The sequence below is a fragment of the Crinia signifera genome, chromosome 5 (assembly GCF_055691185.1).
Source record: "Crinia signifera chromosome 5, ASM5569118v1, whole genome shotgun sequence".
NCBI lineage: Eukaryota > Metazoa > Chordata > Amphibia > Anura > Myobatrachidae > Crinia > Crinia signifera.
Genome location: NC_139221.1, coordinates 28,449,633 through 28,737,990, shown reverse-complemented (window position 1 = coordinate 28,737,990; position 288,358 = coordinate 28,449,633). Strand labels below are relative to the sequence as shown.

At 47.5% G+C, this 288,358-nt stretch overlaps 1 protein-coding gene across 2 annotated transcripts; it reads right to left on the bottom strand.

The window, feature by feature from the left end:
* Positions 1–75,594: 75,594 nt before the first annotated feature.
* Positions 75,595–264,426, bottom strand: CRHR2 (corticotropin releasing hormone receptor 2). Of its 2 annotated transcripts, XM_083186871.1 has the most exons (12): positions 264,132–264,426; positions 263,921–264,040; positions 155,631–155,716; positions 153,628–153,734; positions 148,636–148,753; positions 141,655–141,808; positions 132,132–132,192; positions 129,200–129,272; positions 109,979–110,064; positions 105,495–105,630; positions 95,843–95,884; positions 75,595–78,837 (listed from the first exon to the last, which is right to left on the bottom strand). In XM_083186871.1, the coding sequence occupies exons 1-12, from the start codon at positions 264,244–264,246 to the stop codon at positions 78,697–78,699; spliced, it is 1,239 nt and encodes a 412-aa protein (XP_083042997.1). In that variant the 5' UTR covers positions 264,247–264,426; the 3' UTR covers positions 75,595–78,696. The 2 variants fall into 2 exon arrangements, with proteins under 2 accessions (XP_083042997.1, XP_083042998.1); XM_083186872.1 differs by lacking the exons at positions 263,921–264,040; positions 264,132–264,426 and adding an exon at positions 224,119–224,258.
* Between the last annotated feature and the right edge of the window lie 23,932 nt (positions 264,427–288,358).

Genomic DNA, 288,358 nt, shown 5'->3' with positions numbered 1-288,358 from the left:
GTGTATGGAATAGAAGTGTACAACGCACACACATCGATGCTGAATAGATAAATCGTATCTGAAAATGGAGGTATTGCTTGTAGTTTTAATAATTCAGTAGTGTCTAATAAGTAGCGGGGGTGGCCTCTGATGCATGGTTGTAATACACTATCGATGTATATAGAGGTGGGTTGCATCAATGATCCCCTGGCCGCCACGATGGGTCGGCCAGGGGGATCTACCTCTGATTTATGCACCTTAGGTACACAATAAAATTGAGGTACCACCGGGTGTAATGGTATCAAGGCTTTTTTTAAAACCTCAGAGATCATCCCCGCATCCAAAGCTGCTTGTAACACATTTTGCAGTTCCCTTAAGAAAATCGTGGTTGGATCAACCGCTAAATGTCTGTAGGTTAAACCATCATTTAAATGGAGCATGCACATATCATGGTATTTACTCAGGTCCATGATCACTAGTGCCCCGCCCTTGTCCGCTGGACGGAACACCAGTGACCTGTCTCTTGACAATGCCTGTAATGCTGTACGTTCAGATTTGCTAACATTGTTACGATACACTTGGGTTAAATTAACCGCAGTTTTTACTTCAAAGTCAATAACTTTAGAGAACGATGTTATAGTCTCGTTATGTGACTGGGGATCAAAGCCCGATTTGGGCAGAATTTTACGCAATTGTTTAGGGATACTCTGGGGTAATGAAGCCGGGGTACTCACAGTCTCGGTCAAATTCAACTGGGGTTTGCAGAAAAACTCTTTAAGTCGAAGAGATCTCTGCAATTGATGATGCTCAACAGTCCATTGTAGATCATTGTGCCGGGTGGTCGGGATAAATGACAGACCTTTCGATAATATACTTGTTTCTGTCTTTGTCAGTAGATGAGATGATAAATTCATTATGACGTTTTTTTGGTCGCCTTGGGCGGTTTTTTGCCTCCTCTGCCTCTGCCTTTCGCCACCTCTCCTGGTGACTCGCCTATGCCGTCTCCGCGGGCTCTCGTGGTCACCCCTAAAGGGACAGGGGCTCCACGATTTCTTGGCTGTCGGCTGTTGCTATCGCTGCTGGACGAATTGAATTCGGTAGAACTGGGCAAATGCTCTGGTTTGTTGCGGCCCCGGCGGAAGAAAGGTTTTTTCCCTTCTCTCTCCCTATACGGGTTTGTCCAGTGGTAGACAGTTTGTAGCTCATAATCCCTTTCTACAGTACTTTCATTTTTTTCTCTTGCTTGAATTTTATAAGTTCTCGTTTGTAGATTTGGATCTCGGCATTGAGCTTGTCATACCATTTATTGGATGTATCTGCTAGTAAGTTTGCTTTGTGGATGGTTTCGAATGCTGCAGCTTTCTCTTTGCAGATGTTCACCTCTTTTGATGAAAACTCGATAATTAGCAACATCCAGTCCAATGAGCATTTGTTGGCTATAGCCACCCATTTCCTGCAGTTGATGGGGGTAGCGATGGGGGCGGCGGTAGCCCCCTCATACGCAAATATTTTTATGTTTGAGTTTGAACAAGAATTGTTTTTTGATGACCCATCAATTGCAGGTAGAATCGTCCACTTTAATCGCTACATAGATGATTTGCTGGTCATGTGGAGGGGCCCTCCAGATGACTTAATTACTCTGTTAGACAATGTAAATAAAAGTGGTAGTCCCATTAAATTTACATATACGTACAGTCCTAAAGAGGTTCATTACCTCGATGTGCTTATCAGAATAGAAGAGGGTATTATCTCTACCAGCTTATACTCAAAACCAACGGATCGTAACAATCTTTTGGCATACAGTAGCTGTCACCCGAGAAGCACCATTCGCAGTCTCCCCCACTCCCAATTATTGAGAGTTAAAAGAATTGAGTCAGATCCTACAAAAGCCGCAGACCAGATGGACAAGATGGTGGCCCGGTTTGTACAACGGGGTTATCCCATTAAAGAATTAGAAGCCGCCAAGACTAAAGTGCTAGCCATAGATCGAGAGGTCCTACTACAGTCTAAAAAAACAGAGGAAACATCTAATACTAGACTCCCTTGGGTGACTACATATAACAGTCATAGCCAGATGTCAACACAAATTGTACGTAAACACTGGCCACTGGTCCAGGCCGATCCTACATTGGGTCTGTCACATACCACACTTTTACCTAGCTATAAACGGTCCAAAAACATCCGGGACATACTAGTTAAATCGGACGCATCGATGTTTACCACCCCTAGGATTTCCAACAGGGTGGGATGCATCAGATGTGTCTGTACCACCTGCAGCTTTTTGATCCCAGGATCAACGTTTAACCATCCGCATACAGGAAAACCCATTTCGATCAGACACCTGCTTACTTGTAATACGCCTTACACAGTATACCAAATAATTTGTCCCTGCGGTCTTTCCTACATAGGAAAGACCGAGGGACCGTTCAAACAACGCATGACGGCCCATAGGTCATCGATACGCAAAGCATTACTAACGGGGTCCTCAGATCAGCCGGTCTCTAGACACTTTTTATTAGCGCAACACAGTATAGCTGCGATAAAGTATCGCATGATAGACCACATTCCCGCAGCTATTCGGGGCGGCAATAGGGGACAACAGTTGCTCAAATGTGAGGCACGCTGGATTGCCAGACTGGGCACTGTTGCCCCCAAAGGGCTGAACGAATACTCGGGCATCAATGTGTTATTATAATTACTATTGGAACTTGCATAGCGCATTGTGGCTGTATTCTTGAAAAACCACCACAGCTGCAACTCCTGAGTAGTTGATACCTACACCCATTATCCCTTAGTGGGATAAGCACATATATGTTTGGAGATACCACTTTTTTTATTATACCTGTAAATTGATGTGGTGTGGACACTGTCAGTCGACAGAGCTCACGCACACCTAACATTTTTATGACACAATTTTTCCTATTAGAGTGCAGTGAAATTTTTTGTTATTTAGTTATTTAGTTTTGCAGTGTTTGTATTGTGTCATATGTATATTATCTGCACTATATTATTCTTGTATTAATGTGATATCCATATACATATATTTTTTACTAATTGTCTACATCATTATGTCGACCACCAGCACATTGTAGTAAAGGATAATGGTTCACGTACAGGGGTTAGCAACACAGGTCCATATGGGCGTGTGGGGGCTGACCCAGTACCTGGAAGCACACTCACACACGTGAGGGGCGGTGCTCAAACACCTGCTCTCCCACGTGACTCACCTGGATTAGGTATTTAATCAGTGTATGTTTGTCTGTATATTGAGCCTGACGATAATGCATTCGCATTGAAACGTTGCCATCTTTAAATAAAATTTATACGTTTGAGATTCCTCGAGTCTGGAGTGCTGTGTCCACCCCAAGAAGTCTATATATATATATATATATATATATAGTATGTAACTTATATTTATTTGTATTATAATTTTTCTCCTCCCTGTCTTATGTACCGGGGTCCCCCGGAGCCTTAATCTTGCTCTGTCTAGATCCTGTATATATAGCCCTTGGCGGCTCTATCCCAGTAAGTGCCTGATGCGACGGCAGGCTCCTTGCCTGTGATATATATTATACATGCCAGCTGCACACAACTTGTTAACCACTCAAATGGTTGTTGTACAAAATTGCAGCGTCTCCGTGAAACGATCACTCCGTAGCTGCTAAAAAGAAATACGATGTGACAGGGCATCATTTCACACTTAGCTTTATATAGGCCGAGCACAGGGGGATTGTCACAATTCCCTTCACATGCCAGAATTTATGTACAATGATATTTTCCATTTTAATTTTGCTCGCCCAAAGTGGAGCGTATTTCTGAATAATTTATTGCATTTCTCTGGGACTCCTAGTGCTCTAGGCTATTAATGCAGTGCACATATATGTTAAGCGCACCAGTAAATGTGCATCTCACTATCATCTCAGGGTCCAGACCTGTTAGCTAGATTTTAATTGAAAAGGAAATTGCTTTGCTAGGCTGTCAGGGTTGAGGTCTGCTTGGGGGCCTATCTAGAGGTGTAGGTCTGCTTGGGGGCATATCTAGAGGTGGAGGTCTGCTTGGGGGCCTATCTAGAGGTGAAGGTCTGCTTGGGGGCATATCTAGAGGTGGAGGTCTGCTTGGGGCCTATCTAGAGGTGGAGGTCAGCTTGGGGGCATATCTATAGGTGGAGGTCTGCTTGGGGCCTATCTAGAGGTGGAGGTCTGCTTGGGGGCCTATCTAGAGGTGGAGGTCTGCTTGGGGGCCTATCTAGAGGTGGAGGTCTGCTTGGGGCCTATATAGAGGTGGAGGTCGGCTTGGAGCCTATCTAGAGGTGGCGGTCTGTTTGGGGGCCTATCTAGCAGTAAAGGTCTGCTTGGTGGCTGCTATCCTTTTATCCACCCCTTGAACACAAGCTGAAGTCACATATTTTAGAACCCTGCAGGTCCAGAGGTCTCACATTGTATGTCCTTGATACCTGCAGTGTCAGATACAATGTCTGTCAGTCTGACAGGCATTTTAGCTGTACGTGTATAAGGTGCACCTCCAATTAGCGGCGGACAATCAATCTGCTGATAGATTTGTGGATTTGAGGATGTGCATTGTGGAGTGGAGTCACTTTAAAGCCAAACCTGCTAACACTGTACTTCAGACACCTTTGTGCTTTCTTCCTGAATATGTCTCTTCTGAGGCCCATATAAATGTGCATATTTTGGGACTGTCCTTTTTACAGATACAAGGGTCTTTATTACAGATCTATCTGCAAAAAATACACTTTTGCATTTAGGACGCAAACCGAAACCTCACGGCTTGCTAGGTAGCATTTCTATAGAAGAACAGTTCGTCTTCCAGCTCAGTGATGTTTAAGCTATACAAATTTTCTGATGAAACAGACACTTGGCTCATGAAACGCGTTAAGCCACATTGGACAATTCTAAAATACCAATTAATTCCAGTTCACCTTAATACCATACAGGGGCTGGCTGGCAACTTTCAGTCCAGGTGAAACACAAGCAAGTGGCCCCAACTTTCTGAAAATAAAAGTATTACGGTACCTTTATGCGATTAGCCTGCAAAATTTTCAACACTGAAGTCTACATCAGCCCATAAGTTTGAAATTACTGCATGAATTCTAAAATATCTAAATATGATATACACTGTGCACTTTTGTCCCATACACCTTCATCCATGGGAACCCTCCTCTTCATACCATTATTACCAACACCACCCACTTGGCCCGCAAATCCATTAAAAAACGAGGAGCTTGTATAAAAAGTGCCCAAAATCTGCTAAATGGTTGAAGATTCTATCCATAGTGGGCAGTACTATTTTTCTGGAAAAATAGATTACGGGAACTCCGGTCTGGGGGTGGAACTTTTAAAATAAATATATATGTCTTATGGAAAGTACATTTTGGCCCAGGACAGGTTCAGGAACCCAGTTCCTGATCATGTCATACTCAGGGCCGGCGCCACCACTAGGCAAATCTAGGCATTTGCCTAGGGCGCTGGAAACTGGAGGGCGGCATTTTGCCCCCCCGTGCCGCAGGGGTACCTGTCCTGCGGCGCTGTGTATTTAAAGCTGGTGGCGGAGGCAGCGAGGGGTCCCTGCACTGCAGTCAATAAGAAGTAACGAGCGCTATCCGCCGGGCTATGCGGAAGCGCTTCTGTTGTGAAAACACTGTCCGCACGCTGATTGGCTGAGATTCAGCCAATCAGCGTGCGCCGTGCGGCCAGTGTTTTCACAACAGAAGCGCTTACGCATAGCCCGGCGGATAGCGCTCGTTGACTGCAGGAACCCCTCTCTGCCACCGCCGCCAGCTTTAAATACACAGCGCCGCAGGACAGGTACCCCCCCCCCTCCCCCGGCACCGGGGCGCCCACACCCCGACTCGCCTGGGGCGCTCCGGTGCCTTGCACCGGCCCTGGTCATACTTAATGAAAGGTTCAGGAACTGCGTTCCTACTAGCCCTGATTGTGGTGACCAGAAACATGTTCTCCATATAAACAATGACCTATGGGGACTCAATTTTGCATCTCTCCATTTGCAACTTAAGTTCAACATTCTCAAGGCCTAATTCAACATGTATTGCTAATCAGAGAATTTTGCAAATTGAGCGATTATCGAACGGCTGGGCATACCTACCGCACACATTGAGCATGCAGGGAATTAGCAACTTAAATTGCATGTGGATCGTAAACGCAAAGCAGCCAGAGATTGACTGACAGGAAGCTAGTGTAACATGAGGGGGCCTAACAGCCACCACCCCAATTTGCCGGTTATCGCATCGATAATAAGGACATACATGCACTAAGATATGTGATTATTATCGCAAAGGGTAGCTCTTGCGTTAGGAGCAGCCACCGACGTGTCAGAGGATCCCCGGTGGCTTTCCCCCCTCTTCCTTTTCCCAGCTGCTTGCAGGGCTGTCCTCCTCCTCCTCCCTGTACCCAGAAGTTGAAGTACAGGGCTAGGGAGGAGGTGGTCATTGGTCCAGGCAGCACAGCAGGAGGCTGCCCAGACACAGGTGAGGGGGGAGCGGCGCGACCAGTGCAACAAAAGAAGCCCATAGGCTTCTATGGGGTATCGCCAGCTTTTGCTAGCAATACCCCCGCAGTGGTACCCCGGCATGTGCGGGTTTTAGTCCATACAAAAATTATTAATGGGGTTTTACCACATTTTTGCTTTAGAGCATCCCGCCCTGTGTCTGAAAAAAGGCAGGTGTGTCCAGGTGCTTGTGAAGAGGGTCTGTGGCCTCATTCCGCCTATCTCAGTTACAGATTAGTGGAAGCCTCAGACCTACTCACAATTACACAGATGGTAAGAACTGTTTGATGGTTCCGGAATTGCATATGGATAGCAAATAGCGATCCATTCCTAATTCTCTCGCAATTTATCGCGGGGGATTTTCTCTCCGTCTGCTGCAAATTCTCACATTAGCGATCCTGTCTGAATTAAGCCCTTAACTTGTACAATTTTATTCTGTTTCAATTTTAAACAAAACAAAAAATCACAAGAGCAAACATCGCTTTATATGAAGTTCTTACAGTATGTGTATTTGATATTCGTCACATATATGAGGCAGATGTTAATTTCCAATGTGGTCAGGGTAGGGAAGGGGGCGGACAGCAGGGGAATGTCCAACGTTTTATGAGAATCTCCGTAAAAATGCTGGACGTTCCCCTGGGAGTGCAGGTGGGTTGATGACTGCTCAGCGCGGGGGGGTCTGACCTAAGGGGCGAAAAATAATTTGATGGCCAGTGACCATCTAATGATTCCTCTCCCCCAAGGCCACATGCGAGGGGATATGTTCTAGCGAGGGGATGCGGGCGGTATGCAGGTTGGGGACACGTTCGATGGGGTGACGGGTGGCACTGATCTGTCCGCTAGGCTGTGAGTATACGCAGACTAGCAGAGAGGTCTGAATCAGGCCCATAGGGTGTGCAGTGGAGGAACTTGCGCCACCTGCTGCACCAATGGTAGTTCTGACTCTGAGTGTGTGTACTTGACCATGGTGGAATTGATTATAAACCTATAAAAACTATGGGGGTTATTCTGGTTCTTTCGCTCGGATGCAAATTTGCATCCTTGCAAGTGAACCAGATCCCGCCTTGCGAATGGTGGTACGCCGTTGCAAATAGATGTTTTACATAAACATCCATTCGCAGCCTGCGGGGTAACACCCACATCATTTGGAAACGCCCATGAAACGCTGGATGTTCCCATATTCTCTTTGCAAGCTTGGGTGCCTTCACTCAGTGAACAGTTTGTTTGCCGTGGCCGCACGCACCCAGCGCATGCAGCATACGCACAGCGAAAACATTGGCCCCGTGCGAACTGACCTCAATAAGGTCCTATATGGATTGCCGAAATATCGCTCACATTTTTAAATCCATCTAATTTCGGTGGAAATTTCAAACGTGATCCCTGTGTTACTAATAAGGGGTCAATTTACTAAGAGAGACTGGAGAGAGATATACAGTAGTGGTAATTTTTCTGCCAGCCTGTGGTATGGCAGTTGGGACTGATTGGTTGGTACTTTGGGCCAGAGTGATGGAGAGTGATAAACAGCCAGCCAATCAGCTCCTACCCGTCATGTCACAGACTGTGTTTGAAAAATGTCAGACAGGAGCTGATTGGCTGGTTGTTTATCACCCTCCATTTTATCACTTTTGAAGCTTAGAGAATCTGGCCCCATATCTCGGGCCACTTTATGTATCTGTAAGTCTAGTAAGTTTTTTTTAAAATACTAGCATTCTGCCATTTGATACTGCAGAACATTTGACTTTTTAAGCTCGTAAATGACCTTATTCTGTCTTGCGTGTTAACATTTCATGTTCATGTTTTACACGGCTCCATGAGCACAAACTTAATCTGTTATGTGAGTGACTCAATTAGCATGACCAGCGTGGACTCCTGGGCATCGTAATGTGGGCTTCGTTTCATATTGGATACCAGACACCAATTAATAGAGAGCTACTGAATCTGGTTTTCAGAAAACCTCATCTCTGTCTAACAGGCACTTACAGCTTAACCACAGAACAGCTCATTCAGCGCTCCGCAACCCGACTTTACAGCAAAAATAACCAAAGTGATTTTGGTTATAGTTCAAAAAAATCTCCCCATGACTGCTTTACCCACCCTTCTTCAAGGACACTGGATTGTAGTCCGGACCAACCCCATAGGAAATTCACCGTGCCCCCATTCAATCTGGAGCCTTCCGAACATTATTTAGCACTGCTCCTCAAGTCACTACTCCTTGCTTGGAGTTAAAATGAATCGGGTATGGGTAAAAACCGGACCAGGACAAAACCCCCGGACGGACATCAAACTCTGCATTTTGGAGCTTGTAGCATCCAGTGCATGGGTTGTCCTGTATGGGGGGGCTGCCTGTGACACCTGTCACCAGGTAGAGGAGGAGGGGAAGAATAAAGTCTCCCTGTATGGTCTGGGCATGTAGAAAAAAACGGACAGTCTGGACCACACAGGGAGGCTGCAATCTCCCCTCCCCCATGTCCCTGGTGATAGCTATCACAGGGACCCCCCTGGACAAGACACCCCCAGGACAGGACACCCCCTGGACCCTACAAGCTCCGGACTGCAGATTTTGGTGTCCTGTCCGGGAGTCTGGAGTCTAGTCCGGGTCCGGTTTTTACATAGTCCCAAAGGAACCAGTGCAACACCACTCATAGTCCATATCCAGTATACCTGTACAGGGACGGTAATTACCTGCCATTTCAATTGGGGTATATATAGGAACGGACTCTCCAGGGTATTGTGAATACCTTTTAATATTGTGGGTGCTATTGAATTTATTCACCATGTTGTTGTATATGCTATTGTCATATAAAATTTTGTTATAGATCATGCAATCTTCACTTTTTAAATTCTTACATTTATTACCAATATATAAAGTGCTACTTACTTTTTTTTGCTATCTATTGAACATACAGAATTAAGTACCCTGTTCCCCCCAGGCGGCTGCTAGAGAATCCACCCATACCAAGCGCCCTCGGGTCCAACCCCCTTAGAACGTTTGACCTTATATTTTCTTCTTCTTGGGGATGGGAATAAAGTGATTCCTCCCTCCACATAGCATGTCTTCCTGCCCACTATGCCCAGTCCCCAGCCCAACAGCAGCAGTCCGGCTCTCTCTGCCTGAAGTGACACTGTGTGTCCATCATTAGGTTTGATCGGCCCAGCTTCTCATGGTTCCGCCTCTGCTGAATCTTAGCCCTGCTTCTGCTATACAAAGTCCCGATTCCTAATATGAAAAAGTGGGGGACGAGGCCGGGGTGTGATTCGGATCAAATACGTCATAAAACCTCCAAAAACATTAACTTCACTCATGAAGAGGACGTCGGTGGCAAATTTGGGGAGACTTATCTTATCTCTCTGGAGTATGGGAGACCCATCCAAGGTTCAGGAGTCTCCTGTGCATTCGGTGAGTGTAGGCAAGGATGGCTAAGGTGTGAATCCTTCAGGGTGGAGAGGAGCTGCCTAGGGCATTGCCAGGGCTTGCACATGTTTGCTGATGACCCTGTGTTGAATTTGCCATGACCTAGCAGTTACAGGGTTAAAACTGTGTCTCAAAATGTAAGAATTGATTATTCTCTCAAGATTTTATTGCTGGTATAAATTGTCTGTTAATCCAAACGAGTAACTGCCGTTTCCGCATGTAGAGATTACTGCACAGATCCTGACGAACTGATTGCGGAGGAAAAAGCTGCTGTTATACTGTAATAAATACTGTAACTGGACTTAATATTAAAAAGTAAAACTATTTAAACACCTACACCCTGCAAATTGTCTCTGTCGTTAGTGTAAATCATCGTCTGTGCTACAGTAGGAATGCAATGGAAGACAAATATTTGCATGCAAATGAGTAATTAGTCACTCGACAATTATGCAATCAGAGTGATAAAAGTTTGAGAAGATGACATTCGCTTTGCACTGATAAATGACTCATAAATGGTGTCTCACTTCTATGTAGGCTGGTCTCAGGCGAAGCAGTTACCTGTTTTGTGCAGATACCGTATTCACTAAAGTCTTGATTTGTACAGTTTTATTGCTGTCATAAATGTTCTCATATTGCTAAGCTTTGGCACTTTATTATTATTATTTTCAGACCATATTTTTTTTTTTTTTTTTTTAAGCTTCTAAGCTCTTAGGGCCTTATTCTGGATGATTCGGTCGGATGCGTATTTTCAGACAGGAGCATTCTTAGCCCTGCCTTCCGTACGGATCGCTCACACTGTCCGAATGCGGTAAGACGCCGACCGAACGGACCGCGAGTGGATTTTTAATGTGAACACCTCCTCCATCTCTGGGAACTTCCCCCATCATTCGATGGTCGCCGACCATCGAATGCTGGCCCGAGTGGTCAGGCAGCACCGAGTGCTCCAGACCACTCAGGCATTTCTCCGTGCAAAATCAGGGATATGGGCGGGCAGCTGGCATCCGGCTATGTCATATGTCCGCCACCCAACACGTTCGTCACGGCCAGATTACCATACATACGCACAGCATTTTCATGGGAACGCCCATGAAACGCGGGGCGTACGCAAATGGTAATGAGCAAAATCAGCCCTTCACACCCCTCTCCACCCCCTGCTCGGATGGTTCAGTACGATCCTTTTCTGCACGGATCTCACACCGTGTTCGGACGTGTGAGGCGTTCGCACATGCGCAGATACGCCTCTGCACATGCGTAAACACCCACCATCGGCCGACCGTCTGTCTGCATTCGGAGCCATCTGACTCAATCAGAATAAGGGCCTATGTTTTACTCTGGGCCTAATTCAGACCTGATCGTTGGACAAATTTGTTCTCAAAATGGACAAAACCATCCTGCACTGCAGGTGGGGCAGATGTAACATGCGCAGAGAGAGTGTTCGATTTGGGTGAGTTATTTTGTTTCTGTGCATGGTAAATACTGGCTGCTTAATTTTTACACTGCAAATAAGATTTCAGTTTGGACACACCCCACCCAAAATGTAACTCTCTCTGCTCATGTTACATCTGCCCCACCATAATTTTGCCCATTTTGAGAACAAATTTGCCCTGCAGTGAAGTCTGAATTAGGCCCTTTGTCCGTTCCTCCAGTTGTCATATTTTAAATCTCAAAAGAAATATGACATTTTTGTTAACGCTCTATAAAACTCTCCGGTTTCATATTAGACGTTTCCTGGAAATGTGTTTGGAGCAATAACTGCAGGTAAGTGGTTAACTGTTGGGATTCGTCTCAGGCTGTTACCGACAAAATGACATGGCAAACGGCGCACGCAAATTCAAATTACAGCAAATGAATTCTTAAATTCGTCTCTCAGTGCCATTGTCAGTGTAAGTAACACGTTTTAAATGATGTAATTAACTTCGCTTTTACCTTTTCTTACCCATCAGCCTTTCTTCTGCAATCCAAAGTCGTTTTGCAAAACCAATTTGCTTCAAACCCAGCTGTCTGTACGCTATAAATAGACCCATTCAACGGTGACTGTTAGAGGCTTTACAGAAATAAGAGCATCTTGTATGTTCTAACACTAATAACGTTGTATTATATTGAGATTTCATTCTGCATAGTGAGCCTGGTTCTAAGATGTTGGCAATGCCGATGTTCAGGCACTTGAGCGATTTGGCTGAATGACCATGGTTCGCGGTCAAATTCAAAAAGAGAAGTCACAGCAGCTGCCACCAACTGCCATTTTAAATAGACTCACTGACAGTTGGTATTGAATTTTGGACTGTACTGCAGCCCTACCTCTGGAGCCGCCACTGGTCCCGTTAGTTATCAGGGGACATCCCATACTCAGAAAACATGGCAACATCGTATCACGTGACAACTACTAGAGGCCTTTGTGTACACACGGTGCAATTTGGTCGCTGAGCATTTTTGTCTAAAATAGCTCTGTGTGTAAAGGGCTTTATCAATTGCTATGGACCTTGGAGGGCCATTGTAAATCATGCGTACCTCCCAACACGGGCATTGGTAGTAGCGGGACATAAGGGCATACCTGGTTTTTGGGGGCATAGCCTTCAACAGGGGGGCGTGTTTACAATCGTAGTAGAGCCATGTGGCCACACCCCCATTTCCCCCACTGTGGGTATCATGGCTGCTGGTCATGCCCACAGTCACTCTTTGTCTCTGAATAGATGCTGTATACATGGAGAGCAGTGGTGGGCAGTGGAGACTTCCAAATACCCCCCCCCCCCCCCACTGCGGAAAACTACCGACCCCGGGTGTGTCGTGGAACAGGCCCAAAAACCAGAGACTCTCGAAAAAAACCGGGACAGTTGGGAGGTATGCTTTAAGACTGCTACCACCAGTCCCTAAATCTGAGAGCTTAGAAGAAACAGTTCTAGAGGTCCTCCTAAAAGTCCAAGAAGGGTTCTTAAAGAAAGCAGATCATTGCTCCCCTAGATCCCAGGAGGAAACGCACAGCTAGCGTCGTCTGCTGGTGACTCCAGGAGACACCCTTTCCATTGGACCAATCATTCCGGAGCCCAAACATTCCCCTGAATCCAGCATTATATATTCTTCATAAACTAGGAAATCTACGAAAAAACTAACGAATGTCTTGAAATGAATGACATAACGCTATGACAGAGGAAATGTCTACAGCAGAAGGCTGTTATTTCTATAGAGATGGGAACTTTTCTTTTTTTGCATTGTTGCCTATTTGTTATCTTCGGTTTCTTTGTATCTGCTACTTATATATTTACATCTGACCTTCAGCCGGCAGGAGAAGGGAGAGTGTCACGGGAAGACAGATAATGGCAGGGATGCAGTAAGTTTCCGGAGATGTTGGACAGATTGCATGCGCGTACATACTAATTATCGGTGGAAAACACTTGTTAGGATCACTTTGTCAAGAGTCTTGGCGGTGATCACATAATAACATATTTTTTTTTAAATATAGATTTGTAGTTGTCCTGAGACAGCAAAGCGCGTCCGCGAAAAAAGGAAATTAAACCGTTTTATCGATATTTGACAACAGGAAACATGGCTTGCACTTTATTTGACTTTTCATTGCAGATTCCTTGTCCTTTCCCCTCTGTCAAAGACATCTAAAGTGTCACCATAAATCTTGGATGTTGAAAACAATGTTGCTGAAAGAAAACACGAAAAACACAAAAGGAAACAGAAATAAAGTAACTTATATACAGTATAGGCACAGTAATGGGTCCTACACACGTAGTGTGTAGGGGCCATAGCGATAACGATGCGTGGCCCCACACATTGCTATCGTATCTTGATTAATATCCGGCATGCTGAGTGCTTTAAGAGAATGTGTGTGTTTTGTTGCCAAACTTTATTTCCTGCCAAAGAGAAATAATAATTTTAAAAACAAAGAATTTGTTTCAAATGTTTACACTCTTTTGAGTGACTTGGTTTTAAAAGGGTGTGGCGTGGGTCTCCTTAATTGTAGCATGTTGGGCCGCTATTTTCACTTACCCTAACTTTCCCTGAGTAAGGGTTAGGGAGTTTGTGCTTTGATTTCGACAACATCTGTTCGATAAATTGAATGATTGTATGCACATTTTGTTTACCATGCAACGTGATGCGCGGGCCCTGCGGTCAAATCTCACATCGATAGATAGTATGTGCTGCACATACCCATCCATCCAATTGCCAGAGCGATCACATGTGTTTTTTTATCACATGCAATTGCTCTAATGCAATCAGCGGGTGGAGGGAGCGCTTTCGGCGGGTGCCGGTTTCGGGGAAAGAGGGTTGGAGGGAGCACTGGCGGCGTCCTTCGGAGTAGGGTAGTGCTGTGAAAGTGATTTAAACCGTTTTTTCAAGTTTTGCCATTGTCCCCCTTCGCCCACTATCGCTCCTTCACAGCACTATCCTACTCCGCCGCCCACCCCTTTCCAGCACCCTATGTGGCATCACCATAAGATGCGATCAGAAGCGATGGGACATCACATTGTGATGTCGCATTGCATACGATCTCATAAGTGTATGTGCACCGTAAGTGATGCTGTTGTACAATCCCTCTTTGAGGTTGAATAGGAGAAAAAAAAATAAGGAACATCACACGGTACTGTTACATTGTTATAAGTATTGGACACACAATACAGCTTCTAGCCACGTTCCTTTATAATGAGATAATCATTGGTATTATGTGGTAATGATAACATAGGAATACAATGAGGATGTTCTGGAACCTGACTCCTCATCTTCTCGCCAACCTGCATTGAACACTGCAATGGGTTTTGTATTTTTATAGGATCATTTCTGGGTGGCAAGTGAAGGGATGCCATTGTGCGGCTCAACGGCTGTTCACGAGCGATGTGACGGGGTCAGCGAGTCCTGCTTCTGCGATTGAATGGCAAATTACCTCTCTTTATAGCAGAGAATTACTGCTCAGTACTATGGGTAATTATTTGTGTAAATTGCTTTTCAATTTGGCGGTTACTGGGGGTAAGCTCTTAAATTCGACTGTCAGTTGTAATTTAAAATCCAATATGTCATTACATCTCTAAGTAACACACATTACTTTCTGTGTGATACTATTTTGTTATTGCTGACCATATGAGTTTATTTAAATGTGTCTTTTTTATTTTGTATGTGGCAACAATAGATATACTCAAGGGAAAAATATTAACCAACCAATGCAAATGGGAAATAATAATAATAATAATAATACATTTATTTATATAGCACACTTTCTTCAATAGGACTCAAGTCACTTAACATATACTGTAGAATGAATGTAATACAGTAAAGGAACAATGAAGTACAGAAAAGCTATTAACTATTCTTAAGGGAACTACGGGAATACTTGAGTAAACAGGAAAGTCTTGCGTCTGTTTTTGAAGGATTCTAGAGTCAGGGTCTCTGTGCGGGGAAATGAGTTCATAGAAACATAGAATTTGACGGCAGATAAGAACCACTTGGCCCATCTAGTCTGCTCCTTTTATAAACATGTTACCTCAAACCATATTTGATCCTTATTTTTTTGTAAGGATATCAATATACCTATCCCAAGCATGTTTAAATTGTACTACTGTATTTGCCTCTACCACCTCTGATGGGAGGCTATTCCACTTATCTACTACTCTTTCTGTGAAGTAATTCTTCCTCACATTTTCCCTGATTCTTCCTCCCTCTAGTTTCAGTGCATGTCCTCGTGTTCTGCTGCTCCTCTTCCTGTGAAGAATGTCTCCCACCTGTACCTTCCTCCCTCTAGTGTCAGTGCATGTCCTCATGTTCTGCTGCTCCTCTTCCTGTGAAGAATGTCTCCCACCTGTACCTTGTTAAAACCCTTGATATATGTGAAAGTTTCTATCATGTCTCCCCTTTCCCTTCTCTGCTCTAAGAGAGGTGGAGTGGGATAGTCAGAGACAGGCCCTCGCAGTAAGAGAGGTGGAGTGGGAGAGTCAGAGACCGGCCTACACAGTAAGACAGGTGGAGTGGGATAGTCAGAGAAAGGCCCTCGCAGTAAGAGAGGTGGAGTGGGAGAGTCATAGACAGGCCCACCCAGTAAGAGAGGTGGAGTGGGATAGTCAGAGAAGAGCCCTTGCAGTAAGAGAGGTGGAGTCGGAGAGTCAAGGACCAGTCCTCCCAGTAAGAAAGACAGAGTGGGACTCGCAGTTAGAGAGGTAGAGGGAGAAAGTCAGAGACCAGCAGAGGTGGAGTGTGAAGGACTGGCCCTCGAAGTAAGAGGGATGGCATAGGAGGGTGCAGAATGCCTCTCCCCATAAATCACCTGCAGAATGCCCCCCCCCCCCCGATAATCGCAGGCAGAAGGCAGTCCCTTGTAAACTGATACAGAATGCCCTAATCCCGGACAGAATTCCTCTCTGCGGTATTCGCAGGCAGAATGCCTCTCCGCAGTAATCACAGACAAAAAGCCTCTCCCATTAATCGTATGCAGAATGTCTCTCCCCGGTAATCACGGACAGAATGCCTCTCCCTGGTAACTGGTAATCACGGACAGAATGCCTCTCCCCAGTAATCACGGACAGAATGCCTCTCCCCGGTAATCACGGACAGAGTGCCTCTCTCCGGTAATCACGGACAGAATGCCTCTCCCCAGTAATCACATGCAGAATGCCTCTCCACAGTAACCGTGTGCAGAATGCCTCTCTCCGGTAACCGTGTGCAGAACGCCTCTACCCGGTAACTGTGTGCAGAACGCCTCTCCCCGGTAACCGCGTGCAGAACGCCTCTCCCCGGTAATCGCATGCAGAATGTCTCTCCCCAGTAATCATGTCTAGAATGGCTCTCTCCGGTAATCACATGCAGAACGCCTCTCCCCGGTAATCACATGCAGAACTCCTCTCCCCTGTAACCATGTCTATTACGCCTCTCCCCGGTAATCACATGCAGAACGCCTCTCCCCCGTAAACATGTCTAGAACGCCTCTCCCCGGTAATCACATGCAGAACGCCTCTCCCCCGTAACCATGTCTAGAACGCCTCTCCCCGGTAATCACGTGCAGAACGCCTCTCCCCGGTAACCATGTCTAGAACGCCTCTCCCCGGTAATCGCGTGCAGAAGGCCTCTCCCCAGTAATCACATGCAGAACGCCTCTCCCCCGTAACCATGTCTAGAACGCCTCTCCCCGGTAATCACATGCAGAACGACTCTCCCCGGTAACCATGTCTAGAACGCCTCTCCCCGGTAATCACGTGCAGAATGCCTCTCCCAGTAACCATGTCTAGAATGCCTCTCCCCGGTAATCACATGCAGAACGCCTCTCCCCGGTAATCACATGCAGAACGCCTCTCCCCGGTAATCACATGCAGAATGCCTCTCCCCAGTAACCATGTCTAGAACGCCTCTCCCCGGTAATCACGTGCAGAACGCCTCTCCCCGGTAATCACATGCAGAACGCCTCTCCCCGGTAATCACATGCAGAACGCCTCTCCCCGGTAATCACATGCAGAACGCCTCTCCCCCGTAACCATGTCTAGAACGCCTCTCCCTGGTAATCACGTGCAGAACGCCTCTCCCCGGTAATCACATGCAGAACGCCTCTCCCCGGTAACCATGTCTAGAACGCCTCTCCCCGGTAATCACATGCAGAACACCTCTCCCCGGTAATCACGTGCAGAACGCCTCTCCCCGGTAATCATGTCTAGAACGCCTCTCCCCGGTAATCACATGCAGAACGCCTCTCCCCAGTAACCATGTCTAGAACGCCTCTCCCCGGTAATCACGTGCAGAACACCTCTCCCCGGTAATCATGTCTAGAATGCCTCTCCCCGGTAACCATGTCTAGAACGCCTCTCCCCGGTAATCACATGCAGAACACCTCTCCCCGGTAATCACATGCAGAACGCCTCTCCCCGGTAATCACGTGCAGAACGCCTCTCCCCGGTAATCACATGCAGAACACCTCTCCCCAGTAATCACATGCAGAACGCCTCTCCCCGGTAATCACGTGCAGAATGCCTCTCCCCGGTAATCACGTGCAGAACGCCTCTCCCCGGTAATCACATGCAGAACGCCTCTCCCCGGTAATCACATGCAGAACGCCTCTCCCCGGTAACCATGTCTAGAACGCCTCTCCCCGGTAATCACATGCAGAACACCTCTCCCCGGTAATCACGTGCAGAATGCCTCTCCCCGGTAATCACGTGCAGAACGCCTCTCCCCGGTAATCATGTCTAGAACGCCACTCCCCGGTAATCACGTGCAGAACGCCTCTCCCCGGTAATCGCGTGCAGGATAATATAAATGTGAGCAGGAAGCAGCAGAGAATACACATTTCTTTTTATTCACCATTCACGTCTCACGCTAGAGGATGGCCGGTCTCCCAGCACAGGTACAGAATATAATTACCAGCATTGTTCCGAGGGAATAATAAAAAAGAGTTCAGCGCTAATTTCTTGCAAGTTAATTACAGCCTGGGTAATTATGGCTTTATCTGCTTATGCCTCAATTCTAACACATTCATATAAAAACATAGCACTCACTGTGGATCCAATTATAATGCTGGACAACGATGAATATCAAGATTTTCTTTTGTTTGGTTTTTCGATACAGCAGCAGGTGTTTGTCGGGGTGGCGTTTATATGCAGTCTAGCGAACAGGTGTGCATCAGGCACAATGGGTAAAATTTAATAGGGTGAGAGATTCAGGAAGTGAGAGATTTGGTAAGAAATCTCCAGATTTTTTTAAAGCGGCAATCATTTACACTGCAAATCCAGTTTGATTTGTAGTGTAAATGGGGTGTGGTATAGTAGCCCGACAGTCGGGATTCCGACAGTCATTAGTCAGACGTCGGAATCCCGACTGCCCAGCGTGGGGAGCGCAATGAAGCCCCTTGCGGGCTCGCTGCGCTCGCGACGCTGTGTGCACGGTGGCGAGCTGCGCTCGCCACCTATTTTATTCTCCCTCTATGGGGGTCATGTTTTACATACATTTATCACCATTAGTCGCTAAATAGGGGGCCCTTACAAACTTTTGCTATGGGGCCTACGAATATATAGTTACGCCCCTGCATTTCCCCCTATGTTTCTTATTGCAATGTGCGTTTAAAAACTGATACAAGCCACAGAGCAATTGGAGCCTTATGTGTACACACGTGTCTCTTCAAGGACACGCAAACAATATATATTATTCACAAATATGCAGGGTAGAACCACAAATGGGAGTTTATCATAAAAAGAACTTCATATTTAGCTGAACAATTACTTACAGTATAATACAGGCTTCTTACAATAACTACAGTATAAAGAACTCTGAGAACATATTTAATTGTGCCTGAGCCTCTGCGCATTTATCCAATAATTACAATAACAGTTATCCGCTCGCTATTGTGCATTTTTTGTAACCACACAAATACGTAATTGAAAAAGAGAAAACATAAGAACTTCTGAAATACTTCACACAATTCTATAGAGCTATATTAAATTGTTTTACCTAAAACTTAGATGATTTCCAGTCATTTTTTGTAGCAATATTATTTTTATTTAACTGTTTAAGGACTGCTGAGGTATTTCTGCTTCAGACCAGGTTACATTTTATTTTTTTGGGCTTTGTCGGTGTAAAATGGAATTAGAAGGCATTTGATATGCCCGGTGGATTTTAAACCTCCAGCATGAGCAGCAGGGGTTAATTATGTTAGAAGGCTTGTGCCACTACATGTTTTTAAGTTAATTTATCATTGATGGCATTTCTACACAGTTGATGTTTGGCTGGCAGTTGTCTCACATCTACGGTATATCTTGAGCTTGGTGATAGTCTGGTAGTTGCCCATCTAGGACTTGAGTTTGATGATGGTCTGGAAGTTGGTGCCATTCTTGGTTTTAAGTTTTGCGATGGTCTGGCAGTCAGCCCCCATCTAGGTTTTGAGTTTGGTGAAGGTCTGGTGATTGGCCCCCACATATAAGTCTTGAGTTTGCTGATGGTCTGGAAGTTGGTGCTATACCTGGTCTTAAGTTTGGTGATGGTCTGGCAGTTAGCCCCATCTGGGTTTTGAGTTTGATGAGGGTCTGGCAGTTGGCCCCTAATCTAGGTTTTGAGTTTGATGAGGGTCTAGCAGTTGGCCCCTAATCTAGGTTTTGAGTTTGGTGAGGGTCTGGCAGTTAGCCCCATCTCGGTTTTCAGTTCGGTGATGGTGTGGCAGTTAGCCCCACCTGGGTTTTTAGTTTGATGAGGATCTGGCAGTTGGCCCCCCATCTAAGTCCTGCGTTTGGTGATGGTCTGGCAGTTGGCCCCCCATCTAGGTCATGAGTTTGGTGATGGTCTGGCAGTTGGCCCCCCATCTAGGTCATGAGTTTGGTGATGGTCTGGCAGTTGGCCCATCTGGGTTTTGAGTTTGGTGATGGTCTGGCAGTTAGCCCCATCTGGGTTTTGAGTTTGGTGATGGTCTGGCAGTTAGCCCCATCTGGGTTTTGAGTTTGGTGATAGTATTGCAGTTAGCCCCATCTGGGTTTTGAGTTTAGTGATGGTCTGGCAGTTAGCCCCATCTAGGTCTTGAGCTTGGTGATGGTCTGGCAGTTAGCCCCATCTGGGTTTTGAGTTTGGGGATGGTCTGGCAGTTAGCCCCTAATCTAGGTCATGAGTTTGGTGAGGGTCTGGCAGTTAGCCCCATTTGGGTTTTCAGTTCGGTGATGGTGTGGCAGTTAGTCCCTAATCTAGGTTTTGAGTTTGGTGAGGGTCTGGCAGTTAGCCCCATCTCGGGTTTCAGTTCGGTGATGGTGTGGCAGTTAGCCCCATCTGGGCTTTTAGTTTGATGAGGGTCTGGAAGTTGGTACTATACCTGGTCTTAAGTTTTGTGATGGTCTTGCAGTTAGCCCCATCTGGGTTTTGAGTTTGATGTGAGTCTGGCAGTTAGCCCCATCTCGGTTTTCAGTTCGGTGATGGTCTGGCAGTTTGCCCCATCTGGGTTTTTAGTTTGATGAGGGTCTGGCAGTTGGCCCCCCATCTAGGTCCTGTGTTTGTTGATGGTCTGGCAGTTGGCCCCCCATCTAGGTCATAAGTTTGGTGATGGTCTGGCAGTTGGCCCATCTGGGTTTTGAGTTTGGGGATGGTCTGGCAGTTAGCCCCATCTGGGTTTTGAGTTTGGTGATGGTCTGGCAGTTAGCCCCATCTGGGTTATGAGTTTGGTGATGGTCTGGCAGTTATCCCCATCTGGGTTTTGAGTTTGATGATTGTCTGGCAGTCGGCCCCCATCTGGGTTTTGAGTTTGATTGTCTGGCAGTCGGCCCCCATCTAAGTCTTGAGTCAGCCTGTTTCTCTAGCCCACATTTTGAAGGGTCAGGACCACACACAGACTGGAAAAATCATTACATTTTGAGTGAGTTGTGTATGGATTTGCAACTGGCCGCGGATCTGCAACATTCTCCCAAGCCCTTCGGACTCTTGCACAGGGCAGGATTTCACTCTGTCTGGCCGGTGGCTATCTCATTGAAGGGCTCTGCAAAATTGCTCATCGGCGATCAAGTCTAAGGGCCAGATGTATCACAGCCTGTAACATGGCAGTTAGAGCTGATTGGCTGGCTGTTTATCACTCTCCAGTTTATCACTTTTTGAAGCTTGTTACATCTGGCCCTGAATCTGGCCCTATGTAAGGGGCATAAATCAGTAATGTGGGCAATGTCTGGGCGTGCAGGCTGCAAAGCTGTGGTATACGGTAGTCTCTTTCTGCAAAGTGTGTAGATTGTCACAAGGCCACACCCCCTTTTAGAGCTCATGCACCTACCACGCATTAGGGAGTAGCCGAGAAAACAGAGGTGGAGCCCGGCCATTGGATGGGAGGGCCACTGGTGTCATCAGCAGCCTCCTTCTCCCCATGGTCTTTGCAGCGCTGAGTAAGCCTAGGATTACTAGACGGCTGTGAACAGGGGTGAATCCATTCAATGGTGAGTGATTACAAATGGATTTTCTCCGTGTGCAGGGCTGCAAACACATTCGCAACCACCTACCATGCTTTCGTGTTTTCCTGGTTGACCTTCATTTCTTTTTCCTACTACAGGTGGCTGAGGATTCCTAAGGATGAGCATAAAATTTGTCTCAACAAAGACACAACCTGGTGCAGATATTACTAGCAAACTCACTCATTGCATTCTTTCTATAATGGAAATCAAATATGTTCTGGAAGCAAAATTGGGGCGTGGCCTCATGTGGCCCTTTCGACAAACCACACCCCCTAATTTTGGGCACGGGCCTTCGGCGCGCTCCTATGTCCCTCTTCACTGAGCCTGGAAGTTTGGAGGTATGCTATTCTGAGTAAGAACTATATGGGTTGGGTAAGAACTATACCGGGTAGCTGTGGAGCCCCATGCCGCCCGGTTCCCCGCCAACTACAGTAAAGTTCTCCAAAGCTGGGACATACAGCAGACTGCCATAAGTGGACACTCAGCACCCGGAGCACATCCTGCACTAAAAAAGGAAGTCAGCAACCTGTCATCAGAGGGTAATATATGCTCAGAAAGAGGGATTGTGTCCATTTAATTTCCAGAGGAGACCAATATACTGTAACATCTAATCCACGTAACAGAGGTACACAATTCCTCTGAAGACGCCGAGGTACTGTACACAATTCCTCTGATCTGAAGATGCAGAATTTAGTTCTGAGATGCTGGTAGGAAACATCTTTTTTCCTTAAGAGTATTAGCATTTTCTTGCACAGCAGGTACATCCAAAAAGGCAGCTGCTGTGCAAAAGTATCCATCTGAGAGAATCAGGCCCTCTTGGACAAGTTCTCACCAATGTGTTGCACTTAGTTGCTTTTATTTTTGTCCTTGAAGTTGGTTCGGACATAGCCTGGAGATATGTCTTGGGTCATTTTCTTGCTGTAAGATGGATCTTTGCCCAACTAGGCCAACTAGACAGAAGGCATTGGGCAACATTTACTAAGAATATGAAGAATATGAATATAAATACAAATATAAATCGTCAGCCTGCATGGATCAGTCAGATCCGTGCAGACTGCAGTAAAAAAAAAAAAATAGAAAGAAAAGAGCCGGTCCTGATTCTAGAAAAACACGTAGGGTTCCCCCTGAATTTCTACAACCAGCACCAGGCTCAAGAGCCGGTCCTGGTTCCCAAAATATGGGGGACATTCCCCGTATTTCAAGAACCAGCACGGCACCCAACCAGCCAGCAGGGTAATGCCACAGCCGGGGGAAGACTTTTTATACAAGTCCCCCCCCGTCCAAAACATTACCCCCTTACCAGTCTGCATGGGCAGGAACTCTGGGGAAGTTGGGACCCCCGCTAATGAATGGGTCCCCCCCCCTCCAGGATTAACCCTGTCCGTGCTGAAGCCCAGAGCTGTCCCAGAAATACTTTTCAGGCTTCAGGTCAAATATGCCTGAAAAATTAGTTACCCGCTAATTACCGGCCATATATTATATAGGAAGAATACAGTGAGCCTGAAGCATGGCGAGCGCAGTGATCCATGCGAGGGGACGCGGTACACTTTGACGGTGTCCATGGCGCCTATGTTGACATTTGGGACAAAATACTGTGAAAAACTTACATTGATATTTTGACTTTTGCCCTTGCCATTGGCGAACAAATGCTTGTGTCGACTTTCCAACACTGTCGACCATAGCCATATTGACCCAATGCATGTCGACATTATGACTAATATCCGTTCTGTCTAAAAGGGGTGTCCACGCTGGCCGTAGTGGGCCGATGACGCTGGTGTGGCGGGGGGGGGGGGCAGCTGACATCACCGAATGTCAGCTGCCCACCTACTTCCATCTGAACGTGCACGCATATGTAAGGTTGGTCTGAGCAACCTCTTACATATGCGTGCACGTTCCACATCATTCGATAGTCACCGACCATCGAATGATGTGGGTGTTACCCCACAGGCCGCAAATGGATGTTTATGCAAAACATCCATCTGCAGCCAGTGCGTACGTACGTGTGATGTTGTCAGACTGCGTGCAGGTGTGTGACCATTACCTGATGTTCCTGTTCTCCTCTCGGCACTGCTTGGTTGCTACCGGACTGCTTCACTCGCCTGCAATTCAGAGGGCGGAGGGACAAAGGCACCACGGGAAGACAATACCCCAACACAACTACACAGAATGGTCACCACACGTGAGGACGGTGATCAAAAGGATTTATTTTTGGTAGCAAAAAGGACTGTAGATCACCGCTACGAAAATAACTAAACAATGCAATAACAAGAATGATAATTGGCAGTTTATGAATACAGATCTAAGAATGTTCCACCTATATGATATTGTGCGCAATGGGGCCACTGAGGCACCATAGGCCGCACCTCACACAATATACTACACGCCAAAGAATGAACGAATTCACACAACAAGTGCAATGAATGACAAAAGAATAATAATGTTCTATAAAGAGAATACCGTGCGCGATGGGGCCACCTGTAATGCCTGCAGGCCGCAATTCGCACGGTATACTGCGTTACCCAGATCACTATGCAATATGATTACAGTGTAAACAATTCAAACCATCAAAAAGAAATGCAATAGCTTTCAAATGAATGACAATAGTATGCAGCCATTTATACCTTGCATAATTAACAATAAGTGTCCAGGCTGAAAATAATAAGTCCCTGAACTGCGCAGTTCTACAATAGCACAAGGTACCTGTTAGGTCTAGGTGCACCGTAATTGAAGTAGCAACTACTGTAATGCAGAATTTGTAATCCAAGGCAAAGGGTGTCCAATACTGCGTGTGACTCAAATAAAAGGTTTCCAATAAATGGCCCAGTCAGCCTTCAGGCTGTGATTACAGGACTAGGACTTGGGAAGTACAGGCCCTAATTGAAACAGGGGCAAGGGCTTGTCAGTGCGGGCATAGCATGACAGTTCCTGGGGTAATGGTGGGTGGCAAGTGTGAGTGGGGCAGTGTCAGGGTACCTGAGGTTCTGTTGCCAGCTCCTGTTGGTGACTCCTGCCAGTCACGACTCCATGTGCTGCACCACTCTGCTGGCTCCCTGCTGTTCCTGTTACTGCTGTGAGGCACAGGCCCTCCTGCCCTTATGCTGCCAAACAATGCTGGGGTCCTCTCTATCTGGTCCCTACTGTCAGTCTGGGCACCTTCTCCCTGCAGACGCTGGTCACTGCAGAACACTCCCCACGTGCTGCTCCGCTTGGGATCTCTCTCTCAGCTCTGCTCAGTCCTCCTGCTTACTCATTACACAGCAGGGGCTCTCCCTCTCCAATGTCCTGCACACTGCTCACTCCTTACTCTCTGGGCACACACTGCAGACTGCCTTCCTGGCTCCTCTGACTGCACACAGCAAACTTGTTACACTCAAATCTGCCCAGCAACAGGCAGGTCTCTAACTTCCTGCTTCTCCCAGCACCTTGCAAGGTCCTAAAGTCCCTCCTGTCCTCCTTGCTGCTGCAGGTTGGTTGCCTAGCAACCCCCTGAAATCCTGTGCATTTTTAGGCAGCCCTGGCCACCAACGATTCTGTGGCACAAAAGGTGGTACCCCAATTCTGGGATGCCACATGCTTCCCCGCTGGAAGAATGCCAGTCCGCGGGCATTATGTCGGAGACAACTAAAGTCCTGGTACAGTCTCTTGTTAAAGAACTGTTAGGATCTCCTGTGCCACGCTGTCTGGCGAGACACCACGTGACACTGGCTGGAAGGAGATAGAGACAGGACCAGGGCAGCCTCGCCAACCTGACTCCGTTGAACCCAGATGGAGTTGACGTGTGTGTGCGGGGTGCTAGGCTTCACCAATAATAGCCGCGTTCGTGGGAGCCCGTTAGTCAGGCTCCCACCTCGATGCCACCTGGTCTTATGTTAGGACAACACACACGCCAAGGCCAGTGATGAACAAGGGGAAACCTATCTACAAACAAAGAGGCGAGAACCACCCTGCCCTGCGGAGAGGGGTGCCAGTGGATAGCACTCTAAACAGGAACCCGCTGTGCTAATGCTTAACAGGTGTAACCATACACAGTATGCTGACACACTAAGAACTGCTGACGGGTGTAACAATACACGATATGCTGACACACTAAGAACTGCTGACGGGTGTAACAATACACGATATGCTGACACACTAAGAACCGCTGACGGGTGTAACAATACACGATATGCGGACACACTAAGAACCGCTGACAGGTGTAACAATACACTATACGCTGACACAATAAGCAAATGATAGTACGGAGACAAAGAGGGGGAATCTTCCCAACTTATCTGGAACCGAGGGATATCAATATCTGGAGAAGGAATCCCACAAAGACCAACAGGAGCTGCAGGGACCGGGAGACGGATAAAGGATGACACACGGACACCGGGAGAACAGGAGACTGGATGGAGGACACAGCTGGGAATCAATGACAGGATGCAGGATGACTGGACACAGGAACCAGGAGCAGTGGGTAAGCAGGAACCAGGAACACTTGAGACCCTGAGGTACAAGCTATAACCGGCACGGGACTGAACAACCAGAGGGTTTATATAGAGAGCACAATGTGGTGCTGATTACACATAGCCTGAAGGTGTGCACTGCAGGCTAGGAGCCTAATCAAGACACCTGAGTCCAGAACACACAGTACTGAAAGTAACCTGCAATGGCCCAGGCTGACCACTGGATGTCACTAGCGAGTACACACACACACAGGCTGAGATAAACCCAGGGAGAACACACAGAAAATGTGAATGGTACATAACACCGATCCGCTGGAAGCGGATCGTAACAGTATCCCCCCCTAAAAAAGGTGGACTCCGGACACCCCAGCTTGATCAAGGGGAACCAAGAACAAAAACAGACTCAATGTCTCCGACAAGACTTCTTCTTCTTCTTCTTCCCAGGTTGCCTGGGAGTAAACACAGTAATACCAAAAATATTGTCTGAACTAACGGTACCCTCAACTAAAGACATTTCATCGATTTCAGAGTTGTATTCTGAGTTGGAGTCCGCATCTAAGGGAAGGATTATGGTTTCAATCTTGGTAACATTTGGCACTGGAGAAGAAGTAGTATCGCAAGACTGAACATAGGCAGGACTCTTGACAGATTGAGTAGACACTGGACAAGACACTGGACAACCATCGATCTCTGAATTCAAGACAGAATCAAGCCTGGATTCCACTGGTGTAAAAGCTAAGATTCCAGGGGCATTCCTGTTAAAACGAGCACACCCAGCGACCATAGCTATGGGCTGGGACTTTTGTACTGTCTTTCCTGTGCATGATGGAGTCTCTGCAGAGAAGATGGTCAGTCCAGAGGCAGGTGAACCACTTTTATTGGGACCAAATTTTTTCAATACAGCATCACTGAATGCTGGGAGATTCTTAAGAATGGGATCCTCAGATTCAATAAACTTGGACGCCCATTTGAAAGGTTCACCTCTGAAGCAATAAATTAAATAGAGCACCACATTATCTGAAGTGATACCTAAAAAAGGTCTGGACTCCAAAATAGTGACAAAAAATTCAGTGAGCGCAACAAATTGGGTTAGGTCCCCATCAAAAACTATAGATGTAGAGATATCGTTCAAAGCATCAACAGTAACTTCATTATCCGCTAACTGACTGGACTGTATAGCTGGAATTATGGCCCTTGAGGCTGAGACTTTAGGGACCCCCTTAGAGGTTATGACCTCTTCCAAGTCTGATGGTCTTTCTGGTTGGGCAGCACTATGATGAGTCTCTGGCTGATCACCACTGTGATGCACTTCTAAGTGGGCAGCACTATAGTGAAACTCTGGCTGGGCAACAACAAAAAGACCAACAGATGGTCTCTCCATGTTACCGACATGGCTGGAACTCTGTTCAGAGACAGGACAATCAGAATCCCTCTTAGGGACTAGATGGACAGCGTCCCCATCTGGGGCGACACCGGCTTGAACCCCCTCTGGGGAGACACAGGCTTGAACCCCCTCTGGGGAGACACAGGCTTGAACCCCCTCTGGGGCGACACAGGCTTGAACCCCCTCTGGGGCGACACAGGCTTGAACCCCCTCTGGGGCGACACAGGCTTGAACCCCCTCTGGGGCGACACAGGCTTGAACCCCCTCTGGGGCGACACAGGCTTGAACCCCCTCTGGGGCGACACAGGCTTGAACCCCCTCTGGGGCGACACAGGCTTGAACCCCCTCTGGGGCGACACAGGCTTGAACCCCCTCTGGGGCGACACAGGCTTGAACCCCCTCTGGGGCGACACAGGCTTGAACCCCCTCTGGGGCGACACAGGCTTGAACCCCTTCTGGGGCGACACAGGCTTGAACCCCTTCTGGGGTGACACCAACTTGAACCCCTTCTGGGGTGACACCAACTTGAACCCCTTCTGGGGTGACACCAACTTGAACCCCTTCTGGGGTGACACCAACTTGAACCCCTTCTGGGGTGACACCAACTTGAACCCCTTCTGGGGTGACACCAACTTGAACCCCTTCTGGGGCTGCGGCCTCCGGGCCCCCACTCGGGGCTGCGGCCTCCGGGCCCCCACTCGGGGCTGCGGCCTCCGGGCCCCCACTCGGGGCTGCGGCCTCCGGGCCCCCACTCGGGGCTGCGGCCTCCGGGCCCCCACTCGGGGCTGCGGCCTCCGGGCCCCCGGCCTCTGACTGGCTCGGCGGGCCACCGGCCTCTGACCGGCTCGGCGGGCCACCGGCCTCTGACCGGCTCGGCGGGCCACCGGCATCAGACCGGCTCGGCGGGCCCCCGGCATCAGACTGGCTCGGCGGGCCCCCGGTATCAGACTGGCTCAGCGGGCCCCCGGTATCTGAGTCAACCACCTGGGTTTTCCCTTCAAGGGTTTGCAACTCTGACTCCCTGGTCAATAAAACATCTGCACTGGAACCAGTAGAAAAAGGCAGAGTGCTTTTACTGGGAGACTCGGCAGAGAGCTCCTCTGCCACAGTGGAGACAGGCTTAGATCTGACAACCTGCTCAGACCTGGCCAGAGGAGATACCCTGACGGCACCACCGGAATTACGCAAGCCACACGTCTGCAAGAAGTGGCCAGAATCTCCACAGTATAAGCATAGGTTAAGGTTTCTACGCCGCTGACGCTCCTCTAACGGAAGCTTCGGTCGTAGATAACTTCTATGCTTTACCTGACCCTCTGGGTCTGAGGACTTGCTGCCTAATACTTCCCTAGGCAGGGCCTCATTAGGGGCTGAACAAACCCCAGTGACCTCTGGGAGGATCAGAAAAATATCAGTGATGAGTCTTTGCAGCTGCAGAAGAGACTGCTGCAAAATCTCCCACTGCCCAGGTTTAACGGCATTGAATGCCAAATTTAGAGCCGCTAATGACTCTTGCATGGCCTGCATGATATGGCCATGCAAGTTTATACACCAGCCAGAAAAAAACTGACACAAGAAAAAGCTGACACGGGCAAAAAGCTGACACGGGCAAAAAGCTGACACGGGCAAAAAGCTGACACGGCTTGAAATCTCTGGACTGAGAGGGCATAACTCAGCTCCAGAGTGCTGTATGGCCGGTTATAATGTTAGGATCTCCTGTGCCACGCTGTCTGGCGAGACACCACGTGACACTGGCTGGAAGGAGATAGAGACAGGACCAGGGCAGCCTCGCCAACCTGACTCCGTTGAACCCAGATGGAGTTGACGTGTGTGTGCGGGGTGCTAGGCTTCACCAATAATAGCCGCGTTCGTGGGAGCCCGTTAGTCAGGCTCCCACCTCGATGCCACCTGGTCTTATGTTAGGACAACACACACGCCAAGGCCAGTGATGAACAAGGGGAAACCTATCTACAAACAAAGAGGCGAGAACCACCCTGCCCTGCGGAGAGGGGTGCCAGTGGATAGCACTCTAAACAGGAACCCGCTGTGCTAATGCTTAACAGGTGTAACCATACACAGTATGCTGACACACTAAGAACTGCTGACGGGTGTAACAATACACGATATGCTGACACACTAAGAACTGCTGACGGGTGTAACAATACACGATATGCTGACACACTAAGAACCGCTGACGGGTGTAACAATACACGATATGCGGACACACTAAGAACCGCTGACAGGTGTAACAATACACTATACGCTGACACAATAAGCAAATGATAGTACGGAGACAAAGAGGGGGAATCTTCCCAACTTATCTGGAACCGAGGGATATCAATATCTGGAGAAGGAATCCCACAAAGACCAACAGGAGCTGCAGGGACCGGGAGACGGATAAAGGATGACACACGGACACCGGGAGAACAGGAGACTGGATGGAGGACACAGCTGGGAATCAATGACAGGATGCAGGATGACTGGACACAGGAACCAGGAGCAGTGGGTAAGCAGGAACCAGGAACACTTGAGACCCTGAGGTACAAGCTATAACCGGCACGGGACTGAACAACCAGAGGGTTTATATAGAGAGCACAATGTGGTGCTGATTACACATAGCCTGAAGGTGTGCACTGCAGGCTAGGAGCCTAATCAAGACACCTGAGTCCAGAACACACAGTACTGAAAGTAACCTGCAATGGCCCAGGCTGACCACTGGATGTCACTAGCGAGTACACACACACACAGGCTGAGATAAACCCAGGGAGAACACACAGAAAATGTGAATGGTACATAACACCGATCCGCTGGAAGCGGATCGTAACAAGAACAAAGCATTAACAATTAATGTCACCTATAAACTGTAAACATTTTCAAATTTCTGCATTACATCAATACATTTTTTACAATTACATTCAGGGCGGGTTACCTAAGCCTGGTAAAAGCCTGTCAACTATGGGGCCTGGGTTGTGCAGAGGCATATCCCCCCCGGGTTCCCTGCTCCTCCGCCTCAGGCAAGTCTTCTCTCCCATTCTTCAACAGTATTCTTCGACTGCACCTTAAATCACTGCATGCGGTCGGCATTGAGCACGTGCTTCCTCTCTCTGCCTTTTCTTGGACCTGTTGATGGCCTGTTGCATCAAGAATAGGAATTTTTCACTCGAAATCGTTGTGTACTCATACTCACTTCCAGGCCTCTCTTCCTTAGACTGGGCTTCGGCCTTCTCGACTTCCTTTGGGTTCTCTGTAGGGACATTGGGTTTAGACGGTGGCATAATGGGTTCTGAGCCCTTCGGTTCCATGCGGTTCATCCTTTCTTCCGCTGCCACGTGATGCACGGTTTCACTGCCCTTTCCTCGGTCTGTCGCTTCAACATCTGTCAGTCGAGGGTTGGCTTTTCCGTTATCTGCATCTTCCATTCCCTGTGTAGCAGCACACTTCTGCTCTGGAGAAAATTGTGGCCTAACCACACCTTCCATGCACTGCTGCTCTGTTTCTTTCTGAGTCATCACGACTGGTCTCTGGCTCGTTTCCAGCCATTCCCTCTTCCTGGGGACTTTAGGTTCTGGTGGTCTTGGCATCTGCTCAGGTCGCAGAGAATTCGTGTTAGGCCTGTCAGTCTCGCCAAGACCTTCCTGTAGTCTTCTTTCCCTTTGGTTCTGCTGACCATATGGCCGGTGGCTGTGTGGGTCATCACAGTCATGCGTGAAGCGTCGGCGTTCACTCTGGCCTGTGTCTCTGTTGCCTCTTACCGCAGCACCACCGGGGCCTGTCACGTTAATGGCCTTGACGCCTCTCCTTCCACTTGCCATTTCAAATTCGACCCACTCTCCATTTGCTAGGGTCCGGAAGCATTCATTCCGATGGGTCTTCTGGATGCCCGTATAGTGGACATATACGGTTCTCCCATTATCTGTTCTTCGGATAATCCCATAGCCACGTGCTACGTTAAACCACATCACTTGGCCTGTTAACTTTCTTGTTCTGATTCGCCAATCCACAGCGTCGGATGGCACATTCACTCGGACTTGGTTCTGCACTATGGTTTTTGGGGCTTCTCTTGAGAGTCTGTCTCTTGCCTCGGGATCCTCTTGTCTGGAGGTGGCGTTTGGGCAGTACCTCACAATGTGCCCACTCTGGTGGCACCTTCTGCAAATCGGTTGGCCTTGTAGATCATACTTGTCGGTGGGTCGTCGGTTCGATTCTCGGGTCACCTCCCGCCAAGGACGGTTCCTTGTGTCACGATCTTGACGCCATTTTCTGTGTCGGTTTCTTTCTTGATTTCGGCCGAGTTCTTCTACTTTTTGTGTAATTCGGAACATGTTACACGTCATTTCTGCCATCAGGCGGTTCATTGTCTCAATTAGGTCTGAGTCTGACATCGCTGAATCCTGTTCGTGACGCCAAGTGTGATGTTGTCAGACTGCGTGCAGGTGTGTGACCATTACCTGATGTTCCTGTTCTCCTCTCGGCACTGCTTGGTTGCTACCGGACTGCTTCACTCGCCTGCAATTCAGAGGGCGGAGGGACAAAGGCACCACGGGAAGACAATACCCCAACACAACTACACAGAATGGTCACCACACGTGAGGACGGTGATCAAAAGGATTTATTTTTGGTAGCAAAAAGGACTGTAGATCACCGCTACGAAAATAACTAAACAATGCAATAACAAGAATGATAATCGGCAGTTTATGAATACAGATCTAAGAATGTTCCACCTATATGATATTGTGCGCAATGGGGCCACTGAGGCACCATAGGCCGCACCTCACACAATATACTACACGCCAAAGAATGAACGAATTCACACAACAAGTGCAATGAATGACAAAAGAATAATAATGTTCTATAAAGAGAATACCGTGCGCGATGGGGCCACCTGTAATGCCTGCAGGCCGCAATTCGCACGGTATACTGCGTTACCCAGATCACTATGCAATATGATTACAGTGTAAACAATTCAAACCATCAAAAAGAAATGCAATAGCTTTCAAATGAATGACAATAGTATGCAGCCATTTATACCTTGCATAATTAACAATAAGTGTCCAGGCTGAAAATAATAAGTCCCTGAACTGCGCAGTTCTACAATAGCACAAGGTACCTGTTAGGTCTAGGTGCACCGTAATTGAAGTAGCAACTACTGTAATGCAGAATTTGTAATCCAAGGCAAAGGGTGTCCAATACTGCGTGTGACTCAAATAAAAGGTTTCCAATAAATGGCCCAGTCAGCCTTCAGGCTGTGATTACAGGACTAGGACTTGGGAAGTACAGGCCCTAATTGAAACAGGGGCAAGGGCTTGTCAGTGCGGGCATAGCATGACAGTTCCTGGGGTAATGGTGGGTGGCAAGTGTGAGTGGGGCAGTGTCAGGGTACCTGAGGTTCTGTTGCCAGCTCCTGTTGGTGACTCCTGCCAGTCACGACTCCATGTGCTGCACCACTCTGCTGGCTCCCTGCTGTTCCTGTTACTGCTGTGAGGCACAGGCCCTCCTGCCCTTATGCTGCCAAACAATGCTGGGGTCCTCTCTATCTGGTCCCTACTGTCAGTCTGGGCACCTTCTCCCTGCAGACGCTGGTCACTGCAGAACACTCCCCACGTGCTGCTCCGCTTGGGATCTCTCTCTCAGCTCTGCTCAGTCCTCCTGCTTACTCATTACACAGCAGGGGCTCTCCCTCTCCAATGTCCTGCACACTGCTCACTCCTTACTCTCTGGGCACACACTGCAGACTGCCTTCCTGGCTCCTCTGACTGCACACAGCAAACTTGTTACACTCAAATCTGCCCAGCAACAGGCAGGTCTCTAACTTCCTGCTTCTCCCAGCACCTTGCAAGGTCCTAAAGTCCCTCCTGTCCTCCTTGCTGCTGCAGGTTGGTTGCCTAGCAACCCCCTGAAATCCTGTGCATTTTTAGGCAGCCCTGGCCACCAACGATTCTGTGGCACAAAAGGTGGTACCCCAATTCTGGGATGCCACATACGCACCTCTGCGAACGGTGGGCCGGCGTACCACCATTCGCAAGGCGGGGTTAGGTTGACTCGCAAGGATGCAGATTCGCATCCAAGGGAATCAACCAGAATAACCACCTAAGTCAGGCATGTCCCTCCTGCTGTGGTGAAACTCATAGGCGTGCGCACAGGGGGTGCCGGGGGTGCACAGGCACCTCCTAATGACTGGCACCCCCGCACAATTGCAGCACCTCCTAATGACCGGCAGCGGCAGTGCCCCCTCCCCCGGCCGGCAAGCAGTACCTGCGCTTTGCTGCTGGCCTGGCTGGGCTCCTTCAGCAGCAGTCAGCACGAGTCGAGTGTTCAAAAGGGGGCGTGGCCACGGGGGTCCGTGATTAGGCCACGCCCCTGCCTTTTCCTGTTACCCGGTAGACCACACTGCAGCTGCCTACTGTTCTGTCACTGTGGCAGGCTCCCAGGCTGGCTCCTGGCTGAAGCCTGAAGGTAATGTGTGCAGAGACTGGGGAGTGTGACATTTATTGTGAGGGAGTGGGCTGTGTGTGAGAATGTAGTGAGGGGAACAGGGGGCCTGATTCAGGATCACTCACTAAGCTACAATCTTTTGCTGCTTAGCAAGTAGAACACTGCCCGCAAATAACTGTGAAAACTGTAATGTCCCTGCTGTATTGTTACCTGCCTGGCTAATGCGGTGACCAGTGGCGCCACTGATGGCTGCCTATGCGCTGTGCAGCTCAGCACGTATGTGTGCCCTGTGTGATAACCGTACTGTCCCTGCTGTATTAACCGTACTGTCCCTGCTGTATTATCTTATCCACGGCGCCACTGGTCGCCGCAACAGCCAGGCAGAGCTGTTGCGGTGACCAGTGGCGCCGTGGATAAGAATTTTTTTCTTTGGTTGCCTAGGCTCTGTGCTGCTCGACAGGTACGTGTTCCCTGTGTGATAACTGTACCGTCTCAGCCTATATTGTTACCCACCTGGGGGTCCATTGGTGCAGCTGATGGCTGCCTAAGCCCTGCACAGCTCAGCGAATATATGTTCCCTGCGTCTATATCCCTCAGGGTACATCTAGCGTATACATATAATTAATACATATATAAGTCACTATGCACTGTGTAATGTGAATATGGGTCACTACACTCTGTGTAATGTGAACATTGGTCACTACGTGTGAATATTGGTCACTGCACGCTGTATAATATGAATATGGGTCACTACGCACTATGTAATGTGACTATGGGTCACTATGTGTGAATATTAGTCACTATGCGCTGTGTAATGTGACTATGGGTCACTGTGCGAATATTGGTCACTGCGCGCTGTATAATGTGAATATTGGTCACTGCGCGCTGTATACTGTGAATATTGGTCACTGCGCGCTGTATAATGTGAATATTGGTCACTGCGCACTGTATAATGTGAGTATGGGTCACTGCGCGCTGCATAATATGAATATGGGTCACTACGCGCTGTGTAATGTGAATATCGGTCACTAAGTGCGAATATTGGTCAGTACATGCTGTGTGGGATGCGGTCAATTTGCCGGCGGTCGGGATCCCGGCGTTCAGAATCCCGACACTGGAATCCCGACTGCCGAAATCCCGAAACTTTCTCCCTCCGTGGGTGTCCACGACACCCATAGAGGGAGAATAAAATAGCGTGCCGAGCGTAGCGAGGCACCGGGCCCGCTGCGTGGCGAGCGCAGCGAGCCCGCAAGGGGGGGCGATCCACGTCCCCCCCATGTCGGGATTTCGGCGGTCGGGATTCCAGTGACGGGATTCCGACCGCCGGGATCCCGACCGCCGGGATTACGTATCGGATCCTGCTGTGTAATGCGAATTTGGATCACTACATACTGTGTAATGTGAATATGGGTCACTGCATGCTGTGTATAGTGATTATGGGTCACTACATGCTGTGTAATGTGAATATGGGTCACCACGTAGCCATTTTCCCAGTGGTCTTTACCGCTGCTCTGCCGTACCGATGATGAGGTGAGTAGAATTTAATGGGTGAAGGGTGTACAGCGTGTGGGGCCTCCAGCGACACTTATGTGGCATCATATGTAATAGCTATTACAATGTGTGGTATAATATGTAATGGGCATTATGGAATGTGTACTGGGCATTATTGCATAATGTGCAATGGGCATCACAGTGTGAGGCGTAATGTGTAATGGGCTTCACGGTGTGAGATGTAATGGGCATCGTGGTCTGGGTCAATGTGTAAGGGGCATCATGGTGTGAGGTGTAATGTGTAATGGGCATCACAGTGTGAGGTGCACCATGTAATGGGCATCACAGTGTGAGGCGCAACGTGTAACGGGCTTCACAGTGTGAGGTGTAACGGGCATGATGGTGTGAGTCACAACGTGTAATGGGCATTACGGTGTGTGGCGTAATATGTAAAGGGCCTTACAGTTTGTGGTGTAGTGGGAATTACAGTGTTTGGTATAACGTGTATTGGTCATTATGGCATGTGGGTGTGACGTGTAATAGGCATTGCAGTGTGAGTTTTTGGCACGCGCCTTCAGCGCACACTGTCCTTATTATCCCTAGTTTGCATTGATGCCCAGTAGGCATGATGGACACGCCCAGTAGGCTTTGATGGACACGCCCAGTAGGCGTGATGAACACACCCCTCCAATGGTGCACCCCCTAATAAAATGGGCTGCGCACGCCTATGGTGAAACTACAAGTCCCACCACGCCTTGCCACAGTTTTGCTATTAGGGAATGCTAAAACTATTGCAAGGCATGCTGGGATGTGTAGTTTCACAACAGCTGGAGGGCCTGCCCTAAGTCAAACTCCTAATTTTTTACTTAAATGTATCTTGAAGAAAACAGTTAAATATATCAGCAAACCCATTATAGTGGAAACTCCACTGCCATCAAACGCCTCTAAAGTAGATTGTTACAGAAATAAAAATGCAATAATTGTTTGTAGCTACAATACTCTCCCAGCCTAATGATATGTTGCGGAAACAGTTCTTCGGCTTGGCTGATTTATCCCAGCAGTCTGTAATTGTAGTAGCGCTGCTAGCCGTGACGCCGGGAATGTATTATATTGTAGTAAAGGTGCATTAAATTGTGCATCACCCAGAATGACAGGATCCAGGCTGACTCGTGAATGATGAATCTGCGGACATTAAAGCGAAGCCTCACAGCGGGGATCTGAGGGGGGAGAGATGGGTTCTTTCAGTAGCTGCAGGAGAAATGAGGAACATTCCTTGTGAAAAACCTAGAAAACACTTCTAGCATCAACTCCAAAAAAATTGTATTTGTGATTAACTCTTTCAGTTCCTCTGACTGCCGCAAACGTGACACATTCCACCCACTGTTGGATTAAAATGAAAACTTTAGTGGATTTGTTATCCGTCGCAGAAGAGGAAGTTGGCATACTGTATGCTGGTTATAGTGGCAGAAAATGGCCGACGCAGGGTTGCTTGCCAGATGTACTAAGCTTCAAGAGTGATAAAATGGAGAGTGATAAACAGCCAGCCAATCAGCTCCTGCCTGCCATGTCATAGACTGTGTTTGAAAAAGGAGCTGATTGGCTGGCTGTTGTGCCTCAATTTCCGAGGGCTGAGGAGTGTCCCTAGGCAGTGGCAAAGGTAATTAGATGATGGTGGATTGAGCTACAAATGCAAAGTATTTTAAGATTACATTTCAGTCAGTCTAACAAGTGTTTTTCTCCATACAAAATAATAAGATTAATAATAAAACCCACCCACAGGCCCGCCCATTGATCCTGGCCCGGCTCCCAGACGCGCCACCAGCTTCCCGGCGCTGAGCTCCAGCTCCCCAGCACCAGGCCAATGTCCGCACATCCAGAAGAACAGCTCCTCGGTACCAGGCCCCCAGCTCTCCAGCGCCGGGCTTCCAGCTGGCCACCCGCACATCTCCCCAGCTGCTCCCGTCCGCACCATATCGGGATATATGCAGGGCTTTTTTCTTTTCTTCTTTTTTATTAGGGAAGCCAATCCCGGGAATCCCAGGACTGGCCATTTTTCAATCCTGAATTCAAAAAAATGCCACAGAATTTAAATCCCTAGTGGCCACCTGTAGCGGTTTTTACCTATGGGCTGCAGGGCCCATGCAGCCCCCCCCCCCAAGTAAAATCCACCACTGTGCGAAGCCAGATGCAGTCTGTGAGATGGGAATGGCTTCACTGTAACATAGTAACATAGTAATTAAGGCTGAAAAAAGACGTTAGTCCATCGAGTTCAACCTATCTTGTAACTACTGACTTGAATAAGTAATTGCTATAGGGTGGCCAAAAATGCATCCAGTTTTGATTTAAATTCATTAACAGTAGTTGCTGTAACCACCCCACCGGCAATGTGTTCCAGAATGTTACTGCTCTAATGGTGAAGAATCCTCTTCTTAATTCAGTACGGAATTTCTTTTCCTCGAGCCTCAGTACATGCCGCGTGTCCTAAGTATAGGCCTGTTACTGAACAAATAATCTCCCAGTTCCATATGATTCCCAATCCTGAATTTGAACATATTAATCATATTACCTCTCAACCTCCGTTTCTCAAGTGAAAACATATTCAGCCTGGTTACCCTATCTTTGTATTCTAGTGATTCAGGACCCTTTACTAGCTTAGTCGCCCTTCTCTGTACCTGTTCCAATTCATTTATGTCCTTTTTAAGGTGCGGTGCCCAGAACTGAACACAATATTCCAAGTGTGGTCTCACCAATGCCCTGTAAAGAGGCACTATCACATTGGCATCCCTTGAATCCATTCCCCTTTTAATGCATGCCAGTGTCTGGTTTCCTTTTGCTGCTGCACTCGAGCAGTGTGCACTATTACCCAATTTCATCTATGATGACCCCCAAGTCCTTCTCTACAGCAAAATTTCCTATAATAACTCCATTTAGCCTATAAGTAGCTTGTTCATTTTGTGCATATAATGAATTACTTTACATTTTTCAATGTTAAATCGCATTTTCCACCTTTTCGCCCACATTTCCAGTTTATTTAAGTCAATTTGTAGTGTTTCCACATAATCACCTGAGTTCATTTTCTTACCCAATTCGTGTCATCTGCAAATATTGCAATTTTACTCACTATGTCACTTCCAATATCATTAATGAATATATTAAACAAGGTGGGTCCCAATATTGAACCTTGTGGGACTCCACTTTGGCCCTTACCCCAGCTGGAATGTATGCCATTTACCACCACTCTCTGTCCCCGATTGTGCAACCAGTTTTTAATTAAATTACAAATTTTATCTTCTAATACTAAATTACCTAGTTTCATTAATAACCTTTTATGAGGCACCTTGTCAAAAGCTTTAGCGAAATCAAGCAGTATTACATTAACAGATTTACCTAAATCCAGCCCCCTACTGACTTCCTCATAGAAGCTAATTAACTAACTAACTAACTGTGACTGGCAGTGACTTCCTATCCAAAGAAGCTACTGCACATGCGCCAGTCCCGCGACCGTGAGACTGGCGCAGGGAACCAGGGGGACCCGGCATCATGGCAGCCCCCCTCCTTCACAGAGGTAAGAGCCGCCATTGGTGGCCACTGATTTGTTGGTGCACATAGATGTCAGTTGCAATTGGATTGCTTTTAGAGCAGGCATGTCTAAACTGTAGTCACAAACACAGATGAGTGGACAAATAGACTGCGCATCCAGCTGATAGATAGTTAATATTCCTATAGGTTCCTCAATAAACCTTCACCATACACCAACAACAACAAAATGGAATAAACTTATCTAGCGCTTGGAACTACAGATGAGTGACAGGATTCCTCCGATGTCATAAACCATGTAAATGAATGGAAAGAATGTATAATGGTAAAGTACGTTTAAAACATCACACATTTAATAACACTTCCATAAAACATATACATAAAAGCACTAAAAATAAAGTGCATGAATAGCAATGCAATCCTTGAGCTACAGGAGGTTGGTAAATTACCGGATGTTCAGGAACTAGCAATCAAGCCGTTCCAGAATAGCGTGAGTCTCTATCACCAATATGGATGCTGCTGGGCACTTTCTCTGGCGATCCTCCTCCGGCATCGACATCGGAGGAATCCTGTCACTCATCTGTAGTTCCAAGCGCTAGATAAGTTTATGTCTAAACTGTAGCCCTCCAGCTTTTGTGAAACTACACATCCCAGCATGCCTTGCCATAGTTTTAGCATTCCCTAATAGCAAAACTGTGGCAAGGCATGATGGGACTGTTTCAGCTGGAGGGCCATAGTTTGGACATGACTGTTACAGAGTAACCATTGTGGTTTCCTGCTGCCTATTATTAAGTAATGTAAAGTATTTAAATGAATAGAAATAATAGTTCAGTTAATATAACTTTATTCCTTAAATTTTTGGATAAGACCATAATAGTTTGTACCTCGGTTTTCCCTGAATATCTTCCTCACTGGAGCTATTTTATTACACAAAAATGTCATTAAGCAAATTTTCTCCTATGGGGCCCAGAGCTGAGAGGGGCCACCTTCCCTGTCACAGTTACATGTTTTATATACAGGGGTGTAGCTACCATAGGTGCAGGGGATGCAGCTGCTATGGGGCCCAGAGCTGAGAGGGGCCACCTTCCCTGTCACAGTTACATGTGTTATATACAGGGGTGTAGCTACCATAGGTGCAGGGGGTGCAGCTGCTATGGGGCTCAGAGCTGAGAGCGGCCACCTTCCCTGTCACAGTTACATGTGTTATATACAGGGGTGTAACTACCATAGGTGCAGGGGGATGCAATTAGAATCCTGGCGGTAATGGGCAGTGTGTAGTAGAATGTGTAATACCACGCCCCTTTGTGATGTCACGCCTCATTTCCATTAGGCCACACCCCTTTTTGACACGCAGCAGGTGTCCCTGTGTGTTAAAAATGCCAGGGCCAATTTTTGGGCTCAGTCCGGCCCTGCCTGTCACAGTTACTTGTGTTACATACAGTTGTGTAGCTACGATAGGTGCAGGGGGTGCAGCTGGTATGGGGCCCAGTGCTGGGACAGGCCACCTTCCCTGTCATAGTTACATGTGTTATACGTAGTTACCATAGGTGCAGGGGGTGCAGCTGCTATGGGGCCCAGTGTCCTTCACTGTCAACGATACATGTGCTATATACACAGTGGCGTAACTATAAATTCTCCGCCCCCCCCCACCAAAAATGTTGCAGCACCCCCGCCCTCTGCCCATGCCCCCCACGTGCCACCTTACCCCTCCGCTTAGAAGGGACCCGCAGATCTCTGCGGTGCGGTCCCGGCTCCCCTCCTGCTTCTGCTATGAAAATGGTCCATCACAAAATGTCTGCCCCCCTATACAGCAGACAGTTCTGTGAAACTGTCTGCTGTTTGGGGGACAGACATTTTATGATGGTCTGCACTTACACAGCGCCACCCTGCGACCGCGGGGTCTGCGGGGCTATTGGTACGCCACTGTATATACATTTTCCACCATTGGATGGTACATAGGGGCCTACAAATATATTAGTTGCGCCACTGGTCTTGGAATACTAATATTGAGGGATAAATAACCCCTCAATGCCATGATAAATGTTAGTTATTTACTAACACAAAGATTACACATGTCTCAGTTATAATGTACAGCGTAGGCCGGGGTCCCCACCTTCACCTTTCCAGTAATATATCCATTAGCCAAACATTGCTGCGCACAAGACAATCAAATTACTTAGCAACAGAAGTCTCCATTTACTGACATCAACCGACAAAAGATAAAGCAAGTTCCATTCTGAAAGCCACATGAAATGACAGCAATGCGGAGAAAAAAAATAGTGTCGTCAATAAAGAAACCTTGTCCTAGCTGTTTGGAAATACAAGAATGTAGGGAGCACTTAGCAACATCCATATTGCTCTCATGTGAAAAGCAGCAGATGCACTGGAAAGTGTTCGAAGGTCTCTCAGTGAATGGGCTCAATGCATGACATCTGAAAGGCACAGATGTGCCCGGAACATTTTCCTATTGAGTTATTCATTGCGGAACCTTCCAATGTATCCGTCTGACGCATTCATAGGAAATGTGGAGGGTGGGAAGAGCTGATTAGCTGCTATTCACTGGCGTTCTGAAGTAAGAGGTTTAGTGCTCCGGTATCGCAGGCAGCATTATGGAACAGGAAGCAGTTAGCAGGGGAGTGTTGTGGGATGAAGAGTTATATAATAGTTGTATAATAAATACTGAACGCTGTGTGTTCTAATATACTGTATATTGTCCATCTGTTATTATTATGGATTTAAATGGTTACAAGGGCGCTATGTATTGTATTGATGATGATACTTGCTGCATTGTCGGTTATAAAAAGATGTAATTTACATGGGGAACAAATGTGCGTGCGCACACACACACACACACGCACACACACACGCACGCACGCACGCACGCAGTTATCAGGTCATCATGTGACCATAACGTTCATCGTGTCTACCCTGACGTAATGTTGACATGATTAACTGTTGACATGATTAACAGCGGTGCCTGCAGCATCTTCTTGCGTGTTCCGGGGGAGATGTGTGTCGCTTCTGGTGTGGACCTTTGATGCTGCAGGCACTCTGGTGAGTATTTATCCTCCTATCCTTTAGGCTAATTCCTAAACCTCCACCAGGTGTCTAACCTTATTACCCCGCCCCCCAAACATTCTACCACAGCCTAACCCTAACCTCACCCTAACCCTCATGTTGGTGCCTAACACTAACCCTCACAGCTGCACCTAATTGTTGGCACAATCGGATTGTCGACATTTCACAAGTCTACGTTGGATCCTGTTGGCAATTTGAGGATGCTGTTGACAGTTTCACCATGTCAAAGTCCTGATGTTGACATTGTGGAATCGACATTATGAACACTTACTGTTGGCCATCCCATGACTAAAAAAAAAGGAAAATTGGCACTGCAATATTCCTGAGAATTGAGGCCACATACAGGGCCGCCGAGAGGGCGGAGACAGATCAGGTTTAAACGATGCTGCCTCACTATTTTTTTTTAAATATTTTATTGAAGAACTGCAGCATACATATAATAAAAAGAACAGTATGACATATTGTAATATCAATGCAAAATTGACATCATGAATAAAGGTTCTATGGGCGGGATGTATTAACATACATCGCCGCCCTTCGCACTGCAGCCGCTGCGATGCTGCCGCATATGTACTAACATATGCGGCCAGCATCGGGTTGCGGTGACGGATTGGAGAAATTTAAGATTATACCAGGACGTTAATTGAACAGCTTTTCTAAGTTGGTCTTTGGTGGGAGAGGGTAATGACTGTACATAGGGTAACCATACTGCAAAGAATAACATTTGGAATGCTTTTGCATAAGTTTTGTCTCCCATTGTCTCTGCCTAGTTGGAAACCCTTGCCTCTCTGCTGGGAATATTAGCGGGTACTAATTACCCAGGCGGGGGCCCTGGTCTGACCCCCCTTCCCCCTTCATCCCTCCCGGGCAGCAGCAGCACACACCTACAGCATGTGCTGTGCTGACAGCAGGCTCAGCATGAGCGTCTCACTGACAGCGTGAGAGGTCATGCTGAGCCTGCTGTCGGCACAGCACATGCTGTAAGTGTGTGCTGCTGCTGAGGGGCAGGGGGGACAACAATAACACTCCCCCTTGATTTTAGAGTGTTTTTTCACACCCCCGCCCCCCTTAAACATTTTGGGGGCATGGCCTAATCACGGGAGGTAGTCACACCTCCCGCGATTAGGACACCGCCCCAAAATGTTACCAGGGCCCAGCATACCTCTCGGCGGCCCTGGACACATATACGCAATGCAAACACATTTGCCAGTAAAGGATCTTGTTACCAATATTCTCTAGTTGGTGTTTCTGTTACGTTTACATCATTCTGTTCAATAAATGGAAGAAGGTTTTTTATATTTAATATATGTTCTTCATAGATGACGAGCGTTGTAGAATCCATAAATTCAAGTATTAATGTTCCCATCTAGATTTAAAACAAATAAATAAATAAATGTAAAATCTCTACTTTGGAAGAAGCTGCTTAGGTGGGAAATGGCTAAATCCACATAAAAGCTCATTTCCTTTAATCGTACATTAGTTTTTTTCTCCATACGATTATGCAGTAATAGGAAACCTTCTTATGTGAACGCGGTTTATATTGCTGTAATGACTGAACACTTTTATGTCACAGGCATACCGGGCGACTAAAAGCTCCTTCATTGACAAAATAAGGTTTTCTTGTTCCGCGGGAAACAAAGAGCTTTTATCCCAGTTCTCTCAAGGTGAAAAGATCTTTTGTTAAAGTTTGTGCATGAATGAAAGCAGAGGAGACTTGGGGGCACATTTATCATTAATGTGCGATGCCGGCGTGGTGACATAGCCGGGCATCGCATTGCGGTTCCTTGTTATACCGCCTGGATGTATCATTTTTAGGGCGCAGGGACAGGGCTCCGAAAGGAGCCCGTCCCTGCGAAGCCCTGACCCGGAAGCCGGGGGGTCTGCGCATGCGCGGTTATGCGCTGACCCCCGCCGACCCCTGTGACCTACAATGGGCTATCGCCATATCAGAATGGCGATAGCCCAGGGGTGCGAAGCCGGGCTGCCCCCATAGAAACCTATGGGGGATGCGGCCGGCGGCGGTGCAGAGAGGATCGCAGCAGGGATCGGAGATTTGATACATTTGGGGGATACTTAATATTTGCGGCTAACCCCCATTTTCGGGGATTTAGCCGCAAATATGGTTTGATAAATGGGCCCCATAGACCCTTAGGGCCGGATGTATTAATATACATCGCCGCCCGGCCGCCGCTATGCTAGCGCATATGTATTAACATATGCGCCTAATATCGCACTGTGGTGACAGAGGCCCATGTCGACCTTTTGACTGTCCACCTTTCTCATGTCGACATAATGCTTGTGTCGACCTAAACGCATGTCGACCTTTTCAGGTGTTGACCTAAACCTGTCAACCTTCAGTGGTCGGCCTAATGGATGTCGACCTTCATATGATGGACCTAGTGACCGTATGCCATCTGCGGCTGCCACCACAGGCGGAGCAAAAAATACTGTGGAACAGGAAGCGGCGATAGCAGCATAAATCTCCCTCCTGCTTCCCAACCCCTAGTGACAGCATCAGGGACTGAAAAAGGGTGGGGCTACACAGGGTGGAGCTACACAGGGTGGAGGGGGTGGGGCTACATGGGAGCAGGGCTGATGAAAGTAAAGGCCCCCATACACTATGCGATTTTGGGACGATTTCATCCGATTTTGGCACTTTGGGCTATTTGTGATCACAGCATGCCCGGCCAGGTCAGCATCACTCGCCGCACCCGGCACCCGCCGGGAACTCATTTGAGAGCCACCGCCCGCCCCTACTACTGCCGCCGCCCGCCCCCGCTACTGCCGCTGCCCGCCCCACTGCTCCTCACCGCCCTGCAGCTCCATATTTGTTTTACATGTGATAAATTGCAAGCGATTTATCACATGTAAAAACTGGCTCATCAAGTACCAAATTGTATGTGAGCCTCCCGGGGAGCTGCCGGGCGGCTCACAGGAAAATTGGGTCCGACTTGTCCTAAGGACAAGTCGGCCTAATGTATGGGGGCCTTTAGGAAGAGAGAATGATCTGCCAGCCAGCATTAGGTAATACAGTGTACTGCTGTCAGCAGCTGTGGGTGTTATTATTATTATTATTTTATTTATAAGGCGCCACAAGTGTTTTGTAGCGCTGCACATGTGTAAGCAGCGGTTCTACGGTCGGCAGCTGTGGGTGTTCTGTGTAAGCAGCGGTTCTACGGTCGGCAGCTGTGGGTGTTCTGTGTAATCAGTGGTTCTATGGTCGGCAGCTGTGGGTGTTCTGTGTAAGCAGTGGTTCTACTGTCGGCAGCTGTGGGTGGTATTATTATTATCATTTTATTTATAAGGCGCCACAAGTGTTTTGCAGTGCTGCACATGTGTAAGCAGCGGTTCTATTGTCGGCAGCTGTGGGTGTTCTGTGTAAGCGGGGTGTTCTGTGTAAGCAGTGGTTCTACGGTCGGCAGCTGTGGGTGTTCTGTGTAAGCAGCGGTTCTACTGTCGGCAGCTGTGGGTGTTCTGTGTAAGCAGTGGTTCTACTGTCGGCAGCTGTGGGTGTTCTGTGTAAGCAGTGCTTCTACGGTCGGCAGCTTTGGGTGTTCTGTGTAAGCAGTGCTTCTACGGTCGGCAGCTGTGGATGTTCTGTGTAAGCAGTGCTTTTACTGTCGGCAGCTGTGGGTGTTCTATGTAAGCAGTGGTTCTACGGTCGGCAGCTGTGGGTTTTCTGTGTAAGCAGTGCTTCTACTGTCAGCAGCTGTGGGTGTTCTATGTAAGCAGTGGTTCTACGGTCGGCAGCTGTGGGTGTTCTGTGTAAGCAGTGGTTCTACGGTCGGCAGCTGTGGGTGTTCTGTGTAAGCAGTGGTTCTACTGTCGGCAGCTGTGGGTGTTCTGTGTAAGCAGCGCTTTTACTGTCGGCAGCTGTGGGTGTTCTGTGTAAACAGCACTTCTACTGTCGGCAGCTGTGGGTGTTCCGTGTAAGCAGCACTTCTACTGTCGGCAGCTGTGGGTGTTCTGTGTAAGCAGTGGTTCTACTGTCGGCAGCTGTGGGTGTTCTGTGTAAGCAGCGCTTCTACTGTCAGCAGCTGTGGGTGTTCTGTGTAAGCAGTGATTCTACTGTCGCCAGCTGTGGGTGTTCTGTGTAAGCAGTGGTTCTACTGTCGCCAGCTGTGGGTGTTCTGTGTAAGCAGTGGTTCTACTGTCGGCAGCTTTGGGTGTTCTGTGTAAGCAGTGCTTCTACTGTCGGCAGCTGTGGGTGTTCTGTGTAAGCAGCGCTTTTACTGTCGGCAGCTGTGGGTGTTCTGTGTAAACAGCACTTGCACTGTTGGCAGCTGTGGGTGTTATGTGTAAGCAGCAAGTTCCTTTTTTTGGGGGGGGGGGGGGGGGCTTTAGGCCTAAGGGGCCCCGTGAAATGTACCTGCTGCCCAGGGGGCTAAAGGAGGAAGTTACTAGTAGTGCTGACACTAGTGCCGACAACCTGCGAGGAGCAGAAGATCCATCTGAAATCCGCATCCCATAAAAACTCTGCCTCTGTGACGCTACCTCCCTGGTAGAATAAATCAATGACTTTGCTTAGAAGAGTATAATGGAGTAATACATCATCCGGCCCTGACATTTGTACAGCTACATCGCAACAACCAGCAACTCATTATCATCCGAACATACAATACAACACTCCTAATGTCCTTGTGAGTCACCCACAGCTTACAGAACAATGGCCACCTCCGTGTTCGGCGTCTGTAGATAACTTTTATTATGTTGCTAACAACTTATATGCACTGTTAGAAAATGTGCTCAGGGCTTTGTATATTAATGACAATATTCAAACAATTATTATTATTTAATTAGCAAAAGTAAGTCTGGGGAGGTCACTTCGGAGCTAGCGGCACAGGGTAGTGTCCTGATGAAGCCTTGGCCTCAGCAACATCTGGGCATGTCCTATCCGAATTAATAGCAGCAGCTTTTGCACAGAAGCTTATTTGACCCTGGAGGAATGGGATGGGATGGAGGTGCCTTTGGACAGCAAGGTATATGCAACCTAGCGAACAGTATGAATCAGTCCCACAGTGCATAATCATGGCAGACAGAAGGACTGGTGGCATGGACAGCAGCTCCTGAGTGGTGGGCATGCCCCTAGTCAAGGGGGTGTAACTAACTACCATAGGTGCGGGGGGTGCAGCTGCTTTGGGGCCCAGAGCTGAAAGGGGCCCACTTTGCCTGTCAAAGTATCATGTGCTGTATACATTTTTCAGCATTAGGTGATAAATAGGGGCCCTTACAAACATTTGCTCTGGGGCCCACATGTATCTAGTTACGCTACTGTCCCTAGTTAATAAAACGGGAGGTGTAGCTCAAAAATGCATCATTTCGCAGAGCCACGCCCACATTTTTGTGCGCTGGAGTCCCGGTTCACTTATTTAGAAAGTCCTCGTTATGCTAATACTCACACATTATATAGATTTATCCAGGACTTACCTATCATAGGGACTTATTCACAACAGTCTGCGCATGCGTTCAACACATCGTGCCCATGTAGGAGGCCACCCTGCGATAACATCCTGCAACTTTTTTAATCGCTGGCCATGTGCGAGTTGATTGACAGGAAGCAGGCATTTGGGGGTGGTAACCGGACGTTTTCTGGGAGTGTCAGGAAAAACACAGGAGTGTCCAGGCATTGTAGCCCTGCCTAGGGCATTTGCCTAGGGCACCGGCCACTGGAGGGCGGCAATTTGGAGCAGCCCCCCCCCCCCTGGATGGAGGTGAGTGGTGGCAGCGTCCGCAATTCACCCCCCCCCCCCCCCTGGACCCGTTCCCCTCCCCTCGTGGACCCGTTCCCCTCCCCACCCATGGAGTTACGTAGCGGCACTGGCCACATCCCCCATCACCCCCCGCCCCTGACAACCCCCCGTGGAACGACGCAATGGCATCCCGGCACGCCGCCGCAATACCCCCCCCCCTGTGTGGAGGGACCAAATACCCGGGACCCGGCCAACACCCCCCCCCCTGTGGAACGGCTGGTCTGCCGCCGCAATGCCCGGGGGCGCAGGTGAGCGCTGGCACCCCCCTGTGGAGCAGCTGGTCTGCCGCAATCCCCGGACCCCCCGGGAGCGGCGGAGCAGGTGAGCACCCCCACCCGCCTGAGGCGCTCCGGTGTCCTGCACCGGCACTGATTGTAGGGGAAGTCATGTGACGTCAGCTCCGGCCCCGATCAGTCTGTAGCTATCATAGCCGCTGTAGCTCTCAAGCCCTGGGCTACACAAAGACTGCACACAGTGGGAAAATCATTAAATGCCGAGCGGCCTGCGATTGGATTTGCAGCTATTCACTCTGGCTGGGCAGTATATTCCTGGGCCCAGCGATCAGGTCTGAATAACCCCTCCTAGTGCCCATGAAGACAGCACTGTAAGAACCGATACTAATTAAAAACCCTGGGGCAGGTGCCAAGCAGAATAGTCTTTACCAGATGATGGGGCTGGAGCTTATTTGACCCCCCATGCATAATATATGTACGCCTGTGTGTGTATGTGTATGTATGTATTTTATGTATAATATTTTTAAAATAAATGCAGTGTGACCATACCTCCGAACTGTCCCGTTTTTTGTGGGACCGTCTCATATTTTTGGGACGGTCCTGCTTCTCTGGGGAGTCCCCCCAGCCTGAAGTGAATAGATGCTGTGCGCATGTGCACACCATCTATTCAGCGTTGCAGAGGATGAAAAACGCCCAATGGTGGCTCATTTGCATATGCCACGCCCTGATTCGCATAGGCCACAGCCCCTTTTCGGCCGTGAGTGCGGTGACCCCTCTCGAGTGTCCCTATTTCACTGCTGAAGAAGTTGGCAGGTATGGTGTGACATCTGTTGTCCTGCTAGGAGGGGGAGTCGGCCACAGAAGCGGTATTCAATTAACTGATTCAAACTTGCAGGGAAGGAGAGGGGCCCTCTTGGGAGCAGGAGCCCAGCAGCAGATGACTCCATTGTCTCTCAGAGTTCTTAGTTGTATATTGACCATTGCAAAGGCTGTGCAGTACACTGTCAGGCTGACATTACTGATATGTGTCCATGCACCCTGTTTTCCACATGTCTTTGCCAGCAGGTTCATGTCTCTGGTACCTCTGGTCTATGTCAATAATTTTTGACAGTTAAAACTGTAAGTCATTATAAAACTAAGCGCTTCACTAAACAGAAATGATTAACGATGACGGTTCATTCATTTCTTTTCTAATCTTATTTCTTTAGAAATTGTTTCTCTTTTATTTTGGAATTATTCATAAGGAAATAAAACCCCTCTATGTTGTCATTCCTCTGTGTTCCTTGGTACTGTATAAGAAGACAATGGACTGAGTAGGTAACGTTTTACAAGATGTGACGTATGGCAGCTTATAATAAAACAATGATGAGAATTTCAATTCTTTGCTCTTTTCTAATCAAATACTGTGCCCGATTGTATTCCTTTCATCTTTCATGGCCCTGCAGTTAGCCTTCAAAGAATGTATTTTTTTGTTTTGTTTTAGGAAACAAATGGAAAGGCAAATAAAGTGTATTAGCTTGGGTACTTTAAAAAAATATATATTATTTAGTTTTGCACTTCTGTTTTCTTGATATTATTCATGGCTACCTCAATTCCCCTCCTTACACCATGTCTCCTGTCACATGCAGCCCTGTTCTCACTGACACATAACTCATCTCCTGATACTGTATACTGTACACTGTGTGCTAATGGGGACCCTGCTCCTCCCACTATATAACTCTCAGTCTGTGGCTTCCTGCTGCCTCCATTCCCCTCCTCACATCATGTCACTGCCCCCAGTCACATGCATGCAGCCCTGTCCTCACTGACACATCCCCCATCTCCTGATATACTCTGTGCTGCTGGGACCCTGCTCCTCCCACTATATAACTCTCAGTCTGTGGCTTCCTGCTGACTCCATTCCCCTCCTCACATCATGTCACTGCTCCAGTCACATACAGCCCTGTCTTCACTGACACATAACTCATCTCCTGATATACTCTGTGCTGCTGGGGACCCTGTTCCTCCCACTATATAACTCTCAGTATGTGGCTTCTTGCTGACTCCATTCTCCTCCTCACATCATGTCACTGCTCCAGTCACGTGCAGCCCTGTCCTCACTAACACATCACTCATCTCCTGATATACTCTGTGCTGCTGGGGACCCTGCTCCTCCCATTATATAACTCTCAGTCTGTGGCTTCCTGCTGCCTCCATTCCCCTCCTCACATCATGTCACTGCCCCCTGTCACATGCAGCCCTGTCCTCACTGACACATAACTCATCTCCTGATATACTCTGTGCTGCTGGGGACCCTGCTCCTCCCACTATATAACTCACAGTCTGTGGCTTACTGCTGCCTCTATTCCCCTCATCACATCATGTCACTGCCCCTGTCACGTGCAGCCCTGTCCTCACTGACACATCACTTATCTCCTGATATACTCTATGCTGCTGGGGGACCCTGCTCCTCCCACTTTATTACTCTCAGTCTGTGGCTTCCTGCTGACTCCATTCCCCTCCTCGCATCATATCACTGCTCCAGTCACATGCAGCCCTGTCCTTACTGACACATCACTCATCTCCTGATATACTCTGTGCTGCTGGGGACCCTGCTCCTATCACTATATAACTATCAGGCTGTGGCTTCCTGCTGCCTCCATTCCTCTCCTCACATCATGTCACTGCCCCTGTCACATGTAGCCCTGTCCTCACTGACACATCCCCCATCTCCTGATATACTCTGTGCTGCTGGGGACCCTGCTCCTCCCACTATATAACTCTCAGTCTGTGGCTTCCTGCTGACTCCATTCCCCTCCTCACATCATGTCACTGCCCCTGTCACATGCAGCCCTGTCCTCACTGACACATCCCCCATCTCCTGATATACTCTGTGCTGCTGGGACCCCTGCTCCTCCCAGTATATAACTCTCAGTCTGTGGCTTCCTGCTGCCTCCATTCCCCTCCTCACATCATGTCACTGCCCCTGTCACATACAGCCCTGTCCTCACTGACACATAACTCATCTCCTGATATACTCTGTGCTGCTGGGGACCCTGCTCCTCCCACTATATAACCCTCAGTCTGTGGCTTCCTGCTGCGTCCATTCCCCTCTTCACATCATGTCACTTCCCCCTATTGTAAGCAGCCCTGTACTAACACGTCACTCATCTCCTGATATACTCTGTGCTGCTGGGGTCCCTGCTCCTCCCACTATATAATGCTAAAGATGGCCATACACTTATGCGATTTTGCTCTATTTCATCAGATTCCAAAGCATTACATGTGTTTTAAATCCGATCCAATGCGTGGCCCAGAGCCCATCAGATAGGAACCCCTAGATCACAAGTGCTAAGGATCTGTTGGATCGGACAGCCTCCAGCAGCACTTGCTGGTGTTGTACGATACATTGTATGCCAAAGGACAAAAGGGTGTATTGTATGTGATCCTGCCGCCAGAACTGTCCGATGCCGGTAAGTGGGGTAAGCACGGCGGTGAGCATCAAGTCAGAGAGGAGGCACTTCCCTCCTCTGGCTATTCCCCACTTGTTCATTGGCCATCCAGCTAATTGAAATAACAAAAGGAGTCAGGACAAGCAGAGAGGGAGGGGAACGGTGCCCAGCGAAAGACAGTCGCCACCTGGATGGAGACAGATGCTAAAGGTGTTCCTGCACTTTTAGCGTCTGACAGAGGAGACCAGAGTACCCAGCGCTACATGAAAGTGCAGATTCTGGGAGCACTTGCACACAGTGTGCACCCCTGAGCAACAAGTATGTAACTCCCCCTGGCAACGAGCAGGTAACCCCTCATGACAACAAGCATTTAAACACCACCCCCCCTTGTGATTAGCATGTAACCCCCCCCCAGGGCTACGGGCATGTAAACTCCCACAGGGAACAAACAAGCATATAATCCCCCATGGCAATGAGCATGAAGCCCTTAGCAAGGAGCATCAAATCCTCTGGCATCAAGCATGTAACTCCTGGCATAAACCATTAAACCCCTGTCAACAAGCATGTACCGCCTGGAAACTAGCATGTAACAACTGGATACGAGCATGTAACTCCTGGCAATGACCATGTAGATAAGTGGCGCTTATGTGGCATAATATATAATAGGTATTACGGTGTGTGGTATAATGTAGAATTGCATAATGGTGCGTAGTAGAATGTGTAATAGGCATTATGATGTGTGGTAAAATATGTAATGGGCATTACATTGTGTGGTATAATATGTAATGGGCATTATGGTGTGTGGCATAATGTGTAATGGGCATTATAGTGTTTGGTATCATGTACAATGGGCACTAAGGTGTGTGGCATAATGTGTAATGGGCATTACGACGTGTGGTATGAAGTGTAATGGGCATTATGGTGTTTGGTATAATGTACAATGGGCACTAAGGTGTGTGGCATAATGTGTAATGTGCATTTCAACGTGTGGTATAAAGTGTAATGAGCATTATGGAGTTTGGTATAATGTACACTGGGCACTATGGTGTGTGGCATAATGTGTAATGGGCATTTCGACATGTGGTATAAAGTGTAATGGGCATTATGGTGTTTGGTATAATGTACAATGGGCACTAAGGTGTGTGGCATAATGTGTAATGGGCATTACGATGTGTGGTATAGTGTAATGGGCATTATGGTGTACATAATTCTGGTGCATTGTGTTTAATGGGGTATGGTTCATAGGGTCAATAAGTAAGGGGTTGACAGTCAATAGGTCAACCAATAATGGTGAACAGGCAAAAGGTCAACATACAAAATGTCGACGTGGACAAAAGGTCGACATGTAAAAGGTTGACATGTTTTTGTTTTAAATTGTGGGTATCTATGTCGACATACGATGACATGGACACTGTATAATTGTACCGTGTTTCAGGGACTAATTTATTCTCCCTCTATGCTCACTGGTATGGAAAAGTATGAACGTAAGTCGGTTTAAAAAAATAATAATGACCTTTGACCTTTCTTCATGTCGACCTTTTGTATGTCAACCCTTTTCATGTAACAATGCACGGGAGCGCACATCGATATTTAGTGTACACACTACCCGTTCCTTTAAAAGATATTGCTCAAAAGGGCGTGTGTAGGGGGTGTCATTCTTTTCTACGAACCAAGATTCCACAACAGTTATAAATGAAAATCTACATAATGTTATAGTTTAAATAGAAGGTGGTTTAATTAAGGAAGGTAAAGTGTGGAAGGAACTGGTCACAAAGGAAAAGTATTTGGCAGAGGAGATCATACCCCTCTCTCTATAATTCTCCAACTAACCTTAGATGTATGTTCTATGTCACTCATGAGACTCATTATAAAGGAAACAGGAAAAGAGTTGAAGGATGTAGAAGAAGAAATTGAAACTTTACAGACATTAAATCAACCTTTTTCGGGTCTCACAGATTTTTATGAACTAGAGGAAGAGATTGCTGTAGAAATAGCGAAGACGGAAAAGGAACTGATGGGAATACACAAAACCCAGTGGATATCAGAAAACCAAAAGGGATTAATAAAAGATTCAACGGCCATTAGAACTACAAAGGAGAAATAAAGACAAACAGGGCCGCCATTAGAAATATTGGGGCCCGGGACTGGCCTACAGTCTGGGCCCCCAGCGGCACAGCGCCATACCTCCAGCCGCACACCCCCCAACACGCGCACGCCCATCCACCCCCGCCTGCCAGCACCCCGCCTCCGTCCCCATTACTTACCATAATGTCACGACAACATCCTCTGGCTCCTTCAGTTTCCACTGTCTGGTCTGGAGCGCACACTGCACAGTGCAGCCTGCAGAGCGCCGAGCCCCTCTGTGTCCTAGGCTTAAGGGATAAGGAAAACAGGAGAGTGACCGCAGGGCTAGAGAGGGATAGCAGGGGAAGGGAGGAGAGCCAGGCCACCCCACACCACATGGGCACCTGACAGGGACCGCAGCAGCGGCAAGAGGAGGACCAGCCTACCTGTCACGGATTCAGGTCCGGGCGGTAGCATCGAGAGCCGAGCCATCCCACATAGGCATCCGGCGGGGAACACATTAGCAGCAGTGAGGAGAGCTTTCTGCATGGCACTGGTGGGGATCCAGCTGTGGCTGCGGGCAGGAGGAGAGAGCCAGGCCATCTTGCGTGGGCGGGAGGAGAGAGCCGGGCCACCACGGCAGTGGGTACAGAGAGGAAACTGTCGCAAATGCAGAGAGGGCAGGGGAGGAGACAGCAGCATTCAACATTGTGCAGCAGGCTGGACAGCCCCCCCCCCCCCCCCACCTCCTGCCTTTAAATTTTTTTTTTTTTAAAGGCACCTCCGGATAAGTGGTAAAGAAGTGCCGGTATGCTATATCGTCGCATACCGGCCCACTTCGACCACTGTATATATATAGTGGCAGGGGCAGCATATTTCTGTGGTGCCCCCAAAGTCCCCTCGGGGCCACCAAGGGTTAAATTAACCCACACCTCAGCCGGGACACATGGGGTTAATTTTCCCCCAGGACTTTCGCGCCGAGGCTGGAACTGAGAGGAAGGGGGAGTGGCCACGAGAAGGAGGAGACTGGTTGGCGCGCGGAAAGACGGGGGGCTGGTGAGGAGACGCTGGGAAGAGGCACGTGTGTCCTGCCCTCCCCAGCAGCGTGTAGCCTTCTGGAGCAGCCCCAGGTCTGGGATAGAGACGGGCTGAAGCACCCGACGCCAGCAGCAGCCGCGCCGGGCGACAGATCTCCCCCGCGCGCTCTAGCGTGGAGACCCAGGACGCCGGGAGCCGCGTCAGAGAGCCGCCGGCGTCATCAGGACCCCCCCCCCCCCAGTGATGCGCGTGGTGAAGATAGAAGCCGCCGGGCGCCCAGCTGTCAGGCCGGGACCGGGGAAGGCGCTGAGTGTGGCAACGCTGCGGCTGCAGTGCCCACACTAGTGCACCCCCGCCTGAAGGAGGAAGCAGTCGCCAGGAGCGTCCAGTTCGCGACGGGCAGGAGCCCGCAACAGAGAGCAGCCTCACAGGTACTTTGTCCTCCCTACTCACGCTGCCACCCCCTTGCCTGCCAGCACTAGACACCCTTTCACTGCCGGAGCACGCCAGACGCCCTGGCACTGTTGGTACCCGGATGCCGGATGGTAATGCCACGGGCACTCTAAGGCAAAAGTGGACCCCTGCATCAGTTTTCCCTATAAGCGATTGTTCCCAGTGGGTTGGGGCCCCCAGTAGCCAGAGACACCGGTGGGTCATCACCAGGGACCCCCTTGCTGTTCATGCCATGGCTGGAGGGGACTTCATATATTGGTCCTAATAGGACGCCTCAGTTTGGTAGGGGACAGCACCACCTTGTGGCTAAACCTGGAACACCAACCTTCGCCAGCAAGGAAATCCCTTTTCAAGGGCCGCATGTAGCCGACTGTTTGTTAAGGTTCTGTTGTGCTTAAAGGATCTCACCTCGGTTGTTACACCGAAGCTTGTGTGGACTTAACATTTTCCTAAACCCCTGCGCGCAGGTTGCCCGGGACTAAAAGTGCTTCTAAGGGTGACGTCACCTCAGGTTAATTGCCAGTAGGCCAGTATAGGTACACCAGCTAGTCAGGTCACTGCCTACTGTTATGGTTGTCGTTGTGGTATTTATTATATGTGCGATTTATGTGTGCATATTGAACGTAGTCTTCAGTGTTAACGGTACCGTGCCAACTCTTTGACCTAGTAGTAACGTTAAAGCGGGGGTGCTTGACCCCGAAAGCCGTCACGGTACTTCGAACACGTGAAGCCTATAGGCCCAATTGGGCATGTACGTATTCTGACTCTGTATTATTGCTTCATGTGATAACCGACCGTTATCCGGATACTTGTTTCATAATTACCTGTTGTTCATTACCATTGCCTTAACCCGCAGTCACTACTCAGCCGTGAGGGTCAGTGGGCAGAGGCTGTACTTAATTCGCAATAAATTTGAGTTGCACTGCAGAACGTGTCCTCTTCATTGAAGTGTCCCTCTCTGGTCCACCGGATAACAGAAGAACGGACGACCCAGAGCCGCCCCTGAAGACGCAAGGTAAGAGGAACCCGTTCCCTCCATACACCGTGCACCACATCTCTTTTGGCGTCACAACGAACAGGATCCGGGTGCATCAGGAGAGCGACGACTCGGTGAAAGATGGAGCAGCAACAAGGCGGAGAAGTGGTGCAACAGGCAAATCCGCAAAACCAAGAACAACAGGACGTCCAAGACACAACACCGGCCGCGGCCATAACTCTACCGTACTACTTCGGGGCCCCGTGGCTCCCGACCTATAGTGGAGACGATGACCAGCCACAGAAGACCTCATTTGCAGACTTCAGGAACAACCTCGAATCCACGTTCCGGATGTATAAGCCTAGCGAGCAGCAGAAGGTGGAAATCCTGATGGGACAGCTAACGGGGTCGGCACGCAGAGAAGTGGCCTCATGGCCATTGGAAGAGAGAAAAAGTGTGATGTACATGCTGAAGGAAATCTTCACCACGTTCGAAACGACGACCATCCCTGAGCTGAAGATGAAATTGTATGCCCGCAAGCAGCGGCCAAATGAGTCCCTACGGGACTACGCCCTGAGCCTGCAGGAGATGCTAAAGGCCATCGTGGCGGTAGACCCGGAGGAGGTACGAAACGCAGACGAAGCCCTAACGACTCAATTCGTTGAAGGAGCGTCCCAAGAGAATGTTAAGGTTCAACTGCGATTGCTGAAGTCACAGATGCCAGGCAAGACCTTCCGGGACTTTAAGACGGCTGCCCTCGCCATCATCGGTAACCCCAAAGGAAGGGAGGAAGAGTACCCAGAATTGATTGGCTTCAGAGAAGGAGTGAAACCGACAGGAGCCACAGCCAGCGGCACGGAGAAGGCGAAATGGCCCCACGACTTGGCTGTACAGGGTGGCCAACAGCCCGACAGAGACGCGACGCAGACGCTCCAGAAACAAATGGAGGAACTGGCCGTTGGGATGGCGGAGATGCAGAGAGAGATGCGTCGGATGGCAAGTGCACCGGCACCGAGCTATGCAGAACCAAGATGGAGAACCGAAAGACAAAGACCGGCCCGAAGTAGGTGGGGACCGCCCCGAGAGTATGGACGGCAGCCTCCCGACCAGTTTGATGGGCAGGGACGTCCGACGTACTACCGAAGCCAGGAGGCCGGAGGCATCGAGAGAGACGGCAACCAGGATGAAGAGTTAAACCCCAACACCCCGAGGTCGAGGGCCGAACCTCGGGGGGGATGGGAAGCTTAGGTCCAGCCCCAGAAGATGGGCAGGCTTGCTATGGCAGACAATGCTATATCGGTGCAAGCGAATTACCTGCCGCATCGGATCGTTACCCTTCAGCCCGCGTGAAGAACCAAGGAAGGGTGGTCTGGTTCCATGTACGACGGGGATACGGTTTTATCAATTGTGCCGATACAGAAAGGGATATCTTCGTCCATTTCACAGCTATCTCGAAGAAGAATGCAAGGGATTTTTATAGAAGTCTTGGGGCCGGGGAGCTGGTGGAATTCGACATCATCAGGGGAAGAAAGGGCCCCCGGGCAGCCAACGTCACTGGCCCTGGTGGCATTCCAGTCAGAGGCACCCAGCATGCCGCAAGAAGAGAGCGCCATTGGAATTACCCAAGCCACAGAAGTCATCCACGGTACTACCCCCCGAAAGATCCTCCCCGGCGGAGTGGTGTGTACCCCGAAGAAACAGCAGATGGGGTAGGAAGAAGTAACGGGGAAGCGTACGGATGTGGCCAACGGAGCTCTTGGGTTCGAGTACAGAGTGAGCCAATGAGGAAGAAGCGGCCACATACCAAAGTGAACCCCAAGCAGGGGCTGAACTCGCGCGCAGTCGAATCCATGTTGATAGTGGCGGGTGGCCAGACATCGAAGTTCGACGGCGCCCCTCCAGCATCGGCCCACAGAAGTCAGCGCAAGCTCCGCCCAAGACCGGACCAAAAGCTAAAGGGAGCTCCAAAGGACGACAGGGATGAAGAGCCGAAGGGTGAAGCGGTCCTCTCGCCTCCACTGCCCACTGACCCTCTCGAGCTATTGATGGCGGTGGGCTGGTCCATTATCCCACGGCAAGCCCAGCCTAGGCCGCTAGCTGAATTAATCGCGCCTCGTGTGGCTGAGGAGGTGGCCCCCGAGCCTGAGCTAAGGCGCTCCGAAAGGAGTACTCGGGGTACACTTCCTCGGCGGTACCAGGATTAGGTATCTGTTATACCCTGTTGTATATCTTGTAAATTATAACGTTCTTATAAATGTTGTAAATGTGTGAAAAAGAAAGAAAAAAGGACAATTATTCGCTGTGTTATGATGCGCGGGGACACGCATCTGAAAAAGCAGGGGTGAATGTGGTGCCCCCAAAGTCCCCTCGGGGCCACCAAGGGTTAAATTAACCCACACCTCAGCCGGGACACATGGGGTTAATTTTCCCCCAGGACTTTCGCGCCGAGGCTGGAACTGAGAGGAAGGGGGAGTGGCCACGAGAAGGAGGAGACTGGTTGGCGCGCGGAAAGACGGGGGGCTGGTGAGGAGACGCTGGGAAGAGGCACGTGTGTCCTGCCCTCCCCAGCAGCGTGTAGCCTTCTGGAGCAGCCCCAGGTCTGGGATAGAGACGGGCTGAAGCACCCGACGCCAGCAGCAGCCGCGCCGGGCGACAGATCTCCCCCGCGCGCTCTAGCGTGGAGACCCAGGACGCCGGGAGCCGCGTCAGAGAGCCGCCGGCGTCATCAGGACCCCCCCCCCCCCAGTGATGCGCGTGGTGAAGATAGAAGCCGCCGGGCGCCCAGCTGTCAGGCCGGGACCGGGGAAGGCGCTGAGTGTGGCAACGCTGCGGCTGCAGTGCCCACACTAGTGCACCCCCGCCTGAAGGAGGAAGCAGTCGCCAGGAGCGTCCAGTTCGCGACGGGCAGGAGCCCGCAACAGAGAGCAGCCTCACAGGTACTTTGTCCTCCCTACTCACGCTGCCACCCCCTTGCCTGCCAGCACTAGACACCCTTTCACTGCCGGAGCACGCCAGACGCCCTGGCACTGTTGGTACCCGGATGCCGGATGGTAATGCCACGGGCACTCTAAGGCAAAAGTGGACCCCTGCATCAGTTTTCCCTATAAGCGATTGTTCCCAGTGGGTTGGGGCCCCCAGTAGCCAGAGACACCGGTGGGTCATCACCAGGGACCCCCTTGCTGTTCATGCCATGGCTGGAGGGGACTTCATATATTGGTCCTAATAGGACGCCTCAGTTTGGTAGGGGACAGCACCACCTTGTGGCTAAACCTGGAACACCAACCTTCGCCAGCAAGGAAATCCCTTTTCAAGGGCCGCATGTAGCCGACTGTTTGTTAAGGTTCTGTTGTGCTTAAAGGATCTCACCTCGGTTGTTACACCGAAGCTTGTGTGGACTTAACATTTTCCTAAACCCCTGCGCGCAGGTTGCCCGGGACTAAAAGTGCTTCTAAGGGTGACGTCACCTCAGGTTAATTGCCAGTAGGCCAGTATAGGTACACCAGCTAGTCAGGTCACTGCCTACTGTTATGGTTGTCGTTGTGGTATTTATTATATGTGCGATTTATGTGTGCATATTGAACGTAGTCTTCAGTGTTAACGGTACCGTGCCAACTCTTTGACCTAGTAGTAACGTTAAAGCGGGGGTGCTTGACCCCGAAAGCCGTCACGGTACTTCGAACACGTGAAGCCTATAGGCCCAATTGGGCATGTACGTATTCTGACTCTGTATTATTGCTTCATGTGATAACCGACCGTTATCCGGATACTTGTTTCATAATTACCTGTTGTTCATTACCATTGCCTTAACCCGCAGTCACTACTCAGCCGTGAGGGTCAGTGGGCAGAGGCTGTACTTAATTCGCAATAAATTTGAGTTGCACTGCAGAACGTGTCCTCTTCATTGAAGTGTCCCTCTCTGGTCCACCGGATAACAGAAGAACGGACGACCCAGAGCCGCCCCTGAAGACGCAAGGTAAGAGGAACCCGTTCCCTCCATACACCGTGCACCACATTTCCACTTGAGCATAATGTGGGTCTGCCATCAGAAATGATGGGGCCTGGGACTGTCAAAAAAGACAGGGCCCCCCTGTATATATGTGTATGTATGTATGTACTGTATATGTGTGTGTAAGTGTGAGAGAGATAGAGAATGGGCATTCTGGGATGGCGATAGCCCATTGTAGCCTATGGCAGGGCAGTGCGGTAAGAGGGGTCGGCGGGGGTCAGTGCATAACCGCGCATGTGCTGACCCCCCGGCTTCTGGCTTAGCACTTCGCTGGGACGGGCTCCTATTGAAGCCCTGTCTCTGCAGTGCCAGGAATGATACATCCCAGTGATCTGATCGCATTTTATATTCCGCCCAGATCGCATTGCAAATGCGATCATTGATAAATGTGCCCCAGAATTGATAAATGTGTCCCAGAGTGAGGGAAAGGCGAAATTGAGAGAGAGAGAGAGCAACAGAGATGTCAGCCTGAACAAGAATATATAATACAAGTACTCACTGTGGTGGGGGCTGACAGGGAGATCCTTGCTGCAGTGTTTTCTTTGGATCCCTGTGACTTGCTGGGTCCTCCTCCTCCCCTCATCCGCACAGGCAGTGCACCATGATCTCCTCTTACCGAGAACTGCTTTCAGGCATCCATTAGTCTGGTCTGCTCTGGTCCCTGACAGCAGGGGCTGCTGGGACATGTATTTTTGTTTTAAGTGCCTGGCTGCCAGACACTTAAAAAAAACTACATGTCCCAGCAGCCCCTGCTGTCCGAGACCAGAACAGAGTCTGGCTGCAGCAGAGCCGATGGACACACCACGGGGACAAAAACCAGAGGCAGATAGATAGCTGGTAAGGAGCTGTTTAATATTTATAGTTGTAGGACCAGGTCTGGGCCCCCTTCTCTGTCAGGGCCCAGGACTCCAGACCTGACAGACCCCCCCCCCCCCTGTCGGCAGGCCTGTATGGAAAATCCATTCCAGGTTTTGGAGCATCAGCAAAATTAGATCCAGGTTTCCAAAACTGATGTGATCAAAGTTTGGCTGATCAGCAGCACCTGTGGCTTCCTGTTACATGTGTGTCCAGGGCAGGAGGTCATTGCCGGCGCTCCATCTAACTGGGACATGCGAGCATCTCAGGGTTGCCGACTTTCAAATGCTCCTCTCCGGGAGAAGCCCGGAGAGGAGACTTTCATTACCCGTTCGGGGGGGGGGGGGGGCTTGACGGTGACGTTATTAAGCCCCACCCCCATTACGGGGGAAATAGCCGAAATCACTGATCTCCATGGAGGGGGCGGGGCTAAAATGACACAAGTGTGATGTTTTAGCTCCGCCCCTCTTCAAACCCGCGGATTGCTGAATTCGATCTGGGGGCTCCCGGTAATTCCGGGAGGGTCGGCAACCCTGGAGCAAATCCCACGCACACGCATCACAGTTTCCGGGTGGCGGGGGACGCGAACCCTGCCCGTCTCCGCTTCAGGGAGATGGGCAGGGTTGAGGGGGGGTGGGGTGCGGGGAGATGTGGGCAATTGGCGGGGACCGATGGGGATGCACGCGCGTTCCCCTTCCGGCAGCTGGCGGGGGCTAGCGGTTGGCGAACCGACAGCCAGACCCCGCTGGAAGAGAGCTGCTCCATCTGTAGTTTGCATCATTCCCATAGCATACAGTAGCACAAAAATTCAAGTCTGGGGTGAGGCGCCTAGTTACATTGTGGAGAGAATTCAGCAGAACTCCAGAGCATCATTGAACACACTTTGTGAAATGCTGAGCGTGCGTCTTTTTAACCACCAAAGTTACAGGAAGTGTGCCAGGTTATGTCATTGCTGCAGTAAGGTCCAGTACACTACAAGGTCAATATCAGTTTAGACTAGAGTCCAATGCAGCTCAGTGGCATAGAAATGAAATGAAAGTTTGGGGGAAGGTGCCTAGCTATGGCAAGTTTCAGCAGAGTACCAGTACATTACTGACATCAGCTGGATACATGACAAATACACAGCCAATCAGTGGGATATGATCCATGCCCAGTTTATGTTAGGAAGAGTGACACCTGGTGGATAGAAAGTGGTATTACATTTTCCAGTCAGTGCTTCCCAAACTGTGTACCAAATAACAGGTTAATGCAACAGGAACTTCAATGGCATATGATGCATGCAGTTTATTTTATGAAAAGTGGTATTACATGCTCCATCTTTTCCAGTGACTAATGCTGGCCACACATCAGACCAACTTTCATCCAATCATTCAACTAGTTGGTTTGGTTGGAATAAAAACCTGGTACTGGATAGGAGCAAATGTAATTTGTAATAATGAAGTCATTTGTTTCCCAAATCGGAAAATGGACAACAACTGACACTCAGACCATGTACTGTAGTTGGACCTATTTGATTTAATTTTTGTCCATTCTTCTGAGTTTGTGAGCAAATTTCTTATTGGCATTTGCCCCCACACAGTATCAGATTTTCAGTCCAATCAACCAACTAGTTGGATGGTTGGAGGAAAGTTTGTCAGATGTGTGGCCAGCATTAGTCAGTGGTTCCCAAACTGTGTGCCTAGCACCCTGGGGTGCCTTGGGATGTTTGCAAGGGTGCCTCGGGTTGGGGTTCCACGACCCACCCAAATCTAACTCTCTCTGCACATGTTACATCTGCCCCACCTGCAGTGCACATGTTTTTGCCCATTTTGAGAACAAATTTGTACTGCGATCAGAACTGAATAAGGGCCCCTGAAAGCAAATAAGGGCCTGATTCTGGTTCACTTGCAAAAGCAAATTCTCTCTCTAATGGACAAAACCATGTGCACTGCAGGTGGGGCAGTTGTAAAATGTGTAGAGAGAGTTAGATTTGGGTGTTATTTTGTTTATTTGTCATTGCTGCTGCAAACAGCTAGTTACATAAGCTTGTTTGGAAAATTGGACCGGGGGCGATGAAAGGTCTCTATACACAATTATCCGATGTTCCTCAGGAAGACGGAATATGTAAAATAAATGAATAAAAGCGTGTGTGAGAAAAACATCTATTCTGCCCACAAGGTGTGAATAGGAATCTGGTATTGGGTCACTAGAAGCGTACCCTCACTCACACTAGAACAAAGCAGATGGTGCACATAAAGGTTTCTTTACATAGGTTCACCACGAGTGTGTTTTCAAAAAGGTCAAGGCTGCGTACCGTACTCACAAGTAAGTATACCACTATAAGCACATCTGGGTAAGCCTTGAAAAAGACAGGTTATCCTGTTGAAACGCGTTGGCAGGAGAGGAGCGCACTTGCTGTTTCTTGTACTGGGTTACTGCTTGCTGACGGTGATGGTCTGGGGTATAAGGCCAATACCCCAGCCACAAGGAGTCCCCCTCCATAAAGATACCCAGATGTGCTTATAGTGGTATACTTACTTGTGAGTACGGTACGCAGCCTTGACCTTTTTGAAAACACACTCGTGGTGAACCTATGTAAAGAAACCTTTATGTGCACCATCTGCTTTGTTCAAGTGTGAGTGAGGGTACGCTTCTAGTGACCCAATACCAGATTCCTATTCACACCTTGTGGGCAGAATAGATGTTTTTCTCACACACGCTTTTATTCATTTATTTTACATATTCCGTCTTCCTGAGGGACATCGGATAATTGTGTATAGAGACCTTTCATCGCCCCCGGTCCAATTTTCCAAACAAGCTTTCCGAATTAGGGGTTGAGTGGTGACCCTGTTTTTGTGGATCCGGCTGAAGAAAGGTGTTTGCGCCTTGGGACTTATTCTCCTTTCTGTTTGTAGCTAGTTACATAAGATAAAGAGAAACTTCTATATCAGAGGGTTATGAAAAGCCTGATATTGAAAATAGTATTTTCCTTTACTACTACCATGAAAACCCATCAGGAAAACATGGTCTATAAACACATCGCTGGCACTGGGAGTGTGATCAGTTCTAGGTCACTCAGACCAAGCGTTGCATCTGAGTGACAAAGATTTATAGACCATGAATTTAATGTAGCTTCTTACTCTACAGTAGATCGGCAGAAGAGATTAAAGTTACAAGAACTGAATCATTCTTATGATTCAGAGTGCAAGTAATGTGATGACGGTGAGGGAGCAAGAGGAAGAAGGAGAGGGGAAGGGGAGAGACAGACAGAGAGAGGGAAGAGATCGGTTTTCAAAGTCATGATTTTGGAGCAAAGCAAAAAATGAGTTTATTACAGTAATCCTGTAGTAGGAATTTTTTTAAATATCAGCAGTTATTATTATTAATAATAATAATTACTCAGCGTGTTAGTCATATAGAAGCAGCAATTGTACTGAGACATTAAGCCACACATGCCATTTTACACAATGCCCAAACACGGCAAGCGCATTATGGCCTTACAGAAGTACTGCCCCTTATACATAATCCCCAGAGTAGTAGTGCCGCTTGCGCATTATTCACACACATTAGAAGTGTCCCTTGTACATGACCACACAGCTGTAGTGCCCCTTACACATTGGATGAGTGACAGTTCCTACCTACAGTGCACATGGCTTTGCCCATTTTGTGAACAAATTTGTACTGCGATCAGATCTGAATAAGGGCCACAGTCACAGATTGAAAAAGCTCTACCATAGAGCGAAACGCGTTGGTGGACCTACTAAAGTGACTGACTTCTGTTACAAGACCCTAACAGCTTATACCACCCCGAGGGACCGGACCAGCCTCCAGTCCTTGCTTTGGCACCCATTCTGGGAGATCATCCACAACCAGGTTACTTCCCTGGCATCTGAGGAACAGCAGGAGTTCCATTTACTCCATAAAATCAAGCTGCTAATCCCTCCCCCAGCCATCCAGGTCCCTCTTTACTTGAGGCAGAATAGAAAAGGATCCAAGCGGGCTCATCACTCTTTGCCCCCCATCCAGCTGGACTCTTTGTCAAATATACGGTACCGTATAGACACAAATTTTCAGTCACTTTAAGAATTTTTAAATTCCCCCCATTATTTCATTTCATTTTTTATTTCTATATCTTTATAATATATGTAAAACCGTTGATTTTAACCTGAGCTGCTATATTTGTTTTATATTTACATTAAACCATGTTCAACTTTTAGGTTACTGGCATTTCTTCAATACCTTTCATTCAAAGTTAGCGCAGTCTACTGTATCTCTTTTTTGTATCTTCTTGTAGGGGAGTGACAACCTCTTTTTTTGTACTGCAGCTTCTTTTTTGCGAACCAGGTCTAGTAATTGCGCCCCTACCTGATATCTTCTTGTTATCAGCTCTCTCTGGCCCTTATTCTGATCTGTGCGGAAATTCCCGCATTCTTACGGAGCGGTCCGCACGCCACGGTGTTTTTCCGCATGCGGCCATCGTCCGTAGAAACGCCCACGTGTCCTCCGCATTCGGACGGACTCACTCTTTAAGAACAGGGCGTGTTTACGGACGACATACAAATCATGCGTGTGTGGGAGAAACACTCCGATTCGGCACGGTATTACAGAGTATTACAGAGTATGCTCGGGAATACCGCATCCGAACGGGAGCCAAGCGGTGCTACCGCACGTAAGCGGAGGATTTCCGCCAAACAACCCACTATGAAGTATCTTCTGCAATACATCACATGACCCACTTATTCAATTACCTACCCTCATAAAAAACAGCTTATTTGTAATTGGAATCAATTAGATTCCAATATATCCTTACAAGCATGCCTAACACATGCATAGCACACATTAACCCTTACAGCAATGTAAGTGCAATGGTTTCTATTACACCCTGTGTCAAACATTATAAACATTCTACACATATACTATTTAAAGTGCTAATAAAACCAACAACTGTGAACTTGCATAAAGAATTTATTAAAATATCGATTTAACATAATGTAAAAAAAAAAAAAGGAAACATTAAATGAGCAGGTCTTTTATGTCCTGCAAGTTGGCTTGAAGGAGCCGGAGATGGTGCTCTGCTCGCAGGAGGGCCCCACGCACCCCCTCATCTGCCGGTGTGGTGTCATCTGTGGGCATGTCAAAGGGGCAAAAATTAGTCATGTTATTCATGCATACATTTCACATACTACGACATAAATTGCACAAATGCTAGGTGACATGTGTGTATATATATATATATAGAGATATATATCTATCTATGTAGAGAGATAGAGACACACATAGATAAATATATATGACACATACATATATACATACATGCAAACTTATTTACTACATACTGTCTATTTTGCCCTCGACCCTTAACTCTGCAGAAGACATAACAGTCATATTGTTTCTTCTCAGTCACAACCCACCCATGACTAACCAATGTCAAGCAGGTCATGGCCTACGTCAATAACAACTTGTCACAATCTGCTCAGTCTAAGTTCAGTGATGGTTGGTGGCATGGGAGTTATGCAAATGTCAGGAATGCACAATACACATCCTCTAAATCATAATTCTGTCTAAACCAACCTACAATTCTGTGAGTGACAAAAATAAATCAGAACTACAGGGGGGGTTTAGGTAGAGGAGGCTCCGGGGACACTGCCAACTTGTGACGCCATTCCAAGGTAGGCCGGCCCATACTCCATTTCGAGCATACATCCTACAGTTTATAAATAACATTCACCAACAATATCGATGCCACTATTTGATGGGTCATAATCTACGCTTGCAGCAGGTGATTTTAATCCACAAATGATCCACTCATCCCTTTACTCCTGGATCCTGTTTAACTACAACGGTTATGTGGCAGTCCAAATGGACCTCCAACCCATCCCACAAACCTGTGTAATTGAGAGGTGTCCTGGATGAAAGGGATGCCTTGGACTCCCCATCTAACCCGTACCTGTATCTGTAGCTACCCACTTTGGGGTCTATATGATTAGTATGTGCCCAAAATTTTTAATCACCAGTGCTACATAACATATACCAGTACAACTACTTCATGAATGATGCATTATGTAAACATACCGATCTGCGGCGAGTCCGGTGCCTGGCACGCCTCCTCCCCCTCGGAACTTGATGTGTCCGGGGCAACCGTGGCCTCCTCAGCCCCCTCCTCCGCCATCTCCTCGACCACAACAACCTCCTCCTCCAACTCCTCCTCCACCTCCTCCTCCAACTCCTCCACCTCCTCCTCCAACTCCTCCTCCACCTCCTCCTCCACCACCACCAGCACCTCCTCCTCCACCTCCTCCTCCGCAACCAACACCTCCTCCTCCGCCACAAACTCCTCTTCCACCTCCTCCTCCTCCACCTCCTCACGCACCACCTCCTCCTCCACCATTTGCTCCTCCTCCACTTCCTCCTCTTCCACCCTTGCCGCCACCTCCTCCTGGGGGTCTTGGGCCTCGTCCTGGGCCAGGCCTGCCTCCGCCTGTTCACGGGCCTGTCGGGCTCGGGCTCGTGCTGTGTGGTAGAAAAAAACATCATGGTCAATGTCGGCTCATTGGGGCACATTTATTCATCCATAACAAGACATACATGGAAGGGTGATAATGATGGCAAACGATGCAGGAAAGTAGCTCCTTACTGTTAATGGACTCCAAATTGTGACATTTAAATTATTATGTGATTGTTAGTCATTTGTTCACACATTACAACCCAGGCATTTATCAATGTGTAACACATATTAGATTGGGCACATTGTATGCATCAGAATCCTCAATGCTATGGCATGACATATAAAAGGCACATGACTGCATGTTAACCAGGAAGAAGCACACATAAGAGTCTATGGACTTTTAAACCCATGGACACCCACTTATCATGAGACACATTTTATTGCTTATATATGCTATGTTGTAAGTGCGAAATTTCATAGCTAAAATACTCACATTCAGCAATTTCGCCCCTTATTTGTGTGAGCAGCTGGGGCTGGCGCCTGCGGAGGTCCGACCACCGCCTCTCCAGCTGCCCGAGGGACCTCCGCACCCGAGTGCGGGCGTAAATTCGGCGCCCTGCCGCTGTGTACGCCCTCCGCTTATGGCGGTTTGTTATGAAGGGCCCCGCACGGCCCAGCCTTGTCTCCATGACGGAGACAAGAACCCTGAGCTCCTCATGCGTGAAGGGTTCTGCCCTTCGTGTCTCCGCCATGTTGACAATGGCATCTATCAACCAATCAGGTGGTGGCATTGGTTGATCACAGTTATTTGTGATAATAACTTTATTGTTCATTTTTACATTAACAGCGTCTCTGCGCCAACACAAATGGTGAAAAATTCGCATGCCTTCAAAACCGTAGTGTTGATGTATGCCAATGAACAAATCTGATATATATAAAACACAGTGTGTATGCCCTTAGCAAATCCAATAAGGCCGCGCTCCGCCAAGCAACGCGTGCTATAGCTTAGCAAGGCATAGCTGTAGTTAGCATTACTTACTCTATGCATATATGTGTATGCGTACATTTATGTGTAAAAGACACATACACACACTTGCAGGTATCCTGAAACCAGCATTATACACCAGCCCTGCCTGCCTGCCTGCCTGCCTGCATGCTCCTTGAAATGTTGAAACATGTGAATAAATTCCAACATCATATATAGATATATATCTATATATGCAAACAAATCATACATCAACACAGGAAATAATCCCCAACACATGATAGAATAAATCAATGTACTCACCAGTCATCAGGGATAGTATCAACTACAATAATGAAGATATAACAAACACATAAGATCCCTTGTCCAAGGTATAATAATTAGCACCTATATTGAACTTCCCCCAAAACTAAACTCACTATTTATAGGGCTCTCACATGTGTGGTCTATAACAGTAGAGATGAGTATTGCATGATTTGTGGCCTGGATTAGCTAAGGGATTGGGCTACTTTTAGCTTGCAATAAAACGCCACAATACCACAGTAGTCATAATTCAAATGTCATGTCATGCTAGCAAATAGCATGTGTATTGTGCAATAGTCACAGGTTTATCAGAAGATTCTATGCAATGTTAGCATTGGTGACCAGTATTTCATGTCGAACTTTCGCCAGGTTTTACACAATGGAATTTCCGCCACCGTATGCGGCGCGAAAAAACAGCGACGTACGCACACGCACGGAACGCAGCTGCCGCTGATGTCCGCCAAACAGGATACACAAACAGTATATAAAGGTCTATTAGAAGCTGACAATGTTGTTGCTAACATGTCTGGATCACAACCAGAGGTGGACCCAGTGCTGCAGCAACTATTTGACCAGATGGACTCCAGCACCACCTATGTGCCACTGCACATGCGGGCAGTGGGTAATGAGGAGGCTGCTGGCCCTTCTACAGCAGGGCAAGCTGCACCTGAGCATTCTACAGCAGGGCAACCTACACCTGGCCCTTCTGCAGCAGGCCAACCTGCAGCTGGCTCATATGCACCATCAGCAGAATTGGTTGGAACACAACCGGGGACTTCACAAGGTAGTACCATGGCCAGCACTTCAAGTGCAGCGACTGGTGCCAGGGGGCGTGGCCAGGGACGTGGCAAGGGCCGAGCCAGGGCAACAGAGGAACCAACTACAAGAAATAAGGCATATGAAGCACAGGAGCTTGCCATCCTGGTTCCCCGAGCACGTGATTGGATTGAGTGTCCATCGGAGAAGCTGACACACACACGCAGATGGAAGATTTGGGAACAGATAACGGCAGAGATTAATGAAGTAGCGCCACAAGTTCGTGAGACGGACCATGTAAAGAAGAGGCAAGTTGTTTTGTGATACATGTGGCCAGTAATAGGCAAGTAATGATTGAATTGATGCTTAGATGCATTTAGCAAATGGGCCGTGAGGTTGTTACGATACACATACATTATTGCCATGTTATTTCGTTGAGAGTTAGAGTAGGGTGATTGTGAATGTGTATTGTAACGGTTGATATCATAGTTGCATGTAATATTATATATGGGACATTAATCACATGTTGTAATATGTAGCACAGAGCAATGGCTGCAACAGCTAACATTGGGAGTGACATGTATTAATATGTCAACTTACATTGCAGGTGGCAGGACTTCAAAACCAACCTGAAGAGGAAGATGACCAAGTGGTGGGAACACAGCCAGACATCTGGGGCCGGGCCCATGCCATCAGGGCTAGAGCTCACCCCCCTGGAGGAGATGGCCGAGAGCTGTATAGCAGTTGAGGAGATCAGGGGGGTGAGCACGATGGATAGCGAGGCCCCAGCTGAAGTGTTTGCGTCTTTTCTGGAAGGTAAATATTGGTCATGCCATAAACTTGTGCAAGTAATTATCGTAGAATGTCTCCTAATTGTGTTTATCTTTTCCCACAGACACCCCACCGCTTGGTGAGGACTCTGCTCAGGAGGTGGAGGAGTCCGTGCCACCTGGCCCCAGAGGTAGGCCTGTGCAGCAGCAGGCATCGGGCCAAGCCGATTTGGCCGCCTTGGCCCAGGTGCTTGGGGACATCAACCAGCAGGGAGACTTGGCATCAGAACGGATGCGTAGGACCGAGGAGATCCTGGCGAGCTTGGTCAGCACCCAGCAGTCCATGGCTGCGAGCATGCAGGCCATGGCTGAGTCACATCAGGCCATGGCTGCAAGTGCTCAGGTGCTGGCCGAGCAAGCCACCCGCCAAAATGATCTCCTCCTCCACCATAATGAGCTTATGGTGGAGCTGATTACCAGCAACAGGGTCCTAATGTCATCCGTTTCTGGTGCATTACCACCGGAAACACTCCCTGCTGGCAGGAGGGGTAGACCAGCCAACCCCTCCACATCATCTGCTCCACCTGCCCCAGCATCTGGCCGTCCCCGAAGAGCTGCTGCACAGGCCAAGGAGCCTACCAAGGCCAAACGTGGTCGGAAATGAACTTGTGGCTGCATTAATCTCCGCCGTTATGTGTTCCCAAATCTTCCATTGTGCTGTGTGTGTCAGCTTCTTGTGTCCAATCACGTGCTCAGGGTAACCAGATGAGCCCTTGCTTCATATGTCCTTAGTGGTTGGTTCCCCTGTTGCCCTCTTTTGCCTGCCATTACTGTCAGCTGTACTTGAAGTGATGGCCATGGTACTATCTTGTGAAGTCCCCGGTTGTGTTCCAAATGATTCTGCTGATGGTGCATATGAGCCAGCTGCAGGTTGGCCTGCTGCAGAAGGGCCAGGTGTAGGGTGCCCTGCTGTTGAATGGTCAGGTGCAGGTTGCCCTGCTGTAGAAGGGCCAGCAGCCTCCTCATTTCCCACTGGCTGCATGTGCAGTGGCACATAGGAGGTGCTGGAGTCCATCTGTGTGCAATTATATATGTTTTGTATTATTATTTATTTTGCAGCATTCCTGCCATGTTGTTTATTGTTTGTATGTATTATTTTATGGTCTTTGCATCACACTGGCATTAAGTGTGACATGAATATAAATAAATGTGTTTACTTTACCCAAAATGTGTGGTTTCATGAGTACATGTCGAATACACATGTGTATTGTTAGTATTAATATTCAGTCATGTCCATTGTTAGCAGTTTTTAAGTGTGGGACAAGTACAGCATATGTGGGGGATTACTAAGGTTTCCTTGAAGCAGCAATGGTTTCAATTAAAGCACTGACAAGCGGCCTATTAGTGAGTAATGAGTAAAGGAGTAGATTCTATTGGGTTCAGGTGTTAATGGTTGTAGTCATTAGGCGTACGTTCGCCTACCGCATGAACGAGTGGTGTCCGCAAAGCAATAGTACACTTGTGGACACCGCACATTTCTGCCCTTTTTGATCGCGTGCATTCGGAGTGGTTTCCGAATGTACGCCCCCCAACATAAGTGTACTCCCCCGTGTCCGCCCATGTTTCCGCCCCGTTTTGCCCACTTTGAAACTACGCCCATGTGTCATTCCGCATGACGCCCATAATACGCCCCTATTTCCCGAATGATAGCGGTGAACAGTTCTGGACGGTCTTTGTCCGAACTGGTACCGAGTCAAGGCGTGGCACATGCGCGTAGCGTTCTCCACGCATGCGCAGACGCCGTAAAGACGCAATCCGTAAGAACGCGGTAAAGTCCGCATCAATCAGAATAAGGGCCTTTGTGCTATAATATGAGCTGGCTCTGGGTGCCTCTGTATGGCCCCCACAAAAGCAAGAGGTCATATAACTTGCTGACACACCAGCTTTAATGTTTGCCAGTCTGTAATTAGTTTAAGACGCCTTGGGGTACGGATTGGGGTATTTAAATAAAGTTCTCTAAAGCCTGCGCTAATGATGACACCACAGAAATAAAAGAAAAACCAGGAGACATCGGAAATCACAGTTTTAATAAATAAAGCTCTTTTCTTATCAGAACAAATGCATTTTTGTTTACGAAAGAGGATAAATAAAGTAGAAAAAATATTCAGACGGCCAGTGCCACAGATGGGGCATCGCCAAGCACACTTTGTAGAAGGCAACACACAAATTGAATTGTCACTGCTGAGCTGCAAATTGAAAAAAACACTAAATATTCATGTGAAACTGTCACTCCTGTAATAATGTTGTGATGCCTTTATCAGATGCCTCATTGAGATTCTATTTTTACGTTCTACGTCTTGTAAGCAAACATGAACAACACGGCCATGCAATAAAAAAAAAAGAGGAAAAAGTCAATAAATAAACGTAAAATCACTGTACATATATTTTTTTTCAATAGGGAGATAAAACAAGAATTAGAAAGTGATCAGAAACCTTTGCGTTCTAATGGCCGTTCCTTTCTATGTCTTTGGAAAAAGTTGACTGCAGACACAACAATTTATTAAGTAACAACACTACTGTAGTAACATTAAGGGCCAAACGTAATAGGGTGTGAGAATCAAAAAGTGAGGGATTTTGGGAGGGTTTTCCCATTTTTTTTAAAGCGGCAATGCTTTAAAAAAGTGGCAAAATGCCCGTTTTTTTTCAATCGAAATGATTGCCGCTTTAAAAAATTTGGAAAGCTGTCCCAAACTTTCTCTGATTCTCACACCCTATTACATTTGGCCAACAGAGTCTTCTCCACCATTAAGTGTGTTCCAAAAATATTTTCCTGCTTCATGGCCTTTTTGAACCCCCCTTATAAATGCAGTCTGCCCCTAGGTCTGCCTTGTGGCAGATAAACTAGGGATGGACATCGGATTCCGATCGCTCATAGTAATCCATGGTTTTCTTCTGTGTTTTTACTATTTGATGGTGGCTTTATGATGGTAGCCGCCATTGAATGGTGTGGTGTTAACGGCCAAATACAGCAAATTTTAGCACCAGAGACAACCACGGGCTTTTGCTCATGCGCAATTAGAATTTTTTGCTCATGTGCAAATCATATGAATACCTTTTTTTCATAAAGTTCTTTTGATTTGATGGAAAGTTTTGATGGCGCAACACCAGCCCTCGTTTGATGGCCAGCTTCCGATGTCCAACCCTAAGATAAACCTGAAAGTACTGGATGCAAAGTGGGACAAAATAAAAAAGTTCACAGCAAATATTACTTTATTGTAATAATGCTTGAATTTTTCTCGTAAAACAATGAAAACTTTAACTGTTCTTGCCAAGAAAAAAATTACGAGAGATGTATTCTCACCCTATAGTGTATGTACATCTCAGAAAGGGGGCAGGCATCGTTCTAGACGGATCGGTGAAGGCCAGTGATCTCGGATACGGGAATATGGCGACCCCGTTTTAAAAGTGTGCTGAGGTCAGTGTCTGCGCCTTCGATGCCTTGGCTGCATATAAAACACCGGCTAACCTGCTGTTACATATTAAGCACAGACGCTGCGTTTCCGCTGTTCTACCACGTTCATTGCTAAACCTGCCCCATAGTTCCATTCCTGTAAATATGTTTTCCACCCCTTTATCTGCTTTAAATGATCTCATAAAATGATCTCACTTTAATACAATGAAAAATGCAAGAGTGCGCCTCAACCGTACTTAGCAAGGTACGCACAGCCCAAAAATGTCCACCCCCGCAAACGGTGCCTCACCTTGGCCTATGAATCATTCTACCATTTGTACAATTGGATGGGCTTTATGAAAAGCAGGCACGTAATGTTACAATAAGGATTTTACGCTGGGCGCTCATGTCAGGACTCGGAGCTGTAATGATTCAAAGATTGTCCCATTTATCTAAATGTTTTTGTTCTACATTTTTTATTTTAAAAAAGAAAACCTTGATTGTACTTTGCATTGTTTCATAAACGCAATAAGGCGAGCATTCTATGGGAACAACATTGCTACCTAGCAGACGGAAGGCACTTATACTGTAGTAATGCCTTTCTTAGCCAATCACACCTGAGATGTTTGTGATTGGTTACACTAGGATAAGGCGGGATTTTCTATAAAATAGGAGGTGTGGAAAATTTAAGTTGACTTACATGTGGAATTATTGGTCATCGTGTACTCCCTCTCCCACAACACTATAAATCTCCATCTTTGTAGCCACTTCGTCCTCAGGGTAGATGTATGAAGCAGTTATAAGCAGAGGCGTAACTAATATTGTGGCGCCCCCCCGCCAAAAATTTACCTTAACCCTCCGCATGCCGCCGCCGCCGGCCCCGCAATCAGTCCGGCACCGCAGATAGCCTCCGGGCTCCGTCTCCTGCAGTAATGAAAAATGACACGACAAAATGGCTGCCCCCGTACAGCAGACAGTTTTTTTAGGGATGTTAGAGGAGGCGGCGGCCTCCTCTAGCATCCTTAAAAACTGTCTGCTATTAGGGGGCAGCCATTTTGTCGTGTCATTTTCCATTACTGCAGGAGATGGAGCCCGGAGGCTATCTGCGGTGCCGGACTGAATGCGGTGGCGGCGGCATGCGGAGGGGTAAGGGGGGGTCTGACCAGAGTGCCCGGGCACCGGGGGCGCCCCGCTGGCGCTTGCTCCCCCAAGCAGCCGCGGTGGCTGCCTTACGGTAGCTACGCCTCTGGTTATAAGGTTGGAGAAGTGAACCAGAGGAGAAGTGGCAACCAATCAGCTCAGAAGTAATAGCTATAATTTGCATAATATAAAATTATACAGAGCAGCTGATTGGTTGCCATTGGGTCCTTCTCTTCAGGATCACTTCTCCTCCCTTATCACTGCTTCATACATCTACCCTTCAGTTACTATATTCTACCTCCGATGACATGGACTTTGCTAACTAAAGGGCCCCATACATCAGCAATTAATTGTGACAATCCTCAGATCTGGAGATGATTGTCACAAATAATCTTTAATATGTGGGCTCCCCCCTTTTTGCGATCCTGATCAAAAATTGATCGGGATGGCCAATCGATTGCTGAATCAGATTTTTAAACATGTTTAATTATCTGGTATTATCTGTGGTTGTTTTTTATATGTGTGTGCGTTCCCGTCTCGTCTTCTTCTTCTATTTACATTATGAAAAGAAATAACATCTGAAATGACAATCGATTGAGGTGATGTATGGGCATTTTCCAGATATGAAGATGCAATCTTTAGATGGGAAAAATCTGCCGATCACTGAAATAAATCTGTAATGTGTGGGCAAGTCAAATAGATTGTAGAAACCATTTATCTGGCCAAAAAAAAAACACTGGATCTGGAAAACCATTAATTGTGATTGCTGATGTATGGGGCCCATAAGGGGGGGGGGGGGGGTGTCCAAATATTGTTAGGGGTGTGGTCACACCCCAAGGCCCTCTAAAGTGACATATCCGTGAACATTTCCAGCAAGGCTTGATGCTCTTTCTTGTACCCTGCAACAGTCAACAGGGATTGATGTGACACTAATGATTACAAGTAGGTGTGCTCTCTATAGAATGCGTGTCTTGTAGATATTTTACTTACACAGCCATCAGCTATACAAGGTAGGAAATGATTCTGTTGGACAGAATTCAAAACGACCAAACAATTTATGGTCTGATGCTGGCCATACATCAGACCAACTTTCATCCAATCATTCAACTAGTTGGTTGGATGGAATAAAAAATTTGGTACTGGATAGGAGCAAATGTCATTTGTAATTCAGTAATTTGCTCCCAATATCTGAAAACGGACATACAAGGTACTGTAGTTGAATCTGTTCGATTTAAACAATTTGACTGAATGTTTTTGTTCATTTTTCTGGGTTGTCATTTGCTCCCATCCAGTACCGGATTTTATGTTCAACCAACCAACGCAGGTTCTATGGAGTAGCGATGGGGCTGCCCTCAGGTTCCCGTACCCTGGGGGAAGGAGCACCACCCGTACACCCTTAATTGCAGCCTGGAATAGGTGCTCCATCACAAACATTTTTAAGACCACTGTTTATTTCAGGTACCCGCTATGTGTATCTATTTTCTAAAATAGGGGAGGCTAAACCTGTCCTCAAGATCTACCATCAGTTCATAGAAACATAGAATTTGACGGCAGATAAGAACCACTTGGCCCATCTAGTCTGCCCCTTTTTTAAACATGTTACCTCAAACCATATTTGATCCTTATTTTATTGTAAGGATATCAATATGCCTATCCCAAGCATGTTTAAATTGTACTACTGTATTTGCCTCTACCACCTCTGATGGGAGGCTATTCCACTTATCTTCTCCTCTTTCTGTGAAGTAATTCTTCCTCACATTTCCCCTGAATCTTCCTCCCTCTAGTTTCAGTGCATGTCCTCGTGTTCTGCTGCTCCTCTTCCTGTGAAGAATGTCTCCCACCTGTACCTTGTTAAACCCTTGATATATTTAAAAGTTTCTATCATGTCCCTCCTTTCCCTTCTCTGCTCTAAAGTATACATATTAAGATCTTTTAGTCTTTCCTGGTACGTTTTGTGATGTAGGCCATGCACCATTTTAGTTGCCCTTCTTTGTACAGTGTCTAATGTATTTATATCCTTCTGGAGATATGTATATCAGGCCATCTGTGGATCTAGAGTAGGAATCAATGCAGTGATGGCGGGCCGTGTTCATTTGCGGTCGTCTGGTAGTTGCCAGTGCTGCAATTTTGCAGTCATGTGATCAGGGCTGAATTAGGCCCAATGTCTAAGTCAACAGTCAATCAATAGGTTGACACCAAAAGGTTGACATACACAAAGTCAATGCGTGAAAAGGTCTACATGAGTTTTGGGGGGATTTTAAATATTTTTTGGTCTTTTTCACAATCCATGTCAACATTTTGCCTCTATCAATGTCGACTTAATGACTGTCGACCTAGACCCTATCTGTGAGCTATACCGCACCCAGGTTGTTGGTGCGTTTTATTCTGCTCTGTCAGTGGAGCTGTTCCCCTAATGAAGAAGTCTCCCAGCCATTCTGGTGAAGTGGGCAACGAGACTCTTAGGTGCAGACCCATGTTCTTTATTGTTCCTCACTACTCTTAAAGTTCTAAGTTGATCATTTTATTTAAGGAATCAGATGCACCTGTTTTGTCATGTTTAAGTCTTCCTTTTGTATATAAACAAGGGAGGCATCTATCTCCACGAGGATGCAGCCTGTCCATTCATTTGGCTCTAGTGACATCACTCTGCCCCTGGCTACTTGCTACTTATCTGATTGGCTGACCATTGGTTCAGCTCACAAAACACACCTACCTCTTCTGTGCACTCATAAGCCACAGAAGAACAGGGAGAGAAGGGACTGGTGGAGCTCCTAATGAATATTAATAACCCTTTGAGTCCCAAGTGAATTTGTCAAAATAGGTGTGAACATTGCCAAGCAAACATTTTTATTCATCATATTGACCTGTAATCTTTACGTTATTTTGTATTTGAATTTGTATAACAAATGTGAGTGATGCTGGCATTTTTTGCGCATCTCACAGAGATGTTGTCACTCGAAGGATTAACCCAATAGACACTTCCAATATAAATCACCTGTTAGATTTATACCTGCAATGCAGCATTGTTTTGACTCCCATTGTCAGATGAGAAATGACAGAAGTATAAAGTTGTGCACATTGCTAGAGTAGATGATCATGTATAAAATACAGATATTTAAGTGAACTCTGTTGCCATTTTTAAATAATACAGGAAAGATTTGCAAATTCCTGGTATTGGTGCTTCCGCTGCCTCTTGGCTGAAGACCATTTAAATCTATTGTCTCCTTCGAGTTATAGAGAGTTAACGGTTTCCAAACTGTAGCAGTGGTCTGTTCGGGAGAAGGGAAGCCCACAACCAAGATGGTTGGCCAGTACTGGCTGCCGATACCAGCTTTGTGATTGCCAACCTTAGTGTTTGCTTTTTGTTCTTCCTAAAATAGCAGAAGGTTGAATAACAATGATGTCAAAAATCTTTTGAGGTTTCAAATAAAATATCTCATCCTAAAACATTGCTCGTCGTTGGTACTAATCACTGTACACTGCCGTTCCGACCCCCCAGTGAAAGCACACTGAAAATAAAAATCGAGACATCGAAAAAGACAATCCAACAGTCAATCAATATTCGCACTAGTAAACTATCTTCTTCCCAAAAAACACACTCTGATAAGTCAAATCATTTGGTGAAATATTTCGGACAAATCACTCTATTCACACTCACATGGTTTAAATACAAATTAATAGCTCTTCCACCCCGGCGTCCGTTCATTTGTGCTTACGATATAAGTTCCAGTATCGTGTACTCTCATTGCCAGGTCCTTTGTTCTCAATATTTTCCCAATGTACTGGTCACCTTCTTGCCAGGTACAAAGGTGAAATCTGTCCACCGACGTGTAAAGTCACCTCCCAGTGTCAGATTTGGGAAATCAGAGGTCCAAGAGCGTTGGAGGACTGTGGTTCTCCTGTGCTCAGATGGCCGCCGTCTGCTTTATACTGTGAAAGCTGATTCGTGTGGGAGATGTTGGGATAGACATTGCCCGGGCAACACGGACACGGAGGGAATGATGGTCCTGCCAGCGGTGCCATCTTTTCCTTGCAGCCGATTGAACCTATGTAGAAAAATATACATGTTAATCTACATAGCTTCTGTAAGGGATCCAAAGCAGTGTTAAGGATCCTTTGTAATGGTTAAAACTAGGGAGGCCAATCCCGGGCCATTATTTTCAATCCCGGGATTCGGTTTTCCTATGTACACAAATGCGCATTTGAATCCCGTAATCCCGGGATTGGAGCTTCCAATCCCGGGATTCAAATCCCAGCCAAAAATGCCCTAAATCTTGGGATCCCGCCAATCCCGATCCCGGGATTGGCATCCCTAGTCAAAACAGATCATGGGAAGGTGGAATGAGGTTTTGTATATCTCTTGGAAAGTTTATAGATTATTAATGATGCACATTATTGGTATAGAAAACGCGTAATTGAAATTAAAGTACACCTTAGGAATCTCAGCTCAATACCCACTCAATACGGCTTCTTTCAAGGAACCACTTTATATTAGTTGAGCGACAAGGGGGGAAATGTAATAGGACGAGAGATTAAGAAAGCGAGAGATTTGGTAAGAACTCTCCAGTTTTTTAAAGCAGCAATCATTTACACTGCAAAATCAAACTGGTTTTGTTACCAGATCACTTTTTAAAGCGGCAATCATTTACCCTTCAAAATCAAACTGGTTTTGTTACCAGAGGGATTTTAAAATGGCAATTATTTACACTGCAAAATCACTTTGACTGAACCCCAAGAGAACATCCTTTTCAAAGCCATGTCTAGTCACGTCCCCTACAAACGGAGAGGAAACTATCAGTGGTGGATTCAAAGGAGAGCAAGAATCACAGGGCCCAGAGCTTGTATAAGCCAGGTAGCTAACTCTCCAAGGTCCTCGCTCCACCCCCAAGGTTCCCCAATTTGGATCTTAAAATAGTCCTTTTCTAATCAGGTATACTAATGAATGAGTCCCTTTTTTGACCATGTGCTGGTATGGGTCATGCAGCGTAGGCACATGCTAAGAACCATACATGCTCAGAAGAGGTCTAATCTTTTCACAGCAGAGTAGGTGACCTGTCAGGCTTCAGCTGTGAAACTGGGCCCCTTAGCACATGGTTTTGTCCATCTAAGAAGGAATTTGCCAGAAGGAGTGAACCAGAATAACCGCCTAAGCCTCCAAACAGATTTTCATGCAGTGCAGCTCTCGCTGAGTGACTGCGATTCCGAACGCTGACAATAATCAGCTGTTTGCTGTAGATTACCTTGAAGGCAACCACAGTTAATAATCATCTTAGATTAATAATAAATGCTTGCGCTAATGAATTAGAAATATTGTAATTAAATCTGAATATTGCAAATCATTTTTTAAGGCATAGAAATGAATCCAAATTTCTACCGACGGTAGTTCATTTTCTCGGCTTTTCAACAACAAATTTTCTTAAGATAAAAATCAATATTCCTTCTGCAGTTTTTAATTATAAAGATAAGTAGAAGCTTTAACGTAACATGAATGCATCAGAACTATAGTTTCAGTGTAGCCGCGTAATGAGAGTAGGTACTTGTGTACTTTCACGACTCCCATCGCATGCCAAATGTAGTGGCATACGATGGCATGCGATTTTTGTAGTTTTTTTTTTTAGCATTTTTTGATCGCATTGCATGCAATTTTTAACACAAATGCATCCAAATGCATTGAAATTAGTATCAAACATGTTCAATGGCCCCCAAATGTCATTTTTGAGGCTGTACCACCCCCACTATCAATGTGAACCCGAAGCGTGGCGAGCCTAGCGAGCCCGCGAGGGGCGGCGGTACGCGTCCTACGACCTTTTCATACCCCCACTATCCACGTCGGCGTGGAGTTGAGAATAGAAAGTGTGGCGAGCGCAGCGAGCCCCGCGAGGGGACGCGGACACCTGTGAAGCCCGCGATGGGACGCGTATACCTGTGAAGGTATCCGTGTCCCCTCGCTGGGCTCGCTGCGCTCGCCACGCATCGGGCTCGGTGTCTTGCTGCGCTCGCCACACTTTATTTTCTCAACTCCACGCCGACGTGGATAGTGGGGGTATGAAAAGGTTGTAGGACGCGTACCGCCGTCCCTCGCGGGCTCGCTGCGCTCGCCACGCTTCGGGTTCGCATTGATAGTGGGGGTGGTACAGCCTCAAAAATGACATTTGGGGGCCATTGAACATGTTTGATACTAATTTCAATGCATTTGGATGCATTTCTGTTAAAAATCGCATGCGATGCGATTTTTTCCTATACGATGGACATCGTGGGAGCCGTGATTGTACACAAGTACCTGAGAGTATTCTGGGCCTCATGTAGACTTTAGCCAAAATATTGGGTTTAAATTGTGTCCATAAAAACTCTGCAATTTATGTTATATAGAGCATCAGGAATCCTACTGCAGGGTATACACCATAGTTACCTGCTTTGCTGGTAGGTGTATTGGGGGGCGTGACCGGCAGAAGGGGAGCTGTCTGGGGGCGTGACATCACAATCGAATCAACGTGGCCGAACAAGCAATATATACCGGAGGGCAGGACTACGATGACATGACGAGTCAGCGTGAATTTTGTGAATTCCCCCCTCAGACCGCCCATTTGTACTCTGTTGGCCAAGATGGGTGCAGGGGTCTGCCTAGGAAAACAGGATACTCACCCACCAGGAGCATCACCCGATTTCCACAATTCTGCTGACCTACCCGATGATTGGTAAGTGCATACACACTTACTAATCATCCACCTGATGGTTGTGTATGATGTGAAAACTGGGTGTGCATTTAAATGTGCCCACCCAGTTGAGTTGTCAGTCACTGTCAGCCCCTGTAGCAAGTGTATAGCCAACTACCCAAACATACAGCCAGATGGGATACAGTAACTAAAGCTACACTATATCGACCATCAACTGTTCTGCAGGCTCACTGCAATATGCCTGTGAACAATGTTATTATATTTTATTTATAATAAAATAAAATGTAGTTAGGAATATGGGTGGTTTATTTTTTTTATTTTTTTCATTTTGTCTTGACGCACAGCAGGGCCTCCAGGGAGTTTGTACTGTATACATCATTTTGATTTCACTACTTTATACCTTGGTAATACAGTACATTATTTCCAGCTCCATTCTTTGCTCAGCTGATGACACTCACTACCTGCTTACACTCTTTTGTCACATTCATTTTATAGCCAAAAGAGTTTTCAATCCCTTCTAGTTTTCCCAATATTTTGGTTGATTTTGTTGATCTTGGTTGATGTTGACCGATTTTTAGATCAATTAAATTGATCTTATTTGATGTTGGAAGGCGCGGGTTTGGCGGGGCGTCTTGTAGCTGCTCACTATTCAGCGAACATAAGCAGCATAGCAAACAGGTCTGAATAAGGCCCATCATTCTTTCTAGTCCATTAAAGAAGGAGTTTGCTTTTGCAAAGCAACCAGAATCACCCCCTATATCTGTATCATTTTGCCGCTTTGCTCCTTCTTGTTTTCCTTTACACCCGATTTCAGGGCCAGCCATTGATTTATACACAGTGCTTCCCCATAAGCCTCGCAGCTCCCGGCCACAGCAATAACTGTAATGGAAGCAGCTTTCTGCGTTCTTCCATAGAAGCTGAGACACTACTGTAATTACTTTAGCAACATAGATGGTTGTTTCTGCAGATGTTGCTCAGAAGCGGATCATAGCCACATAATACTCTCGCTTTGACATCCTCGTATGAACAATCTCAGGGTAAAAATCTTATTATTTAATGTTGTTTGATCAGCTGTAATCTGCTTTAAAGTAAATGCTAAATATGTTTTTGCAATCATTTAGATGCATTCATGGAAATTATTTTAGTGACAAGGAAAAATTGGTTATGGTATAGGGGGTCGACAGTGTCTATGGTCGACAGTGATTGTGTCGACACATAAAAAGGTCGACATACCATCTGTCAACATTGCCAGAAGGTCGACGTAAGTTTTTTGGTCGACATGGGCATGGTCGTGTCGTCACTCAAAAGGTCAACAAGGTTGTTCACATTTTTGTTATCTATGTTGACATATGTCGACTATTCTGTGCTCTGCACACTATTATATTCTCACTCTATGCCCATTTGGATAGTAAAGTACGAACCAAGTTGGATAGTAAAGTCCTGTCGACCTTTTCAGTGTTGACCATGTCCACGTCGACCTTAAGCTTGTGTTGTCCTTCTGTCAATGTCGACCTAAGGTATGTCGACCATTCCTAGTCATTGTCAACCAATAGTGGTATGTGACCTAGACATTGTCGACCAAGGGACCGGATTGACCCTAACCTTAATAGTAGCTTATCCCTAACAGTAGCCTGACCATAATATCATCCTATACCCAAACCCAAACAGTGGCCTATACCCAACCCAAACAGTGGTCTATACCCAAACAGTGGCCTATACCCAACCCAAACAGTGGCCTATACCCAACCCAAACAGTGGTCTATATCCAACCCAAACAGTGGCCTATACCCAAACCCAAACAGTGGCCTATACCCAACCTTAACAGTGGCCTATATCCAACCTTAACAGTGGCCTATACCTAACCCAAACAGTGGCCTATACCCAACCTTAACAGTGGCCTATACCCAACCTTAACAGTGGCCTATACCCAACCCAAACAGTGGCCTATACCCAACCCAAACAGTGGCCTATACCCAAACAGTGGCCTATACCCAACCCAAACAGTGGCCTATACCCAACCCAAACAGTGGCCTATACCCAACCCAAACAGTGGCCTATACCCAACCATAACAGTGGCTTATACCCAACCATAACAGTGGCCTATACCCAACCATAACAGTGGCCTATACCCAACCCAAACAGTGGCCTATACCCAACCCAAACAGTGGCCTATACCCAACCCAAACAGTGGCCTATACCCAACCATAACAGTGGCCTATACCCAACCATAACAGTGGCCTATACCCAACCATAACAGTGGCCTATACCCAACCATAACAGTGGCCTATACCCAACCATAACAGTGGCCTATACCCAACCCAAACAGTGGCCTATACCCAACCCAAACAGTGGCCTATACCCAACCTTAACAGTGGCCTATACCCAACCTTAACAGTGGCCTATACCCAAACCCAAACAGTGGGCTATACCCAAACTTAACAGTGGCCTATACCCAACAGTGGCCTATACCCAACCTTAACAGTGGCCTATACCCAACCTTAACAGTGGCCTATACCCAAACCCAAACAGTGGGCTATACCCAAACTTAACAGTGGCCTATACCCAACCCAAACAGTGGCCTATACCCAACCTTAACAGTGGCCTATACCCAACCTTAACAGTGGCCTATAACCAACCAAAACAGTGGCCTATACCCAATCTTAACAGTGGCCTATACCCAACCTTAACAGTGGCCTATAACCAACCCAAACAGTGGCCTATACCCAACCCAAACAGTGGGCTATACCCAACCCAAAAAGTGGCCTATACCCAACCCAAACAGTGGCCTATACCCAACCCAAACAGTGGGCTATACCCAACCCAAACAGTGGCCTGTACCCAACCCAAACAGTGGCCTGTACCCAACCCAAACAGTGGCCTATACCCAACCCAAACAGTGGCCTATATCCAACCCAAACAGTGGTCTATACCCAACCCAAACAGTGGCCTATACCCAACCTTAACAGTGGCCTATATCCAACCCAAACAGTGGTCTATACCCAACGCTAACAGTGGCCTATACCCAACCGAAATAGTGGCCTATACCCAACCAAAACAGTGGCCTATACCCAACCTAAACAGTGGCCTATACCCAACCCAAACAGTGGCCTATACCCAACCCAAACAGTGGCCTATACCCAACCCAAACAGTGGCCTATACCCAACCCAAACAGTGGTCTATACCCAACCCAAACAGTGGCCTATACCCAACCTTAACAGTGGCCTATATCCAACCCAAACAGTGGTCTATACCCAACGCTAACAGTGGCCTATACCCAACCGAAATAGTGGCCTATACCCAACCAAAACAGTGGCCTATACCCAACCTAAACAGTGGCCTATACCCAACCCAAACAGTGGCCTATACCCAACCCAAACATTGGCCTATACCCAACCCAAACAGTGGCCTATACCCAACCCAAACAGTGGTCTATACCCAACCCAAACAGTGGCCTATACCCAACCTTAACAGTGGCCTATATCCAACCCAAACAGTGGTCTATACCCAACGCTAACAGTGGCCTATACCCAACCGAAATAGTGGCCTATACCCAACCAAAACAGTGGCCTATACCCAACCTAAACAGTGGCCTATACCCAACCCAAACAGTGGCCTATACCCAACCTTAACAGTGGCCTATACCCAACCCAAACAGTGGCCTATACCCAACCTTAACAGTGGCCTATACCCAACCCAAACAGTAGCCTATACCCAACCCAAACAGTGGCCTATACCCAACCATAACAGTGGCCTATACCCAACCCAAACAGTGGCCTATACCCAAACCCAAACAGTGGCCTATACCCAAACCCAAACAGTGGCCTATACCCAAACCCAAACAGTGGCATATACCCAACCCAAACAGTGGCCTATACCCAACCCAAACAGTGGCCTATACCCAACCCAAACAGTGGCCTATACCCAACCCAAACAGTGGCCTATACCCAACCCAAACAGTGGCCTATACCCAACCCAAACAGTGGCCTATACCCAACCCAAACAGTGGCCTATACCCAACCCAAACAGTGGCCTATACCCAACCATAACAGTGGCCTATACCCAACCCAAACAGTGGCCTATACCCAAACCCAAACAGTGGCCTATACCCAACCCAAACAGTGGCCTATACCCAACCCAAACAGTGGCCTATACCCAACCATAACAGTGGTGTATACTCAACCCAAACAGTGGCCTATACTCAACCCAAACAGTGGCCTATACCCAAACCCAAACAGTGGCCTATACCCAACCATAACAGTGGCCTATACCCAACCCAAACAGTGGCCTATACCCAAACCCAAACAGTGGCCTATACCTAACCCAAACAGTGGCCTATACCAAACCCAAACAGTGGCCTATACCCAACCATAACAGTGGCCTATACCCAACCCAAACAGTGGCCTATACCCAAACCCAAACAGTGGCCTATACCCAACCATAACAGTGGCCTATATCCAAACTTAACAGTGGCCTATACCCAACCCAAACAGTGGCCTATACCCAACCCAAACAGTGGCCTATACCCAATCCAAACAGTGGCCTATACCCAACCTTAACAGTGGCCTATACCCAACCTTAACAGTGGCCTATACCCAACCTTAACAGTGGCCTATACCCAACCTTAACAGTGGCCTATACCCAAACCCAAACAGTGGGCTATACCCAAACTTAACAGTGGCCTATACCCAACAGTGGCCTATACCCAACCTTAACAGTGGCCTATACCCAACCTTAACAGTGGCCTATACCCAAACCCAAACAGTGGGCTATACCCAAACTTAACAGTGGCCTATACCCAACCCAAACAGTGGCCTATACCCAACCTTAACAGTGGCCTATACCCAACCTTAACAGTGGCCTATAACCAACCAAAACAGTGGCCTATACCCAATCTTAACAGTGGCCTATACCCAACCTTAACAGTGGCCTATAACCAACCCAAACAGTGGCCTATACCCAACCCAAACAGTGGGCTATACCCAACCCAAAAAGTGGCCTATACCCAACCCAAACAGTGGCCTATACCCAACCCAAACAGTGGGCTATACCCAACCCAAACAGTGGCCTATACCCAACCCAAACAGTGGCCTGTACCCAACCCAAACAGTGGCCTGTACCCAACCCAAACAGTGGCCTGTACCCAACCCAAACAGTGGCCTATACCCAACCCAAACAGTGGCCTATATCCAACCCAAACAGTGGTCTATACCCAACCCAAACAGTGGCCTATACCCAACCTTAACAGTGGCCTATATCCAACCCAAACAGTGGTCTATACCCAACGCTAACAGTGGCCTATACCCAACCGAAATAGTGGCCTATACCCAACCAAAACAGTGGCCTATACCCAACCTAAACAGTGGCCTATACCCAACCCAAACAGTGGCCTATACCCAACCCAAACAGTGGCCTATACCCAACCCAAACAGTGGCCTATACCCAACCCAAACAGTGGTCTATACCCAACCCAAACAGTGGCCTATACCCAACCTTAACAGTGGCCTATATCCAACCCAAACAGTGGTCTATACCCAACGCTAACAGTGGCCTATACCCAACCGAAATAGTGGCCTATACCCAACCAAAACAGTGGCCTATACCCAACCTAAACAGTGGCCTATACCCAACCCAAACAGTGGCCTATACCCAACCCAAACAGTGGCCTATACCCAACCCAAACAGTGGCCTATACCCAACCCAAACAGTGGTCTATACCCAACCCAAACAGTGGCCTATACCCAACCTTAACAGTGGCCTATATCCAACCCAAACAGTGGTCTATACCCAACGCTAACAGTGGCCTATACCCAACCGAAATAGTGGCCTATACCCAACCAAAACAGTGGCCTATACCCAACCTAAACAGTGGCCTATACCCAACCCAAACAGTGGCCTATACCCAACCTTAACAGTGGCCTATACCCAACCCAAACAGTGGCCTATACCCAACCTTAACAGTGGCCTATACCTAACCGAAATAGTGACCTAAACCTAACAGCAGTCTGATCCTTACTACTGCTTAAATCTCACCCTAACAACAGCCTAACCTAACAATGACAGCAGTATATCCCTACCCCTAATAGCAGCCTAACCTAACAATGACAGCAGTATATCCCTACCCCTAATAGCAGCCTAACCTAACAATGACAGCAGTATATCCCTACCCCTAATAGCAGCCTAACCTAACAATGGCAGCAGTATATCCCTACCCCTAATAGCAGCCTAACCTAACAATGGCAGCAGTATATCCCTACCCCTAATAGCAGCCTAACCTAACAATGGCAGCAGTATATCCCTACCCCTAATAGCAGCCTAACCTAACAATGACAGCAGTATATCCCTACCCCTAATAGCAGCCTAACCTAACAATGGCAGCAGTATATCCCTACCCCTAATAGCAGCCTAACCTAACAATGGCAGCAGTATATCCCTACCTCTAATAGCAGCCTAACCTAACAATGACAGCAGTATATCCCTACCCCTAATAGCAGCCTAACCTAACAATGACAGCAGTATATCCCTACCCCTAATAGCAGCCTAACCTAACAATGGCAGCAGTACAGTATATCCCTACCCCTAATAGCAGCCTAACCTAACAATGGCAGCAGTACATCCCTACCCCTAATAGCAGCCTAACCTAACAATGGCAGCAGTATATCCTTACCCCTAATAGCAGCCTAACCTAACAATGGCAGCAGTATATCCTTACCCCTAATAGCAGCCTAACCTAACAATGGCAGCAGTACATCCCTACCCCTAATAGCAGCCTAACCTAACAATGGCAGCAGTACATCCCTACCCCTAATAGCAGCCTAACCTAACAATGACAGCAGTATATCCCTACCCCTAATAGCAGCCTAACCTAACAATGGCAGCAGTATATCCCTACCCCTAATAGCAGCCTAACCTAACAATGACAGCAGTATATCCCTACCCCTAATAGCAGCCTAACCTAACAATGGCAGCAGTATATCCCTACCCCTAACAGCAGCCTAACCTAACAATGACAGCAGTATATCCCTACCCCTAATAGCAGCCTAACCTAACAATGGCAGCAGTATATCCCTACCCCTAATAGCAGCCTAACCTAACAATGGCAGCAGTATATCCCTACCCCTAATAGCAGCCTAACCTAACAATGACAGCAGTATATCCCTACCCCTAATAGCAGCCTAACCTAACAATGACAGCAGTATATCCCTACCCCTAATAGCAGCCTAACCTAACAATGACAGCAGTATATCCCTACCCCTAACAGCAGCCTAACCTAACAATGGCAGCAGTATATCCCTACCCCTAATAGCAGCCTAACCTAACAATGGCAGCAGTATATCCCTACCTCTAATAGCAGCCTAACCTAACAATGGCAGCAGTATATCCCTACCCCTAATAGCAGCCTAACCTAACAATGACAGCAGTATATCCATACCCCTAATAGCAGCCTAACCTAACAATGGCAGCAGTATATCCCTACCCCTAATAGCAGCCTAACCTAACAATGGCAGCAGTACATCCCTACCCCTAATAGCAGCCTAACCTAACAATGACAGCAGTATATCCCTACCCCTAACAGCAGCCTAACCTAACAATGGCAGCAGTATATCCCTACCCCTAATAGCAGCCTAACCTAACAATGGCAGCAGTACATCCCTACCCCTAATAGCAGCCTAACCTAACAATGACAGCAGTATATCCCTACCCCTAACAGCAGCCTAACCTAACAATGGCAGCAGTATATCCCTACCCCTAATAGCAGCCTAACCTAACAATGGCAGCAGTATATCCCTACCTCTAATAGCAGCCTAACCTAACAATGGCAGCAGTATATCCCTACCCCTAATAGCAGCCTAACCTAACAATGGCAGCAGTATATCCCTACCTCTAATAGCAGCCTAACCTAACAATGGCAGCAGTATATCCCTACCCCTAACAACAGCCTAACCTAACAATGGCAGCAGTATATCCCTACCCCTAACAACAGCCTAACCTAACAATGGCAGCAGTATATCCCTACTCCTAATAGCAGCCTAACCTAACAATGGCAGCAGTATATCCCTACCCCTAATAGCAGCCTAACCTAACAATGACAGCAGTATATCCCTACCCCTAATAGCAGCCTAACCTAACAATGGCAGCAGTATATCCCTACCCCTAATAGCAGCCTAACCTAACAATGACAGCAGTATATCCCTACCCCTAACAGCAGCCTAACCTAACAATGGCAGCAGTATATCCCTACCCCTAATAGCAGCCTATCCTAACAATGGCAGCAGTATATCCCTACCCCTTATAGCAGCCTAACCTAACAATGACAGCAGTATATCCCTACCCCTAATAGCAGCCTAACCTAACAATGGCAGCAGTATATCCCTACCCCTAATAGCAGCCTAACCTAACAATGGCAGCAGTATATCCCTACCCCTAATAGCAGCCTAACCTAACAATGGCAGCAGTATATTCCTACCCCTAATAGCAGCCTAACCTAACAATGGCAGCAGTATATCCCTACCCCTAATAGCAGCCTAACCTAACAATGACAGCAGTATATCCCTACCCCTAATAGCAGCCTAACCTAACAATGACAGCAGTATATCCCTACCCCTAATAGCAGCCTAACCTAACAATGGCAGCAGTATATCCCTACCCCTAATAGCAGCCTAACCTAACAATGACAGCAGTATATCCCTACCCCTAATAGCAGCCTAACCTAACAATGGCAGCAGTATATCCCTACCCCTAATAGCAGCCTAACCTAACAATGACAGCAGTATATCCCTACCCCTAATAGCAGCCTAACCTAACAATGACAGCAGTATATCCCTACCCCTAATAGCAGCCTAACCTAACAATGGCAGCAGTATATCCCTACCTCTAATAGCAGCCTAACCTAACAATGACAGCAGTATATCCCTACCCCTAATAGCAGCCTAACCTAACAATGACAGCAGTATATCCTTACCCCTAATAGCAGCCTAACCTAACAATGGCAGCAGTATATCCCTACCCCTAATAGCAGCCTAACCTAACAATGACAGCAGTATATCCCTACCCCTAATAGCAGCCTAACCTAACAATGGCAGCAGTATATTCCTACCCCTAATAGCAGCCTAACCTAACAATGGCAGCAGTATATCCCTACCCCTAATAGCAGCCTAACCTAACAATGACAGCAGTACATCCCTACCCCTAATAGCAGCCTAACCTAACAATGGCAGCAGTATATCCCTACCCCTAATAGCAGCCTAACCTAACAATGGCAGCAGTATATCCCTACCCCTAATAGCAGCCTAACCTAACAATGGCAGCAGTACAGTATATCCCTACCCCTAATAGCAGCCTAACCTAACAATGGCAGCAGTATATCCCTACCCCTAATAGCAGCATAACCTAACAATGACAGCAGTATATCCCTACCCCTAATAGCAGCCTAACCTAACAATGGCAGCAGTACATCCCTACCCCTAATAGCAGCCTAACCTAACAATGGCAGCAGTACAGTATATCCCTACCCCTAATAGCAGCCTAACCTAACAATGGCAGCAGTATATCCCTACCCCTAATAGCAGCCTAACCTAACAATGGCAGCAGTATATCCCTACTCCTAATAGCAGCCTAACCTAACAATGGCAGCAGTATATCCCTACCCCTAATAGCAGCCTAACCTAACAATGACAGCAGTATATCCCTACCCCTAATAGCAGCCTAACCTAACAATGGCAGCAGTATATCCCTACCCCTAATAACAGCCTAACCTAACAATGACAGCAGTATATCCCTACCCCTAATAGCAGCCTAACCTAACAATGACAGCAGTATATCCCTACCCCTAATAGCAGCCTAACCTAACAATGACAGCAGTATATCCCTACCCCTAATAGCAGCCTAACCTAACAATTACAGCAGTATATCCCTACCCCTAATAGCAGCCTAACCTAACAATGGCAGCAGTACAGTATATCCCTACCCCTAATAGCAGCCTAACCTAACAATGGCAGCAGTACATCCCTACCCCTAATAGCAGCCTAACCTAACAATGGCAGCAGTATATCCTTACCCCTAATAGCAGCCTAACCTAACAATGGCAGCAGTATATCCCTACCCCTAATAGCAGCATAACCTAACAATGACAGCAGTATATCCCTACCCCTAATAGCAGCCTAACCTAACAATGGCAGCAGTACATCCCTACCCCTAATAGCAGCCTAACCTAACAATGGCAGCAGTACAGTATATCCCTACCCCTAATAGCAGCCTAACCTAACAATGGCAGCAGTATATCCCTACCCCTAATAGCAGCCTAACCTAACAATGGCAGCAGTATATCCCTACCCCTAATAGCAGCCTAACCTAACAATGGCAGCAGTATATCCCTACCCCTAATAGCAGCCTAACCTAACAATGGCAGCAGTATATTCCTACCCCTAATAGCAGCCTAACCTAACAATGGCAGCAGTATATCCCTACCCCTAATAGCAGCCTAACCTAACAATGGCAGCAGTATATCCCTGCCCCTAATAGCAGCCTAACCTAACAATGGCAGCAGTATATCCCTACTCCTAATAGCAGCCTAACCTAACAATGACAGCAGTATATCCCTACCCCTAATAGCAGCCTAACCTAACAATGACAGCAGTATATCCCTACCCCTAATAGCAGCCTAACCTAACAATGACAGCAGTATATCCCTACCCCTAACAGCAGCCTAACCTAACAATGACAGCAGTATATCCTTACCCCTAATAGCAGCCTAACCTAACAATGGCAGCAGTATATCCCTACCCCTAATAGCAGCCTAACCTAACAATGGCAGCAGTACATCCCTACCCCTAATAGCAGCCTAACCTAACAATGGCAGCAGTACAGTATATCCCTACCCCTAATAGCAGCCTAACCTAACAATGGCAGCAGTATATCCCTACCCCTAATAGCAGCCTAACCTAACAATGGCAGCAGTATATCCCTACCCCTAATAGCAGCCTAACCTAACAATGGCAGCAGTATATCCCTACCCCTAATAGCAGCCTAACCTAACAATGGCAGCAGTATATTCCTACCCCTAATAGCAGCCTAACCTAACAATGGCAGCAGTATATCCCTACCCCTAATAGCAGCCTAACCTAACAATGACAGCAGTATATCCCTACCCCTAACAGCAGCCTAACCTAACAATGACAGCAGTATATCCTTACCCCTAATAGCAGCCTAACCTAACAATGGCAGCAGTATATCCCTACCCCTAATAGCAGCCTAACCTAACAATGGCAGCAGTATATCCCTACCCCTAATAGCAGCCTAACCTAACAATGGCAGCAGTATATCCCTACCCCTAATAGCAGCCTAACCTAACAATGACAGCAGTATATCCCTACCCCTAATAGCAGCCTAACCTAACAATGGCAGCAGTATATCCTTACCCCTAATAGCAGCCTAACCTAACAATGGCAGCAGTATATTCCTACCCCTAATAGCAGCCTAACCTAACAATGGCAGCAGTACATCCCTACCCCTAATAGCAGCCTAACCTAACAATGACAGCAGTATATCCCTACCCCTAATAGCAGCCTAACCTAACAATGACAGCAGTATATCCCTACCCCTAATAGCAGCCTAACCTAACAATGACAGCAGTATATCCCTTCCCCTAATAGCAGCCTAACCTAACAATGACAGCAGTATATCCCTACCCCTAATAGCAGCCTAACCTAACAATGACAGCAGTATATCCCTACCCCTAATAGCAGCCTAACCTAACAATGACAGCAGTATATTCCTACCCCTAATAGCAGCCTAACCTAACAATGACAGCAGTATATCCCTACCCCTAATAGCAGCCTAACCTAACAATGGCAGCAGTATATCCCTACCCCTAATAGCAGCCTAACCTAACAATGACAGCAGTATATCCCTACCCCTAATAGCAGCCTAACCTAACAATGACAGCAGTATATCCCTACCCCTAACAGCAGCCTAACCTAACAATGACAGCAGTACATCCCTGTCCCTAATAGCAGCCTAACCTAACAATGACAGCAGTATATTCCTACCCCTAATAGCAGCCTAACCTAACAATGACAGCAGTATATCCCTACCCCTAATAGCAGCCTAACCTAACAATGGCAGCAGTATATCCCTACCCCTAATAGCAGCCTAACCTAACAATGACAGCAGTATATCCCTACCCCTAATAGCAGCCTAACCTAACAATGACAGCAGTATATCCCTACCCCTAATAGCAGCCTAACCTAACAATGACAGCAGTATATCCCTACCCCTAACAGCAGCCTAACCTAACAATGACAGCAGTATATCCCTACCCCTAATAGCAGCCTAACCTAACAATGGCAGCAGTATATCCCTACCCCTAATAGCAGCCTAACCTAACAATGGCAGCAGTACATCCCTGTCCCTAATAGCAGCCTAACCTAACAATGGCAGCAGTACATCCCTGTCCCTAATAGCAGCCTAACCTAACAATGACAGCAGTGTATCCCTACCCCTAATAGCAGCCTAACCTAACAATGGCAGCAGTATATCCCTACCCCTAATAGCAGCCTAACCTAACAATGACAGCAGTAAATCCCTACCCCTAATAGCAGCCTAACCTAACAATGACAGCAGTATATCCCTACCCCTAACAGCAGCCTAACCTAACAATCATAGCAGTATATCCCTACCCCTAATAGCAGCCTAACCTAACAATGGCAGCAGTATATCCCTTCCCCTAATAGCAGCCTAACCTAACAATGGCAGCAGTATATCCCTACCCCTAATAGCAGCCTAACCTAACAATGGCAGCAGTACATCCCTGTCCCTAATAGCAGCCTAACCTAACAATGGCAGCAGTACATCCCTGTCCCTAATAGCAGCCTAACCTAACAATGACAGCAGTGTATCCCTACCCCTAATAGCAGCCTAACCTAACAATGGCAGCAGTATATCCCTACCCCTAATAGCAGCCTAACCTAACAATGACAGCAGTAAATCCCTACCCCTAATAGCAGCCTAACCTAACAATGACAGCAGTATATCCCTACCCCTAACAGCAGCCTAACCTAACAATCATAGCAGTATATCCCTACCCCTAATAGCAGCCTAACCTAACAATGGCAGCAGTATATCCCTTCCCCTAATAGCAGCCTAACCTAACAATGGCAGCAGTATATCCCTACCCCTAATAGCAGCCTAACCTAACAATGACAGCAGTATATCCCTACCCCTAATAGCAGCCTAACCTAACAATGGCAGCAGTATATCCCTACCTCTAATAGCAGCCTAACTGTAGAAGCAGCCTAACCTTTATGTAACCACAGCCTTACCCTAAACACAGACTCAACGTGCAGTAACATAAAACTGTGGACATTCTGGCTGTTGACATTTTGGCAATGTCAACACTCAGAGGGTGAGATGTACTAAGCTTCAAAAAGTGATAAAGTGGAGAGTGATAAACAACACCACGGCCTCCAGGAGCGGATTGGCTGGTTGTTTATCACTTTTTAAAGCTTAATGCATCTGGCCCCGAATGTTGACATTCAGGCCATGTCGACATTCTGGTGTAGACCAACTCAATGCCGTCATAACTATTACTTACCCTTTAAGATTGTTTTGTGTAATAAAATATGCAATACTCAGCGCTTCATTGAAAACATTATTAATATCTTACGTTTCACTTCTTCATTTTTAATTGAGGCTGAGAACGAGACAGGCGTAAATAGAGGATGGAAAATGGAACCTTTCCACCCCGCTGATATATTATAGATTACAGAAAGATTTCTCCTTTGGTGGAAATTATTGCACAGTGAACTCCTGGGCCCAGAATATGATTGTCAATGTCACGCAGAGCCAAATCATCCGTTCTCACAACCTCAATCAATAAAACATTTGCCGGACAAACTTAATTAGGTGTTAACGACTTCATTTAGAATGAGTGCTTCAAAAATTCTAGGCACACCTCTTGCAGGAGGCACCAGACACCCTATTTGGGGTAACCACACTGATTTATTTCTTCTGGGCAGCTGCATGTTTACACTGCAATAAGAGTTGAGTTACAAGCTCCTCCCTCTCGACTCCCCGGTGGGCGGTTGGCGGTTGCCGAGGTATCGCATGCAAGGCTGCATGCGATACCTCAGGGAAGTGTATCAGTGCCTATAGAGGTATTTATTTTTCATGTGTCCAAGAACCAGATGTTTCAAGCTTTAAAAGGTGATAACAACCAGCCAATCAGTGCCATGTTACAGGCTGGGTTTGAAAAATGGCAGTTAGGGGCTGATTGGCTGGTTGTTTATCACTCTCCTCTTTATCTCTTTTTGAAGCTTGATACATCTAGCCCCAAACGAGGTTTAAAAAGTACATAATTTTCACCAATGTCCATGTACTTACCTCCCCATTAAGAAAACAGTAAAACACTGATACAAAGAAACCCTGTAAGAGATTCAAAACAAACATGTTAGATTATTGATTGTCTCAGAATTCAGGTAAATATGTATAAGACACATACTTGCCTACCCTCCCGCAAATCGGGTCCCCCTCCCACCCACCCACCCACCCAGGAAGGTGGCAAGTCTCCCGCGTCGCCCCCACACCCCCCCTTCCCCGCAGCATTAAAGTATGAATTTCCCGGGTCCACAGGTGGGGCTAAAATGACGCGAATCATGTAATTTAACAACATTTTAGCCCCTCCCCCAAACAGCGGCCCCGCAAATTGACGCTTTTGACATGGTAGCGGGGCTTGGTGACGTTAGCCTTGTCCTGCCCCCCTGACTCATAGTATGTGGTCTCCTCTCCGGGCTTCTCCCAGAGATTCTACCGATCATTTTATAGAATGTACTTTATCAATGTTAGCTAGAAGCTGATTGGTTGATAGGGACAACTTTGCCACTTGTCCACCTCACTCTATTATAAAGGTGTATTTACTGCTATACAAGGTTGGACTGGCCCACAGGGGTACAGGTGGAATCTCTCTCACGGGCCCCACTCCCAGGGGGCTCACCTCCTACTCTAGAAGTCATGTTCCACACTGTGCACTTGAATCATACATTATACAGTACATAGGTTACACACGACTGTGGTGAACTATTTTCTACAGTGCATTCTTATTATTAATCTTGCATATTATCATGCATGCACTATCAATATGCATATTTATAAAGCGGTCCAAGTCCTAGACCATGCACTCTTTACTGGCTAGCCAAGCCTCTGTGGTGGCCGGCCCCACCCTCTCTGGTGGCTGACCACACCCCCAATCATGGGCTCCTGTTAGGACTCCCGGGCTCATGGGTGCATGGAGGGGCCTATCGCTCGTATCCGCCTTGAGAAAGGCAGTGTTTACAGCATTTGCACAGTCCCGGGAGAACCTCGGTTCGCGGATCACACAGTAAGGCCACAAAAGCAAGGTACAAAGCGCACCTTTATTTCATATTAACAGTACATGAAAACCATAACCACACCACTAACACTACACAATACAGGTAGCCTACAATATACACAGCACACACTAACTATATCAGAACCACACAAAGGTGAACACCTCCCCTTCCCTTCCACAGTCAATAGTCACCTTGGGCAGTCTCTGAGCTGAGGCTGGTGGGGCCTTGGTGAGGGGGGAATGCGGAACCCCAGCGGAGGTACGGGCTCCACTGAGCCAAGGCCGATGCCCGCTGCCGGTCCTGCAGGTGATGAATCCCAGCCGCTTGGCCTGTGGGTGCCGTCGGGGTGCTGGCACGCTGGAGGCAACCGCTGGCTGTGGTATGGGGTCCACTGCGCCAGGGCCGACTGCCCACTGCTGGTCCTGCAGGTGATGAATCCCAGCCGCTTGGCCTGTGGGTGGCGTCGGGGTGCTGGCACGCTGGATGCAACCGCTGGCTGTGGTATGGGGTCCACTGCGCCAGGGCCGACTGCCCACTGCTGAAGTTCTGGTGGGGTCTGGAGGGAACTCAGCTTCCTCCCCTGGGATCCTGCCTCGCCGGGTCAGGGATCCTGGATGGATGCAGAAAGTTTTACCCAGAGCTGCTGTGTCAGCCCCTTTTATTCTTGAGTTCTGCGACCGGATTGGTCGTTGCTTGAATCCTGAGATGTAAATGCCCCTGAGTCCTGTGTAGGGATTGGCTGAGGCCGGAGCCCTGGAAACTGGTTGTTCTCTGGGACTCTCTGGCCCCCTGCTGGTCTGGTGCCGGCCAGTCTATAACAAGTCCCCGGGGAGAACAAAAGGCCAGGAACCATTGCTGATAAGGGGCGGCCCAGGTGTGAAGTCAAAACAGACCATATTGTGGATTGCAAGGTCTCAGTCTATTCAACTGGCTGATGCTTCCTGTAGGAGAAAGGGGGGATGAGATAAGGCATTTCCTGCTGGATTCAGACACCCTTAGAGAAATAGTACAGTTTCAGGCCTGCAAAGGTCTGGTAGTCACTGGGCGCTGTTTAGGAATAGCTGGGTGCCTGCCCCCCTGTGTTGGGGTGCAAGCACGGTAGGCCTTTAGGGGGGCTACCCATTGACGAACTTGGGTGGGGCATCCGAAGGTTCGTCACAGTCCTCCCCCTTCCTAAACCCGGTCGGAGGGGCTGGCTCTTGGATCAGGGCCAGTCGGGAGGATCGGGGCCAGTGGTTTCCTGGGAGCGGGATCCGGCTCCTCCTGTCGGGACAGTCCATCCGCATTGGCGTGGTCCTTCCCCTTTTTGTGAGAAATAGAAAACTTATAAGCTTGGAGGGCAAGGCTCCACCGTAGTAGCCTCCCGTTCTCTCCAGACGTTTTTTGAAGCCAGCTCAGGGGGTTATGGTCGGTCAGGACAGTGAACTCCTTCCCATAAAGATATGGTTGGAGCTTCTTTAGGGCCCACACAATGGCCAGGCATTCCTTTTCGATGGTGGCATAGGCCTTCTCTCGCTCCACCAGTTTCCGGGACAGGTACACTACGGGGTGGTCTCGGCCATCTGCCCCTACTTGGCTTAAGACGGCCCCCAGCCCATGGTCTGAGGCATCAGTCTGAACCAGGAACCGTTTGTCAAAGTCGGGGGTGGCTAGCACGGGGGAGCTGGCTAAGGCCAATTTGAGTTGGGAGAAGGCATGGTCACAGGGGGCTGTCCACGCTATCTGTTTGGCGTGTTTCTTTTTAGTCAAGTCGGTCAGGGGCTGGGCTATGGTACTGTATTGGGGTACAAACTTTCGGTAGTACCCCGCAGTCCCCAGGAAGGCGCGGACCTGCTTCTGGGAGGAAGGCCGGGGCCAGTTTAGAATGGCCTCTACTTTAGCGGGCTCCGGGCGCAGCTGCCCGCTTCCCACTCGGTGTCCTAGGTATTGGACCTCAGCCATTCCCATGTGGCATTTGTCGGGGCGGATGGTGAACCCGGCTCGCTGGATCCGGGTCAGCACCTCCCTAACGTGAGTCAGATGCTCCTCCCAGCTGTCACTAAAGATAGCTATGTCGTCCAGGTAGGCGTGGGCAAACTCCTGGCACCCCTCCAGCATGTTATCCACTGTGCGCTGGAAGGTGGCAGGGGCATTCTTCATCCCAAATGGCAGCATCGTGAATTCGAAGAGGCCACAGGGGGTGGTGAATGCAGAGCGCTCCTGTGCTCCGCTGGATAGGGGTATTTGCCAATACCCTTTGCTCAAATCCAGGGTGGACACATAGCGGGCCCCACCTAATCTGTCCAACAGCTCATCCATTCGTGGCATGGGATACGCATCGGTCACCGTTACCTCATTGAGCTTCCGGTAATCCACGCAGAACCGGGTGGTACCATCTTTCTTCGGCACCAGCACCACCCCGGCTGCCCAGGGGCTACGGGAGGGGACTATTACTCCAAGTTGCAGCATCTCTTCTATTTCGGCCCGGACCTGTCTCAATACTTCCGGGGTTATTCTGTACGCCGCCTGTCGGCAAGGTTTGGCCTCCCCGGTGTCCACATTGTGGGTGGCCAGTGGGGTGCAGCCCGGACGGCAGGTGAACTGGGCTTCATGCTCCCGGAGCACCTCCCCCAGTTCCTGCTGCTGTTGGGGTTCCAGCTGGGCGCCTATCTGCACTGCCTCAATGCCCTGGTTTTGTCGAGCTACCTCTAGCAGGTCAGGGAGGGGGTCTAGCTCGGTCTCACCCATGGGTGGGCAGCACACCACCATCGCCCCTATGTGCCTCTCCACGTACCCCTTAAGCCGGTTTATGTGGAAGACGCGGCATTGCCGGCCCCCTTTGTCTAGGGATACTAGGTAAGAGACGGGACCTTTTCTCTCCATGACGGTGTAGGGACCTGCCCACGTGGCCTGGAGCTTGTTATGCTTCACCGGTATCAGGACCATCACCATCTGCCCCGGGACCATTTCCCGGAGGCGAGCATGCTGGTCATACCATCCTTTTTGTTTGTCCTGGGCCTGGATTAGGTTCTCTCTGGCTAAGCCCATCACCCGCTTCAGTCGCGCCTGCAGTTGTTCAACGTACTGCAGAACCGGCTGTTCTGGGTCTCGGAAGGTCCCTTCCCACCCTTCCTTGACTAGGTCGAGGGGTCCCCGTACTGAGTGGCCATACAACAGCTCAAAGGGGGAGTAGCCGGTAGACTCTTGTGCCACCTCTCGGTAGGCAAACAGGAGTTGCGGCAGCGCCTTCTCCCAGTCCTTCCCCTCTGAGTGGACGTATGCTTTGAGCAGGGACTTGAGGGTCCCATTGAACCGTTCGCACAACCCATTGGTTTGGGGGTGGTAAGCGGTGGTCCGGAGAGCCCTCACCCCCCACTTCTCCCACAGGGTCTTCACTAGCTCTCCCTGGAATTGGGACCCCTGGTCTGTGAGCACCTCCTGGGGGTACCCCACTCTGCTGAAGATGTCCACAAGGGCCTGTACCACGTGCTCCGCATCTATGGAGGCGAGAGCCACTGCCTCAGGGTACCGGGTGGCCACATCTACCAGAGTGAGGATGTACTTTTTGCCGGACCGACTGGGCACCTTAAGGGGGCCTACAAGGTCTATCGCTACCCTTTTGAATGGCTCCCCTATGATGGGCATGGGCAACAAGGGGGCTTTGGTTGGGGCGCCGGCTAACCGCTGGCAGGTGTCACAAGAGGCGCGGTACTCTTTTACCGCCCGTGACACCCCCGGCCAGAAGAAGTTCTTCACTAGCCGGTTCCGTGTCTTACGGGTGCCCAGGTGGCCGGCGGCCGGGATGTCATGGGCCAGGGCTAGGAGCTCGGGTCTATAGGCTGCGGGGACTATCAGTTGTTTGGGTGAGGTGCCGGGCCCCAGGTCAGGCCTTATGGGGACTATCCTATACAGCAGCCCCTTTTCCCAGACTATACGATTCCCTCCCCGGTCCAGGCCCCCCTGTTCGGCGGCCCGGCGCAACTCGGCCAATGAGGGATCCGTAGCCTGGGCCTTCCTAAACTTCTCTCGGTCGCCCTCCCCCAAGTCAGGAACAGTCGGGAGGTCATGGTTACTTGGTTCACTCACCCTCTCAGGACCGGGGCCTTGTTCCAGGGTTGCACGCCAGGACGGCGCCTGGGTTGGTGTCGGGATCCGTAGTCGGGGGTTCGGGTCTCCCCTCCCTACTCCCCGAGTTTGGCTTCTGGTAACGGGTTGCACAAAATGGGTCACGAGTCCTTGCCCAAGGTCGTTACCTAAAATGACCTTGGCGGGCAGTCCGCTGAGCACGCCCACTTCTATGGTTCCTTGCCCGGCCTTCCAGTCCATTCGAACCCGGGCTACAGGAATGTCCCGCTCCTGGCCTCCTGCGGTGCGGATGGTCACTCGCTGTTGTTGCAGAAGGAGGCCGGGAGGGATTAGGTCGGGCTCCACCAGGGTTAGAGAAGCTCCAGAGTCTCTGAGTCCAGTTACTTCCCGTCCCTCGACCCATACTGGCTGCATGTGTCCCCGCATGTTTTTCGGGGCAGGTGCCCCCGGGTCGCCTACCAGGTCCACGGCATAGACCCCCTCATTGTCCTCATCCCCATCGGTATATAGGTCCTCCTCCTCTTCACCGGGCCCCTTTGCCGGCTGCCCGTAGACAAGGGCTACGGGGGTGGGGCGGTCTTGACCCCGGGGACAGTTCCTCTGCAGGTGCCCCGGCTGTCCACAGCGGAAGCAGTCCCGAGGTCCAATTGGGGTTCGGGACCTGGGAATGGGTGGTGGGAAGTTGGCTGCCGGGGCTCTCGGGGGCTCCCACCGTGGGACCAAGGGTTTGGTAGGGGGCTTCCCTGGCGGGGAGCCCTGAATGGCTCGCCGTAGCCCGGTGGAGGGGGTAGAGAGCGTGTTCCTCCATCCCGAGCGGTTAGCCAGGAATTCGTCGGCTAGGCTGGCGGCCTTCCCCGGGCTGATGGGGTCGCGATCCGCCACCCACTCCCGGAGGTCCACGGGTAATTGGGCCAATAATTGTTCCATTACCATCAGATCCGCAATCTGCCCAGCGCTGGCCGCCTGCTTCCCTTCAGTCCACTTTCGGTAGAGGCTCTGCAGCTGTGAGCCATACTCCACGTAGGAACTACCTTCCTTCTTCCTAATACTTCGGAAGCGCTGGCGGTAGGTTTCAGCAGTGATCTGGAACCGGGCCAGTAGTGCCTTCTTCAGCTCGGCATAGTTCCCACAGGCCTGTACACTGAGTCCTTGGTAGGCTTCCAGGGCCTTCCCGGTCAGACTCGGCCCTAGGTACTTGGGCCAGTCCTCCGGACCTACCCGGTGGACTCCCATCAGGTTCTCAAACATCTGGAGGTGTGTGTCAATGTCCGTCTCGGCCTCCCGGAATGGAGGCACATCCCGGAACCCTAGGCGGGGCCCCCGGTGTCCCAGCGTGTCCAACGCTGCAAGGAGTTGGGCCGGGAGGGTATCCATCGCCGGCTGTGCAGAGGTCCCCGTGCCGGAGTCCTCCGCAGGACTTGTGGCAGTCTCGTCGTCGGGGCCGGCCGGATGGGTGCGTACCCACTCACCGAGCCGACCAATGAGGACTTCACGGGTGTCCGTATCCACAAAGGCGATGTCTTTGGACTGGCATAATACCTGCAGCTCTGGCTTGCGGGCCCTCCGGTAGGGATGTTCGCGCTCCTGTCGAGCCCGCTGCTCCTCATTCTCCTGCATTTTAGCCTGCTTAGGGTCTGGCTTACGTGTTCCTCCCTGTGTGGTTCTATACTATCAGGTTATGGGCTATTGTGCCAACAGAACCTGGCCGTATAACGATACGGGCCCCTGGTTCTGCCTGGTGTACAGGACTGTGTGATCCCCACTGCTTGCCACCAATTGTTAGGACTCCCGGGCTCATGGGTGCATGGAGGGGCCTATCGCTCGTATCCGCCTTGAGAAAGGCAGTGTTTACAGCATTTGCACAGTCCCGGGAGAACCTCGGTTCGCGGATCACACAGTAAGGCCACAAAAGCAAGGTACAAAGCGCACCTTTATTTCATATTAACAGTACATGAAAACCATAACCACACCACTAACACTACACAATACAGGTAGCCTACAATATACACAGCACACACTAACTATATCAGAACCACACAAAGGTGAACACCTCCCCTTCCCTTCCACAGTCAATAGTCACCTTGGGCAGTCTCTGAGCTGAGGCTGGTGGGGCCTTGGTGAGGGGGGAATGCGGAACCCCAGCGGAGGTACGGGCTCCACTGAGCCAAGGCCGATGCCCGCTGCCGGTCCTGCAGGTGATGAATCCCAGCCGCTTGGCCTGTGGGTGCCGTCGGGGTGCTGGCACGCTGGAGGCAACCGCTGGCTGTGGTATGGGGTCCACTGCGCCAGGGCCGACTGCCCACTGCTGGTCCTGCAGGTGATGAATCCCAGCCGCTTGGCCTGTGGGTGCCGTCGGGGTGCTGGCACGCTGGATGCAACCGCTGGCTGTGGTATGGGGTCCACTGCGCCAGGGCCGACTGCCCACTGCTGAAGTTCTGGTGGGGTCTGGAGGGAACTCAGCTTCCTCCCCTGGGATCCTGCCTCGCCGGGTCAGGGATCCTGGATGGATGCAGAAAGTTTTACCCAGAGCTGCTGTGTCAGCCCCTTTTATTCTTGAGTTCTGCGACCGGATTGGTCGTTGCTTGAATCCTGAGATGTAAATGCCCCTGAGTCCTGTGTAGGGATTGGCTGAGGCCGGAGCCCTGGAAACTGGTTGTTCTCTGGGACTCTCTGGCCCCCTGCTGGTCTGGTGCCGGCCAGTCTATAACAAGTCCCCGGGGAGAACAAAAGGCCAGGAACCATTGCTGATAAGGGGCGGCCCAGGTGTGAAGTCAAAACAGACCATATTGTGGATTGCAAGGTCTCAGTCTATTCAACTGGCTGATGCTTCCTGTAGGAGAAAGGGGGGATGAGATAAGGCATTTCCTGCTGGATTCAGACACCCTTAGAGAAATAGTACAGTTTCAGGCCTGCAAAGGTCTGGTAGTCACTGGGCGCTGTTTAGGAATAGCTGGGTGCCTGCCCCCCTGTGTTGGGGTGCAAGCACGGTAGGCCTTTAGGGGGGCTACCCATTGACGAACTGGGGTGGGGCATCCGAAGGTTCGTCACAGCTCCTACTACTGCATGTCCCTACTAACGTGTGCATAGATAAAGTGTGCAAATGGGGGCATGCTTTCACGGTAACACTTGAGGTCGCGCTCGGCATAGTACTACAAGCTTACTTTTGCCTACTTTGGTGTCCTCCGCTCAGGGAGAAGCCCAGAGAGGAGACAATGATCTGAAGTCCGGGGTGGTTGAGCAGATGCTGATGTCAGTAAGCTCCACCCCCATTGCAGATAAATGCCATGATTCGCTGCAGTTCGAGGTGGGGGGGGTCTGTTTTGTGTAATTTTAGACCCGCCCCCTCCCCCAACTGCCGCGAATAGTGGCTTTAAACTCTCTTCTCAAGGGCAATACAAGGAGGCAGGTGGGAGGTTCGGGGTTCAAAGTAAAAATGTGGGGTACTTGCCAAACTTTCTGGGAGGTGGACACAATTTTCGGGAGCCTCCCAGCCATTCCGGAAGGGAAGGCAAGTATGACTACAGGCATGACCTATTCCTCCCAGGCTTGGTGCCCCCTGTTGACCTACATTCCACTCCTGGCACTAGGGATGGGCATCTTTGTGGTCATCTATGGTTGACATAGATGACAATATTGCAAGTGGCCAAGTGATGGTGGTTCCCATAGCATCCAATCATATTCTATCAATTATTAGAATGCAGAAGAGAAATGGTCTCCAGAACCTGATTGGTTGCAATGGGCCGCTTCTGTTCATGTTTAGAAACTTTAATAAATCAATTCCACTGACACATGGACAATCTCCAACATCACATGATACTCAAAGGGGTAATAAGTGATAATTAGAGATAGGTGTTCAGACTCTTCTTACAGTGACATCAGATTTATATCAGCTTATTGATTATGACCCACATTGGTGAGGGATACGGTCATTCGGTTGGCCCTAGGATGACATGCATTTAGTCAACCACTGAAGGTCGACAGGCGTTAGGTCTTCACCTGAAATAGGCCGACGTGGCTAAAGTCGAAAGAGTCGGAAGGTTGACAAAGGAAATGTCAAAAGGTTGACATGAGTTAAAAAAAAATAAAAATTGAGCCGACATGTGCCGACAGGTGGTATTTCATGCCCTACCATCCAATACAGCATGGTGGGAGAAAAAAATAGTGTGATCGAAGCAAGGGGAGACGGGACACTTAGACGGTGTCCATGTTGACTAAGTCGGCATTCCGGACCCTGAAAAACTTTTGACTGTTGACCTTCCCATTGTCGATCTAATGCTTATGTTGACATTCCGACTGTCGACCTTAGCCATGTCGACCTATTTCAGGTGTCGACCTACAGACTCGGCATGTGTGTGAGAGGCGCTTGCCCGCCCCATTCGCGGCAGTGGAGGCGTGAACGTGTGAGACGCTTGCGTATCCCGGTCCCAGCAAACGGCGTGCTAATTCGGGTCTCCGTGTCGCGCCCATTGGCCGCAGCTCCATCTGTAAGCCGTGTCAATCAATAGTGGCCGACCTTAATGCAGTTGACCTTAGGTCATCAATACACCCATACCCATTGGTGTATTGATGACCGAAGTAGACTCTCTGTAAGATTCAGTTACCTGAAAAGACTGAAGAAACGAGTTAAAATAAATAAAGACGATCTGAGAGATGTCATCTTCCCCGGGATTGACGAAGAACAGCATGTAGGTTATTCCCAGGAGAGGGAGCAGGACCAATGTGGCCTTGACGGCTTTCCTGCAAAGTACAAAGATAGAGGTTTAGGACATTGTACATCAGACATGATCTGCAATTTACTCGGTGGGCTGGTGACCCCCGTCTGTGTGTACGGTGTCACTGTCCAGCTGAGGGCGAAGAAGTATCCGCATTTCATTGTTCATTGGTACGAACCAACAGGTGACGCAGAAAAACTTACAGTTTGATTTTTATATTTGCTTATAATATGCCATTGGCACAGGGCCGGCGCCACCACTAGGCAGCTCTAGGCATTTGCCTAGGGCGCCGGCACCTGGAGGGCGGCAGTTCGCCCCTCACCCCCAGCATATAGCTGTCGGCGTCCCTGCAGTGCTGGAGCGGGCAGGGGTGTCCGTGCCGTGGGGGTACCTGCGGCGCTGTCACTGTATAAAGCTGCTGGCGGCAGCGGGGTCCCTGCAGTGAATAGAGAATAACTAGTGCTATGCGCGCGACGGCGCGGGAAGCGCTTCTGGGTTTGAAACCACTTGCCGCACGCTGATTGGCTGAGATTCAGCCAATCAGCGTGCGGCAAGTGTTTTCAAAATCAGAAGCGCTTCCCGCGCATAGCGCTAGTTATTCTCAATTCACTGCAGGGACCCCGCTGCCGCCAGCAGCTTTATACAGTGACAGCGCCGCAGGTACCCCCACGGCACGGACACCCCTGCGCGCTCCAGCACTGCAGGGACGCCGACAGCGTCCACCACAGGTACCACCCCCCCGGGCACCAGGGCGCCCCCACCCCGACTCGCCTGGGGTGCTCCGGTGCCTTGCACCGGCCCTGCATTGGCACATTAAACTTTGGCGCACAATGGGCCAGACTCAGTAAAGCAAAAAAAGCAAGTCATTTTTTTCTTCTGGAACAAGCCGTGTGGCCATTCAAGGGGAGCTAATGCATTTATATTGTTTCCGTGCACGGTAAACACTGGCTGCATTTGCACGTAGCCCACAGATGTTAGTTTTATTTTTACACTACAATTTAGATTTCGATTTGAACACACCCCACCCAAATCTAACTCTCTCTCTGCACATGTTACATCAGCGCCCCCTGCAGTGCAGCATGGTTTTGCTCATCTGCTTCTTTTTTGCTTTCCCAACAAAGCTGAACAAGTTCACACAGGTCCGAATTCGTCTTTGTCCCAATGGTGGGGTTCTGCGCATACACACAGAGTGTCTCATGCGCAAACCTCCATCGTGAACGCCTTCGGCAAGTTTTTCACTCGTCAGGGTGTTTGCAACATGACTGACAGGCAGGGGGTGTTCCGATGGCATTTGCAACATGACTGACCCACAAAAACGGTGGGTGCGGGCTCATCAGAATGCAGGCGCGTCCCTGTCTGCTCGGGGCAGGCGGATGACGTCACATGACAATGGAATTTTTTTTTATCTGTACAGTCACATGTGAGCAAATGTGTAAGTGTAGGGTGGGGATTCGGGTGGCGGCATTTACCTGCTGTGAAGCAGCGAATATACATAGCCTAGCAAGCAGGTCTGAATTACCCCTATGTATGTTTGTCCCATTTATTGAGGAATAGCTTCACTGTATGAATTCTTTACTTCTGAGTTCGGACCCAGGTTGCACAAGCATGTGCTAGAGGACCTGGGAGGGATCCTTTGTATCCCTCTCCTGGAACATTTTGTGGAATGTAGCCCAAAGTCTATAACGGATAAAGCCATCTAAAGAATGTGTAAGTTTCCTGCTTCCGCGTTCAAGCTTCAGTGGGTCTATTTGACAATTTAGCAGCTCACATAGAACGTTATGGACCGCAGGTTGCTTCTGTGATCAAAAATGGGGGATCACAGCAGATACCACAGCATGGCTGTAACACCCCTTTTGTCTACAAATGTGCTTCCTTTTAGTCTTTGGTCCTTAACAAAAATTGTGTTGGGTTCTCCAATGTAGAACAATCAGTAGTACATAAGCCAGTAACCTATTCTAAGCTCTGCAGTAATCAATGAAAGTTTCTGTGTAAGGAGGAGATGACAACATTTGGCAGAAGTGCAGATGCGAGATGTGGGGGTGGTTCCTTGCAAAATACCCACTTGGTGCCCTGATACCCCTATTATGGCAAAATGCTATATTTCCTAGTGGTGTGCAATGACTACAGTAATTGATGGATACAGTCTTTTCCTTGAAAGGTGACAGCAGCGTTCTCGCTCCCGGAGAGGACAAATGCAGTTAGGGTGAGATATCTCTTATACAATGGAAGCTGACATCAGTCAATAAATGGCCATCTGACCTATGTTCCAGCGGCTCTGTGACCGGCTGTTCATGTGAAGGTCAAAGCACTTGTGATTAGATACATAATCTGTAGCTATTAAATGTTTATGCATTGGGGATAACATCGTGCAGTTCATAAATTAACCATTGATTAAGAGAAAGGCAGAGCTTGTAGGCAGCAGAAAACATAACGCATTAAGCACAACGGAAATAGAATGTACAGATCTAGGCCCTATGGACACCATGCACCTCATAACTGATCTGTTATTATAAGTGATAACTCAGGACATCCTAGACTTCTTAAGCTATTTAATAAGCTGCATTCATTTAGTACTGTAGGTGCCGGGGTTAAGGTGAGGGGGAACAGGGTGGGACTGAGTTCCACCACTTCTAAAGGTGAGGTGGAACATTTTAACCTCCACGTTGGCCCTGCACGTTGGGGGGGGGGGGGTTTGCGCCAAATACCCTACCACTGACCCTGTCTCTGCCTAATGGGGGAGGGGAGGGGGTATTTAGGTGGCATAGAGAAATGAGTTCCCCCTAGGGTGACCAACCGTCCCGGTTTGCCCAGGACTGTCCCGGTTTTGACTCCTAAAATCCCGCATCCCGGCCAAAGCCATCCCAGGACGCGGAAAGTCCCGGTTTTAACTAACTTATTCAGCTGGGCTGGGCAACGGACACTCTTTACATACTTTTTGCCCGAATTCGCCGCATACATAGCTCCCTGAGTCGCCGCGGCCGCCCCCCATTGCCCTGGCAATGATGTCAGCAGGCGCAGCTACTTAAGTCATGTACGCTCCTGGCCAGCCGCAGTGCACCCCCACGTCATGCACGCGGTGACAGGGGAGGTGGGTGGCTCAGTGCTCGCCGCGGCATCCCACCTCCGCCAGCCGCCGCGGTGCGTGCTGGGAGTAGTGGAGGAGGGACAGCAGACAGAGCCACGCAGCAGCAAATTGTGTGTGGTGGCAGGTGCGAGCAGCGACGCCACCATCATCTTTTTTTATGATTCAGGGGTATGTCTGTGTCTGGGACTTGATACCTACACCATAATGACCCAGACCCCCCGTCCCGGGTTGGCCCATTGGAAAGTTGGTCACCCTAGTTCCCCCACCTCTGCATGACCACTTTCAGCCCTGTGTAGGTGTAATTAAAGTTGCTCAACATTGACAACTCCACTGTCTCTGCTGCCACGAAAGTCCTTTCACTTTTAAATTCACCCAGTTGACTTCAGTTACCACCCACTGGGATGGGAGATGCTGGTTGGGGCCCTGTCCTTGTAGTGTGCACAGGGGTGTGTGTGGGGGAGGGCGCGCGGTTGCATTATAGAGTGAAGCGTACTTGCCAATTTCTAATTTCTCCCCTCCAGGAAAAGGCCAGATGAGAGATGCAGCTGACCACGCATGAAGACGAGTTTATGTCCTTCTAATAGAATTGTGTTATATTGTCTCCTCATGGACCTGAGGTTCATGGCATTCCACCCATTGCACCAGGAAGTAGGTGGAATGTGAGAGGACCACCTACTTTTTCAGGGCTCCATGGGTCTCCCCAAGAAACTAGAAGTCACCCAGACCTTCTGGGAGAGTATAATCAGTGGTGCAGAGAGAGGGGGGAGGGGTAGCAATTAGGTCAATCCCATGAAAAGTACTGGGCCGTACCAGGCTCTCTACTGCCCTGTCTATTACCTATATCCTGCCCTGATCTTGCTGTATCTTTATATAACATACTCACACCTAGAAGGTCCACACCAGCCACCATATAAAGGGGTATATTCAATGCGGCCGACGAGGGGGTTAAACCCCACAAAACAAAATGACCACTTTCTCAGTAGTGAAATTAGTCTCCCAAACATGGGGGCCACCATGTCTCTGGAGACTTATGCATGTGCAATAGACACAATGCCGGTGCCTACTGCACCTTGGAGAGGAGGAGTCCCACCTGGAGCCTGCCCCCTCTTCTGTTAAAACGGCATTGGCTGCCATGTTTGTTACATCAGCTACTCACGGTTTTGTTTACGACGCAATTTAAAGACGAATGTTATTGGTATATCAGCAATAGGTATGTAGGTTTACATTGACCTCATAATAACGGTGTAATGTAATATTCTAATTCCCAGTCTCCCGACAAGGCACTTACCTGTACTGTATTGTTTCTGAGGTGGTTGAAGCTCTTAATTTTGTCATTAATATTCTTACAATGTTGAATAAAAAAACAAAATTAATCTGAAAATAAAAAAGGACAATATTATTTAGATGAAGTGTAATTTGGTTAAACGTGAACATCGATATCCCAACTGCTAGAGGTCATAAAAACTAGCAATGCGATTTGCGATTGGTCACTTTGGTGGACTGGAACCCACCGGAACATCCTCTTGTAACTTTAATGGACAGTAGAAACCTGTATTATTCTACAGGAAATGTATTAGCCGATAAGTTCACATAATGCTGGTTCGCAGGCCAGTATAAGTCTAAAAGCAAATGATGGCCATGGGGGTATTTCCTCAGTGGCCATACTGGGCCGTCATGCATGCACATTGCTCAGAAACCTTAGGACAACTATCAATACCTGATATTTATATGACCAAAGAACAATAAGTGAAATTGTGTAGGTTACGTATTTCTTACGTAACTTGCGTACCCTTTATTCCTAGCTACATGCGAACAAAATGTAGCGCAGTGTAGCGTACCTTTACCGTGTATTATACACGGATGAATCAATGCAGTAATAGGAGATCCCTTCGCAGTACTTTGTCTCTAATCTGCGAATACACTTAAGGACAATGTCCGTAATACACTTTATCGCTAGATGTGAATAATAGACGAGACCACGGTATAAAAGGTGAGGAGGTAGATTCTCCGTAAATAGTGTATTTAGTCCCTAATGGACAAAAGGGGATTACAGAAATAAGAAAACACAGGGTAACACTTGATACAATTGTCTAACAATAGATATACAATTCAAACTCTACTAGGGAAAGAAAACAGGCACACTCCCCTGTGGCAACAAGCATTTTTTCCCTCGTGGCAATGAGCATTTCACTCCCCTGTGGCAATGAGCATGTAATCCCCCATGGCATCGAGCATGAAGGCCCTGGCATCGAAATGTGGCGAATGTGCAGCGAATCCTAAACAGGATTCGCTGCACCTCGCCGGTATTCACATTGAATACCGCCCTATAAGTGACACTGCGCATAAGGAGATCATTTCCCACCCAGTTGGTCCTTCCAACCAATTAATAGGAGAAAGAATTATAAAGACTCTCCCTGACACGTAATAAGGAGAATCAATTAGAACTCCACTCTGTGCCTCAGGCACCTCAATTAAACAAGGACCGAATAACCAGCTTTTTACGAATACCTTCTTATGAAAAGTTGTCTGAAATAAACCTTGTTATTTGCAAACCCCTGATGAAGTCCCAGGAAAGGACGAAACGCGTTGGGTATTCTCGTTTTGCTATTGTCCAAGTTTCTGAAATTTTTCAATGAACCTAATTACAATCTGGAGTAATCGCCACCATTGTTTGAAATAAGAGACTTTTTAATAAACTTTTATAATTTACGGACTTTATTTGATATGCTTTGAAAAAAAAACATTTTAAGGCTTCATTGGTCTAATTGTAGAGATCAACACGAAGGGCGACATCTTACAACTTCACTCCATATTTTTCCTATCCCCCATCCAACAGGGGATCTTGTAAGCAAGGCAGCCTCCACACAGTAATTTACATTCCTGTGGCGCAAAACAAGGGTCTGTTCTCGACACATTTACTAACATTTAAAAATAAATATAAAAAATAATCTGCAGGAAAATTTAGGTTTTAGCGCTGGAAGGCCAACATCAACTAAAATCGATTTTAAATCGATTAACCCCTTCCCGACATTTGACGTACATTTACGTCATGGTCGGGAAGCACTTCCCGACACATGGCGTAAATGTACGTCATGGATTTAAACTGTCACCGCGTCTATAGACGCGGTGACAGTTTCAACATGTCTGCTGTCCCTGACAGCAGACATGTCCGTGCATGCCCAGGGGGGGCTGCGATGCCGCCCCCCCCGTCGGCGATCGCTGTGATTGGCTGTTCAGTGTGAACAGCCAATTACAGCGTTTTCCTGTGTCACCGGCGAATAACGTTCGCCGGTGACACGGGATCGGAGGTGATTGGTGCTGTAAAGTACAGCACCAATCACCGCGGGGTGTAAGGGTGACACTGGTGTCACCCCACCTCACCCCGCCCGCCCCCAAAGGCCGTGATTGGTTCGTCGGACCGACGGACCAATCACAGCCATGGAGGGGGGTTTAAACTAACGGTGACTGCACTGCAGACGCCATTCCGGTCTGGAATAGCGTGCAGTGCGGTCACCGTGCCCACCTGCCGCCATATACTGACCAGAACCTTGCTCCATACTTACCTGATCACTGCTTCATCACTGCTTGATCACTGCTTGATCTGTGCCTAGTAGTGTGCTGGATGCTTCCTGGATCCTGTTGCTACTTGTGCCTTCCTGTGCTGTGAAATTGTGCTGCTGCAGTGTAATAGCTAGATAGAGAGATAGATAGAGAGAGATAGAGAGATAGAGAGAGATAGAGAGAGATAGAGAGAGAGATAGTGTCAGAGAGTGCTATATTTTGTGCTGCTGCAGTGTGATATAGTTATAGATAGAGAGAGAGAGATAGAGAGATAGAGAGAGATAGAGAGAGAGAGATAGATAGAGAGGCCTAGTGACAGAGTGCTATATTTTGTGCTGCTGCAGTGTGATAGTTATAGAGAGATAGAGAGATAGAGAGAGAGAGATAGAGAGAGATAGTGACAGATTGTGCTATATATTTTTTATATAACTGACTGCTGCCCCCTCCTTTTGTGCTGATCAGTATAAATTAACTGATCAGCAACTTTTTGGGGGCGCAGGTTTTTTTTATATATAGATATACCTGTCAGTGCTGCTGCTGTAGTGTCATAGAGTGATAGATAGTGATAGATAGTGATAGATAGTGAGAGATAGAGAGAGATAGTGACAGAGAGTGATAGAGAGTGTATATTTTGTGTCTGCTACCCCCCCTTTTTGGGGGTGCAGGTTTTTTAGTGTCCTAGAGTGATAGATAGTGAGAGATAGTGAGAGATAGTGAGAGATAGTGACAGAGAGTGATAGAGAGTGACAGAGAGTGCTAAATTTTGTGTCTGCTGCCCCCGCCTTTTGTGCTGATCACTTTGCCTTATTCAGATCGGATCGGTACGGCCCGCGTGCGGCCGTACCGCCGATGTTTTTGTTCTGCACATGCGCAGAGGTCATTCTGCGCATGTGCAGCCCCCTTCGCCGCAGACGGATTTCGTCCGCCGCAAAGGGGGCGTATAGGGGCGTGAGGGGCTTCAGCCCCTCATTTCCCTATGTGTACGCCCCGCGTTTCATGGGCGTTCCCATGCAAACGCGGGGCGTGTGCATGGTAATGAGGGCATGACGCCCTCATTACCATGACATGGGGGCGGAAAGCTGACGTCGCCGGATGTCAGCTTTCAGCCCCCTTTCAAGCTCCCACACGGACGATTGTCCGTGTGGTCTGAGCTTGCGGGAGCTGCCGCGGCGTGCGGGCCTGCCTTCGATGGTCGTCGACCATCGAAGGCAGGGGGCAGCTCCCACCATGGTGGAGGCGTAGCCTCCACCATTTTTGTGCGGATCGCCAGCCGTCCGTGTATGGACGGCCGTGGCGATCCGTCGGGTGGGCGGCCCTTGGTTTGTGCGGTCGGAGCCCCGTGTGCGGCTCTGACCGCACCAACCAGAATAAGGGCCTATATCTGAGGTGATCAGCAACTTTTTTGGGGGTGCAGAGGTTTTTTTTTTTTTATATATACCTGTCAGTTGCACTGTCAGTTGCACCAAAGGTTGTGCACCTGCTGCACCTCACTGGTAATCAGTGTCGCATCACTGATCACCTTTTTTTTTTTTGTGAGTGCTGTGGGGTCTTTTTTTAATTTTTTTTTTACACACACTGTGATTTTGTGGGTGTCCTGTGGCCACTGTGCGCTGATCAGTGACGTACATCACTGATCAGCTTTTTCGGCACAGGGTTGATCTATTTTTTTTTTTTGATCAAATTCCTGTTGCCTTTGAGCGCTGTTCAGTGACAGACGTTACTGACCAACATCTGTGCTCAATTTTTGGCGCAGGACCTTTTTTTTTTTTTTTTTTTTGACCCCTTCAATTTTTTATTTTTAACCCCTAACTAATTTATATGCCCAGCAGTTTATTGCTCAAAACCCCACGTCATCATTTGCTAGGTGGACCCCTGTAGATGCAGTAGAGATGATGACGTTTTGGGGTCTGGTGTTTCATATGGGCATAGTAAAAAAGCCAGAAATTAGGCAATATTGGAGTACAGATGTTCTGTACAGTACTCCATTTTACCGTATGGCCATGGCCCGGACTCGATTTGAGACAATTCTTAAATTTATACATTACACCGATAATGCACAGTGCCCACCCAGAGATGATCCCACCTTTGACCGGCTATTCAAAGTCAGGCCGGTCATTGATCATTTCAGTGCCAAATTTTAAGAGGTGTACATCCCTGAAAAATTTATTTGTATCGACGAGTCCCTTATACATTTTAAAGGAAGGGTTAAATTCCGCCAGTACCTTCCCAGTAAGAGGGCAAGGTATGGCATAAAAATGTATAAACTGTGTGAAAGCACCTCAGGGTACACCCACAGGTTTAGGGTTTATGAAGGGAAGGATTCAAGAATTGAACCGCCAGAATGCCCCCCCTCCCTCGTAGGTGTTAGTGGGAAAATTGTCTGGGATTTAGTGCACCCCTTCCTGGATAAAGGTTATCACCTCTATGTGGATAACTTTTACACTAGCATCCCCCTGTTTAAGGCCCTTGGTTCAAGAGGTACAGCAGCTTGCGGTACTGTGCGCAAGAACCAAAGAGGCCTCCCAAAAACGCACATTGCCCAAGTAATGAGAAGGGGTGAAAGCAGGGGAATATGCAACGAAAATATGTTGTTGGTCAAATATAAGGACAAGAGGGATGTCCTTATACTGACAACAATTCACGGAGACAGTACCACCTCCGTCCCTGTACGAGGTACCAGTACCCACACCTCAAAACCTAATTGTATCCTGGATTACAATAGGTACATGGGCGGAGTGGATCTTTCAGATCAGGTACTGAAGCCGTACAGTGCCCTGCGGAAAACAAAAATCTGGTACAAGAAGGTGGCCGTGTATATCATCCAGATGGCACTGTATAACGCTTACGTGCTATTCCGTTCTACCGGCCAGAGGGGGACATTTATGCACTTTCAAGAGGAAGTCATAAAGGGCCTAATATTTGGGAACCAGCAGGCAGAGGGCCCCAGTACTTCTAGTACTGGCCCCCGTATTGTACCAGGGCAGCATTTTCCTGATGAAATCCCCTCCACTGGAAAAAAGGGCAGGACACAAAAAAGGTGCAAAGTTTGCTATAAAAAGGGAATAAGAAAGCAAACTATTTTCCAGTGTGACACTTGCCCCGACAAACCCGGCCTATGTATAAAGGAGTGTTTTAAAATATACCACACATCTATGGAATATTAGGTTCATAATTTCACCGTGCTTCGGGGGTCTTGCTAATGCCACATAGCACCCACCATTCATTCCACCAGAATCTGAGCCGCAAAATCCAAAAATCACTCCTTCCCTTCTGAGTCCTGCCATGCACCCAACTGGTATTTTTTGGTCACATGTGAGGCATTGCCGTACTTGGGAGATATTGGGGCACAGATTTTGGGGTGCTTTTTCTCCTTCATTCCTTGTGAAAATGAAAAATTTTGAGCCAGAACTGCATTTTTGTGTAAAAAAATGTAATTTTTCATGTTCACTGCCCAGTTTTATCAAAATTGGTGAAACCCCTGGGGGTTTGAAATGTACACTATACCCCTAGATGAATTCCCTGAGGGGTGTAGTTTGCAAAATGGGGTCACTTGTGGGGGGGTTCCACTGTATTGGTGCTTTGGGGGTCTTGCTAATGCGACATAGCACCCACCATCATTCCACCAGAATTTGTGCTGCAAACTCCAAATATCACTCCTTCCCTTCTGAGTCCTGCCACTTTTTGGTCACACATGAGGCATTGCCGTACTCGGGAGAAATTGGGGCACAGATTTTGGGGTGCTTTGTCTCCTTCATTCCTTCTGAAAATGAAAAATTTTGAGCCAGAACTGCATTTTTGTGTAAAAAAATGTAATTTTTCATTTTCACTGCCCACTTGTATCAAAATTGGTGAAACCCCTGGGGGTTTGAAATGTACACTATACCCCTAGATGAATTCCCTGAGGGGTGTAGTTTGCAAAATGGGGTGACTTGTGGGGGGGTTCCACTGTATTGGTGCAACATAGCACCCACCATTCATTCCACCAGAATCTGTGCTGCAAAATCCAAAAATCACTCCTTCCCTTCTGAGTCCTGCCATGCACCCAAATGGTATTTTTTGGTCACATGTGAGGCATTGCCGTACTCGGGAGAAATTGGGGCACAGATTTTGGGGTGCTTTTTCTCCTTCATACCTTCTGAAAATGAAAAATTTTGAGCCAGAACTGCATTTTTGTGTAAAAAATGTAATTTTTCATTTTCACTGCCCACTTGTATCAAAATTGGTGAAACCCCTGGGGGTTTTAAATGTACACTATACCCCTAGATGAATTCCCTGAGGGGTGTAGTTTGCAAAATGGGGTCACTTGTGGGGGGGTTCCACTGTATTGGTGCTTGGGGGGTCTTGCTAATGCGACATAGCACCCACCAAAATTCCACCAGAATCTGAGCTGCAAAATCCAAAAATCACTCCTTCCCTTCTGAGTCCTGCCATGCACCCAAATGGTATTTTTTGGTCACATGTGAGGCATTGCCGTACTCGGGAGAAATTGGGGCACAGATTTTGGGGTGCTTTTTCTCCTTCATACCTTCTGAAAATGAAAAATTTTGAGCCAGAACTGCATTTTTGTGTAAAAAATGTAATTTTTCATTTTCACTGCCCACTTGTATCAAAATTGGTGAAACCCCTGGGGTTTTAAATGTACACTATACCCCTAGATGAATTCCCTGAGGGGTGTAGTTTGCAAAATGGGGTGACTTGTGGGGGGGTTCCACTGTATTGGTGCTTGGGGGGTCTTGCTAATGCAACATAGCACCCACCAAAATTCCACCAGAATCTGAGCTGCAAAATCCAAAAATCACTCCTTCCCTTCTGAGTCCTGCCATGCACCCAAATGGTATTTTTTGGTCACATGTGAGGCATTGCCGTACTCGGGAGAAATTGGGGCACAGATTTTGGGGTGCTTTGTCTCCTTCATACCTTCTGAAAATGACAAATTTTGAGCCAGAACTGCATTTTTGTGTAAAAAAATGTAATTTTTCATTTTCACTGCCCACTTGTATCAAAATTGGTGAAACCCCTGGGGGTTTGAAATGTACACTATACCCCTAGATGAATTCCCTGAGGGGTGTACTTTGCAAAATGGGGTGACTTGTGGGGGGGTTCCACTGTATTGGTGCAACATAGCACCCACCATTCATTCCACCAAAATCTGTGCTGCAAAATCCAAAAATCACTCCTTCCGTTCTGAGTCCTGCCATGCACCCAACTGGTATTTTTTGGTCACATGTGAGGCATTGCCGTACTCGGGAGAAATTGGGGCACAGATTTTGGGGTGCTTTTTCTCCTTCATACCTTCTGAAAATGAAAAATTTTGAGCCAGAACTGCATTTTTGTGTAAAAAAATGTAATTTTTTCATTTTCACTGCCCACTTGTATCAAAATTGGTGAAACCCCTGGGGGTTTGAAATGTACACTATACCCCTAGATGAATTCCCTGAGGGGTGTAGTTTGCAAAATGGGGTGACTTGTGGGGGGGTTCCACTGTATTGGTGCTTGGGGGGTCTTGCTAATGCGACATAGCACCCACCAAAATTCCACCAGAATCTGAGCTGCAAAATCCAAAAATCACTCCTTCCCTTCTGAGTCCTGCCATGCACCCAACTGGTATTTTTTGGTCACATGTGAGGCATTGCCGTACTCGGGAGAAATTGGGGCACAGATTTTGGGGTGCTTTTTCTCCTTCATACCTTCTGAAAATGAAAAATTTTGAGCCAGAACTGCATTTTTGTGTAAAAAATGTAATTTTTCATTTTCACTGCCCACTTGTATCAAAATTGGTGAAACCCCTGGGGGTTTTAAATGTACACTATACCCCTAGATGAATTCCCTGAGGGGTGTAGTTTGCAAAATGGGGTCACTTGTGGGGGGGTTCCACTGTATTGGTGCTTGGGGGGTCTTGCTAATGCGACATAGCACCCACCAAAATTCCACCAGAATCTGAGCTGCAAAATCCAAAAATCACTCCTTCCCTTCTGAGTCCTGCCATGCACCCAAATGGTATTTTTTGGTCACATGTGAGGCATTGCCGTACTCGGGAGAAATTGGGGCACAGATTTTGGGGTGCTTTTTCTCCTTCATACCTTCTGAAAATGAAAAATTTTGAGCCAGAACTGCATTTTTGTGTAAAAAATGTAATTTTTCATTTTCACTGCCCACTTGTATCAAAATTGGTGAAACCCCTGGGGGTTTTAAATGTACACTATACCCCTAGATGAATTCCCTGAGGGGTGTAGTTTGCAAAATGGGGTGACTTGTGGGGGGGTTCCACTGTATTGGTGCTTGGGGGGTCTTGCTAATGCAACATAGCACCCACCAAAATTCCACCAGAATCTGAGCTGCAAAATCCAAAAATCACTCCTTCCCTTCTGAGTCCTGCCATGCACCCAAATGGTATTTTTTGGTCACATGTGAGGCATTGCCGTACTCGGGAGAAATTGGGGCACAGATTTTGGGGTGCTTTGTCTCCTTCATACCTTCTGAAAATGACAAATTTTGAGCCAGAACTGCATTTTTGTGTAAAAAAATGTAATTTTTCATTTTCACTGCCCACTTGTATCAAAATTGGTGAAACCCCTGGGGGTTTGAAATGTACACTATACCCCTAGATGAATTCCCTGAGGGGTGTACTTTGCAAAATGGGGTGACTTGTGGGGGGGTTCCACTGTATTGGTGCAACATAGCACCCACCATTCATTCCACCAAAATCTGTGCTGCAAAATCCAAAAATCACTCCTTCCGTTCTGAGTCCTGCCATGCACCCAACTGGTATTTTTTGGTCACATGTGAGGCATTGCCGTACTCGGGAGAAATTGGGGCACAGATTTTGGGGTGCTTTTTCTCCTTCATACCTTCTGAAAATGAAAAATTTTGAGCCAGAACTGCATTTTTGTGTAAAAAAATGTAATTTTTCATTTTCACTGCCCACTTGTATCAAAATTGGTGAAACCCCTGGGGGTTTGAAATGTACACTATACCCCTAGATGAATTCCCTGAGGGGTGTAGTTTGCAAAATGGGGTGACTTGTGGGGGGGTTCCACTGTATTGGTGCTTGGGGGGTCTTGCTAATGCGACATAGCACCCACCAAAATTCCACCAGAATCTGAGCTGCAAAATCCAAAAATCACTCCTTCCGTTCTGAGTCCTGCCATGCACCCAACTGGTATTTTTTGGTCACATGTGAGGCATTGCCGTACTCGGGAGAAATTGGGGCACAGATTTTGGGGTGCTTTTTCTCCTTCATACCTTCTGAAAATGAAAAATTTCGAGCCAGAACTGCATTTTTGTGTAAAAAATGTAATTTTTCATTTTCACTGCCCACTTGTATCAAAATTGGTGAAACCCCTGGGGGTTTGAAATGTACACTATACCCCTAGATGAATTCCCTGAGGGGTGTAGTTTTCAAAATGGGGTGACTTGTGGGGGGGTTCCACTGTATTGGTGCTTGGGGGGTCTTGCTAATGCGACATAGCACCCACCAAAATTCCACCAGAATCTGAGCCGCAAAATCCAAAAATCACTCCTTCCGTTCTGAGTCCTGCCATGCACCCAACTGGTATTTTTTGGTCACATGTGAGGCATTTCCGTACTCGGTAGAAATTGGGGCACATATTTTGGGGTGCTTTTTCTCCTTCATACCTTCTGAAAATGAAAAATTTTGAGCCAGAACTGCATTTTTGTGTAAAAAAATGTAATTTTTCATTTTCACTGCCCACTTGTATCAAAATTGGTGAAACCCCTGGGGGTTTGAAATGTACACTATACCCCTAGATAAATTCCCTGAGGGGTGTACTTTGCAAAATGGGGTGACTTGTGGGGGGGTTCCACTGTATTGGTGCAACATAGCACCCACCATTCATTCCACCAGAATCTGTGCTGCAAAATCCAAAAATCACTCCTTCCCTTCTGAGTCCTGCCATGCACCCAACTGGTATTTTTTGGTCACATGTGAGGCATTGCCGTACTCGGGAGAAATTGGGGCACAGATTTTGGGGTGCTTTTTCTCCTTCATACCTTCTGAAAATGAAAAATTTTGAGCCAGAACTGCATTTTTGTGTAAAAAAATGTAATTTTTCATTTTCACTGCCCACTTGTATCAAAATTGGTGAAACCCCTGGGGGTTTGAAATGTACACTATACCCCTAGATGAATTCCCTGAGGGGTGTAGTTTGCAAAATGGGGTCACTTGTGGGGGGGTTCCACTGTATTGGTGCTTTGGGGGTCTTGCTAATGCGACATAGCACCCACCAAAATTCCACCAGAATCTGAGCTGCAAAATCCAAAAATCACTCCTTCCCTTCTGAGTCCTGCCATGCACCCAACTGGTATTTTTTGGTCACATGTGAGGCATTGCCGTACTCGGGAGAAATTGGGGCACAGATTTTGGGGTGCTTTGTCTCCTTCATACCTTCTGAAAATGACAAATTTGGAGCCAGAACTGCATTTTTGTGTAAAAAAAAATTTTTTTCATTTTCACTGCCCAGTTGTACCACAATTGGTGAAACCCCTGGGGGTTTGAAATGTACACTATACCCCTAGATGAATTCCCTGAGGGGTGTAGTTTGCAAAATGGGGTCACTTGTGGGGGGGTTCCTAACTTTTAGCATCTTATGGTGCCTAGAAACCTACATGGTGCCTAAAAAATAATCTCATAAAAAGGAGGCTCCAAAATCAAGTAGGTGCTCCTTCTATTATGAAGCCTGTGGTTTGGTCACCGTGCACACTAGGGCCACATATAGGATATTTATGAAAACAAAAGAATTGGGGGAATCAATTTTTAGTCACATTTCTCTAGTAAAATGTACTGTGTTCCTTAGAAAAATGTATTAAAATTGCAAATCTGCAAAAAAAAAGAAATTTTGAAATTTCACCTACACTTTGTTTTAATTTCTGTGAAACACCTAAAGGGTTAACAAACTTCCAAAATGCTGTTTTGAATACTTTGAGGGGTGCAGTTTTTGAAATGGCATCATTTATGGGGGTGTCTCACATACAAGTCCCTCAAAGTCACATCAGAACTGAACTGGTCCCTAAAAAAATCAGTGTTTGAAATTTTCTTGAAAATTTGAGAATTTGCTATTCATATTGTAAGCCTCCTAGTGTCCCAAAAAATTAAAAGGAAGTTGAAATAATGATGTCAACATAAAGTAGACATATGGTCTATGTTAGTTATTCACTATTTTGAGTGGTAAGATTATTTGTCTCACAAGCAGAAAATTTAACATTTTGCAAATCGCTAAATTTTCCATTTTTTCACGATATTTTGGTATTTTTCACAAAAAAACACAGACTGTATCGACCCAAATTTACCACTAATTTGAAGTACAATGTGTCACGAAAAAACAATCTCAAAATCACTGGGATAAGTAAAAGCAAAAAAAAGTTATCCCCACTTAAGTGAGACATGTCAGATTTGAAAAAAAGGGCTCTGTCAGGAACGCAAAAACTGGCTCTGTCAGGAAGGGGTTAACATCGGCCGTTACTAAATATATCCCTATGTCTCTTCACTATATTTTTCTCCATGTTTTGATAAAGCTTCAGCTTTGTTTAAAAAAAAAAAAAAACCTTTGTGGCAAGACAACTTTATTAACAAAAATTATGTAAAAAATACATACATTAGGGGAAACATCAACTAAAGAGTTTTTAGAAGTGAAAGATATTGCCCATAGCAACCAAACAGACTCTAGCTATTATCCTCTGGAAGGTGCTAGATAAATAAGTAGAAACTTATTGGTTGCTATGGGCAACATCTCTCACTTCTACCCGAAGCGAATGTACCAAACTCCGCCTAGCCAATGGATCGGCCGCACCGACCATTCGCACGCCGAATTCGGCTGCTCGGCATGCGGATGGATGTTTTATGTGAACATCCGTTCACATGCCTGTGGGAACCTCCCCCATCATTCGATGGTCACCGACCATCAAATGATGCGGAAAGAGCTCGCCCATGCACGAGTGGTTAGACCACTCGTACATGTGAGCTGTAGATGTGCTACTGTCCTCGTTGCACTCTCCACTCCAGCAGTCCTGGGCTGCAGCCTGCCTCTAGACAAAGAGACAGCGTGGGGGTTTGGACAGGCGCCACTGGCTGGCCGGTGTGTGGGCTGGGAAGGCAGCGGCAGCCGCCATTTGTCAGTGTCTGGGACGGGCGGCACTGACTGGCGGGTGTATGGATGTGCAGGGAGCGGCAGCCGCCAGTGTCTATGCCTGTAACGGGCGGCACTGACTGGCGGGTGTATGGATGTGCAGGGAGTGGCAGCCGGCCAGTGTCCATGCCTGTGACGGGCGGCACTGACTGGCGGGTGAACGGATGCACAGGGAGTGGCAGCCAGCAGTGTCTATGCCTGTGACAGGCGGGACTGGCTAGCGGGTGTATGGGCTGGCAGGTGTACGGGCGGGCAGCGGCAGCTGCCTGTGTCAGCATAAGGCAGTGGCCTTAAATTAAGCTTACTGTCTCAGCTGGCCCCTGTATAAAGCACTCACCCACCAGCATAGGTGCTGCTGCTAGGGAGAGCAGAGCAAGTTCTTACTTACTTTTAACAGGCATTTGTCTCCCGGCTGGGCGGCTGTAAGGAATCTAGACACTACCTTCTTTACCTGCACCTCACCCAGGGCCGTCTTAAGAATATAATGGGCCCCTGGGCAAAATAATTTGAGGGCCCCCCTCCCCTCATAACCCCCCTCCTTTCATAACCCCCCTCCCCTCACAACCCCCCTCCCCTCACCTATGTGCAGCAGCAGCGGGTGGCGGGGATCCGGGCAGCGGTGGGTGGAAAGGTCAATCCAGGAAGTGGCAACTCAGACCTTGATGTAGTGCTTTTTGCCGCCGTGCGGGAAGCGCTGCAGATTTTGGAAAGAATGGCTGGGCGCTGATTGGCTGAGCGTCCGGCCAATCAGCATGTGGCCAGTCTTTTCAAAATCAGCACAGCAGCGCTTCCTGGCCGGACCCTGCCACACGCTGCTGCCCGGGTCCCCTGCACACGCCGCCCGCTGCTCGGGTCCCCTGCACACGCCGCCTGCTGCCCGGGTCCCCGGCACACTTCGCCCGCTGCCTGGGTCCCCTGCACACGCCTCCTGCTGCCCGGGTCCCCTGCACACCCCGCCCGCTGCCCGGGTCCCCTGCACACTTCGCCCGCTGCCTGGGTCCCCTCCACCCGCCGCTGCCAGGATCCCCGCTACACACCGCCTGCCGCCTTTCCCTAGGACAGTGCCATCTTCTCCATTGTGGTGGGCCCCTACTATCCTTGGGCCCCTGGGCAACTGCCCATTAAGCCCAATGGGAAAGACGGCCCTGACCTCACCTCTTCCAAAGAAACTCAATAAGGTAACAGATTGTGGTGCCGCCCTCCAGTGCCTAAACCTGCCTAGTGGTGGTGCCGGCCCTGAGAACTTCTTCACCCGGGAATTCGCCTAGCAGTGAGAATGGGGGTCCGTCGCTGCAGTCCCCGGCATTTTAATGTAAAAGCCGTGTAGTTCCCACTCGCGGTGAGAACACGGTTTAAGCCGCTTGTAGCAATGAGAAGAGTAGCTCAGAAATAGCGTCATGCTGTGGGGAAATGGCGGATGTGTTTCATGACGCAATTTCCCAAACGATGTAAATTACCTTTTGAAAATAAAAAAGTGCTCTTTCTATTTTGCTGGAAATTAATTAATTGCAATTAATTTCCTCAGACCCAAGTAATCTATCCCAAAGTCCTGACTAACTGATAAAATGAATTCATGTCTGAGTAATAAACTATATCATTCTGTTTTATTCATCGGGACAGCAGTGCCCGGAAAATCATAGTCGGGGGATATATTTTCCAGATGCGTCTGATAGGCAGAGAGCCGCCGTATATGTGTTGTATAATGTTTACCCTCAAGGACGCACAAGACATTTCATTTAATTTAATGCTGACAAAATAAGCTCCATCAATAAAACTGACTGGAGAAAACATTCTCCTATTTACTGAAATAAATGCAATTTTTGGGAATGTATTAATCTTACGTAAAACATACAAGGTCACCTGTTCCTGGGTGATAAACACAGCAAATCTCATGAAATGTCCTGATTGCTTCTTGACTGGCTGTTCCTAGGGATGGATTCGAAATCATTGATGGTTCATGGCCCATGTCGAATACTTTTGCCATCGATGGTTTCGCTCCATCGATGGAACAGCAAAACGATGTTTTGCGTTTTTTTTTTTAAGTGCCGGGACACGGAGCATAGCTCCGCCCCGCCCCGCGAAGCCCCACCCCATGTTTTGATTGGCCCAAAGGCCAATCAATCAAGCACAATGGATGACCATCGAAATGTAAAAATATCTATGGTCATCCATTGCATAGTTAAGCACTATCGATGGGCAGTTGCAGAATTGCCATCGATGGCAACCATCGATGGCAATTGCAACGATGGCCATCTCTAGCTGTTCCTGATCCCGTGCGGCCCGCTCAGCGTGACCTCTGAATGTCCCGCTATGCAGGCCGCACCTTCGCATCCCCACTCACGGCCTGACATCCCGCTCTGCTGCTGCCCAGGGGCATCCGGCATCCCCACACCGCTGCTGTCCGCTTCGCTCACAGCCACCCGCCCATGTAAGTAAATCTGTGGGATGGCTGGTGTGTGTGTGTGTGTGGGCGTTTTTTTAGGGATGCCAATCCCATGAATCCCAGGATTGAGTAGTTTTAATCCCAGATCCTGGGATTGGAAAAATGACCCGGGTTTGGCATCCCTTTTCCTGCCCGTTTTACCTCCATTATTATTCCTGCCCCTGTTTTACTGGTGACAAAATAACGTCACAAAACACGGCTGCAAACCTGATACCACCGGTGGTTATTAATTTGCCATTTGTATAGTAGATTGTTTTATTAAACACAACTAATGGGGGTATTCAATCTGGTATTCCAGCTCTCGGAATGTCCCCACAGTCGGAATCCCGGCCGTTTTCACTCAGCTCGACTGTAACTCGACTGCTATTTCTGCAGGCGGACATAGCGGTTCATTGTATTGTGTGTGGAGGCTGGCATACCTCCTCCTTGGTGACTGCGGATGTACAGAGAATTTGGGTCACCGCCCACTCTAGCGCCTGGAAATTGCTATAGATTTTGCTTTAGCATGTAGCCCACAGATGTTAGACTTTAGCTTTATTTCTACACTGAAATTTATATTTCAGTTTGGACACTCTCCCACCCAAACCTAGAGCTGACCATACAGCAAAATGATTTCAGGCCTGAATGCATGATTTTAATGGGTCGTGCGATGCACCGTGTGTTTTGAGTGCACATTGTGAGGTGTTTTGGTAAGATGCGCGGTCCCACGGGCCGTGAGGGCGATCCTCAGATCTTATGTGCTGCATGTAAGATCTGAAGATGCTGCTAATGACCTGTATGCTGGGAGTTGCAGATCTTATGTGCTGCGTGTAAGATCTGAAGATGCTGCTAATGACCAGTATGCTGGGAGTTGCAGATCTTATGTGCTGCATGTAAGATCTGAAGATGCTGCTAATGACCAGTATGCTGGGAGTTGCAGATCTTATGTGCTGCATGTAAGATCTGAAGATGCTGCTAATGACCAGTATTCTGGGAGTTGCAGATCTTATGTGCTGCGTGTAAGATCTGAAGATGCTGCTAATGACCTGTATGCTGGGAGTTGCAGATCTTATGTGCTGCGTGTAAGATCTGAAGATGCTGCTAATGACCTGTATGTTGGGAGTTGCAGTTCTTATGTGCTGCGTGTAAGATCTGAAGATGCTGCTAATGACCTGTATGTTGGGAGTTGCAGTTCTTATGTGCTGCGTGTAAGATCTGAAGATGCTGCTAATGACCTGTATGCTGGGAGTTGCAGATCTTATGTGCTGCATGTAAGATCTGAAGATGCTGCTAATGACCTGTATGCTGGGAGTTGCAGATCTTATGTGCTGCATGTAAGATCTGAAGATGCTGCTAATGACCAGTATGCTGGGAGTTGCAGATCTTATGTGCTGCATGCAGGGCTATTTTTGTGCAGGCTCCAGCAGGAACTGTGGCCCTTATTCTAGTTCACTCTTTCTGACAAAATATTCCTCAGATGGACAAACCCATGTGCACTGCAGGTGTGGCAGGTGTAAAACCCCACCCAAATCTAATTATCTCTGCACAAGTAACACCTGCCTCACCTGCAGTGCACATGGGTTTGTCCATCTGAGGAATATTTTGTCAGAAAGAGTGAACTAGAATAGGGGCCACAGTTCCTGCTGGAGCCTGCACAAAAATAGCCCTGGCTGCATGTAAGATCTGAAGATGCTGCTAATGACCAGTATGCTGGGAGTTGCAGATCTTATGTGCTGCATGTAAGATCTGAAGATGCTGCTAATGACCAGTATGCTGGGAGTTGCAGATCTTATGTGCTGCATGTAAGATCTGAAGATGCTGCTAATGACCAGTATGCTGGGAGTTGCAGATCTTATGTGCTGCATGTAAGATCTGAAGATGCTGCTAATGACAAGTATGCTGGGAGTTGCAGATCTTATGTGCTGCATGTAAGATCTGAAGATGCTGCTAATGACCTGTATGCTGGGAGTTGCAGTTCTTATGTGCTGCGTGTAAGATCTGAAGATGCTGCTAATGACCTGTATGCTGGGAGTTGCAGATCTTATGTGCTGCGTGTAAGATCTGAAGATGCTGCTAATGACCTGTATGCTGGGAGTTGCAGATCTTATGTGCTGCGTGTAAGATCTGAAGATGCTGCTAATGACCAGTATGCTGGGAGTTGCAGATCTTATGTGCTGCATGTAAGATCTGAAGATGCTGCTAATGACCAGTATGCTGGGAGTTGCAGATCTTATGTGCTGCATGTAAGATCTGAAGATGCTGCTAATGACCAGTATGCTGGGAGTTGCAGATCTTATGTGCTGCATGTAAGATCTGAAGATGCTGCTAATGACCAGTATGCTGGGAGTTGCAGATCTTATGTGCTGCATGTAAGATCTGAAGATGCTGCTAATGACCAGTATGCTGGGAGTTGCAGATCTTATGTGCTGCATGTAAGATCTGAAGATGCTGCTAATGACCAGTATGCTGGGAGTTGCAGATTTTATGTTAGATCTTATGTGTAATTACACACATAAGGCATAAAGTCAAACCAGTTTGCCATTGAGAGCCCCCCGGCAGCTCCCCGGGTATGTATATTCCGGGGAGATGGCAATGGCGAGGGGCGGGCAGTGGGGTCTGTGTGGTGTGGGGTGGGCAGGGAGGTCTGTGTGGGGCGGGGCAGCCAGCGGAGTTGCTGTGGGGACTGGGAACTAAGTAGTGCTATTTGCCAGGCGGCGAGGTGGGAAGCGGCTGCTGAATGTGAAAACATTTTTTGAAAAGACTGGCCGGCCGTTTATTGGCTGAGAGAATTAGCGGTCTCCCATCTGATTGGCTGAAAGAATCTCTAAGCCAATCAGCATCAGTCAGTCATTTAAAAATACTGTATGTTCATATTCGGCAGCTGCTTCCCGCCCCGTGGCAGCAAATAGCGCTAATTAGTTCCCAGCCGCCGGAAGGACCCAGCTGCCGGCCCCCTCACCGCAAGCTGGCACACACTAATGATTGGACCCAAACTGGCGATATGCCAGTGATGGGTCCGATCCGATAAATTTAATGTGCAGCCTGTCCGACCTCCTCACTCCGACTTGATGCGCACGGGACGGCGGATCGGTCGGAGGCGATGTCAAACACATCCGATTAGGCTGATTTCTCTTCCCGATCCGTCGGAATCGGGTGAAATCGGCCCAAATGGGAGTTTGGGCACCTTAAGATCTATTGTGTGTCTGGGAAGCTGCCGGGGAAATCTTTAGATGACTCAGATCTGATGCTGGTCGTCCTGATGTATGACAGCTTAACCCTCTCTGCACCTGTTACATCTGCCCCACCTGCAGTGCAGCATAGTTTTTCCCAATTGTATGCTCTTTTGCTTTACTTACTATACAAATCTAAATCAGGCCCTGTATTTCATGTCACTGCAAATATCAATTAGCGGTGCATACATGTTATACAAATTATTACTTTGTGAAATTAATCTTCACAAAAGAAGGTGGTTATCCAACAATAGATTGAGCTACAATATTATATTCTTAATATAGTCAGCACTGATAATACTCATTATATCCCACATTGATTATTGCAATAGTCTCCTAACTGGTCTTCCCAAGAACAGACTCTCACTACTGAAATCCATTGTAAATGCTGCTGCTAGGCTGATCTTCCTGGCAAGACGCTCATCGTCTGCTGATCCGCTCTGCCAGTCCCTCCATTGGTTGCCTGTATCTTACTGTATTCAATATGAAATACTTCTACTCGCATATAAAGCTATTAACCATACTGCACCAGCATATATCTCTCTACTTATCACAAAATATCTCCCATCTCGACCACTCCGCTCTGCACAAGATCTGCGTCTCTCTTCTGCACGGATCACTAGCTCCCATTCATTATTACAGGACTTTTATCGGGCTGCTCCCACCCTATGGAATGCCCTTCCATGCACAATTAGACTCTCCACCAGCCTCCAAGCTTTCAAGTGTTCCCTGAAAACTCACCTCTTCAGGCAAGCCTATCATATTTAAGTTCTACACGCATAACCCTCTGAGGCACTTATGTATTATATAGCTTCCCTTTTGGACCTACAAGCTATGCTATTACTGGTGCCTGTCTTTGTGTTTCTCTCCTATGGCCCTATATATTGTAAGCTTGCAGCAGGGCCCTCCTACCTCCAAGTCTGTCTGTTGTACAGTCAATAGAATTATAGAAGGTCTAAGAACTTTGAAAATCAACTGATCTGCGACCAATCCCTTGGACTTGCAACTACGCAGGTGGGTATCTCAATACTAGACCAGATGGGTATGTCATTCGCAGAGTTTTGAACAGTAGCTGGGTACACATTCGCACCCACTACCCCTACTTTCTGCAAAAACATCTGTAGTCACAGTAAGAGGTAAACAGTGATACTTACGAGAAGCACCAGGATGACCGGTCCCTGATAGATATAATCAATGTATTTTCCTGGTCCTTTTCCAATCCAGCATCTGGTAATAATGATGTCATACATGAATGAAATTAGAATTTGAAGCACCTGCCCCCTCCACCAATTAGCACAGCTGAGAAGGGACTAAGTAAATACCGGACCAGGACAAGACCCCAGACCGCCGGACCAGACATCAAATTCTGTATTCCGGAGCTTAAAGTGTCCCGCCGGGGGTGTTCCATCTGGGGAGTCTCTTGTCTGGGGAGGGGGGGGGCTGTGATACCTTTCACCAGGGACATGGGGAAGGGGAGATTATAGCCTCCAATGTGTGGTCTGGACCATTCCATTTTGCCACATGCCTGGACCATACAGGGAGGCTTTATTCTCCCCCTCCTCTCCCTGGTGACAGCCCCCCGGACAGGACACCCCCTGGAAAAGCTCCGGAATACAGAGTTTGGTGTCCGGTCCGGTGTTCTGGTGTCTTGCTGTATTCTCCAGGGCCACCCAACTCTAATGGCACTCATGGTGGCCTACGCTATCACACAAAAGAATCCATCAAACCAGCCAATCAGGAGGCATGAGGCGGGGGATGGTGGCCTCAGGTGGGGAGGGCTACCTGACCCCATACTTTGACTCCTCCCAACAGTGAAGTATTAAAGATAATTCATTTATCTAATAAGATTAGGATTATACTTGTGGTAGTTCCCTGTACTACAGATCTAAACATTGTATCTGCATCAGGGTTGCCGACTTTTTAAATCTCCTCTCTGGGAGAATCTGGGAGACATTCAGCAGGAGTTCGGGACCCGATTTGCACATCTCCGTGGAGGAGGCGGGGCTAAAATGACGTGATTATGACACTTTAGCCCACGCCCCCTCATCGGAGATAAGCATATCAGGTTATTTAAATGGTGCGTGGTGGGGGGTAGGGGGGTCCCCCAGAAACCGGGAGGTTTGCCCACCTCTCACTGGGGGGGGGGGCGGGAGGGGGTCTCGATTTTCGGGAGGGTAGGCAACCCTGATCTGCATCTGTCCTACTATTGGCAATGCTGGATTAAGCCTACGAGATCACCTACTGCACATGCCCAGTCAGAATAAGCCCAGTGTGCTGCCGTAGACTCCTGCTGATGCTTAGGGGTATGTGGCTTCCACATCCCGACCCCCATTTTTGTCACTCCAGAGATCAGGGAGATAAAGTGCTGTGGCTGCAGTGCTAGACCCTGTCACTCCCAGCATTTTCTTCGACTATAGTTTTTCTTGGCACTCCCAGGAAACGGGCAGTTACCACCCCCAGACGCCTGCTTCCTATCAATCACCTAGAGCAGTGGTTCTCAACCTCGGTCCAACCCCCCCCCCCCCCACCGAATCCCCTCGATGTGTGCGAGGACATCCCCTTGCATGCGGCCAAAGGGGAGAAAGATCATCCGATGGTTGCCGATCATCGAATGATTTCTCTCCCCTTCAGAAATAAAAGTCAGCCTGAACTGACTTTTATTTCCGTCCCTGTCCACCAAAGACGGGACGGACACCGACGTCTGAAATCGGCCCGCAAGGTGAACGCCCAGCGTTTTCATGAGGATGCACATAAAATGCTGGGTGTTCCCCTGCTCCGGCTCGATGTCCGCCCTCACCCACCCTCTCTGAAGCAAACGGCTCGGCGAGTGTAAAACCTGTCTAAGCTGTTCGCTCCTGGGGTCTGCAAATGCACAAATACTAGCATGCCCATGTACAGACCCCACCATTGGAACCAGGGGCGTAGCTTTGTTTGGGGCGCCCCCCCGCCGTTAATGGGGGGGCGCCCCCCCTCCCCGCCCGTCCGGCCGGCCTCCTGTGCCCCCTCCCCCCATTGCCGCATGCTTACCTGTCCGTGCGTCCCGGCTCCCCTCCTGATATCAATAATGTCTATGCAGACGGACCATGATAAAATGGCCGCCCCCATACCGCAGACAGTTTCAGAGAACAGTCTGCTTTATGGGGCGGCCATTTTATCGTGGTCCATCTCCATAGCATTGATTGAAGCCAGGAGGGGAGCCGGGACGCGTGGACAGGTAAGTATGCGGGGGATGGGGGGCGGGGGGATTACTATAGCACCGCAGCCCCCCCCCGGCGCTCCCATATGCACAGCGCCCCCCCCCCCCGCGACCGCGGGGGCTGCGGTGCTATAGTTACACCACTGATTGGAAAGTGGCTGAATTCACCCCATTCAGATCACTATTGAATTAGGCCCTACGTGCCCAGCAATAAGCATAATGCATTTGTTTTCATGTGAGCCGCTAGTGCAGGCATGTCCAAACTATGGCCCTCCAGCTGTTGAGAAACTACAAGTCCCATCATGCCTTGACAACGTTTTGCTATCAGGGAATGCTAAAACTATGGCAAGGCATGCTGGGATGTGTAGTTTCACAACAGCTGGAGGGCCGCAGTTTGCACATGCCTGCGCTAGTGTATAGGACAGTAGGAGTATAACACTTTCGGGTGATACATGCAGGCTCTTAAGTCATACTTGCCTACCCTCCCGGAATGGCCGGGAGGGTCCCGCAAATCGGGTCCCCCTCCCGGTCCCCCGGGAAGGGGGGCAAGTCTCCCACATTTCCCTACAGCCCCGGCTCCCCCTCTCCCCGCAGTCTAAAAACTATGACTTTCGCGGGTCTGCGGGGAGGGGGCGGGGCTAAATGACGCAACTCGCTGCATTTCACAGCATTTTTAGCCCCTCCCCCCACCCACGGACCCGCAAATTGAGGCTTCAGCCCGTCATGGGGGCGGGGCTTGATGACATCACACGTGCCCCGCCCCCAAAACGAAGCCTCTACCTGCCCCCTTACACTCCTCTCCGGGCTTCTCCCGGAAAGGAGTATGCCAAAGTCGGCAAGTATGTCTTAAGTTAAATAAACGTTGAACATTGTTTGTTTAAAACACTTACTCTTCGTTGTCATTGCACAGTTTCCCGATAGCCCAAGCAATAATTATTGGACACGGAATACCTACAAAATACACAAGCACACGAAAGCGCGTTAATGTGCAATATAAATGCAAATACTTACAAATGATTTCGCTGTGATATTTAGGCAGCCGGCTGGGTTTCCGAGTTATGCCTTCCGGTTTCTCAAAGGTTTAGCAAGTTAATATTAATTTACAATTTCTTTCTGAGCCACGGTCTGCTACACACATTGATTTCTTTCCTGCTCGGCTCAGAGCTGCTAATTAGATGCAATTATCCAGCACTTTAAAGACAATTATGCTGATTTATGATTTGAATCACATACTAAGAAAACTTAATAGAAGTTGACAGAGATCAGGATGTGTGATGGGTAGGAATCGCTAACTACTGCCTGCCCTTCTGCTACTCTTATGTCTTCTTTATAGACACACTTTTACTGTTCAAGTGTAACTACATTTTATTATACATGCTGTAGAACAGGGGTGGCCAAACCGGTCCTATTGAGCTACCAGCCGTCCATGGTTTCCAGACCCCCTGTGGATTTGTAGACTGTAGGCACATGTTTAATAAATGTGACAGTTAGTAATGACTGCAGCTGTGTAGGTAGTCTGGGAGAAATGTGACAGTTAGTAATGACTGCAACTGTGCACCAGATAGGTGGTTTGGGAGAAATGTGAGTTAGTAATGACTGCACCTGTGCACCAGCTAGATAGTCTGTGGGGAATGTGACAGTTAGTAATAACTGCACCTGTGCACCAGCTAGGTAGTCTAGGAGAAATGTGACAGTTAGTAATGACTGCAACTGTGCACCAGATAGGTGGTTTGGGAGAAATGTGAGTTAGTAATGACTGCACCTGTGCACCAGCTAGATAGTCTGTGGGGAATGTGACAGTTAGTAATAACTGCACCTGTGCACCAGCTAGGTAGTCTAGGAGAAATGTGCCAGTTAGTAATGACTGCACCTGTGGACAAGCTAGGTGGTCTGGGAGAAATGTGACAGTTAGTAATGACTGCACCTGTGCACCAATTAGGTGGTCTGGTAGAAATGTGACAGTTAGTAATGACTGCACATGTGCACCAGCTAGGTGGTCTGGGAGAAATGTGACAGTTAGTAATGACTGCACCTATGCACCAGCTAGATGATCTGGGAGAAGTGTGACAGTTAGTAATGACTACACCTGTGCACCAGCTAGGTGGTCTGGGAGAAGTGTGACAGTTAGTAATGACTACACCTGTGCACCAGCTTAGTGGTCTGGGAGAAGTGTGACAGTTAGTAATGACTACACCTGTGCACCAGCTAGGTGGTCTGGGAGAAGTGTGACAGTTAGTAATGACTACACCTGTGCACCAGCTAGGTGACCTGGGAGAAATGTGACCAGTTGGTAGATCGCCAGAACCGGTTTGGCCAGCCCAGTGGTAGAAACACAGGGCCTGATTCAGGTTGACTCGATAAGCAGTGAAAATTGTTACTTACTGAGCACCGAAATGCCGCCCACCTGGCGAGCGAATCCCGCCCCCTTCACCATGTAAATGTTTGCCCCGGCATGCCAATGGATGTGTATGCAGACATTGTAAAAAGGCCAAAACTGAGGAAAAATAGTGCAGTCTGTGTAAAAAGTCAAAACGCTGGTCTGATAGGAGTAACCTGCACCAGGCAACATGTCTGTGACTTTATACTAATGTCGTTGTGACCAAAATAGTTACCCAGCAGTACACTCTGGGCCTCATTCAGAGGATTCACTAAACTACAACTCCTGCCCCAAGATGGCCGCTCCCTGGCTACGCATGTGACAGGGCTGGCAACAGAAATCTTAGGACCCTGTACAATTATATTTCTGGGGCCCCCACCTAATCCCAAATCCACACAACCCTCTTCTGTACGAGCCTCATTTAACCTTTCGCTGCTCCAGATCCTGCTTTCAGGTGCGGACTTCTCTCGTTCTCAGTCCTGATGGCCTGGCTCCTGGCTGCTGCCTTCTGCTGGCCTGTCACTTTCACAAAATGCCGAACATCACGAGCAGGCACGGAACAGACGACCCGAGCATGTGCTATAAAGTACAGGAGCCAGAGACTGAGGCTAAAGTGCCAGCGGCGGGTATGGCTGTGCACCTCCGGCCACAGGCCATGTGCACACACAGAGTAGATGGCTCTGAGCACCGAACGGCAGGGCGCACACATAATAGACAGCAGTGGCACACAGTGTCAGTCAGACTCAGCCACACACAGATGGTGCACAGTAGACGGCCTGGCCGCGAGGGTCACTGACAGGCCAGCGGCCGTGATGAGGCATGGAAGCTCTAGGGCCCTTGAGATTGCTGGGGCCCGTCACACTTGTCCCCCATGACCTTCCCTGTCACCTGCCCTGCGCACGTCATGCATGCAACATCACGCAGCCGCTACATCCCTCCCCATAGCCCTAGGTGTAGGCTTGAAGAACAGATCTTAGATCTTGACTACTGTCTAGCCTGGGTCATCAGCAACATATGTCCTGCGTTATGATCCTTACTGGGACAGCAAGAATTGCTAATGTTCCCCAAACACTTTCCTTAGCCACGTATGTGAATGGGGTCTGCATTGATGGTGTGCGACTGGTATTACCACCCAGTACACAAGGCCAAGGGGTCGGCACAGTCTCTGCACGATGGTACCTTGTGCCACTCAGAGGTGGCCGAGAGACGTACTGCCACTTAGAAAGGCACAGGACACATTCTTAGGATGTCCTGGAGATAACCTGCTGTTCTGTGATGCCATGATACCACGGGCACCAGGTTAGCCAGGCCAGGAAGCTCTAGCACTATTCAAGAATGAAAAGTTAAGGATTTAGGGGGAGATTTATCAAAGCTGAGAGAGAAATAAAGTAAAGAGAGTTAAAGTACCAACCAATCAGCCCCTAGCTGGCATGTTCTAAAAATGTCAGAAGCTCATTGGTTGGTACTTTATCTCTCTCCACGCTTAAATAAATCTCTCTCAAAGAGATGAGATCCTCACTGAATGACATCATCCCAGCCACACCCCCAGCTGAATAGTTCCTGTAATTTCATCCGTCCCCTCGTCCTCCCCTCTGGTCGCTTCTCACCTCTGCACCAATCTCCACACCCCAGGTTGATTACACCATACCCATTTTATGGATTTACCAGGTTTTCTTAATATCCTATGCCTTGATGTATATATCATTCCTCTTTAAAACTATGGGAAAACGTGACATTTTGGTTCAGTAATTTCACTGGATTAGTGATCTCTATAGAGGACACGTCCCATTTCCGCCATAATTAATTTCTATACGATAGATCTTGGCTAGCGCTCTGCAATTTAGAATTTAGATTTTTCAGATGAAATAGTTTAGTACTACGTACAGCGTGTATAGTGCCAAATCAATTTCCATTATTTTTATTCTGCCATGTAGCATAAAATCTCAAGATGAGCATTTATCACTTGGCACAATGCTCCGATGTTGGATATTGTGGTTTTTCTTGGTCAATTTGTTTCATTATTTATTTTTATTTATTTATTAACAGTTTCTTATATAGCGCAGCATATTCCGTTACACTTTACAATAGGAGACCGTGATACAACAAACTGGGTATTTACAGACAGTCAAAAGGTAGGAGGGCCCTGCTCGCAAGCTTACAATCTATAGGGAAATAAGCATTAATTCCACCAGAATGAAAAGGTTCCCGGTGTGCTGTATGATACAATGTGCTACCAGTTTGGCCAGGGGTCAGGGGGATGGAAAAAGTGATAGAGAAAGAAAGTGGATATGTGTGGACTGTACAGGACCGGCGCCACCACTAGGCAGCTCTAGGCATTTGCCTAGGGTGCCGGCACCTGGAGGGCGGCAGTTCGCCCCTCACCCCCAGCACTGTGGTACCTGTGTAAAAAAAACTTCCGTCCCCAGCATCCCTGCTGAGTGCTGGTGCGTGCAGGGGTGTCCGTGCCGCCGGGGGAGTCTGCGGCGCTGTTATTGTGTATACGCTTGTCGCGGCCGGCGGGGTCCCTACATTGAATAGAAAATAACTAGCGCTATGCGCGCGGCGGCGCGGGAAGTGATAGTTATTTTCTATTCACTGTAGGGACCCCACCGGCCGCGACAAGCTTATACACAATAACAGCGCCGCAGGCTCCCCCGGCGGCACGGACACCCCTGCACGCACCAGCACTCAGCAGGGACGCCGGGGACGGAAGTTTTTTTACACAGGTACCAACCTTCCCCCCGGCACCGGGGCGGCCCCACCCCGACTCGCCTGGGGCGCTCTGGTGCCTTGCACTGGCCCTGGGACTGTACAGTGATAGATATTAACTGTATACTGTATTAAGCTTGCCTGAAGAGGTGAGTTTTCAGGGAACGCTTGTAGGTTTGGAGACTGGAGGGAGAGCATTCCACAGAATGGGTGCAGCCCGAAGAAAGTCCTGCAATCGGGAATGGGAGCGACACATTTTTAAAAATACACAGGTGGAGCTAATTATTTCACTTGTGATTCTGTGCGGAGACCTACAAAACATGCACTGTGTGGGGTCCTGAGAACCGAGTTTGAGAACCTGTGGTCTACCTAATGCATGTCTAACTTTTCTCAATGTCTACCTAACGCTTGTCTAACTTTTGTCATTGTCTACCTAATGCATGTCTGACTTTTGTCAAGGTTTACCTAATGCATGTCTAACTTTTGTCAAGGTCTACCTAATGCATGTCTAACTTTTCTCAATGTCTACCTAACGCTTGTCTAACTTTTGTCATTTCTACCTAATGCATGTCTGACTTTTGTCAAGGTTTACCTAATTCATGTCTAACTTTTGCCAATGTCTACCTAATGCATGTCTAACTTTTGCCAATGTCTACCTAATGCATGTCTAACTTTTGCCAATGTCTACCTAATGCATGTCTAACTTTTCTCAATGTCTACCTAACGCTTGTCTAACTTTTGCCAATGTCTACCTAATGCATGTCTAACTTTTCTCAATGTCTACCTAATGCATGTCTAACTTTTGCCAATGTCTACCTAATGCATGTCTAACTTTTGCCAATGTCTATCTAATGCATGTCTAACTTTTGCCAATGTCTACCTAATGCATGTCTAACTTTTGCCAATGTCTACCTAATGCATGTCTAACTTTTGCCAATGTCTACCTAATGCATGTCTAACTTTTGCCAATGTCTACCTAACGCTTGTCTAACTTTTGTCATTGTCTACCTAATGCATGTCTAACTTTTGCCAATGTCTACCTAATGCATGTCTAACTTTTGCCAATGTCTACCTAATGCATGTCAGATCTCTTCGGAAATGGCTAAAAATCGCTGTGTGTGAGCCCCATTACATTGCACACATACATTGGCCAGCAGGATAAACTTTTGAGCCGCTTTCAGTATGTTCAATATTGCTCCAGCCAATTTGTATCTGCCACTGTAATTTGCGGCGAATACATACATCCAAAACGTGGTGTTATGTTTAATAGTGTATCTTAGGGGTTTATTTACTAAGATAAGAGTATTATTATAGATGGGATGTTGCTATGGGCAACCAATCAGATTCAATCTATTATCTTCTAGAAGGTGCTAAATAATTAAGTAGAATATGTTTGGTTGCTATGGGCAACATCCCATTTTCAATAGAACTCATATCGTAGCAAATGTATCCATTAGTGGGGCATAATTATTAAAGAATATTCCACCAAAAACACCCATTTTCAGGGCTTACCCACATATATTAAGGATTCCCTGTATGTATCTCCAATATCAGCAACAGTCTATCTACAGTATGTAAACCAGCAAAAGCAGCTGTGCAGTCGGACTCACTGAGCTCCGGATGGTGAAGCATTCTGCAGCTTGGCCACATTAGCCAATAGCAGCCCTTGCATATTTATTTCATAGAGAAATTTGATTGATCTGTCTGCCGCTACTGACTCATGTACAGACCCAGTACGTGCAGGCCCGGCGGCATGAGAAGACAAGAGGTACCAGGCCCTGAGGTTCAGAGGGGCCTCAAAGATCAGGGACCCCCAAATTAAGTAAAAAAATATTAGCAGGTCGCACTAACATCCCTATACCACCAGTTACCCTATCATTGGTCTGGTTCTGGTGGCCAGTTCCACTTCACTGACATTGCGCGGCAAGATTTAGCTCCGTCCCTTCCCAATATCCAGCATATTCAAATGGATACAGGATTTTCAAAAAACCTTGCGAAACTGGTTTTGTCCACAGGGGCAACATTTTTGCTATTCAGTTTTCAGGTTTTTTTTACCCAGTGGCTCGATTTTGTTTAATCCTGCAGCTCAAAATTCAAGAGCAATAGTAGATGCAATTTGCGCATTGCCAAAACCGCATTGTCACTTCAAAAAATAAAAATATCATGAGTCTGACGAAAGGTGAAAATACATAGAGTCCCAAACTTCCTGCATCTGCAGTGTAATTGCAGGTTCCGCACTCAATATAACAAATGTCATAATCTGACAACTGGTGTCAGGAGGAAGTATTTAGGAAATGTGTTCAGTCCCGAAGGTGTCAGCTGAGCTCAACAGAGGAAAGGCTACTCTGGATTCTGTCCATATCTGGAAGCGGAGAATGATTCTGATATGATGGATCCGCTCGGATACATATTGCACTTTTGATGAACTCTCAGCTCCCAAATAAAATTTTGCAAAGTTGTAAATGTTACTGTATAAATGTGATTGTTTTCACGTAAAAAATTTGCCTGAACTCGCATTGCTGTAATCACATGAGAGAAGACCACTAGGGCTGCGGAGACCACCGGGCAAGTAAGTATCAATTGGATTACTATATGTCTGCGGTGCTCCAAAATTGGGGACGGGGTCGCCCTAAGTGATTAATTCCTTTTTTGCCTAGAAATGTGATTATGGACTGTGGTTGGATGACAGAAGTTATATCTGATCCTAAGAAAATTCTGGATAAATAGGAAGGATCTATAAGACAGAGGTTCCCAACCTCAAGACAGAGGTTCTCAAAGATGGTCCTCAGGCCCCCAATAGTCCAGGTTTTAAATAAACGCATGATTGGCCACAGGTGACTTAATTGACTTGACCGCATTTGGGAACCGTCAGATTTATGATATACAGACAGTTGCCTTCCATACTCAGAGCTGAAGGGTGGGGTGTATGAGCAGTGCTAATACCCAAAGGGAAGGGTCCCTGGCTGCTCCACAACCCCTGCATATGTTTAGAAGGGTGTCTGCTACAACACCCAAAAGGACCTTTCGTGCATGCTTCTTGCAGTATTTAGAGACGCCTCTCTACTTTGTACTTCCACCTCCATTGCCCCCTCGCAAGGGCAACAGCCACATTTGCTGCAGCGTTGTTGATACTGATATGATAGTAAGACTTCTTTGGTCCTCCACTCACTGGGTCCTTTCAGTACCAGGCACAACAACCCTGGCATCCCAATAGATGGCAATCCTGATCAGTGTCCTCCTGGCACAAGTCTGGTGCCATAGCCCAAACTATAACCATGACCAAATTAGTCACAAGTGCAAAACAAACCAGTACGTAAATTCTTATGCACTTAACAGCACTAACAGATTCCGAGCCAAACTAAAAAAAGAAAAACCATGACACTAACTAAACAGATTAGATGGATCACTCATGGTTCCGTTTTAGCACAAGTAAAATAACAATCTACTGAAAGGAGATGCAATATTAATAAACATTTCTTCAAAATGCCAAGAAACATAGTAGCAGGGCAGAGAAATTGGAGAAAGCAATGTTTTGCAGTGGTTTTTCTTCATCCGTCATTTTTTTTTATAAATTGCTCCTACATTTAGAACCAGAAAACCTGACTTTGTCATTTGGTTCCATGATAAAGACTTCATAAACTTCCCCTCCATCAATCCCTCCCAACCAACAGCCATAACTTACACATAACGATAACTTATCTAGATACAATGAGACCAAATAAGTGTTGGTGGGGCAAAAAGATCAGTTTAGATCTCATATAATTAGACTTTGCTGTTAAACTAAAATGTTTGGTGGCGACGAAAGAATGGGCAATTACCATACTAAAAACTCTACCTGACTGTATGTGTAACAAAAATGTGGGGCAACGATGATCAATCAGAATAGGTCCTTTCAATCACATGGGGGTCCTTTGCCATCCAATCAGCCCAATCTGTGGGCCTTCTTCCCTACAAATCAGATGGGGTCCTCTGCCTTACCAATCAGATGATGGCCTTCTGCTAACCCATTTAGATATCAGATATCTTAACTATCTATGCTTCCTTCTAATGACCAATATGAGAGGCCTGTTTGTTCAGATGTTCCACTGACCCCAGTAGGCTACCAGTTAGCCTATACAGAGCACTAGAAGAGAGTGCCCTCTACTAGATCTAATAGACAAATGGTGGCCATACTACTGACAGCTGTTCTTTCATGCTACTATGCCAACACAAAATAACAGGGGCTAAGGGTCTTCCAGAAGAAAGAAGCTTACTGACTGCCTACACAAACCCCGACCTACTAAGAACTGTCTCCGAAAGCCCTAAGCTACCGGATGGGTGTTCTACCCATCAATAAAAAAACAACAACCCAAACCCTTATTCCTGCTGCTCTTATTAGGGGATACAAAAGCCTGCACCCCTACCAAAAGTGTTCTTCAGGCATATGAAATGCCGGTACTTGTGTATTTTGGCGGCGCCCATCGCATCGCATACCATAAGGCATACGATGGTATGCGATGCGACGCGATATCGCGCGATATTGTACAATGCCATACAATTTTAAAATTGTATGGCATTGTATATGGCATACAATGCCATACGATGCGATGCAATGCAATTAAACATTGTATAAGCACCCTAATGGGTGCTTACAATGTTAAATGCCCCCCACTATAAACGTGAACCCGAAGCGTGGCGAGCGCAGCGATCCTGCGAGGGGCGGCGGTACGCGTCCTCCGACCTTTTCATACCCCCACTATCCACGTCGGCGTGGAGTTGAGAATAAAAAGTGTGGCGAGCGCAGCGAGCCACCGAGCCCGAAGCGTGGCGAGCGCACGCGGATACCTGTGAAGCCCGCGAGGGGACTCCGATACCTGTGAAGGTATCCGCGTGCGCTCGCCACGCTTCGGGCTCCGTGGCTCGCTGCGCTCGCCACACTTTCTATTCTCAACTCCACGCCGACGTGGATAGTGGGGGTATGAAAAGGTTCGAGGACGCGTATCGCTGCCCCTCGCGGGCTCGCTGCACTCGCCACGCTTCGGGTTCACGTTTATAGTGGGGGGGTGGCGTGGGGGTGCATTTAACATTGTAAGCACCCATTAGGGTGCTTAAAAGCACCCTTTAGGGTGCTTATACAATCTTTCATCGTATAGGGGCCAAAAATCGCGTCGCATCGCATGCCATCAGGTGCATGGCATGCGATGCGATTCGATTAAAACATCGCGCGATGGAAATCGGGGGCGCCGCTATAATACACAAGTACCGAAATGCCTTCTGGCCAGAAAATCACAGTCAACATAAACTGGTTCCCGATACTTCCACTTTAAAGTAGCAAAGAGAAGACTTACACCATCCTATGAAGAGGAAGACCCATTTCCGCAGCTTGTCGGTGGAGTAGGTCATCACTATGGCCGTATGGAGGTAACAGCCTTCTACGAACATCCAGAAAAAGTTGGTCACCACAAAATAATTGTAAATAGTTATGATGCATCTGCACCACACCTGGAAAAGAAGACACTCAAAGATATTGTTTAAGCACTACAAAAGACATTGGTAACATCGCAGCATACTTCTGATGACTATACAGCTTATTCTTTTACAATAATGTGACATTGTTGGGGCTTGTACATTCCTGTAGGGTGGCAGCACTACTCAGGGGGTTCTCAGGAAGGAACACATTCAGTTAATGACAAGCTCCAAAGAAAAAATAGAAAGACGTTGGGATAGAAAACACAAATACAGTGTTTCTTCTGATGGTGCCATGAACCTATAAACCTTACAATGGCTGAGAGGCGTCATGTGCATAACACACAAATACCAGAACATAACAATAAGACTACTTCTAATACTATTACTACCACCTGCTGCATAACTCATGTAGGCGAATCAGGACGCCAAACGTCTGGGGGTCATGTGGGATAGAGTAACAGGGGAGCACAGTGTGTGGTATGGAAAGGAGCAGAAGATCATAGTGTGGGATGGGGAAGAGGAGCTACGTGTGGTTTGCGAAAGGTAGAAGAGCATACAGTAGTGTGGGATGTGGATGGGGTAATGGGAAACAATGATGTATATATGTGAATATATGTTGGGGTCATTACAATAAAACTATATACACTGCCCCCACCACATGGTGCTCAAATTACTTTGCCCCCTCAACCGTGCTATTTCCCATTTGCCAATGATCATCAGCACATGTGCAAGTGGTCGGCACTGGAGGAGGTAGCACCAGCCTCTGTTTTGTCTCTGTTTGGCGTGAACTTACACCCTGCTAATACTAATAATAATGAGAAGAAGAAGTCTAAAGACACCGAGACTTGAAGTTTGGCAGAAAAACTGTTAGTATTTAATTAAAAAATATTCTTAACTTCTAAAAACGAAATGTTTATCGTGGCAGAGAAGGATGTCCAGAATCAGAGCAATCTGACAATCTACATCCACCTAAAGTGCACAAATACATGCAAAGATATTAACTGGACCTAACTACCCACCCAGCTTCCCTTGTTATGGCGGATAAGCCAAAAAAAAACAGTCAATGAAGGTAAGCACACTGAGAACTTGTAGTATTGCACCCAGATTGATAAGCTTCCATTTTTTTCCCACAACATCAAGGTTATGGAAGAATAACCACAGCACCACCAGCCCCACACATTAATTCTGCAGTGAGTAAACAACTATTAGAGACATCAAGGCCTCATCATTGGTCATGTACAAAATTTGGTGTCCAAAACAACAGAATGTGAAATCGCAAAACCAGCCATTGCCAGAGTTCTACTAGAGCAGCATTAATCTGTTTCTTGCCTCATCAATGGCCATACAGCTCTTTGTACACTGGCAAACCAGCCTTGGGGAAACAAAAGACAGAACATGCCTACAGAAAGGACAGAACATTAATGTTCTAGCAAAGTCATCACCAATGTAGCGCCTTGAGTCCAGTGCTGTTCTTTTACCTAAATCATTGCCTTCCAAATTGATGACCGACAATTCTGGAAGACCAAATGTATCAACCATATGCATATGTAAATGTATCACCGTACAGAAACCCATGACATATTCCTCACACCAACAAAGCCACCTATCCATCACACAGCCGGGAATATGAGTCCCACTGCGAGCCAAACACTTAGCAACCCAGAAAACAGATGAATAGCCAATAATTACCAACTTCAATGCACCCAACCTAACTCCTAAACGAGGGAAGAATAAAGAGTAAACATTATTCATTTTAATATTTGAAACTGTCAACTAAATAAAAGAAGATCAACTACAAATAAACATTTGTTCTGCTCATGCTAATTAGAATGTACAGAGGATTATGAAACAAACAAAAGACTTAGTGGGAAAAGACATGGCGGGGTGGAATGGAGGGGGGATAAGGCAAGGAAAACACTAGCGAACATACAGTAGATTAGGGACAATAAGAAGAAATGTGACCAGTGGCGGCTCCATGGCTTGGGCTGCAGCACAGTCCAAAAATCAAATAGGAGAGAAACACCATCTGCCAGTAAGTCAGTTTGGAATGGAAGTTGGTGGCAGTTGCTGTGCCTCCCCTATTTGAATTTGGAACTGCATTATCACAGCCCACTTTATAACTTCCCCAGGCTTAATAAATATGCGCCTAGATTCTCTAAAGGCAGCTTATACCCATTTCACACCGCACAAATATCCCGAGTGGACCCCAGGCTTTTGCCCAGTCCACCCGGGTGAGCGTGCGGTGTGAAAGGGCCATTTTAAATACCCTGGGTCCAGCAACCCAGCAATCTGACCAGGGAAAAAGCAGTGTTTTTTAAAGGTCAGAACAGGGTTGCTGGCAGTCTGAATGGGATCCCTGCTATGGAGGAGGCAACAGCATCAGTGCTGCCTCCTCCTCGTCCTCCACCCCCGGCCTGCAAGACACACCGCTGCTCCGCCCCGCCTAGTTTAAGTATGGCATTCAAATGAGCACAGGATGAGTCCCTTCACTGCCCTTGCCAGCAGAATGTATTATTAACTTATTCAAGGATATTGGCACAAATGTGTATGTCTACTCAATGGTTATAATGGTTATTTGTACTTTTTGAAGTTTGAATGTATATTTAAAACTAAATTAATCAATATATTTTAAAAAAATGATTATCTTTTCAATAAAATACAGAAAAATATTTTTAAATTATATAGTTAAAAAAAAAAATGTCCACGAAGAGGTTAAAGGCAAAACATTTAGACACGTCGGTCAACGAAGATCTATGATCAAGACACCATGCTGCTAGTGCCGAAACCCTTCATCATAACAGCACCATTCAGCCCCCGCCAGCGATGCTGCATGCTGTGAATCAGCTGCAGGTGACTGATTACATTGACATAACTCATGCCATATATAAAAACCCAGCAAACAAATTGGCGTAGAACTTGAAAGCGCCTGGTACCATGCCATATTTGACTCTCACCACTTTAAAATGCTCTTTTCTCTGCGCAATCGGTGCAAAAAATGTATGTTTCTGAATATAATTAAGTAACTGAAATATTTAACTCATTTGATACATTTTAGTTATAGTAATGCTAGTATATTTACAATCAAGTACAATCATATATATGTGAGGATAGATAAGCCGTATATTGAGGGATATAAACCAAAATGCCATATAACTAGGATTGTCTTGATGATACATTCAAGGGAAGAGACTTAGGAAAAAATGAAGAGCAATTAAATAAAAATGGGTAAGACGTCGGCCTTCGAAGTAACATGTATTCATCTCCTAGATGTACCCCCCATCCTCCCCAGGGGTGTAAGTATGGCGGTACGGGGTGGTACGGCGTACTGCTAAAACATATGGTGCCGGTACCCCGTACCGCCATAACAAATACCCCCTCAAGTTTTTACTACACATGCGACCATGTGTGAGTGGCGGGGGTGTGGCCTCTCCCAGGTCCGCCGCCCCCGCCACAACTGATTCCCTTCGGATGGGAGGGGAGCGCATCGCGCGTCTCTCCTTCCACTGCCTGTGTCACTGTGCTGTCAACCAATAAGAGCTCGCCAGCTGGCAGCCAATCTGGAGCCAGCCCGCGAGGTATGATTGGCTCACGGCCCAGTCAGGGACACAGTGAAGGGGAAGGAGAGACTCGAGATGCGCTCCCCTCCCCTCCTCTCTGAAGGGAAGCAGCGGCAGCGGCGGTGGCGGGGGTCAACCAAGACAAGACCCGGAGACATCCTGAGCCAGCAGCACTGCAGGACAGTGAGTTGTGCTTCTTGCTTATTCTGGCACAGTGGGGGCATACTTAGCACTGTGGGGGCATGTGTGGCACTGTGGGGGCATATCTGGTGCTGGGGGCATACTTAGTGCTGTGGGGGCACTGTGGGCATACCTAGCACTGTGGGGGCATACTTGGCACTGTGGGGGCATATACAGTATGTGCACAAGACCAAACAGAAATGTCATTGTGTTTTAAAGTTTTGTCATGTAGCCACTCCCCCTCGTGGCACAGTACTACTAAGAATTTTTTTCTACATAGACACTTCGCTAGATTTCGGAGGCAGGCTACAAGAGCCAACAGCAGGAGCGGGTCCTTCTTATGTGCTGGGCTGACCGCTAGGAGCAATGTGGACCGCTTTGTAAATTAATTACGGTATGTTTTTAATAGTGGAAAAATATAAACTGAATGCTCCTTCCAGGTCATATTCTATTGATAATGAATATGTCAATCGGCTTCCGTAAACTAAGGACAGATTTATTTATTCTAGTTGGATATCGTTCCCCGGCTGTAGAAACAGGACGGCAGACTTTATTACCACCGATAACTGTGTGACATCCTCAGGCAGTGAACGGAGAACTTGTTCCTGAGCTATAGAAAATGAGGGCAATAAACCATTCCTGGAATACAGATGCAGATGTAATCTGAAAGTCATTTCTGCTAAGTGTTTTTGGAATTAATTATACATGGCATGCAAATGTGCATTTCCTGATCAGTACAAAAGAGCATCTTTTAGAATTATTTGAAATAATTAGCATTCATTTCTCGTAGAAATCCTGTATAAAAATAACATAGTATAATTTCAGCGTTACCAACAGCAATGTATTTAACAACAATACGTGACTTCGGCTGCAGTCTACAGCCCTGTACTCACAAGGCGATATAATGAGCAATACCGCTCATTTAGCCCTTCTGAGTGATATAGTTCATTATATCTTCCAGTGTGTATGCTCTGCACGACGGCCGATGCGCACTCCCGCGCGTCGTTAATGACCCCCACTGCCGTCTGTGCATGCACAGACAAAGGGGCGGATCATTAGCGAGGGTCATGCCGCAGAATGCACCAGGGCCCCCGCTCCTCCTGGCACGCATCAGCAAGTGCGTATGCACACCGCATGTCATGAGAATGCTGTGGGCTTGTCATGAGAGTGCTGTGGGCGTGTAGTAAAAGCTCAGTGTGATTCTGCAAGCGTCCACACTAATAATGACAGTTGTTGCCCTCTGCAGACAGCAGCGGAGGCTGGGAGAATGGTGAATGGATGCCTGTGTGCGGCATAAACACACCAACTACTAAATACGGCGGCGACAAAACCGCCCCATCTGACCGGCATAACCAACGCTGGGACAGTCTCACCACCACTTATCTGGCCAGTGTGGGCACTCTCATAGAGGAGTGCCAAATTGCCCCTCCCCCGCAAAGGCAGGACACACCCGCCATCTTTCAAGGGGCAGTGCCTCCCAACGCCCACTTATGCGACAAGTGACCGCTGGCCTGTGATGCTGTACCGCCTAATTTAAGAGAAGTTAATTTGGGTGCCTGAAAGGCTACTTCTGAAAGAGGAAGTAGCCCCTGCAGGATCCTGCTGATATACCCCTCTCCTAAGTCCACGCCCCACTTTTCCTTCATAGGCTACCACAAAAAACTGCAATTGCAACCAAACTTGAGACAACTAGCAGTCATCAACGTCTATTGCAAACACAAAATGTAATCCTGCTAACTACGCTCTGGCTTAGGCAGCCCTCGCTTACTCAATGCTGCCCATCTCTGGATGAGGCTCACAGTGTCACACAGTATCGGAAAACCCTGAAGTCTGTTGCTATCCTGATGCGCCCCAGTAGTTCATGCAACTGAATTGTTTGCCGAATGTTCCTGCAAAAGCAATGTGGCGGTATAGTAATTGTGGGAAGCCATGGAAGCCTGATTTGTTACTTTGGGCCTGATTCATTTCATACCTGTTTGTAAGGCTGCGTACACTCGCAGACTAGCAAACAGGTCAGCGCCACCCACCATGCTGACAAACACCAGGCCTCTTCTCCAATGCCAGCGCCACCCAGATCCCCTTGCTAGCATGCAAGGGCATGTGTACGAGAACCCTTCCCCTCGCATGTGGCCTAAGGGGACAGAAATCATTTGATGGTCGCTGAATGATTTCTCTCCCCTTAGGAAATAAAAGTCGGTGAAAACGGACCTTTATTTCACACGGAGATGGCCGTAAAGGGGTCGGGCGCTGACAGTGGCGTAACTATAGGGCCGCAGCCCTTGCGGTGGCGGGGAGGCACCGGGGGTCTGCGGGAGCTATTGTTTCTCCCCTAGCTCCGCCCTCCTTGTGGGTGCAGTGGGGAGCTGGCAGGGGGGTCCGTGCGGTGCGGGGGTACCACTACCTGCGGTCAGGAAGAGGCTGGACTCTGGAGATCCCTGCGGCTCTGAGAGTATGATGTTGCCCGGGTCCCTGCAGTGAAGTGGAAATAACGCGCTATCTCCGCCGCCCGGCGGCACGGGAAGCTCTTCTGACTTTGAAAACACTGGGCGCATGCTGATTGGCTGAATCTCAGCCAATCAGTGTGCGGCCAGTGTTTTCAAAGTTAGAAGCGCTTCCCGTGCCGCCGGGCGGCGGAGATAGCGCGTTATTTCCACTTCACTGCAGGGACCCCGGCAACATCATACCTCCAGGCTCTCCCTGAACACAGGTACCCCCGCGCAAGCACTGACCCCCCCCCCCCCCCCCCGCCAGCCCCCCGGGGGGTGTGTGTGTGTGTGTCTTGTCTTTTAACTAGGGAGAGGGGGTGGCGGAGAAATTGTCCCAGAAGGGGGAGGGGGAAGTTTTTGTTATGCCACTGGGCGCTGATATCATGTGGTGCCAGATGCTCGCCCTGCAACTCCACAGCACTCTCATGACACGCCCACAGAACTCTCATGACACGCCCACGGCACTCTCATGACACGCCCACGGCACTCTCAAGACACGCCCACAGGACTCTCATGACATGGCAGCTTAGATCCATGTGTTTGACAAAACATCACTGATTTTGTGCTTCCTGCGTTGTTAGTGGGATACAAGTGAGCGCAATCATTCAGCAACGGACCACATCTGTTATTACCGTACCTCATTCTTTTCATGAATTTGGTGGTCAATCAACTGTAGGAGGAACCACATGATATTACGCAGGATAAAGGTTGTGATTAAGTTCCAGTGAATAATATTTCGTAGGCATCGTATGCTCCTAGGAAGGGAACAAAAGAGAAATAGGACAAATCAGATCACATATTACACATCTGCGTAGGCGAAATGCAGCGGGTACAGGTGAAATGCGTGACGTCTGCTCTGGAATTATTCAATTACTCAACTATAGTATAAAAACTTCCTCAACGTCTCTCCATATATACAGCCTTATGCAGAGTCGGACATAGGGTAGGGGGTCATAGGGTCAACGCATAAGAGGTCGTCATACATTAGGTCGACCCCAGAATGTCGACATGTGTCGACAGGGTTGGAAGGTCGACACATGCATTAGGTCAGCAATGGCTAGGTTGACAGTCAAAAGGTCGACATGAGTTTTTCAAAAAATTTGGCCCGAATGTCAACATGGTCGACACGGACACCGTCAAAGTGTTCCGCGTCCCCTCGCATATCTCGCTGCACTTGCCATGCTTCGGTCACGGTGCCTGGCTAGGCTCGGCACATGTCGGCAAAAGAAATGACTGTGAAAAATTGTTTGTGTTGACCTTCCAACCCTTTCAACTTTAGCCATGTCAACCTATATCATGAGTCGACCTAGCCCTGTCGGCCTTTAGTGGTCGACCCAATGCATGTCACCCTAATAACCAAATACCTACAGAAGAGAGTGCAGCGCGAAATCACGGTATCTGAATAATAGGTCGACACCTTCCAGGTCAAAAGTGAATATGTTGACAGCAAAAGGTCAACATTGACAAAATATCGACACTAAAACATCCACGCCGGCTCTGACTGGGAACAGCAAAGTGTGCCAAGTACAGCGGGAAAGGAGCTACACTAATTGGGGGTTGACGTGTTCACGTGTCAATGTCCTTATGTATGTCGATCTTTTGTAAATGCTGACCAGCTGCCAATTTCGACATAGACAATGTTGGCCCTTTGACCCACACTCTGACATCACACACGATATGCTCCTCCAACAGGCAAATGTGCATCAATCTCATAGTCAAGTATTTCCCAATTTGATTGTTGAAGACCAAATTGTCCAGGAACTGTGCAGCATCCAATCGGACGTCAGTATTTCTCTTACTGTAATGCTCTCAGTATACTGTCCATAGCCAATAACCAGCCACATCGATGGACATTCCTCGATTGTAGAACTGTTGTAACTAAAATACTCCTGCATCAAGTTTTATACTTTATCTGCAGTTTCTTCTTTTAACATTCTATTTTTATTACTGATTTCCACAACACCATAAAGAAAACTGCTATACCTGTCACTAGCTGCTATAACACCGCAATAATGTTAAGAGTGAAAAATGGAGATATATATATATACAATATTAAATACAAATTTCTGTAATAAAACAGGAGAGTAAAATAAACAGCATAGCGAGTCCTCATCTCTTCATTTATACATAGAGGACCTTATTCACGTCCATGCGCTAGGCTGCCCCACCCCCCTCGCATGCCGAGTTCCCCGACACGCGTGGGAATGGATGTTTGTGCCTTTTTCTACAAGAATGTATCATTTACATAATGTGGGTGAAATCGGGGAGATTTACAGGCTTCTCAGGGAGTCAGGGAGATTGCTAAATTTTTAGGGAGTCTCCCTAACAATCGAGGTGAGATGGTAAGTTTGATGCTATATAGCATGGGTCTTCAAACTGTGGCCCTCCAGATGTTGTGGAACTACATGTCCCAGCATGCCTTGACAGTTTTGGCATGCTCTTATAGGGGAAAATGTGGCAATGTATGCTGGGACATGTAGTTTCACAACATCTGGAGGGCCACAGTTTGAAGACCCATGCTATATGGTATAACATTCTAGCAATTTAGGGAGGATCTTCTGATTCGCATAAACATCCTAGCATCTGATGTGTGACCTTATGCATGTATACATTTTCACATTTCACAACTTATAGAAACCTGAAATAACGATTCACAGACTTGGGTTTGGCAGAAATTGTTAGCGGAATTTATTTAATGTACTTTAAGCTAATTGATTGTATTATAGTCCCTTAATTAATGGTGGCCCAGAAAGAACGGCTAGTGATCTAAGCTCCACCCCACGACTTACGTAGGTAATGACATTTTCTCTAAACAACAAGCGGTATGGCTCTACCTACTGCATTGACTGCCCACCCGCAGGGCCGGTGCAAGGCACCGGAGCGCCCCAGGCGAGTCGGGGTGGGAGCGCCCCGGTGCCCGGGGGGGGGGGGGGGGGGAGTGTACCTGTCCTGCAGCTGTGTATATAAAGCTTGCGGCGGCGGCAGCGGGGGGTCCCTGCAGTCAAGAAATAACGAGCGCTATCCGCCTGGCTACGCGGAAGCGCTTCTGTTGTGGAAACACTGGCCGCACGGCGCACGCTGATTGGCTGAATCTCAGCCAATCAGCGTGCGGCCAGTGTTTCCACAACAGAAGCGCTTCCGCGTAGCCAGGCGGATAGCGCTTGTTATTTCTTGACTGCAGGGACCCCCATGCTGCCGCCGCCGTAAGCTTTATATACACAGCCGCAGGACAGGTACCCCCGCGGCACGGGGGGGGGGGGGGGGGCGCGAAATGCCGCCCTCCAGTGGCCGGCGCCCTAGGCAAATGCCTAGATTTGCCTAGTGGTGGCGCCGGCCCTGCCCACTTGACAGGGTGGTGTCGCTGTCCCCTAGCAGGTGATCCAGCGCAGGCCTATAGTCAATGAAAGGTGAGCGCACCGAAAACAACCGATGTAATGCATAATCATCGCTTAATGAAGACCTAAATCAATTAATCTGCCGTTCTTTCCCGCCTTTCAGCCAACGCATTTAAAGCCACCGCCCCCCCTAGCTAATCCAGAATTGGGTGGGAGGGTGGGAAATTCGGTACTTGTTTCCTATCTGGGCGCCCGTCGCGGGCATCGCGGGTACATTTATGTATGGCCGCGACGCGACCGACGCGATGCCCGCGATTTCCCATTGAAACCAATGTTAAACATGAAAATCGTGTCGGTCGCGTCGCGGCCGGCCATAAATGTACCCGCGATGCCCGCGACGCGATGCTCCCGATTTCCCATAGAAATCAATGTTAAAAGGCGCGATGGCCACGATTTTACTGTTAAATGCCTCAATCCACCCGATTTGGCCATAGGAATCAATGTTAAATGGGCCACAGAGCCCATTAACCCTTAAATGTCCCCCCAAATTTTTAACGCCACCCCACGATCCACGCCAACCCGAAGCGTGGCGAGCGCAGCGAGCCCGCGAGGGGCGGCGGTACGTGTCCTCCGACCTTTTCATGCCCTACTATCCACTAGGGCGTGGTGTGAGAATATAATAGTGTGGCGAGCGCAGCGAGCCACCGAGCCCGAAGCGTGGCGAGCCCCGCGAGGGGACGCAGATACCTTCACAGTTATGCGCGTCCCCTCGCGGGCTTCACAGGTGTCCGTGGCGAGGCGGACACCTGTGAAGCCCGCGAGGGGACGCGTCTACCTGTGAAGGTATCCGCGTCCCCTCGCGGGGCTCGCTGCGCTCGCCACGCTTCGGGCTCGGTGGCTCGCTGCGCTCGCCACACTATTATATTCTCACACCACGCCCTAGTGGATAGTAGGGCATGAAAAGGTCGGAGGACGCGTACCGCCGCCCCTCGCGGGCTCGCTGCGCTCGCCACGCTTCGGGTTGGCGTGGATCGTGGGGTGGCGTAAAAAATTTGGGGGGACATTTAAGGGTTAATTTGGCCTTTTTGGCCCCAAATCGGGTCCATTGAGGCATTTAACAGTCAAATCGCGGTCAATCTGCCGTTTTAACATTGTTCCCTATGGGAAAATCGCGGTCATCGCGGGCATCGCGGTCATCCCGATTTACCCGCGATGCCCGCGATTACCGCGATGACCGCGATTTTTACCCCCGATGACCGCGATTATGATCGTGGGCGCCCAGATAGGAAACAAGTACCGGAAATTCCATAAGGAAAAGAGGAAGGCTCCTCCTTCCTTGTCCCTATTATCCCAGCTCTCTGCCCTCCCCTGCTTCCTTAATGGATGCCGAGTCACATGCTTTCTTAGGTACACACAGCCTTGGATGTTTAATTCACTACCTTCCTATGGCAGTCATTACCTTGTTTGCCTTGCGAGTCCACCAAACCCCACCTTGCGAATGGTGGCCTTCGCCACCCATTCGCAAGGGCGATTCCTTTGCAGGGCCTGCAAATGGATGTCACATATCATCATTCGATGGTCGGCCACCATCGAATGATGGTGAAGGTGCAGGCCTATAAAAGTGACTCTGAAGTCACTTACATACAGTATGCGTGGACGCTCGGGATTAAGTGGGTGGGCAGCTGACATCCAGTAATGTCAGCTGGCCGCCCCCAGCACCCACAACATCTGGGGTTTTGCACGAGAACGCCCATAAAACGCTGGGCGTTTACATATGCAAATGGCCCTGTCCTCTGCCCCACGCCCCTCCACGTCCCCCACCCACACACTTGGGTGCGTGTGCCCAGCGAACACCCTGTTCATCGTGGCCGCACGCACACGGCGTATGTACATGCACAGAAATGACCTTGCGCATGCGGCCACCACGGACCCCTTGCGAACGAACGGACCTGAACAAGGCCCTATGTCATCAAGTCGCAGGAACAGGGTGCCTGGCCCTCTCATCTCTCCACTGCAATTATGGAGTGCCCCAGATACTCTAGAAGAGTAGGTGAAGGTGACCTCATTGTGAAGGGGTGTGGCCAAGCTATCTTGGGGTGTGGCTATGTCTCCCTGGTCAAGCTGACAGATGTGGGGAAGGGACCGATGTGAGCGACAAATATTTTATATGAAAGCGATATACTGTACCTGTAATTAAACGATCATATAAACCCAATTTCACCAATTAAATGTCTAATTTCCCTGTTATTCATAGCATCGCAGGAACTGTAGGAAAAAGTAACCAAAGGACTTACCTTAAGCACAAAAAAAGTAGAAAGGCAATGACGAGCGCCAACACGGATATGCAGTGCCCCAGGTAGTGTATTATAAGAGCGATCTTGTAATGTAGATCATCCTTCCGCTGGAGACAGGAATATAATGTGATTACATTAGCATGACTCCCCGCAATAATGTTACAGGACATTTAATCTGTTTAGGAAGCACTAATTATCGTCCCTGGCTGGGGAATAATCTCATACAGTAATAATAGGTCCGCACAAGTTATTTTGGGATGAGTGAAAACTGTGGACAAGAGAAGATATGCTGCAAAATGAATAACGGATATTAGAAATGGGGATTTTTTTATTCTATGCTAAATTGGTTTAAAACTCACACGTACAGCAGGTTAGCACATTGGGACTCATCTAATATGAGGCTGTATTACTACTGGCAGCCTCCCTGGTGTGTAAGCGACAGTTGGTATCTCCAGTCATGGTAGAATCCTGGCTATACCGTATAAAATCACTGCTTGTTATGACCCCTTCGTTCAATGCCACTGGTAGATGGGTTGTCCATTGGCAGGGTAGCTATTAAGGGTGTGGATCGTTTGGTCTACAACAACTAGGTCGACAAGCAGCATCGACACTACTAGGTCGACATGCAGAAAGGTCGACATGGGTCTAGGTCGACATGACATTAGGTTGACATCGGCAAGGTCGACAGTCAAATGGTCGACATGGGGTTTTTAACTGTTTTTTTTTTTACCCGAATGTCGACACAGTCGACATGGACATAGTTTGGAGTGCACTGCTTCCCTCGCAATGCTTAGGGCTATTTTATTCTCCCACCGCACCCTAGTGGATGGTAGGGCATGAAATACCACCTGTCGGCACATGTCGGCTCAAAAAACAGTGAAAAACCCCATGACGACCTATTGACTGTCGACCTAGCCCATGTCGACCTAATGCTTGTGTCGACCTAATGGCATGTCGACCTTGACCCATGTCGACCTTGACCCATGTCGACCCAATGCTTCTCGACCTAGTTGTTGTAGACCTAATGACCATATCCCACTATTAATGGTTGATGGCTTATACCTACAGCACTGGTCGAAAACCACAGATGAGAAAAAATCCAATAAAAATATAAATGTTAAAAAAAAAGAAAACCACAGATGATTGATCTCCATGCATTTCACAGATGGAAGCAGAACACTGGACCTCAGTATCAAACCATTGATGGTTGGAACCATTGATTGTCAATGGTCAAACCTAGGTAGTTCTTTGTGAGGGTTTAAAGACCAAAGGGACATTTGATGTGTCAATAACAGATCCTCACAAGTGTTATGGTGCCCCCATCTTCCCTAGTCCTGCTACAGTCCTGTGTACTCCAGCAAGCACACCTGCCGAGCGTCCTGAGACCCAAACCTGGCTTGTGCTACAGTGTCCGTGTTCCTGGTCCCAGTCAGCAGTCCTGTCTGCCTACGCTGCAGGTTCCTGAGATCTGCCTTCAGTATTACCATCATTCCAGATAAGTCAGGGGCTTCTCCCTGCAGCTGCTTCGTTTATTATTATATTGTATGGTACCATCTCTGCATTGTTGCAGCAGCTCGCACTGGGGGTCAGGTTTGCCTTCTAGGGGCCATTCCTTCCCTGTACAGTAGTCTGGAGTTGTATTGTTTATTTACCACCTTAGGGCATTGTTGCACCCATGGGGAATATTCCCCGCATTTTGGTAGACTCTGGGGGTACCCCATCCTGTTTGTCTCTTTAGTTAGATTTCCTCTTGCGCCCTCTCCACCTCAGTGGACACATTGTCTTGGCGGCATCGGGGTCGGAACCGGCATAACCAGCTCCTGTTAGAGGTGAAACATAGCACCACACGTGCTCTAACAAGGCTGTTAGAGGTGAAGCTTAGCACCACACGTGTCCACCGACCATGGGGAGAGGCAACAGAGTTTAGGGGTCAGGGTTGGTGGTACCCTCCAGAGTCCTAACACTGTGGTATCTGTGAGAAGAGATGATGTTGAGCTTTGTACCTTTTTATCCAGAATGGCAATGCACTGGGTGTAATTCATCCATGATGCCCAAGTGCCATTCTCAAAACATTCTCTGAAAACAGTTCCTGAAATACAAGAAGACAAAAAGATGTTGGGAGCATGAATAATAAAATCCCTACAAATAATAATCAAACACAGCCCTGACGGGGGTACTCCAGCCTCATCCAATCAATTATTCTGACGGACAAAGATGCTTGAGAACAGCAAGTATGATAAGATGTGTAAGGGGAATTACTGTGTGGCATTATATGTATAAAGGCATTACTAATGTGTGGTATAATGTGTAAGGGGTATTTTTGTGTTGCATTATGTGTATAAGGGTCACTTTTACTGTGTGGCATTCTGTGCATAAGGTGCACTATTGTGTGGTGTAACAGGTAGAAAGGACACTACTGTGTGGTGCAGTGTGAATAAAGAGCAATATGTGCTCTTTATTCACATTCGGTGTGGTGTAATATGAATAACGAGCAATGGGTCAGGGGCGGAACTAACAACAGTGCCAACTAAAATCTTGCCTAGGGCATCTAATTTGCTAGGGCCGGCTCTGATTGAGGATCATTGTACTGACCGCCAGAGTGTAAAACTCAGAGAGAACTGTATTAGGTATAGTAAAGGTGAAACACATGCCATTGTGAAAGAAAATGTAACTATCAAGCTCTTACCATGGAAAACATATTCAAGACTGGTGGAGAGGATGCTGGCAGTCAGAAGACCAATAGCAGCATCCCGATAATAATAAAAATACTGTACTTACTGTACCCTTTCCTCCCATCTACTTCTAACCCCTCCTACCTAATGCTTACCTCTAGACTTCTCCCCCATAGCCTTACCATCCCTATTAGTGCCTAACCCTAACACTCCCTCCAAATGCAGCCTAAACCTCCCATCCCGTAGCCCAGAGGTTCCCAAACTGTGTGCCTCGGCTCCCTGGGGTGCCTCAGGACACTTGCAGGGGTGCTACGGGTTGGTGGTCCTGGGCCAGTTCAAATTATTCATGGTCAATTATTAATGGACAAAGGCCCTTATTCAGATCTGATCGCAGTACAAATTTGTTCTCAAAATGGGCAAAACCATGTGCACTGCAGGTGGGGCAGATGTAACATGTGCAGGGAGAGTTAAATTTGGGTGGGGTGTTTTGAAACTGAAATCTAAATTGCCGTGTAAAAATAATGCAGCCAGTATTTACCCTGCACAGAAACAAAATAACTCACACAAATCTAACTCTCTATACATGTTACATCTGCCCCACCTGCAGTGCACATGGTTTTGCCCATTTTGAGAACAAATTTGTACTGTGATCAGATCTGGATAAGGGCCCAAATCAGTGCTGGTGGCTGCCAATCATAAAATGTGTGTACAAGCAGAAGCAAATCCTGCCCTTTACCACATAACTGAACATCAGGATCACATATAAGCACAATCAAATTATTTTAATATTTTTCTACATTCTTTTGGTACCTAAGGGTGCAGTAAAAAAATTCTGATACTCTAGGGTGCCATGATTCAAAAAAGATTGGGAACCCCTGCTGTAGCCTAACCACAGCCTTCCCCTCATAATGCCTAATCCTACCCCCCCCCCCCCTTTCCCAATCCCACCCTCCTTACAGCCTGATCCCCCCCCCCAACTCTGCCCAGTGCCTAAACTTAACACCCCTCACCCTCCAACGCCCTAATACTAACCTGCCCTGGCACACTTATGATCATCAGGAAGCTGGCTGATGGGATTCCAGCATCTCCAGTGATGTCAGAATTTTGACCGCTGGCATCCCAATCACCGACATGCCGGGATGACTTAAGGTCCATACACACTGGGCGACTATGCCCAGTGTGTATTTTCATTTGCTGTTTATGGATCTCAATAGCCATTTATGCTTTCAAAGGTTCAAAGCGCTGACATTTCCAGATGAATGAGAAATGACCCCTCCCTTTTGTCACCTGAGTGACACACCTCTGATTGAGCAGCTTACCAACAAAAGTGTTGTGCAGTTGAGAGAGGCATAGATGGGTCAGCATTAGGAGGGATTGCTGACACCTGAGTGACATTGGAAAAGCCAGGGGTATCTCCAGGTAAGCTGGCTCTCAGATGTTATATGCCATTATCATGTGGCCTTACACTGGGCTATTAAGCCCAGACATATATGTTACTGCTAATGGGATGGGTTTGGGAGTGTGGTGCCCCCTGTGTTGGTAGGGCTGGTCTGCTCCAGGTTAGCACACCCTAACACTTTATTAACTCCTATTTTTCCTATCACATTGTTTATATTTTGTATTTTGATCACACCTTCACTTCCCTACATAGCACTTGTGTGCTTCTTATTAACCCTTACTAATTTTCATTTGTGTGCTGCCCTGGAGTACTCAGCCTGTGTCGGCATGTTGGGGGCCCACACCCCAGACCCATACCCAGTATTAGGGACCCCCAGTGACAGAGATGCCTTGACGTACGGCCTTGGGGCTTAGCCCTATATTATCTGCAGATATATGCAACCAAGATCTCTGTATTATCTGATTATTATGTAGTTATTTTCTCACTCAGGGGGAGATTTTCTAAGAATCTCCGCCCCCCTTCGCCGTCCATCGCATATTTAATTATCGCATATGTTGTAACATATGCGATAATTAAGGCAAAGGACAGCTCTTGCGTTAAGAGCTGTCCTTTGCGGTGAGAGTTGCCGGGTCCCAGCAGGTCCCGGCGGCTCCCCCCTCCCTCACACACCCGGCGCTGCTGCTGCTGCGCCGGGCTCTCCTCCTCCCTGCACCCGGAAGAGGATCAGTGCAGGGAGGAGGTCACAGGTCCGGGCAGCACAGCTCTGTGCTGCCCGGACACAGGTGAGGGGGCGATGCGGGGCGGCGGGGGGTCGGCGCGGGGCGGCGGAGGGTTGCGGTAGAAGCCCATTGGCTTCTATGGGGCATCGCCAGATTTTTCTGGCGATGCCCCCCGCCGCGGTAACCCGGCGGGGGATGCTTACAGCATCCCAAAATGCAGTAAAAACCCTGATAACGGGGTTTTTACCGCATTTTTCGCTTAGAGAATCTCCCCCTCAGTGTACAATTGGGATACAACATGTTTTTTTCCTAGACAGAATTACCCCTCCCTTTTGGTTAATCCTTTCTCCAAGCTGAATATACAGTATGAAGCATCCAACACATTTTTGAGGCAGCAGAACAAAATTGGGGGTAGTGAAATTCTTCACTACCCCATAGGGTTCAGCATGGTTATTAGGTTGACATGATAATGTCAAAAAAGAATATAGTCAACTTTTTTCATGATTTTTTAAAATTATTTTTGGTATTCTTTACTTATCACGGCGCCTATCGCGGCCATCGCGGGCATTGAATGCACTAAAAAATCGGGTGCGACGCGACCGACGCGATGCCCGCGATTTCCCATAGGGAACAATGTTAAATGTCTCAATTGACCCGGTTTTCCTGTTCAATGCCTCAATTGACCCGATTTTTCTATAGGAAACAATGTTAAATGGCCCACAGAGGCCAAATAGGCACCCTGAAGTGTGAAATGGCCCCCACAATTGTTAACGCCACCCCACGATCAACGTGAACCCGAAGCGTGGCGAGCGCAGCGAGCCCGCGAGGGCCGGCGGTACGCGTCCTACGACCTTTTCATACCGCCACTATCCACGTCGGCGTGGAGTTGAGAATAGAATAGTGTGGCGAGCGCAGCGAGCCACCGAGCCCGAAGCGTGGCGAGCCCCGCGAGGGGACGCGGATACCTGTGAAGCTCGCGAAGGGACGGGTTTACCTGTGAAGGTATCCGCGTCCCCTCGCGGGGCATCGCGTCGGTCGCGTCGCACCCGATTTTTAGTGCATTCAATGCCCGCGATGCCCGCAATTTTTTTACCTGCGATCAAAATCGTGGGCGCCATGCTAGGTAAAGAGTACCTTATTTTTAACTTTTTTGCTTGGAATGAAATATTACAATATATTTCTTTGGAAACCATCAATGTTCCCGTGTTCCAGTGCTTTAGAATAAAAAAAACATTCAGCAAATGTGTCAGATGACGGTCTCATGGGTCCGGAACAAACTGGCAAAATCAGTGTCAAATACGAGATATTCCCCTGGAATTGTGTTAGATTAACAGGAACAGTATGAATAATGTACTGTATAGGATTATGTAAAACATATTTACTTAATTCTGTAACTATAATTATGTAAAAATATAAAGATAACGATTCCATTATTATTTACTTATGGTCCATGTATATTAAAACAATCTATGATACTAATTAATAAAAAAGTCCCCCCCCCCCCATTCAGAATTTAGCAGAAAGATTGGAATCTGCAATTTTGTTAAACGTAAAATGCTATTTTTTTAAGTTTAACAAAATTAAATGTAAAATCAGGCTGGTGCTGCCTCTAAAAAAAAATTCATACATTAAATCTTGCTGCTGTCTCACTGACAACTCACAATTCTTCCTGCATGAAGAGTTATACACAATTAGCCACAATAAATTATGTTTATTGCCAGTGGTGTAGCTATGGCACTGCAGCCTAAGAGGTGGCTCCCTCTGGCAATGAGCATGTAACCCCTGGCAAAAAAAAAAAAAAAAGAAATACCTGGCAATGAGCATGTAACCCCTGGCAAAGAGAATGTGACCCCTGGCAACAAGCATTTAACCCTTGGCAACGAGCATTAAACCCCTGGCAATGAGAATGTAAACCCTGGCAATAAGCAGATAACCCCTGGCAATAAGCATGTAACCCTTGGCAACGAGCAAGAAACCCCTTACAATGAGCATGTAACCCCTGGCAACGAGCATGTAACCCTTATCAACAACTATGTAATCCCTTACAATGAGCATGTAACCCCTGGCAAAAAAACAAGAAACCCCTGGCAATGAGCATGTAACCCCTGGTAACGAGAATGTGACCCCTGGCAACAAGCATGTAACCCTTGGCAACGAGCATTAAACCCCTGGCAATGAGAATGTAAACCCTGGCAATAAGCAGATAACCCCTGGCAATAAGCATGTAACCCTTGGCAACAAGCAAGAAACCCCTGGCAACGAGCATGTAACCCTTATCAACGACTATGTAATCCCTTGCAATGAGCATGTAACCTCTGGCAATGACCAAGCAAGCCCTGGCAATGACATGTAACCGCTGGCAATGACCAAGCAACACCTGGCAATGAACATGTAGGTAAAAAGTCAATTGTAATTAATGTATAGGGGGGGGGGAGATGCAGAAACTTTTATTGACAGAGGAGCACAACATTACTAATTACGCCACTGTTCTTAGCCCTATTATGCACTTACTGTGTTTTATCTGCTTGGTATGGCCCTGTTTTCTCCTCTCAAAGCACCATGGCGTCTTATAAATCAATGCAAACAATAATCATGATATTGATAAAGACTACAGCTGCTTTCAAGGAGAAGAAAATAGCGCTGTACGTGCCATAATTGTCCTTTGTGTCTCACTGATAGGACATAATTGTCTGTCTTGTTATGGTACTTCAGGGACTGTTCTGGGACAATTAACTTTAGAAACACATTTTAGCATCATCTTATCTGTGTAAAGCCTCTGGCATTGCAATAAGATTTAAAGGTGACAGAGCAGAGGAGAGAATTTTAAAAAGTCTCGGCCCGGCTTCCACAATCTCTTGCAGTGAGCACAGAAACAGTAACTTTGCACTTGAAATCTCCTGGGGTATTTAAATGGTTCAGTGGTGTGAAAGGAGGATGGGGGGGGGGGGGGGGGGGGGGGGGGGAAGCAGAGACTGTTTTATTGGAGGGGTGAGTGCTGGGCAGTGGAGGGCCCGGGGAGGCTGCAGCATTTTCCTCTCTGGTTTCTCCCTATGGGCCAGATGTATGAAGCTTCAAAAGTGATAAAATAGAGAGTGATAAACAGCCAGCCAATCAGCTCCTACCTGCCATGTCACAGGCTGGGTTTGAAAAATAACAGGTAGGAGCTGATTGGCTGCTTGTATATCACTCTCCACTTTATCACTTTTTGAAGCTTGATACATCTGGCCTTAAATGCATACACACTGATTGCTCCCCCCCCCCCCAAATCCTGGTGAAGCCCCTGTGTTGGGCACGGAGCACCCTGCATATGAGGTAATTCAGACCTGATGACACGGCTGTGAATTCACATGGTGGCTGATTATCGATACACTGTGAATGTGTACGGTTTCCAGTACGCATGCGCAACGCCGAGCAGCGATTCAATTGTGCTTCTATTGCTATATGCACGTCATTTGCAAGGTGATCGACAAAAAGTAGCCAACTGGTGGTGGCAACCGCACGCTTAGTGGGAGTCCCAGAAAAAAGGCTGGGTGTCTGGGAAACGCAGATCAGGGATCCAGGGAGCTGGAGTGCAAGGAGGGGGCTGCCCAGCTGCTAGGAGAGCGCTGGGCATATCCCCAAATTGATGGGGATTGTTGAATAAGATCACACTCACCTGGTGTGTAGCTCCACCCCCTTTCTCTGATGGCTGTGCCTAACGGCCCTGATTTTACCAGAGCGAAAGTTGGGAGGTATGAAACTTCTGCACTGGTTAAGTAACTTCTAGTGGTATCTAGTGGTGTGTACAGAGCTCTGCTACATCCTCAGTCCACACCATGGGCCAGATGTATCAAGCTTCAAAAGTGATAAAATGGAGAGTGATAAACAGCCAACCAATCAGCTCCTACCTGTTATTTTTCAAACCCAGCCTGTGACATGACAGGTAGGATCTGATTGGCTGGCTGTTTATCACTCTTCATTTTATCACTTTTGAAGCTTGATACATCTGGCCCTGTATTTCTTATTGGTAAAACAGTAAAACCTAAGAAATAAATGGAGTTTCCAGTGAAGACACTGTTGGAAGATACAGTACAATAAGTGACACACAGATGTCATTTGGCCTAATACTGCCAGTAATTGAATCTTCCTGTGCGGGGAAGCTGTGCTGTTACACTCCCAAATACAGTAGCCAGGAATTAATTTCCTGCATTTTACTTTGCAAATGAATTGGAGCAATTTGTTAGAATATTTTCATAGAACATTTATACCAAACTTCTTACCCTGATATCTCTGCTCTCACCTTGTGTGTGTATCTGAAACAGGGTTACTGGCTACTTTCTGGCTGCCCCCTCCGGGAGAGGGCAGCCAGTTGAGTGAGGCAGGGGGGTGGGGCCGTTGATGGGGTGGGAAAGGGGTGGGTAGGGGGCGGGGCAGCTGGCAGATCATCTGGATCCACTCCGGTATTTCAGGCATTGCACAGCGGGGGGGGGGGGGGGGCTACATAGATGTGATTCGCTCCCACAGACACCCCTGCTGAGGAGGGGGGGTCTCAGGAGACTGCCCACATTCCAGGGGGGCGGGAGGGTAACCCAATTTCTGGGACTGCATGTGCAAACCCCCGAAGTGAAAGCCTTCAGCGAGTTTCACACTTGCTGGGGCACTCCCTCATTGATGGGCAGGCAGGGAGTGGACACAGGATACCGCCAAGGGTTTTATGGGCGTGTCCATTTCTGCTTGGAGCGGGTGGCTGACTTCACACGACACCAGCGCACGCCCCAATTTCTGCCATCTCCATCCAGGATAAAAGCAAGATTATCTCTATCAATTTCTAGGATGCATCTGATTGGTTGCTATTGGCAACATCACCTCTTTTCATTTTTGGAAACTTCAGTAAATGTACCCCTAAGAGCAGGCCTATGGCTTTGCATACTGCATACAGCAATAGTGATGCGATGCAGAAGCCCTGGCACCATTACACCCATGCGTTTAGCCAACCACTTCCCGTAAACGGTCACTTCCTGTCAATCACTTTGCGATGTAATCCTCATTGCAAGCGGGACTGCATCGCATTGCGATCACAGCACATGTGGTCTACCGATAATCGCTCTGTTGCATGATCATTGGCCATTGCATCAGGATTTCTGACTTTGAGGAAGAGGGCAGCCAGCTCCAGGAGATAGGGGATGGGCAGGCGGCTGGGCCGCAAAAGGCTGGGGAATCAGGGTCTATTCAAATAAGTGTAAAAGTGGGTGTGGCCATTTCATTATTGTGGCCATAATCTCGGATTTGTAATGCCGGTATCAGAGCCAATACACAGCGGGGGTGGAACCACAATGACACAATTGGCGTCAACTGGTCCCCAGCGAGGGGGCTGCAGGAGGCTGCTGCCATTCCGTGGGACTTGTATACTTTTCCAGGGGGCTGGATTTACGGGAGCCTCCTGGCTATTCCGGGAATGTAGGCAAATATGATGGTGGTTGTGGGGGGGGGGGGGGGCATATCTTTTGCTTGTGGCTTCCAATCATAAACTATGTGCACAAACGGAAGCGGATCCTGTCACTCACCACATAACTGACCCGAAGGATGTCATATAAAAACAATTTATTTATTTTTTATTTTTTCTAAAGTGCTCGATAAGAAGCTTTTCACCAAAGGGTGCCAGAAAGAAAATTCTGACACTCTGGGGCGCTGTGATTCGAAACAGCTTGGGAACCATTGCTCTAGTGCAGTGGTCGCTAACTCCAGTCCTCGAGAGCTACCAACAATTCACGTTTTCTAAATCACCTGGCAGGTACACGGTTGCACTCATTACTGACTGACACATTATAAATGATCCACAGGTGGAACTAAATACTTCACTTGTGGTTCTGTGAGGTGACCTGGAAAACATTAACTGTTGGTAGTTCTCAAAGACGAGTTGGCTACCCCTGCTCTAGTGTGTACACCAGGGGTTCCCAATCTTTTTCAAATCACGGCACCCTAGAGTATCATAATTTTTCCACGGCACCCCAGGCCCCAAAAAATATATATAAAATGAATTACATTGATTATATGTGTGCTTCTTAGGTTCAGTTATGTGTTATAGGGCATGATTTGCTTCTGATTGTACACATTTTATGATTGGCAGCCATCAGCACTGGTTTTGTCCATAAATAACTGATCATAAATAATTTGAATTGGTCCTGGACCACCAATCCATGGCACCCCTGCAAGTGTCCCGTGGCACCCTAGGGAGCCACAGCACACGGTTTGGGAACCACTGGTGTACACTCATTATTGTTACCGATGAGCGCTCCCTTGCATCGATAATGACCCCTGCCATCCGAAGAACATGCTGGTCAATTTGGCTATATAGCCAATGACCTGCAAGTTAAGTGGTTCCGGTGAGATCACTGATCGATATAGTTTAGTAATATCGAGCAGCGGAAAATCGGCTATGGAGACGATAGCCATGATCCAGAAAGTGTTCGGGAGTGAAAGCCTATCCAAAGCTGCTGTTTCATGACAATGCACCAAGCCACACCAGCTTCGTAATCAAGGACTACCTGGCCCGGAACAGCATTACAACGCTTCCCCAGCCCCCCTACAGTCACGATCTGGCCCCAGCTGACTTTTTCCTGTTCCCCTGAGTGACTTTTTCGCCATGGGACCGTAGCAGAGGTCAAAGCGGCTTTGACGCGCAGTTTGAAGGACGTTCCGGAAAAGGACTTCCAGGGCGCCTTCCAAGAGTGGACAACTCTTTGGCAGAAGTGTGTCAACGCACAAAGGTCTTATTTTTAAGACTTTTAATTGTTTGTAGCGATATCTTCAATAAATATTTTTTCCCGAATTTGGTCTCATTATTTTGTATACAAACCCTGTATATCGACTGATGAACGTTTTTTTTTTTTTTTGACTGATGAACGTTATTGGGAGAACATAGGGGAAAATACCCTGGAACATCTAATAATATATGTAAGCTTGTCACAGTGTATATCCACCCAGTAGAGTGATATTTACCATCCTTTTGTTGTGCTTGCTCATATCGGCTAGCTGCGGCCGATATCACTAACAATGTTGGCCGTGGCCCAGGACTTCTAGTGTGTATGGGCCTTTAGAACCAGCTCGTCAATTACATTATTACCTATTTCCAAACAAACTAGTTATGACGATGATATACTCAAAATGAACAATCCTTGGGGGGAGATCATATCTAGAATTTTCGTCTTTATTCGAGCCTGACAAAATGACGGCCTCTGCAATGTACTTTCACTTTGAGCTGTGACAGTTTTTACTTTCACTTTGAGCTGTGACAGAGTTTTTAGCCCACAAAACTCTCCACCCCACTCCCTATCTACTCCTACCTCCAATATCTGTCTTCACAGCTACCTCTCTCCAGAAAGTTTGAAACAGATCAGTGTCCCTGCAAAAATTGCTTTCACTTTCTATTATGACATCTTTTCGCACACAATTGAGTAGTTTGGTCCGCAGACAAACAGACAGACGGATAGATTGATAGTTTTCTATGAATTACCAAATTCAGAGCTGGTCATTGGTTACCGTGGAATATGGCACAGCTGTGTTATGCTCTTTCTACTGAAAATAATGTTGAACTACTGCATAGTTGCCTACCCTCCTGCATTCTGCAGGAGACTCCCTGAAATAGCAGCAATCTCCCTCTCTCCCTCATTAGTCTAGCAATCTCCCTCATTTCACCTAGCCCACATTACACTTTTGCATCATAGTTACCTCCCCTCCTGCATTCTGCAGGAGACTCCCTGACATAGCAGCAATCTCCCTCATTTCACCTAGCCCACATTACACTGTTACATTTTTGGGGAAAAAAAGGAATGAGAGACAGATACATTTACATTAATCCTCAGCACCATTTCCCAGCACTTTACCAAGTATAGTAGCTCTTACTAACTGCTTTGGGGCTCATCTACATTTGGATATAAGTCATTTTAAATTACACACCTACGTTTCTAGGTGCCACATTCACAATCTCTTTTCACAATCTCTCCATATATGGAACTAGACACGCCCTTTGGGTGGAGCATGACACGCCCCCTCAATGGGGCACTGTACAAATTTTCTATTGTCAATTATAATCTCCCTGAAACTAGTTTTCAAAAGAAGGCAAGTATGAGTTACTGGGTACTTGTTTCCTAGCACGGCCACCCCGATTTACATCGGGGTGGTCGTGTCGGAAAAATCGGGTCGATCGCATCGCATGCGATTTGGTCGCATGCGATGCGATCGACGCGACCGACCGATTTTGGACCCAATTTTTTTTTTTAATGAAATGTAAATCGGGTCCCTGGGACCCGATTTTACATTGGATTCAATGTAAAATATTCCCAACCCCCCCAAATGTCACGGCGTACACCCCACCCCACGATAGACGCCAACCCGAAGCGTGGCGAGCGCATCGAGCCCGCGAAGGGCGGCAGTGCGCGTCCTCCGACCTTTTCATTCCCCTACTATCCACGTCGGCGTGGAGTTGAGAATAGAATAGTGTGGCGAGCGCAGCGAGCCAACGCGTATACCTGTGAAGTTATACGCGTCCCCACGCGGGGCTCGCTGCGCTCGCCACGCTTCGGGCTCGGTGGCACGCTGCGCTCGCCACACTATTCTATTCTCAACTCCACGCCGACGTGGATAGTAGGGGAATGAAAAGGTCAGGGGACGCGCACCGCCGACCCTCGCGGGCTCGCTGCGCTCGCCACGCTTCGGGTTGGCGTCTATCGTGGGGTGACGACGGGGACATCTATAATGTGAAATGGGTCATATTGGCCCATTTCACATTTTTCACATTTTTTCAGGATTTCAATGTTAAAAAATCTTTTAACATTGAAGCCTATGGAAAAATCGGGGGCATCGCGTCGGGACCTATGTTAATGGTCCCGACCGACGCGATGCCCCCGATATTTTACCTTTCCCGACACGATTTCAATGTTAAAATATTTTTTTTTTTTGTAACATTTGTTTATTGGTTTTTCAAGGCCTATCAATACAATACATAGAAATTTCAATGTGTACTCATACAAATAAATTAACAGTTTGCGTCTAATAAAGGTGTCGACATTTGTATTACATTGCATTAACATACATATCTCCTTCTGATGGTAGTGTCATTGGGTGATTCTAGATGTCCAGCATCTATGACTTCTTTTAGTTTGGAGACCTGCATGTGCATTTCCATGTATTCGTGCAGACAATAATACAACCGTTCAATCATTACTAATAAAAAATAAACAACTACAACAATTGACATAAAGACGAGACATGTGGGGGGGAGGGAAGGGGGGGGAGGGGGGTGTAAGGGGGGGGTGGGAGATATTCGAGTATTTTCTTCTTCGTCGCTGCAAACCAGGTATCGCCTGATTGGGTCTTAGTCTATCTTCATAGCTGTGTATCTTCAGGCATTATAGGAGTCAGGAGGTTAGGAGGAGGGGAGGGGGGGGGGTAGTCATTTCAGATTTGCAATGGGTATTAATTTATTTGTCTCCTTTTTTCCCCAAATATTTGTCTTATCTGATCTCTAGTTTTTGGAGTTAGTGTGTCGATGTATCGTCCCCATTTCCTGTAGAATTTTACTATGCCAAATTCCTTGTCGGGTGGGGTGGAGTGTCTGTCATAAAACAAGAATTTCAATAGCATGTTCTGTACTTCTCCTATCAACGGGGTAGAGGAAGTCGTCCAGTGTTTCAGTATTATCTTCTTTGCTATTGTAACTATCAGCGTAAGTATCGGGATTAGGTCTTTGTTTAGGTCTGAGTCTATCCAGCCCTCAAAGTTTGCAAAAAGAAGTGCTAATGGATCAAGGGTGTAGTTAGTTTTGAATGTGGAGTTTATAAAGTGTACGATTTTGAACCAGAATTTTTTAATTTTCCTGCATTCCCACCATTGATGAATATATGGAGATATAATTGTGTTACATTTGGGGCATAACCCAACTTCCTCTGGGATGAAGTGCTTGCGTTGGGCTTGGGATAGATATGCTCGGTGTGTAAATTTGAAGTGCACTTCTTGAAGGTAAGACGAACCTAGGGTTTTCATTATATAAGGTAGTTTAGAGGTACCTCTTGAGGTTGGAGGAGAGGTAAGTCTTTTTTCCATGCTGTCAGTGTTTTAGACCATACATTCTTGGATTCTGTGCTCAGGAGAGGGTAATACAAAGTTCTGATTTTGTAGGGTGATTTTTCTGTCTTATTCAGAATTTTAAGGATTGTGTCTGTTTGGGGGGGTTTATGCCTGTTGGTGGGATCGAGTTGATATAATGCCTAATTTGGAAGTATGCAAATAAGTATCTGTTAGAAAGATCGAATTTATCTTTAAGATCGGTGAAAGTGAGGAGGTTGCCTCCTGGATCAAATACATCTGATGTGTCATGAACCCCGGTTCTCGCACTGCTCGCATGCGCCCCTTACCGGCACGCTGGGGTAGTGTCCTCCGTAGGTCGGCTGCCGGCACAGTCGGCAATCCCTGGCGAGATGTCTGTTGTTTCCAAGTCGCCCCTGCATCACTGTGAGCTCCAGGTGTATTCCCTGATCAAGCTGCGGGTCACATGATCCAGGTAAGCTCCAACTTACTTCCTGGTCTGTGTGCTGCTGCTGCGGCTGATTCCATCACCTGCGTCTGATTCCCTAATCACCTGGAGGGATAAAAACCCAGCTCACAGTCTCCTCCTTGTCTTGAACAACTCGTCAGTTTACCTGTGAGTTCTCCAGCGTTAAGCTCCTGTCAAGACTCCCCACGTGCTCCAGAGGTCCGGTTTCCTGAGTCCGCTGTCACCTGTGTTACTCTCAGCGTCCTGGTCATTCCACTCCTGCCAGAAGTCTCCACGTGTTTCCATCTGCCGTGTGATCCTGTCTTCTCGTGCAGCCCAGGTTACTTACTCAGTGTCCGATTATCCGTGGGTTCCGTGCCCGTCTCCCCTCGGCTCTCAGGCTGCTTCAGTGATCCCCAGTGATCCCCAGTACCGGCTCCCTAGCCGCTCCAGCGATCCCCAGTGATCTCAAGTACCGGCTCCCTAGCCGCTCCAGCGATCCGCAGTGATCTCAAGTACCGGCTCCCTAGCCGCTCCAGCGATCCCCAGTGATCTCAAGTATCGGCTCCCTAGCCGCCCCAGTGTCCCCAGTGTCTCCAGTGTCTCCAGCGCCCTCCTGTGTTACCCTTGTGTCATCCTCGGCTTCCAGGCCGCATCTCTCATCTCTCAAGTACCCTCTGTGTTGCTGTATAGCATTCAGTGCCATCGACCACCATCGATGGTTTAAGTACCCCGTTTAAAGACTCTTGTGCCTCAACTCTGCCAAAGCCACAGGGGAACCTGGGCAGAGGGCCGCGACCTGGTCGGCAGTTGCAGCGAAGTCCATATCCCCTTGCGGGGGTCCCTGGTGAATACCACTGTCGGCTTAGACCCCGCGCCTCTGCTTTAGGTCTCAGCCAATCCTCTGTGTCCCCGGCAGTTCATCTCCCTCCTGTATACGTGCATGAGCTCCAGCTACCTCAAGCCTCCTCGCTTCCAGTTCCCTGCGCCCTCCACTGGCGCACCCAGGTCAGTGCCGGGAACACAGACAGTCCAGGCCGTGACAGATTGTTCAAGACCGATGGACTCGGCACGCGACCATAGTGTGGGGCCAGCGGCTCTCCAAGATGTCACCTCGCGTATAGAAACGCAAGAAGCGACGCAGCAGCAGGTGATTACATACCTCCAGGATGTGTCCACTCGTCTGGATTCCCTCCAGCAGTCTCTCCGGCCACCTCCGCCACCGGTATCTAATCAGCCTGCCACTCATGCCCCAGCATATATTCCTCGTCTTCAGCTGCCTACTCCTAATAAATATGATGGCAATCCCAAAGGCTGTAGAGGCTTTCTAAACCAATGTGACATCCAATTTGAGCTTCTACCACAGAACTTTCCGACTGCCAGGACCAAGATAGCATATATTGTCTCCTTGCTGACTGGTTCTGCCCTAGATTGGATATCACCCCTCTGGGAAAGATCTGATCCAATTCTCACCGATTATGACAGATTCGTCTCTCTCTTCCGACGGATATTCGATGAGCCAGGAAGGCCTGCATCAGCCTCTACAGAAATTCTCCGCCTCAAACAGGGCTCTCGCTCCATGGGCCAATTCGTGGTTCAATTCCAGACTCTTGCCTCCGAGCTCAAATGGAACAATGAGGCGTTAACAGCCGCCTTCTGGTTGGGCGTCTCAGAACGCATCAAAGATGAGCTTGCCACCCGAGATCTCCCTGAGCAGCTTGAAGAATTAATTTCCTTATGTGTCAAAATAGACCTGCGCCTAAGGGAGCGAGGTCTAGAAAAATTAAAGAAAGTAGTTCCCCGAGTTCCGCCTCCGCCTCAGCACCGTCCTGCGACAACCATTACAGAAGAACCTATGCAAATAGGTAGATCTAGGTTATCTACAGAAGAACGGTCCAGGAGGCAGAAAGAAAAATTATGTATTTACTGTGCCGCCCCCGGTCACTTCATTGGGTCCTGCCCCAAGCGTCCGGGAAACGCCAAGTCCTAACCTGCAGTGGGGGAGTCAGGTTAGGTTGTCTCAGTAAAACTCCTCCCACCACTGACTTGATTCTACCTGTTGCCCTTGTGTCCCCTGTGGGTACCCTGCAAGTCTCAGCCCTGGCAGACTCCGGGGCTGCAGGGAACTTTATCTCAGCCGAGCTGGTAAAGAAGTGTAAAATTCCAATTCTGCCTCTTTCCCAGCCTCACTTCCTAACAGCGGTGGATGGAAGCAGGATCCCCGGAAGCAATATTGTGTATCGGACAGTTCCTGTCTCATTCCATGTAGGTGTACTTCATCAAGAATGTATGGACTTCCTGGTCATTCCTAAATCCTCTTATGACCTTGTGTTAGGGCTACCATGGCTACAACTCCACAACCCCCGTATCGATTGGAGATCTCTCCAAATTGTGGAATGGAGCGAATATTGCCAGAAACATTGCTTGACTGAAGTAACTCCGGTCCGATCTTCCACAGTCCAAAGCCTTCCGGGTCTTCCCTCAGTGTATCATGCATTCAGTGATGTATTCAGTGAACAAGCCGCTGATGTTCTGCCTCCACACCGCCGGTGGGATTGTCCCATCGATCTCCTCCCTGGGAAGTCCCCTCCTAAGGGGCGTACTTATCCTCTGTCAAACCCTGAGACCAAAGCGATGTCTGAGTATATCCAAGAAAATCTCCAGAAAGGTTTCATCCGACCCTCTACCTCCCCTGCTGGTGCAGGATTCTTTTTCGTGAAAAAAAAAGATGGAGGGTTACGCCCATGCATAGATTATAGAGGTCTCAATGAGATAACCATCAAGAACAGTTATCCTCTTCCCTTGATCACTGAGTTATTTGATCGTATCAAAGGTGCAAAATTTTTTACCAAGCTTGACCTCAGAGGGGCGTACAATCTGATCAGAATTCGCCAAGGCGACGAATGGAAGACTGCCTTCAACACTAGAGATGGGCATTACGAATATCTAGTGATGCCCTTCGGTCTCAGTAATGCACCTGCCGTCTTTCAAGAATTCGTCAATGAAATTTTTAGAGATGTCCTATATAAATATCTTGTTGTTTACCTCGACGATATATTAATTTTTTCTTCAGATCTCCAGTCTCATCGTTCTCAAGTCAAAGAAGTGCTGTCCCGTTTACGTGCTAATAAATTGTACGGTAAACTCTCCAAGTGCACATTCGAAGTTCCCCAGATACCCTTCCTAGGGTATATCGTGTCTGGCTCAGAGTTGCGAATGGATCCCGCAAAACTCGAAGCCATCAACAGTTGGTCCCAACCAACCACTCTCAAAGCAGTCCAGCGTTTTATTGGCTTTGCCAATTACTACAGAAAATTTGTCAAAGGATTCTCCACCCTCATCGCTCCCATCACAGCTCTCACCCAAAAAGGTGCCAATCCAGCTATCTGGTCCGAAGAAGCCTTGTCCGCATTCCACCTGCTAAAACAAGCCTTCATATCTGCCCCCATCCTCCGGCAGCCAGATACAGACAAACCCTTTCTATTGGAAGTCGACGCCTCGAACGTGGGTGTTGGTGCTGTGCTCTCTCAAGTTACAGACGATGGCAAACAGCACCCCTGTGGGTTTTTCTCCCGGAAATTCCTCCCTGCCGAGAAAAATTACTCCATTGGCGATCAAGAGTTGTTGGCAATTAAACTTGCACTGGAAGAATGGCGTTATCTGTTAGAAGGGGCCAAGTTTCCCGTGTCCATCTTCACAGATCACAAGAACTTACTGTACGTCCAGACAGCCCAGTGTCTTAATTCCCGCCAAGCTCGTTGGTCCTTATTCTTCTCACGATTCAGTTTTAAAATTTTCTATCGTCCTGGGTCCCAGAATGCAAAAGCCGATGCACTGTCCCGCTCTATGGAAGATGACACAGTGCTGCAAGAACAGCGTCCTATCATCAGTCCTACGGCCTTTGCCGCCACCCATGTGTCACCCGTGCCACCTCGAGGAAAGATGCTGGTTCTACCAGAGCTCCAGCCCAAAGTCTTATCTTGGGCTCATGCCTCGCCTTTCTCCGGTCACCCAGGCGTTCACAAAACCCTGGAAATTCTTCGCCGATCATATTGGTGGCCTCACATGAAAAAGGATGTCCAGGATTTCGTGGCCTCATGTCCTACCTGTGCCCAGCATAAAGTCCATCGTCAGTCTCCTGCAGGTGCTCTCCTTCCGTTGCCCACTCCCATGCGTCCCTGGACGCACATTTCCATGGATTTTATTTCTGAACTCCCTAAGTCTCAAGAATGTAATACCATCTGGGTGGTGGTAGACCGGTTCTCCAAAATGGCACACTTCATCCCATTGACTGGCCTGCCCTCTGCTCCCAAGCTCGCCCAGATCTTCATTCAACATATCTTTCGAATTCATGGACTCCCTGCAGATATTGTCTCCGATCGTGGAGTGCAATTTGTAGCCCGCTTCTGGAGAGCTCTCTGTTCTGCCCTGAAGGTAAAATTGAACTTTTCCACAGCGTACCACCCGCAGTCTAATGGGCAAATAGAGAGAGTTAACCAAGATCTGGAAGCATTCCTCCGCCTGTATGTCTCCTCGTCACAAGACAACTGGGTCAGTCTGCTGCCTTGGGCTGAATTTGCTCACAACTTCAGATACCACACAGCTACTGGCTACTCTCCTTTCTACGTAGTTTACGGTCAACACCCTCGACCACCCATCTTTGAGCCTTTACCAGCCTTGGAAGTGCCTGCCGCATCTTCCACACTCAAGCATTTTTCACAAGTTTGGAAAAATGTGCATGTTTCTCTCAAGAAAGCCTCAAAAAGATACAAATTCTTTGCTGACCGTAAAAGAAGAGCAGTTCCTCAGTTAAAACTTGGTGACAAAGTATGGCCCGGAAGAAAGAAGCTGGATCAATGCTGCAGATGTGCATGCTCCTCGTTTGATTGCAGCCTTTCATAAAGACAATCCGAGTAAGCCCAAAGGGTGTTCGGTGCCCACCCTAAAAGGGGGGGGTACTGTCATGAACCCCGGTTCTCGCACTGCTCGCATGCGCCCCTTACCGGCACGCTGGGGTAGTGTCCTCCGTAGGTCGGCTGCCGGCACAGTCGGCAATCCCTGGCGTGATGTCTGTTGTTTCCAAGTCGCCCCTGCATCACTGTGAGCTCCAGGTGTATTCCCTGATCAAGCTGCGGGTCACATGATCCAGGTAAGCTCCAACTTACTTCCTGGTCTGTGTGCTGCTGCTGCGGCTGATTCCATCACCTGCGTCTGATTCCCTAATCACCTGGAGGGATAAAAACCCAGCTCACAGTCTCCTCCTTGTCTTGAACAACTCGTCAGTTTACATGTGAGTTCTCCAGCGTTAAGCTCCTGTCAAGACTCCCCACGTGCTCCAGAGATCCGGTTTCCTGAGTCCGCTGTCACCTGTGTTACTCTCAGCGTCCTGGTCATTCCACTCCTGCCAGAAGTCTCCACGTGTTTCCATCTGCCGTGTGATCCTGTCTTCTCGTGCAGCCCAGGTTACTTACTCAGTGTCCGGTTATCCGTGGGTTCCGTGCCCGTCTCCCCTCGGCTCTCAGGCCGCTTCAGTGATCCCCAGTGATCCCCAGTACCGGCTCCCTAGCCGCTCCAGCGATCCCCAGTGATCTCAAGTACCGGCTCCCTAGCCGCTCCAGCGATCCGCAGTGATCTCAAGTACCGACTCCCTAGCCGCTCCAGCGATCCCCAGTGATCTCAAGTATCGGCTCCCTAGCCGCCCCAGTGTCCCCAGTGTCTCCAGTGTCTCCAGCGCCCTCCTGTGTTACCCTCGTGTCATCCTCGGCTTCCAGGCCGCATCTCTCATCTCTCAAGTACCCTCTGTGTTGCTGTATAGCATTCAGTGCCATCGACCACCATCGATGGTTTAAGTACCCCGTTTAAAGACTCTTGTGCCTCAACTCTGCCAAAGCCACAGGGGAACCTGGGCAGAGGGCCGCGACCTGGTCGGCAGTTGCAGCGAAGTCCATATCCCCTTGCGGGGGTCCCTGGTGAATACCACTGTCGGCTTAGACCCCGCGCCTCTGCTTTAGGTCTCAGCCAATCCTCTGTGTCCCCGGCAGTTCATCTCCCTCCTGTATACGTGCATGAGCTCCAGCTACCTCAAGCCTCCTCGCTTCCAGTTCCCTGCGCCCTCCACTGGCGCACCCAGGTCAGTGCCGGGAACACAGACAGTCCAGGCCGTGACATGATGTATCTTTTATGCCTTTATGTCTGAGATGTAGATATGCCTGACTTTCGATGCCTGGGATGAAGGTTGGGTTTCCCCAGAGTGGAATATCTTTAGAATGGCCTGGGTGGCGTTGGAGTATTTTGTTGATGCTTAGCCAAGTTAAATAAGTGTCATGAAATAGTGGGTTAAGCATGATTTTTTGTGGAATTTGGGACTTTGGAGTATGGAGCAGTGCTTTGGTGGAGTAGGGGTAGTTGAGTGCGTCGTCTAGTGTTGTAATAGTGTAAGTGTTCGTGTTTTTTTGCTAGTCTAGAATGTATCTGAATAAAGTTGCATGAGAGTAAAGTTGGAAATTGGGCAGATTTAGGCCTCCTTCCCCTTTTGGGCATTGTAGTTTGTGACGTGCAATCCTTGGTTTGCCCGCTTTCCATAGGAATTTGGATATGGCTGTATTGAGTGTCTTGATGTCTTTCTGTGTGATGCAGAGTGGGAGCATTTGCATTGTATAAAATAATTTGGGGAAGATTATAGTTTTGATGACTGCTATTCTGCCAAGAAGAGACAAGGGTAGCAACATCCAGCCTTCCATCAATTTAGTCACTGCTGAGATCAAAGGGGTGTAGTTAATTTTGTAGAGCGCACACAGCTCTGCTGGGATGTGTATTCCCAGGTATTTGAAGTTAGTCTGGACTACTTTGATCGGGTATTCAGCGAGATTGTGGGTTGGATGAGTCTCTCCTCCTCGAATGGGCAGAAGTTCAGATTTTTCGATGTTAATTTTATAACCCGAGAAGGCACTGAATTGTGTTATAAGGGCTAGGGTTGCTGGTAGGGAGCGTTCTAAGTCAGACATGAATAGTAACATGTCGTCTGCAAAGAGTGCGAGGCGTAGTTCTAAGGGTCCTATTTTTATTCCTTGGAGCGCTGTGCTTTGCCTTAGGGAGATGGCCAGGGGTTCTAGGGCGATGGCGAAGAGGAGTGGGGACAGGGGGCAGCCTTGGCGTGTTCCCCTTTGGATATCGAATGATTCTGAGAGGTAGCCGTTGCATGAGATTTGTGAGGAGGACAATTTGTATAGAGTGTGTATAAATGTGATGAATTTAGGGGGAAATTGGACTTTTGACATGGTGTCAAACAAATGTGTCCATGACACCATGTCAAATGCCTTTTCGGCGTCGAGGGATAAAATAGCTGAGGGGGTGTTTGGTGCATGCGTGTTGGAATGGTGTAGGGTTGAGAGGACTCTTCTAATATTTATGACCGAGTTTCTTCCCATGATGAAACCTGTCTGATCTTCATGTATTATGTGTGGGAGAACATGTTTGAGTCTATTTGCCAATATCTTTGTAAGGAGCTTATAGTCTACGTTGAGTAGTGAGATAGGCCTGTAAGAGCTTGGGTTGCTGAGATCTCGGCCTTTTTTCGGTAAGACTTTAATAATGGCTGTGTTAAAATATTTGGGGGTGTCCTGGTGTTCTAAGATGTGGTTAAATACTGATGTTAGAACTGGTGTGACTTGCGTACTGAGGAGTTTATAATATTCGGCTGAGAAGCCGTCTGGGCCTGGTGCTTTACCGCTTTTTAGGTGAGAGATGGCTAGTCTAACTTCGTCTTCTGTGATTTTAGCTTGTAGATTGTCGTGGAATTCTGTGTTGACTGAGGGTATCTCTAAGTTTTCCCAGAAATTGGAGGATGCTTCTACATCCTCTGGGGAGTGTTGGTATAAATTGCTATAGAAGGACCTCATTACCTCTGCAATCTGTTTACTGTTTTTTGTAATTGTCCCATCAGGGAGTCTTAGAGGGCGGACAATCATTGGTGGGGACTGGCCTTTTAGAAGGTTAGTGAGAAGTTTTCCAGATTTGTTTCCAAACCTGAAAAACCTGTAGTCTTTTTTAAAAGAGTAGTTAGCTTCCATTTTTGTGAATACCTCTTCGTATACTGTTTGGCTTGCATGTATTCCCGTTTAGTTCAGGGGGAAGGATGGGTTGTGTATGTGTGGAATTTGTCATTGAGATCGGCTTGGGCATGGGTGTAATCTTTAGTGAGGGTCTTTTTATGATTAGCTACGTAAGAGATGATTTGACCTCTGATAACTGATTTGGAGGCTTGCCAGTATAGTACTGGGTTGTCTTCTAGTGTGGGTTGATTGTCAGTTTCGTAGTCCTTCCACATTTGTGTTACCTTGGTGCGAAAGGGTAGAGAGTTTACTAGAGCTTGTGGGTATTTCCATGTGATGAAGGGGCCCATGTCTAGGTCCGTTCTCATTTTAAACCATACCAGGGCATGGTCAGATAGTGCTATCGGTTCGATGTTAGTGCTGGTGATTTTGGGTAGCATGTGTAGGATCTGTCTGTGGGGTGTAGACTGCGCCATAAGTCTATTATCTGTAGTCTCCTAAGTAATGCTGGGATACCCAGCGATGGGAGAGCTTTCCTTGTTTTGGTACTAGTCTGTCTATCTAGTACATTAGAAGTAATCAGGTTGAAATCCCCTCCCAGTACCAAGGGAAGATGTGTGTATGGTTGTAGTAAGGCTATTAAAGACTGGAAAAAGGATTTAGCATAAACGTTAGGAGCATAAACATTGCATAAAATATAATGACGAGAGGCTAACTTTACTTCAGCTAAAACATATCTGCCTTCTGGGTCCGTTATTGATGAGATCACCTCTATCACTGCCGAATTTTTGGCCAAGATTGCCACACCTCTTTTTTTTGAGGAGTATGGGGATGAAGCTAGCACCTTCCATTGGAGGGCATTGAGCTTCAAGGTTTCGGCTTGTGTTAGGTGTGTCTCTTGAATAAAGGCAATATCTACTTTCATTTTTTTTAAATACATTAAAATTTTCTTTCTTTTCTGAGGCGAGTTTATGCCTCCCACATTCCACGATCCAAAACACAACTCACTCATAGATAGTTATTGACATTGGTATATGCAGTTTTGACTAAACATAGACTTATACAGGTATCCTGATTATTGCTAATATATGATATATTTTGATACTCATTAATCTCAGGGGAATGGGAGGGGGATAGGAAAGGGGGGGAGGGACAGAAGACGAAAGACAACTTACAATCTAAACAATTAAAGCAGGTAAGATAAAAGAAAATAACATAAATTACAAGTATGACGGGCAATCTCACCAACCGGGAGAGATTTGTCCATCTTAGCCGATGTCGAGGCTTCGGGCGTGGGAACGTGTCCATAAGTTAGGACTCTAGGTAATAGATGTTGGAAAGGTTACCGTCCACACGATGATCCCAGCTTTGGGATGAAGGAATGTGTTGCTCCAGTTAGCTTTAGAGGAGTATATCCTTATGCGGCAGGTTGACGGTAAGTGACATGGTTATATACGGTAGTGAGGGGGGGGGGGAGGTGTCCAGAAAAGGTGGGTAGTATCCAGAAGATAAGTCATAGTAGATTTGAAGCCATTCCCTGGGACTGTTCAGATTACAGGTAGAATCCAGTCGTATAGTTATTTGTGAGGAGGGAGGAAAAAAGAAAGAAAAAGGGGGGGGGGGGTTTGGTGTGAGGGTGTCAGGTATTTGCCACTTCACTTTAACAATCATGTGGTTGAAAGGCGATTCGGTGATGACGATCCACGAGTGCTGGAAAGGCCTTTGGTTTGATCTCCAGCTGTTTCGTTGAGGTAGCCCATGGCATCTTCAGGGGTGTTGAAATCTTTGAATGTGTCTCCTTCGTAGAGACGTAGCCTGGCGGGGTATAAGAGAGCGAATTTTTGTCCCCTCTGCACCAGTTGCGAGCATAGTGGGGAGAAGGCCTTTCTCGCCTTGGTGAGTTCTGCGGAATAGTCTTGGAATATGAATAGCTTATGCCCCTCCCAGGTTATGTTCCGGTGCCGTCTGGATGCCATCCATAATGCTTCTTTGTGCAGATAATTTAGCACTCTCAGGATAGTGACCCTTGGGCGTGGATTGGGAGATGGTCGTGTGGGGCCTATTCTATGGGCCCGTTCTATGACCATGTCTGTGCAGGCAGCCATGACTTGAAGTAGTGCTGGTAATGTATTCTTGAGGAATGCAAGGAGGTCTGTACCTTTAAGGGATTCAGGGAGACCTACTATTCTGAGGTTGTTCCTCCTGGATCTATTTTCTAGATCATCTAGTTTATTCCAAATATGGTATTGCTCCTTTTCTTGCTTGAGCTGGGTTGTCTGCAGCTGTGATACCGTGCCAAATAGTGAGCCTGTTTGGCGTTCGGATTCTTGCAGCCTTTGTGAGAGAGTGGCAATCTGGGCTGTGATGTTTGCTGTGTGGGTGGCCAGAATCGGGCCAATTGCTTCTCTGATCGCCTGTACCAGCTCCCCATGAGTGACAGGCTTCTCTGCAGGGAAAGGTTGTTCCCTTATCGTGTCTGCATGCTGGGGCTGCTTTGAGCGTACCACGGCTTGTTGCTCAGCCTGGGGGGTGAGCTTAGGTAAGTTGTCAGCGCTCACCTGTTGCAGATGCTGCTTGGTTTTGTCTGGGGAGTCTGGGTGTGCGAGCAGACTGGCTGGAGGTTGCGGAGCTCCGGTGTCGGGCGCCATGTTGGATTCGTCCTGGCGCGCTTTCTTCTGTTTATTGCGGGCCATGGACGCCGTCAGGGATCCGTCCATGCGGCGATTTTGCGGCCGGGTGAGTGGGGGAGTATAGCGGAGCAGTTTGGAGCAGTTTGGAGGCTTTTTAGGGCCGTGTTATGCGATGCTGGGGTTCGTGACGGCGGAGCTCTCCCTCAGAGCGTGCTCACATGCCGGAGCCGGAACCGGAAGCCGCTAAAATATTTTTTAACATTGAAGCCTATGGGGAAATCGCGGGCATCGCGTCGGTCGCGTCGGGACCATTGTTAACGGTCCCGACCGACGCGATGCCCCCGATATTTTGTCCTAGCCGGCCAAATGGACCTGATTTCAAAGGAAATCAGGTCCATCGTATGGATCGTGTACCTTAACTTAAAGGTACACGATCCATACGATTGTGGCCGTGCTAGGAAACAAGTACCAGTTACTGTTCATTACTATGTTAATACATTGCATGATGACAAAAATGATATAAGGAACTGACTGAAAAAGAAAGAAAAAAAATCAACGAACGTTAGAAAAATTATTCAAAGTCTTTCTAAAGTAGAAATCCCTTTTAACCATTAATGTACTAATTGCAACTATTACGTATATTCATTGTATGTTCCAAGCAGCTGCATTGTGGCAGAACAATACAGGGATATTTAAAAAAAAATTGCGATAGCCGCGTATGTAGATGAATGGAGGCATGAATTATTGAGTGTAAAGTAACTGTTAAGTGACAAGGACGTTACGATAATGACACCCTGAGAGAATAAAAAGGAAGAGATGGCTTAATTATAGGGAGCTGTCATCCTGCATTTACACCTGAAATAAAATATTAAGATTTCAGGACAAAAGGTCGTTCCGTCTATTTTACAGCAATGGAACAGATTTCGTATAGAGATGCATTGGGTTAGGGAATGGATAATGATGATGGGCGCTGTTTAATTCTCTCTGGATTCATAATGATCAGCTATTGAGTTCTGTTGATAAAAGGTGATTTGTAGTTTAAAGAAAAATAAAGGACAAATGATCTCTGACAATGAACAACCTATAGAAACATACAGTAACTTGTAATATTATTGTACCAATATGGTTAACAATATATTGTGCATATCATCTAGTGCAGGGGCGGCCAAACCTGTCCTCAAGATCTACCAACTGTTCATGTGTCTCAGGCAACCTGTGGATCTATAGTAGGAATGAATGCAGCAGGTTTAAACATGTGACAGTTAGTAATGACTACAGCTGTGCACCAGCTAGGTGACCTGGGAAATGTGACAGTTAGTAATAACTACAGCTGTGCACCAGCTAGGTGACCTGGGAAATGTGACAGTTAGCAATGACGACAGCTGTGCACCAGCTAGGTAATATGGGACATGTGACAGTTAGTAATGACTACAGCTGTGCCCCAGATAGGGAGTCTGGTAAATGTGACAGTTAGTAATGACTACAGCCGTGCACCAGATAGGTGGCCTGGGAAATGTGACATTTAGTAATGACTACAGCTGCACACCAGCTAGGGAGTCTGGGAAATATGACCGTTAGTAATGACTACACCTGTGCACCAGCTAGGGAGTCTGGGATATGTGACAGTTAGTAATGACTACACCTGTGCACCAGCTAGGGAGTCTGGGATATGTGACAGTTAGTAATGACTACAGCTGCACACCAGCTAGGGAGTCTGGGAAATGTGACAGTTAGTAATGGCTAGGTGATCTGGCAAACATGGACGGTTAGGTAGATCTTGATGACCGGTTTGGTAACTGCTACCCCTCGTCTAGTGTGTATGCTCCTGTGCATCAGTAATGACCCCTAGACCCCCCCCACCCCCTGCGGGGGTACTTTTTACCATGGCCTGGGTCTGATAGAGGGGCCCAGGTCCTGCTTCCCCCTCCTCCATTGCAGAGCCCAGTAGTGGGAGAGAGGCTGCCCCACAGCCTCTCTCCCCAGCTCAGCACACGCTGCTCAGGGCCATATGAGCTGGGGAGAGAAGCATTTACACTGGCTTTGTTTTTATGTTTGCTATGTACAGCGCTGCGGACACTTTGTGGCGCGTTATAAATAAATGAACTACTACTACTACTGGCAGCCTGTACCCTCTCCCCTGAGCTGGTGCGAGATCACACCCACACTGGCGGCCTCCAGACTGCAAAAACTGAAATGTTTCCCCCCCACCACAGTGACATAGCCTCACCCCCTTCCCGGTAGTCATGCCCCTTTATTTTACCGGGACCCAACTGACCTGTCAAAGCCCCTGCCCCCTCCCCCCCATCTGTACATGCAGGTCAACGTTGACTATATAGTCAACACTGCATGTAAGGTTCCGTTGACATAACTGACCAATATCGTTATCGGTCAGTGTGTATGCACTATATCGATCACCAACGGCGCTGTGTATAGCTCTTTTTCATCTCATACAACCTCACATTGCGGAACATAATGTTCCATGTAAACCAAATACACGCTATAAAAAACCCCAAACAGCATCTATTTGCTAAAAATACAATTCCCCGTGGCGCTCCCTGAGACACAAATGGATAATACGTTTTTTTTTAGTCTTCTGGCAGATAACATATTTCCTCCCGTCAGGTTTAATAACAGCCTAACAGATACATAGAAAGAAAGATGAACAAACTATCTCTCCCGTGTGTTCATTGCGGAGACGCTTAAAGAATTCCGTCCGTGCCTCACAGCTGTGCTATATATTCACATTAAAGGAAAGATATCAGTTCTGAAATGCTTTGGGATTTCCTGCACTAAATTTAAAGAGGAAAAGCAACAGTGCCCTCACCTATCCATTACTAACAGCGCACCTGCTTCTTTCTTCTCTAGAGCAGGGGTGTCAAACTCAAATTCATCGGGGGCCGCATCAGCAGTTTGGTCACCCTCAAAGAGCCGGTTGTATCTGTAGGACTATGTGTCCACTCTTTATTATCATAAATTATTGTCACTGCATTCAATTATTACTGTTTTTTGTAATAATGTAAGTAATAACTAGCAGGGAGATTGGCTGGGGGCCTGGGACAGGGCACAGTGACGTGACGTCAGATCGCCCAGCAGGTGACCTGGGCCTCTGGGTTCGCAGGACTCTCGCTAGAGTTCTGGACTGGTGGTGACAGTGGGACAGATAATGATAATGACCCTGGACACAGGCAGCCGCACTGCAGATTTGTGGGCTTAGGCTGCGGATGTGTGCTGCTGGCCTGGCTCTCTGCCTGCCCGACCACGGACTCTAGACTGGACAGACTGGTCTGGACAACAAGAGACAACACAACTGTGCCCACCCCACTGCCGAACTTACAGTAAATATACTGAACCAACTGATGCCACTGCTGCGAAGCGCAGCACCACAGGCAGGAGGCAGCTCACCGCCGGGCCGGCGTCCAAGTCCGACAGGCAGCCGCAGCAGCATGCACGTCACGGTGTCACTGCTGTCAGGCGGGCGTGTGTCACATATGGCAGCGCCGTAGCCGCTGCCCGCAGGAGGAGCCGGGGAGGAGTCGGGCACGTCACACAGTGACACTAACAAGTCTGTGTCCACTGTCCTGCCTCCCTCCTCCTCCCAGCGAGCGCCACGGCGGAGTGACTGTGTCACCCGGCTTCCTCACGTTGTTATGTATGTCTCTCAGTCTCGAGTCGTCATGTGAGTGTCACTGAATCATGTGATGTGACACTCACACTGTGATGGCTTCCCGCAGTAATGAAATCGGTACCAGGCAGGGGTGGGTGGCGGCGGCTGCGCGGGCCACATGACGAGGTCTGGCGGGCCGGATTTGGCCAGCGGGCCTTGTGTTTGACACCCGTGTATTAGAGGAATGAGCAGAAGTACTGGGTTGAATGAGAGAATGGGATCTAGGAAGTAAACAGGGATCATTGTAACGTACAGTATGTTGTTCTGGCCCCGAGTTGAGTTGAGAACCAGGGGCTATATTTACTATATGCCAGATTTGTAAATTTCTCAGCAGGTGCGAAGTGAAAATTTAGAGATGCACCAACATGGAGTATAAAGCCTTGCGTGAGAGGTCATTAGGTCTGGCTGTAGTGTCGGTCAGACTGGGCATGAATGGGATACCAGGGAAATTTAGTGGTAAGGGTCCATGCATAAGCCGAGGCCCGACAACACGGGGGGTCAAGGGGGATGTCTGACCCGGGCCTCAAGGGTCGGAGGGCCCCCATAATCACGGGGCACAATAAATGCACTCCATTTTTTTATTATGCTGTCTGCTCCACCGCTGGCTTGGAGCAGACATCAAATATATGCAGAGCGATCTCCCCTTCCATGCGCCCCCCTCCCACCAGGCGTCAAGATGTCATGATGCAGCGCTGTGCGAGCTCTTCCCTATTGCTGCCGCCGTGTAGATCCGTGCAGGCAGTCGCAGCAGTAGAAATAGCCTGCCATCGGCATCAGCCGTCGAGAACCCGGCTGTCGGTGTATTGACAGTCGGGATCCCGATTACCGTCGGGTAAATGCCTGTCGATAGAATGCGCATGGGTATGGCCCATAGCTATGCACGGATTGCACACACTGGAAAAATCAGTCGATGGTGAGCAGCTTGCCTGTGGATTTGCAGCGAATCGCAGACCTGCAATATTTTCACAAGCAGCGCTAAGCAATGTGCAAGGGGCGGGACTTCACTCTGGCCGGGCGACGTACACCTGATTACTGGGCTCCCAACATTTGCAGCCGTACGATCAGGTGTGAACCAGGCCCAATGCAACTGGTTGAGTGATAGAGTAACAATGTATAATTTTACTATTTGCATAGTCTGGAACCTGATATTAATGGAAGGGGTAGGACACCATTTTTTGTGTGTCAATCTTTTTCCTGACGACTTTTTTGCTTTTGTCGACCCTTGACCTTTTCCATGTCGACCCTTTTTTTTTACACGTCAACCTTGTGCCTGTCAACCTATTGGTGCCGACCTATAGACTAAACAACTAAACATGAAATAAATGTAATAAAAAGAAAAGCAATAACACAAACTGTATAAAAGTACAGTATTCCCTTATTAGGGAAAACCTTTTGGAATTCCTTATTGAACGGATAATACATTAGGTAGGAAGCCTGCGTGTGTTTCCTTTACGTCTATACTCACTGCACTACAGCGATTCAAAGGGTCAAACAGATCCTAACCGAGTGGTATTACGAACGACTGAATCCTTGTCCAGTTAGAAATGGGCTGCTCAAATGTGTGTGGGACCAAGGTGCTGACTTCCAGGAATGAATTTGCGGTTCAGAGCGTTAGATTTAGGTGGGGTGTGTTAAAACCATACTTGCCTACCCTCCCGGAAAGACTGTAGAAGCCAGCTTGTCTGGCTGAAAACAGCATAAACTCACCTGGCTATTGGCAGGAATCCTTAGCTCACACACTTGATCTGGGCCCGGGGGGTTCGGCTTATCTTGAATGACGGGTTGGCTGATTTGAATGATGGTTCAGGATAGGCTGGTTGAGGTCAGAGGTGGAGATTGATGGGGTGATGTTCTTGCTTCCAGAAGATTCTGTCTCTTGCTTCAGGAAACGTTGCCCTCCCGCCCGCCCCATTTATTAGTTAGAATTAGTTTTTTGAGAAGTCATTTGCATTTAGTCGTTTAGTTGTTGTCGGCTTATTTTTGTCTTGGCGGAAAGAACGGTAGTTAAATTAGAGCTGTATTTACACTTAGCTGGTGGTTGATGTCGAGATGTGGGCATCACCGATCCAGGTGGGCCCGCAGCTGGACCCTAACGATCATCTACTTCGGATAGCGAAAATTCTTGCGGACATTTGTAGTTTAGGGCAGGTGGCCCAAATTTTTGATGACTCGGGCAGAGTGGTGAGCTCTGCCTTAGATATATTTGCGAGGGCAGGGGCAGAAGCAGAAGGTCAACCCCCTGACCCTAAGGGCAATTGGCCCCCTTTTGAAAAGTCCGCTTCATAATTGAGCCGTTGTCTTGGACGCTGGCAGTTGGCCGGTCCTTGGCAATTAAGGGCAGGTGGCCCTTAGATCCGGAGTTTGTTATTTTTATTACTTTGTTATTTTCCAGCAATGTTATTTATTCTTGCATGCCGTTCTTTGCCCGCCACCTTAGTTAGAGCAGGGACATAAATTTTAGTTAGATTCAAATAGGCCGCCCCTGCTCAAAATAAATAAGCCGTCCCCTTTAAGCCCATTCAGTTGTACGCGTCTTTATTTCTTAGATAAGTGGTGTGAGTGTGGATGAATGCCTATGTCTGTGTGGAGTTTATGGCTGGGAGGATCCTGAATATCGGGGGTGTGACCAGCACTCCCTGTGCAGCTGGGTTGCCCCCCACTCTAAAAAGAGGCCATGTGGCAGGGAGTGCGTTGTCAAGTGGGAAGGTGGACTGGCCAGGGGTGTGGCTCCATGACTGCATCACCATGGCTCTGCCCCTGCCAGGCAGTGACAAAAAACAGGCACTGTATAGCTGGGGAGAGGCTACAATGATGCGATTCAGCACGGATCAAGTCATTGGGTACCCCTCAGACCGCCCACTTTTACTCTGTTCTGGGCGGCAGAGGAAAGGGGTGCAGGGAGCCTCTGGGGAAAGCAGGGGACTTGCCCACCTTTCTGGGGGCCATTTTCGGGAGCCTCCTGGCCATTCCGGTAGGGTAGGCAATTATGAATAAGTGATATCCTGGGAATATTAGTTATTATTATTATTATTTTATTAATAAGGCACCACAAGTGTTTCGCAGCGCCGTACAAAGGGACAGTACAGGGAGACAAAACAGTATTACATTGAATAAACAACAAAAATACAGTACAAATAAAGAGCGCCACAGTTCAATACACATTACAGCTTAAATATAAGTAGTGAGCACTCAATTAACATACAACTAGAGGCTTGAGGCCAATGATGGAGATGAGTATGCGGACAAAGATGGTCACTGAGTGTTGGAGTATAGGAGAGCTGTGAGTGACATGTGAAGAGAAGAGGGCTTTTACAACAGGAGGGAAGAGGGCCCTGCTCGGAGGAGCTTACAATCTAGTAGTAGTGATCTATAGTAGTGATCTACTGCATAAATAGCACCACATAGGGCAGACTAGTATTTAGCAATGAAGCGGTTTGTCCCCAAATGTAGACAAGTGTGAGATCACTATAGGTTTGTTTAGTCATAAGGGAGCAGATGTTTTAAGATTGATTAAGTGGTGATAAAGTGGGAGGTGATAACGCACCAGCCAATCAACTGTCATTTGTCAAACACAGCTGATTGGCTGATGCGTTATCACCTTCCTCCACTTTATCAGGCTTAATACATCTGCCCCCAGGGTGTGAAAACACCAGTCTGCGCCACATGTAGTGTTGTCATACACAGCTCAGCGTGACATTTATTTAAACAAAGTTTCTCTGGGAGATGCAGTGAGATTGCAGCAGTCACTACCAGCTTACCTGGTGTTCAGCACAGTTCTACATGACTACAGAACATCTGACATTTACCCTAATCATAATGTATATAAACAAACAGCCATGCCACTAATCCAGCTGATCCAATACGCAGTAACAAAGGTCATTTACAAAGCTGCTGGGAAGTTCAGGGCTTTGCTGGTCAGTATGGGGGTGACTGCTGCTCTGTCCGAGGGCAGCACGTGAGGACGTCCCACAGCGTATTGTGCCCACATACAAAATAGGAATGTATAAGATTTTAGTCACCAGTGGCGGATTTTACCTATGGGCTGCAGCAATACAGCCCGGCCCCTGCAGTCTGTAAAACTGTACTGGCGTCACTGTGACTGGCAGTGACTTCCTATTGGAAGTCCAACCTGCCAGTCACCCAAGACAGTCCCATTGATAGGTGTTCCCTCCCTCCGGGATGCCTATATGGGCTGCTTTGGCTGCAGCCCATAGAATCCGAGTCCAATACTGCGCATGGGATGGCAGGGACAGCGGAATGGGGTGTGGCATTGCATCCAGTGGCAGCCCCCCTCCGACATGGTGTAGGAGCCGCCACTCTTAAGGCCCCCATACACTAGGGCGACTTGTCCTTAGGACAAGTCGCCCCCGACTTCCCCCTGAGCTTCCCCGGCTGCTCCCCGGGGGAGCTTGATTAGATTGGCACTTGATGTGCCATTTTTTACATGTGATAAATCGTCTCGATTTATCACATGTAAAAAACCCGGGGAGCAGGGGGGGTGGGCTACAGAGGTGGGAGCAGGGGGGCTGGGGATGCTGCGGGGGACACGTCTGTGTCCCCCGCTGCTGGGGACGCTGCGGGGGACAGCATCTGTGCTGCGAGGCGGTAGAGGGAGCAGGGGGGGCGGGGGACGCTGCGGGGGACACGTCTGTGTCCCCCGCTGCTGGGGACAGCGTCTGTGCTGCGAGGCGGTAGAGGGAGCAGGGGGGGCTGGGGACGCTGCGGGGGACACGTCTGTGTCCCCCGCTGCTGGGGACAGCGTCTGTGCTGCGAGGCGGTAGAGGGAGCAGGGGGGGCTGGGGACGCTGCGGGGGACACAGGCGGCATAAAGCCGGGCAGGGGGAGCCGGCCGGGAGCTGTCAGTAATGAATAAAAAAAAAAAGCCCATACAATGAATGGGCAGCCTGTAATTGGCTGCTGAGCGCTCTCTCAGCCAATTGCTGACTGGCTGAGAGAGCGCTCAGCCAATCACAGGCCGCCCATTCATTGTATGGGCTTTTTTTTTTATTCATTACTGACAGCTCCCGGCCGGCTCCCCCTGCCCGGCTCTATGCCGCCTGTGTCCCCCGCAGCGTCCCCAGCCCCCCCTGCTCCCTCCACCGCCGCACTGCCCCACTAGGTCCCAAGTCGGGTGGTCGGACGTGCAGCAGGTCCGACCACCCGACGCAGATCCGATGCGCACGGGACCGCGCATCGGATCTGAGGGGACATCAAAACTAGCCGATTTTGGTCCGATTTCGGCCAGATCCGACTGATCTGGCTGAAATCTGACCAAAATCGGCTAGTGTATGGGGGCCATTAGTCACCATATATAGGGCAGTATTTAATGCTCCCGATACACCATTTTTTTCGGCGAATCGGGCTGCTTTCACTCCTTGCAGTGAATCTTTTCACTGAAAATCGGATTCACCCTATTCAATGTCCACTGTTCGCTTTCGGCCAGTTCTCCGTTTCATGCTCACTGCAATTCGCTGGTGTATTTCAATAGGGTTTTCATTGTGATTCGCTGAGAGTGTATTCAATGCTAGGATGGAGAACTTTCAGCATGATTTTCGCCATGATTCAAGGTTTTGCACTCGGCATCTCTTTAAGGTGAACTGAATAGTGATCTTTTAAAATAAAGGGGTTTTTTTTGTGTGTGTGTAATTTTATTCTGTGACGGGGCATGCTATTTTTATTTATGTGCCTTCAGCACATGAATATATATTTAATTAAAACATTTTTTTACACATTCGCCAACAGGGGGCGGGGAGCCGCTCATTAGATATTCACTTCACACTGTTCCCGCTCATTACATATGCACGAGCGGGACCAGTGCAGCGGCTCCCTCCAACGCGCCCCTGCTAGCTCTCCCGGGGGGCAGCTTGTGCTGCCTGTGTCCCCGTGAGCCCCCCCACACACACACACATTCTGGCGGGAAGCAGGGAGGCTTCCATCTCCCTACCTGCTGCCGTCCACCGGTTCCCTGCGGCAAATGTGAAAATTGCAGTCAGGGCCAGCGAGCCCCTGCGGCGTTGAATAGGGTGACAGGAGGGGCTGGCAGCGAATGCTCCAGCCCTCCAGAACGCGGTGAATGTGCAGCAAATCCTAAACGGGAATCGGTGCACATGCCGAAATAAGACATTGAATACTGCCCACAATGTTATTGTAAAGTACTGCAGAGCTTTTTTGGAACTGAGCAATGTTGTACGGGGCTAAATTACACAATGGATCAAGCTGAGCGATACTGACGAGCTGGGGGCATTTCATTTAATACTAGTTAAAAGCCTGTCAAAATGACGGCTTAGGGCCGGACGTATCAAGCTTCAAAAAGTGATAACATAGAGAGTGATAAACAGCCAGCCAATCAGCTCCTAACTGTCATGTTACATGCTGGGTTTGAAAAATTAAAGGTAGGAGCTGATTGGTTGGTTGTTTGTCACTCTCCACTTTATCACTTTTTGAAATTGGATACATCTGGCCCTTACTCCCTATCTGCTCCTACCTCCAATCTACCACGGCTCCCTCTCTCCATATCCAACAAGTTTGAAACATATCATTTTGCTTTCACTTTCTGTTAATGAGTAATTTGGTCCCTTGCCTGGCCTCTAGTGGTCACTGGTGGTACTGTCCAATTATCACCCATGTCCTTGGCATCTACCACTTTAAATACTGTATCATACCTCCCAACTATCCCGATTACAACAGGACAGTCCTGCTATTTGGAGACTGTCCTGACGTTGTTCCCATGGGTGGCAGTGTACTGCGGGTGGGGGGAGGCAGTTGGGAGGCACCAGAGACGACATTGATCACTGTAGAGATGCCATATGCATGCACACGGCATCTATTTAGTGCAGGGAGGGAGCCGGGGCACTGAGAATGCCCCCAAAAATGACGGAAATGGGGAGTCGCAGCAATAGACCACATTCCACTTCCATAGGCCACACTTATCTGCTCAGTCGCCCCGTCCCCTTTTTAGGCATGGCAGGTCCCGATTTTAGAGTCACAAAAGTTGGGAGGTTTGCTGTAACCTACAGCAGTGCTCTCTAGCCTAGGACGCTCTGATTTTGGATCCCTGGAGAGCACATCCAGTTTGACCACCCTATACTGGTTTGAACTTTTGTTCACAATTGTCACCATATTGGGGGCCAATCTTTCTGAAAAAAATCAGCATTGGATCCCCGGTATGGACACTTTTTGCTACTTGTCAAAATCTATTGTTATTGCCTAAAAAAGGATTTACTACATTCAGCGCTTTTTCCGTCAACTGTTCTTGACGATCACCCATACTTAGGATTGGGACCACCACCTCAGAATTACAATTCTTATGAGGCCGTACCATATACAGTGACGAAACGCGTTGGGCCAACAACATTCTATGGAAGTTCAATCACAGATTATGAAATATCAGACATTATACTGAATGTTTTTATTAAAAATGTCATCATTTTTTAATCCCTATTGTGTTACTGCAATTGTTATTAGCGCACTTTGAAACCCTTTTCTTTCATTTCTAAAATCCCTCGGATCCCGCCTAACAGGGGATCTCCCAGAGTTGCTGCTCTTAACCCTTCCTGGCGCGGTAGGGGTTTTCTTCCTATCTGTATATATATATATAGAATGAAAGGTGTAGAGGTGCACTTCGATGTGTTTCACCAACAACACATTAAAATTGAAAATATTTATTCCAAACAATAAAACGTATAAAATACAACAAACAGAAGTTTTCCGATGATTGTCTTCACAAAGGTGTATTAATTCCTGGTTTGACCGTAGATGTAGTTGGTCTGAGATACCCTACGCGTTTCGTCCCTAAGAGACTTCTTCAGGGGTAATACACGTGATCAATCCGTTAAGACAGTTTTCACTCGTATAAGAGGGAAACTTCTCTGGTGTTCACGTTTAAATAATGGCCGGAGCTGGTACTCGTGAGTCATGAAACAGCTGATATTTAAATATCATGACGTCATGAATATTGGCATTATCAAGGGTGATACAATAATAGAACAACTTTCCGGCTGTGTCCTTTTCAATTCTGTGATATACACAATATCAATGTGCAGTGGGGTGTCCACAGTCCCCTAGGGACGAAACGCGTAGGGTATCTCAGACCAACTACATCTACGGTCAAACCAGGAATTAATACACCTTTGTGAAGACAATCATCGGAAAACTTCTGTTTGTTGTATTTTATACGTTTTATTGTTTGGAATAAATATTTTCAATTTTAATGTGTTGTTGGTGAAAGCGCACCTCTACACCTTTCATTCTATCTCTTTCTATTGGACCTTTATTAACAGCGAGGCCCCAAAATAGTGCTGCTTCCTAAAGAGCGCAGGACAAGGTCACAACCCCCCTTTTTTCTGGATATATATATATATACAGTATATATATATATATATATATATATATATATATATATATATATATATATATATATATAAATAAAGAATAATTTTGCCGGTAATACACATATTTCTTCCCGTTGATGTGATTCATTAAATTTAAATGGATATATATATATATATATAATGTCTAAGTAGTGTATTTAGTTGCTCACATTAGATTCACATTTCCACCTGCCTGCTCACCGAGTACTGACGCACTGTAATACCCCAGAGAAAGCCTGACATTTGCATATTTATACCAAGATGATTCTATATACAGCATTCTTCATAACACATCATGCATAATTATTCCATCTGCAGAAAATTAACACTCATGTACAATCGGATAAAACCAATCAATGTACAACTTGCTCAATATCTAGCTTCCCGGTGTGTATTATAGAGTCATCTGCGAGTGTAAATCTGGCAATTACAATTAGCTGATAAAGGAGGAAGATAAAGAAAACAATCAGTGCTAATTATTTACTTGCAACAATATAAAGAGATGTCATTCTGTTATTCGGAACTGTAATCAGAGCTGCACATTGTATTCCAGCTTGTATTCTCTACATAACATATACATTATTGCACATTACACAAGAAGAGTTTTGAATAACCACTTCGGAGAGACTGCACAAGCAGATGCCCATTGCCCAGGTCCACCCATAAGGGTATTTATTGCTACCCAGATGCCTGTCCACAATGACAATGTGGAACCTACAGTGTTGTGTGGCTAGCCATTCAGTCATCCACATCACAGACACATCTGATTAGAGGGAAGTTGGGCTAGCCAAGTGCCATGGCCGTACCTGCTTGGAAAAAGCTGCACTCTTAATATTATACATGCCACCGCTGAGCAGAAGCACACGCTGAAGAGTAGGATTAGGGATGCCAATCCCAGGGCATTTTTTTCTATCCTGGGAATCGAGACTAAAACATGCTCAATCTCGGTTTTGGGGGATTGGTCTCCCTAGTAAAAAAAAACACAGGGAGGGACGCTGCATCTGGAAGTGGGGCAGCAGTGCTTCAAGTAGCGGTGGTGGAGCAGTGCGGCCGGGAGCAGGGCGGTTGTGCTTGCAGGTGCAGTGGTGCTGCCTTGACATGGTCAGAGCTGGAGACAGGAGAAGCTGGGCAGTGTCTGAGCAGGTGCTCAGGCGCCGGACGGCATTAGACTGTGCATGTGCAGTCTAATTCCGAAATCCCGGGATAGGAAACTCCAATCCCAGGTTTTAAATACTAGCAATTTAGGGCCAAATCCCAGTATCCTGCTGATACCAATCCCACCTGATACCACCCTATGTAGGAAGTTTATCCAGCTCTGTGGCTGGCCAGGGCCCCCTAGACAAGCTCAGGTCTGGATTATCAGAACCCGCACCACCACTTCTCTCCACACCCCAGTTTACCGTAAAGCCTGCCCCTGGAAACCAGGAGATCACCTACTATCATTAGTCTCTGGATGAGTGGAACAGTATGACGTACAAGTTATTAGTTTAGTAAAGATACTCTGCAGGAAAGTTGTACAACCACTAAGCCGCTGTGTTTTGTGGTGGCACTACACAGTTTTTTTCCCCCCGTGGTTTTAGAATCGATGTACACTGACAGTGGGTTAAGCTTAGAATGTCAAAACCACTGGACCAAGCACTCATTATCAATCTGTGGTAATGTACATCAGTTTTGCACGCGCCCAAAACGGTCGTGGTATAGAAGATCTACAGATACAGTAGATAGACACTCAATAGGTCAAAACCACATGATCAACAGGCATGAAACCTTCAGGGTCAAAAGGTCAACATGATCAAAAAGACCAGAGGTAAAAGGTAAACGGTACAAAAGGTCAACAGTTACAAAGAGTCGATAGGGTGAGAAGGTAAACATGGAAATGGTAACACGAAAAAAGATGGCAAAAGTTTTTTTTCCATATATATTGCACTACCTTTGACCCCTATTAGTGGTAATGTAGACCATCGCACTGCTGATGCGTTCGGCCCACATGATACTATTCCCAGTCATAGTCAACCATTGATGGTATACCAAAGCAACACTTGAATAAAGAAAATGAAACCCCCCTAAAACTTGTGTCAACCATATTTGTTTTGGTTTTTGCCTTGTCAACCCTTTGACCTGTGTACCTTTTACCTTTCGACCTTTTGACCCTGTTAACCTGACGCCTGTCAACCATGTAGAGTTGACCAAGTCTTTCTGTACCGTGTCTAGCCGTAGTCCTGTTACCGCCAAAAACACTGCTTAGTAAAGGCATACTTCAGGCATCCAGACATACTGTAGAAACCACTGTCAATTGTCGGTGGTTTCTAAAATACCCCAGATCCGCTGCTTCGTAAATTTAGCCCAAACTTGGTACATTAAATTAGCAAAGTCATCTGGAAGAAGGGCTCCTGTATCCACTAATGACACAATATCACCCATAAAACAGATGTTAGTCTCATTTTATATTGTCAGTGAGTGCGAGGAAGAGATGCCAAGCAGCCAGGATGTAAGTCATTGACAAGAGCAATAGCTGGTAGCAGTCATATAGGAAAAGCCCAGTAATATTAAGACCTTCCGCTGCATAAATAAAATATATCAGTGATGACAATATTGATATTAAAACCTTAGCTGCAGAGTTTATAGGAAAATGCTATCTGCGAGTACAGAAAATCCCCTGCTTTATTAGTTTCATATTTTGTCCATGGAAAAACTATACGGAGCAAGTGTGCCAGGGTTCAGATAAGGAGGAAAGCAAACCCCCTCCCCCCCGTCATAGTAGCCCCATGCTCATCCAATTAGCATATTCTTTTTTCCCCCCTGAATCAACACCTGAGATAATCCACTGTTGTAGGCTTAATAATTGTAGTTTCTTATAACCACTATTCATGGAAATAATAAATTATATAATGCCTGAAACTATCAAAACTCAAACGCAGGGGGCTCTAGAATTATCCTATAACCGCTTCAGCCGTCTCTTCACTCCTTTATCCGGACACCTGTGCGCTACAGTGTATGCGTGGTCTACTGACCATGCATGTGTGGCAGCCACTGCCCCGGAGGAACTTTGTCCTGGAAGTTTGTTGAAAAACCTATTAAAGGATAAGATGAGCGCTAAATTGTAGGAAGATATATGTTAAAACATGACAATAATGTATTAAAGAAGAAAAAGAAAAGAAAGGAAAGATAAAAAGTCCACCTGCAAATAAATGTTTTTATTATTTGAGAAATGTTTACAACTCTTCTAGAGTTTATTTTGATAGTCCATGAGCCTGGTCTCTTTCCCTACCTCTAAAGAGAAAGACATTGGCAGTGTGGGGTTCTGGCGGCAGCAGCTTGTACTGTAAAAGCCGATAATTTCCCACTCTGTCCGGTGTTTTTCGGCACTTGGTGACATTACTCTTCCTCCGGTGGCTGCGGCTTTGGCTCTGGTACCGGGTGAGACAGGATGCAGGGAGGCTGATCTCGAGTTTCTTGTGGCTAGCACACTTTTTCAAGATGTTTGCTGCGTCTATTTTTTTATTTTATAGGAAAAACTTTATTACAAAAACGGAAGTGGTCATGTGCGAACCACATGTTAAAAAGCCTCTGTGGGCCAAACATGTATATACTTCACATATGGTGGAATATATAATAAAAATATAAATAAGATGTAAACATAGGTGCATTGCAAGAAGTTTAGAAAGCAGAATAGTAGGAAAAATATGAAAAATTAAATTTGGTGTCCGAGAACGGACTTATCCCAAGAGGTTAATGAATAACTAAAAATGTGACCTTAGACCCAAAACAAGTGACCTTTGATCTAATATGTCATTCCATCTTTTATCGATGATCTTATTAAACTCAAAATAAAAGACAGAACAACCAGTCTCACTCAAAATAATGAAAATATTGGAATATACGAAAAACGCTTTGAAAAATGAACAACAATGGAAGACTTTAGAACATTGATACAAATGACAAATTAGAAAGACACGAAAATAGAAGAGGACATTACTGTATATAAATAAAACAAAGAACATTTCAAAGGGACCTAAAAGAACTACCATTATATTCCAATGATGAAAATAGACAAACAGTAAAAAATACACAAGGTAACAACCAGACACGCTGGAATGGTACCTTTAAAAATATACAACGAACAGAAAACATACAGTGTAAGACAAGAACCACTATTCAAAAATACTCCAGTATCTGGACAAAGAAAATACCCACCCTATGACAAAACGGACTTTCAGTATTCAAATAATTCCTACAAACTCGCAAAATCATCCTTTGACTCCAAAATCATCTTTTTTTAAAAATCAGTGGAAAAGGACGTAGACAATCTTCCAGAAAGAGTGAAGAAAACCAATCAATCAGTCAAAAGGAGAACGTCAAGTCTAAAAAATACTTAAGAAAGATCAGTCAATAATAATCAAGTCGGCGAATAAAGGGGGAGGGGTAGTTGTGTTGGACAAAATCATGTACGAAAAAGAGGTGGCTCGGCTACTATTAGACACAACTACCTATGAAGTTTTACAAAATTAGCCCATGGAGAAGTTCCCAAAAAATTGTCTGCCATTTTGGATGAAGCATAATATTTTATAAACGATACATCAACTACATTTTCTTTGTATGGAAGAAGAACTAAATTAATTGACAGGTCATCAGAACATGAACCCATTAAACCTCCACTTTACCACCACCACAAGCAAGAAAGATTTTGTCTTTCTAGACCTAGAAGGGAACATCATCATGAAGACATATACAAAACCGGTTGACGTAAATAACATCCTTCCTACCCACAGCAATCGCCACAGAAATTAGGTAAAGAATATCCCACTCATACAGTACAAAATGCTTTGTCGAAACTGTAGAAAACAAATCAACTTCCTAGAACAGAGAAACACCACGACAAATTGTTTTATACAAAAGAGATATAAAGAAGAAATTTTGCGGAACCAATTACAGTCAGTTACAATCTAGACCGCCAAGAGAGTAGTCTACTTGTCTACTTGCTCCACCCTCCCTACGCCCCTCAGTAGGAGCCCATCTCATCAACCTTCCTTAGGCCATGGCTCAGGATGGCTAGCCATGGCTATCCTATTGTTCTCAGATGCAATATAATACATAGAACAATACAGTAGGGGATTAGCAGAGTAATCCAATTACTCACTTAATCCTGTTTTAGGGATAGATGACAGTGGCTCCGTCTGTATAAGACAAACAATTCTCAAAGCCAGAAACAAGAGCTCACCTTTATAACGCAGTACAAAAGTAACCACAGAACATTTTAAAGAATTTGGGAAATAAATTGTTACATCTTGCAATTAGATGAAGATTTGAAGCCTTTATTAACGGACAAACCACGAATAATTTATAAAAAGACGAAAAACTTTAAACAAGATCTGGTATTAAGTTTTATCAAACCAAAAGGAGACTAGTGAGAGGGATAGGGCCAATGTTTCTATTCCTGTCTGAAACGTAAAGCATGCAAGAACGAAAAAAGGATACCAACCAAGCCCATAAAAACATTCTCTTCTAAAACGACTAAAATAGAATGTCAGATCAAAGAACATCTCTCTTGTGAATCTGAAGGCATAATTTATTTACTCTGCTGTCCTTGTGGCCAGAAAAAAAATCATCTAAAGATAAGACTTTCAAAGATAAAACATTTATAACATCAAAAAAGGTTTGACCACACATAGTCTGTCCAACCATTTTGCACAAGCCCATGAAAAAACCCCAATAGGCCTACATTTCATTGGAATAAAAAAAGTTACCCCACATTGAAAGGTGGAAATTTTATTAAACAACGGAAGCAGCCCGAGTTCAAATGGATTTTTGAGTTACAAATCCTGTCTCCTATATCCAAAGGGGATGAAAATCGACTTGGAGTTGAATGCATTTGTAGAAAACCTAATTTTTATCTCTTTTTTTTTTAAATAAATAACACCAAATTTTCTTTTTCCTCTTTTTCCTACAAAGTATGCAAGACGCACGCAACATGTTGACCCGCCGCAGTCAGTGATCAGCCTCCGACTCCTGTCTCACCTGACGCAGGAGCCGCCGAAGTGACGTCACCACCAGGCACCTGCAAGCGCCAAATAATCGGATGGAGCGCCAAAGATCTTCGGATGGAGTGGGGAATAAGTGGGTTTTGCAACCTGCTGCCGCCAGCACCCCACAACACCAACGATTTCTTTTTAGAGGTAGAGAAAGAGACCAGGGTCACAGACTCAGCGCAGGTGACAAGAGGGGGTCAAAGGGGACACTTGTACTGGGCCCCATCCAGTTGTGGGACTCAGGGTCTGTAAGCATGGCTGCCTAGTCACCTGTCTGGCTACCCGTACTAAAGAGTTAAGTGGGGGCCCCAGAGATATCAGTGTTCAGGGGCCCCAAGATTTCTGTTGCCGGCCCTGCACGGACTATCAAAATCAACTCTAGAAGAGTTGTAAACATTGCTGAAATAATTAAGTTGTTTTTTTTAGGTGCACTTTTATTCTTTTCTTTCCTTTCTTTTTGTTCTTTTAATACATTATTGTCATGTTTTAACATATATATTCCTACAATTTAGCGTTCATCTTATCCTTTAATACAACCCATTTATATTGAACAGCTTTAATATATAGCACCGTCTATATCCTTTTTTTACTGTTGCAAAACCTAGCCTATAGGCTGCCACAGGCTAACATCATCTTCAGATGGCATTATCTGCAGGAGCCAAATTTCGGTTCTGGAACTTGGCGAATCTGACTGCTTTGCACCCCTCTTTGAAACTCATGGGGGATGTGGCTGCTGTTGGAAATGGAGGGTCTGTGGCAGATATAGAGATACTGTATTTGCTGAGGTCCCTCAATTGCACATTTTGGGGGAATTGATATATGTGGGTATATCATATCTGATAAATAGGCCCCTAAGTTTGTAGTGTTCTTATCATTTTCTTTACATGTAGTGGCATAACAATAGCCCCGCAGACTCCACAGTACCAGAGAGGTGCTGTGTATGTGCGAGCGCCGGTGGTCTGCGGGGCTATTGTAACGCTGCGGCATCTGTGCTGTGGCTGGGACTCGCAGATTACTTGTCTGAGCTGCGGTCCAGGCTCCCTCCTGGCTTCTGCTGCTATGAAAACGGACCATCATAAAATGTCCGCCCCCATACAGCAGACAGTTTTCTGAAACTGTCTGCTGTATGGGGGCGGACATTATGTGATGGTCCTTTTTCATAGCAGCAGAAGGCAGGAGGGGAGCCGGGACTGCACCACAGACAAGATATGCAGGTCCCTACTATGGAAGTGCTGAGCGGAGAAGTAAGGCATAGGAGAGGGGGCATGGGCGGTCGGGGGAGGGGGTGTTAACTTTACTGAGGGGGGGGGGGCGCAGCCAAAACTTTTGGTGGGGGAGCACAGATATGATAGTCACGCCACTGTGCATGTTTATTTTGTTTGTAATAAACAATATAATATTGAACTCTTCTCTGTGAAATAAACTATAGGACCAAAAATACTTTGGCATTTCTGAGAACTGTTTGAACATTATCACTTTATTGAGCGACTTACTTTGAAACCGAGCGCCTCAAAGTTCCCATGTATGACATGTAATTAATTTAAATGCAGATTGTGACATTTAAAGGCAGAAATACAACACTGCCGTTGTCTTTGTTTCCGTCTACGGAATTATAATATGTTACAATAATGATGTTTCGTTTCTACGGTACTTAATTCCTATTAATTGTTGCAATCTGTCGTAAACATTGTCTGCTGATTAGTAGATTACGGTATTATTTTGTTACAAATCACGTACAACCACCATGTAATATAACATCAGACAGCATGACTGCCACCCTGCAAACACATCTGAACTGTCGCTGAATTACAGGGCAAGGAGTGAAGGATCCTGGGAAGCGTCGATCATCTCTTTGGGTAAATACAACATACCCAATGACTCAGTGCTACCTACAGTACCTGTCAGTCCTGCAGTGACCCAATCACCCTCCCAGGTCTGCACATTAGACAGCATATCACAACTGGCAAATTTTACATTAAAGGGGGTCAGTACAGGTTATTCTGGGTGTCAAGGGCATGTCCGGAATCATCAATCTAAATGGCAATGCATTATTATAGGCAATTAAGTACCTGAGATTGGACGTGTAATGTGAGAACACGTAAAATATTTGTAAATGGAAAAAATTGCATTTAAAAGCCAACAATTTATCAGCTGATAAAACAAATATGATCACAATTATTACCAAACTTGCTGACATAGAAAATTATCAAATCACTAAAATATATTATGTATATACATACATATAGAGCCATCCTCATCTAGCCCTTTAATAGGATTAAGTGAGCCAGAGCTGTCAGACTTAGACTTATGCTAATCCCCTACTGTATTGTTCTATGTATTGTATTGCAGCTGAGAACAATAGGCATTGGCTCACCATGACTATCCAGAGAAGGTTAGCGGAAAAAGGCCCCATCTGTTTGTAGCGGAGAAAGACATCTGGGCATACAAACATTAATTATAGGATTATGGTACTGTATAGCGGGTCAACCAGGTGTAGACCAACCATACTGTGGTTGGCTGAAGATAGTCGGCGGCCGCGAAGGCAGTAGTAATGCTAGTTAGATGCCAGCTGGTGATCGGTGGGACCATGGTCAATTGTCACATGATAGACAGGAGTTTTTCAGGAGTTTTTAGTGCCGAATGTTACACAGGTCCCTGGTGACACACTGTTTATGTGCACATTGTCCCTGCGCATGGCTCACTGCACTCCCCTTGCTACGCTCGGCACACTTTTATGTTCTAACTTTATGTCCACTTGGTTAGTAAAGTATGATCCAAGTAGACGCCACTAAAAAAAACGTATAAATCTCCTGTCGACCACGATCCCACCGATCACCCACTGGGTGACTATATCATATTAGTGCTCAGTTGTTCAGCTGTATACATCAACATAAGTATAACTGAACAATGTTTGTGTGTGTGTGTGGATGTTCCACAATAACTCTCAAATTCATCGTCTTCAAACTTTGCACACTACCTTATCATCTTAAGGATCTAAGTCTGAAGATGGGTATAATCGGACGAGCCCTTAATGGTGCTGTCATAAGGGTCCATGCTATTTCGGTTGTTTTCATGCATTGTGATATGTCGTTGGAAAGCTTATGACTTTCTGAATACAACACAATAAGCAGACTCCCTTAAAGGCCTATAAGGGGCCATTAGATGAAAAACATTTTCACTTTACAGAACTTTTGACAAATAGAAATTAATAAGCGATTCATCGGCAGAGTGGTCTGTGAATCAAACACTGTAGATATCGTAGTGAAATCCATGTGAGATCGATCCACAGTCAGTTCTTTTTACTCTTCATTTGTTCGTTTGCTTATTCTTTGAGGGTTTTCGGGATCTTCTGTACCTGCCGTAGCAGCTTCTGCCCTGCAGTTGTTGGGAAGGGAAGGTGAATAGTTGGAGACTTGCTCTGACTGCTGCAGCAGCTCCTGTCCTGCTGTGGTTGGAAAGGGAAGGTGGATAGTTGGAGACCTGCTCTGGCTGCTGCAGCAGCTCCTGCTCTGCTGTGGTTGGGTAGGTGGATAGTTAGAGACCTGTTCTGACTGCTGCAGCAGCTTCTGCCCTGCTGTGGTTGGAAAGGGAAGGTGGACAGTTGGAGACCTGCTCTGGTTGCTGCAGCAGCTTTTGCCCTGCTCTGGTGAAAAGGGTAGGTGGATAGTTGGAGACCGGCTTTGGCTGCTGCAGCAGCTTCTGCTGCTCTGTGGTGGTTGGGAAGGGAAGGTGGATAGTTAAAGACCTGCTCTGGCTGCTGCAGTCCTGCCGTGGTTGGGAAGGGAAGGTGGAACAAGAATTGCATAAGCACAAACTTTTGCCTGTCAGACAGACCTTAAGACTAGTTTCCAGATAATTTGGAAGTTTGATTGGGTGCTACACTTGTCAAACCATAAGGCAGTTGTCCTAAGGGGAGGTTAGGGATGACAGGAACCTCCAATGAGGCAGAAGGGCTGTGATAGCATCCCCCTACTGTATATAAAGCACTTAGCACATTTTATTATCAATAAATTGTCTCTTCACAGGGTCAGTGCTATTCCTGTGCTCAAGTACAGTATAATGTTCTACCACTGGAACAGGGACTACATCAGTATATTATTTATATGTTATAGACTATTCAGTGACATTCTCGCCTCTATCCTAATGCGCAGAAGTAATAATAGTTATTTCTACAGCACTTTTCTCCCAATTGGACACAAAGTGCATTACATTTGCAGATTTAAAAAAAGACATGAAATAAAATAAACCTAAGTAATAGCAGACTGCAGAAAAGAGCTGAGCATTTACTGTAGGTATTTTCCTTCCTTTCTTTGTAGAAAATAATGAAATGCATCCGTTTATCTTGAAGGTTTCTGGAGCACACTTGCCTAATTTACCGCAAGTTGTGGGAGGCTCGCGATTTTTCGGACAGTTCCTCACACTCATGGAGGAGTGGCCAAATCTCCAGCATCCACAGGCAGGATGATGAGATCATACAGGTAACTGTGGTGCTGAAATAAATGACAAGGGGGGAGATTCTCTAAGTGAAAAATGCGGTAAAAACCCCGTTATCAGGGTTTTTACCGCATTTTGGGATGCTGTAAGCATACCCCGCTGGGTTACCAATGGGCTTCTACCGCAACCCTCCGCCGCCCTGCGCCGACCCCCCGCCGACCCGCATCGCCCCCTCCCCCCTCACCTGTGTCTGGGCAGCACAGAGCTGTGCTGCCCGGACCTGTGACCTCCTCCCTGCACTGATCCTCTTCTGGGTGCAGGGAGGAGGAGAGCACGGCGCAGCAGCGCCGGGTGTGTGAGGGAGGGGGGAGCCGCCGGGACCTGCTGGGACCCGGCGACTCTCACCGCAAAGGACAGCTCTTAACGCAAGAGCTGTCCTTTGCCTTAATTATCCGCATATGTTACAACATATGCGATAATTAAATATGCGATGGGCGGCGAAGGGGGGCGGAGATTCTTAGAGAATCTCCCCCAAGATCTCCTGTCCTGTTGCCCCGCACCCTACCCACAGACCCTGGAATTTAAGTATTTTTGGGGTACAGCCTAGTGATGTGCAGCCCAGTCCCGCTCCCCACAGTGACTTATCACAGAGAGGAGACTTAGGGCCTAATTCTGGTTCAAAAATCACTGCTTACCGAGCACTGAGATGCCGCCTGACCAAAAGCCCCCCTACCGTATCCCCTAAGTACTATGCGATGGGATGAGTGGCTGAACATCAAGTGATTTTTCCTACCTTCGGAAATAAAAGTTAGTCTGAACAGACTTTTATTTCATCCACAAAACACCAGAGACAGGGCAGGCACTGGCACTGACCCATCTGCGTTCCCATGGTCCAGCTCCAGCTGGGGCTCAATTTGGATTGCTACAAGCCCCTTAATGTAGGCAACTATGTTCTAGAGTAGAGTCCCCTGAAAGTGGACAAGGATTAGGACATGAGGCTATAGTTATTGTGAATATGTTTAGAGCTACTGTTGCTTATTCATCCAATCTCACATACAGGTGATTGAGGATACACAGCACTCTCCCTTAAACCAGCGGTTCCCAATCTTTTTTGGATCATGGCACCCTACTGTAGATGATCAGAATTAGTGTCATGGCACCCCTAGTTAAATGTGTTTTTTTTTTTTTTTTTTTAATGACGCATTTAAAACAAATATATAAAATTAAGTAAATTGTGTTTATATGTCATATTTAAGTTTAATTATGTCCTGAGTGGCAAAATTAGATTCTGTTTGTCCACATATTTTATAAATGGCAGCCACAAGCACTTGTTTGCCTATTATCACATTCCCGATTGCAGGACTTTCTTTGGGCTGCACCCACTCTGTGGAATGCCCTCCCACACACAATAAGACTCTCCTCCAGTCTCCAAACCTATAAGCGTTCCCTGAAAACTCACCTCTTCAGGCAAGCTTATCAAATTCCAGAACCAGCCACTAAACCTTCATATACCGTTCCTATCTAATCACATCCCCACTGTACAGTTCACACATATTTCTTTGTCTTCTTTTCCATCCTCCTGACCCATGGCCAAACTGCTGGGTCACCATATCTTACAGCACACCAAAAACCATTGCATTCTGGTGGAATTAATGCAATAAAGAATATCTATCCTTATGTATCAATGCCTAGTTCCCTATAGATTGTAAGCTTGCGAGCAGGGCCCTCATACCTTTGACCCTCTGTAAATACCCAGTTTGATGTATCACTGTCTCCTTTTGTAAAGCGCAACAGAATATGCTGCGCTATATAAGAAACTGTTAATAAATAAATAATATTTTAATTGAATCAATTATAATTATAATTGATACGGATTGATTCTTGACCTTGGTGGTACCCCTGCAAGTGTCCCAAGGCTCCCCAGGGTGCCACAGCACACAGATTGGGAACCACTGCCTTAAAATGTATAATCTGTGGAAACTCTAGTAACCATATTATATACCATTGCTATTGTTGTCATTGTTGAGCCACTTGCCAAGAGGAGGTGGGGTTTCCGGGCCACCAGAACTCGCCTACCCCACCCCCCCGTGCATTTGCCTATGCTACTGTAGCTATCATTAATCTAGAACAATATACAATATAGTAGCTGACTGGTTGCTATAGGCAATTTTTCTGAATTACGTTTCTCAAAGGTTTGCTAAATCTTCCCCTAAAACTACAACTAGACTGTTTAGTTCTATTCCTGATTTTAAAAACCCACATAACCTGAATATGAGGAGAGTCACTTAATGCTTTGAAGTGACAGTAATTAAGTAACAGCTGTTTGTAACACAAATATGCAGAGACCGGTAGTGTGCTAATTACATCTGCTGGGGCAGGTTCTACATCCTCTGGGAACGGTTTGAGATTTACTGAAGCAGAGTTGAACCTCGGAATATGTACTTTTGATGGGGACGGGAGAATAATTCTCCAGACAGTGGATTCAAATTCACTTGTAACACATAATATACAGTTAATCTGGGCTAGAATCAAAGTGTACTTATAGTCTACACAGAACAGTTCCTGCAGCGGTTACCAATCAGTTCCAACATTGAGGTACGAGGTGGTTGAGGCATGAGGCACGGTGAGGTCATAGCAGTACGTAATTAGGAGGTTGATAATTCTAGTAACATTAAAAAGTCCAAATATATTCCACATGGGGATTATTTTGTCATGACTCCCATTACTTGCAGCCAATATAATAATAATAATAAAAAAAAAAGTATTCTGTATTGAGCCAGGATACTGTATTTTTACGTAGAAATGTAGTTCAGCAATTGGTCACTTTGGCATAACACTGGCTGCATCTGTCACCTATATAACCCAGAAGGGGTAGCATGATTTCTTAAATACAAAAATTTATGCGGTCAATCCTTTAACTCTAAACCAACGTATATATCACTGCGTGATTTGCAGAGATAAATATGGAACAACTGAATCAGAAACTATTTTCTAGCATTAGGATATTGTACTATGTCTGGGACCCCTGCAGTTACCACAACTGAAGCTTGTCTTGGTCAGTGACAGGTCAGCTCCCCAGAGCAGCTCTGGATGATAAAACAGATGCACTTGCAGTATTTGTTGTGTCCATTCAAACTTCTCCTGACTGTCCATCCCTGGAGAACTGGCCACTAACCAGGCATGACAAGGGTGGGTCTGGAAGCTTAACCCTGTGGTACAGTATGTTACCTGGGGAAGGTGAGTTTACTGTATAATTAACAGTTACCAAATAATTTCAAATGGAGATTTACCATTCATAGGGTGACATTCTATGCTTTGCGCTAAAAGCGCATGTTTTAATCGCGCACCACATCGCTGCAAATCGCCTTTTTCAAAATCGCACTTTTCAGCCAAAATTCGATTATTTAATGTGATGCGAATTGGAGGCTGAAAAGTGCGAAGAGGGGCGATTTGCAGCGAAGTGGTGCGCTGTATTTAGTCCTGAAAATGTGCGATTTTCATGTCTGAAAATCGCACGTTTGCAGGACAGCGCAAAGTGTAAAAAAAAAAAACGAGCGCGGGGTCCCCCGCCCGAGTATAACCAGCCCCGGGCTCACTGAGCCGGTGCTGGTGACATAAAATCAGGGTCCCCGACAAATAGGGGTCCCCTTGATTTTATGAAACCAGCACCAGGCTCAAGGTCCGGCGCTGGTTCCCAAAATACGGGGGACAAAATGACTAGGGGTCCCCCGTATTTTAAGAACCAGCACCGGACACAACCAGCCAGCGGGGTAATGCCACAGCCGGGGGAAACTTATTATATAAGCTCTCGCGGCCAAAGCATTAACCCCCTGGCTGGTCAGCATGGGCAGGGGTCCTGGGGAAGTGGGGACCCCCCAATGAAGGGGTCCCCCCCCTCCAGGACTTTCAAGCCCATGCTGATAGTCCGGGGCTGTCCCCGATGCCCCTGGCCGGTGGGCATCGGGCTGATGACTTGTGTAAAAAAAATAATTAAAACTATTGTTTTATACTGGCGAACTATCAGTCCCAGCAAGCCTACCCCGCATGCTGGGACTTGGGGAACCACAAGTCCCAGCATGCGGGGCATTAAAGGGCCCGCTGGCACTTGTAGTTCTGCAGTGCAAAAAATAGTTAACAAAATCACACTGACACACTGTAAAATAAAACTTTAATACACACAAAACACACACACACTGATACTTACCTACCTTGAGCCCGTAGGTCGGTCCCTGGATCCTGGGTCCGTCCTCCGGGGCTCCAGGGCAGAAGAGTCCGGTTCCGGGGCCTTGGTCCTGGTTCCGGGGCTGGTCCTGGGGTTCCGGGGCTCCTGGGCTGCAGAATCCGGGGTCCGGGATCTGAGGTAGTCCCCAGGGGTACCTAAGGAAGCAAATCCAACTCACCTGGTCCCTGGCGGCGACCTCGGACTCCTCTCCGGTGACAGCGCTGCTCCCATCTGGTACCCGGCTCGCAGGACTTTGACCGGCGCTGAGATGTTTCCTCCTCTGCGTCTCTGCACAGAATGATTTCTTGGCCAATCAGGAGCCGAGAAAGTCGGCTCCTGATTGGCCAGAAATCATTCTGAATACAGACGCCGAGAAGGAAACATCTCTGCTCTAGATGCGCTGAGATGTTACTTCCTCTGCGTCTGTATTCAGAATGATTTGTGGCCAATCAGGAGCCGACTTTCTCGGCTCCTGATTGGCCAAGAAATCATTCTGTGCAGAGACGCCGAGGAGGAAACATCTCAGCGCCGGTCAAAGTCCTGCGAGCCGGGTACCAGATGGGAGCAGCGCTGTCACCGGAGAGGAGTCCGAGGTCGCCACCGGGGACCAGGTGAGTTGGATTTGCTTCCTTAGGTACCCCTGGGGACTACCTCGGATCCCGGACCCCGGATTCTGCAGCCCAGGAGCCCCGGAACCCCAGGACCAGCCCCGGAACCAGGACCAAGGCCCCGGAACCAGACTCTTCTGCCCTGGAGCCCCGGAGGACGGACCCAGGATCCAGGGACCGACCTACGGGCTCAAGGTAGGTAAGTATCAGTGTGTGTGTTTTGTGTGTATTAAAGTTTTAAAGTCCTGGAGGGGGGGGACCCCTTCATTGGGGGGGTCCCCACTTCCCCAGGACCCCTGCCCATGCTGACCAGCCAGGGGGTTAATGCTTTGGCCGCGGGAGCTTATATAATAAGTTTCCCCCGGCTGTGGCATTACCCTGCTGGCTGGTTGTGTCCGGTGCTGGTTCTTAAAATACGGGGGACCCCTAGTCACTTTGTCCCCCGTATTTTGGGAACCAGCGCCGGACCTTGAGCCTGGTGCTGGTTTCATAAAATCAAGGGGACCCCTATTTGTCGGGGACCCTGATTTTATGTCACCAGCACCGGCTCAGTGAGCCCGGGGGCTGGTTATACTCGGGCGGGGGACCCCGCGCTCATTCTTTTTTTTTTTTAACCCATTATTTTATTTTTTACAGCAGAACCCTGCACAGAACATTGCGATCTGTGCAGGGTTCTGGCTAATTCGCCTAACAGACCCTGGTCTGAAATAAGTGCGATAATTAGGCACCTAAAAAATGCGATGTGCAAATGCGCATTGCATTAAATAAGCGACTTGTATAGTTTTCTATACGAAAACATCTGGATGCGATAAAAATGTGAATTTATCTCGCATTTTTATTCAGCATACCTTAACGCACATAATATGCGATTTCAGTCCCTTAGCGCATCCCATTAAATTAACGATTTAATGGGAAAATGCAATATCGCCATTTTGTGGTCTAATTACCGCAAAAAAACGATACTCGCAGAGCATAGAATGTCACCCATAGTATCATCATAGAATCTGCATTATTGTTATATTTATCAATTTCATGATTGCAAATACACATTATGAGGCATACGGTTATGCAAATCTGATTCCTTTCATATAGTACAATATATACAGTAATTTATATAAATAAAGCATAAAAGTACAGTCAACGGCAATAAAGCATTTAACTGTCCAAGGTGCTGAAAATGGCATTTTTGGAATATTCAAAAGTTATTGAGAAACACAACAGGTGTTCGCACAGAAGAGAGTTCACAAAAAAAGTTGTATAACAGTCCTACCATTCCATATTATTGGTAGTGGATGGATAGATAGATAGATAGATAGATAGATAGATACACTAGTTAATAGGCAGTTAAAATGACGGCTTAGTCCCTATCTGCTCCTACCCTCCTATCTCTGTCTCACAGCTCCCTTTCTCTATATATCCAGCAAGTTTGAAACAGATCATTATTTTGGTTTCACTTTCTGTTAAGGAGTAATTTGTGCCGCCGAGTGACCCCTAGCGGTCACTTGTGGTACTTCACCTCAAAAAGTTTATTTGGGTGGCACCCTGAGTATCAGAAAGTCCTTTAGACAATTGTGTTAGTGTCACAAATAATTGACCTAAGAGTCCGTATAGATGGTTTTCTCTTTATTAAAAGTCTTTTTCAATTTTATACTAATTTTATACTTGTTTAGCCATACCTCCCAACTTTCATTGGTGGCCTAGCGGGACCTTTGTGCACGGTGCAGCCGCACGCCTGAAATTCTGGGTGCATGGACTCATGGTGAGGGGGCGTGGCCTTCAAATGGTGTCACTTGTGCGAGGCCACTCCCCCATTTTGGCGCTGCTGCCCCTCCGCCTGTGGGGAATAGATGCTATGTGCATCCACAGGGAGGTGGGTATGCAGTCATAATCAGAATGTCGACAGAATTGTGTTGACATGTGCTGAATGTTGACACGTCCAGAATGTCTGTGTTCAGACCATCTAACATCAGTCTATGAGTGCACCTTTGTCTGCCCTTGTTGGGTACATGTTCAGAATGCCGACATACATGTTGGACTTCACAGTGTCGTAAATATTGGCAGCTACAAGTTTAGGGTTAATGTTAGATTTGTTTTAGGGCTAGTCTGCACTGCAGTTAGGGAAGGTTTAGGGTTATGTTGACACTTATGCCCCTTTCCCACTGCAGCCTTAAAACGGTATTTTGCCGATTTTTGAGGGCAAAATACCGTTTAAGGCTGCAGTGGGAAAGCGCCAGAGTTGAAATACCGTTTAAAGTTAAACGGTATTTCAACCCGTTTTCAGAGCAGGGTTTTGCACGGTAATCTACCGTTTAAGATGCAATGGGAATGCATCTTTAAACGGTAGAGATGATTGCTGATTTTTTTCAGCAATCATCTCCGTGTGTGTACGCTGCCGGGCTGAAAGATTAACCACTTTCAGCCTGGCGGTACGCCCCGCTGCCACCCCCCGCCCCCCCCCCCTCCCCTCTCCTGTCATACTCACTTGTCCACGGCGCGCTGCCCCGCTGTGTATAATCCCGACGCTGGCCAGCTCCGCCCACATGCCCCGCCTCCCACCGGCGCGCTGCCCCGCTGTGTATAATCCCGACGCTGGCCGGCTCCGCCCACATGCCCCGCCTCCCACCGTCCTGCTCCACACGGAGCAGCACTGGCCACCAATGTTTGATGTTGTAAGCCAGTAATATATAGATTGCTGGCACATGCCAGCAATCTATATATTTCTGGATCCACTGGGCACCAATGAAAATCGTAAGCCAGTAATATATAGATTGCTGGCACATGCCAGCAATCTATATATTTCTGGAACCACTGGGCACCAATGAGAATCATAAGCCAGTAATATATAGATTGCTGGCACATGCCAGCAATCTATATATTTCTGGATCCACTGGGCACCAATGAGAATCGTAAGCCAGTAATATATAGATTGCTGGCACATGCCAGCAATCTATATATTTCTGGAACCACTGGGCACCAATGAGAATCATAAGCCAGTAATATATAGATTGCTGGCACATGCCAGCAATCTATTTATTACAGGCACCACTGGGCACCAATGATGCTATGGGAATGCATCCTTACTGTTAACAGGCAACAATTCCACTGATTGGTTGTTGCCTGTGTAGTGTCATTTGTGCTGTAAAAACGTTTTGAAGAGCTAAAACGTTTTACCTGCAATGGGAATGGTACTTAAATGGCATTTGAAACTGTAATCTGCTGCAGTGGGAATGCTAAATACCATTTAAGATTACCTGTAAACTTAAACGGGTCTGCAGTGGGAAAGCAGCATAACAGACCCGTTGTCCACATTCTAATTAATGCAATTCACAAGCTCAGTATATGGCAATGTCAACATTTATGCCAGTGTCAACATTCTGAATGTCAGTATGATATACCACACCCAATAGGTGTCCCCAAGAATCCAATACAACATAGGCACAGTATCAGTGAAGACAAGTGTTCTGTACTGGAACAAACACTTTTCAAACAATGTAACCAATAAAATAGTACCTTTATTATTTTTATTAAAATGCCAAGAATAAAACCCAACATTGATGAAAAATAATAAATAAATTAAATACCAAATGCATAAACTGTTAACCCCTTCCCGACATTGGACGTACATTTACGTCATGGTCGGGAAGTACTTCCCGACACATGGCATAAATGTACGTCATGGATTTAAACTGTCACCGCGTCTATAGACGCGGTGACAGTTTGGAGATGTCTGCTGTCCCTGACAGCAGACATCCCCCCTCGCCGCCCGGGGGGGGCAGGAATGCCCCCCCCGGTCGGCGATCGCTGTGATTGGCTGTTCAAATGTGAACAGCCAATCACAGCTATTTCTGTGTTACCGGCGGCTATGCCGCTCGGTAACACAGAAAACGGTGGTGATCGGTGCTGTTAAGTACAGCACCGATCACCACCGATCCGCGGACACCCCCTCCCTCCCACCCGGCAGCACTATATCTTACCCGGCACCCGGCAGCCGTGTGGTGATCGGTGCTGTTATGCGCCGCAGCGCTGCCTCCCCCCTCCCTCCCTCCCCCCGCCAGCAGCAGCAGCACTAGGGACATAAAAATGAAAAAAAATAAAATGAAATGATTATATATATATATATATATATATATGTGTGTGTGTATGTGTGTATATACACACACACACACACACATATATATATATATATATATATATATATATGTGTGTATATACACATATATATATATATATATGTGTGTATATACACACATATATATATATATAGATGTGTGTATATACATATATATATATTTATATATATATATATATATACAGATAGATATTCCCGACCGAAGACGTATATATACGTCATGGTCGGGAGGTACTTCCCGACCGAAGACGTATATATACGTCATGGTTTTAAACTGTCACCGCGTCCATAGACGCGGTGACAGTTTGGAGATGTCTGCTGTCCCTGAGCCCCGGTCGGCGATCGCTGCGATTGGCTGTTCAAATGTGAACAGCCAATTGAAGCGTTTTCTGTGTTACCGGCGGCTAAGCCGCTCGGTAACACAGTGATCGGTGGTGATCGGTGCTGTTAAGAACAGCACCGATCACCACCGATCGCCAGCCCCCCCCCCCTCCCACCCGGCAGCCCCCCTCACTCCCACCCACCCGGCTGCCGCAGCGCCAGCACCCCTCCCACCCCCCCGCCAGCCGCAGCGCCAGCCCCCCTCCCAAAGCTGGTGACCAAAATGGGGTCACTTGTGGGGGGGTTCCACTGTATTGGTGCTTCGGGGGTCTTGCTAATGCGACATAGCACCCACCATTCATTCCACCACCAAAAATCACTCCTTCCCTTCTGAGTCCTGCCATGCACCCAACTGGTATTTTTTGGTCACATGTGAGGCATTGCCGTACTCGGGAGAAATTGGGGCACAGATTTTGGGGTGCTTTGTATCCTTCATTCCTTGTGAAAATGAAAAATTTTGAGCCAGATCTGCATTTTTGTGTAAAAAAATGTAATTTTTTACAGAAAAATGCAGTTCTGGCTCAAAATTTTTCATGTTCACAAGGAATGAAGGATACAAAGCACCCCAAAATCTGTGCCCCAATTTCTCCCGAGTACGGCAATGCCTCACATGTGACCAAAAAATACCAGTTGGGTGCATGGCAGGACTCAGAAGGGAAGGAGTGATTTTTGGATTTTGCAGCACAGATTTTGGTGGAATGAATGGTGGGTGCTATGTTGCACCAATACAGTGGAACCCCCCCACAAGTCACCCCATTTTGCAAACTACACCCTTCAGGGAATTCATCAAGGGGTATAGTGTACATTTCAAACCCCCAGGGGTTTCACCAATTTTGATACAACTGAGCTGTGAAAATGAAAAATTATTTTTTTTTATTTTCACTGCCCAGTTGTACCACAATTGGTGAAACCCCTGGGGGTTTGAAATGTACACTATACCCCTAGATGAATTCCCTGAAGGGTGTAGTTTGCAAAATGGGGTCACTTGTGGGGGGGTTCCTAACTTTTAGCATCTTATGGTGCCTAGAAACCTACATGGTGCCTAAAAAATAATCTCATAAAAAGGAGGCTCCAAAATCAAGTAGGTGCTCCTTCTATTATGAAGCCTGTGGTTTGGTCACCGTGCACACTAGGGCCACATATAGGATATTTATGAAAACAAAAGAATTGGGGGAATCAATTTTTAGTCACATTTCTCTAGTAAAATCTACTGTATTCGTTAGAAAAATGTATTAAAATTGAAACTCTGCAAAAAAAATGAAATTTTGAAATTTCACCTACACTTTGTTTTAATTCCTGTGAAACACCTAAAGGGTTAACAAACTTCCAAAATGCTGTTTTGAATACTGTGAGGGGTGCAGTTTTTGAAATGGCATCATTTATGGGGGTGTCTCACATACAAGTCCCTCAAAGTCACATCAGAACTGAACTGGTCCCTAAAAAAATCAGTGTTTGAAATTTTCTTGAAAATTTGAGAATTTGCTATTCATATTTTACGCCTCCTAGTGTCCAAAAAAATGAAAAGGAAGTTGAAATAATGATGGCAACATAAAGTAGACATATGGTCTATGTTAGTTATTAACTATTTTGAGTGGTATGATTATTTGTCTCACAAGCAGAAAATTTAACATTTTGCAAATCGCTAAATTTTCCATTTTTTCACGACATTTTGGTATTTTTCACAAAAAAACACAGACTGTATCGACCCAAATATACCACTAATTTGAAGTACAATGTGTCACGAAAAAACAATCTCAAAATCACTGGGATAAGTAAAAGCAAAAAAAAGTTATCCCCACTTAAGTGAGACATGTCAGATTTGAAAAAAATGGCTCTGTCAGGAACGCAAAAACTAGCTCTGTCAGGAAGGGGTTAAAAGAGGAGTTATCTGTCTGTCATCTCTTTTAATGGCTACGTTTTATGCTCCAAGCTCAGGATCATTTATGATGTAATGTCTGCTCACTTACAGAATTCTATATTTGAATGCAGATTTCTTACATCTTGTCATTTACTGTTATACACCTGGTGCGCCACCAAGTGGTCATAGGAGGATACAACTGGTGGGCATTCTTAAATTTGTTGGACATCCAATACATTATTACATTTTGATGGCAGACATAGGGGGTTATTCTGATTCGCTCGGAAAGGCACAATCGCTCTCTAATGGACAAAACCATATGCACTGCAGGTGTGGCTGATGTAACATGTGCAGAGAGAGTTAGATTTGGGTGGGGGGTGTACTTCCAACTGATATCTACTGTATATTGCAGTGTAAAAATAAAGCAGCCAGTATTTACCCTGCACGGAAACAATAAAACACCCAAATCTAACTCTCTGCACGTTACATCAGCCCCACCTGCAGTGCATATGGTTTTGTCTATTAGAGAGGGACTGTGCCTTTCTGAGTGAATCAGAATAACCCCCATAATGTTTAATAAATAAAAAGGATTGATGCAAAAGAACATAAACAGCTCAATTTATATACATTTCGCACATGTATGCTAATAGTAAAATAATAATGATGATAATTATAAGAAATTCTCAGATTATGATATTAAGGGGGGGGGGGGTATTCAATTACTTTACGGTGGCAGGGATCTCAGGCACTTGCCAGCCCGGCGAAGGGGGGGATGAGTCGGACTTCCATTGCCGGCATTTGAATGCCACATCAACAGCAATCCCACCCACCTCCGCCAAGGGCATAGCTACCATAGGTGCAGTGGGTGCATCTGCTGTTGGGCTCAGAGCTGAGGGGGGCCCACCTTCTTTGTATAAGGTACATATGTGTTATTTACATTTATCACCATTGGTTGGTATATAGGGGCCCTTACAAATATTTAATATGCTATGGGGCCCACAAATATCTAGTTACACCCCTGTCCTGTGCCCATATTAGAATTCCCCCCCAAATACCCTTTTAAGTTTTTCACAGAGGTCATGATGCCGGACGGGAGAGGGAAAGTTAATAATTATAAATGCTAATAAAAATCAGTCTCTAAACTGCATATTTTCACTGCCAAATTATAAAAGCCGTCTGCTTTCAATGATCACAAATGAGATGACACTCTGCCTAAAACCGTTAATACAGGAAAGAGAATTTCATGTTATCAATTTTGTGCTGGATGTGACGACCGGCGTGAAATGACCTTCTTTGCCTTGGCTTGATTTACAAACCACTTTCAGATAACAGCCAATTTGTAAGCTGCGCAGGAAAGAGCGGGAACGGGACACTTAGCATTTTCAAGATTGAATTAGTTGTGTCAACTTTCGAAAGCGCAAAACACAAAAGTGTTTTGCAGTAACCTATATTTTTAAATGCGAGTGACCACTCCGTATAAATTTATTAGGCAAAGAGACACTTTCTTTGTCACCCGCAGTTTGGAAACTGATTCCGACAAAAATTTGTAAGAATTTGCAATAAATTTTCACCTTTTTTGATAGAATAAATCGTTTAAGTTAAACTTGAATTAAGTGAACGCGTTGGATATTTCTGGTTTGTTGGAAAAATACAGTATACGGATTGCAGAGAGTTATTGAAATTTTGCCACGCAAACTCAAACGTTCACCTTGAACTTAGAGTAACTGTAAAAATTGTGAAATGAAAAAGTTTAGTTGCGTAGGCAAAAAAGTAACTTTTATAGTTTTACTCAATAATTGAATAATTACTTTAATCCGTGAGCTGCAGTTTTCAAATTCAAGAAATGTATTTTCATATTTTGAAGCATTATGCGGGGTACACACCAGGACGACCCGCTCACGATGCACATCGTGAGCGGGTCGTCAGTGTCTCGTCCGACCCGCTCACGATGACGCGGGAGGGCACGACCCGCTCACGATGTGCACCGTGAGCGGGTCCGATCCGATGGCGACCCGCACCCGGTTCTATGGTCGTCATTGAGATCCTACCTGCAGCAGGTAGGATCTCAATAACGACCGACCGACCCGCGGGACCGCGCATCGGATCGGAATCGCTCCACACCAGGTCAGAAAAGGGCCCAATCAGCACACAATCTACATCCGATTGATCGGAATTGGATCTAGATTGTGCTGATCGGGCCCTAGTCGTCCTGGTGTGTACCTAGCATTAGATTGGAGTAACACACTGGCTTGCAACCACAGCCCGCCTCTTACCAGAAAATACTGTACAGGTACACGTAACCAGATATTTTTTATCATTCTAAAGGTGCGCACACACTTAAAGATTTATCTGTCCAATCTATCTAGTGGGAACAAAAAGCTAGAAATGTATGGGAGCATATGACAATCAAAAATTTCCACCCAAATGCAGGAAAACAGAAAAAAAGATATGCTTTGATAAATTTCTAATATCAGAATGATTTAAACAATTTGTCTGACTGATCACTGTCTGTTTTCAAGCTCCCATACGTTTCCAGGTTTTTGTTACCACCAGATAGATTGGACAGATAAATCTGTACGTGTGTACGCACTTACAGTAAATTCTCATTACATCTATTACTGGAGTCTTCACCAACTCTCTGTCCTCTGACCATAGATGAACACTAGCTATTAGCCAGTCTTTAACACAGCAAGCCCAAAACAATATTCAATCTACAGTAAAAATGTCACAGAACAGCTTTGGAAAGTAACGTATGCCACCTCTAGCACACAAATATCCACTACAATCACAATCTCACATCTTATGCTGGCCATACACTAGACCAACTTCCATCCAACTAACAACTACTTGTATGGTTGGATAAAAGATAGGGAACCTTTGCACCCAGCTGTTGTTGCAATACACATCCCAGCATGCCCTGCAACACTTTTAGCGTGGCCAAGTAGCAAAACTGTATAGCAGGGCGTACTGGAATATGTAGTTCAACAACAGCTGGGAGCCAAAGGTTCCCCATCCCTGGTCTAGTTTAAGTCCAGTATTACCCAGACTTCTATCTGTGCAGGCCAGAACAGCTCGGGCAATCTATCAGTATTCCAAATCCTAGAACATGGCAGGAGACTCAGTAGGGCTAACTAGTGACCAACATAAAATCGTACTGTCCTACATTTAGAACAGGGCAATAAGCAGCTCTCCAGATGTAGATGAACTACACATCACAGCATGCCTTCCCTTAGTTTTGCTATTTGGCCATGCTGAAACTGATGCAGGGCATGCTGTGATGTGTAGTTCATCAACATCTGGAGGGATGCTTATTGCCCACCTCTGATTTAGAAGGCCTCAGTAGTCTGAAGCTCCGTATATTCAGCTGGACCCCAGACAATAAAATATAATTTCTGCAATGTTTTCTTTGTTGTTTTCTATAAATTGTTGGCACAGGCAGATGGTGTTATGCCAAGTTTTCCCATATACATCCACTTAGGAGTTTTGATCTAGACCAGAATGGACCTGCTGTAAACTCGATTGTTCTTCTCTCCCAGGTGAGTGCCAACAACAACAAGGAATAACCGATTCTTCTTTGTTATTTATATCAATTTGAAGACAGAAGTAAACTTCAATAAAGAATTTTAAGCGAACAAAGTATACAAATCATTATGTCCAGTGGCGTAAGTTCGACACAGTTGCCCGGAGGCAAGATATATATTGGACACACACACACACACACACACACACACACACACAGACAGACAGAGAGAGAGGACACATATATATTTCAGAACTCAGCTATAGAAGGGATATCAATGGCTTTCATTAACTGATTTAAACTAATAGGGGAGGAGAGGTGCCCCCTTGGCAGCAGGAGCCCGGCGGCAGATGACTCCATTGCCTCCCAGAGTTCTGCCCCTGATTATGTTGCTTTAGGCAGAGCTTGTGGGGCCAGAACCTTAAGTTTGGGTGCTGATGCCACCTAGTTCCAAAATGAAACATCTTTATTCCACTTAATGCTTGAAGTAACCACAGGGACATATGAGGAGGTTTGATGGCATTTTAGGGATATGTGGACATGTCTGTTAATATGATAGGAAGATGATGATGTCATGAAAGGGGTACATGGGGAGGTTTGATGGCATGTTAGTGGCATGTGTTCAATACGGATGGCCAGTCAGGGTTTAGAAGGGGGTATTGATGTAGGGCATTTGCAGTAGGGTAAAGCATTGCCTAGGTCACCTAGAAAATGAACCATCAATGGTATTTTGAGGAATAGCAAATAGTTAATATAGCATAAATCTGGGGCAACCAGTATTTTAGCAGAAAAATGAAGGCTAAAATACTGGATGTAGGTTAGCCTTTGACTAGTGCTTTTGCATTTCCCATCATTAGTCATTGCAAGTTTCTTTGTTGTTTTCACTATTTTAAGCCAAAATAGGAGGAAAACATTTTTTTGCTAATTATCCAAAGGGCAATTGGGGGACTGGATGATCATAGTTTTAGAAGGTTAAAGGAAAGGACATAGAAATACAATAAAACAGAGTATATTAGATTAACATATGGGTAACTTCAGAAGAGAAGAGACAGAATAAAGTTGGAATCTCTGGTGTCTGCAGTCATCGCAGAATAAAAACAGATCAATATTTCATATTCAAGTACTTGTAAAGGTTAATATATTGCTGGGGAACCCTGAGGAATTGAGTTACCTTCTGCACAGGGACGGACTGAAGATTCCAGAAAATGTGGAATAAACTTTCCGTTGACCTTGTTCATTTAAGTTACAGAGAAGTTTAAAAAAAAAAAGGAATGCAACTTTCACAAGGACAAAATGGTATTTTAATAGTTCTTTCTTGGCAATTTGTATTATGGCGGAGTAATCATTTTGATGCGACAGTCTCCTGATAATCGTGACTTGAGAATTTTAGTTTTCTTGGAATCTTGTGATGCAGGGAATCACTAGTAACTGTGGTGCATACAGTATTTATTCATTAATAAAACACATCCAACGACTGGAGCTCATCTCTGGTGTTGTAGTAGTATAAGGAACTTCTTCAGTGCGACCGCTGTCCCTATATACACAAGTGGAAAGGGATTCTACTGATCCCTCTCCCAGTAACTCTTACAATATGTATTGCTGGGGCCAAGCTGTGGAATGCATTATATTCTAGGATTTGGTACAGTAAATTTGGCAAAAAAAGCAACCCCCCATAGAAACCTGGGGTTGCTTTTGTTAGCAAGACTGGCGAACTGGCCAACAGGGGTACAGGGGAATCTCCCAGCAGGCCCCACTTCGTGGGACCCTACCATTTCATCTAGGGATCAGGTTCAACTGTGCACTTGAATTATACATTATACATGTTACCTTAAACTTATATCAAGGGGTCCAGCCCATAAATTCTCTCATGTCTTGGCAAACTGATGTGGTGGCTGGCCACACCCTCTCTGGAGACCACACCCCTAGACATGGACCTCTAACACTCCATTGGACCCTTCATGCCCCATTCTGAGACTGATGGAAGTTACACAGTAAGTTCTCACCAGTAGTTGCACATAGATTACAAAGTACCTATAGGAATATCCAGTCTGACATGTATAATATGATAATCACAGTGTATAAATACATCTACAGACAGTAACCCCAGAGATTCGTACAATAGAAATCAAGAAACCCCAAAAAGGAAGTCGGTGGTAGCTCTATCATAACGACATGGATCTCGCCACTGCGGCTCTACAGTAGCTCTTCCTGTAGCGTCTCTTTACCAAAGCAAAGCAGGAAGCACTAGTGATGAGAGGCATTAACATCTCAGATGCAGGAGTGGGGTCCCCCTTCAGTGATCCCTACTAAAGCCCACTGACTGTTCATACATTGCCTAGCGCTATCTTGTAGATAGCAGCACCAAAAATGAGTGGGACGCATAGCTCCACGGTCATGGATCAAGCATCACCACAATCATACATGGTGGAGAAGAAGTATCAGTGCACATAACATTACCCATAACACACAATCCTACATCTACCGCTCAGCCTACCGTAACAGGGCATTACAGTGACATTTTCCATGTATTATCAAATTTTGGGGGTATCTTCTACGTATGAAACGCAAGAGGACATGTATCGAGCCTTCTGAATGGTGAAGGAGTACACAAGTGAAGAAGTTAACCAGAGCAACCAATCAGCTTCTACCTATTTTATAGAGTGTAACTGATGCATGGATATCTAGAAGGTGATTGGTTGGTATGGACAAGTACTCAACTCTTTGGGGGAGATGTATCAAACTCCCTAGAATTTGAAGAGGGGTCAGTAGTGGTTCACCACCTCCTTCCATTGAATACATTTAGGTGCCACTGGTGGGTTCCAATCCAATCCAGTTGTGGTCACCCCAATGGAAAAGAAAACCTATTGCAAAGTGCACTGTGAATGGCCCTAATTCAGGTTGGCCTGCCCCCCCACCTTCGATCTCCTCGGTACCATGCGAGAGGATGTGTACGAGAACACATCCCCTCGCATGCCTCCGCTAGCAGTAGAAATCATTCGATGGCCGACGACCAATGATTTCTCCTGCCGTCACAAATATGTCAATCTCAACTGACTATTATTTAGGAGCACAAGGACGAAGACGGGGCAGGCGGCTGATGTCCTATGACGTTAGCTGCCCAACCGTGTACCCATGGGAACACCCAGAATTTTCATGGGGACTCATTAAAATGCTGGGCACTCCCATACGCATGTGCAGGACCGCTGTACTAATGCCTTTGGCGACTATCACAGTTGCGGAGGTGTTCGTACAGAGGGGGCAGTGGGTGGACAGGGGGCGAGCACATGGGGATACCCAGCGTTTTCTGGGTGTGCCCACAAAAACAGTTGGCGCACCGGAAAAAAACGCTGGGTGTCCCCATGCAAACCCAAGTGAGTCAAAGCCTGCACGTTGTGGACGGTTGATGTCACATGACGTGAGTGCCCGCCCCCTGTTCGGCCATCTCCGGCTCAGATAATAGTCAGATCAGACTAACACATTAATTTGCATGCAGCTGCGGGCATTGGCTAGGGGGAGGGCCAAAACAATCACATTTTGGAAGGAGGTATTTAAATGATAATATCTGCAATAAAAAAAAAAAAAACGTTTATATTCTCCTATGCATCTCCACTACGTCCAGTATGCTCAGAACAGTCAGTTCATCATTTAATTATTATGTGTATTTCTATGTGTGGAGATTGCATGGCTACAACTCAGATTTTTAAATCCTAGCCTGGAGAAAGGGTCCCCGTGTTACAGAACAGATTCCTTTATAATTCGTGAGCCATCATATGATTTATATAATACTGGCACACTGGGCGCCACACTCTATGCAAGAGATGAAGGGAAAACTAGAAGTATTTTGATTATTGCTTATAAAGCGTACTAAAATAGGACATAGAAATTGGGTCTTTTAAGGAGCATAAACACCTAGCGATCCCCGCAGCCACCAATATCTGCAGTAGAGGCTACCTGGCGGGTGCTGGCATCGGCAAGTGCATACAACAGTGGTTCCCAAACTGTGTGCCGTGGCTCCCTGGGGTGCCTCAGGACTCTTGCAGGGGTGCCACGGATTGGTGGTCCATGACCAATTCAAATTATTTACTGACAAACCCAGTGCTGGTGGCTGCCAATCATAAAATATGTGTACAAACAGAAGCAAATCCTGCCCTTTACCACATAATTGAACCAAAGAATCACATATAAACACAATCTACTTAATTTAATATTTTTCTCCACCAAGGGGTGCCATGGAAAAATTCTGATACTCTAGGGTGCCGTGATTCAAAAAAGATTGGAAACCCCTGGCATACAACCTTTGCTGATGCAGGCGAGAAATGGCAGGGGGAGGGAGTGGGGGCATGGCCCTTATTAACGATCACCCCCTCGTCTGTACATGCACAGATGACGGAGGGGGCCTTAACGACCTGCGGGAGCGTGCATTGGGGCAGATGTATGAACTAGCGTTAATTGCATATGCTACACTAATTGTTTTTTAAATGAATTGCTTGCCGCAGCTGTCCCCTTCATTTCCGGCCAGTAACTAGCGGCACGGGGGGATGTATTAACAGCCTTTTAGGCATACTTTGCCTGTTAAGCTACCCCGGCAGCTTCGCCAGCCCAGGTGGTAGAGGTTTCCTATTCCCACTGCAGGGACAACGCTAGCCCTGCTGCTGGCTCTGGGCTGCGCTCAAGATCTCGAGATAATAGAGAGATCTCGCGCATGGCCATTACAGCTAGGGTGGCCAATCCCGGGATCGGGATCGGCGGGATCCCGGGATTTGGCCCCCAAAACGCCGGGATTTCAATCCCGGGATTGGAGTTTCCAATCCTGGGATTTTCGGGATTAGACCGCGCATGCGCAGTCTAATGCCGGGCAGCGTCTGAGCACTCGCTCAGCCGCTGCCCAGATACTCCCATACCCGGCAGAGCAACCCTGCGCAGCATGACCTCTCAGCGTGACGAGAGGTCATGCTGCGCAGGCAGGCGGAGATGAAGCCGCCCGTCCACCTAGCCAGCCCACCCAGCAAGCAAGCAACTCCGCATTATGAAGTCGCCCGCCCGCCCACCTAGCCAGCCGACCCAGCAACCCGGCTCCCGAAGTAGGAAGCTGCCCACCCGGTATCCCGGCTCCCACCCTGCCGCCGGCCGGATGAAGCTGCCCACCCGGCATCCCGGCTCCCACCCATCAACCCGGCCGCCCCTGCAAATGTAAGTAAATGCGGGGCGGCCAGGGCGTTTTTTTATTAGGAAAGCCAATCCCGGGATCCCGGGAATCCCGGGATTGAGCATTTTTCAATCCAGAATCCCGGGATTGAAAAAATGCCCCGGGATTGGCTTCCCTAATTACAGCCAGCTGAGGGAGATATATATTTTTTAAATGCGCATACAAAGTGTTGCTGGGGGCGCCGATGAGGAGAGCCGTGGACATAGGACATAACAGCACTCCTTATCGACGCAAGGAGGGAGCAGGGCATACAAATTGGGTGATATAACGAGCAATATCGCTCATTTTATACCCCAGTGTGTATGGAGTGGAGACAGGTAAGCGTATTATGGGGGGTAAAGCAAGTCACTTTAGATCTGTCTTCTATGGGCTCCCAAATGCCAGTAGTCTTCCAGCTAGCTTCAACATCGATTTACCTGAGCTATAATCGCTGGTGCAGCATCCTACATACATTTATCAGCTGATGACACCCTGCTCAAGCTCCGCCCCATCTATCAGTGTGTATAAAAGTGAGTACAACTGTGTCTACATAATTATAACTGAATTATGTTTGTGTGTGTGTGTATTTTCCACGATAACGCTTGGACGCTTTAACTAATCGTCTTCACACTTTGTCCCTTAAGATAATAAGGTAGTGCGTAATCTAAGTTTGAAGGTGGGTTTTATCGGACGACCCCTTAAGAGTGACGTCATAAGGGACCATGCTATTTCTGTTGTTTTCATGCATTGTAATAAGTCGTTGGAAAGCTTATGACTTTCTGAAGACAACCAGATTTGCTGAAAGCGCCGCTGGGCCCTGGTAAAATGGGCATTGGTCAATGGGAGCGGTGTGGCCAATGCAGGGGGCCACACCTGTAAAATAAAATAAAAATTTGCGGGGGGTGCGGACTATGTGTCGGCGCATACAAAGCTCCCCAAGCAGCCCGGATCCTCCCCAAGTGGCAACAGGGAGGATCAGCGACAGGGGGGATGGTGGTGCGACAGTGGTTCACCGCTGGAGGCACCACTGGTATACCCTTTCTTTACAGTAGCATGCCCGGAAATTTCTCTGTAGAACCCGCTCTTACAGTGCAGCTCAGCCAGAGAGATTTCCGGGCATACCACCAAAGAGGTTAAAAAGCATAAACTTTCCCCCATCCACCGGAGAAACCTTAAGACTAGTCTTCAATAAAAACACTAAGGAAAGAGAATAAGAATGCGCTTGGGAGCACATGAGGCAGGGGGTGAAATGGTGTATCTATTTAGTCTTCACTAAACTGTAGTGGATGAGAATACTGTGAGGAGTTATTAATAAAGGATGAATAATATAAAAACACTGGGCGTATCTACACCTTTAAACATTTAGATACAATAAGCCATTCTTAATTATAATTAGGGAATTGGTACATCTGTCAGAATGAACTTAGGTCTACAGTCATTAGGTCGACCCCATTAGGTCGACTGGCTGGAAGGTCGACCTGATTTAAGATCGACATGGGCCAATGTCGACATGACTTAAGGTCGAATTTGCATAAAGGTCGACATGAGGAAGGTCGACTGGTCATAAGGTCGACATGGGTTTTTCACTGTTTTTTTTATCCGAATGTCGACACAGTCGACATGGACACAGTTGGCAATGAGAATCGGACCCTCGCATCGCTCGCAATGCATCGGGCACGGTGGCTCGCTTCGCTCGCCACAGCTTTAATAACCTCCTCTACGCCCTAGTGGATGGTAGGGCATGAAATACCGCCTGTCGGCACATGTCGGCTCAAAAAACAGTGAAAAACCCCATGTCGACCTTATGACCAGTCGACCTTCCTCATGTCGACCTTTATGCAAATTTGACCTTAAGTCATGTCGACCTTGGCCCATGTCGACCTTAAGTCAGGTCGACCTTCCTGCCAGTCGACCTAGTGGGGTCGACCTAATGACTGTAGACCTAAGTTCATTCTAATAGATGACCGCTTCCATAATTAGACTGAATAAAAAATGATAGTCCCAATTTACAATTTGATGTTTCGGTTGTAGTTTATATTTACTGGTCCGCTGGGCATCCCCAGCCTCGCAGGAAAAATATTGATAATAAAATATATATTTTAAGGTGCGCTCACCTGTATTAAGATGTCTTGATAAATGTCCGTGGGTGAAGTGAACTGTCATAATCACTTGATGGTATATGGTGTGGATTTTGGGGAAGACTATTGCTGAACCCCAGATTTGGGGAATACTCCGTCCGTCCAGGGATCCTCTTTTATCTTATGGGGCCTACACACATGCCGATTTTGTGCCATTTTCTAAGCGATTTAGCAAGGTCGCTTAGAAACTAAGCATACATCGGTGTGTGTGTGGGGGCTAAACCGATATAGATGCGCGGCCCCGCGCGTCTAAATCGCATTAAGATGAAGAATGAGCATGTCCCATCAATCTAGCAAAATCGTTTAGCAAGACCCTGCATATCGGGCGCCTTCTGTGTGGTGTCTTTTTTTTGTGCTCAACTGACCACCGATTTTGCTCATCTGGACACTCCCTGAAGCCCTCCTCTCCATTCTGCACATGCTGCTGCTGTCAGACACCACGCGCTGTGAACCCTCTGGAGCTGGTAAGTACTTTGCTCTCCACTATGCACCACAAACGCACTGATCACAGGTGGGGTGGGTTGGTAATGAGAGGGGTCCACTGTGCCACCAATGTAAACTTCATGGGTGAGGGTGTCACGTGATGCGCGCTGCACCCACTGCGCGCTGCCCCCCCAGCGCAAGAATATGGGCACAATGATGTTTGGGGGGATGAGAGGCGCCCACTGTGCCACCAATGTTATAAATTAAAGCATGGGTGAGGGTGTCACGTGATGCGCGCTGCACCCGCCGCGCGCTGCCCCCCCAGCGCAAGAATATGGGCACAATGATGTTTGGGGGGATGTGAGGCGCCCACTGTGCCACCAATGTTATAAAATAAAGCATGGGTGAGGGTGAGGGTGTCATGTGAAGCCCGCTGCCCCCAGCGCAAGTTTGGAGAGGGGTGATGGCACATTGCTAAGCTAGCCATGTGGTGTTTGCTTGCATGCTCTGGGGTGTTGGCACATTGTAAAAGCTAGCCATGTGGTGTTTGCTTGCATGCTCTGGGGTGTTGGCACATTGTAAAAGCTAGCCATGTGGTGTTTGCTTGCATGCTCTGGGGTGTTGGCACATTGTAAAAGCTAGCCATGTGGTGTTTGCTTGCATGCTCTGGGGTGTTGGCACATTGTAAAAGCTAGCCATGTGGTGTTTGCTTGCATGCTCTGGGGTGTTGGCACATTGTAAAAGCTAGTCATGTGGTGTTTGCTTGTATGCTCTGGGGGGATGGCACATTGTAAAAGCTAGTCATGTGGTGTTTGCTTGCATGCTCTGGGGTGATGGCACATTGTAAAAGCTAGTCATGTGGTGTTTGCTTGCATGCTCTGGGGTGATGGCACATTGTAAAAGCTAGTCATGTGTTGTTTACTTGCATGGTCTGGGGGGATGGCACATTGCAAAAGCTAGTCATGTGTTGTTTACTTGCATGGTCTGGGGGGATGGCACATTGCAAAAGCTAGTCATGTGTTGTTTACTTGCATGTCTATGATGGGGTAAATTGTCTTACCAGACCCCCTACAAAAACAGTGAATGTGTGCGCATGTACATGTGGTAGGGACAATAGATTGTAAGCTGACCTAGTTTGGACTGTTTATGTACATAATGGTGGATGCATATTGGTTAATTATGTATTTACATTTTATACCATATTATTCACACAGAAATGGCAAAACAGAATAGTTCCAAGAAATTCACCACTGGGTTCATCGACATATATCGGGCCCATGAATGCCTGTGGCAAATTACAAGCAAAGACTTTTCAAACAAACAGAAAAGGGATCAGGCCTACAATGCTTTGCTGGCCTATGCTAAAGCCAACAGAAGTGATGCCACCATGGAATGTGTGAAGAAGAAGATAGCGAATTTGAGGACCGTCTTTGTGAAGGAGCACGCAAAAGTGACTGAGTCGCAGAGTTCTGGAGCCGGTGCCGATGACGTATACAAGCCAACGTTATGGTACTACGACCAGATGCACTTCCTGCTGGAGAAAGAATCGAAGACGCATGGACAGAATAGCATGGATCCTGTGCCTCCAATTAGGCAAGAGGAGGAGAGCCAGGATCTGGTAAGTGTGAACACATATAGATATGCTACATGTCATCATTATTCATGGTCCTAAAGTATTTTATTTTACAGGATGCTACTCCGGAGCTGTTTGCGGAGACGTCTGAGACTACAGCGGCTACAGATCTAGAGTGCGAGGAAGTGGAACCCTCGACCTCTACCCCCCTGCCAACGCCAACGCCACCACCCAGGCAGAGGAAGAAGGCAGCCAAAAGATCTGTAGCCGGCAGCTCAGAGCAATTTTTTCAATTTGCGGAGGCAAGGCTTAATAAGCCTATTGATTCAATTCGGCAATTTTCAAACACGGTAGACTCGGAGATGCGTTCTATGGATGACGACACCCGTCGGAAATTCAAATGCATCGTGTACGACGCAATAATTCGGGCACAGGATAAAAACATTCCTGATGACCTCAAATTAATGCGCGACCCGATGCATTACGCATCTGGCGGACCCACACCACAGTATCCCTACCACCAACCCTATATTAATCCGGCGGCAAATCCTCCGCAGCTTGCCCCAGCTACCACGACGGGAGCCCCTTCACCCAACCCGCCCACATCAGCCACCACCAGCAGTCTGTCCAGTGGAATGTACTCAGCGTTCTCGAGTACACAAGGACAGGACGATGCTGTTTATTATCCATTATAATTTTCAAAACCAAAAACATTCCAAATTTTAAAAGTTGAAAAAATTGCTCTTCCATGCGTTTTCGATTCCGTGTAGACTATAATGTCTGCTTGTATACGTCATTTGGCCCTGACTCCAGAATGATGCGTTATCAGTCACTGTTGTGTGTCCTTCACTGAAGACTGTCCTTACCTTTGCTATCTCTTCTTTGCACATTTTGTGAGTCATCACTTCTGTTGGCTCTAGTATACTGTTGTGAGTTTGTTGGCCTGATCCCTTTGTTTGTTTGAAAAGTCTTTGGGCCAGAGGCATTTCTCGGCCTGATATTGTTGATGAACCCAGTGGTGTTCAATTTTATACTTTTATAGTATTTATAAAAAATTATAAAAAACACGGTATGGTGTCATTTCATTTCAAAATGTTATTTATTGTTAATTTTAAGTTCAATTATGTACAGGTATGGTTCCTGTTTGCAACACTTCTCCTGACTTCTCTCCCCTTGAAAAATAATCTTTTTCAAGGGGTGAGGAGTGAAGAGAAAGTACTGCAAACACTCTGGTAAGGTGCTATTATGTACAGGTACTCTTTGCAACACTTCTCCTGACTTCTCTCCCCTTAAAACTCCCCAAGAACTCCCCCAGCCCTTTGAACTGCCCATTTTTATTTAAATGAGTTTTTTTTTCGTTTTCCCATGCTTGAGAAGAATCTGGCATGCTTAAATCGCTAAGCAGAATCGCTGAGGCATATCGTTGACACATTTTGCACGTTCTAAGCAATATAGATGATTTTGTGCTCAAAGGAAATCTGCTATGCTAAATCTGGCATGCTATATCTCTGGCCAAAATCGGGATGTGTGTAGGCCCTATAAGGAGTCTGTGGTTATAGGGTGGCCCCAATGAACAGACACTTTCTGGTGTCTTGCACACTTTGTGGGATCATGAGTCACCCCTGCAATCATCAGTGCCACTATTGTAGATGTTTCATGATATATTTGCTCCTGAATGGAGGCATGGGACCAGGGTGGAAGTATAGGAGTGTCTGTGCCAAAGAGAGAGGACTGTGGCTGTAATTTAAAGATCATTAAGGTGAGAGATTTATCAATGTTTGGTTGCTTTGGTCTCTGTTGATGGTTTGATAAACCTCCACCTACGTACCACCACTGTCAGTGGGGCGGCCCATACATTATCATACCCTCCAACATCTGAATAGGAAAACCCAGTTAAAATGTGGAAACGGGGCGTAGCCACGGGTAAAGGGGGCCTTGTCCCCTTTCCTATACTGACAATGGGCAGTTGTAAACCCCAAAAAAGGTACAGGCCATAAAAAATGGTAATGTACCTGCCAAAAAGGTACAGTTGGAGGAAATGTATTATCAGATTTGAATCACCATATTGGGAGGGCTTGTGTCGACATCTGGTTCTGTATCTCCAGATTGCAGAGGATAACTAGTTTATCTGAAGCAACATAAGCTTACCAGCATGGGCATGTAACAAGGAATCATATACACTGGCATGTGGGGGTTGAGCTTTTAAGGGGAGGAACGTTGTGTGAAGGGAGTACTGATTTGATTGGTTGATGGAATATCAGGGGAGTGGCTCTACATCTGATATATGCCTATGATCTAGAAGGTTCCATCTCTTTTCAGTCAGATTCGTTGGAGGAGATAAGTGCAGTCTCTCAGACTCATATTCATCAGCTTTATCTGTACCTTATCCTTCTTTTCTCTCTCCATATTTCCCTTCTGTCTAGCTTCTTTTTCTCTCTGTTTTTCTCTCATAGTGATAGTTAGTCAGATGAGCTGGATGATATTCCTGAGTCATATTACTTTTCCTATGTCTATCTTCCTTCTTTCATTTCTGGCCTTTATCTTTATTTGCTGTCCTTCGTTTCCCCCTTTATGCTGCCCCTTTTGTTCTGGTAATTTCAGGGGGCTTATGAATATTTGGTTATAGCAGGAGATATTTACTTCCCTCCCCCCCTCTAACAGTGGGCTATAATGGTACAGGCCTCCATCCCAGTCAGGATTACATCCACCTGTTGTTTCCTTATTAGGCTATTGTGCCAGAAGCCCTGCTGCCATTGCCTCAGCTTACTACAGTCAGGATTATAGTGGCAGTACAGTGTAAGAGCTCAGCCAGCTCAGGTAGAGCTGCAGGGGATGGGCTGTTATGGGTACAGAGTGTAGGAGAGGTCAGCACCATTTTACCTCCCCCCTCTAACAGTGGGCTATAATGGTACAGGCCTCCATCCCAGTCAGGATTTCACCCCCCTGTTGTTTCCTTATAGGCTGCTGCCACTGCCTCACCTTACTACAGTCAGGATTATAGTGGCCAATACAGTGTCAGGGCTCAGCCAGCTCAGGTAGAGCTGCAGGGGATGGGCTGTTATGGGCATACAGTATAGGAGGCATCCTTATAGCTCCCTGGCTGCTTTGGCTGTTCAGGGATTTCAGAGTATAAAGTGATTCTTATATGTCCCCTGCTGGGAGCATGTGTAGAGATGGATTTTGCAGGACACACTTTAAGGACACACATACCCTCTCTGTTGCCTATGTATAGTGGTGGCAGCAATTTTGCGTGTGGACTACTAGTTTGTCCATCAATTCTTTATGAATCAGTGGGGTCACTTTGGTGATGTGTTGATGCTATTAAACCGCAAATTTCCTTGATTATGCAAATAGCCTCCATTCGCAAGCAATATTATTATCACTATTATATTATTAATAGTAATAGGTTCTGTTAATGCATTCTTGGTTAGTTCATAGGCTGCCATAGGGTACGCATATGTGATCAAAGGCCCGGCAGCGCAGTTCCCTCTTTAAATTTCTAAGCACAGCACTCCAAATCTAATTCCTATTATACTCAAGTATACCTGGCAATATAAAGCAATATTATTTATATACACCGAACAGATAGCTGTCAGTTCACCAACAGTACCGGTTTTGCTCACCCTTAGTGTATTATGTTAAAGGAAAATATGTGACAGTGATTATTTTTATTTATTAATTTATTAACAGCTATTATGTAGCGCACTTAACCCACGGCGCTTTGCGGGGAGTGGTGTAGCATTCACACCAGCCCTGAGCCAGTGTAGCTTGCAATCTACACACACACATTCATTCTAGGGTTAATATTGTTGGCATCGATTTTGCCTAATGTGTAGTTTTGCAGTGTGGGTGGAGTACCTGATTGCAAGGAGGTGGTACAGGCTTCGTACGTTGGAGCATTGTTTGTGGTCGGGCCCGTGATCTCAGTGCAATCAGTGTGATCTCAGAGCTCGGTTCCCTCTCTATATCTGCCATTCCTTTGTTCTGGGAACAGTAATCCATATTTATTTACTAGGGTACGCAATTATACCTGACAATTTGTAGCTGATTCTTATTGGTATTCATTTATATTTACTGTACAGTTATGTTTCAATAGAACAACAGTGCCTATTTTGCCCACTATTAGTACAGTTAGTGTTGGGTGACCAATTTCTATTAGTTAATTTCTTAGCAAATCTTAGAGCGCACTTTACTCACAACTTTACTTTGCAAGGATGCTTGTAACATTCACGCAGTCCCTGTGCAAAGGTAGCTGGCACTCTACACACATATATTAGATCTAGGGTTAATATTTTTGAGATTGAACATATTTTGTACCGTGGGTTTCGTCATATGTAATCATATGTAATGACATCTGTCTGGTTCAAAGGCCTCGCAGCGCATTTCCCTCTTTAGATCGGCCCAGTCCCTAGTTTTCTAAGCACAACAATCCAAACCTTTTTCCAAGTATACACAGGTATACCCATTCGAATTAACTGATTTTTATTATTAGTATTTGTTGTCAGTTAATTTTATAGCGCACACATGGTCCGCGCACTTTGCATAGATATGTTTGGGCATTCTTGTTGGGCCCTGCCCCAGTGGGGCCTGTAGGCTGTGTTCTCTGCCGTATGTCTACGCACACGTATTTCATTTGGGGTTTAGATTTGTTGGAAGCCAATTAACCTATCAGTGTATTTTAAAGCTGCATATATTTGCAAGGCACTTAATCCTTTAATTATTGTTATGGCCTTTTCAGCTATTTAGTTTTATTTATAAATTATATAATTATTTATAAATTATTGTTATCAGACAGGATATTTAGTTAATCACAGGCATTTTACAACCGTGCTCTTGGGTTTTTCGATGTATAGGTGGGGCCACGCTGTATGCAATTCGTGGGCATAGCTTCGCCGCACGTCAGCATTTCATAGAAAGGGTTGTTGCCAGGACTGTTCATTTTTTGGAAGGAAGTGCGTGTTTTTGTGTCCCCTGTTTTTTTTTTTTTTTTTTTTTTTCAGATGAAGAATAACAGACATTGGTGGTCGAGGTGATGGTCGCGGTCCGGATGGATGTATCAGCTTATGATCTCGATGGTTCTTCTCTTACTGCTAGGATGAAGGCAGAGTCCACGAATTGTAGATTCCCATTTGTTACCGATCCTGGTACCCAGTGAGGGGGAAATTTACACTGAGAATTTGTACGCTGTTTTGATTTATATTTCGGTTTTGGCACTCAAGGCGGCTAGTTACGTATAAGCATGTCAACTAATTATAATTTGTTTAATGAACAGGCTCAGTTACTTCTGCGGGCACAGAGTACGTAGCCCATAGTCAATAGAATGGCAGCGAGTCTTAAGCGGCTTCATTATAGTTGCCATATAGTCCTGGCAGATGTTTTCTTGGCATGCATGGTTGGGAGACATAACTCCTTCTTGGTCCTAATTTGAAACTATGTAGTTATATCTGGCCTATATATATATATATATCTGCGGGTTAGGAGGCACTCGCTAATCCAATCCACTTTTGCTGGGGTGTACACTCAGAAATTCATTGATGGAAACTATTATATACATGAGTACCGTAAGAGGCCTCCAGCCTGAAGATAATAAATCTGGGCTTTATTCAATCACGCTGCCACATCATAGGTCAACATTTCGGCTAGTATCAGAGCCTTTATTAAGACTTTTAGACAGCCAAAAGCATGTACATTAGTGCCATAACACCTCATGATGTCCATATGAAGTGCACGCCATACTATATATATGTATTTCCGATCCTAAGTTTAATTAATAAGCTAAGACAAGTTGTCTAATAGGCTCGATTATCACTATCACCTTGTGAGCCGAGTGTGTGGCATTTTCATTTTAGCGCATATGATGTTTGCGCGATAGTCTGCCGATGTTCTTTGCATGCATGGTCAAGAGGCATACCCTAGCTACGCAGTTATCTCTGGATTGCATATTGCGAGACTCTGCATGTTCACCGCTGGCGTACTGCAGCAATTGCCCTTAATAGTATCTTTGGAAATTGTTAAATAGATGCACCCTCTCCAAAGGAGCAATACACGTGGCGGGTTTATCATCCGTGTATATATGTGGGCGCATAGGTACATAGAGCCTGCTAGTGGGGTAGCATTCGGTCTTGCAGGAATTTTAGGCTCAGTTTCCCATTTGGAAAAAGCAAGCAGAGATAGTGGTGAGACTTACTTAATTCTGCTCTTGGGTGATACCCTTAATGCTGCTGGGAAATAGCACTCCTGCTTCTGACAGCTGTGGGTGCGCTTATCCTGATTATCAGTATTCACATGACAAAGAGCATTACCATGTCTTTCTTTTTCAGGATATCTACAGGGCTCTCCAAGATAGCTCCATCTTGCCTGGAGTAGGACTACCTGATGTCAGCCTTGTTGCTAAAATATATATTCCAAGGAGCATTTACTTTTTAGCCAGGCGTAGTTCGTCTTTTTGAGTGAACTCCGTTTTGGCTTTATATGGTACACTCAGGATGGGTGAGCTGCTGTCTAATTCTAGTACAGCAGCGTTGCCCATGTGGGCGTGCTTTGTCGTCGTTTGCCCCGTCGAATTGTTATGATGTTGGATGCAGCGTCCCGGGACTGGCATAGTTGGCGGGGGGGCATTGGGTCTGGAGGGGTCCCTGTCATGGGCGCCGAGTTTGTCTGGTGGTGATGGCTGGGGCTCATTTGGATTTGGTGTCCTTGTTTGCCATGGTGAACTCATTTCTTTAAATGGTTCACGTTTTGGTTACTAGTTCAATCAGGTTGGTTTCGGAGCGCGGCATCCGGCATCTGGGTCTTATACCGGATGACTGCTGGGCACACCCGTTTGTATTGTTGCTGTTTAGGTGACCGTGGCACGGGTTGGCCTTAAGTCGTAATCCGGTCACTGAGTAGCCGGAGGTCTGGTGCGTTTCTACGTTTCAGCGGACCTCCGTCTGTCAGTGTACCCCCTTGAGGAGTTATCCGCTCGTCGCAAACGCCTTTTGCCTTTGCGGGGGCCTTGAGGAATTTTTGGGTTACCGTCAGTTTTAAGTTTGGCTGGCGGAGCCTTTTTTGCCTCAAGTCAAGCTGGGTGACCCCCCCCCCCCCCCTCATTCATCATGCAGGTTATAATTTTTACAATCCCCTTTTTATAAATGTTATCGTCAATACAAAATTCTAGCATGAGCGCGGTTATGGCCGCTAACATTTTTGGGCTCATAGACCATCTATACATTGGTTGTTTATGGCCCTGGTATGCTCAATGTAACATCCTTAACAGAATTATGGCTTTTACGTGGATGGGTTGGTAGACCCTTCGTTTGCAATGAACTGCGGAACATTATGTATGCTTTATGGGAAATTTGAGTTCCCGTATTTTTGAATTTTCAATTACTGGGCAACGATACTATTGTTCAAATATTGGTTTAGGAGCAGTGATAGGTGAGGACAATACGTTTGATGGCCTATCTTGCTTTTTGATTGTATTTTCAATAGCTACGTTTAGGAGTTGCTGTTCTTTTTAAGTTAAGGTTTGGTTGTGGTGGCGGTGCAGGTTTTGAGGAACCTGGCAGTTGGCCGGTTCAGAATGGTTATATGTTTTGCTTATATTTAAAATATTGGTTGAAGGACAGTTTAGTCATATAAGTGGCTAGGCATGTATATCAGCTCACGAAGGTGGGCATCACCGGTCCAGGTGGGTCCACGCACCACTTTATGATTGACTGTCGTAATTATATGAATAGGGCAGTTGGCCCAATTATTATTCCCGTAGGCGGCAGAGTAATCAGCTTTGCCATTTGTGCCGTGGTCAGGGATAGTGGCAGATGGTCGATCCCTGACCATTGACAGGTAGTTGGCCCAATTATTGGGGTGGAGTAATCAGCTCTGCCATTACCGATTGGGTCATGGTCAGGGATAGTGGCAGATGGTCGATCCCTGACCATTGTGGGGCAGTTGGCCCATTAGTAGATTGAATTTAATGTTGGTGTTATTTTCTCGTTTGAAAAGGATAGTGGCAGAAGGCCGATCCTTAATTTTAGGGTGGCCAAGGATAGTGGCAGATGGTCAATCCTTGGCCATCAGGGCAGTTGGCCCCCCTTTTTCTTATTTGAATTATATAATCTTTTGCATAAATTTTTGTCCATATTTTAACCATTCTTCTCACCGCCACCTTAGTTTAGAGGAAGGGACCTTTTATTAAGAGTTAGTTATAAATAGGCCTTCCTCTTCAAATAAATAAAAAGCCGACCCCTTTCATGCCAAATGCAGTTGTCCGAGTCTTTATTTTTAGATAAGTGGGTATGAATGACGCGTGCATGCATCTGACTGTGTAACGCTTAAGATTGCAGAGGATAACTAGTTTATCTGAAGCAACATAAGCTTACCAGCATGGGCATGTAACAAGGAATCATATACACTGGCATGTGGGGGTTGAGCTTTTAAGGGGAGGAACGTTGTGTGAAGGGAGTACTGATTTGATTGGTTGATGGAATATCAGGGGAGTGGCTCTACATCTGATATATGCCTATGATCTAGAAGGTTCCATCTCTTTTCAGTCAGATTCGTTGCCCACCCTCCCGCCCTAAGTGGTTGGGTTTTTTACATTGGAATCATTGTGTCGGCTTTATTGGTGGCCGGTTCAGAATGGTTATATGTTTTGCTTATATTTAAAATATTGGTTGAAGGACAGTTTAGTCATATAAGTGGCTAGGCATGTATATCAGCTCACGAAGGTGGGCATCACCGGTCCAGGTGGGTCCACGCACCACTTTATGATTGACTGTCGTAATTATATGAATAGGGCAGTTGGCCCAATTATTATTCCCGTAGGCGGCAGAGTAATCAGCTTTGCCATTTGTGCCGTGGTCAGGGATAGTGGCAGATGGTCGATCCCTGACCATTGACGGGTAGTTGGCCCAATTATTGGGGTGGAGTAATCAGCTCTGCCATTACCGATTGGGTCATGGTCAGGGATAGTGGCAGATGGTCGATCCCTGACCATTGTGGGGCAGTTGGCCCATTAGTAGATTGAATTTAATGTTGGTGTTATTTTCTCGTTTGAAAAGGATAGTGGCAGAAGGCCGATCCTTAATTTTAGGGTGGCCAAGGATAGTGGCAGATGGTCAATCCTTGGCCATCAGGGCAGTTGGCCCCCCTTTTTCTTATTTGAATTATATAATCTTTTGCATAAATTTTTGTCCATATTTTAACCATTCTTCTCACCGCCACCTTAGTTTAGAGGAAGGGACCTTTTATTAAGAGTTAGTTATAAATAGGCCTTCCTCTTCAAATAAATAAAAAGCCGACCCCTTTCATGCCAAATGCAGTTGTCCGAGTCTTTATTTTTAGATAAGTGGGTATGAATGACGCGTGCATGCATCTGACTGTGTAACGCTTATATCTCTATGTCTGTGACGTTCTGCTGAAGATCTCCCTGTTCTCCTTCCCGGCAGGCGAGGGGATGAACCATAGTCTCTCTAACTGAAAAGCAGTTTTAAAAGGAAATAACAGTGACGCAATGACTCCAGGGAGCGCTGACTTGTCATATCGCATTAGGTAACGCAAGGTCCATAACTTTTAAATGAATGGCTTTTTTTAAAGATGACATACATATTTATAGATTAGCACGTAAGAACATGTTCCGAGGTGGGTGCAGGCAGCCGGAATATATCCAATTTCTCTGTCTCCATCTGAATCTAATTGAATGGTGCGGTGTGAGTAGAGTACGTTACGTGGATGTCATAGATGTTAACGCTATAGATATTATTGTAACTATCAGCAGGGGCTCACTACAGGCGAGATGTACTAAGTCTGAAAAGTGATAAAATGGAGAGAGATAAACAAACAACCAATCAGCTTCTACCTTTCATTTTACAAACACAGCCTGTGACATGGCAAATAGGAGCTGATTGGCTGGTGATCTATCACTCTCCTTTTTAGCACTTTTCAAGCTTAGTACATCTGGCCTCTAAGGGCCCAATTCAACACCATTCGGAACGGGGAGAATTCGGGCCCGTTCCGATGGTGGAGAGTCTGCACACGTGTCAGCATGTATTTGCACATGTGGAGACCCCGACTTCAAACGGCTTCCACGAGTTACACGCTCGCCGGGCCGTCCATTGTGGGGAGGGAGGGCCGGCGGTGGACGGATCTCAAAGCGGTTTATGGGTGTCACCATGAAATGCTGGTCGTTCCCATCAGTACGCGGTTGGGACAATCAATGTCTGCCAAGGAGGGGGGGGGAGGGGGGGCATCTGATGCCAGCTTATGTCAGCCTGCCACCTGCCCCGTCCTCAAAATTTGAGGACCGAAATATTACTGAATACTGCGCATTTGTCCTTACTTACAGAATAATGGGGCAGATTTATTAAGCTCGGTGAAGTGATAAAGTGTCTGGTTTTTATCACCGGCCAATCAGCTCCTACCTGTCATTTTTCAAACCAAGCCTGTAACTTCACAGTTAGGAGCTGATTGGCCGGTGATAAAAACCAGACAGTTTATCACTTCACAGAGCTTAATAAATCTGCCCCAATATCAGGTGTGGTATACAGTATTATGGCGACAGTGTCTAGGTCAGGCATGGCCAAACGGTGGCCCTCCAACTGTTGTGAAACTACACATCCCAGCATGCTTTGCCATAATTTTAGCATTCCCTAATAGCAAAGCTGTGGCAAGGTATGGTGGGACTTGTAGTTTCACAACAGCTGGAGGGCCATAGTTTGGTCATGCCTGGTCTAGGTCAACCACAAAAGGGCAACAAGCACATGGTCGACTTACACAAAATGTCAACACAAGCCAATGGCACAACATGGAAATGGTCAACACAGGTCGACATGTTTTTTTTTTATGTCAATTTGTAAATTTGATAACATGGTCCCCAAATTAGCGACTGCATCCACCTGCACGGCTCGCTTCATTCTCCACACGTTAGGCTCTACTGTAGCCGCACACAGCAGACGGTGGAGGTCAGCCAGAGTGGCTTATGTAGCGGTCCCCGCGGCTCCCAGCTTAAGGCGTCCCCCGCCGGCAGCCCCATCCAGCGGCGCCCGCTCCCCAGCTCCAAGGCCACACGATGCGGGCAGCCCCCCCAGCCGCAATTAGCCCAGCCCAGCAGTTTTTGTCCCCTGCCACTTGAATTTCCCAACTGGGCATCACAATTTTTGTTATAACTGCAATTGCTGTCTGCCAAAGCCCGTAAATGGGGCCGCCCAGACGTTTTGGATATACACCTTGGTGGTAACGATTTGGTCTGGAGGACCGGCATCGGGCTCATTCTACAGATTGCGGCTGGTTTGTCCCGTTTGGTTTCACGCTGGCCAGGGTTGCAGGTGAAATGGTCTGACATAGTGCCCCGTTTTCACTGGTGGGGCTGTCATGATGTGGCCGCCATAGAAAGGGCCAGGAGGAAGGTGAACCATGTGGTTTCTAAGCTGGTTGCGTCTTTGGGCAGTTCAGCATCCTGCTCTTGTCAGGGAAACCCCCTGTTTTTACAGGCCTGACGGGGTCCATTTGTCGGACCCTGGTACGGTGGTTTTTCTGCAGGACCTTTTTTCTAGTTTAGGGTAGGTTAGTGCAGCATAGGTTTTATTTGTTTAGGGTAGCGGGCCATGGTTCCGCACGGTTACCCAGAGGGGTGTTTTGGAACCTGGGCTGTGGCAAGAAGGTGTCAGGTGGTCGCTGTGCGGTATTGCCCACTCCCCCTTTGCCAGGACGGCTGGTGAGTCCTGCCTCCGCGGGGGGGACGTTGGACACTTCCTGGAAGTGTCCTCACCATGCCATAGAAGGGGCGGGGAAGCCGTCACAGCGCGGGCTGTACCTCACGATAGGTGGTTTATGGATTGGGGCGGTTCACTCACCACCATGTTTAGCACCCTTGACTGGATCTGGTCTCAAGCGTTCTTTCTTTGCCATCCCTTTTACAAATAAGGGTCATACCAGTTAAATTAATATATATGACCGTTTAAATTGATGCAGTTGGTGTCCGTGTCGTTATTTTAGAATAAGGTGTCCGTGTGCGTTATTTCTAGGAATTATAGAGTTAAGTAAAGGTTACGGGTCAATCGGAATAATTCAATAGGCGCCTTATGCCGTATACATGTATACACATGCTCATGAATAAACATGGGAAATACATACATGTACACTCACACAAGGCTGGTCACAAATGCTTTCGTTAGTTTTGATGATAACAATTTCGCACTGGGCTACTATGCAGCCACTTTCGCCAATAGCTGTAGACAAAAAAATTAATGGTCAGGTTTTGAATGATGAGAAGTTATTGAAACACAGTTAAAGGTGGCCATACATCAGAAAGATATTGTACCCAATCATACAATCTCAATTGATTGTAAGATGGATTGTATGCAGATTGTGCGCACATCTTGTGTACACAAATCATACAATCCATCTTCAGATGGATTGTATGACTGATTGTATGATGGATTGTATGCAGATTGTGTGCACATCTTGCATACACAATCATGCAGCAGATGGATTGTATGACTGATTGTGTGTCCAAAAACCACCAAGGACTGCCGGGGATTTCAAGGGAAATTGTACACAATCATGAGTGCAATCGATCTTAAGATCGATCTTTCTGATGTATGGCCAGCTTAAGATTAGTTCTGTGACTGTCCCTTAGAACGACCGTTGGATCAACCACCATGCTTTCGGTTTGTATCTCAGAAGATTTAAACTCATAACACTTCCTTTATTTGCTTTATACTTGGAATTGCTTGTGCCAAGTAGGATTTATCCATAAACACGGCATTCTTAACATTTATTACACTTGAAGTATACTGATGAACACAGCAATAAGTTAAAAAACATGGTCGTAATCAGGACATAAATGTACATCCCGTCATAAGGGGAGTACTGCTGTCTGTTTACTTTATTTATAATGAGTACAGAGTGGAAATCTCCATAGAGGCTTTACAGTGGGGTATGTACTCCTTTTCCTGTAATATTACAGCCTGGGACACATGTACGATTGTTATATATGCATACCTCCCAACTTTGCCTAAACTGGAGGCGGGACATAGCTGTGGGGGTGTGGCCTAATTTTGGGGGCGTGGCCTATACTCGCGGCTCTCCCGCGAGGCCACGCACCCATTTTGCCACTATGGGGGCATGACCCGGAGGCTCTGTGAGCCTCTAGACATGCCCCCAGCCCCTTGGCTGCAGGAATAGACGCTGTGCACATGCGCACAGTGTTTATTCCCCGCTGCTTAGCAGCCGACAGGGGGGACTCCCAACAGCCCCCCCTCACCGCGGGACACTGCCGGCCGCGGGAGGGACAGCGGGACAGGCCCTGATAATCGGGACTGTCCCGCTGTAATCGGGACGGTTGGGAGGTATGTGTTGGATACATTATATCACTGGACTTGAATCTACAGCCTGATGGTTGCTGAGATATGAAGGCTTGCCTATTGTGGACTGATTACACAACTCATGAATGAGGCATCACACAGTAGCCCGAGTGCGCATTATACCACAGTTCACATTATGCAGCACAGTGCCCCCAGTTCACATTATGCAGCACAGTTCCTCCAGTTCGCATTGTGCAACACAGTGCCTCAAGTTCACATTGTGCAACATAGTGCCACCAATTCACATTATTCTTCAGTGCCTCCAGTTCACATGATACTGCACAGTGCCTCCAGTTCACATGATGCAGCACACTTGTGGCACCCCAGAACTTGGAGGTGCCCCGTTGTGGACCCAGCCAAGGGTTTTTGTTTGTTATGGTTGATTTTGATATTGGTGGGCAGCGGTGCCCTCATCCAAGATGGCGGGCGGCCATTTGAGGACAGGGTTGCCCGTCCACCAATCCGGGCTCAGAGAAAACGGAGCGGGAACCAAGGGGGGAGGAGAAGGCTGGTGGCGCGAAGAGAAGACGGGAACGCCCAGAGAAAGGACGTGACGGACGGCGTGTGAGGAGAGACCGGACAGCGTGTGAGAGCAGGAGCCGGGAAAGCGCGCTGCCGCAGCAGAGGAGAGAGATCGCGAGGCGGCTGACACCCGGGTACAGAAGAGTGACGTCGCGGCCGGGTAGGAGAAACGCCGTGCGGAAGGCAGGAGAAGAGGACCCGGAGGCAGCACGCCACGCCGCAGCAGAGACCGGAGAGCCGGCGGAGACACTGAGTGGGGCAACGCCGCGCCTGCAGCGCCCCCACTAGTGCCCCCCGGTGAAGAGGATCCTACCCTGCGGAGATATCAGCGGAGAAGCGTGCCGAGTCCCTGCTCGTGACGGGCAGGAGCCTGCAACTGCACCAGGTCACCAGGTACTGTTTAAGCCAGGTTATCAGCCCCAGCACAGTGCCCCAGATACCGCCAGCCGCTCAGCCAGCCTGATATCCCCCAACGCCACTACCCCTTTGGCGCCAGACATCCCGCCAGCATTTGGCCTGAAAAAGGGATTGCTGACATCAGTATTAACCCCATTGGGGACTGTATAAGAGGGGACACACAAGGAGCCACCAAGGGAGCATGCCCCTAACCTCACTGCAATTCCTGCCTCTCATTGTATCACCTGCGCCCTTTCAGTTGGGGCCAATTCAGAACAGCCTGCCTTCACCTTGCAGCCTAACACCCCCGGACTGGGTGATGTTTGTCAGTTTACTGCCGCATTGAGCCAGTGACTATCTTTGCGACAGTTGTATTCATTGGCTTAGTGCCAATACTCAGGGACTCAATGTTCTTTTGATTTATGGACCCTTTTCTAGTGTTTCTACTAACTGTGTGAACATACAGCGTTTTATAAGTGTAATTGCAAATCTTTCGTTGTGTGACCCTTACTCCCTGCTGTATACAGGTTAACAGCGGTATTGTTAGAATTGTATATTGTGCGACCTGTGGCCTACGGGTATTACAGCGGGCCCCATTGCGCACAATATTTATATTGCAGGATATTTTATATTGCCACCGTGATACTTAATACTTGATAGATTAAAGGTTGTATACCTGTTATTGATTATCGGTTGAACTGTTATTATATAAAAAAAAACCTTTTCTGCCCTAACGGTGATCCCGTCTTCCGTAGCAGCTTAAATAAATTATTCTGATCACCGACCCCACGTGTATTGACCGGTTTGTGGGGTTGTTTAGAGGTATTGTTTTCCCCGGGAAGTTTTGTCCCTCCACCCTCCGAACTGCAGGCGAGTTAAGTCAGCCAGACCCAGCAGAGCAGTGTCAGAAGAAAAGTCCGGAGTCTCAGGTACCGACCACCTACACCTATACGTGATTTTGGAATATCACATTTGGCGTCCGCGAACAGGATTTTCAATGATGTCGGACTCGGACCAATCGGAGGTGCCCACATCAACCAGAAGGAGGAGACGACTCCCTGCATCACCTGGGGAAGGGAACTCAGCGGCACCAATCACCATGCCATACTACTTTGGCGCACCCTGGGTACCGACGTACTCAGGAAACAACACCCCAGGGACACATACGCTGAAAGAATTCAAAAACCGGATACTTTCCATGACACAGCTGTACCGGCTCGGCAACAAACAAGCCGTAGAAATACTGGTGGGGCAACTGAGAGGCCCAGCGCTACGGGAAGTAAGGACGTGGGAGGCCAACGAAAAAGAAACGGCAGAGCAAATCTTTGAAAAACTGCGGGAGATTTTTGAATCGAAGACGATAGCCGATTTGAAGAGCCGCCTGTATTCAAGAAAGCAGCGGCCGAACGAGCCTCTGCGGGAATACGCGCTAAGCTTGCAGGAAGCCATGAAGGCCATACAACTGAGAGAAAAGACACCGAAAGAACTAGCAGATGAAACATTGACCAACCTTTTCATCGAAGGAGCGAGGGAAGAGGCAGTCAAGTCACAATTACGTACGTGGAGGCGGCAACAACCTGACAGCTCCTTCGCCAAATTCAAAGAGACCGCCCTACAGATCCTGGGCATGAACCAGAATGGCCGGGATGAAGATGAAGAGTCGGCAGAAGGAGAGGTCTACCAACAGTCCCCAAAAGGGCAAATCACGGACACCCTATACCCAAGTAGGCCCGTTACACAACAGGCACAAGCCCCCGCAGAACCAAGCCCGCTCGACGTGCTGACTCGCCAGATGTCCGAGCTAACTAATAATATGACGCGCATGTCACAGAAATTAGAAGACTTAGGCAGAAACCAAGACAGAAGTCGACAAGGGGAATGTCGGCAAGACCGTGGCCCAAGGAATCGCCCAAGATGGGAAGTCACACGCGAGTCCGGCCGAAGACCATCTGATCAATTCGATCAGCAAGGGCGACCGATCTGCCGGAGGTGCCGGCTGAGCGGACACGTCGAGAGAAATTGCCCAGAAACGGCTTTAAACGAGGGGACCCCGAGGCAAGGGACCGACCCTCGGGAGGAGATGCACTAACCGGTCCGACACCACCAGCAGAATGGTGGCCCCGATATGTCGGGGAATGCCCCCACCTGAGCATCAGAGTGAACGGGGTACAGATGACAGCCCTGTTGGACACAGGGTCACAGGTGTCCACCATCAGGATCACCGACTTCCTACAGCATTGGGCACAGAAGGACATCGTGTCTCCCCCCGCAACCTGGTTACACCTACTAGCCAGTAACGGCCAGCCTATCACCTTCCAAGGATATTGGGAAACCGATGTCCAAGTGGGAAAAGCCACCCTGGGCCAACAGGGGTTCCTGGTCACCACCAACTCCAACGAATACTTGCCGCCGATAATACTGGGCATGAATGTGCTAAGGAATTGCCCGGGCGAAGTAGTGGAAGCATTACAGTGGGAAATGAGAACAGCCCCCCCCCAAGAGAAGAAGGCTTTGCAGCAAACAGTGCGACTGATCACGGGTCAGCAGAGGTTCGTCAACGAGCAAGGAGAAGTGGGGAAGGCCCGAATCGCAGACCGCCGCCCGATCCTCCTGCGCCCAAACTCAGAGCAAGTCGTCTGGTGCAAGGCCAGGACAGGCCCAGGAGGCAGGGACTACGAAGCCCTGATAGAACCCTGCGATACTGACGGCCGACAGCCCTTCGCAGTTGCCAGGACCCTGGCGAAGGTAGTCCAAGGGAGAGTACCAGTGAGGCTGCTGAATCCACACCCATACGCAGTCAGACTATACAAGTATTGTCAAGTGGCCAGGATCAGCTGGGTGGACTTCCAGGACATCTTGGGGCAAAGCGCCGTGGCGGCTCAACAAGGGGTGATGGAGGGAGAGAGAGACGACAGCGAACCTCCCTGGCACGCAGCCATACAGATCGGAGATGGGGACACTCCGGCCGAGAAGCGAGAGGGGGTCCTCCGCGTTGTGGAACGGAATGCTGCCGCGTTCAGTCAACATCCGAGCGACTTCGGTAAAGCACATCCCTACAGGATCGGCTCCCCCGGTTAAAGAAAGGCACCGACCCCTCCCACCAGCCATGTACCAGCCCGTCCGGAACATGATCACCGAAATGAAAGAGGCTGGTGTCATCAAAGAAAGCCATAGCCCCTGGGCGGCCCCCCTGGTGATCGTCAAAAAGAAGGACGGTAGTCTACGCTTCTGCGTGGACTACCGCAAACTGAACGCCGTAACCCATAAGGACGCCTATCCGCTCCCTAGGATCGAGGAGTCGCTCACGGCCCTGAAAACGGCGGAATACTTCTCGACCCTTGACCTGACCAGCGGGTACTGGCAGGTCCAGATGGCCCCAGAAGACAGAGAGAAGACGGCCTTCACGACGCCAATGGGCCTGTTCGAGTTCGACAGAATGCCCTTCGGACTCTGTAACGCCCCCGCCACGTTCCAGCGTGTGATGGAACACTGCCTTGGGCAGCACAACTTCGAAATGGTGCTCCTCTATCTAGACGACGTGATCATTTTCTCAAGGAGCTATGATGACCACCTGCAGCACCTGGACGAGGTCTTCAAACGACTGATACAGAGCGGTTTGAAGCTGAAACCCAGCAAATGTCACCTGCTGAAGCCCAGAGTACAGTACCTCGGGCATGTCGTTAGCGCGGAAGGCGTGATGCCCGATCCAGAGAAAATCACTGTCGTCAGAGACTGGCCAGCGCCCAAGACCGTCAGAGAGGTCCGCAGTTATCTGGGGTTCGTGGGCTACTACCGAAGATTCATTGAGAATTTTGCGAAGGTAGCGTCCCCCCTACACGAGCTGTTGAGAGGCCAGTCGGGCCAGGAACGAAGGGGGTCGGCCTCCGTCACCTGGGGAGAAGACCAACAGCAGGCCTTCGACCAGCTGAAAAGATCCCTGATAGACGCCCCATTATTGGCCTACCCCGATTACGACAAGCCGTTCCAGCTTTACACGGATGCCAGCAACCGCGGGCTCGGTGCTGTGCTCTCCCAGACCCAGAATGGGCACGAACGGGTAATAGCATATGCCAGCAGAGGCCTTCGCAAGACCGAAAGAAACTGTGAAAACTATAGCGCTTTCAAGTTAGAGATGCTTGCCCTGGTGTGGGCCGTGACGGAAAAATTTAAGCACTACCTCGCTGCCACCCCGTTTGTGGTCATGACCGACAACAACCCGCTAGTCCACTTGCAAAACGCCAAACTGGGGGCCCTGGAACAGCGGTGGATGTCGCGCCTCGCTAACTACCGGTATACGACACACTACCGCAGCGGCAAGGCCAACGCTAATGCCGATGCTCTCTCCAGGTTGCCGGTCATCGACGCTCCAGAAGAAGAAGGGGACCCGAGCGAAGAGGTGGAGATGCCCTCCTTCGGGACGTACAAAGCGAGGAACGTGGTCACCTCAGACCCCCTGTCCGTCACAGAGCCACGTCTCCAGAGAGGTGGACTGCTAGACACCCCCACTGCCGACTGGGAGAAGATCCAACGCCAAGACCCAGTGTTGAAAGAACTCCTGGTACTACTACGCCAACATCGTCAGCTAGACAGGCACCAACGTAAAGACGCTGACCCTGAGCTTGTGAAACTGTTGAGGCACCGCGACAGATTTCGGGAAGAAGAAGGTATCCTGATTCGGGACAGCGTAGATCCCGGCACGCACCACCCCGTGGTTCAAATAATTGTCCCCAGAAGACAGGCCCCCGTGCTTCTGACCGCGTATCACGACAAGTCTGGCCATTTTGGGGTGCAGAAGACCGAAGCCATACTGCGCACCCGATATTTCTGGGTGGGTATGCGGGAAGACGTGGAGACATGGTGCCGAGACTGCGTCCCCTGCAGCCTAAAGAGATCCCCTGACGCTTCCCAGAGGGACCCCTTGCACTCCATCACCACCCAACGCCCGCTACAGATCGTGGCTCTCGACCACGTCAAGCTCGAACCCAGCTCCAGTGGCCATCAATATGCCTTGACCATTACCGACCACTACAGTAAATTCTTGGTGGTCGTTCCGGTCCGAGATCTCACCGCCAAGACCACCGCGGAGCAATTCCTCAAGCATTTCGCACGACCCTATGGCTATCCCGACTGCATTCTCACGGATCAGGGGCCCGCCTTCGAGTCCCAACTCTTCCACGAGCTATGCTCCTACTACGGCTGCCAAAAGATCCGGACTACGGCTTACCACCCCCAGGGGAACGGGCTCTGCGAACGGGCTAACCAGACCGTCATCGGCATGCTCCGCAGTCTGTCAGCCGGAGATCGGAATAAGTGGCCGACCCTACTTCCCGAACTGGCGTACCTCTACAATAACGCCGAACACTGTTCCACCGGCTTCACCCCGTACTACTTAATGTTCGGCCGCAAGGGCAAGCTGCCGCAAGACCTGGAACTGGCCCCGATAGAAGGCCCACCAATCCGACCCCAGACCGACTGGGTCCGTGAGCACCGGCAGAGGATTGACGCTGCTAGAGAAGTCGTTACTCAGCGGATGGAAAGTGCCCAACGCCGGCAAGGCAGGGACTACAACGCTAACAACCGACCCGCACCCCTGAAAGTAGGAGACTCCGTATGGAAGAAACGGAATCACCGCTCAAGTAAACTCGACGCCATGTGGGAGAATGAACCGTACACAGTCGTCAGAACGCCCGCGGGTGACCGATACACCTACGAGATCCGTAAGACCCCTGGAGGAGCCATCAGCGTGGTGGCAAGGGACCAGCTCAAGCTTTGCACTGCCGAAGTCCCAGCGGAATCGAGAGTCTCGCCTGAGGTGGAGGGGCAGGAGACCTGGGGGGGCATGCCTTGGGACAGCCCCACTGATATGTTAGTCTTCATGAGTGCCCCGGCACCCTTCCTTCCGGGGGTATCCCTCACTCCTGTGGCGGAGGGACCCCCGTCAGTGTCCGGTCACGACTCCCCGGAGGTCCGTCCACCGGTGGTACAGCCACGCAGGTCGGAACGCCCAACCAAGGGTATTTTACCCTTGAGGTATAGAATGTAAAGCACTTTCTTTCAGTATTATTGTATATTGCAAATTGTTCCCTAACCTCTCCTCACCAGAATGTACGGGTATTAGTTATGCAGAAAGGCCCAGGCCTTAAATGTTTTGTTTTATACCAAAAGACTGAAACTGGACTACTGCCAACCCCGACATAATGCCTGCGGACTGGCATTTTTCTAGCAGGGAGGCATGTGGCACCCCAGAACTTGGAGGTGCCCCGTTGTGGACCCAGCCAAGGGTTTTTGTTTGTTATGGTTGATTTTGACATTGGTGGGCAGCGGTGCCCTCATCCAAGATGGCGGGCGGCCATTTGAGGACAGGGTTGCCCGTCCACCAATCCGGGCTCAGAGAAAACGGAACGGGAACCAAGGGGGGAGGAGAAGGCTGGTGGCGCGAAGAGAAGACGGAAACGCCCAGAGAAAGGACGTGACGGACGGCGTGTGAGGAGAGACCGGACAGCGTGTGAGAGCAGGAGCCGGGAAAGCGCGCTGCCGCAGCAGAGGAGAGAGATCGCGAGGCGGCTGACACCCGGGTACAGAAGAGTGACGTCGCGGCCGGGTAGGAGAAACGCCGTGCGGAAGGCAGGAGAAGAGGACCCGGAGGCAGCACGCCACGCCGCAGCAGAGACCGGAGAGCCGGCGGAGACACTGAGTGGGGCAACGCCGCGCCTGCAGCGCCCCCACTAGTGCCCCCCGGTGAAGAGGATCCTACCCTGCGGAGATATCAGCGGAGAAGCGTGCCGAGTCCCTGCTCGTGACGGGCAGGAGCCTGCAACTGCACCAGGTCACCAGGTACTGTTTAAGCCAGGTTATCAGCCCCAGCACAGTGCCCCAGATACCGCCAGCCGCTCAGCCAGCCTGATATCCCCCAACGCCACTACCCCTTTGGCGCCAGACATCCCGCCAGCATTTGGCCTGAAAAAGGGATTGCTGACATCAGTATTAACCCCATTGGGGACTGTATAAGAGGGGACACACAAGGAGCCACCAAGGGAGCATGCCCCTAACCTCACTGCAATTCCTGCCTCTCATTGTATCACCTGCGCCCTTTCAGTTGGGGCCAATTCAGAACAGCCTGCCTTCACCTTGCAGCCTAACACCCCCGGACTGGGTGATGTTTGTCAGTTTACTGCCGCATTGAGCCAGTGACTATCTTTGCGACAGTTGTATTCATTGGCTTAGTGCCAATACTCAGGGACTCAATGTTCTTTTGATTTATGGACCCTTTTCTAGTGTTTCTACTAACTGTGTGAACATACAGCGTTTTATAAGTGTAATTGCAAATCTTTCGTTGTGTGACCCTTACTCCCTGCTGTATACAGGTTAACAGCGGTATTGTTAGAATTGTATATTGTGCGACCTGTGGCCTACGGGTATTACAGCGGGCCCCATTGCGCACAATATTTATATTGCAGGATATTTTATATTGCCACCGTGATACTTAATACTTGATAGATTAAAGGTTGTATACCTGTTATTGATTATCGGTTGAACTGTTATTATATAAAAAAAACCTTTTCTGCCCTAACGGTGATCCCGTCTTCCGTAGCAGCTTAAATAAATTATTCTGATCACCGACCCCACGTGTATTGACCGGTTTGTGGGGTTGTTTAGAGGTATTGTTTTCCCCGGGAAGTTTTGTCCCTCCACCCTCCGAACTGCAGGCGAGTGAAGTCAGCCAGACCCAGCAGAGCAGTGTCAGAAGAAAAGTCCGGAGTCTCAGGTACCGACCACCTACACCTATACGTGATTTTGGAATATCACACACTGCCTCCAGTTTCCATTAAGCAACACAGTACCAACAATTCACATTATGTAGCACAGTGCCTCCAGTTCCCATTAAGCAACACAGTACCAACAATTCACATTATGTAGCACAGTGCTAAAATTGGACTTTATGCAGCACAGTGCCCCCAGTTCACACTATCCAGCACTCTGCCACCAATTCACATTATGCAGCACAGTGCCCCAGTTCACATTTTGCAGCGCAGTGCCTCCAGTTCATATTGTGCAGCGCCCCTTCTCCCCTCTCCCCAGCCAGTTCAAATTAAACTATGCAGTGCCTCCAGATCACTTTATGCTGCGCAGTGCCTCCAGTTCCCCCATTTCATATTACTCACCATGGTTCCCCCAGTTAATGCTATAACACACACTACTGCCTCGTCACATTACACCACACAGTGCCTCCACGATCCTGTGATCTCAAAAACTATCACCTGCCTGCAGTGTCTTTCAAAATGCTAAATGACTAGTGTTGCCTGAGTCTTCTTGTTCCTTCTGTGTGTGTGTGTGTGTGTATGAAGAGGGGGGGGGGGTGAACTTGTGTGGGCCCCTGGATGTCTGCCCTGTTGGTAATCCGGCACCGATTCCCAGTCTGTAAATTGCACACCATTGGGCAGGGATGTCATCTTGAGTCAAATCATGTCATCATTAGGTCAGGACAGTCAGTCCCAGACTGTGGCTGCATTTATCCCCTCCACCCGCAATCAGAGCACCAGATTTAATGTTTGCAGCCATGGCACAGCCTACTTGTGTTCACATTGCATGTTACGTGGAAGGCAGATGTTTATGACAGATACTTACAAAATCAAGTGATTGTCAAACAAAAGGAAAACACAGGAGAACTATAATAAACAGTGCATTATGGAATGTGGGAACAAACGATCGGGAAACATAATAAAACACAATTGCCGGGGGGCGTGGCCTAGCGGGGAACGGAGCCAGACGCATCCTAGCAGAGCTCCTGCTGTCCCCTCTAAAAACCGGCACTTGTCACCCAGGCAGCGCGGCATCACAGCCCCCCCCAGCCTCCGGGGACCCCCTGGACCACGGTGGTGTGTCCGGCGGAGCCGGGGACGGCCCAGATCCCGTTTCGCGGGTTGCGGCCTAACAACCACCCGGAGCCGCGGCCTCGATTTCCGGGCCTACCCGGGATTTGGGCTCCAGCACCGCATCGCGCCCGTTTGCGCACTGCCGCGGCTGCCAGAACCCGGCAGAAAGGTGAGCGGAACCCTCCCCCAACCCCCACAGCCTGCCTGCCCTCCACACCTACCACATAAAGCCCCAGGAGAGGCAGTGGGGAGCCTCAAGAGGCACCATACCCCCGGCGGCGGCCATCTTTGATCCAGCCTGCACACACAGCACTGCAGGCACAGACACACAGAAAGTGTGAAAGTCAGCCCAACTCTCCCCAGTGGCACCAACTGACAAACCACTGCCACTCCTGCTGCCTACTACCTCTGCCCTGTGCCCTATAGTGGATCAGTCTGCTGTTTGGCTCCCACATCTGCAGTCTACCCCTAAGCAGTGGCCACCCTGCCAGCTCTCTTCACTACTCCCACAGTGCCCCAACAGAGGACTCCCTGCCAGACCCCACTCAAGACGTACAGCTGCTGACTCCCACGCCACACATAACTGATCGGGTTTGAATAGACTGCTCCGCTGGCCGGGTACTATTTAAGCAGGGTGATGTGAGGATGTGAAGCCTACCCCTCTCAATGGACCACCGGTAACCCCACCTGATGGGTCTCACACCATAACCAACCTCACCCTTCTTCTGGGCTCCTAACTTCGGCTGTATCCCTGGACCTCACTATTTCCCTCTACAACACCGCCACCTGTAGGGTATCGTGCTCCTGCACCCATCTACCCAGTATTACCTGTCGGGTCACTATACACTGCAGCAATGCCGTCAAGACGAGGAAGCAAGACTCCTAAAGTACCCACCCCTCTACACTTCCCTAAAGCTTCAAATGAGGGGAGAAAAACCAATTTGTCCACTCCAGCGAACCCTGCCACCCCCACAAGCCTCTCACTATCCCCGGCCCCCATACCTCCGGCTGACCTGGGAATGGACATTGACCCCCAAGCTCCCCTGTCGACCCATATGATGCTAAAAATGTTCACAGCTTTCCGAACAGATATCCTCACGGGCCTAGACACGTCCATCCAGTCCCTGCGGACGGACTTGGTAGGCATCACCTCCCGCACGGAACATCTGGAAGATAAAATGGAGGAGTTTGTATCCTCCCACAATGACCTTCTCTCTGCCCATGCGGAGTTACAAACTGAAGTGTCATTCCTCCGGGAAAAGGTTGCCGACATAGAGGACAGGTCGAGGAGAAATAATCTCAAGATAAGAGGTATCCCGGATTCAGTGGCTCCACCAGAACTCAAAGACTATGTCTCCAATCTGTTTCGGAAGCTACTACCCTCAGCGACTACACAGGACTTGATCATTGACCGAGTCCACCGCCTACCAAAACCCCGTAGCGGCTATACATCGTCATTCCCAAGAGATGTCCTTCTTCGAGTTCATTTTTTCCATATTAAGGAGGAGATCCTCAAGGCGGCCAGGAACGCAGAAGCCTCTGATATGCTAGGAGGTCTACAGATTTATCCTGACCTCTCCCAGTTTACTCTGGAAAAGAGACGCTCCTTCCGCCCAATCACCTCTGCCCTAAGAGATAACGAAATTCAATACAGATGGGGATTCCCGGTCAAGTTAATCGTCCGACATGAGTCTTCATCGTATATAATCTCATCCTTTGAATCGGGAGTGAAACTACTTGAAGAATGGGACATTCAGGTTCTACAACCCAAATCTACGATTCCAGCTCCAGCACCGCCAACATGACTGCAAGACCTCGGTTAGGTTGTATGACACTCTTCCTCAGTATTACTTAGTATTACTCAGCATTAGTTCCCTTTCTGGTGGTTATATACCAGTAGACTGCCCTCCCATTGGTGCGGACCTTGCCCTGTGCCTGGGACGGTAGTTACCCTTTTTGTAGAATAACTGCTTTCTCTACTGTAAACGTGCCTAAGCTTACTCTGTTTGGTTTTTGTTGGCTTTTTTTTTTTTTCTTTAGGACCAGTAGAGATAGAATTTTACGGTTACAGTTTTGTTATAATACCATGTTCTATGTTGATGGTCAGAGTATAGCCATTACACCCTGCTGTATGTCAACGCTAATAGCTCAGCCCAAAAAAAAAAAAATAATAAAAAAAAAATAATAATAATAAAAAAAAAAAGTTATAGTTATAAATATGTGTGAGACCCATTGGGGACCACCCCCCTATGGTTATGGTTTTGTCACAACCCTTTTCGTGTGACAAACACTGTGGCCCTGATTGCAGGGCCTTTTCTGTTTCCCCCTTTTCTACCCACTTCTTGTCCCCCCCACAGTCCAACATCAACTTAAGTATTATAAAGCCAAAACCAACCTGGTTTCTACTTCCCAATGGTTAAGTTTCTCTCGTTGAACGTCAATGGCTTAAATTCCCCTAATAAAAGACGCCAAGCCCTGGAAACATTCCACATGGAACGCGCCAAAGTGGTCGCCCTCCAGGAAACACATTTTCTAGCCTCTGCCCCCCCTAAGTTTCATGATTCCAGATATCCTGTAGGCTACTTTTCGAATGGCCCTGCAAAGAGAAATGGAGTAGCGATACTATTCCATAGTTCGGTCCAGTTCGAGGTAATCTCTCAACACTCAGATAAAGATGGGAGATATCTGATTTTGGTGGGGAAATTAGACGACATCGATATCACCCTAGCCTCCCTCTATGCTCCAAACACTAATCAAATGCCATTCCTACGCAAACTCCTGGAGACGATACACCAGGTCCAGAAAGGAAGAGTAGTTATTATGGGTGACTTTAACTTGTTTCTAGATGAGAAACTGGACAAATCTTATGCCCAGCCCAGGCCACCCTCGAACTCCCACACATCCCCCCCTCTAAGTCGTTTACTAACAGAATTTGATTTATATGATGTATGGCGCACCCACTCACCTTCAGTTAGAGATTATACGTTTTTCTCACACGTACACAACTCATATTCACGTATTGACTTAATATTAGCGGATAAATGGTCGTTACAACACACTTTCAAATCAACTATTGTGCCCATGTCATGGTCGGACCATGCAGCAGTGACCTGGACATGGCGCTCTACCCAAGCTCACGACTTCCCCAAGATTTGGAGACTCCCAGATCATATCCTAGACTCCCCCGAAGCCTCAGCGGCTATATCAAATACGATCTCTTCATATTTAGAATTTAACTCCCCAACTGATACATCAATCCCTACCCACTGGTGCGCCCTGAAAGCAGTTCTAAGGGGTGTTATTATCCAAACAGGAGCCAGACTGAAGAAGCAACGCTTAGCTATACAGGAGGATCTGGAACTGAAACTACTCCAAGCAGAGTCTCTAAATAGATCCGCCCCCTCCCGTGCCCTGAAACGAGAGATAGTATCCATTCGGAACCAACTACAAAAACTTTTCCTAGACCGACAAAAATATGCATATTCAAAACTCCAACAGAAATTTTATTCCCTAGGTAACAAAGCAGGCAAATTCCTAGCCCGCAAACTCAGGCTTCGCCAAGCTAGGAATAGAATCAAACTTATTAAAACGCAAGACGGGAAAAGGCTATTAAACCCCCCTGATATAGCGGCAGCTTTTGCAAAATTTTACAAAAACCTGTACAACCTCCATTCGGACCCTAACACCCCCCAACCTACTCCCGACTTAATCACCTCCTTCCTGGAAGCATTACCTTTCCCCAAAGTGCCTACTGAGGATCTAGACGCACTTAATGCAAAGTGGTCAGAGGAAGAAATCCTACAGGTAATAAAATCCCTTCCCCGAGCAAAAGCTCCTGGACCAGATGGCTTCACCAATGCATTTTACAAAAAATTTAACAATGAGCTTGCCCCCTCCCTATCCTCCTTGTTCAACTATGCGACTGAAACTGGCTCGCTCCCGGATGAGATGCTACAAGCCCGCATCATCACGATCCACAAACAAGGAAAGGACCCCTCACTTTGCCAAAACTATAGGCCCATAGCCCTCCTTAACACTGATCTCAAACTTTTTTCAAAATTAATCGCTAATAGGTTAGCCCCCCTCATCCCCAATCTAGTCCACCCAGATCAAGTTGGGTTTGTACAAGGGCGCCAAGCAACTGATAATACCAGAAGGGTATTTGACCTTGCAGATTATATTTCTCAGACGGGAGAGGAAGCCATTTTCCTGTCTTTAGATGCAGAAAAGGCCTTCGACAGGCTACACTGGGGCTTTCTTACTGACACCTTGACAAGATTTGGCCTCAGGGGGCCGATCCTCTCTTCCATTTTAGCCCTATATAGTTCCCCCAATGCAGTAGTGTTCAGTAACAGCTTCACATCAACCCCCTTTAAAATCTCCAACGGGACTAGACAGGGCTGCCCCTTATCTCCTATCATGTATGTATTGGCTATAGAACCTCTAGCAATGGCAATACGACAATCCCTAGCCTTCCCGGGAATTAGAGTTGGTACGTCCCTCCATAAGATCAGCATGTTTGCCGATGATATTCTTCTCTTAGCAACAAAGCCTGACACCTCCCTTCCAGCCCTTCATGAGATACTTGACCGTTTTAGCGCAGCATCCTTTTATAAACTTAACACGACAAAGACAGAAGCTTTGCCGTTTAACATGAGCGCAGAGAAAATCTCCATGTTCAAACAGCGTTACAAATACAACTGGAAGAGAGACTATATAGTTTACCTTGGAGTTAACATCCCCAACTCCTTAGCCACAGTCTCTGAAATCAACTTCAACCCCCTGATCTCCCAAATAGATGCATTATTGAAGGATTGGTTTAGCCTGGAAATATCCTGGCTGGGGCGAATCGCAGCTTTTAAAATGTCAATACTACCGAGATTGATGTACCTCTTTCGAGCAATCCCTTACTTAGTCCCACAGAAAATCATTAACCAAATCCACTCAATAATCCTGAAATATATTTGGAAGAAAAAACCCCCACGCATAGCATATAAGAAACTGACGAAACTACGTAAACACGGAGGCCTCGAGGTACCAGACTTAAAGAAATACCAACTTGCATGCCTAGTGGCCCAAATAAACGACTGGTCCTTACCTAAAGGTAAAAAACAGTGGGTGGATTTGGAGAACCAACTGTCTCCCCGAATACCCCTAGTAGACCTACTTTGGACCCCTGCTCAACAGAGACCCCAAGCGCACACTGCTACACGGGCCATATCTGACTCCCTATGTGCATGGGACACATTAGTTGTATCCTCCAAAATGGTCTCTCTCCCCTCTCGCAACCTATCTGTTCATGCTTTATCAAAATTATTACCTAATATGAACCTCTCTACCTGGATAACACGCGGCATTGACTCCATCGCAGCTTTGATAGATGGTGTTTCCATAACCCCCTTTAGCTCCCTTCAGGATCATTTTTCCCTACCAGATAAAGAATTATTCACGTATAGCCGAATTGTCCACTGGCTAAAGAGTGTGGTGAGATCCTCAGGACCAGTCCTACTACCCTCCCCTAAAATCCTAACAAAATTGGCCCTTGGGAACACAAGAGGATCAATAAGCTTTTGGTATTCAGAGAGCCAAGCTAACACCTTAGAGAATAAATCCACTACCCAAACCAAATGGGAGGGTGCCCTGGAATGTTCCTTCACCCAACACCAATGGGAAAGAATTTATCTTACGTCTCATAAAATATCTAAATGCAGTAACCATCTCGAAATGCATTTCAAACTCCTACACGATCTATATTTCACCCCTGCCAAACTCCATAGAATCTGGCCCTCAACTTCAGATATGTGCTGGAGAAATTGCGGCAAGACTGGTGATACCTATCACATCTTCTGGGCCTGCCCGAAAATAAGACAACTATGGGGGGAAGTTTTTAAACTTGCCTCCAGAGTCATAGGGGCCTCGCTTGAGGTGTCCCCCCTCCCGGCGCTGTTACATCTTTACCCTCCGGCCCTCCCACAGATCAAATGCTACGTCTTAGGCCATCTGTTCATAGCTACACGGGCAGCAATAGCCCAAGAATGGAAAAAACCCGCTCCCCCTCCTCTCAGTAAAATTATCAGGAAACTACACCATTCTTTCCAAATGGAGACTATGGGCCTAACCTCCCCATCCAAAACACCCTCTACCCAAGTGTCTTGGTCCAGTTGGCGGGATTATGTTGCCACCCCAGAGGGGGCAACACTGATATTCGACATGACCTAATGATTAGCAAAACCTAGTTAGCTTCCTCAAATCTATTGCCAACTAATTATTTGTATTGTATTATTTGTATCTATTCCCCCAGGTAACTTATGTAAATTATGCATGTATGTATTGTCATCTTTACTAGTAATTGCATATACTGATGTATGTTGGATTGTACCCTCCCCCCTCCCCCTCCTTTATTCTGTACCCCTCTCCCCTTCCGTATAAAACGGAACAAAATTCTTAATAAAAATTTATATTGGAAGAAAACACAATTGCCGTGGAGAGATAGAGAAGCCCTTCTAAGCTGTAGTTTGATTTTTGAGGGCCACGTACTCCTGATAATTAGGAGGATGGAGGGTGAGTGTCCCCTGCTGGAATTTGAGAGGCGATGAAGAACATTTCCCATATAGAGCAAGGCAGGAACCCTACATCCCGTGGCCTTGATCTGCCATTACTGTACTGATTGTTCTAGGAGAAGTAATGAGAGTGTGGGGAAGCCACATGCGGCGATCTCTGGTACATTGTGGTGCAGAGCGCTAACGGTCCCATATAAATCTGGGGTAATTAATGAAACACAGAGAACATTTTCCCATAAGCTCCGTTCCTATTGATTGGAAAAAGCTGTTATTTCTAAACATGCTACATTTATATGACTTGAATTCATTTGTTGCATTCAGGGCCACTGGAGGGCGGTACTGAGCCACCAAGGAGAGGTACCATAGAAAGCGGGGAGCAGGTGAGTCAGTGAGCATTCCCCTCCCCCCCCAGATTCCGCCGCAGTATTGCCCGCACAAACCCCCCCCCCGGACACGGGGAGGATTGCCTGGGGGCGCAGACAGGGTTTGCACCGGCCCTGGTTGCATTAGGCACAGGATGGCAAATAATTCTACTATAATATAGGCCGGTGATTCTCACTCGGCCCTCAGAACACCAGAGCCCTCATTTCCCAGGTCACCCGGCAGGCGCACAGGTGCATTCATTACTCACTGACACATTCTAAGATATCCACAGATGGAGCTAATTATTTCACTTTTGAATCTGTGGGGCGACATGGAGAACATGCTTTCTATGATAATAGCCATGTTATTAGCCACGTACATTTGCAAACATACTGTATAGTAAGACGCCAGCCACAGAAAGGTGTCTCTGCTCTGGGGGTCCCATGCTAGATAATAATGGGCCGGCTGCGGTGGGTACAGCACACCGGGTCCCACCATGCAATGTGCCTGCCATATTTTGTGGGCATATCGCTATTGTGCGAGCGCAGCCCAGTTTCAAAGCCACACACACAGGCCGGCCATGTTTGTGGCCGAGGCCCTTTCCCCGAATGGTTCAGACACTCTTGCATGGTCTGGACCGTCCCCAAAAAACTCTGATTTCCCTATAAAGGGGGAAGCACTGAAACATGTCCTATTTCACAGATGAAAACTGTAGGAGTAAGTGTTAAGGTGTGTGTGCAATCAAAGGTCATTTGAACATGTTAACGGTCCCCTGCTAGAGGCACCAACTTTCTGGTAATACAAGTGGCACCGTCTTTCCAGTGATACTAGTGGCACCATCATTCTGGTGATTCTAGTGACACCATCTTTCTGGTGATACTAGTGGCACCATCTTTCCGGTTATAATAGTGGCACCATCTTTCCGGTGATACTAGTGGCACCATCTTTCCGGTTATACTAGTGGCACCTTCTTTCTGGTGATTCTAGTAACACCATCTTTCCGGTAATACTAGTGGCACCATCTTTCTGGTAATACTAGTGGCACCAACTTTCCGGTGATACTAGTGGCACCATCTTTCCGGTTATACTAGTTGCACCATCTTTCTGGTGATTCTAGTAACACCATCTTTCCAGTGATACTAGTGGCACCATCTTTTTGGTAATACTAGTGGCACTAACTTTCTGGTGATACTAGTGGCACCATCTTTCTGGTGATACTCGTGGCACCATCTTTCCGGTGATACTAGTGGCACCATCTTTCTGGTGATACTCATGGCACCATATTTCCGGTGATACTAGTGGCACCATCTTCCCGGTGATAAAAGTGGCACCATCTTTCCGGTGATAAAAGTGGCACCATCTTTCCGGTGATACTAGTGGCACCATCTTTCTGGTGATACTAATGACACCATCTTTCTGGTGATAAAAGTGGCACCATCTTTCTGGTGATACTAATGACACCTTCTTTCCGGTGATACTAGTGGCACCATCTTTCCGGTGATACTGGTGGCACCATCTTTCTGGTGATACTAATGACACCATCTTTCTGGTGATACTAATGACACCATCTTTTTGGTGATACCAGTTGCACCATATTTCCGGTGATACCAGTGGCACCATCTATCTGGTGATACAAATGACACCATCTTTCCGGTGATACCAGTGGCACCATCTATCTGGTGATACTAATGACACCATCTTTCCGGTGATACCAGTGGCACCATCTTTCTGGTTAATCTAATGGCACTATATTTCCGGTGATAATAATGACACCATCTTTCCGGTGATAATAGTGGCACCATCTTTCCGGTGATGTATTCATATAGAAGTTTCCGCATCCAACGAAGAGAGCAAAAACTCAGAAATACAGTACCAGCGTTCTCACTAATTTACCATCTTTCTGAAGATACCACAGTTACGGCTATCACCCTGCCCGCACCTCTTTGCTGGGGCGGGCGTCCTGGCAAGAGAATAATACTAAAATTGGGTGAAAATTATAATTGTATTATCATGAAAGATACTGTATGATAAATGGTTCTCAATGTATCTTACTGCTGTCCAGTTTATATGAAGATATAATTTATATATATATATTTTATACAGTAAACGTTGGGTTAATATTACTGCAGTTTTAAGAAAGTTATCAGTGGTCTTGTAACCAAAGCAAAATACAAATAGAACTGTAGTTGTGCAGTCATATCTATGATATCCTGTACAGGTAATAGCAGTGATGCCAGCGAATATACAACAGACATCGCAGTAAGTAAGTTACTGAGACAAATTGGAACAAGATCATTTTGGTGAATGAAACACTGACGAATCGCTCTACCTGTTATTAAGTTAGCAGCCAATTGGAACGTTCCTGTTGCGGTTTGTACAGTCATAATGATCGTCCCTTTCATCGGAGGAGATACCAGTTAAATATTAAAGACATATAAGAGTCAGTTTCCTTGGGTTCAAACATCGCTTGCTAAAATGAATTGCTGTCCTACTCTACACACTGACTGAATATTATAACGGAACAGTAGGGATGAAAACACATTGATGGATGCTTGTGGTTCTCCTGCTGTAGTGGACCACAAGTATCAGCATGCCTCTGTTGCAGTGCTGGCTAGGATTTGTAGCTGTATAGAGGTACGTAGTTTTTTATGGCTGAACTACAGTAGGAAAGAATAACAATATGTAAATTCTAAACCGGATCGCTCCCAGGTCATATCTGCAGAGCTGGATCAAGACTGAAAGGGGTCACTAAAGCCCCTTTCACATTGCAGCTTTGACACGGTATATTGCCGTTTTTTTACCATTTTAAAACGGGTACAGCTGCAGTGTGAAAGCTCCATTGTCAATTTACCGGTTACAGAATACCGGTATTTTGAAACGTGTTAAAAGCAGGATCCTACACGTTTCTGAGCCGTTTTCCCTGCAGTCTGAACAGCTCAGAAACGGTATTTGCTACAAATGATAACCACACAAGGGTGATAGGTTATCTCCCTGCATGATCCCCGCCCACAAGCAGGAAAAAAACATTTAAAATGACATTGTATGGCTTTCTATGGGTGAAACGGGTTGAATCTGAGAGGTACAAAAACGGTATTGAAACTGCAATATACCTTTACAACATGCAATATGAAAGAGGTTTAACTGGCTTTTGACCCGTTTTAAGACACCTTTACAAAAACGGGTTGAAACAGGTTTTTGCAATGTGAAACCAGCTTAAGCAACACCCTGGTTTCCCAACATCACAAAGTGACATCGTTATTGCACAACACTCCAAGGCAGCTCAGCAATCCACACTGGTCAACAGTAACACATAGCCAAAGCTGCAGGAGGGCGTACAAGGCTAAAAGCGGCTGACGATGGAAGACGACTAAAGTGTACATGCTGTTACGCAGTAGCAGCAGCTTTTATTGTAATTAATAATTTTCTCTAACTTTCAACAGGAAGTGGGAAAAAAATGAATTTGTCACGACTTATAAATCAAAAGAGCAAAGTTTCCCGACGCAAATTAATTTCGTTTACCATAAATTGTGAAGTTGGCCAATACACTGAAACATCTGACTTGTGAATGCTACAAGAAGGGAATTGCATGCAGTGTAAGGCAGAAGAGGAGACTGTATTACCCTAGATCAGTGGCAGCCAACTCCAGTCCTCGAGAGCTCCTAACAGTTCACGTTTTCCAGCTCACCTCACAAGTGCATTCATTACTCATGGACACATTATAACTGATCCACAGGTGGAGCTAATTATTTCACTTGTGATTCTGTGAGGAGACCTGGAAAACGTTAACTGTTGGTAGCTCTGGAGGACTGGAGTTGGCTACCCCTGCACTAGATAAATCTCTATGCAGCATACTGTATAATACATGTTATAATATGACAGGAGATAGAGAGATCTAGATCCTCTTACATCCCACAGCCACGAGGAACCCAACCATACACGTCTTCTCGGGACAGTTTCTACAGAATACATGAAATTATGCTCTGTGCATTAGTACGTGGGCATCACAGGTTAGTAATGCCGATAGGGTAGTAAACTACCATACTACACAGCAAGTCTATAGTACCAGGGTAAACTAATTAGTGTGGAAAATTTCTGTGAAATAGCGCCACAATCCTTTGGTAACGTAACTCCTGGAATATTCTATCCCCCCCCCCCCACACACACTTCCTTGAGGCCAAACTGTCGCCAGAAGTGAACCATTGTTGACTTCCATTATTGGGCTTCCAATTGACCCCATTCTCCAATTTTTGACTCTGACAGCCAGATGTATCAAACTTCAAAAGTGATAAAATGGAGAGTGATAAACAACCAGCCAATCAGCTCCTACCTGTTATTTTTCAAACCCAGCCTGTAACATGACAGGTAGGAGCTGATTGGCTGGCTTTTTATCACTCTCCATTTTATCACTTTTTGAAGCTTGATACATCTGGCCCAAGGTTAAGTGATTTATTCCTGGTTCCAGATTTGTAAACTTGCTCAGTGTTAAGAAATTATCATTGGATGAGAAGTCATCGCCGCCGTCAGTGAGTATTTTGCTTTGAGACTCCCTACTTTTCCGACGATGTTCAAAATTTGCGAACTTGTTGGACCAAGTGTATCACCCTCCAGAAATAAAGTTGATAACCCCCCCCCATGCTTAGCAAATGATCCCTGTCAGTTAATAGCAGACAGGAATTGAGGTTAATTGGCTGGTTTCTTTCAGTGATGATGACAGGACAATTCCAAACATACGGATGGAAAACAAAATGTACAATGAAAGGGCTACTGTCATTTGCAGCAGTCAATGGACCCAGGTCAGATGGGCTGAAAAGGCCTCTACAGGTTACTACATAACTGCCTGTCAGTCATAGGGCCAGATGCACTAAGCTTCAAAAGTGATAAAATAGAGAGTGATAAACAGCCAGCCAATCAGCTCCTGTCTGACATTTTCCAAACACGAGACATGGCAGGTAGGAGCTGATTGGCTGGCTGTTTATCACTCTCCATTTTATCATTTTTGAAGCTTAGTGCATCTGGCCCGTAGACAGATACTGAATTACAGGATTGCCTATTGGAACAGAAGCAAATGGCGATTGTAAAATACGTATAATTTATCATATGCTCAGAATGTTTCTGACTCCTGGGCATAAAAGCTGCTACTGTATTTATTTAAGATTAGACTCCAATAGCGTTTTCTGTAAACCAGCATAAACAATGTGACGTGTGCTGTCAGCACATCAGCAAAATACTGGATCCACTTGAACGTTTACTTTTAGAGGTCATTCGTTTAGTGGCTTGTTCGTGCCCTCTCGAAACGTTTACTAAGCGCGCGGCAATTGCAACCTTATTGCAGAATCGCTTATTTCCAATTGTAGTCAGTTCATCTAATAAGATCGAATGGGGAAATGTACTAAGATGTGTATTCTACTTCACATGTGATGTTGCTATGGGCAACCAATCAGATCCTGTCTACTATCTTCTAGAGGGTGCTAAATAAATAAGTAGATTCTGATTGGTTGCCCATAGCAAATTTCACCCAATAGCTTCTCCCCGGATTTATTTATTTAACCAATTCCGGGAGTGGAACGGGGCTGCGGGACTAGATAAAAACCAGAAACGGAATAGACTCCGGAACGCCGGACAGGAGAAGTTCCGTTCATTAAACTCGTCTGGGGGATTTCTGTCCCCCAGACAGCTTGTAGTATCTTGTCTGGGGGATTTCTGTCTGGAGGGGTGTCAAATTCAGGGGGTGCCTGTGCCAGCTGTCAACCGGGGTGATAGGGAAGGAGAGATTACAGCCATGCAGGGAATATGGTCCAGACCGTTCCATTTTTTTTTACTACATCCCGGAATATACAGGAAGGCTGTAATCTCTGCACCACATCTCCCAGATGACAGGCATCACATGCACCCCAATGAGATAGGACACCCCTGGACAGGCACCCCCAGGATAGGACACTACAAGCTCTGGAATGGCAGAATTGGATGAATGGACCCCGTCCGATCTGGCCTTCCATGGTCTGTTCCGGTTCCAGTCCTCACCCATTACCCAGAACTGCCCTGTTACCCCGAGTAACAGTAATAAACAATTCCATCTAATATAGTATTTGTCTACGATAGAAGCTGGAGAGTGAAAGACGAATCAACGTATGTAGTAAAAGACACAGGAGGCTTTGCCAATAAAGCAAAGTCGCACAAGGGTTGTTTATAATCTCCCTGTAGACATTCTCTAAAATATAAAAAATATTATCAGGCTATTGTGGACTATTAACTACAAGAGATTTTGCTGGCAGTCCTCCGATATTAATTTCAGTATGAAATGCAACGGAATATGCTGGCACTATATAAGTAAATGATCACTTCTGTGATATGTTCCAAAAACCAATGAAGATACGGTCTGGGTTACGGAGCTGAATTGGGGCATCAGTGTATTGTTTATTAAATTACAATGATTATGATTATGCCTGGCAGCGTCTCTTTAAACCCTCTCAGCCGTGGCAGCGCACAGCCTCATCCCAGACAAGCTCCGTTCTCCCAGCAGGCTCTCGTGTAAGAAATATCACTAATTGTCATCATCAAAGACTCATTATACAGGGAAGCGTTCTCACAGAAGTCCTATGGGCACCTGCATCACATCTCCCAACAGCTCTATCAGCTGGGAGAGTCAGGAATGCAGCACAGTAGGTGGAATAAAGAAGTTCATTAGATGCAATTGCTACTACTGTACTATACAATGTGATGACAGCGTTATATACAGCGGGGCAGCAGATGTGCGCTGCGCAATATCGAGGTACTGTAGTTGTGGACAAACAAAGCTCACAATAATTATATAGAGCAGCTTGAAAAGACACATTTGGATTGGTTGGATAGAACACATTGCAGCACATTGCAGATGGTAAGATTTATCTGAGCAGGATTCTGGTGACTTAGGTCTTTGTTATGTAATTATTGCATTATTACACATTTCATGCATTATTATCTCTGTGTGTGTATATATATATATATATATATATATATATATATATATATATTTGTATATAGCACCAGCATACTCCCCAGTGCTGTACATACTGTAGTTACATAGTAATGGGTTGCATGGGATTGTTATAATGCTAAAGGGGCCCATGCACCAGTGGTGGCGCTCCTCCGATCCCCAGACCCGCAGGCACTGCCGTTTCGCATGTTAAAAATTCCCAATTCCACGAACGCCACCAGGATCGGGGGAACCGGATTTTTGCACACTTTTAATATCCCCTATCCCGACTGTCAGGGGGATCGTGAGATTTCCTGCTAGTGTAATGGGCACCATTGCTCTATATATATATATATAGCTCTGGGGAAATGTTTTACATGCATGAGAGCCAACTTCACTTACTTTAATAGGGGAGGGCGTAAGTATTATCTTCCCCAGAACTAAAACATGCCATGCGTTGCCATAGACAGTGACAGCAGTAATATTGGAGGTGTGTTTGCAGATGGGAGTTCTATTCTCACATGGGAATTGCTATGGGCAACCAATCATATTCTACTTATTTATTCAACACCTTCTAGAAGATAATAGATAATTGGTTGCCCATGGCAACTCCCCTCTCAGTGAATTTCCCCCAAATATTTTTTGCAGTGCAAACTTTTTGTCATGCAGATCTTGTATACACAGTAGAAGCGCCCATACACTTTGCTCTAGTTCACAGAGCATGTAAAACCCAGGGCTGCCCCCCTACAACACGCCAAGTTTGTACTTACTGGTAGTGTTATACTTGATCCCATTGAAGGAGTCCGGGCAGGGTCTCTCCACAAGCTCCCCAGCGACGCTCCTTGGCCAGCAGGTGCCAATCTGATCGATGGTGGCACTGCAGTGAGGACCTTAAGGTGACAGAGAAAGGAGAGAATGAATTCAGAGAGCCACATTCAATTCATTTACAGACATCTGCTACGTCTCCCCCCAGCTGCCTACCATCGAAAGGCTGGAAAGAGTGGTTGCTGCTGAGGAAAGTGTCTTGAAAAGCATCCAAAAGGCTGCAGTTGGCATCAAATTCGTCTATGATGATTTCAAATATAGTGCTGTCCATGATCGTGGCGTGGGAGCCGCAGAGATCTCCTGCCTGACAGCTGCAGATGCTGAGACTGGCAGCTGGGGGACTCTCCCATACACACTGTAGTATATAGGACTCAGCAGGCAGCCAATCACAGGGGAGGCAGAGTCCTGCCACTTCTAGATGCCTCTGGGTGGCTCAGATACTGTATATCTGTTTGTGTGTGCTGGCAATAGCCCTGACAGCTCTAACAGTGCTGCCCACACATTGTTGCAGGCAAGTTACCAGCACAGCAGGCTTCACGGGGTTAACCTCTTCCTGCCTGCAGGCAGGATGCAGAAAGCCCCAAGTAAAGCCGGAACGTTTTGTAGCTGCTGAGCTTCATTTTTAACCTCTTAAAGTCTGAAAAGAAATGATGATACGTAAAGGATACATTATTTCCAACTTAACTCTTTATTTACTAAATGTACTGTACATTTGTATAGCTAGCACTTCCTTCCAGCTCCCTTTACTTTAGTATTGAGCTAAGCAGTTAGCACGGCAGAGAAGGCTAAATATCCGTAATCTGTACCAACCAATCATCATCCCCCTTTGCTCAATCTCCAGCCAGCCGCTTGCAGGTAACTGTGTATTACCGTTGTTTTCATGAGTTTATGCACTTTGGCAATTCGGAAGTAAGCTCCAATATAAAGAGGGACTAAGTAAAAAACGGATCCGGACAAGACCCCGGACCGCCGGACCAGGCAACAAACTCTGCATTCCGGAGCTTGTAGTGTCCGGTCCGCATACCTCCCAACTTTGAAGGAGCTGGAAGCGGGACGTAGAGGTTGCGCGCCTCAGGCGCGCCAAAAATTCGCCCCCATTTTGCCGTTATGAGGGCATGACCCAGAGGCTTTGTGAGCCTCTAGCCATGCCCCCAGCCCCCCTGCTGCTTAGCAGCCGACAGGGGGGACTCCCAACAGCCCCCCCACACCGCGGGACACTGCCGGCAGCGGGTGGGACAGCGGGACAAGCCCTGATAATCGGGACTGTCCTGCTAAAACCGGGACTGTTGGGAGGTATGGGTCCGGGGGGTTCCTGCCCAGGGGACAGGGCCGGCGCTACCCACTCAGCAGCTCCTGCAAAGCAGGGAGGCGCCATGATGAAAAGGCGCTGTCTCCCTCCCTGCTCTGCTAAAGCTGCCTCAGCCCTCACTGTCACTGCCTCCTGCATGCCGCCAGCTGCTCCCTGCACCGCGAGTGTACACAGCCTGCATACCGCCCGCAGCGCCTGTCTGACAACGGGCGACAGTATGGAGAGGCTGAGCAGCTCCCTGCACCGCGCACACACTGTCCTCCTCCTGCGACCTGCCCCCTCTTCCTCACGGACACTTGCGCTAAGGCATGTAGCGCTGTCTGTGAATATGAATATAACAAATTTTTTAATAATTGTAGATTTTTTAAGAATAATTTAGACACTTTTTAAATAATGGGCTGGGTTATGTGCCTAAAGGTGGCAATATGCGATGTGTGCTCCTGCGGGCATCGCACAATACAAAAAGTATATGCTGCACAAACTTTATGTAATTCTTTAGGATCACATCGCACACACTTTGCATGTATGCCGTGCGATGCGATCTAGCCCATAACGTATGCGATTCTCGCAGCGTGTATGGGCACCTTTAGTGCCTGCAACATTTTGCGGACACAGCACTGAGATGGTGTATGCATACATGTACATGCACCCGAGATCCTCCATAGGATCGCATGTTGCATAAGCTCCCACAATCGAGCTGCAGCTTGTTGCAATGGCAATGTGAAATTGCGCAAAATGTATGGTTTGCAGGAGGGCGCCGGACACCCTAGCACCGGCCCTGCCAGGGGATGTCTTGTCCGGGGGAATACCTGTGATAGCTTTCACCAGGGACATGGGGAAGGGGAGATTACAGCCTCCCTGTGTGGTCCGGACTGTTCCGTTTTTTTGCTACATGCATACAGGGAGGTTTTATCCCCCTGGACCGGACACTACAAGCTCTTTGATGTCCGGACTCATACTTTGATGTCCGGTCCGGCATTCCGGTGTCTTGTCCGGGTCTGGTTTTTACCTCACACACATTGGGGTAAATTTGGGTAAAGATGGGAGTTTTATTGAAAAATGGGACATTGCCCATAGCAACCAATCAGATTCTCCTTATTATCGAATTCTCTCTGCACGTTACATCTGCCCCACCTGCGGTGCACAGGTTTTGTCCAGCTAAGAAGGAATTTGCCTCTAAGAATGAACTAGAACATGGGTTTCAACCTGTGGCCCTCCAGATGTTGTAAAATTACATGTTCCAACATGCATTATCACATGTTTTCCTATAAGAGAATGCCAAAACTGTCAGGGCATGCTGGGACATGTAGTTCCATAACATCTGGAGGGCCACAGGTTGAAGACCCATGAAATAGAATAAGGCCCATTTGGGGAAATTTACTAAGATGCGTATTCTACTTCACATGTGATGTTGCTATGGGCAACCAATCAGAATCTACTTCGTATTTGTTTAGCACCCTCTAGAAGATAGTAGAAAGGATCTGATTGGTTTCCCATAGCAACATCGCATGTGAAGTAGAATACACATCTTAGTAAATTTCCCCCATTGAGTGGAGGACCCGCAGCCTTTCCCTGTGCTGGGCACCCCACCCCCGCAGTTGCAGTTACGCAATTAATCGGTACACTACAACTAGGTCTGAATCAGTTCCCAAATGGCTGTGAGTGACCTCACAGGAACTGCGACACTAACCCCACACATGGGGTCGGGTGTACTAAGCTTAAAGAGTGATCAAATGGAGAGTGATAAACCACCAACCAATCAGCTCCCAACTGCCATGCCGCAGGCTGTTTTTGAAAAATGACAGTTGGTTGGTGGTTTATCACTCTCCACTTGATCACTTTTCAAGCATAGTACATCTCGCCATCGCCTTGCATGGGAGACCTTTTGCACAAATTCGGTCTCCGTCGCACTCAGATGTACAAATACCGCACAGCAAACTGATCAGTGCAATCAGTAATGTAGTTTGGCCGCTTCCAGTAGTTTTATTCCCAGTACTTAGCGATAATCCTATAACATGTACTCAGTGAAAGAAGAGACAATGCTAATTGTAATCATCAGTCCCAGCATTGTCACCTGTCCCACAGGAACAGGAATTAGGAAATCGGTGATGCGTCTTATAGGAAAGGTACAGAATTGGGAGAAGTAGTAGTGTGCGGACGGTCGGTAGGAGGAGGGCATTGCTGTATCTCCCACACTGAAGCTGGCAGCCAGCAAGCTCCGCTGTACAATGTGTGTGTTTGCTGCTAATAGATTTAGTGGAAACCATTTGATTGAAAGTGAACGCGCCCGTAAGGCAGCATATGGCGACAAAGGAACCCTGATAAAATTAATTACATTTATGGAGAACTAGTAATCGTGACCCAGTTATACCTCTTTATACTTTTTTACTTGTATTGAATGGTTTTCATATTCCATTACATATCAAAGAGTTGTTCATGTGATACCTGCAGGATTCATCACAGTGTGATACGCATGCTGGGTCTGAGCCTTAGTGCCGGAATAACAATCTGCCATATGAATACGTTATTAATGTTATGTTGTCATTATGGAAAATGTGTGTGACTGCACTGTGTCACTACTGTGGTGTGTGTGACTGCACTGTGTCACTACTGTGATGTGTGTGACTGCACTGTGTCACCACTGTGGTGTGTGTGACTGCACTGTGTCACTACTGTGGTGTGTGTGACTGCACTGTGTCACTACTGTGGTGTGTGACTGCACTGTGTCACTACTGTGGTGTGTGTGACTGCACTGTGTCACTACTGTGGTGTGTGACTGCACTGTGTCAATACTGTGGTGTGTGACTGCACTGTGTCAATACTGTGGTGTGTGACTGCACTGTGTCACTACTGTGGTGTGTGACTGCACTGTGTCACTACTGTGGTGTGTGTGACTGCACTGTGTCACTACTGTGGTGTGTGACTGCACTGTGTCACTACTGTGGTGTGTGTGACTGCACTGTGTCACTACTGTGGTGTGTGTGACTGCACTGTGTCAATACTGTGGTGTGTGACTGCACTGTGTCACCACTGTGGTGTGTGTGACTGCACTGTGTCACTACTGTGGTGTGTGTGTAAATGCACTGTGTCACCACTGTGGTGTGTGACTGCACTGTGTCACTACTGTGGTGTGTGTGACTGCACTGTGTCACTACTGTGGTGTGTGTGACTGCACTGTGTCACTACTGTGGTGTGTGTGACTGCACTGTGTCACTACTGTGGTGTGTGTGACTGCACTGTGTCGCTACTGTGGTGTGTGTGACTGCACTGTGTCACTACTGTGGTGTGTGTGACTGCAATGTGTCACTACTGTGGTGTGTGTGACTGCACTGTGTCACTATTGTGGTGTGTGTGACTGCACTGTGTCACTACTGTGGTGTGTGTGACTGCACGGTGTCACTACTGTGCTGTGTGTGTGACTGCACTGTGTCACCACTGTGGTGTGTGTGACTGCACTGTGTCACTACTGTGGTGTGTGTGAATGCACTGTGTCACCACTGTGGTGTGTGACTGCACTGTGTCACTACTGTGGTGTGTGTGACTGCACTGTGTCACTACTGTGGTGTGTGTGACTGCACTGTGTCACTACTGTGGTGTGTGTGACTGCACTGTGTGGCTACTGTGGTGTGTGTGACTGCACTGTGTCACTACTGTGGTGTGTGTGACTGCACTGTGTCACTACTGTGGTGTGTGTGACTGCACTGTGTCACTACTGTGGTGTGTGTGACTGCACTGTGTCGCTACTGTGGTGTGTGTGACTGCACTGTGTCACTACTGTGGTGTGTGTGACTGTACTGTGTCACTATTGTGGTGTGTGTGACTGCACTGTGTCACTACTGTGGTGTGTGACTGCACTGTGTCACTACTGTGGTGTGTGTGACTGCACTGTGTCGCTACTGTGGTGTGTGTGACTGCACTGTGTCACTACTGTGGTGTGTGTGACTGCACTGTGTCACTACTGTGGTGTGTGTGACTGCACTTTCACTACTGTGGTGTGTGACTGCACTGTGTCACTACTGTGGTGTGTGTGACTGCACTGTGTCACTACTGTGGTGTGTGTGAATGCACTGTGTCACCACTGTGGTGTGTGTCTGCACTGTGTCACTACTGTGGTGTGTGTGACTGCACTGTGTCACTACTGTGGTGTGTGTGACTGCACTTTCACTACTGTGGTGTGTGACTGCACTGTGTCACTACTGTGGTGTGTGTGACTGCACTGTGTCACTACTGTGGTGTGTGTGAATGCACTGTGTCACCACTGTGGTGTGTGTCTGCACTGTGTCACTACTGTGGTGTGTGACTGCACTGTGTCACTACTGTGGTGTGTGTGACTGCACTGTGTCACCACTGTGGTGTGTGTGAATGCACTGTGTCACCACTATGGTGTGTGACTGAACTGTGTCACTACTGTGGTGTGTGTGACTGCACTGTGTCACTACTGTGGTGTGTGTGACTGCACTGTGTCACTACTGTGGTGTGTGTGACTGCACTGTGTCACTACTGTGGTGTGTGTGACTGCACTGTGTCGCTACTGTGGTGTGTGTGACTGCACTGTATCACTACTGTGGTGTGTGTGACTGCAATGTGTCGCTACTGTGGTGTGTGTGACTGCACTGTGTCACTATTGTGGTGTGTGTGACTGCACTGTGTCGCTACTGTGGTGTGTGTGACTGCACTGTGTCACTACTGTGCTGTGTGTGTGACTGCACTGTGTCGCTACTGTGGTGTGTGTGACTGCACTGTGTCACTACTGTGGTGTGTGTGACTGTACTGTGTCACTATTGTGGTGTGTGTGACTGCACTGTGTCACTACTGTGGTGTGTGTGACTGCACTGTGTCACTACTGTGGTGTGTGTGACTGCACTGTGTCGCTACTGTGGTGTGTGTGACTGCACTGTGTCACTACTGTGCTGTGTGTGTGACTGCACTGTGTCGCTACTGTGGTGTGTGTGACTGCACTGTGTCACTACTGTGGTGTGTGTGACTGTACTGTGTCACTATTGTGGTGTGTGTGACTGCACTGTGTCACTACTGTGGTGTGTGTGACTGCACTGTGTCACTATTGTGGTGTGTGTGACTGCACTGTGTCGCTACTGTGGTGTGTGTGACTGCACTGTGTCGCTACTGTGGTGTGTGTGACTGCACTGTGTCACTACTGTGGTGTGTGTGACTGCACTGTGTCACTATTGTGGTGTGTGTGACTGCACTGTGTCACTACTGTGGTGTGTGACTGCACTGTGTCACTACTGTGGTGTGTTTGACTGCAATGTGTCGCTACTGTGGTGTGTGTGACTGCAATGTGTCGCTATTGTGGTGTGTGTGACTGCACTGTGTCGCTACTGTGGTGTGTGTGACTGCACTGTGTCACTACTGTGGTGTGTGTGACTGCACTGTGTCACTACTGTGGTGTGTATGACTGCACTGTGTCACTACTGTGGTGTGTGACTGCACTGTGTCGCTACTGTGGTGTGTGTGACTGCACTGTGTCGCTACTGTGGTGTGTGACTGCACTGTGTCACTACTGTGGTGTGTATGACTGCACTGTGTCACTACTGTGGTGTGTGACTGCACTGTGTCAGTACTGTGGTGTGTGTGACTGCACTGTGTCACTACTGTGGTGTGTGTGACTGCACTATGTCACTACTGTGGTGTGTGTGACTGCACTGTGTCACTACTGTGGTGTGTGTGACTGCACTGTGTCACCACTGTGGTGTGTGTGACTGCACTGTGTCACTATTGTGGTGTGTGTGACTGCACTGTGTCACTATTGTGGTGTGTGTGACTGCACTGTGTCACTATTGTGGTGTGTGTGACTGCACTGTGTCACTATTGTGGAGTGTGTGACTGCACTGTGTCACTATTGTGGTGTGTGTGACTGCACTGTGTCACTACTGTGGTGTGTGTGACTGCACTGTGTCACTACTGTGGTGTGTGTGACTGCACTGTGTCACTACTGTGGTGTGTATGACTGCACTGTGTCACTACTGTGGTTTGTGACTGCACTGTGTCAGTACTGTGGTGTGTGTGACTGCACTGTGTCAGTACTGTGGTGTGTGTGTGACTGCACTGTGTCACTACTGTGGTGTGTGTGACTGCACTGTGTCACTACTGTGGTGTGTGACTGCACTGTGTCAGTACTGTGGTGTGTGTGACTGCACTGTGTCACTACTGTGGTGTGTGTGACTGCACTGTGTCACTACTGTGGTGTGTGTGACTGCACTGTGTCACTACTGTGGTGTGTGTGACTGCACTGTGTCACCACTGTGGTGTGTGTGACTGCACTGTGTCACTATTTTGGTGTGTGTGACTGCACTGTGTCACTATTGTGGTGTGTGTGACTGCACTGTGTCACTATTGTGGTGTGTGTGACTGCACTGTGTCACTATTGTGGTGTGTGTGACTGCACTGTGTCACTACTGTGGTGTGTGTGACTGCACTGTGTCACTACTGTGGTGTGTGTGACTGCACTGTGTCACTACTGTGGTGTGTGTGACTGCACTGTGTCACTACTGTGGTATGTGACTGCACTGTGTCAGTACTGTGGTGTGTGTGACACTGCACTGTGTCACTACTGTGGTGTGTGTGACTGCACTGTGTCACTACTGTGGTGTGTGTGACTGCACTGTGTCACTACTGTGGTGTGTGACTGCACTGTGTCAGTACTGTGGTGTGTGTGACTGCACTGTGTCACTACTGTGGTGTGTATGACTGCACTGTGTCACTACTGTGGTGTGTGTGACTGCACTGTGTCACTACTGTGGTGTGTGTGACTGCACTGTGTCACCACTGTAGTGTGTGTGACTGCACTGTGTCACTATTGTGGTGTGTGTGACTGCACTGTGTCACTATTGTGGTGTGTGTGACTGCACTGTGTCACTATTGTGGTGTGTGTGACTGCACTGTGTCACTACTGTGGTGTGTGTGACTGCACTGTGTCACTACTGTGGTGTGTGTGACTGCACTGTGTCACTATTGTGGTGTGTGTGACTGCACTGTGTCACTATTGTGGTGTGTGTGACTGCACTGTGTCACTATTGTGGTGTGTGTGACTGCACTGTGTCACTACTGTGGTGTGTGTGACTGTACTGTGTCACTACTATGTTTCTATATTTCTATTAATTCACTTATGATTCTGTGAGGACACCTGGAAAATATGAACAGTCGCTGGGACCACTGGTGCGCTATGTAGTGCCATCGAGGGGGATGGGGGCAGTGTACTTTTTACCCGGGCAGGGTCTGATGGAGTGCCCCCCATGCTGCAGAGACTGGGCAGTGGGAGTAGAGAGTTTGCAGCAGCACAGCCTCTCTCCCCGCTCAGCACAAGCTGCTCAGTGCACACAGCCCGCAACCCCTACAAATGTATTGATTTTTTTTTTTTACAGGGGCATGACCATGCCACCTTCTGTTGGCCACTCCCCTCCATTGGTCATGCCCCTTTTTTTACCGGGCCAGATGGCGCTTTCAGTGGCCCTGACTGGGACCACTCGTGCGATATGGCCATGTGATTCCGCCGCATTGCTGCGATGGATTGCACGACAAGTGACACATCGCATGTAATTTTCCTGCGATTGCAATGTAAGAGGTGATTCTGTGCCCTGACATCGCATTCGTACATCCTACGGGCTGCCATGCATGTTTATTGCAGCCCGTAGCCCTTGCTAGGATTGCATGATATACATTGTATGCAAAAGGTCAGCATACAATGTATCATATGCGATCCAGGTGAGTTGGCGGGGTATTGCATGCAGGGAAGCGCATGCCATACCTCCCAATAGTGGATGGGGCCTTTATTTTAAGTTTACAACAATAATATGTCAGGGTTTGTTTATGGTCAAGTGAGACTTCAAATTAGGCAAACTGGTGACGTATATTTACAGGGCCGCAGAGAGCAGCCACGGGCCACTGTACTAATGGGAGGTGTTACCACTAACCCTCTACATAAATGGGAATAATCAGCATATATACCACCGTTTCATGGCGGGTACTGTAGAAAGGGGCACCAGTGGATGCATTAGGGTACATTTATACCCCCCCTTCATAGCAGTTACAGGGCACCCACACAGTACATCCAGCAGAGAAAGGGGAGATGGGGACATTAGAGTGTGTACTCACCAGTAAGTCTTTCCAGGCTGCTATGGGTGTAGCTATGTGGTCTGCATCAGGTGTCAGGCATCCTGCAGATCACATAGCCCCGCCTACAGCAGCAGGCACCTATGGCGAGAGACTTTCTGGTGAGTGGTCACATCACACCCCTCACCACTGTACTTAAGTTGCCATTGGCTGCACAGGGCGGGGCAATGTCCCCCTTAGCAGGTGACCCAGGCCCTAATAATGATCAGCAATGCTCTCTGTTTTCTGGGTTACCCATTACAAATCTAGAAGAAATTATTTATTTTCGGACCAAAGCACGTTATCAGTCAAACTAATGCTTAGTAAATTCCCGCATAATAAATAAGCCTAGTAAGGAAAATGAACTGTAATTTATTTAGAATTTCTAACCATCATTTGCATGGTTCATTTTAATTAAATGTGTGGGTTTTAGTGTAAGTGTAATTGCATTTGATTAGTACACTGTCTGCCTCTGTATGAACATAAGAGGGACTTCCTACGTGCCAGCCTTTCGCTTCAGTAGCCTGTCCGTCACACGCAGCATTTAATATAAACAAGAGAGTCTGACGAGATCCACAAGTGTATGAGCATATGTTGTCTCTTGCTGTTGGATTGCAAGATAATTGATATGTACATCCCTGGCCAAACCAACACAATGGGGGAAATTTACTAAGCTATGGGCAACCAATCAAAACCTACATCTTATTTATTCATTTAGCACCATCTAGAAGATATTAGATCGAAGTAGCCATAATGGAGCAAGGCAACCGATAAGCCCATGTAGACCTTTTGATGTGTCGATTTCTTCATGTTGACGTTTTGCATTTATCGAACTTTTGCCACTGTAGACCTATTGCAGGGATGGGGAACCTTCGGCCCTCCAGCTGTTGCTGAACTACACATCCCATCATGCAGTTCTTCTTTTGCTATTTGGCCATGCTAAAACTGTAGCAAAGCATTCTGGGATGTGAAGTTCAACGACAGCTGGAGGGCCGAAGGTTCCCCATCCCTGACCTAGTGCATGTGTCAACCTTTGGTCAATGTTGAACTACTGTACTGACTGTCGAGCTTTTGGTTTGAGTTATACCGCACCCGTTGTTGTCAGCGGTAGACTGACGGCGACACAGTACCGCAGAGGAGGGAGTACCACAGGATTTGGGCAGACATGTAGGGTGACATTCTATGTGTAGAGGTAAAAACCGCATGATTTTTACTGCACCTAATCGCACTTTTGAAAATCGCAAGATTGGGCCGTTTTTCGCATATTTAATGAGATGTGAAAAACGGCCCAAATAGTGCGACTAGGTGCGATTTGATGCGATTTCTTTAGTCCTGAAAATGTGCGATTTTCAGGTCAGAAAATCGCACATTTGCAGGAAATCGCAATTTAAAAAAAAAACTGCACAGGGTCACCCCGCCAGAGCATAACCAGCCCCGGGCTCATTGAGCCGGTGCTGGTGACATAAAATCACGGTCCCCGACAAATAGGGGTCCCCTTGATTTAATGAAACCAGCACCAGGCTCAAGGTCCGTGAGCGGGTACCAGCCGGGAGCAGCGCATCTGGAGCTGAAGATGCCGGGGTCGACGCCGGGGACCAGGTGAGTAGGATTTCTGGGCGGTGGGCATCGGGGACAGCCACGGACTTTCAGCATGGGCTGGTAAGTCCTGGAGGGGGGGGGGACCCCTTCTTTGAGGGGGTCCCCACTTCCCCAGGACCCCTGCCCATGCTGACCAGCCAGGGGGATAATGCTTTGGCCGCGGGACCTTATATAATAAGTGTCCCCCGGCTGTGGCATTACCCTGCTGGCTGGTTGGGTTTAACACTTTTTTTCCACCAGAACCCTGCACAGATCTCAATGATCTGTGCAGGGTTCTGGCTAATTCGCCCATCAGAACCTGGTCTGATTTTTTGGGCGAATTTTAGACACATTTATACAAATCGCATACCATTAAATATGCGATTTGTATACTTTTCAATGTGAAAACATCTGGATGCGATGTGCTGCGAGAAACAGCCATCGCATTTCCAGAATGTCCAATTTGTTTGCCAAAATCGCACTTTTTTCACATTTTCGCAGCTCATTAAATATGCAAAAATGGAAAAACATGCGATTTCGGCTGTTTTTGCGAAAAAAATCTCAAAAAAAAAAAATCTCACTCCATAGAATGTCATCCCACATCTTTGTCAAATATCGGCTGCCTATTGGTTAGTATAAGTGAGATGCCGAACTCAATATGCCGTCAGTAATAAGTAACGCAGCGGAAGGGGAACCGTGTACAGTATAGTATGTATCAGTCTGTTATCAAGACTGGCATTTGGCTCAGAGAGGGTTAACATAACAGCTGTGTGAAATAAATCCTCTCTGCGTTTGGGTACTCCTGTCCTGGGAGTCACGCGACCCCCCCCCCCCCCACACCCACCCACCCACCCACCCAACCCCCCCCCCCCCCCCCGCTGTAAGCCGCATCAATGCATATTGATGATCATTTTAGGAACAGATATGAGTGGAACAACTTTCAACCTGTAATATTTATCTCCCACACATCTTTCATTACCTATTGCCCACCAATTCTCTCTCTCCTCCCACACAATACAAATACGCATACACATTACTACACAGGATGGCGAGAGAACATTAGGGAACACACTGTGGGAGATACCGCTCGCAGATTGTGTAAACAGCGGAGTGCGTCACGTAGTCTATCAGTGTGCTGTGTGTACACAGATTGTGGATATGCCTCTCCATAAACAAGAGATGTTCAGTGACTGTGACTGGTAGTAAAAGCATATGCAGTACTCTATGTATAATGCACTAGCCTATGTTTGCGTGGGTTTACTCTGGGTACTCCGGTTTCCTCCCACAATCCCAAAATATACTGGTAGGTCAATTGGCTTCCAACAAAAATTAACCCTAGAATGTCTGTGCTAGGGGTAGGGAATATAGACTGTAAGCTCCACTGGGGCAGGGACTGATGTGAATGTTCAAAATATACTCTGTAAAGTGCTGCGGAATATGTGTGCGCTATATAAGAAACTGGTAATAAATCAATTAATTAATTGAGTAGGGTTTTAGCGTGGGTGCATCTTGTTGTAGTAAAGGTTTATCCTACCTGGTGGCCCCTCACTGCAATCCTTTACCCAGCTACAGATGGAGCCGGCCTGGTCTTTGCAGGGGATGGCGGAAGAATCGCCAGCCGCCATCCCCCACCAGCCTCCATCTGATCTGCGAAAGGGGACACGCGCGCACGAGATGCGCGCGCGTCCCCTTCCGACGGCGCTTTCCCCCGTCCCCGCCGGCTTGCCGGCGGTCACCTGGGGTCCCCACCGCCTCCCCGCTCTCCCCCACTGCCTCCCCTAACCCTGTCCATCTCCCTGAAGCGTAGACGGACAGGGTTCCCGTCACCCCGCCGCCCAGAAACTGAGACGCGTGTGCGTGTGAGACGCACGCGCATCTCAGTCAGATGGAGCGCCTCGCCGCTGGTGGATCGCCAGCGGAGACAATCTGGCGATTCGACAAGCAAGAGGGAGGCCGGCACCATCTGTAGTACTGTGACTCTCAAAAATTTGCGCTCCCCCCCCCCCCCCCCCATCTTTCAGTGCCTATGATCTTACACTCATGCTTGTATGCAAACTTTAATGTCTTCTAATGTCATGCGCACACGGTTCGACCCGGCGGCTGTTGATACCGATTGGATATCAATAGCCGTCGGGCCCTGGGAGGTTGCCGGCATCAGCTAGGAGGGAGGGTAGGACGGCACGCAGGGGGAGGTGGGATGCTCCATTGAGCGGCATGGAACTGATTTTGATCCTACAGATCAAAGCGGAAATAGACTCGCCTACCAAGTCTATTTCTGCTTTCAGTCCAGATGTTGCGTGCCCCGAATCTGCATCGAAAGCAGCTAACAATGGGGCAGATGTATTAAACCTTAACAAGAGATAAATGTAAGGGTGATAAGGAGAGATAAACATCCAGCCAATCAGCTCCTTACTGACTTTTTTCAAACACAAGCTGTAACATGGCAGTTAGCAGGTGATTGGCTGGATGTTTATCTCTCCTTATCACACCTTGGATTTATCTCTTGTTAAAGTTTAATACATCTGCCCCACTGTTTGATTCAGTGTCATTTTCAATTCCATTTGGACTATATAGTTAAAATGGAATAAAAAATGACACTGAATCGAACCGTGTGTACACAGGGGCCCTTATTCTGATCTGTGCGGCCAGATCAGAATATGCGGCCAGGACCGTGCAGGCGAATCCCCGCCTTCCATACGGAACTCCACCTCCGTCCGTACGCGGATATGTGGCGGTCCGCATGAAAGTGGACGGGGATACGCCTCCTCCATCTTGGGAGCAGCCCCTGCATTTGATGTTCGCCGACCATCGAATGCAGGGCCGCACGCTCCACCAGCTCCCGCCACCCTAGACCACACGGACACTTGTCCGTATGAAATCATGTATGGGGGCGGGCAGCTGACATCCGGCGATGTCAGATGCCCGCCCCCTACACATGCGTCACGGCTTTATTACCATGCATACGCCCAGCGTTTGCATGGGAACGCCCATGAAACGCGGGGCGTATGCATAGGGTAATGAGGCTAAGTAGCCCCTCACGCCCCTCTCCGCCCCCTGTGCGGCGTCTAAAAAAAACGTACGGCGAAACCGCTTGCACATGCGCAGAGTGACCTCTGCACATGCGCAGACGAAAAACATCGGCGGTACGACCGCAAGCGGCAATCACCGCACCAACCAGAATAAGGGCCAATATGCAGTAAGTGCCTCTACTTTTTATGGCAAAACATTTATTATACAGCGCAGTCTATACATAGTTTAAATAACACCATGCTCCCATCTCTCTTTTGCACATGTTAGTGGTTTATTTTGTGTTGAATTCCTAAATATTACATACACAAGGGATTTACTTGGATTGCAGAGAAGCTAATAAGCCCCCTATCGGCATATGTGAGAGTGCCCTCCAGCAAATAGCTGATTCAAATCCTCCACTCCACTCGAGTAGGTATGACCCTTAAATAATAACACTGACAACGTAATTGCCATTAAAATCGGTCAACCTTTTATTAAGCATTTTAATCAGGAGAAGTATGGTGACCAAAGAAAGAACAGTCAACTGCTTGATTACTTTAACGTCAAGCTTTAACACTTACCCAATGGGCCACGTGCCCGCTGGCTCAGGGAGAGCGCACCTCACGTAAGCAGTGCAACAGCCAATGGAATACCGTTCCTACCATACCTTTCTTTAACGCCAGCAGCCGGCCCTCCAGCCAGCACCGCCACCATACTCCCCCTAACCTGCTTAACTACCCCCAGGCACAACCGGCAAGAAAAAGAACGGTCAGTTGCTTTGGTGACTTTAACGCTTACCCAGTAGGCCAACTGCCTGGTGGACGACCTGTCCAGGCTCCCAGCCTCCTAGCTCCGGAGAGGGCTTCTCAAGTAAGCAGTGTGACAACCACGGGACTACCGTTCCATACCGTTCTTTCCTGACAACTGTTGCACTTCGATTTGGCCCTCTCAGCCCTCGTGGGTGCTCTTAGATACAGCTACAACCCTAGGCTGTCATAAGGGCTCTAAAGTGTGACCCAGCCGTTACAACATGATCCCCTAATGCAGTGACCCACCCCAGCTTGGCCCCACTTTATTGCCCTCCTCTATCTAGGAACCGGGTGGAACTTACGGGCATGTGCCCCAGTGCATATGGAAGGGATAAAATTAGGTGAAGGTGCCTGAAGTGAACACCTGAAACCCATTTTTTTTTCCTGGCCAACACTTACAAACCTTCTGACACCCCTTACAAAGCCCATTCCCCTACCTCTATTGGCTGCTAATCGTAATTCAATACTCTCCACCTAACCAGGGCTGCCCAGCACTCTCACTCTACCTTGGTGTTTAATTTCACTCCTGGACATGATCATTTGCTCTTCCTTTCCATACAGTACAATAGAGTGTCCCGTTTTATTCTCTACTTGTTCCCAGCCGGTCAAAGTGACAGAACAGCATAACTGTGTCAGCGCCCAAATGGAGGGGCGGCACCCAGAAGAAAAGCAGCGGGCACTCACTTAAAGTTATAATTTGATCCAAGATTGACATCAGCTTCCGCACTTTTCATCAGCATGCAGTCGCTTATTTTGTTAATTACCAAAATGATTTCCCTGATTTTTTTTTCTTTTTATGGAACTATTTACGAGAATTACAAATTACACCCCCACAAAACAGGTCTCCGTACTACATACCCCTGAGTACCACCACAAAAACAGACAGAATGACAGTATTATGGTTGTTTTTATGTTTAATGCAACAAAATCCTAATTACTTAGACTGCCTATAGAGACAGAATTTTGTCTCTTTCTGAGTTTATTTTAACATTTTTAATTAATTTTTGCTTCTTGAACTTTAATAAATTACATTTCAAGAAGCAATTTCCATGCTGTCTGTTACTCACTCAGACTTTTTAAAATGAAATATGAGGGGCATTTTTTGCTATTTTACACACACGCGGCAGCGTACCTGCTCGAAGGCTTTAACTGTGGTTACATTCCGGAAAGTGCGATGACCGGGGGGAGGGTGGCGAAGTGGCTTGCTTCTGGTGGGCAATGACACGGCATTGGATAGGTGCAGTCCGGACAACGGAGGCGTGTTGCGGCAGCTGTGTGACACCAACTAATCGCGTCTCATTATTTCCTGCCCCAACACAGGAAGGGGCGGGGCCTTGAAGCAGTGGTGGCCACTGGAGAATTACCAGACTCTCTGTTAGGCCGCGGGACACATTTCTCTTTTTATTTTAATGGTTTGCAAAAGAAGTTAAAAAAAATTCAACTTTTTTCAAATATGAAATGTGAATCCCATTGTTTTATTATTGCTGTCTGCGGACACATGGCTCACGTGTAGTCCTTCTGCAAGGGTTACCACCTTTGTGTTAAGAGATTCCCGGACAGTGGCCCGCCCCTTGATACACCCACAGTCCATCCACTGACCCCTCACCAGTCCCGCCCCTTGACCCACCTTATGTTTTTTTTTTACCTTTGTGAAATCATTCTTGAGCACACCATAATGCCAGTTACATGTTACGTCACACACAGTAATGCCCATTACACGTTACGCCACACGCCATGATGCCCATTACATGTTACGCCATACACCGCTAGTGACTGGCTTAGTACACGTTAAGCAAGGACTCAACAAGTTTTTTGTAAAGGAAGGACAACACGGCCGAAGGAGCGCAGCAAACATTTTCAACATAATGCCGATTACACGTCACACAATCATTACATAGTATACCACAGGCCATTATGCCCATTACATGTTATGCCACACACCATAATGCCCATTACACGTTATACCAAAAACCATAATGCCCATTACATGTTATACCACACACCGTGATGCCCATTACACATTATGCCCAGGACTTAAATTGCTTGTAAAGTAGGGATAACTTGGACAGTGCGTGCTGAAGACGCGCAGCCCCAAAAATTCACCATAATGCCGATTACATGTCACACACCCATTACATACTGTAGTAATGGGCCCCAGACAGGGGGAGCAGTGAGGCCAGACATGGTGAGCGGTAAGGCCAGGCAGGGGGAGTGGTGAGGCCAGTCAGGGGGAGTGGTGAGGCCAGGCAGGGGGAGTGGTGAGGCAGGCAGCCGGGCAGAGAACTGAAGGAACTATCAGCAGCAGCGCAGCCCACCCCAGCGGCTGTATCCTATAGCTGTCAGCGCAGGTCTGCGGCGCGAGGTTTAAAATAGACGCAGACCTACAGTGCTCTGTGATGTTAGTCGGGTCACCGGCAGTGGCTATTATCGCTGCCTGACGGAGCTTGGCTGCCCAACCCTCCCTCCCTGCTCTGTTCCCGGACAATGTATAGTCCAGGAACGCCACCCGTCCGGACTCCGGACACCCGGCTTAATTAACGGACTGTCTGGAGTAATCCCAGACGGGTGGTAACCCTATCTTCTGCCCAATCAGTGCAAGCTAATCGGCAAGACTGCAACCCAGTATTAGTACTGTAGTGTACGTACTGGCTGAATGTACCCAGTCCCTTTTGGTAATAAGGCCACTGGGCTTCCTACCCTAAATAGGCTGTAATTAACATTTTCCATGCAGTTACTGACTTCCAACAGCAAGGCGGGGACCAAGCCCAATAAACTGAGGCTACAGTGGAAGAGGTGCTTTAAAAGAGGAGGGGCTCCATGTGCATGCTCCGATTGGGTCCCCTCCTCTCAGGTGTTGCAGTATAGTCTACAACGCATGTGCAGGTCTCCGGGAACATGGCCCTTGTGCAGCATTCCCGAGGTCAAACGGTGGCCTATTTTCCAATGACTTTTGGTGCTGCGCTGGTGGAACCGGATGGATAGACAGTTGAGCATAATTAAATGGGTGCAGGCCACCTCCTCTCTGGCAGTGAGCAATTGCATATTTATGGGAACATGGCATGTGTGCATTGTTCCCAGGGACATCTCTATCGCGCATGCTCAATTTACTAGGAAAATGGCTGCACTGCCATTTTCCCAGAGAGTTATGTCTGCAGCACTTGCCGCCGCCACAGGACTGCGGATGGGTAAATATAATTATATGGATGCAGAGTGTGCACCACACACCTTGCATCCATTAATGATACACATATGACGGGAAGGTGAGGGTGTACCTAAAGGCCACTGAGTGTAAGTACAGTAAAACCACAATATAACCATAAAGCAAAAAATAATCAATACTACTGTACAATACAGGCAGTATAAGGAGGAAGATATCACCCTTTCCGGACTGCTCCCCCCTACTGCCTGCCTCCAGGACCCTCCACCCAGTTCCAGCCCCTACAGTGTGTGTGTGTGTGTGGCTAGTTGTGGGCGGACCCCTCCTGTGGGACCATCCATTCGTGTTTCTCACCTCCCACTTCATATGTCCCTCCCCTCTTCCACCTCCAACATTTGTCCTCCCCTTTGTCAGCTCACCTACAACCTTTTTACTCACAGCACCCCTGACCGCTCCCCTTTTTAACTGGGTTCAGAAAATGTACCCTGTAACGTCTGCACCGTGATCCACAGGATTGCATGGTTGTGTATGCTCCTGGGAAGGGGTCACACGTGGGTGCAGCTAGTCCCGTTCGTGATGCGGCCACACCTGCGACCCTATTTAGGGCAAAATAATGGTGGTCGCATCTGTGGCGCCCCTGCGTAAGACCGTACAAATGGAAGGTAATATAATCGTGAGAATCTAAGAATTGGATAGATATAATTTTATTTATTAAAAAGCTTCTTACTATTTCTTAAAAGCAGATGCAGCCAAGAAACTGTCAGATCGCTGCTGTTGCGATTCCACCCCACAGCTAACAGTGGGATCTGGGCATGTATTTGCACAAGAAGGCAAAAGGATCTCACTGTGGGCTCCTTTCTCCTCCCGGGACAGACCTTTAATAACTTCTGAAAATAGCAGAAAATTGGGTACTTGTTTCCTAGAACGGCGCCCATCGCATGTACATCGCATGCCATTATAATGGCATGCGATGCGACCGATGCGATGGCCGCGATTTTACTTAGAAATGCATGGTAAAATGTATATCGCGTCGGTCGCATCGCATGCGATTACCGATTTTACATAGGGAACAATGTTAAATGGCCCACAGACCCCAAATAGCCACCCTGAAGTGTGAAATGGCCCCCCCAATTGTTAACGCCACCCCACGATCAACGTCAACCCGAAGCGTGGCGAGCGCGAGGGGCGGCGGTACGCGTCCTCCGACCTTTTCATACCTGCACTATCCACGTCGGCGTGGAGATGAAAATAGAAAGTGTGTCGAGCGCAGCGAGCCACCGAGCCCGAAGCGTGGCGCGAGGGGACGCGGAATACATGTTAAGTAATCCGAGCCCCGCGAGGGGACGCGGAATACATGTTAAGTAATCCGTGTCCCCTCGCGGGGACGCGAAATACGAGCCCGAAGCATGGTGAGCGCAGCGAGCCCCGCGAGGGGACGCGGAATACATGTTAAGTAATCCGGGTCCCCTCGCGGGGCACGCTGCGCTCGCCACGCTTCGGGCTCAGTGGCTCGCTGCGCTTGCCACACTTTCTATTCTCAACTCCACGCCGACGTGGATAGTGGGGGTATAAAATGGTCGGAGGACGCGTACCACCGTCCCTCGCAGGCTCGCTGCGCTCGCCACGCTTCGGGTTGACGTTGATCGTGGGGTGGCGTTAACAATTGGGGGGGGGCCATTTCACACTTCAGGGTGGGTATTTGGGGTCTGTGGGCCATTTACCATTGTTCCCTATGTGAAATCGGGTCAATTGGGCCATTTAACATTGTTCCCTTTGTAAAATCGCGGTAATCGAATCGGTCGCATCGCATGCGATTTTTTGGCCGAATGCGATGTGACCGACGCAATTTCTTTCCTTGCGATGCCTAAGATCAAAATCGTGGGCACCGTTCTAGGAAACAAGTACCGAAAATTGTTATAGCAAAATGCTGCAAAAAGTTACTAAATAAATATAACAGGTGGGTTTCACCATTTTATTTAAATAAAGCTTTCAAGTGCCCTTAGAAATGTGCAGAACAGTCTTAGGATGCTCCTCAAGAAAAGACCCCCCAGTGAGCACTGCAGCCCAAATACTGGCTGAAGCAGTGCTGTAATAGGACTGCAAGGCATCCTGTGACAGCCCCGACCACGCCCCTGTCCAATGGTGGCACAAAGGAGGCGGTGCTACTGTCTTCCCGGGACCAATGACACAATGAAGGGGAGGCTACTGTTGTAAGCAAGTCAGCATTGTCCCAAATGCTGGCGTCATGTGGCAGCGACGATTTGAAAATGACAGGTAGGAGCTGATTGGCTGGTTGCTTAACACGTTCCACTTAATCACTTTTTGAAGCTGGCCCTTAGAAGGAACTTCTTTGACCGAAATGGCTGAATAACTATAAAATCTATCATCCAAAGGTTCTAAGAAATAATTTTCATTAATTAGAGACACCGGCCAATCAAAAAATCCAGCTGCCGAAAGGGGACGCGTGCGCATCCCCTTCTAATGAAGCTCACCACCGGTCCCAGACACTTGCCGCCACCTCCCCGCTTTTCCCCTAACCCTGCCTGTCTCCCTGAAGCGGACACGGGCAGGGTTCCCATCCTCCGCCGCCCGGCAACTGGGACGCGCGTGCGTGTGGGACGCTTGCGCATGCCAGTCAGATGGAGCGCCATCTAGCCAGCTGGGGTAATCAGGCGAGCCCCGGCACTGGCTGAGAGGTTCTCCATCTGTAGCTATTGAAAGGTCCATTTATGAAAATAGAGAACTACAATAATAGGCATTACTGTATAGTCTCCCCAGTATGAACTAACAGAGATCACTGGGGGTAGGGGGGGGGGGCTGATACTTGATATACTGTACAGTACAGTGTGAGGTTTCCCTGTATTTGGGTAGAACACGTAAAATATTGTAGATTTGCAGACGAGAAGTTATTTCTGTAGGAAACCAATATACCGAGCACCTTATCCATGTGCACTGTACCTTACACTGTTCTCAGAATGGCTCAGGTCCTTCTGGACAGATTTGAGGATGAATTTATGAATAAGGAACCTGAGATCTGAGCTCTTGATGAGCGATAGGATTCCTGGAAAATAGATGTAACATTTGGCAATGACTTACCGGCCACTGAAGACGCCCCGGTGAACAAACTCATTAGGATTTTTGTGAATTACAAGAATAAAATTGTTGGTACTTGTTTCCTAGCAGGGCATCCAGTACGCTGTAAGGTCTATTCTCCGTAGAAAAAATTGCAACGCATTGCATCTCATGTGCCATTTTAGTGCCGTGCGATGCTATTATTTTATGTAATTTATTCACTGCTCTGTTGGCCCCAGCGGATCGCCTCGCACCTCCCGCAAAATTGTATGCGATCGCGTATAGTGTAGCTCACCACACTATATTAAATCAACTCCACGCCGACATGGATAGTGAGGGTATGAAAACATCGGGAGGACGCGTTCCGCCCCTGCTTGACATGCTTCGGGGTGCCGTGGATAGTGGGGGGGTCAGTAAAACATCATTGTATGTCATACAAGTGTATAGCTAATGGCATGGCATAGCACCCTATATAATCGCACTAAAATGGCCCATGAGATTCAATGCGATGCGATTTTACTAAGGTAGCGTACGTATGAAAACTGGGCGCCCTGCTAGGAAACAGGTACCGGACATTTATTCAAAGAAATCTGGGATAAAAGCCCCAGACATCATATGTAAAATATTTACTATTGTTTGTATGTCTTAAACAAACAAACAAAATACTAAAACACACAGGGAACATCTTCCTGAGATGAAACAATTTGGTACTTGTTTCCTAGCACGGCCACAATCTTGTCCATCGTGTACCTTAAAGTTAAGGTACACGATGTATGCGATGGACCCGATTTCCTTTGAAATCAGGTCCATTTTGCCGGCAAAATCGGGACCATCGCGTCGGTCGCGTGCATTAACATGGCCCGCGACGTGACCGACGCGATTTTGCCAAAATATTTTTAACATTGAAATCGGGAGCATCGCGTCGGTCTTGTGCCATTATAATGGCACAAGATGAGATGGACTTGATTAAGTCCATTTTACATAGCAAACAATGTGAAATGGGCCAATATGACCCATTTCACATTGTATATGGCCCCGTCATCGTTAAAAAGTTAAGCAACCCCATTGTGAGCGTCACCCCACGATTGACGCCAACCCGAAGCGTGGCAAGTGCAGCGAGCCCGCGAGGGGCGGCGGTGCGCGTCCTCCGACCTTTTCATACCCCTACTATCCACGTCGGCGTGGAGTTGAGAATATAAAGTGTGGCGAGCGCAGCGAGCCACCGAGCCCGAAGCGTGGCGAGCCCCGCGAGGGGACGCGTATACCTGTGAAGCGAGCCCCGCGAGGGGACGCGTATACCTGTGAAGTTATATGCGTCCGCTCGCCACACTTCAGGCTTGGTGGCTCGCTGCGCTCGCCACACTTTATATTCTAAACTCCACGCCAACGTGGATAGTAGGGGTATGAAAAGGTCGGAGGACGCGTAGCGCTGCCCCTAGCGGGCTGGCTGCGCTCGTAACGCTTCGGGTTGGCGTCAATCGTGGGGTGCCGTTGAGGGGGTAAAATTTGGGGTCTGGGGACTACTTTACATTGAATCCAATGTAAAATAGGGTCCCAGGGGCCCTATTCACATTTGATTCAATGTAAAAATCGGGTCCATCGCGTCGGTCGCATCGCATGCGATTTGGTCGCATGCGATGCGGCCGACGCAATTTTTCCGACCCGATCACCCCGATACAAATCGGTGTGGCCGTGCTAGGAAACAAGTACCTATTATTTAATCCAGAGGTTCCCAATTGCAGTCCTCGAGGCCCCAAATGGTCCAGGTGTTTAGGAATTAAATGGATCTGCACAGGCGGTAAAATGAAATTGACTGGGGTACTAACTAAGTCAGCTGTGGCCAAGCAAGTATATACTTAGAACCAGGACCGTTAGGGTGCCTTAAGGCCCATACACACTGGGCGACTTTAAGCTGAAAGCCGCTCAAATTAGCAAGTTTGAGCGGCTTTCAGCTCAAAGCCGCCCAGTGTGTATGGCCCGGCGATGAGCGCTGCTGCGCGCTTCCGCATCATTGCTGGGAAAGTTGCTCATCTGCTGGTTATACCAGCGAATCCCGACTTGCGCACCGACTGTCAGTGAATAGAAGGGGCTTCTCTTAAAAATTGGCGCTGACTGTACATCAGTGTCAATCGCAGACCGCCAGCCAATGAGATGCTTCCACTTGGCAATATCTCATTGGCTGGTGGTCTGCAAGATGTGATTGGCTCATGCTAGAGTATGAATAAGCCACCCCCTCCTTTTGATTGACAGCCGGTCCGTAAGCTAGGATTGGCTGGTGGCCGGTGCCATCACGCTGCACTGCAGGCCTCAGGGTGGGACCAGATGCAGCCTTCCCGCTTTCATCCCAGCTCCTGTCCCACATTCAATCCGAACCCTGGTGCATTCTATACACAGGAAAAACGAAGTGGCGGCTGGAAGTGGCAGTATGTCACACCGCCATATACCGCCCCACTTTGAGCACTGCTCTGTATAAGCTAATAGACAAACAAGGCTGTGGCTTTTGCCCATTGGCCACACAGGGGTTGGAATTACCAAAACAAAATCAGCAGATGGGAAAGAAAATAATCCAAACCTGTATCTTGCATAGGGCCCCATGGGGGCCTCAATGACACTCTGATCACATTGTTAAGTGCTGGCGTAACACCAGCAGTTTTGTGTATGTCAAGTCGTTGGATAATCTCTACACCCCTGACGTGCCTAATAATATTATGATGTTTCGTACATTCATGCTTCGATCATCATTCACTGTTCCATCAATAAACCGTTTGTACATTTTAATATCTGGCACTGGGGACTAAAGAGGACATAGGGGCAGATGGCGAAGTGATAAAGCGGTGATAAAACGGTGATAAAGTGGAAGGTGATAACGCACCAGCCAATTAGCTGCCTTTGAAAAATCAAAGTTAGAAGTTGATTGGCTAGTGGCAATCAACTTTATCAAAGCTTTATTGGACGGTGCCAATCAACTGTATCACCGCTTTATCACTTCACCACATGCCCCTAAAAGCCATATACCCCATTTGCTAGGTATATAAAGCAACTCTTACAGAAATGTGTCCTATGTCTGTTATGTAACATACTGTAGTGTACTTTAATGTTTAATGACAAATCTCAAGTTCAACATGGCAACTGAGCGCGTTACTGAGGGAAGTGAAATGTACTTTATGTAACATGTCACATCTAGGGCTGGATGCACTCTTTGTGCAGCTTAAGCAGGAGAGCGGAGGTAGTTAATCTCTTGCTGTTTACGGCATATTGTGCTGCTGGGATTATAAAGCCAGTTCTATCAATGTAATAGATGTCGGCAGACAGCTCATTGCAGGCTCCTGTCAGGAGCACA

Bases quoted from the DNA above. Each gene is read 5' to 3' on its own strand.
- CRHR2 (XM_083186871.1), bottom strand. From the start codon at position 264,246: ATGGACAGCACTATATTTGAAATCATCATAGACGAATTTGATGCCAAC. The intron at 155,717-263,920 runs GTAAGTACAAAC...CTTGTATTTCAG, and splicing joins GATCAAGTATAACACTACCA to GAACTGTTTTCAGAGAATGT. The intron at 78,838-95,842 runs GTAAGTACATGG...TTTTCTACATAG, and splicing joins ACTGTTTTCTTAATGGGGAG to GTTCAATCGGCTGCAAGGAA.